At 39.3% G+C, this 288,358-nt stretch overlaps 4 protein-coding genes across 6 annotated transcripts in view; 2 read left to right on the forward strand and 2 right to left on the reverse strand.

Annotated features, from left to right (window-relative positions):
- rsu1 (Ras suppressor protein 1) overlaps nt 1-13,369 on the reverse strand; it is a 110,522-nt gene extending 97,153 nt beyond the window's left edge. The window contains exons 1-3 of one of the 3 annotated variants that reach the window (XM_073488543.1): nt 13,278-13,364; nt 13,004-13,116; nt 7,087-7,137 (exon numbers count right to left, since the gene is read on the reverse strand). In XM_073488543.1, the coding sequence (XP_073344644.1) occupies nt 7,087-7,137; nt 13,004-13,112 (160 nt within the window). In that variant the 5' untranslated portion in view covers nt 13,113-13,116; nt 13,278-13,364. Of the gene's footprint in view, nt 1-7,086; nt 7,138-13,003; nt 13,193-13,277 lie in introns of those variants that run through there. The other 2 variants (XM_073488545.1, XM_073488544.1) reach the window with 2 other exon arrangements.
- A 2,226-nt stretch (nt 13,370-15,595) lies between these two features.
- trdmt1 (tRNA aspartic acid methyltransferase 1) lies at nt 15,596-35,344 on the forward strand. Its single transcript, XM_073488693.1, has 11 exons — nt 15,596-15,718; nt 23,371-23,480; nt 24,223-24,299; nt 25,012-25,083; nt 25,957-26,022; nt 26,282-26,351; nt 26,452-26,511; nt 30,190-30,515; nt 30,756-30,813; nt 31,993-32,122; nt 33,491-35,344. The coding sequence occupies exons 1-11, from the start codon at nt 15,655-15,657 to the stop codon at nt 33,589-33,591; spliced, it is 1,134 nt and encodes a 377-aa protein (XP_073344794.1). The 5' UTR covers nt 15,596-15,654; the 3' UTR covers nt 33,592-35,344.
- A 10,381-nt stretch (nt 35,345-45,725) lies between these two features.
- cubn (cubilin (intrinsic factor-cobalamin receptor)) lies at nt 45,726-240,941 on the forward strand. Its single transcript, XM_073488362.1, has 67 exons — nt 45,726-45,847; nt 46,458-46,587; nt 65,715-65,810; nt 65,952-65,990; nt 66,267-66,368; nt 75,729-75,832; nt 76,342-76,468; nt 77,878-78,046; nt 79,674-79,805; nt 84,444-84,539; nt 91,670-91,794; nt 92,027-92,219; nt 96,276-96,394; nt 97,058-97,292; nt 102,324-102,505; nt 103,648-103,810; nt 104,922-105,112; nt 115,980-116,136; nt 125,881-126,056; nt 128,528-128,693; nt 132,254-132,479; nt 135,624-135,754; nt 136,996-137,185; nt 138,085-138,245; nt 140,806-140,987; nt 144,845-145,001; nt 145,238-145,428; nt 156,188-156,347; nt 157,569-157,750; nt 158,250-158,418; nt 160,117-160,298; nt 161,840-161,996; nt 169,284-169,400; nt 169,485-169,598; nt 169,881-170,006; nt 170,218-170,350; nt 172,479-172,684; nt 176,954-177,135; nt 179,928-180,120; nt 181,249-181,446; nt 186,461-186,607; nt 188,262-188,452; nt 189,974-190,142; nt 190,993-191,167; nt 191,685-191,863; nt 203,469-203,678; nt 204,312-204,452; nt 206,259-206,443; nt 208,224-208,395; nt 209,080-209,283; nt 211,996-212,145; nt 212,275-212,396; nt 214,029-214,254; nt 216,946-217,133; nt 219,353-219,509; nt 219,747-219,896; nt 222,917-223,102; nt 225,721-225,850; nt 226,585-226,802; nt 230,633-230,832; nt 232,806-232,968; nt 233,501-233,709; nt 235,083-235,227; nt 236,854-237,035; nt 237,800-237,965; nt 238,932-239,167; nt 240,834-240,941. The coding sequence occupies exons 1-67, from the start codon at nt 45,726-45,728 to the stop codon at nt 240,939-240,941; spliced, it is 10,890 nt and encodes a 3,629-aa protein (XP_073344463.1).
- Nucleotides 240,942-242,237: 1,296 nt separating this feature from the next.
- f3a (coagulation factor III, tissue factor a) lies at nt 242,238-250,294 on the reverse strand. Its single transcript, XM_073488463.1, has 6 exons — nt 250,106-250,294; nt 248,162-248,273; nt 246,795-246,988; nt 245,439-245,620; nt 245,181-245,349; nt 242,238-242,982 (listed from the first exon to the last, which is right to left on the reverse strand). Exons 1-6 carry the CDS (start codon nt 250,170-250,172, stop codon nt 242,837-242,839), a joined length of 870 nt encoding a protein of 289 aa, XP_073344564.1. The 5' UTR covers nt 250,173-250,294; the 3' UTR covers nt 242,238-242,836.
- Nucleotides 250,295-288,358: the final 38,064 nt, after the last annotated feature.

Consider the following 288,358-nt stretch of genomic DNA (forward strand, 5'->3'; position numbering starts at 1 on the left):
CTGTGCTGCGACTCCAAATGTTTCTTCAAATTTGACGTTGTGTTTTTGAAGCTTGACAGTACTTTGTCGCCAGCACAGAGTGTACAACGAACCTTAATATTCTCATCTTTAGCTGACACGAACTCAAAATAATGACTGTATTTCCAGCTCGATAACGCGCATCTCTCACCTCCCTACATTGTTGATGTGTTTGTGATGCTGCGTGGTGTTACACGTGAGTTGTCCTCATGCTGAAAACGTGACTTGTCGCATACGTGACATCACTCCCCGAGACGCAAGAAGAAAGCAAAAATATATATTTTTACTAAGGAAAATGACACAAATAATAGTAACGCACGGTGACTTGAATAAGTAACTTTAATCTGATTACTGTTTTTGGAAATATTAACGCGTTAGATTACTCGTTACTGAAAAAAGTGGTCAGATTAGCATCACTGGTCGGGATAAATGTGTTATTGATTGGTTAATACAGGATACGCATTATTTCTATCATTATTTCAGAGAGATTTTTATTTTTATTTTATTTTTGTACCATTGACACTTGTTAAGGAGAGATTACTTTAGGCCTAATAAAGCATGTCGAGTCTTTGGTTATACAGTAGAGAGAGATATTATTTTGTTGTAGATTAATTTTTAACTGTAAAACGTAATTTTCTATTGATAGAGGAAACCCGTTACGTTTCAGATACATGTTTTGAACAGCACGACATAACGTTAGCTTAGGTAATGCCCAGGTCATTTTCTGCCATGACTCTTTTCTGGTTACATTTTCAGATGAGTATATTAAACTATTTTCAAAAGAAGAGAAAGGTTCCAGAGGAAGAGTCAGGTAACGTTACATAAAGGAGAGGCTCAATGTTGTTGATTTATTATCGTGATGTTATTCCCTCAAGTCAATAGAAATGATAATGATGTGTACCGTGATAAGTGTAATATTTAAATATTCCTAACATTTCAGTATAGACTAGTTTAGTTATTTAACTTTGAAATATATCTTTAATTTGTTGTTGTTGTGTTTGTTGTTTTGGCCTAGTGATACTGCAAGATCCTATTTTCAATTATTATTTTCAATTCATGTACCGGAAACCCTATAGTAAATAATGTATTTAGAAAAACATTCAGTTTGAAATAGTCATAATTTCACATTTCAAAATTCATGTTGTCATCATCGTCGTCACCCTCCCTCTTCCACCTGGGCAGACCTCCCCCACGGTTTACAAAAATCCTGGAGGAAACCCTGTGATGGTCTTCCATTTTTGAATCTATAAAAAATTCAAAAATAAATTGCTGACTCCACTTTTAGAAATGTTTATAGAGTCCTTTCAAAATGGTATTTTGCCATCAGAGGACAGCTAAGAGGAGCACTAATCACCCTGCTCCCGAAGGCAGGTAAACCAAATAACAAATGTGAGAACTTCAGGCCAATCAGTCTTCTAAATGAAGATTTAAAAATACTTTGTAAGATTTTAGTGAGGAGGATTGAAGAAATAATACCCAAGATAACTGGGAGGGATCAGAATGGTTTCATTCGCAGCAGACAAGGCTTCCATAATGTATTTTTGTAAGGATTTTGAATATTCTTTATGACCAAAAGGGGGCGCCAGATACTGCCCTGCTGTCACTGGATGCTGAAAAAGCCTTTGACAGAGTTGAATAGTCCTATTTGTTTGAGATTCTGGCATGCTTTGGCTTGGGAGAGAGTTTTTGTAATTGGATAAGACTACTCTATAAGGAACCATATGCAGAAATTTTGACTAATAATAATATTTCAAAAACTATCAAAATAAATCGAGGGTGTAGACAGGGGGACCCTCTGTCCCCATTGCTGTTCATTATGGCAATTGAACCTTTGGCAATTGCTGCAAGGTCACATGCTAAAATTTCTGGGATAACTGTGGGACAGAGGGAGCACCGTCTGGCTTTATATGCAGATGATATAATTGTTTTTCTCAAAAATACCAATGAATCAATCCCTGCCTTGCTAGACTTGATTAAGGAATATGGTAAGATCTCTGGTTATAAGATTAACAAATCTAAAACATCAATTATGTTATTAAACCAAGAAGAAAGGGAAAATTCACCAGAAGTAGCTGCACAATTTAAAGTTGTCAACCACTTCACTTATTTAGGCATTCAAATTGTACCAGCGCTCAGTAATATTATAGAAACTTATTACAGACCAGTTGTGCAAGAGGTTTCAAATTCATTAGACAGATGGGCAGCTTTACCAATGTCATTAATGGGGAACATAAATATTCTCAAGATAAATGTACTTCCTAAGCTGTTGTATTAATTCCAAAATTTACCACTGCCGCCACCAAGCAATTTATTCTCTCATCTAAAAACACTTTTCATCGGGTTTTTATGGAATAATAGACGCCCCAGGTTGAGCCTGTCACTGTTGTACTTGCCCTATGATAGAGGGGAGCTTAAATGCCCAAACCAGCTATGGTACTATTGGGCTGCACAGTTAAGAACGCTGACGTTCTATTACTCAGAGGAGAATGTGCCTCTGTGGAGAGAGATGGAAGGTTATACGCTAAACCTGCCTTTGCCCATTTACCTGTACTCAGCTAATATTAAGAAACTCAAAAAGAACACCAAGAATCCTATAGCTAGAAACATGATTAGTGTGTGGCACCAAGTTAGGAAATACTTTAAAGAAGCTGACTCTCTCTCATTATTTAGTCTGATATGGGGAAATGATTTCTTCCCTCCAGGAGGAGAGGGGGGTTTTAAAATAAAAAAGATCTTTACAGTCATGATGGTAAACATCTGATGTCATTTGACAAAATTGCTGTCAAAATACGACATAGCTCGCAACCAGTTCTTTAAATATTTACAACTGAGAGATTTCATTAGAACACAACAAAACCAGTTGCTGTCTATTCCTATCCTGTCGATAGTTGAAGAAATGATGGTGAAGGATTGCCAGGGAAGGGGCTTAATCTCCAAAATATATAATGAACTGGTTGGGGAATCCTCAGAAACGTCAGTAAATAAGCTCAGGGCATGGAGAGAGGACTTACAGGACAGCATCACTACTGAGGAGTGGGAGAGGGCTTGTGTCAAAGCACAATCACAAACAGTGAACACACGCCTTAAACTTCTGCAGTACAACTGGTTAATGCGTAGGTATATGATTCCAGATAAACTCAATTAATTCAACAGTATTATACCAGATGTTTGCATTAAATGTGAAAGGGAAAAGGGCACAATATTTCACTGTTTGTGGCAATGTTCTCAAATAAAGAAATTCTGGGAACAAGTGAAGCAGTGCATTGAGGACATATTAGCCATAAAAATACCTTTAGAACCTAAACTTTTCTTATTAGGTATCTACCCAGCTGACTGCAATATAAGAAGGAAACACTGACTATTTCTAGAAATTAGCCTGTTGTTGGCCAAAAGAGTCATTGCAGTAACTTGGAAGGAGGTGGATAGGCCAAGGATAGCTAAATGGATTTCAGAATTAACAACTACTCTGCCCTTGGAAAAGATCACATATGCAATCAGGGGTAAGCAATCAACCTTCGACAACATCTGGGGCCCCTTCAGGGATTTTCTAGCAAATAAAGACTTATCCCATATAATGGAAGCACCTGGGGATGGTCTATAAGTAGCCCTCTGCAGTTCACCTGGACAAGATGTATGTTATTTGGTATAAAATGATCTGATACCAATTCAACTGAATATTGTCCTCAACCAGCATAATGTATTAATGTGAGTGTGTGTAAGTACAGTCTTTTCCTCTTTTTCCTTATTGTGTATTTATTTAAGTTATTTTTTTCTCTTTCTTTCTGCAATTCACTTTATTCATCTGGGTTTTTTCTTTTTCCTGTACTTTAGTTAATCTTAATTTCTTGTCTATAGGTGGGTAGGGGGAGACGGGCATGTATTACATGGTTGGGTGCGGGATTATTTTGTTCTGATGGTTATCGGTGTTAAACTGCTCTGAAAATAAATTAAGATATTGTTGGAAAAAAAAGTGATATTGTGATTATTTTGACAGATATTGCGATTGAGATGTTTAAATTTTACATCACAATTTTCATTGTCATTGGAAAAACTAGTAAAATCATGATGATGTGGCATTGCCAAACAAACATGTTTAACTTCATCTGGAGAACAAGTTTTGTAGGCCAGAGCATCTCTGCAGCACTACAAAATTTCATTTAAACACGGTTTTGTGATTTTATCTTTATAAAATAATTGTAGTTCCCCTACTTCTTACAGATTGCTGATCTGCTAGTATATTGCTGAACCTATGACGCACATGTTAAACCTGACTATAGAAATGGGATTATATCTGTGGTGTTGAAGGCACTCCTTTATTGAAGGGTGGAGATCTATCCAATTCCAACAATTATAGGCCCATATCTAAACTTTAAGTTTAAGCTAAGGTGTTGAGAGGCTCATAAATTACCAATTAAAGGAATTTTATCAAGATATAGAATTTTAAATGACTTACAGTCTGGTTTCAGAAAATAATGCTGCTACTATAAAGGTTCAAAATAATATCATAAATGCAACTGACTCTAAAGAATACTGTGCTGCATTATTCTTAGACCTATCAAAGGCTTTTGACACAGTTGACCACTCTGTTATGTTACACAGACAGGATGGTTACCATAGGGTTGTTTTCAAAAGTTGTTCTGTGGTTTGTAAACTACTTGAGTGGTACAAACATAAAGGGCCCTATTAAAACAGTCTATGGTGCTTAGTCTAAAGTGCAAGGCACTAGTGCATTTAGGGTGTGTCCAAGTTCATTTTGCTGGTAAAAAGGCGGATTATCTGGGCGCAAAGTGAGGTGTATGCCGCGCTAAGGGGTTGTATTAGACTCTGAAGTAGTCATGGGTGTGTTTAGGGTGTAACATAAGTGAAACTAGACTCACATGCCCTTTAAAAGGCCAGGTGCACCAGGTCTGGCACATATTAAACAGTGGCACTCATCTTCGTTGAGGGACATGTATGTGGTCCTCGGCTGCTGGACCTTCTGCCCCACCGTTTCACAATCATCTGTCACATCAACAACTCTGTTTGACTGCATATAAAAATTACACTGATATTTGACTGGGGTGGAGGAGGAGCGCTGCTGCGCGTCCTGTTGTGTGTGCATGGATCTCAGTCCATGGATCAGACGGGACGGGTCATAAAAATTAGGATTCTGATTAATAACAGGTGGGATGAGAGGCATGAAATACATCCTTAATGAGGAAAATATTAATGACATTGCCTGTAGCAATCCTCCAGCAGTATAAATGATATGGGTATCTCTACACTAACATGCGCATGTGCACAGGAGGAATAGCTGATAAACTTAATTGATTATTTAAAACACCCGCCAACAGGATGGGTTAGTATTTCATGTTTATGTTCTGTATATCAGCAGCTGCAAAACAGGAAGTCACTTTTTACCAGGATGAACAATCTGTCATTTTCAAAAATTCATATCTCCACTAGTAGTTCAATTTCTTTCAACCAAATTTTGGTTCTGTATCCTATTAATGTGAAGTTATTTGGTCCTGCATAAAAAACTGAGTGCCACAGATCTGGTTAAATATAGCTTTACAGCTTAAAAAAACCCACTTATTGGGTTACTTTGAGTGTAGATTTTCCCAAGAAGGATTATTTAAATTTCCTTGAAACTTTAGTATGTGAAAGTGTTGATATTCATTGCATATATATTAAAAAAATCAAGATGCTATATCATTCCTTCATTGTTTATGAAGTTTTTTAATTCGCAAATTTTTCACACTTTTCACTGGCTGATATATCACATTCAGTGGTTTTGTTTCATCAGTAGATATTTGTACTGTGTTGACTTCAAGGTTTTCTATTGGTCTGATACCTACTCACCCTTGTTTTCATTGGGTTCTGGAAAGTTACATCTTGTAATGGTTTGGTCTGTTGCATACTAGATGATGTCATCTAGTTATGTGTGTCTGGACAACATATTAATCTTAATTCCTTACACACATTACATACAATACTCACAAAACACATGTAATATTTCACAATTTCAAATTCTGAGCTAATTTCTAAATTAAAATACATTAAAACCAATACATCAATTGAAACCAATAAAGTAAGTCTGGAATAATCCCAACTGAAACAGGTTTGGGTGGGTTACTGCAAAATGGATTGCAATATAACCAGAATGGGCAATCATAATTTATTTCATCATTAAGCAGTCTGATGTTATAGAGAGATCATGGAGCCCTGCTCCATTGGAAAATCCTAGAGGCAGAGGCCAACTGTCACAAAACAGCCTATGGAGAAGTTGAATTTTTGTTTGGCTGAGTTGTTGTCAGAAATCAGTTCAGAGAGTTTATAACTGTGAAATAATATTTGTGTATTGAGTTTAAGAACTAAGATTAAGAATTTGTCCAAACATACAGAACAGAATGACATCTGGTATGCAATGAACCAAGCCATTTCAACTTGCACATTTCCAGAACCCAGTGACGAACAGGCTCTACAGGTATCAGGCAGATAGAAAACCTTGAAGTCAACACAGTACAAATATCTGCTAATGAAATAAAACCACTGAAAGCAGCACAGCCAGTGAAAAGTACAAAAAAATAGCTATATTTAAAAAAAACATAAAACGATGAAGCAGTAATATAACATCTTTATATATGCAATGAATATCAACACTTCCACATACTAAAGTTTCAAGGATATTAGAATAATATCGTCAAAATTTGGGCCTGTGTCTGGGTAATGTTACAGACCCATTATTTACAAACAACTAGATTATGTGGATTGTGTGTGTGAAGTATTAGGGCAAGTCAAGAACTGAGTACCTAACTCCAATTGAGAATGAACTAATTACTTTGTTATTGTTTTGAGGATGGTAAATAGATGTTAAATTCTGCAACTGCTGTTGCCTAACTTTTGAAATCATGTTGCATACCATTCCAGGCCTATTAATTATTGGTAAATATTTTGGTATAATGAGGACATTCTTGCTACAAATTTGACATAGCTCCTGTCCTGTTGTAGAAAGTGATGTCACACTTCCACAGATTGAATTCACTGCTGCTGTCTGTGAGAGCATGGAGGATGGAGGAAGCAGCTTACCTGAGAGCTTGTTGTGGCTAAGGACCAGCTGAGTGATGTTAGACAGGGTGACTGAAATGACATAGAACATCAACATCAACTAACTCAGCAGTTTGTTTACTCATAATAATAATAATATTAATAAAAATAAACTTTGCAGTTTATAAAGTGCTTTGACAGACAAGCAGAAGCAGGAAACTCAGGAAGACAATATAACAGAATAAACACATAACATTCAAGCCAAACAAGCCAAACACAAGAAAGGCTCGCCTAAGGAGAAGTTAAAAAAAGGAAGGCAAAACACAAAATGCAAAACACAAAATGGCAATATTAGTAAGGCAAAGAAATAAAAGTGATAAAAAAGTGATAAAAAAGGCAATGCAAATCTTATTTATCTATTATCTAGATTTAAATGCTTAAAAATCATGACATGTAGTTGATCTACACAGAAAAGGCACTTATATGGATCATTTTTGTACATTTCGACCAACCAACTGAGCCAGTAGATCAGAGGGCCAGACTTGAGTAAGGAGAGATAAACTTCAGACAAAAGATTATTAGAGTCAAAAAGTCAGAGACCACTCGTCAAAATACTTCTGTTTTGCATTTGTTTCAAATTTATTACAAACAATAATATGAGCTTAACAATTTGAGTGAAAAGTTGAATCTTTGAAAAATCCTTCAGAGTATCTTTAATGACTCCACAAGTTGGTGCAAAACCTCATGACTGATGTGACCACAGCATGATTGACAGTGTTCCATAAAGCTTCTTGTGATGTCACACAATACTTGGCTTTCTCAGTCTTGAAGTGCTCCCATAAATGTTCAGTTGCACCAACAGTGCTTACGCCTGGTCTTAAGCTAACTCAGTCGTCAATCTTACACCTAGTCAGGAACAGGCGGTTCAGCTGTTAACAAAGCATATAATTTATCCAGTCACAGAGCATCCTACACACTGGCACAGCAACACACCTAGACAAACTGACTCAATGGGCCTCATGCAAGAAGCAATATATGAACAAATGTTCTCTTATTTTTGCTTGTATCCATGATTTTATTTTATTTTGTCAGTACCAATTGATTTCTGGGATTCACCAATGTTTTCTTATTTTCGCTCTTCTCTCAAGAAGAGTGGTCGAGAGCACTCTTACCAAAACAAGAGAAAAACATTTTGTTTACACAGTCTACAGTTTGTTTGTCCAATGCACGGAAACATATGTTTTAAATTATAGGAACATCAAAAAACGCATAATATCAAATTAGATTATCAGCCTATATGTTGTAGAAGAATTTTAATGATTGGATTGTTTAATCCGTGGTTAAAAATACTATTGGTCAACTGATCCTAATTAAGACTATTAAAACCCTGGGATGATTGCCTGCATTCAGCACCTGAATCATCGCTTACCTACTGCTACTAGACGTTTTGGCAAACCAGGCATTACGCAGAGAGCATGTTTTTATGGCTGCTGAGTTGTTTGAGATTGCCACAAGCACTGTTTATGGATTTTTGCAATAACCTGGAGCCTCAATTTAGGCAAAACACACACCAGTCAATTCGTGTGAGAGATAGGAGACAGGTCAGGCATTTCACAGTCCTCTTCGAGCTGTGCGCTTCCGAGAGTACTGAAAGTGGTATCATTCATGCCCCAGAACATATTGATCCAGTACACTGCTGACCAGCAGGCAGAGATTAAGAGTGTTTTTTTGCTGTAGCTGGATTGCCAAATATCAATGGTGCTGTAGATTGCATGCATATACAGATCAAAGCACCCTCTCCAGATCCATTCCCATTCCTCAACCGAAAGCTGTATCAGTCTATTGACGTCTTAATAGTATAAGATGCAAACTGCCACCTTATGAATGCGTTGGCCCGTTGGCCATGGGGAGCACACGACTCCTTTGTGCTGCAGAATAGTTCTGTGGGGATGCGTCTGGCTCAAGGAGCTGGTGGAGATGGGTGGCTGATTGGTAAGTGATTTGTAATTCTAAAAACCACCATCCATTTGAACTTTTATAAAACTCAATATAAAAAATGTAACATAGGTGACCAAGGCTATGCCCTCACTCCGTGGCTGATGACCCCCCTGGCAAATCCCCAGGAGGGCTCTTACAACCACTGGCACGTGTGCACCTGCTCCGTGGTAGAGCGCACAATTCACAGCATCACAGATGTTTTGCACTTGCTGTGTTTCTTAAGTTCCTGTACCGCTAGTGCTGATACTGTGGAAGGTCACATGTTCACGTTGTTTTATTTGATTTAACAATACCTCAGTTTCCTCTTCTTCTTACTACCCTTTTTTGGTGGCATCTCTTCAGTCGCTGTGCCAGTGTCAGCTATTTGCACACGGCACAACACCTGCCCTTATATATGGTGTTTAGTGGGCATTACCTATGCTAATTACAAACAATTGGCCACATGCCTCCAATTTACGATCAAGTGGGATTCATCATTCAGCACACCTGGGTTAGAGCAGATTTGGATGGTAAGAAAGTTTGGTGCATCTGGAATTGACTTATTTACTTATTTTTATGACTTATTTTTTCTCTTAAAAAGTAAGAGTAGATATAAGAAATTTTAGAGAATGTTGCTGCATGAGGCCCATTGTTTTTATATAGAAGAAGGAATTACCTAATGTATTACATTTGCCAAATTTACAAGAGTGTAAAAATAATTAGAGTGCTTCATAGACAGCATTGGACTGCTTGGCAGTAAAATGTTTCTTGTGAGGTTCAGTAGTCGACAAGAAGTATATCGGCAGAGAGGTATTGCTTTTCACGCATGCGCAGAACGCGCGTCAAGCTTGGCTGCTGCATCGCCTGATCTAGAGATTCTCTATTTCTACCACGACACGCATGTGGTTCTCCGCAAATATCGACCTGACAATGACCTATATACAGTCATATGCACATTATACCAGCATTTCACTACAGTTTTAATGTCTGTATCTGTAGAATATGTCACAGACATGAAGAGAATACACACAACAGCTAAAGGGCACGGTTGGAAGAGGTGTGCTTTGGCACAGTACGATTGCTCATGCACGAGCGCAAGCACAGATGCACAACAGGGACATGAAGTAAAATCATGGGAACACAGCCAGTCCAGGAAAGAAGTGGTGGCTCATTTTCTTACGTGAGTATTGTTAAAAACTAAAACAACTTGTTGTAAGCAGGAATATGTGTACACTTTGTAATAAGGTTTGGCGATGTCTGCCAAATGACGATGTCTACAGTGAAACATCATGATGGACGATGACATCGTTGTTTACGAATTTAAGGCAGCATGTCCCCTCAGTGTTGTCGTAAGGCAGCAGTTGCTTATTAGCTCATGACTGTAGCCACCGCTGTTTCCCATCATTGCTCTGACATGAATCTCCAACTGTCTCATCCTGCAGAGGAAACTATCCACCGACATGCATCCCTGTGCCAGGTTTAAAAGCGTCCTTGTCTCCGCACCACATGTCCATAACTTAACTTTGTTCAGCCTCATATGCATAAAACAATGTTGGCCGACTAGCCAAGGAAGCTAAGCCAAGAAAACTGTGTGTAAAAACGACATGACTGAGAGAAACAGCGGCCTACGGGAAAAGAAACACTGATGCCACAAATGTAACCAAGTGTCTGGGGTTCGCCTAACTGAGCTGGTTTAATAAGAAAATATATCACAAACAACAACAACTCTTGCCCCACGGCAACTCTGAGTGGACACGCCACTTAATAGGGCTCTCTGGTGGGGAGCATTTTAAATCACGATGTTACGATGGTCAGGGATTAGTAGTCAATGGCTGTTTCGTTCATCGGCCCATCCCTACTTTGTAATATGATAAATATAAGATCAATATTTCAGGTAACGTTGGGTTATCTACATTTGTCAGTTTGGGGCACTAGCTAATCATCCTACCATCCTCTGATAGCAAACTAACATTAATGTTAGCTTAAATAGGTTGCTACAGTTTGTTGCTGGTCATTTTAATCGAATGTGTTATTACAGTAAATACAGTTTTAAGACTATCTGAGTTCACCTGTTAGCTGTTAACTTCCACAGTTTCTTGTCTTGACTATCATTGTTAGTTATTCGTGCCATAATAAAATTTGCATTCAAATGTTGAGGAAAAATATAATCATATTTATTTTACATTGATTTAAAGAAACAGGTTTAATACAAAATGAAAAGTTAACTGTAAAAAACAGAATTAAGAAAATTCCAAATTCTGTTTCTCATTCCCAGTTGTCTCAGTCATTGTACTGATTTGTACTATCATTAAACTGCAGTTCACCATTTAACAATTCATGTTCCTCTGAACAGAAACTCTCAGTCCTGCAATGTGTTTAACTCCGCTGTAAGCTATTAGCACTGTCAGCTGTAAGCTGTTAGCTCTTTTTGCTGATAGCACTCATGTCGTAGGGCTCAAAACAAACGGCGTTGCATCACCCAACATAATCCCACTCAGGGATTACAGAAAATTAATTTATTATGAATAGACAATCTCAAATGATAAATTGAACTGACTACTTCTGACTGGGCCATCATCTCACGTTGTTACCATATTTGTCTCTTGCTCCACAGTGCTGTGTCAGCGTCAGTTACATTCACCAGCTCGTTACTTAGCACAAGACTTAACATTTCCGCTGTACAGGTCCATCTATCCCCTCGGTCTCAAATGGCTTGCTGGCAAGACCTTGCAAATACATCAGTTTAAACCAACAGGGCAATGCAAATTCGTATTGATATTGGCAGGAAGAGAGCTAGTTCGCTCATAGCAGCTAGTGAGTAGCAGAGACCTGCATTGTCTGTGCCATTTTAGCAGTGCATAAAAAAACTGTCTTGTGTGTTTTGTTACTTTTACTTAAGTAAGATTTTAACTACAGGACAGGACAGGAATATATTTACACTGTGGCCACTTTTATTAAAGTAAAAAATCTGACCAATTCTTTTACCACTGATCATAGTTAAGTAATTCCCATCTGGCCAGCTCCCAAAGCACACCAGTGTGCAGCATACCCTATGAGAATCACTGGTCTAGCTAGCCTGCACTCACTGTGATATTAACGTGACGCGTAGGCAGGGCCATGGGAAATCAGTCATAGTTGGGGGTGCTGAGTGGTCAGTCTATATGATGACGTCATAGTAAATGGTGCACGACATTCATGTTTCTTGTATTAAATTGAGTGGCTAAGATAACATGTATCTAATCATAATAAATCATTTACAACAATTTGAGAGCTTTTACAGACAGCAAACTTGAACACAAACATACTGAAGGTTAAAGCAGCCACATCAACTACAGTCAACAACATCAAGGAGATGAGGGAGGAGAAAAATTAAAATTGCTCAGTTTTATGAATCTGTGAGTTAACAGAAACTTTGTAAACTTAGTGAAGCGCTGATTCTGAAAAATTCTTCATTATTTGGGCCTTCTTGTAAATTTTATTTGTATTTTTTATTTATTTTTTGGGGGGTGCTGCAGCCCCCTCAGTACCTCTAGTTCCCACAACTTTGAGCATAGGAAAGATACACAGAAATAAAATAGAATGACTTTACTTTGCCTTTGTAAAAATAAGAGATCTGATAGATTTTGGTTGGCAGATGTATGCTGCATCATCTTTAGGAGAGGAGAACCACAGACAGATGAGACACCAGAAGAGCTACTGAGGAGTTGAAGAAGGGGATAGTATGAGATAGATAAGGCACAAAGTTAACACAGTTTGTCACCGTTCAAATGAGTCCGAGCACAGTGTCTCACATCTCATTTTCCTCTAAATATAAATTCATATTGATGCACTTATAGGGTGAAAATCTAAAATATTTCTAGGCTGGGCTAAGCCCCCAATGTTGAAAGATCCTACCAACACCTCTGTCTTCAACTAAAGCATAATGGTGGTTAAACAGCATGTTTAATAGCGTGTCGCGGTGAAAATTGAGTCGTTCTCTTACATAGTCCTGGAATGTCCAGCATGTTCGAAATGCCCCGGTCGCACATCTCCACCTCTGGCAGGTTCTTGTCCCGACTCTCCTCCACTATCTTCTTCAAAGACTTGGACATTTTTCTGAAAGCACCGATCCAAAACAGTAGAGTGTCGTTAGAAAAGTCGGTATTCGTAGCCTACAATGTAACTTTATGTGAGCGGAAACCCAACGACAACACGCGTAAGGAGAAACTGAAAGCAGCTGTTGATACGATGGTAAGTAGCCTACTTAAGATGCTTACTGTTTTGAAACGAGGAATGAAAAACAAAAATATATATTAGCTTTTTGATGACTGATAGAGTCTTCGCTTCAAGCTCACACCCTACCGGAAGTTTATGTGAAAGTCACCATTCCATAATAGGGTACTTCCTGCTCCTAGATGTGTTCAGCCACACCTCTTGTTGAGAGCTCGAGAAACTCGGTGTTTAGAACGGTCTGCGGTCCACAGGCTGCTCAGAGCTGGATGACAGCAGCTGCCTAACAGCCATCCTTCGAAAATGTTGCCGATGAACAGTACCATGTAAATAACGTTGAGAACGGCGAGCCCAAACACATCCAAAGGATCAGTATTAAAGGATGCCATACAAATCCAATAAAGCGCTTCGTCACAAACCCCATCTTTTCCGACGGATTAACTGGTTATAGGTTTTATCTTCTTTGTATTTTATTTGTCTATTTATTTTTATGTAATGCTGTTTACAATGATTAAGTCTATTCATGCGGTTTACTTAAATTCTGTGTTTTTATTTGAACATTCTTGTGTGTTAATACAATCTCTTTGTAAAGCACTTTGGTCATGTTTGTTGTTTTGATATGTGCTCTAGAAATAAACTTCTCCCGCTGGAGACTGGTTTATTATTTATTTCTGGATATGCAATGTTTTCCAAATGTTTTATATTCCCGCGAAATATCCTCTTTTACATTTGTATGTCTAGATGTAGCCTATAAAAGTATGACAATAAATCGCATTCACAAAAATAAATTCATAAATTCAAACGCTTTCTTTATATATACACATATCTCGTCTCCTTACTTTATCTTATTAATTTAAAATATTTAGAATTGTGTATTTCATACAATCATCTAGGTTATCCATCTGTCCCTGGGGGGCACTGTTGCATTATTTGTATGCAAAAAATAAATGTATAAGGAGTAAAGTTATTGTTTTTTATTTTTTTAATGGAAGTCAGTACTTTCGGTTTGAATGTCTCGATACAAAGCAAAGTTTTACAACAGAAACAGGCGACTTAAAGGTTTTTTTTAAGGGGTTATGAGTAATGCCACACCCCCTTGTTTGGAAAGACATTTCACACAAAAAAAGAGAGAGAGACAAAAACAGTAGGAAAGGATCGGTTTATATGGAGTTATAATTGTTGCAAAACTATTTGCAAATGCGTATCTCAATCTGTGTGTGTGTAGTCAGATATGTGTGTGCGTGCTTTATCATTTGTGTGTTTGTAATCAGATCTGTGTGTGCGTGTTCAGATCTGTGTGTGCGTGTTCAGATCTGTATGTCTGTATTCTGTAGTCTGTAAATGCGTACATAGATCTGTAAATGTCTGTCATCAGTTCCAACTCAGGCAGGAGCTCTGATTGGCTGTCTTTTTACACGTGACTTTTGCTACACTTCTGCCGTGGCAGATCTGCAAATGTGTAGAAAAGATTCGTGTTTAACATCACTTTTCCTTTGCCCTGAGCTCAGGCTCACAGGCTCACGCTGCCTGGCTGCCAACCGCGGGCGCAACGAGCGGTTGTGATGTTGAGAACACGCACACACTTCTTAATAGTAAAAGTGTCTTCTAGTGGTTTTTGCATAAACTATATGTTAAAGTAATTACGTGGACCTGTTCTCTGGAATCACATTTTACATTAACATCGACAGAACTGCTCTGAGGGCTATATACAGTAGATTAATAAAATCAACATTAGATTAGATTAGATTAGATTATGGGTGTGTGGTATTTGGGTCAGCAGCAAGCACAACACTCAAAAAGTTGGATAACATCCAGAATCAGGTTTTGAGATTATGCATGGGTGCATTTAAGACAGCAGCAATACGGTCAAAATGGAAGAAAAGTCATTAGGAACGAGAAGAATGCAAATATCAGCAACATTTTTGGGTTAATTTAAAGGGCCATAACAACCTTGTAGGGAGAAGGTCAATGTCACTGGACATGAGATAGCAGATAAGACTGCAAAAAATGCTACAACAGAAATATCACTGATGTGGTAGTTAGCTTCAGCAAGACCGAAACAAAGAGCATCATTAAACAGAGACTGAAAAACAGTGGGAAGAAGAGAGGAAAGGATGCATGTTGTGGCACACTGTCCGAGATATGAGCAAGAGAGAAGGCAAATGACTCAAAACCTCAGGTAGCCTAAATAAAAATACTTTAACCTCATAGACATTCTATAACAGAACTCAAGAAATGAGTGTTATCAGTTGTTTCTATCTTTCTTGTCCGTCTGATCCACACTCCGTACCAGTTGGTGGCAGTAATGCATCAATTCGTTTTTTGCCAGCCGCCAATAAAACGCGAAAAAGAAAAAGAAGGAAGCAGTGTGAGGCATGACGTTTACCGACAACATGCCTGCGGTGCCATCATTGACCGTGTGTCATGCAGAATCTCCGGGTGCTTGAGCTTTTCAGTGGGATAGGAGGGATGCATTACGCTCTAAAGGGTAAGATAACCGTTGATAGATATTGATTGATTGTTTTTTTCATTGGAAATGCTAAACCGTACCAAGTGAAGAGACAGATTTTCTCTGCTGTGGCTTATCGTGCACAAAACTATTGTCAAAAGCGGACCGTGTGCTCATCATCCAGTTTGAATTAGTCATTATTCCCTCTGGCGATAGACTCGTTTGAGATGAGCGAGCAGCGACTCATACCTGAGGGTACGAAACAAGTTCGATACAGTCAGGCTTTCTTTGCGTGAGCTGGCTCTTCTTCCGCACAAACGGCAAGGAAACCACTACTTCAGATTTCGAGTGTGATTGATTGAAAGTGGCAATCTCGAAGATTTCCCGAAGCGGCTATAACAGGTGTTTTTGGACCTCGCTGCTTCCCAGAAGATCCAGTGTCGCTTGTATGACGTCAATCAGTTGTCAGTCGGCTGCTTTGCCAAGCCTCCATAACAACGTCACATGAAAGCGATTTGCACGTTTTTTAAAAGTTTCGCTGTTATCGGTCTTTTCTTTGTTCAGCCACAACTGTTAACAGTAACGTCATCCGTTTATCCCAACGCCAGCAGAGACCAGCACAAACACAGCTGTTCTGTCTCCTACTCTCTCTGGCCGACCGACCACTGCTGGGTGAACGCGTCTTATGGAGTTATAATTGTTGCAAAACTATTTGCAAATGCGTATCTCAATCTCTGTGTGTAGTCAGATCTGTGTGTGGTATTCAGATCTGTGTCTGCGTACTTTATCATTTGTGTGTGCGTATTCAGATCTGTGTGTGCGTATTCAGATCTGTGTGTGCGTGTTCAGATCTGTGTGTGCGTGTTCAGATCTGTGTGTGCGTACTTTATCATTTGTGTGTGCGTACTTTATCATTTGTGTGTGCGTATTCAGATCTGTGTGTGCGTGTTCAGATCTGTGTGTGCGTACTTTATCATTTGTGTGTGCGTATTCAGATCTGTGTGTGCGTGTTCAGATCTGTGTGTGCGTGTTCAGATCTGTGTGCGTGTTCAGATCTGTGTGTGCGTGTTCAGATCTGTGTGTGTGTTCAGATCTGTGTGTGTGTTCAGATCTGTGTGTGCGTGTTCAGATCTGTGTGTGTGCAAAAAAAAAAAATCTATGTCTTTATTCTGTAGTCTGTAAATGCTACATAGATCTGTAAATGTCTGTCATCAGTTCCAACTCAGGCAGGAGCTCTGATTGGCTGTCTTTTTACACACACTTTTGCTACACTTCTGCCGTGGCAGATCTGCAAATGTGTAGAAAAGATTCGTGTGTAACTTCACTTTTCCTTTGCCCTGAGCTCAGGCTCACAGGCTCACGCTGCTATTTCAAACATAAATACGTATTGTTTAAAGAGCAGCAACTGTAATGTTGACCTCATAAAAGTTACTGTATTAGCTAATGTCTCTCCGTAAAAAAACTGTAGTAATAGGCAGATGAAGCCTTATGAAGCTGTGTGTGCTCAGAATATTTGAAGCTTCGGGGCTTCAAATTTATAGCAGCCCCTCCAGACTGGGGCCAAAACACCACCTCCACTGCACCTGATTTAGTAATTTTAGTCTCATATTTGTGCAATCTAAGATCAAGAAACACTCATGTTATTAAATATGTATACTTATGTTCAGAAGTGCCACATTAAATATAGATGTCATTGTGCAATATGTTAAAGTGAAATAATTATGTGCTGTCTAAAATTTAATTTAATAAGTTTATTTGTATCAACAAATGAGGACAATGTACAAAATAACATTAGTCTGGAGATGAGAGAAGATGCTTTGTACCGGATTTAGCATACTAGCTACTTTCCATCCGTAGTCCCTGGGTCTAAAGTCGAGATATAAAATATTTTGTGCTACTGTGGGCTCATGTTTTTAAACTTAAAGGTTTTATTTGTGTTACAGCTCATGATCTTATAACATGTGACCCCCTGTCACTGCTCAGTCATGGAGTGTGCAAAGCAGACTGCAAGACTCACAATCACATGACAGAAAGTTGTGCAGTGTGAAAAAGACAGCAATCTGATGACTTTGAAAGTCATCATCGAAGGTTTGACAAAGGCATAAGGCCGTTGATATACTGGCTTTTAACAAAGTGTTCGTGTTTACACAATACACATGTTTTCTATGTGTATTGAATTGTAATAGAAAAGGTTTGCATTAAAATAACATGTTATTTCTAAAAGTTACATTTAACTTGTGTCGTGTAAAGAAAGTATTGAGCCTAAATAAGCAACCATAGAATGAGACTTACTTAAAATGTGAAATTTTAAAAAGTGTAACATTTTAACATATGTTTGTTTATAATTGTATAATATGTATAATTATATGTCAGCCCAGTTGCCACAAACCCAAAACATTTCAATTTGATAAAAAAAACCGGAAAAACTCATGTAAAATGTATAATACATATTCTAGATGAAAGAGTCGAATTAAAACATCTTTAAAACTAAAAGCAGTGAATTTTCAACAATATTTATTCTTACTTTGTGGTTAGTCAAAATGTGTCAACACCATCAGATATTTATGAAAAAACAATCAAATCAGACACCCACGTGGTCTATTTTCCCGAGGACCTCCTTTCCATCCTTCATGTTTGCTAAACTCAACAAGGTCAAAAAAGCTGCTAGAAGTTTGGGAATTTTTCTATAATTTTTACATAATTATAGCTGTGTCAACTGTCACAACCATGACATGTCAACACTGTCTTTTTCATATATAAAGAAGCTAGAGACAGATCCTGTATACAACTCATGAGTTTCTTGGAAAAAAGTGTGTTTTTGTCAAAACCATCAGATTTGCTGTCTGATGGTGGTGACACTTAGTTTGAGGGTGTTCACAAAAACATCCAAATCATCCCTAAATGGGGCCTTGAATATACTTTCAGATCACAATAAACAGTAATATGGCTTGTAATGTTTAATTGTAACCTCTTTATTTATATTATACATGATTTCTCCTTTATTTCTTCAACAACAGGCCTACTTATCCCCAACATTTTATGTGACCCCCAATGACAAACGCTATGAATGAATGTAGTTGCACCATTTCACAACCATTTCATAAGATTTCACCCAAATTTGATCAAATTAAACCTAATTAACTTCACTGTCAGTAATTGAATGGTAATTCCATTAAATTCTGACTTTTCATTTGTTTATTTTAGGCAGTTATGGCGAGACAGCAGCTATCTGTAGAGGCGTGATGTGAAAGAAAAAGAGAATACCAAAACATGCAAGATGCCCAAAATTTCAAAAGCTCAAAGCTTTGAAAAATAAACATTACAGGATAATAAAATAGATAAACAAACTAAAAAAAGCAATGGCAAAAAGAGCAAACTAGAGATTAAACTGGAGCCCATCTTGTGACGGGATCACATCAGCCGCAACGCCATCAACATGTTGACATATCAGCCCATGACTACTCAGTAGTCAATGCAACAATATAACATGAGTACTCAGTGGTCAATGCAACAATAATATATGAGTACTCAGTGGTCAATGCAACAATATTGCATGAGTTCTCAGTGGTCAATGCAACAATATTACGAGTACTCAGTCGTCAGTGCAACAACTCGGTACTCATGGGTCAAACCACGCCCATGCTCTTCCTCAACTCTCATTTGAAAATTGAATCAAAGTAATATAATGTAAATGAAAAACAATGACTGTCCAGCTTACAATGAAAGTCCATGGTTTTGGTTGACGAAAGGATTCAGAGTAGGACTGCACGATATGGTCAAAAAGTGATGTTGCGATTATTTTGACAGATATTGCAATCACGATGTAATTCATGATTATTATGGATGATTACATTTTACATCACAATTTTTATTATCATTGAAAAACTAGTAAAATCACGATAATGTGGCAAATTTCTCCCAGTCTCTGCCAAACAAACATGTTTTATTACATCTGGAGAACAAGCTTTGTAGGCCACAGCAGCTCTGCAGCACTACAAAATTAATAACACTTTTTGTGTTTTGTGACACATTTGACCTTTTTATAAAATAATTGCAGTTCTTGCGAACTTGGATATTGCACTTAGTCATATTGTGCTTGTGATTAATTGTGCAGCCCTAATTCAGAGGCACTCCGATAATAACAATAATCATAATAATAATAATAATAATAAAAAATAATAATAATTTATTATTATTATTATTATGATAATAATGATTAAAATCCTTTATGCAATCATGAATAAACCAACATGTTTCAAGTCAAAGTGTCTATACAGTCATGGAAAAAATTATTAGACCACCCTTGTTTTCTTCAATTTCTTGTTCATTTTAATACCTGGTACCACTAAAGGTATAATACAATGAACACGACAAAAAATGCAGCTGATCACATAATACTTTATGTCCTATTTGACATTCTTAAGCTTAATTGTATTCCCAGGGTATATAAGAGGCCATTTCATGTCATAAGCAGCACTGCACATGCAAAGGCTTAGAGTGGTTTCCTGCTTACATTCAAGCCATAGCACAACTCAGAAGTTGTCAGCTCTCACATAATGCCTAAAACAAAAGAATTATGTGAAGCCACAAAGGCAGCCATCTTGGCACTGCTGGAAATTGGCATGAGTGAGAGACAGGTAGCAAAAAAACTAAAGATCTCCAAGACAGCTGTTCATTACAACAAGAAAAAACAAGCCGAACACGGCACTACCAAATTGCTACCTGGCCGCGGCAGGAAACGTCTCTCTACCCCACGAGATGACCGTGCACTCGTCCGTTCCTGTGTCAGGAATCGTCGTCAGACCTCCAGGGACCTTAAAAATGAGTGGGCACTGTCGAGAAATGTGACTTGTTCGGCAAGGACAGTTCGAAACCGACTTGTTGAAGCTGGTCTGAAGTCACACAGAGCACGGAAGAAGCCCTTCATCAACGAAAGGCACAGGAAGGCCCGGTTACTCTTTGCTAGGGATCACAAGGATTGGACTGTTGATGATTGGGCTAAGGTTCTCTTCAGTGATGAATCCAATTTTGAGTTGATGCCCACTCCAGCTAACTTACTGGTTAGGAGGAGGCCTGGAGAAGCCTACAAACCAGACTGTCTTGCCCCTACAGTAAAACATGGGGGTGGAACAGTGATGATCTGGGGTTGTTTCAGTATGAGTGGAACAGGGCAAATGCAATTGTGTGAAGGGCGAATGAACCAGGTCATGTACAGGGCTACTCTTGAAAACAGTCTTCTTCCATCAGCTGGAAAACTCTTTCCTGCCTCGAATGACTGGATTTTCCAACAAGACAATGCCCCTTGCCACACAGCAAGGTCAGTTAAAGCCTGGATGGAGAACCACAACATTCGCACCATGCCTTGGCCTGCTCAATCACCAGATCTGAATCCAGTTGAAAACCTATGGAAAATCATCAAACTCAAAATGGAGAACCACAAGCCCAAAAACAAAGCAAATTTGTTTGAATTTGTGCAACAGGAATGGGCTGCTGTGACAGCAGAACAATGTCAGAAGCTGGTGGAGAGCATGCCAAGACGCATGGCTTCAGTCATCAAAAACAATGGTTACGCAATCAAGTACTAACTCCTGTGTGTATCATGTGTTTAAAGCAAACAGAAAAGAAAACATGGAATGCTTAAAAGCAGTGTTTTTGGCAGTACAGTGCCATAGCTATTGATGTAAGAACTTAAGTGATTTTGGTTACTATCAAGAAAACCATGGAAAATGGCTAGATATCAGCTCTTAAATTAAACTCTTACGAGCTATTTTTGTTGTTATCATTATATTTGTCCAAACAAATGTACCTTTAGTTGAACCAGGCATTAAAATGAACAAGAAATTGAAGAAAACAAGGGTGGTCTAATAATTTTTTCCATGACTGTATATCTCGCATTAATGCCCTGACAAAGAGCATGAATGGATTCAGGGCATTGGAGTATTCATTGATTTACAAAATGTTGTTAATAATTACAAAAGTATCAAATTTGCCTGAAAATTGTTATTTGTAGTACCAAATTGTTGTCTAACATTATTAATCAATGCAACCTTGACTTGAGTGGTGAAATTGTTGGAGTTGTTTGTTGTAATTGGGCCTCAGTCACCACCAGGTGTCAACACCATCAGATCTGAGTCAACGCCATCAGATGGGCATTTTATTTTTTTTTAAATGAATTTGTTTACAATCTGTTCCTCAAGTGTAGTTGATTTAAGTAATTTAAAATAAAAAAATGTGGTTTTTATGTCCAAAATCCTTATTTTATAGATTTAATGCTAATTATAAAAGTTGCATTACACAGGAGTACATGTGAAGTAGTATTACATTATTTTTTTTACAAAAGTGAATAGTCAACATTTAATAGAATATACTGTATGTGTACTTATGGTATAGATATAATACTGTATAAGCTCTGAATCTATCGCAGCATAAATAAGTAGGAATAGTTAGCTTTTTAGGGCATCTGACGGTGTTGACAAACACTAAGTAATGTCAGGAAAAAAAGCATATTTACTCAAAAAAGTCCAAACTCAGGAGGCTGCACCAAAATATTGCATGATTGCTTTTTTTAATTGAAACCTGTTTTATTCAAATTCTCAAGAATCATTGTTAAGTATGTTGGGGTTATTTTCAATAAATTTACAGCTAATGTTGTGGTAATTTGGGGGGAATTTCAAATTTGTTACTTGGTAATTACCACCCAGTTACAATGAGATTTACGGACCTGTAAGTGAAGTGGTTTTCTCCTTCAGTATTTTCTGCATCCCGATGTAAACCTTATGGTTTTGGACCACTTATGTTGCATGGATGAAGTCAAACATCAGCTGCCATCCTTCCATGACACTTTTTTTGCTGCCAAGATTATTTTAGGACCATTTTCTTGACGTTCAATTTTATAAAGTTGTTAACCATGGTCATAAATTGTGCTTCAGTTTCTAGGCTCTATGGACCCCTTTGGATTTCCACATGTATTCACCAAATTCTGACTCAGTGTATTTCTTGACTTTATGCTTATTTTTTTTATTACAGTGTATATTCAGTTTTGCTTTAAGGGCATGTATTGCTTTGCTAATTGATCCAGTCCCTACGCATGGCCCCACTGTTAATAGAATGCTGTTGCTGTCTTTCCAATCTTCCAAGCTGTCCTCTGTCTCGATTGTGGGGAAACTATGTGCTCTCTCTTTTTATTTTTGTTTTTTGATCTCTTTTTTTTAATTCCCCTGCTCATTACATTTTCTCTATGTACTGTTATGAATTACTATTGCTTAATTCAGTTCATTCATTATCTACCGCTTTTTCCGTGAGGGTCGCGGAGATGTTGCCGCTTTATCCCCCCTTTCAGGGGATTGCGGGGGTTACTGGGGGCAAATCCAGTTCTCATAGGGCGGAGGCCAGGGTATATCCCTGGACGAGTCGCCAGCTCATCGCAGGGCCCTCTGACGGCAGAGGCTGCCACACAAGGTGCCAACTGCGCGCCAGGAGCAGTTTTGGGGTTCAGTATCTTGCTCAAGGATACTTCGGCATGTAGCTCAGTTCGGCATGTAGCTCAGTTCCGTAGCTCAGTTCGAACCAGCGACCTTCTGGTCACTGGTCACCTGCTCTACCCACTGAGCTACAGCCGCCCCACTATTGCTAAATTATGTTTAGAAAATCTTTGTCTGTTGCTTATAAGCTGATTTTCTTTCTTTCTCCAGAGAGTGGCATACCTATCCAGGTAGTGGCTGCCATCGACATAAACACAACAGCTAATGAAATTTACAGGCACAATTTCCCCGACACCCCCCTCTGGAACAAGACCATTGAGGTGGGTATCTGTTGCCCTGCAATAGACTGGCAACTTTTTCGAGGTATTGCACTGTTTATGCTCAGGCCCTGTTCACATGTACATGGGTATTTCTCGAAAAGTTTTTCTGTGTTTTGGCCTTCTGTACGCAATGAAAACTCCTTCTAAAGTGAAGATATTGAGAAATGTTGTCAGTGTTTACATCTGGACTGGCAGAAAAAGAGGGATTTTTGGAAACAATGATGCAGACACACGCTTATCAGTGTCACATTATATTTAGAAAGAAACAAAAGAGACAAACAACTGGGGCTTACAATGGTTATGGTTATCCAAAAAGATTCTGTAAAGAGCAGTCCCGTTTCCCTGCATCATTCATTGTGTTTACTGTAATTAAGCAACTGACCAGAATATACAATCTGCTTCCTGTTTACAATAGCATGCAACTGCCTTTCTTACGGGAATGTTCATGTGATGCATTTTATGGTGTGTTGTATGGACAGAGATTACCTCTGAAGTGGTGCTAATACACACGTCTGAAAGGAGATTTTTTTTCTAAAACCCTGTTTACAAAAATACCCATACATGAGTACTAGGCCTGAGAGAGGCTCTAACATCCCTGTGGTCTTTAACAATAATAACTATTTAATGATAAAGGGATGGATGACAAATGATATAAACATGATTACATTATTGCAATTCATTAGAATTTTGCGATGTTCTAGTTTGAACACTTTTAAGTCTTTTTTTCCATTTATTTCTTTAGGGCATAACACTCAGTGACTTCAATAAATTATCTTTTGACATGATTTTGATGAGCCCTCCTTGCCAGCCTTTTACCAGGTAGGTCTTATTTTGTATGTATTGTTTACCAATTATTTGTAAAACTTCAGAGGAGGTTAGATGGACTGGTGACGTGACCATGGCAAATTACCTGCCAAATGCAGGCTTGGATGGACTATTATATTGTGCAGATGGGTAAATATGAGAATAGGGCTCATAGTCAAACTAGTGGCTGTTTGAGGTGAACTACATCTGGATAGTGCCAGTTTCTGTTTCTCTCTCTTGGGAGCAAGTGTTAGCAACTCCTCAGTCTCCTTGGAGTTGTGTAATGTCATCATCAGACCTTTGTGGAGCGGTTACTTTTTCAATATCTTTAACTTCAGGACATATATATACACACACACACACACACACACACACACACACACACACACACACACACACACACACACATATATATATATATATATATATATATATATATATATATATATATATATATATATATATATATATATATATATATATATATATATATATATATATATATATATATATATATATATTTACACGTATCTCCCAAGACCAGCAGCACTGTACTCTTTTTTTGCAGCTTGTTCCTTTCTGCATATTAATATACCACTTCACACTTCACTTATCTCCTGTCTCTTTGTTTGATCATCATAGCAACTGTCTTGTAAATCATTGTGTTCAGTGTCTTATCAATTCAAATCTGTTTTTCCGTTTTCATCTTTGTTTTTTCCTTCTGCAGGATAGGACTTCAGCGTGACATTGCTGACCCCAGAACAAAGAGCTTTCTTCACATTCTTGATCTTCTGCCAAGGTGTTCAATCTCCAGATTTACCTCACTTTCCGTAAAATTTGGTTATCAACTATGTCAAGAAGTCTGAATATGCCGTGATGACAATATGATTTATATTACTGTATTTAAAATTAAACGGGTATTATTATTAACAATATAATATGGCACACCCCTAATAACAGTACATTTTAAACAAAATATTCCATGCAAATCTCCCTAATTTGGATTCTTATTAGTTTAAATTTTTTGAACTTGAGTTACTGCTGCATCTGCTTTGCACCTGCCAGTCCATTCTCTGAAGGTGTGCAGCAATACATTTGATATCCTCCTTTATGTCTGACCACTTTGCTTAAATACTGCAGCCACAATTATCTCAAATTTTGCAGTACTACTGCGAAAGCCTGAGTTCTACCTGGTTCACCAGCCATCATTTTCTGTTTGTTTAGCCTTTTAGTCGGAGGTCTGCGATCTCCCCAAGCACAATGCCATGAACTGTTTTACATTGACCATACATTAGATCACATCAGATTAAACTTTGTCATTGCAGAAGTACTGAGACAACAAAAAACCATTGAGCATCTAACCAAAGGTGAAGTGCATAGTAATATACAGTGGTAATATACAAAATAAAAAGTAAGGGGTAGATATGAATATGGTAAAACATTGTGAGTATGAACAGTGCTGACGGTTTGAACTGAAATAAATAGTCTATTATATATACAGTATGAAAATGTATGGATTATACGAACATAGCAGGCAAGGTGAGAGCTGTAGATTCCACATATAGCTTCATATATTACTCTCTTGTGGGCTGAGGATGGATGTGTTTGCATGGTTTCTGTCAGTAAACCCTCTCAAACTTTCTTCCCAACTCATATGATGGTGTGTGGCCAGGCTGAGCAGGCTGCCCCGCTTCATACTGCTGGAGAATGTGAAAGGCTTTGAGAACTCCTCTGCCAGGTAACCACTGAGTCTAATTGTCCCCTAATAGCAAAGATTCTACTGTTTTTACTGAAGGTTTCTACTGTTTGACTGTTTTGAGCATATGTCATAAATCTTCAGTTCATGTTGTTATGATTATTATTACTTCTTGCACTTACTTGTTAACAGGTTGAAAAGTGTCTCTTAAATTATCTGAAGAACTTAACTGAAATGTAATTAATGACTCAGATTTTCATGAGTATTTATGAGTAACTCATATTATGCATCTATTCTCAAGGGAACATTTGGTGAAAACACTGATGGAATGTGGATACACTATCCAGGAATTCATGGTCTCACCCACAAGTGTAAGAAATACACATTGGATCATTAATTTCATGACATGCATCTGTGATTTGGAAGTTATACAAAGTTTGATCTATATCACTATTATCTTCATAAATCCAGGTTGGGATCCCAAATTCAAGACTGCGTTATTACCTGATTGCTAAGATTGCAACAGAAAAGGTAAGGCTTCCTGCAGTAATCCTGGTATCATGAAATGTATCAAAGAATAACTTTATTGCTAGCTCCCAGAATCAACCAAAGCTGGACTGAAAAAAACTGGTGTACTTCCCATTTGCAGCCGCATGGAGTATAAGCAACTAACTGGCCCTCCCTGTGCATCTCTCCCATATAAGACGATCCGATACGCACCTAGATACATGGGTTCAATATGATTCAGGGACGATACATTTTTAACACAGGACGATTTTGTATGATTCAGTGTGATTTGATGTGATACCACGCAACATGATGCAAATAATACAGTGCTTGTTTGTTTCATGTAGTCCTTCATTTTCTATTTTAAATTAAAATAAGCCTTTTCTGTAACAGTGGCAGTACTTGGGTTCCCTGATATACTTAGTAAAAGACCAGGGAACCCCAAGTATTTTTGCTATTGCATGGCATGTCTCGCGCTGAGAGGCCAGCCTGTCTTTGTAACTAGTGCTGACACAGCACTATGTAGAGAGAGGTACCTATGGTAACAGCATGAGAAGACACGCTCAGCCGTAGTTAGCTTTGTCTGACTTAATCAATTCAATTAATCATTTGAGATTGGCTGTTTACATTTTCTGTCCTCTCAATGGGGGGACAATGTAATGCTGTTTGTTTTGAGCCCTGCAGCATGATAGCTAACAAAAACTGCAGCTAACAGCGTTGTTAAAGTTCTAGATGAGAATAAGGTGAAGAAACATCCTTCTGATCGGTGATTGGTATCAGCCGATACTGCTTCCAGTGATTGTGATCGGCCCCAAGGAAATGATCGGAGCACCCTTAATTTTTACCCATGTTTGCCTTGAAATGTCTTCAAAGAATGGCAAATCCAGGGGGAAAAAACTTGGCTAGATTTCGGTGGAGAATATCTCCCAGCTACTTGGTAAACACCACAAGGCGCTAGTTGCTGACTTCAAGACTTCGTTTAGCGTACTGGAAACTAAAGTCTGTTTCACTGTAGAGGATCATGGGCAAAGCCAAGCATCCATTGAGCTTGCTTCAGAGGACCTGAGCCACCGTAATAGTAAGCTAGAAAATCTTTGCAAAGGAGTTGCATAGATAAATCTACTGAGATACATGACACCAAAACACAGGCGCTCAGCAGTCTTCTTTAGAGAGTTCTTTTTCAGAGTTCTTTATTAAATGACTTTCAGTAAAAATGTCCACATTTGGTGCTTGAGTCCAGACTTTGATAAGCCCTGATGTAAGGAATAGGAACTAAAAAACAGTAAAGTTCTAGGTATTTTTTCTTCTTTTTCCTTCTTTTTTTTTTTTTTTTTTTTTTTTTAAATATTCGATTCGATCATTTGACTTCTTTGGGCCTCCAAATGTAACCCTCTGAGGTGTTTAGAGGAAATCTGTCTTTGGTTCAACACTGTTAAGTCTCTCAAGTAAAAAAGATTTGGAATCACCAGTCTAATCTTTTGCAATGTTTTTTATAAGCTTATAACAGATTCTGTTAAAATGTAAAATGTTAACATAAAAAGGTTACAAAAGTAGTGCAGTAAAAAATGTATATAGAGTTCCCTGCTGTAAAGTAAATAAACAAAGATGGAAGATTGCTCAGGTCATCAACCTAAGTAAAAAATAAATAAATTCCTTAATTGAATAATACAACTTCTGCGTTTGAAATTTAGATTACAAGGTATGAATTTTCAAAGTTTCTATACAAAATAAATAAATTAATGTAGAGTTTATTTGCATCAAAACAGCTTATTTTAGCCCAGTGTCTTTCTGCAATATAAAAAATCTGTATTAATCAGAAGATGTGTAATAGAAGTCGCAGAAGGTGGCAGGTTTGTGTCTTCTGACACATATTCTTTCTGGTCCTACAGCTCAGTTGCAGCTGAGACTGTACTCTCAGATGTAGTTGAAGCCTCCTGCTTCTCCACCAGCTTTTCCACCCTCAGCCTCCTCAATGGTGTCGACACTGGTGACAAAGGGAAACACGGATAGTTATTCTACTGTCTGGTCCAGTCACAGTGATAAAACCAAGAGGATACACAACATTAAAGGAATATAATGTGTTCAATAATCTAGATCAAGATAGGAACAGACAGTAAAAGAATGTCATACCTTCTAATACAGCGGTCTGCTATTTGGTTTTCTTTTGGGTATGGCATAGGAGGCAGTTAAAGCTAAGGAAAGCAAAAGCTTTGATTTGACCAAATATCATACTACTTTAATGTTATATCATAATGATTTGAGAGGCAGCTTTCGGTAGTTTTCGGGTGCGCAGTAATGTCACTGCAGCAAATATTGTGGCACATATCGCAGGACAGAGGAAACGGCATTAATCTTTTAGTTTCTGAAATATTATTTTTAAACAGCTCTGATGGACATACAGCTGTTTTACTCCAAACTATTTCACTGTTTGAATCTGGACTGTGTGTCCTTATGTGTGGAACACTTAAAACAAAACATTAAATACGATTAGATCCTGACCGATCCTTGCTTGTTGAGAAATTTAAATATTATGTTTTTCTGCCTTGTGTTTTTTGTGATAGCTAACCAGACCAGAAGCCGAGTACTGGTCTGTAAAATTGGAACATGAAATTGGAAATTCAAACCAAAAGAAACGTTAAGTTGCAACCTAAAGAAAGTTTCAACATATCCGTGGTGCGCAGACATGTTAACAAGCAACATTTTTTTGTGCCGATTTAGTTACTGTGTGACTTGAATATTGGATGACTGAAAACACCCTTACCCGGGAATTCCACTGGATGCAACGCCTCCAGTACGGTTTTGCTCCGTGCTCCGTTGTCCGGCAGACTGAGGAGTTCCCGCGATACTTACAGAATCACGCGCGACCGCAGTTATATGTATGTGGTCGTGCTTGTGCATCCGGCAGAAATGGAAGGCTAGCCGGAATAAGGAGGTTACACAGTTATAAAGTTAGACAGTAGACAGTGAGAGACAAACTGGCTCAAAGAAATGTAATAATACTAAAAAAATAAAGATAGATAAATGAAAAATAAATAAATAAAATATAATAAATAATAATAAAATGAATTGGTTAATCATTGGCAGAAGTGTAAATAACCAAGTGTCACATGTCACAATTCTAAATAACTTACAAGGATTTGAGCAGGTATATGATGTTGTCATATAGTTGCCTCAGGGACCTTTAATGAAGGAGATGTAATTCATCCACTTAGCATAGTATTTCTCCACCTGATTGGTGAGCCTAAAGGAGGGGCCCTCGTGTGCAGCCACAATACCCAGTTGAGAAACCACACCCTGGCTGGAGTGTCAAACTTTTCTGAAAAGGCTTTAAATCAATCATACCTGTCTGAATCCATGTTGGGTCTAATGGTTGGAGAATGAGGCTGGTAAAGCCAACAAGCTCCTATCTCTTACATTGAAAATGAGTGAACTGTGCATGTGCAACTCATAATAAGAGTCTATGGGCAAAGTTCTTTGTACCCTGGGCCGAGGTACGGCATAAATCACTCACTCCTGACAATGTAGAACATTTTTAGTCTACATTTTTATTGCCGATTACACGTTTAACTTATTAACGGTACAATATTTAAACTGCTCATTAAGAAATATATGTTAAAAACTATTTTCTCAAAGTCTTATTCGATGAAGTTCTACTACTTCTGGGTGTGTACATAAGGCTTTTGACAAAGTATGCCATTTTAGATTTCAGATGCCTTTTCACATCCTGCTGAGAGTGATTCCTTTGAGGAGCCCTCAGTCTTGAGTCCTCAAGAACCGGGAACCTGCCTGCCAGAAGAGGAAATGCATGCGGGTGAAGTCCTGTATAAACTAGAGACAACAATGGATGCCCAGAGGAAAATAAATCAGAACAATGATCTGTCTGTCAGGCAGATCCAAGACTTCTTGGAACCACAGATGGAAGTAAACATGGAACATTCTCTCCTTCCTCCTAAAACACTGCTGCGATATGCTCTGATCCTGGACATTGTTCGGCCCACATGCAGGAGGTCTGTCTGCTTTACCAAAGGGTGAGTACAGTATGTCTTCATCTGTCACCATTTTCACATGTCTTATTATGAGAGAGAGAGAGAGAGCGAGAGACTTTGTGCCTACCTCTAATGTCACATCTCAACAGTCTAAATGGGGTATTTGATCGACTAGTTGATAGTGTATCTCATTTCTATTGTTTTTCTGTCTGCTTGATGAATCAGCGTTAAAAGGATCAATTAGTAATTCTGTTATTTGATATTCATGTGTTTAACCCATAGCTATGGGCGGTATGTCGAGGGAACTGGCTCGGTGCTGCAGTGCTGCATGGAGACAGAGGTAGGCATCAACAAGACTAAGCAGCCGTGGACAATGTCTGAGGTGAACTTATTAATGCGGTTATAGTTGAGTGTGACATGATCCAACTGCTCCCCGGCTCATATTCAAGGTAGTGTTGCTGTTCCAATTTCAACAATAATTTAATTATAATGCCATTTATAATATAATTTAGAGTTGTTTTGCCAACACATTTTTTTCAGGTTTTTAAAGCATAAATATACATTTGCAGGTCATTTACATGTAATAATATCTTTTGAAAAATATGTAAATGAGAACAACTATATGGTAAATTCGACTGCATTAATACTCTGACTGCGATCACAGAGAGCAGGAGGGAACACAATACAGGTTTAAAAGAACAGTATGTCATTTTTTGATTTAATGATGTCGTGAAGTAGTGTGGGATCAGGGGAGCTGTTGTCTTTATTGTAAAACAACATTGCTCAAGAAATTTTAAAAAACATGCTCCAATCAATAGTAAACAGTAGAGTGGCTAGTTAGCTAGTTAACTTCGCCCTCTTTCCTCATTCTCTGACGTGTCATCTTCTGTTTCCTGTGTTCCCAGAAGTTTTCGCAACTACAGTTTGAACATTGTAGGAAACATCTGGGATACTGTTATCTCTCATCTCATATCATTTTCTTAACCGCTTTATCCGTGAGGGTCGCGGGGATGTTACCGCTTTATTCCCCCCTTTCAGGGGGTTGCGGGGGTTACTGGAGCCAATCCCAGTTTTCATATGGGTGGAGGCCAGGGTATATCCCTGAACGAGTCGCCAGCTCGTCGCAGGGCCCTTTTCTGATGGCAGAGGCTGCCACACATGGTGCCAACTGCGCGTCAGGAGCAATTTCGGGGTTCAGTATCTTGCTCAAGGATACTTCGGCATGTAGCTCAGTTCCGCCCAGGGGAGCCGGAGTTCGAAACCTGCTCTACCCACTGAGCTACAGCTGCCCAACATCTGGGATACTGTTATTTTACCAGTTATTTATTAAACATTTTAATGCAGAAATATTGACATACTGATATATCATACATATTATGCTTTTAACAGGCTTTCTTCCTCCCTCCTTCTTTCACTTTTGTTCTCTCTAACAATATTGTTAATCTGCTTAACTGAGTACTGCCTGTGCTGTTGCAGTAGTGGGTGTTTGTTGAAGGCTTTTGATTTGTGTGCTCTGCAGGTGGACAGTGTGTTTAGGGGTCTGGACCAGTACTCTGAAGAGGAGAAACTCCAGAGGCTGTTGAAACTAAAGCTCCGTTATTTTACTCCTAGAGAAGTTGCCAACCTGATGGGTTTTCCAAAAAGCTTCTGTGAGTGAAAAACCTTTATCTCTTCAAGGCCTCTGTCTCTTTAGATTACATACATCTTTCTTTCCCTTGTGTATCTTTCAAAATGCTTGCAACTAACCATGATAAGGGTGCTGCAGCATCCTCTGCTATCAGGCATTTTAAAAAATCAGTTTATAATTTGCGTTTTATCTTGAACGTTGTTTGTCAAGATAAAGCCAAGTTCAATCCAGTCAGCTATAGCTGGAATGGAAAACTATCTTGGAACTGTTACTGTCCACATCAGATAACATTAGTATGGTTCTATTATATGTTTTTTTTGCCCCTTAGGGCTTGAGCCATATGTGTTTTTGCTGTTATAATGTTATTGGTCTTCTGCAGCACTCTAATTGTTGTGTCCTGGAATTAGCTAGAAACATGAAATTTATATAACTAGATATTAAGTGCTTCGAAAAAACAGAGAACCCATTCAGCCAGATGGTGGCACTATAATCAAGGCTCAAGTCCCGCTTAGTGTGCTCTACAAAAAGCCTCTTGGGCCATGAGTGTATGCCTAATAGACCGTTTTGAATTTTCTGAAAAACAGGGTTATCAAAAGTTACATAATGCTCGTTGATATTTTATTTAGTTTTCAAGATAATGACTAGTAATCTTCACAAAGGGTAGGGCTTAGCAGGAAAATAGCCATAACTCCTTACCAACTTGTCCAATCACCTTAAAACTTTTCCATATTTTCTCATTAACATTTAAGTGTTGGAAGCATTTTAAGTTATTCAGACAAAATGCCCCTTTTTTTGCACATGTGATGTAATCTCCTCAAGCTGTTAGAATGTGGGCGGGGCGAGGCCTTTCCGAAATTGAATTTTTGAGCCTTGACTCTCGCAGTGTCACTGGGAAAAGATGGCACAACGTTGAGGGCATAAAATGTTGTATTTGTATTCATAGTTAAAGATAACAGGACCTGTGTACAGTTTGTTAAGCACAACAGCATTTAAGGTAATTTCTTTCTGACTATAGTCAGAAGAATTGGAGGAGGCAGGCCTATGTGGGCACTGCAGCAGTGTTTGTGTCGATTTCCTGTCAGAGAGAAGAGAGAGCAAGAGAGCGCAGCTGGTATTATTATTATTATTATTATTATTATTATTAATAATGATAATGATGATAATAATAATGATAATAATAATAATATAAACCCAGGCAAACTGAATGGTTCTGCCCCCCTGCAGGGCTTGAGCTATAACAATGGATAGAAAAATTACCCAAATAATGATCAAAATGTTTCAAATAAATGCCAAACTGAGAATGTGAAAGTGTAAATGTGATATTGGCCTTTTTTAAAATCTTTTCTTTACAAGTGTTTACTTACTTTCTTATTGTTTCTTTCTTTTGCAGCCTTTCCAGAGCACATTCCTACCAAGCATCAATACAAAGTTCTAGGTAACAGCCTCAATGTTGTGGTGGTGGCCAAACTCATACAACAGCTGGTTTCCTAGTATTACTTTCCTGGACACACTGGAGGAGGAGACCATATTATTTGTCATTGTGGGTTATGTAACAGAGGGCTCTCTGACCAATGGCTGTGTTTAAAAATGTAGTCAGTTTTTTCTCGGGATGCTGGAGGGGAGGTTACTTTCTTATGTTACTTCAAACAGTAACATCTCTTTTGGCTGAGCTTAAATTAAAACATTTTATGAATACAATAATTGATTTTCTGTTACTCAAACTAAACACCTATAGAAGAACCTATAAAATACTTTTTTTTTAAAAATCTGATAAATCATTAATGTGTTTTCCATTGTATATTCTCATTCACCAATATGTACCACTCTTCATCTATTGAGCACTATCTGAAAGTTGAATTTTATTCATTAAGGCTCCTGCTGAAATGTGTAGATAGCACCCACATTGGAATAATATGTTTTTACTTTAGTATTTTAACTTTTTTTTCTCCATATGCTTGTGTTATCTCACTGCTACAGAATAATATTATGGGGGTGTCTAGGTTTTGCGGGATAGGGTGCAGTACCATGTTGACTGCATCATCTACTGACCTGTTTGCCTGCCAGGCAAATTGCAGGGGGCCCAGGAGAGGGCCTGATGTGGGCCAACACCAGTTTCTCACAAGATTTCATGACCACAGACATCAGGATGACATACCAGTCTACAGAGCCCGAAAGGGACATGGGGAGGCATATAAAGCATAGATATGCAATGCTTTATATGGCTTTATTTGGGTGAAAGTTAATAAAATTAATCACAATCACCAAGCGTCATATTATGCTTTTAAGTTCATATACAGTATACGTTGAACAGATCCTGCAATACTGGTTAGGACTGCATGCTGCAGCTGCAAACTAATAAAACATATCCTACATAAATAGGAACTATTAATGTATTCTTATAGCAATGAATTTCAGTTAAGGTGATAAGGCACATTAAATACAATGTACACTAAGAATTAATCCCACCACAAAGACACAATACAAAATAAAATGTTTAGGTGGATTTACCAAATATATAGTAGTAATGCACAATGAAAATAATTTCAAATAGTAATGTGTCACATAAATAAACTAGTCAGTCGAGTTGAGTTATATAAACGTGTATATGAGTCATGTTTCTGTAAAACAAATAGGGGAGAGAGACATTTATATCCAGGTTAGGATCAAAGGCATTTCGAATTTTCAATATTGAATTAATATCTGACAGTATGTTTTGAACACTGAATAAAATGCCATGTCATTAGAACACAATAAACACACAAATATATAATTTGCTCCTTCTTGGTTGGTTTCAGTCATGGCATTTGAGTCTGGAAAGAAAACAACCATTGAAATGTAAAAAATAAATAAAGGTGCAAAGGCTGTAACCACAATGGCATAAGCCACAGCCCTCAGGACAGGGCTAAACTAAATTGCAGTTGTTGCTACTGTTGTCAATATCATAACCATTCTTTTCCCCCTTTTTTTTTTTTACTCTTTTACTCCTAAATTTGGTACTTAGCATTTGAAATATAAGTGTCAGGTGTTTGGATTCAGTTTTCAGATAATGCTTCATGCTTTAGTCTTGGAGTTAAAAAGTATATCAGTAATTAGAGCACATTCCAACAGTAGGCATCCATGAGAAGAAGTTTTGTTTGAAAACACTGTATAAAAAAAAAGAAAAAAAAAAAGAAAGAAGAAAAGTACTTTTTTTGTTCTAATGCAAACAACAAAATATTTTTGTAATAAATACATTTTATTAATATGTGCCTGGTCCTCTCATTCTGTTTCCTCACTTAAATATTTCCCATTGACACGCTCTTGCTATGTGACAGACTGTTGACATCTCACACAGCGGCTGTGTCCAAATTCAGGGTCTGCAGCCCTCGAAGGGCGCATTTGAAGGCCAATTACGTCACAACGCTACGCGAAGGCTGTCCAAATTCGAAGGCTCCTTCAAATGCAGCCCACAAATGCAGCCCACAAATGCAGCCTTCATTTCCTCTTTTTGAAGGACGCACCGCTACTATCCTTCGCGGCCTCCCATATCCCAAGATCCTTTGCGCGCCGCTCAGTCCCGAAACAGAAGAGGGAAAGAAAGAGAAAATGGCGACATCAAGTGGCGCAGACATGACATTCAAGTGTGAGTCTTGGGTTTATACTCGGTTTTTACTCATTTGAACATCCAACACCAGATATGTTAAACTTCAAGATACTATAAAACCTCCAAATTTCAACTTTCAGTTAAAATACGTGACGCTGGTAATGCTATGGTAAATATAGTTGTTATTCACCAATGGGTTAATGTTTATTTTGTAATGTTGATAATTCAATTTAGATTTGACACATTGTACACACACAAATAAATGTACACATGTGATAGATTTGAACCAAAACAGACTTTAATGCATGAACACCTGGTGACGCATCCAGGAAATACTCCGAAGGCTTGTCCGTCCCATTTAACATTGGTGGACGCGGCCTTCAAGGTCTCTCGGAAGGACCCGGCCTTCGTGGGCCGCAAAGGCCGCGTCCTTGAAGGATGCAGCCCCTGAATTTGGACACAGCCACAGTTTCCTGCGAGACCAACCCCACTCCCATCAGTCTCCAACCACTCTTCCTTGCCTTCTCCCCCAGTAACAACCTGCCTCAAGAGCCCCTCCTACTGTCATGGAGCTCCTCAACTGTTAACACCCCAAACTTGTTCGAGTGACTGTGGGACAAATACAAATTTTAACAATGTGTTGCTTGGTGAACCATCTCCCCTCCCATTCAGTCAACTTTTTCAAACTGCACATAATTCATTTCATATTCCTGTCTGTTCAAGTTATTGCCCAACTAATTATTTTAATTTGACACTACAGGGGTAAACCTGAACTAAATGAAAAAGCACCTTTTATAAATTATGCAATTTCTGTGCACAATATTTAATTCTTATATGTAACTGAAACTTGGCAGCTGCCAAATGACTTTTTATCACACTTTCCTAAGCTCACACAGGACTACACTAATGTATCAACTGAAGACCTGGGGCCGTATTCCTAAAGATTCTTAGTGCAAAGAGTTGCTCCTAGTGGCCAAATTCTAAGAAAATTCTTAGAATCATGATGTTTTCTTAGAATTTCCCCTAAAAGTGAAGAGTAGATCCTAGTAAAGATAAAAACTATTCCTAAAGAATCCTAGCTCTTAAGAGAGCTCCTAAGGTGAGATCTGTTAAGAGCAGGGAAGAGGACTTTTAAGCGGCTTAGGAGTTCCCTTCTCCAACCCAACGCCACAATGCAATACCACCCGAAATGAAAGTCATCGCAACACTGAGGTATTTGGCAACAGGGAAAATGCAACAATGCAGCAGTGATGACTCGGGTCTGTCACAACCCTCCATCAGCAGGGTCATCAACCAAACACTGACAGCATTGTCACAACCTCATATTGTGACACAATTTGTTTCATTTCTGCTGGATGCCCGCACTTTACAAGCTCACAAAAGGGCATTTATGGACATTGCAGGATTCCCCGGTGTTGTGGGTGTAATCGATCGTGAACAGGAAGAGATTTCACAGCATCAATGTTCAACTTGTTTTCAATGCTGACTGTAAGATTTTGGACATTGTTGCTAAATGGCCAGGCTCAACACATGATGCCAGAATGCTCTCTGAGAGTGGCCTCAGACAGCTTTTCGAGGGACATTATGCGCCAGCCAATTGCCACTTGTTAGGGGACAGTGGCTACCCATGCAAACCATGGCTCCTAACGCCTTACCTCCAGCCACGCCAAGGGCTGCAACTAAACTACAACAGGTAACCCAAACAATATAGAATTATGCATGGAAATAAAATGTAAACAGCATGTTGGAGTATCCTAGTAGTTTAAATATTTCCCTCAAATGTACATTTTGATTATGTCTGTATTAACTTGTAGGGCCCATAAGACAACAAGGCAGTAGTGGAGCGTGGCATTGGCCAACTGAAGAGGCGCTTTCATGTTCTCCACGGAGAGGTGTGGCTGACCCCTGATAAAGTCTGCAAAGTCATCATAGCCTGTGCAATACTACACAACACTTGCAAGGCTAGACAGATTGCAGAACCTCTTGAGGGTGATGGTGAAGAAGACAGCGATGATGATGATGATGATGGTGAAGAAAATATTCACTTTCCACAGGGGAACTTGGCCCAAAGTGGACTGCCTTACAGAGCCCACTTTACAAATTTACATTTCAGGCAAGTTACAGTATATGTAATTTGAAAACTTGTGACTGCATTGAACTAATGTACCATATAGTTTTACTACACATCACCTACAATAGTTAATACACGACACATATTACTCACAAAGACACTATCTATTTGTCATTGGATTTATTTTTTAGGAGCTCAATTTTCAGTCGATAGTACTCCTCCTGTAGGCATAGAACTTGAAGACATCCATTGTCAACTCCAATCTTCTGTCCTGCAGGGATGGTGTCAGTGCAGCAGGCAGGAATGGTGTTTCAGCAGCAGCAGCAGCAGCAGCAGCGGGCAGGCTGAACTCTGATGTTTCAGGCTGAGGGTTGTACACCTGCAATGTTGAGGGGCCCGGTTCCTCTGATGGCTCCATGCTACAGAAAGGGAAATACATTTGGTTTAATTATTGTTTTGTTTTAATTGATTTAGTAGAATGAGCATGCACAAGAGATATCAGAAATGGCTGATGCAATGAATAAACACTGTTCTTGATGTTCTTGTCCTACCTTTGTTGCATTTCAATGGCCTGCATCATTGAAGAGTCAATGCCTTCCCTCAGCCCGGTGATACTAACTTCTGACTGCCCCACTATATCAAACACCATTTCTGCAACCTGGGACAGCTGCCAACAGGTGGTCCACCCCCTAAAAAGAAATCCAGTAACCCATATGTACACAATAATTAGGCATTTAAATTAACTTTGCCAGCAGGTGTAAGTATGTGGTATTATTAGATTCTATGATTAAGTTTATCGATTTGAGGGTCCATCCTTTGTCCATTGTCACCAAAAGTATATTTTTTATCTAGCTTTTAGGATCAACCAATCACAGCTTTTGAAATGATGACTCATACCTAGCAACGGGGTCAACCACACCTCCTCACTAAGATAGGAGTTTCTGTCCATTCCTTGCTCAGAGTTCTCTGAGAATGTTCTGGAATCACTCCTAAGCTAAGACTCCTTGCTGGGAATTTTTAGGTTAAGTTAGGAGCTCACTGAGAGGATTCTCAGAATCTTTAGGAATACGGGCCCAGATTCTCTGTATTATGTTCCTGACAACATGGCTCCCAATGATGAGCTCAAAACAAGGAAAGTGGGCACAATGCATTTGGATCCGTAAATCTCAATGTCCAATTCATAGATACATGTAGGTTGTGTCGTAAGTCCACCACAGCCAACCAGCACCACCTTCTCTTGAACTCTGTGTCTACACTGAGTGTGCATGGCATGCTCCCTGAATGAAGAATCCCTGTCAAAGTAGACTGGCCCCTGATGCACACAAGACGATAAAACAGGTTTAGATTACTCAAACAGTTCCCATAGGTTAATTGGAAATCCTGTTCATCACCAAGGGTGTCACCACCACTGCCCATGCTACCCCTCTTGCTACATGGGCGGGCTAGTTTAACTCAGCATTCGAGGGAGAAGGGGAAGACGTTGCCGGAACAGGAGTGGGTATGAGAGGATTAATTATCACATTGTCCGGCTAAGGCTGATTGTAAGTAAGCATGGATTAAAGTTCTCCATCGCTACGACGGATTTCCGTCATTCAAACTTAACAGAGGCGACTTGTGAGATCAATGTAGGTCGGAGCAGAACTGTTGGCTGATTTTTATTGACAGATTGTCACACTCTACAGCCAATTGTATCGTTAACAGCGTGTGCGCGCCTGACCAATGACAGTGTAGTGACCCACACAGGGCGGGATCTCAACACGGAGCGGCGCTAAAGTTTAGCTGCTTAGCTAGCAAGGACTCGTCACGCTGCTACGTTATCAATTGAGTTTAGTCAGCACGTGAGAACTCGTCTGACACGGAGAGTCTCCTGTTGTGTGCTACATGTGTGAAATAACAACTATAGTCTGGAACGCCCTGACACTTTATAATGATGATCAATAAGAAGTTTTTTGGTTAGTTTGACTGTACAGAATCATGAATGTAGCCTGATTGTAGCTCAATGCTGAAATCTTGTATTATAACATATAGAACAAAGCCTCAGAGCTTCTTTGATTATTAACAGTATGTTAGTGATGACAGAAAGGTGATAACTCGCCATCAGACTGACAAGGCTGCAGAAGTTGCTGTTTGTATGATGTATTTTTCTGTTAAACGATAAGAGGCTCACTTTAAACAATATTAATAATAATAATAATAATTAATGATAATGATGATGAGAAGAAGAAGTAGAAAAATAGCTTACTAAAAAGTTCTGTAGATGGTTGATTATTTGAAAGAGTGAAACTTGAGAGAAGCTTGGCAAAAAAGGGCACAGATTGATTTCATAGATTGAAAATTACATTGAAAAGACAAAAAACATTTTAAGTGTTAATAGAACAGCTGTTCAGATCATCCTCCTGTAAAACACTGTTGGTCAAATATTTAAACTTGATGTCTGCATTAGAGAACATGGTGTGGGGTGAGGCTGCTTATCTTATTTTTTTAGCACGTGTCAAGTAAAATGCCCTGTAACATGTTTCACAAATTACAAATTGGGAACATGACTTGGCTACAGCTCAAAAAAACATTTCAGTCAAAAGATTTTATTTGCTTTAATCCATGAAGTAAGTACAGAAGCAGACAGAGAGATAGGAGGTGGGATGGAAGCTGGGATGCCACTGAGGCAGCCTAAGACATACCAGGATTTGAAAGGGTTAGAGGAATCAGACACAGGGCTCTGACTGTAAGCTGACAAACTCACCGCGTGTTGGAACTTGGCTGCTGTCTACCTCACATTTCTCACGTGGCTATCCAAATGCTTCTGTACAATGTGTGGCACGTTTAAGCACTTGTTTTGTGGGGGATGCAGGGTTATATTGATGATGTCACAGAAAGGTTTGAAGAAGTATTAGCTGCCCTGATTATTGCAGTCAGTGAAGCCTGAGCCATAGTCTCCACCAATTTATGTATAAAAAAGTAATTTATACTTCACAGTATAAATTATATTAAACAGATATAATTATCTTTTTCAGTCTAATCTAACTGCAATAACAGAGCTGCAAACTGGGGTTTAACTCTAATGTTAGCATGCATCTGCCAATTTAACTTCTTAACCCACCTTTTTGTGAACAAATATCTTTGGTGTGCTAAAGTGTTAGGTCGGATATGAACCAAGTCACACAATAACACAAATGTATTAACACTCCAGTGTTCCGAGCTAAAATCACTGTTTTTCTCAATGGAGTCTGGTGGCTATAAAGAGCGTGATATAACGGCAGTTTCAATAAACGATCTTAGTCTTTCACAAAAGGTCTGTACGGATCCTTTTCATTATGTTGTCATAAAAACCTGAAGCTATCAGTGGCAAAAACAAGCACTTTTAGGGACGTAACGTTACACTTGCGGCACACTTGCCCTCAAGCATTATATTACAGCCCCAGATACCGGACCAATTTCAAACCTATTTGTAACTATTAGTATGGAGCCCTGGAGGTGACATGGATGTGTTTTTTTTTTTTTTTTTAAACTTGCGTGTGCGAGATGCACTCGCACTCTGGCTCGAATGATTGAATGAAGTGAACGTGTTTAGAGCCACTGTGAAAGCTGAGAGAATGTGGTCTGTGTGAGAATGTCGTGAAAACTGAAGGTATTTTAGTAAATGTAGGTTTTCTGTCACAACTTTCACAAGGATATGATACTATATGCACTTGCATCCATTGTTAATTGTTCGTCCTGATTGGCAGTTGTCACTGCTGCAACGTTATTTCATACATTAATTATAATCAAACTACTCTTACCTTGACAACTCGTCCATCATCATGGCTAGCACAATAGCTAATAGAACCTACACCTGGACACTCATTGTGGATCATCAAAATACCTATTACATGTACTTAATACCGTAATACAATAATAATAATATTACACTTTATTAACTTCTGCTGAACACTTCAATGGAGCAATTATTAATTAATTAATAAAAAATTATGAGAGGGTCTCAATTCATGATAATAGGCCTGCATTTAACCGACTGCGACTGCTTTGGTTTTCCACTTTCTCAAATGGTGTTTGGGCGCATGAATTAGTATCTCGTGCGCCACTTAAAAAAAACCCACATCCATGTCACCTCCAGGGCTCTGTAATTTAGACACCAAACTGCGTAAGTGTAAATATACCAAAGTTATTCCTTAAACTTGGCACAGCTAATGGTACCTAGCTAACAGGTTAACTAGAGCCAAAGTTGTGCTATGTGACACTTGCCCTCAAGGATTGTGAGTGTGGATCAGGAGATTTGTGTGTGTGGATTACAGGCTCAAAATTATGTCACCGGCAGAATAAGTGTATCGCTCAACCCACAAATGCATATTCGACACTTCACACACAGAGTTGCAAATTTACAAATTACATTTCATGATAAATCCACACACAAAGTGCAGTGTATTTTTACAAATTACAAACTATATATTTACAAATGTACAAATATTTGTACAAATCGTAGCACATTTATTTAAATGCAAACTTACAAGTCACAAGTTAGGTATTTGTGTTTGTGGATAGTGATACTCATTTGTAAATCGTGGAATATTTGTGGATCATGGTTTGTGCATTTGCAAATACTTTTGAGACGTATCTCTCTCCATAATTTTCATTCCCCTGCATTTGTGTATGTGTGACTGCAGCCTCAAGCTGTTAACTCACACAGTAGCACTGACAATGTCTGTGTAGAGAGCACAAAAAACAAAGCCAACCAATCACAGGTGGAGGAGAGTGGGTCTACTTAGTTTTATACACACAGGTCGGTCTTTGCCTCACCCTATGTTTTGTATCTCACTCGCAACTGCAACAGTTATCGGTCATTTAATATGTGTGTCAGGACTTTTATTGCGTAAGTGGCAGTCAGTATCTGTGTCAGCATGTTTTATCACGTTCGCAAGATTTTAACATAAATCTGAAGCCATAGATGATGGCTGGACTACTGACTGACATGGTATTAAGATGATTTTGCCCATCAAACCAGTGAGGCCAGCCACAGCAGTTTATACACCCAAACGGACCTGCACATGGACAGCTGCGGACACCACAGAAGCATAGTAGATCTGCTTATACTTCTTTCTGGAGTCGGCTTGGATGATGCATTCCACACATGTGCAAACGTATTCCTTAACTTGTTATATTGTAGTAGCAACAGGAACAAGTCAGTGCAATCACAACAACAGCTCTGTGCTGACAACCATAAACTGCCAGTTTATGGTTGTCAGCACAGAGCTGATGCATACATACTCTGAAGATGATATTGATGTTGCGCATACCCTCTGACACTCACGGATCTGGAAAGAAAAATTCTTGTGTAAGCAGTTACAATGAAGATATAAAGCTAGGTCAAGCAGCTAATATCTGATCTTCACTTGGGTGACAGTATGAACAGTGGGTCAAATTCGGGCCTTGGCATTTTCCATCTCGGACTTTATTATCTTTCCTACAAAATGTCCTAAAATAAATAATCCAATTTATATTACATATCCTATAAATCCTTATATGAATATAATGATGCTGTCCTATCATTTACTAAACAAGCATGATATGAGCAGAATGCAGAGGTACTCGATATAGACCTACAACATACAACATTTAATGTAGAACCACAACATGAATGAATGTGAAAAAGAGAAGAGCAATGTAACTAACTTTACAACCAGGGAAAGTATTATATATATGGCATGCTAGAGGTCAATACATCTGGACATCTTTACTCAGATAATTGATGGACACCGTGAAACAGCTGACGGAGCGGTGCCGTGTGTCAACAGGCGGAAGCGCGCAGTGATACGAAGGGAGGGAAAGTAGTGCCAGGTGATCGTGAGGTCTGACTTTTTTGTCGTTAACGATTTTGTGATGCAAATGTTTTACTCTTTTGAACGGATATTGATTTTTGAAGCACAACGCTTTATCTTCGTGACCCCGCAAACTAGCCGTAACTACTTTCTTCAGCAACAACAGTGGGACAGACCTCGGCTCACAGGACGCAGTGGGGGAAAAGTCACTGCTGATGCACGACACTGATGGTGAGGATGTCATACAACTTCATGTCAAAAAATCCGAACTATCCCTTTAAATCTGCTAGAATGTTCATTACTGAATCATAGGCAGACCAGTAATAGCCACACTAAGTGAGGGCTGGTTTGGACAACATCGAAGGCCCTGTTCACACTTTGTATCAACATGTGTCCTGGATGATGTGATAACAAGTAAACAGCTCAAAGTACAGGTGTGAACACCCCAGAATGCATTGAGGACACTATTTTAGATCTGATTACTTACACCACATTCAGAGTCCATGCAATGCAGCATTACGCAAAAGTGGAACCACAGTATTTATATGTTAACAGCGATTAGGCTGACTGTTCCACTTGCCAAAATGATCTCGACAATCAATTTTATCCCTGAGCTACCATTTGAAAATGGAGGTTTGATGCGTGAAAACAATTAATTTCTTTATTTAAGTTTAGTTATGGTGAAAACGGCTAATGATTAGGACTCACAGTGATGGTGAGACAGCGCTGACTGCAAAATATTGATTTCAGATTTGAAATTGACATATCTTTCACGTATAAACATTTTTATTGAATAAATATCCTTTAGTACAACTGATGGTTTGAATGTTAATGATAACATGGATCTATGATTAACATTTGATATGAAGTGAAGTCAATTGTGAGATGTATTATTATGCACAGAATAATGCCTCTCAAATTTTATTTCTACATTCTGCTTCAATTCACCACCTGGCCTTGCTTCCAAAATGTTTGCATGAATGGGTCAGAGTTTACTTACAGGTGCGCACATTCTCAAGTTTGTTTTTATAGATCACAGCTTTTGTGTGGGCCCCATTTTGTGTGTATGCTATGTTTGTAAATGATTATATAATATGAAATGATTTACATATAAACATCACAAAACACCTAAACTTTGTAAAGTTGTTAAACTTCATTGGCCATCTCACATGATTCTCACATGAGAAAATCACTAACTTCCTCTGTGTGTGTGTGTGTGTGTGTGTGTGTGTGTGTGTGTGTGTGTGTGTGTGTGTGTGTGTGTGTTTATAGAAAAGATGTCAGGTGAGTAAATATGCTGATGGTTATATACATTGCACTTTGTACATTGTATACATTTTAGTCTTGGACTACAATAGGCCAAGCCTCAAATGAGTACAACTGAACAAGCCTTATACTTATTATATCAAGTTGGATGTTTAAGAACAATTTAAATCCAACACATAATGCTTTTAATAATAAAATATAAAAAAAAACGTAAAAGTAATAATGACAAATAATGCATGATTAAGAATGTTACTAGGAATAGTGATGTTGAGAATTTCACAGCTGACAACTGAGGATTTTAAGTGGTTGCTATAGGGCCCCTCTGATCAAGCCCCTACTTTATCTTTTTGATGACACTGGACTATTCTGCTAAATTGACTGGATTGTAAGTGAATATTTTAAACTAATTAATTAAAGTTTTGAAATATAGATGGTTGCTACAGTGCACCAGGAAATTGCGCCTACAATTTAGTCAGAATCATTTGGATGAGATTTCACAAGTCCACTAAGTTTGTTACAGTGTTGAAGTTTATGATGTGACTATAGTACATATAATTCACAATATTTTTATTAAAAACGTTTTAAATGACACTGAAGGCAAGATTTTGTAAAACAAACTTTTATGAAAACATTTTTTAGCTAATAATTCATCTCACAGTGGCAACCCACTTCTGATATCTGCAAAGCACAAGCAAAGTCACACAAAGCAGGTTACTCATCTCCTACAATCATGTGAGGGTCCATTGTCACATAAAGTTAACCAGCTTTAGTAAAATGAGGGGCACTTCATGGTTGTACTGTCAGGTCAAAGTCTTGGCAGTGAAAATTAGAGTGTGGAGGCACATCAAACCCCAGTTAAGTTGTTTCCAGTGTCCAGGCAACACATCTCTTCTCTATGGCGCTGACACTGCGGCTCTTGTGGCTGTCTTTCATACTCATTTTCCTTCTGGTAGGGCTGCAAGGAGAGCCAAGGGACACAGCACAAGGACGAAACAAGAGGAACATTAGCAATGACCAGTGAGTTTGGGTTTCTAGAGATCAAACAGAGGGATGATTCATATAGTGATGGAAAAAAAAATATTATTACTTATTTAAGATATTGTCTTATTACATGCAGACTTAAAAAGGCACTTCAGTTTATGTGCAGCTGGTCAGTAGATAAGAAATGTGTAATACTAATACTTCTCCCTGACTATATTTTCAATGTTTCTTTCAGTTTTTAAATCACGTACAGAATAAGGTCTGCCAAAAGCCAAAATAGTTTCACAATTAGTCTTATGCAATATCTCACCTCTAAAATGTTATGCTGCACACTGTCAACTTTTGGTGTATTTTTATTTGTGTAGTATAATATATTTGTTTTACCCTACAGAGCTTGTTTTGTTTAACAAACTCATCCCTGACTTCCAGTAGAACTCCAGGGAAATTTGTGAGCGTTTATTTGAACTGGAAATAAGAGAAATAATATATATAAGAAAATAATACAATCTCTGACTATATGATGATCATAGCGGGACTCCTGATGTGTATTTTTTGTACACCTATTCCTTGCCTATAACCACTATTGACCAAAATACAATTTCCCTTTCCAAATATATTTTTGAATTTTGGTGATTTGACCCTGTAGGCCTCGTATGGTGTCAGAGAATGGTCACCTTGTCTTCACAACTGGTTTCAATAAAGAGATCCGCTTTCAGACGTCAGCATCAGGACGGGTAAAAGTGGATAATGAAGACCTCACACAACTTTTAAATCAGGTAAGTGTAAACTTTTTCCATTACTAACAAGCACACTTGATGGGACAATAATCATGTGGGTCATAAGCGCTGTTCAGAGGCCTTATTTATAAACGTGCACGAACAAAAGAAGGTGTACAGCACTTTTTCTAAGCAGAGTTTGGAGTTAGGAATTATATATTTTTTAAAAATGACAGGAGAGGTGGGGTGCTCCACAGTCTCAGACCCATGCCTACACACATAAATCTGGAGAAATTAGAAACTGCGACTTCGATGGCAGAAGGATATAACAGCAGAAACTGTTTGAATTTGGTACCTTTGTGCAACATAAATTGAACAATCACCTCCAACCTATTATATGTGAGGAGTTTATTTGAAAAAACAAATACAAATCTAATCACCTGAAAACGAATTTAAACAAACACCTTTATGACGCTACCTGATTTGGGATAATAAATACAAACTATATTTTGAAGGATAATATCCCCATAAAAAACGTTCTGTAATAATTAATCAATACCTTCATGTTATGTGATTTATTCTCATAAAAAAATAACATGCAGAATAGGAGAAATCGGCTGGGCGGATACAAGTTCATTGTTTCATTTATTTTTTATAACTTGCTCGTTGTGAAGTTGTCGTCCTTTGAATTCTGGCCATAACGTACAAATGTGTTTCAGTCCCACTATGGAGATACATACGTATGTAAGAAAACTTTTTTATGAAAGTCACATGTTCATAAACAGTCACTTCAGTCATTTTCCAGTTCCTGAACAGAGTTTGTTGTCCAACACTGATTTTCAATTTTGAAAAGAAAAAAATTAAGTATTAAGAAATCTAAAGTTATATGTCTATAAAACAAGGTCTCACCAATCATGCCATATTTTGGTGCAACCTCCAGAGTTGGTGCTTTTTTCATTAAATATGCTTTTTTTCCCCTGTCATTACTTACTTTTTGTTAACACTGTCAGACACCACAAATAGCTAATAAGATTCAGAGCTGATAAAGTATTATATCTATACCATATTCTGTTAAATGTGCGATTTAGTAATTCTTACCTTCAGTTAAGGTATGAGAGGTTAATCAAGTGTATCATTATTGTGTAATGTTATTAGGTACATGTAATAGGTATTTTGACGATCCACAATGAGTGTCCAGGTGACTTTTTGCTAGCCATGTTGATGGACGAGTTGCAGCAGTGACTACTGCCAATTAGGAGAAATGATTAACAATAACTGCAAGGGCATATATGGTAGTATCATATCCAGTAGGTGATTTGTTAATTTTTAACAGGGGTGGTGGCTCAATGGGAGCACCACCCTGCCCGACACACCTATGTACACCTCCCAAAGGACATTGTTGATGCCTTAACCATAACTGTGACATTTCTAATTCTACAATTCCATTTTATCCAGTTATCTTCCTTCTCTCCCTGCTACAATTGTCTTTTTATAACTGTATTAAGGTAATGAGTAAATACACCTCTAAATATGCAGTGGACTGAGTTTATTCAGGCAGGGTTTTCTCATGTTTCTCACAATACACTACAAGCAGGGTCATTTTAAGTTACATGACCCCTTGGAATTTTTTACCATCTAAATTCCTTGAAGGACACAAAATGAACAAAGTGCAAAATAGTAGTGTTGTGACGTTCACGAATGAACCGATTCTTTTGAACGGCTCGTTAACATGAACAATGGGAACCGAGTCGCAGCTGGGAACCGTTCTTTTTATAAATATAAATATATGTATATATATATATATATATATATATATATATATATATATATATATATATATATATATATATATATGTATATATATATATATATATATATATATATATATATATATATATATATATATACATCACTGTGTTTGACGCAGATGCACACAAAAGCTCCTCCCCTGAGTGGGACAGAGAACAGGAGGGAAAAAAAAGTTACATGTGGAGGAGCGCAGCTCAGCTGCACTGTGCTTATTAGATATGCAAATATAGCATGACGCCACCTGAGTTGTGCACGCTGCCTTTGCGTAAAAAAAACAAAACAGAAACACGTGACTGCCCCTGCCTCGGAGGGCAGAGCAGCTGCAGCGGTCTTAATTAGGAGGAGGACAGTCAGTCTGTCCTGTGTCTGACGTCGTTGTTTGGACAAAATGAGCCAAAGGAAACGGAGGAGCATTTGGATGCACTTTTCTCTTGTGGAAGACAGTAAGGCAAAATGCAATATTTGTCAGAAAAATATTTCTTTTAAGTCTGGTTCAACAAATAATTTGCATAGACACTTGAAAACACAACACCCAACAGTGAAAGTGGCAGAGGTGAGAAGAGAGCCAACTGACTCAGGCAATAGTGATGTCACTGCCAAAGCAGAGTGATATGGTGCAACCTTGTGGAATATTTACAATGAATCCAGATCAGACTTTAAAATCTAGTCCACACATGTCAAATGAGGTTATAATCAATATTTCAGAATAATTCAAACTCAGATATTGGTGGGATATCTAATTTTGTATTATTTTGTTCCAAATCTCACCCCATCTTACCTCCCAGTGATTATTTCCAAGATAAAATGAGTTACCACCAGGCTGGCTTCTTAAAACTTAATAAATATAAAAATCAGTCAAATGAGCCAGTTTTTTGAACGGCTCTTTAAAAGGAACGGCTCACCGAGATCCGGCTCCCCTCAAAGAGCCATAAATCCCATCTCTACAAAGTAGTAGAGCCTGACCGATTCATCAGTAGGCTGATTTTATCAGCCGATATTAGCCTCTCACAGATATATCAGTATCGGTGTATATATTGTCTAATATGCACCGATATGAAACCTTATATTTAAAAGCTATAATGCAGAAAAACATGCTTGGGCTAATTTAAAATTGGTGTAATGACATAGTTTGTCCAGCAGAGCGCGCTTCAACGGGGTAAAACAGCTGGTGTCAGGAAATGTAACAGCTACCTCACTAATGGTTAAACTATAAACCAGCACAAAAGTGACAATTACCAACATAACATGAGCCACCATGTTCTGAACAGACACTAAAAACACTTACAAAAAGTAACATTTTAGTTTTAGAACAAGCAAACTTGTGCTCCTCTACATGAGACGTGCTGGGAATCCACCGGAAGCTGCTCTATGACGTCGCGTCTGCTACAGGTTTTGTTCCGCCCTCCGCATGGCATCATACCATGAATGTATAAAGAGAACCCAGCGGGAACGTTTCAGAACCGAGCCTTTTACCTGCCCGATTTTGTTGACTTGCTCAGATTTTGTTGCTCTGGCTATCTTTCGTTTTTATACAATCGGGAGTCTGCACAGGGTGTTTTATTTTGAAAGTTGACCGGATGCTCTATGTCGTTCCTGTGTCTCTGACTTCCTGCCGGCGCGATCTGCTCTGTGCAGCTTGTTGCAGCTTCCGTCAAAAATCGACCAGGCAGCCGGAACGCAAAGCAGCCGTGCACGGTTTGACCCTACTGTGCGCCGGAGCTGATCGCGGCCGCTAGTGATTTGTAACACACTTTCTGCTACTGGGGGATGGAGAGTGATGGCAGGTTAACAAGGGGGACGGCATCCCCCCTCATCCCCCCTCAAATCGCCTACTGATCATATCCATGTGGAAGTTGTGACAGAAAATTTACAATTAGTAAAAGACCTTCACCTTTCCACAAGATTCTCACACATACTCATACTCTCACATACTCTTGGCTTTCACACTAAACACATGTTAACTTCCTTCAGTCTTCCTTCTGAGGCTCCGAAATGCAGTTGACAAGTGACTGCTGACTGATCGAGCCAGAGCGGGAGTGCATTGCATTCAAGATGCGACTAAATTTAAAAAACAAAAAACAAAAAATACATCCATGTCACCTCACAGGGCTCTGTAGTAAACAAATGAATTGAAAACAAAATTAACAAAAAGACCATCTGACGGTGGTGACTCAGACCCGACGGTGTTGACATGGAGCTTAATGTGATGACTGAGGCCTCAAATTTTATAAAATGGTTGTGAATGGTGGAACTAAATTAATTTATAGTGGGGGTCACATTCATGTTGGGATACGTAGGCATGTTTGTGTAAGAAATGAAGGAGAAATCGTGTATATCATAAAAAAGAGTTTAACATGAAACATGACAAGACATGTTACTGTTTATTGTGATCCTAAATTAAATTCAAAGCTCCATGCTAATGTTTTTCTCAACACTGTCAGACAGCAGACAGTTGATGTCTGATGGTGATCACTCCAAGAAACTTCTTATTAAAATGAATACACTTATGTCATTACTTAAAATAATCTTTTCAATAAAAAAGAGACGGTGTTGACATGTCATGGTTGTGACGGTTGACACAGCATTAAATATGTAAAAAATTACAGAAAAATTACCAAACTTCTAGCAGCTTTTTTGACCTTGTTGCATTAAGCAAACATAAAGGCCGGGAAGGGGGTCCTCAGGAATATAGTTGACTATGTGGGTCCCTGATTTCATTGCTTTTTCATAAATATCTGACAGCGCTGACAAAAACTTGAGACACATTTTGACTAACCACAAAATAAGAATAAATATTGTTGAAAATTCACTGCTTTTAGTTTTAAAATGTTTCAATTCTACTCTTTCATCTGGAATATGTATTATACATATTATGCATTATATAATGATTTTTATACAGTTTTTATTAAATTGAAATGTTCTCTTTTTTTGGGACAACTGGTTTTGTGGGAACTGGACTGACATGTAATCATATAAATTATAAAATTATAGACTAACATACAGTTGCAATCGGAAATATTCAACCCCTTCACCTCAAGAGACATTATAGCGATGTGAATCAAGGTTAATGAAAATATATGACAAAAAGCCTCATTAAACAACAAAATAAAACATTTATTGATATATTTGAGTAATTTTTCATTTTAAATCTTTTCACAGAAGGTACATGTGCATTAATATTCAACCCCCAGCTTCAGTACTTTGTGGAGCATCATTTAGCCTTTATAACTGCCAATAAGTGTTTTTGGTAAGTGCTGACGAGCTTCCTACACCTTTCTATTGGAATCTATGCCCATTCTTCATGTGCAAAAGCCTCTAGCTCATTGATGTTTGATGGCTTGGCTATGTGCTGCAACTGCCTTCTTTAAATCCCACCAAAGATTTTCAATAGGGCTCAAATCTGGTGACTGAGAAGGCCACTCAAGGATATTCCAGGATATATTTCTCAACCAAGCTTTGGTTGATTTGGAGGTGTGCTTGGGATCATTGTCTTGCTGGACAGTCCAATGATCACCAAGGTTCAATTTGTCAACAGTAGGCATCACATTCCTCCTTAAAATGGCCTGGTATTTCTGAGAATCCATGATGCCAGATACACGGTCAAGATTTCCAGTTCCTGCAGCAGAAAAACATCCCCACATCATTAGTGACCCACCTCCATGCTTGACCATGGGGATGGTATTCTTCTGGTCATAAGCCTGGCCTTTCTCATGCCAGACATACTGCTGGTCCATGTGTCCAAACAGTTCCAGTTTAGTTTCATCTGTCCATAGAACTGTCTCCCAAAATTCTGCAGTCTTATCCAAATTCCTCCTGGCATATTGCAGTCGACCTTTGATGTTCCTTGTGGTCAAGAGTGGAGTGCGTCTTGGTGTCTGGCCATGAAGTCCTTGTTTGTTCAGTGATCGTGCAATAGTTGCCACTGAAGCACTTGTCCTGGCCTTCATCAGGTCATCCTGTCGGCATTTTTGCATGTTAAATATTTCCGATTGCAACTGTATGTAAAAATGTTACACTTACACACGCAAAAGATACACATATGATCAACCATGATTACTTTAAACAAGAAAATGTTATTTATTTTCAACAGAATTAGCACTTTACTTAGTGGGACATGTTTTTGTTGAAGTCTCAAGAATCGGTACCAACCATTGTACCTGCTAATCCCAGTTCTAAAATATTCTGGTAATCCTGGCATGATTATTTGGTGATTCTGTTCTAATCTATAAGGTATGGCTTTATTATGGTTGTACTCCAGTAGACGTAGTAGTAGACGTCACTCCAGTCAGAAAATAGTCACTCCAGTACATGTTTCATTTAAACGTATCATCATCTTCACACAAACTAAAAGCTGGCTGCTACTCATATGAGACAGTAAATGATTAACAAGTTAGTAAGCAGACACAGCAGTTTGGAGAGGACCAAAGATCAGGGGCCAAGTGCATTAGATTTGGTGGATTCATGATTAACACTAAAGATACACAATCATTATATCAAATGTATTAGACCCTGTATGCATTCATTTTATCTGTAGCCTATAATTGTAAAATGTACACAGATATGGGTATGTGCTTGAGTATAAAACAAACAGTGCAATTGAAGCAGCTTGTATTTTTTGTTTAAATCTTTCAAGTATCACAGATTTAAAAATAATGCTTTGAAATAACCATGAATGGACAGCCAATTTTGGTCTGTGTACTGCAGATGGGTGTACCATCTATGGGTATAAGTCACCTTTTTTTTAATGCAATAGGAGGACTTTTAATTCATGATTCAAGATACATTTAATTGTTGTTTTGCAATACAAGACTGTACAGTATAATTAAATATCTGTTGTAATTCCCTTAGCTACATACACACAAAAAAACCCAGAAACTATACAATCTAATTAATAAATAATAATCCAGTCAGAAAATAAACTATTCATGGTGAAATGTTGAGGATGAGTTCAGGAGTGTCACAGCCTTAGGAAAGAAGCTGCTCTGTAGTCTGGTGGTACAGCTATGGTTACTTCTGTATCTTTTGCCAGACAGCAGCATGGTGAACAGACTATGGCTGGGGTGGCTGTTGGGCCATGTGCAGACACCTAAACTCACCAATATCACTGATGACTTCATAACTACACTGAGAGGGTAAAAAAAAGTTTAAACATAAATTGAAAGGTAAAATGAAAATGATGAAATGAAATTATTTGTAAGCAAGCAAAAAAACAGATGTAATGGTCTTTAGTTGTCCTCTATCAACATTAAAGCAATGTTTGTTTGTTTTTTTACCTTAAAATAACAAATAATAAGTAACAAAGTCATTGTGAGGATACATTGTCTTGTAATAGTGTAATTGGAGTGTCTGTCATAGCCACTCTGCCCCCATCTCTTCTTTATGCACTATGTAACTTCAGTGAGAGTCTAGAATCACAGCATTACATACATGTTTACTTCAAGATACAACTTTTCAAGACATATCATTGTTATGATGTGATGAGTATTGTTTGTAGTTAGCACCTACATTACATCTGACAAATTGTTACAGATCTGATATTTGTATTTAAGACTGTTGGGGGGCACCACATCACACAAAATGCCAATTTCTGAATAATGTTCCTGTAAACTTGCTCTGTTTGTCTCTACCAACTCCTGAGAGAAAAATCTGGCTCTCTAATACTGAGCTGACACTCACTAAAAGCTATGTCAAGCCAAGGGGAGCTGTAGATTCAGACGATAATTCTCTGTGGGTTCTTCACTATGGGTGATCCCTTTCGCAATGACATTTCACACATAAAATGTTGATTAAGTACATTCTACAAAAATATGAATGCAACTCGTTTATGGTTGCTCCCATTTTTCTTTAGTTGAAGTAAAAGATGTGAGCCTTTCTCTGTGCACACAGAAGGTTGATTTCTCAAACAAATGTGTTTAAATCTGTGTTAGTGAGTACAGGACAGGTGTGGCATATTAATATGCTGATTAAACAGCATGATTAGTGCACAGCTGAGTCATTTGACCGGGAATGAATGCCAATTGTACCTTTTTCCATCGAAGACAAAAGCCAGATGTTAGTATGTTTTTTTGGCCAATGTGAAAGGGGTGTTGTAAATGTTATGTGAACAAATAATCACAGTTTTAGATCATGTATTTCAAATGTTAGCACTTTTAAAAACTGTTTTTTGTAATTCACTTTTTTATTTCCTTTTGAATTTAACATTTACAACAACACAAGCATCCACAAAGATACAAAAAATAAAAAAACAAACAAGCTAAAATAAGATAATACAAAACAAATAAAATAAAGGTAAACACAGGTAAGCATTTTCAATGTCCATCCATCTCAATCACTCATACAGTATTATGACCCTTCATCCTAGTTAGCCATTCAGCACTGTGTTCATGTAGGGCCCCCAAATTTTCCAAAACACATCTTGTTTGTTGTTCACTTTAAAAATCAACTGTTCATAATTGGCTATCTTGGTCATCTCTGTTAACCATTCATTAAATGGGATAATGTTTTTGTTTTCTAGTGTCTTAGTACAATCCTGCAACCTGTGGAAAGGGCCAGTCTGCACCATAGAGTCTGTTGAGCTGATAGATCTCTTAATATATCTAATATGCAGAGTGCAGGGCTCTGTAGTAACTCTGTCCTGAGTACATTATTTAGAAACGTTATAATATTCATCATGAGTGTGCCTCTGCTCCTATTACATCTCCAGCATATATCTGAGTCCTGTAATTTTAATCGTGCCATCTTACTGGGAGTCCAATAGCTCCTATTAATAACTTTATATGTAATTAACCTTGTCTGGACTTCCCTTGATGTCTTATACCAGGACCCAACAATTTCCTCCCATGTCTCCATAGCTATTCCCCCTCCAATATCCTCCTCCCAAGCTCTCCTGAGACCGTCAAGTTTTGGTGGGTGAGATCGTTTCATAAGACTGTAAAATTTAGATGCACCGCCCTTAACCAACTGGCTACCTTGAAATATTTCCTGTATCGCTGTTCAAGACATAAGTGGAAGTTTCCTCTTTGTAGACATAATACAGTTTCTTAATTGAAGATATTTCCAAAAGTCCTTTTTTGGAACTTTGTATTTGGCCAATATCTGTTCAAAAGACATAAAAACATCGCCCTCAAAAACATCCCCAATAAATACAAATTCCCGCCTCCACCCATGTCTTCCAATAGATAATTTTTTTACCCACTTTTAATAGCTTATTATGCCAAAGACATGTCCTCTTAGTAAAAGAGGGCTTCAGCCCTGCAACCTGGTGTGATACTCTCCAAGTTTCCCTCGCAAACTCCAACAATGGGTTCTTAAATGGGATTTCTCCCCGTTTGTGATATGAAAGCCTGTATTGGGAAAGGTTCAGTAAGCTCCTTCTCAATCGGCACCCAACCTGGAACCTGATCTCCTAAAATATGAATCTTAGACAGCTGACTAAGGGAAAAGGCGTAGTCGTACCAGTCCACTTTTGGTAGACTCAGACCTCCATCCTCCTTAGCAGCATACACCTTTGTTCTGTTAAAAAGAGATATTTTGCCTGCCCATAGAAAAGTATCTACAGCCTTATTGAACCTTTTTAGTAATAAGGGAGGGAAACTTAGAGGTAACATGTATGTAATATAGTTGATCTGTGGAATGGTTATCATTTTAAGGATGCTAATAAGGATGCCAACAGAGATAACCCTAATTTAGACCAGTTTTGTAAAGTGCTCTCGAGTTTCTGTATAAGGGGGAGGAGGTTTTCTGTCATCATGTTTTTAAGGCCTGGGGTAAGCTTGATGCCCAAATACACTAAACCTGAAGGAAGCCAATTAAACTGCCAGTTTACTAATATCTGGTGGACACATCCTAGACAAGGGCATTGCCTCTGATTTTCCCCAATTTACTTTGTACCCTGAGATAACAGAGAATGAGTCAATCGATGCCAAAATATGAGGTACAGCTGTTTCCAGATTTGTGGTCAGTATTAATACGTCGTCTGCGTATGACAATAGTTTATGTTCTGTTTTTCCTGCTTGAATGCCCTTGATGTTTGCATTATTTCTAATAGCAGCTGCTAAAGGCTCCAGGGCCAATGCAAAAATTAGTGGACATCCCTGCTTTGTGCCCCTATAAAGAGAAAAACACGATGATAACCTGCCATTAGTTAACACTGAGGCCCTGGGGTTACAATACAACAATTTAAACCCAATTAATAAATGGGGAGGCTAATCCAAGCCTGTGTAGCGTCCTGAACAAATACCCCCATTCTACTCTATCAAACGCTTTCTCGGTGTCGAGAGAGAAAGCGATTGTGGGTTCAGTGCTATTTCTAGTTTGCCAGATCAAATGTAATAACCTACGTACATTATCTGCCGAGGACCTTCCTTTAATAAAACCCACTTGGTCCAGATCAATAAGACTGGGTAAATGTGCCTCCAGCCTTGTAGCCAAAACCTTGGCCAATATTTTGGCATCCACGTTTATTAAACCGGGTGATAACTTCCACACCGCTGTGGGTTCTTGCCTTTTTTATGTATAAGTGTTATTACAGCAGATTGCATGCTTTCTGGCATCCTACCCCTCTCCAGTGCATCCAGAAATGCTATAAGTAATCTTGGTGCTATTATATCAGAGAACTCTTTATAAAAATCTGTAGGGAAGCCATCATCTCCTGGTGACTTCCCAGAGCTCAATCTTTTTATAGCTTGTTGGACCTTCTCTAATCTGATATCACCCCCAATCTCCTTTTGTTTTTCCTCGGACAGGGTCGGCAAATGTACCCGGGACAAAAAATTATCTATGTCATCCTGGTCTGTAGTGCATTGTGAGGTATACAAGTTTTGATAAAATCCCCTAAATACATCATTAATCTCCACAGTGTCTGTTACTAAACTCCCTTTCTCGTCCTCTACAGAGGTTATTAATGAACGATTATATTGTTGTTTTACTCTTTGGGCCAAGAACCTTCCTGCTGCTTACCCTTGCTCATAGTACCTCTGCCTACAGAGGAACAGTACAAATTCTGCTTTTTTCTGCAGAATTGAGTTCAACTCAAACCTGAGTTTGTTTAATTGTGAAAGAACCACATGGTTTGGTTGGGATGCATGCATTTTCGTAAGGGCTTTAATTTCTGTCTCCAATTCAAGTAGACCTTTGATCGCTTGTTTTTTCAAATAAGAAGAATGTTGTATCAAGCGGCCCCGCAAACAGGCTTTAAATGCATCCCACTCCAGAGCTGGATTAGAAATTGACACTTCATTAAATTGCCAATATTCCAGGATTTCTTTCCTTATAAAATTATAAGATTTTTCATTGTGGAGCAGAGAGGTGTTAAGTCACCAACGGCTTCTAGGTCTAGGAGCTTCTGATGATGCAAAACATAACACTATTTCCACTGGGGCATGATCCGACAATGCAATATTACCAATTGATGCATTAACAGTCAAACCCACTAATTGTTTAGATATAAAAAAATGGTCGATTCTAGAATAGGAGGTATGTGGGTTTGAGTAAAAAGTGTACTCCCTGTGTAGTGGAAATTCTCCATTGTGAGGTTGAGAGTTGCTAAATCTCAGAAGAATTGTAGACTCAGCGTGATGAATCAGATCTCTTTAATACATGCTGCATGGAGAGAACACCCAAAGTGTTCTCTCCAGTCTTCCAAATGTTTCTGCCTTAAATACAGTGGTTGCATACTTTATGACAGTCATGAATTACTTCTTCCCAAAGCAATGACCCCCCGGTGTTTGTTTTGATCATGTCTTTCCCAGGGCAGTGACCATTTGCTGTTTTATTGAAATGTAAATGTCATCTTATCATCCTTCCTGTAAACACCTCAGGCAGAGAGAATTGCTCTTCACGTGACTTTTTGACCCTTACACCTAAGGAGGATTATCCCCTCCTCCTCTCACATCCTGATATGGTCTTTACAGTACATTGATTACTGAATGGAAAACTATTTAATTTCTCACATTCCTCCCTTTTGACACAAAGTGTCAACACAACATTTCTGAGAATTACAATCAAAATTCAAATAAAACAAGACCATTAACAACAACCAGCAACAACAAACAACGACAACAAAAATCACTTAATTTGACCTAAAAAATGATGACTCTTCGTTACAGTACATAGAAAATACAACAACACACATTAAAACAAATCAATTAGTTCATCAGCATTGAACTCCAAAAATCTGTAATCATTTTGTTCAAACTAGTGCTTCTTTTTTGTTGTATTCCTTGATCAGCTGTGCTATTGTGGTTGTTCTTATGTCATCTTCTTCTGAGGTCACTTGACTTTGTGTAGTTGGCATGCCAATGTCACTTTTCTTCTCTGTGTCTTCTTGCACCCTTGTTGATAACAGTCCATTGCCATCCTTCTGTGATGGATGGGTGTATAAGTATCAGTATAATGACATCAGTTTGACTGGTGATTGCAAGTGAATCAGCGGTGGTGTGATAGGTATGACTATATGAGGATGTTTGAATTCCAATTGTTGCAGGCTTCTGGATTTGCAGGGACAGCTCTCATCTCACTGCTAGGCTGAAAATCAGGATTGGTCTACAAAAGTTGTGGTGATCAACCCAACGTTGGAACTGTAGCCAAGATCATTCACCAGAAGTCCTCATCACTTTCCCCACAGTTTAGGTTGTCTTTTTTTCAGAAGAATAATTGCTGGAGAAAGGTTTGCACTGGGATTTCTGGATCTGGATTCAGGCTTCTCTCTCAGCTATACAGACACAGTTGGAGTTATTCACAGGTCTCTCGGCTAGATGTGGAGTCAGGCTCAGGAGGGGCAGCTTTTACCTGAGGGAAGAAAAGCTTCAAGACAGTTAAACTCACAACAATATTTTAACATGTCATCATCCATTCCTGTCAGAGTTAACCTGTTTTGAGGAAACAGGCTGTTAATCATTCTCATAGGACGGCCAATGAGTATTTCATAAGGAGACAATCGAGTTGTCTTATGTGGGCGGTCTCTCATAAACATTAATGCAAGAGGTAAAACCTCAACTCTTAATAAATTTGTTTCTGCCACTAATCTTGTTAGTTTTGTTTTCAGGGTCTGGTTAGCATATTCCACTGCACTTCCACTAGCTGGATGGTAGGCACAATGTTTTTTTTTTAGGTTTATCTACAGGCTATCGGAGAAGCTTTGAATTACATTATTCATAAAATGAGACCAATTATCGCAAGTTAATTTAGATCGAAGGCTCTTAACATGGAATTACTTCTAAACAAAGCCATTGCTACTGAGAGCAAACTGGAGCAACTGTAGCATTTTTACATGGGAAGCACTCAATCAATTTTGGAAGCATGTCAACAATACTAAGGTAATATTTATACCCCCGGCCTACATGGAGAAGGTTCAATAAAGTCCATCATTAAATGCTCAAAAGGACTGTCAGGTTTAGGATGGGCTGACAGGGGCATGGCTACACCTCTGCCAACATTGTCGGTTGCACAATTACACATATCTTACAAGGATTTTCAGCAAAAGTTGAACAACCTGGTGCATACCACAATCTATTTACAATATCCAACATCCCCCTTTTGACACATGGTCAAGACCATGAGTCAGATTTGCCAAAAAGGGAATATAGCTTTTTGCAGTACTGTGAGGCCCTCCATGAGGCTAGATGAGTTGTTGTTGTTTTTTAAACATCAGCTCCTGTTTGAAACAAAGAGACATCATTAAGGGTGTTGGACAGACAAAGGCATCTGTAGAGTGGGGGAGGCAGATGACAGAGCAGCTGCCTTTGACACTGGGACAACAGAACCTGTATGAGCTTGACATTTGCATACCGCTACAGAGACAGGTAGAAGTAATGCAGATAAGAGGTTAATGATGAGACTTTATGTGCTATAGGTTTGCCTGTAGAAGTAAGGAAACCTTGATTCTTCCATAAAGCGTAGAAGTATAACACACATTTAATTCATATTGAAAGTTAGTGTAAACTGTGACGTCCTGTCCTGTTTCTAGAATGAAAAAACACAAGTTATTGCAAAATATTCAACTGCCTGAGCAGACAGGAAGTTTAGCATTTTCAACTATGGCATTGTCACTACATATTGCATATGAGACACAAGGGGAATCATCGGTCAGATTTCTCATAGCAGAACCATCTACAAAGAAGACAAAGTTAGGATTAACGAGGGGTGTGTCAAATAAATGCATCCTGTGGTAGTCAAACACTGCCAGACATGGATGTGGTCCTCCATCTTGAGCTGTAGGGAGCAAAGTTGATGGGTTAAGGACACTACATTGTTTTAGAGTGACATGAGACATTGTTAGTAGCACATTTGTTAGTGCAAAACCCATGCTTTGATTAGGTGAGTAGTTACTCATGGTTAAAAGAGCAGACAGCATGCAGAACATTAACAGTTAGAGGACAGATAGTGATATCAGCTGTGGCCATAACTTCTTTAGTAGCAACTGCTTACACAATCTTACCATAGCTCTCTCTGTGGTGTAAAGTTATTCTGATTAATGACCTATTAGGCCCTGTTTGCCACCATGGGCTAAGTAAGGGTTTTGACATAAACCACCACATTCAGAAAGAGTACTATTTTTTTCTTTTTTCAATTTTGTGATCTTTACGCAAATTCTAGGGTTTGGTAGGCCTAAACAAAAACAAAAAATTGCATCAAGCTTGATTTAAGTCAGTAGAGGCTGTCTCTGCCTCAAAAGTCAGTCAAAGTCAGTCTTGGTCAAATGTTTTCACCCATGTGTGATGTCATACAAGGGTTGGGAGATCTCCACAAAATTAAGAATCCATGGACAACAATAGCCTGCTAAATCCAATTAGGCAGTCGTTTGTTTTTCTCATTCACAGTTTTGGAACATCTAAGATTGTCTGGATTAGTGTTGTGACGTTCACGAACGAACCGATTCTTTTGAACGGCTCGTTAACATGAACGATGGGAACCGAGTCGCAGCTGGGAACCGTTCTTTTTTTAATTTATTTATTTTTATATCACTGTGTGTTTCATGCAGATGCACACAAAAGCTCCTCCTTTGCTCCTCCCCTGAGTGAGACAGAGAACAGAAGGGGAAAAAAAGTTACATGGGGAGGAGCGCAGCCCAGCTGCATGGTGCTTATTAGATATGCAAATGTAGCATGACGCCACCTGAGTTGTGCACGCTGCCTTTGCGTAAAAAAACAACAACAAAAAAACAGAAACACGTGACTGCCCCTGCCTCGGAGAGCAGAGCAGCTGCAGCGGTCTTAATTAGGATGAGGACAGTCAGTCTGTTGTGTCCTGACGTCGTTGTTTGGACAAAATGAGCCAAACGAAACGGAGCAGCATTTGGATGCACTTTTCTCTTGTGGAAGACAGTGATATGGTGCAACCTTGTGGAATATTTACAGTGAATCCAGATCAGACTTTAAAATCTAGTCCACACATGTCAAATGAGGTTATAATCAATATTTCAGAATAATTCAAACTCAGATATTGGTGGGATATCTAATTTTGTATTATTTTGTTCCAAATCTCACCCCATCATACCTCCCAGTGATTATTTCCAAGATAAAATGAGTTACCACCAGGCTGGCTTCTTAAAACTTAATAAATATAAAAATCAGTCAAATGAGCCAGTTTTTTGAACGGCTCTTTAAAAGGAACGGCTCACCAAGATCCGGCTCCCCTCAAAGAGCCATAAATCCCATCTCTAGTCTGGATGTGGTAAGGACGCAATTTTCATCCCTCCGGAGTATAACAGCGCATTAAATTTTGTGAAATAAGTTGCAACTTGTCCTTCTAAACTTCAGGTACGTTTTCTGCCAGAAAACAAAGTGGAGAAACTGTCTCAGTTCTTGACAATGTCCCTGTATCGTAAAACACATATACAAATGATCAATATACTGAACAAAAGCACTACCACACAATGGCTGCTAATGCAACAAGTTCTCAGCTCCATAGCAAACAGAGTTGGACTGGTGAAGAAACCCTATGGCATCTTCATCCAAGAATAAAGCTTACCATTGAAAGAGAAAGCAACCCAGAACTATGAGTCAGGATGAACAGGAATGCTAAATCAGTGTTTCTCTCTGTCTCTCTGTCTATGTGTGTGTGTGTTATCATTATTTGTGTCTATATTTTTTTCTCTATGTGTTGCTCAATACTCTGACCTTCCTCCACTGTCTCCTTTGGCTGTGTCAAGGGGAATGCTGGAGAATGAACAGACACCTTTAGGTGGTGCATGTGGCCAGGATTCTTCTGGATCTCGTCCCTCTTGCTGATTAAGCTCAGGGGTAGCATGATCAAATGATGTATGCCCATAGCCTTCCCATCTGCAGCATCAGTCTTTTTGTCAGTTCTGTTGCACTCTCATTGATGCGTTGGATGTGAACCCAGTCTCCTTCTACTCTTGCTGTTTCTGTTCAGACTGCCATCTTTGTCCAGGACGCTGTGGCCCACCCATTTCCAGTCTTTTGGGTGCCAGGTAGTTCCTGCAACCTCCTTGAATTTGTTCGGCTGATATAGGGAACATCATCCCCTCTATGATCTTGACTCCACAACCAGTAGTCAACAGAAGCTGCTATTGGAGAAAAAGTCTTTCTTGGAGAAGAAGGGTTAATTTGTGTCTCTTTAGGGGATAGGGACAGGGCTGACAGGTCAGGTTGTATTGGTTCCCCTCCCCCCTTCTTCCTGGGGTTCTTGACCTCATGTGGAGAAGGTGTCGTTGAAGGAAGTGCTGTAGGTATGGAGACAGTATATGGAGGAAGACGGTCAGCTAGAGTTTTTAATTTCCCAGTTTTGTTCCTCCTGTTTTCAATTGACTCACTGGGACAGATGTGCTTTAACTTCCAATGGGCTTATCATTCACACAAACTTCACAATCACACTGATCTTCCCATACAAGTGTATGGTTGGATCTCATCAAGTAGACACTAACTTTGGGTAACTTATTCAGCCAGGTGGTTTGTACGACACATTCGTTCCTAGCAACGCACCCTTGTAGCATACAGGCTGTATACTAGTCACTGAATGTCACCACAAAGTTTATTCTTTACATTCTTATTTCATATGTATATATATATATGTTTTCACTCATACACCCATTTTATTGTAGTGGGGCCTATCATATAATACTATACTGTATCATGTCACTAAATTACAGTATCTCATATAGGATCATGTCTTGGGGATGTAGGTGCCTCCAAATGTCAACTAATCCTAGTTCCTCCCCTAGAACATCAATTGCCAATTGTGATTTCCGTGTTGCTGTTCTTATATTTGTGGTGTTTGATTTGTCTACTTCCAGGTTTCTCACCTGATTAAAACCCCCCCCAGCTATTTCATACGAGTCCCCCATTTTTCACTGTGTTACAGATATTAATAAAAGGTCAGGAGAATCTGAATTCGGAGCATACATATTAATAATAGAGCACCTGATACCAAAAAGATCTGCGGCTACAGCCACCCATCTGCCCTCCCTGTCCGAGAGCTGATTGTGAATATTTATATTAAGATTTTAACGAATTAGAATACCAACGTGGCGTTGATTAGATGAATAGGCACTGTAAAATAATTTACCAACCCAGTCTCTTTGTAATTTAGTTGATTCTTCTTTATCTAGGTGAGTCTCTTGCAGAAAGCAGAGATCTACTTTCTTTTGTTTCAAATATAGAATAAGCTCCTTTCTCTTAATAGCAAGATTTGCCCCCTTAATATTCCAAGATAGCACTTTAAGCATTTCAGTCATAGTATTCAATTACTTATCGTTTTATGGCCTTAGCCATCTGATCTGAAGTTGTTAAATGTATGAGTGAGTGTGTAATGTGAGCTAGGCCCTGATGTAGCTGCTTCCCAGTGATACACGCATACATAGACAAAACCTTAACATAAAAGTACAAAAATATAATAAGAATACACCCATATGGTGACCATTGGAAGAACAAGATGGTCCACCTCAACCTTAATTCCTGAACCAAACAGCGGAATAATGCGTCCCTGAAACTCAAAGTCCTTACTAACTAACTCAAAGCAGATCCCTCAAATGGTGACAGCAAACCTCAAAACAATATTCCAGTTTGTCTTCATGAAATTATTAAATGATTAACTTACTGACCAACCCTCTGTCATATTATGTATCAGGCTCCTCATCTCCCGACACATCAACAGGGGAAAAAAACATAAAATAAGACGGTCGGAGTCTCGCAGTGGGTCCAAAAATCGGAGCCTAAAACGGCTCACCCGTGTCCGTCAGGTGTTGATAACATCCTGTGTGTTGTGTTGGGGTTTTCATGAGGCTCTAAATGACAGAAAATCTGCCACCTCTTCTGGTGAAGTATAAGTGTGTCTGATGTTATCGGCCACCACTCTCAGTGTGTCCGGGTAAAGCATGGCGTAGTGCAAACCCTTCTCCCGAAGCCGCTTTTTCACTCCATCAAACTTCTTGCGCCTCTGTATAATGTCTATTCTGGAAAAAAGACAGCCGTTTTCCTCGCCACTCTACTCACTCCTTTTCTCTGGCCGCCCATAGCACTGCCTCCCGGGCTCCGGACCTCAGGAAACACACCAGAATGTGTTGGTCTCTGCCCCCTCGTTGACCGGTTCTGTGGGCCTGGTCAATCTCCAAATCCGGGCTCACCTCGATATCCAGTGTTTCCGAGAGGAGCCTCTGTACAAAATCTTGGATATCTCAACCTTCGGCGTCCTCCTTCACCCCCACAATACGGATGTTGTTGCAGCGGCTAGGATCCTCCAAATATGTTATTTTCTCGTGGAGCTGCTTAATGGTTTTCCCCGCCACGTCCACTGTCACTCCCGTAACTTGGCCTTGATCTTCTAGTGCCGATATTCGGGCTTCAGCTTCAGTCATTCGAGTCCCTAATTTCTCCACAGCCGTTTGAACTGCATCCATGCCAGCTTTAAGTCCACTCATGTCAGATGCAATGCCTTGTAGCAGCGTTTTAATGCTAGCTAGTTCTGCTGTGTCTGACTCTGAAGTCTGAGAGGCCGCCGCCATGTTTTCCTCCGTTTTGTCGTGTGTCGACCGGTTGCCTTGGCTTCTCAAACCGCACTGTGTAAGGGTTTTTTGGACGGACTGCATGCCTTTTGGTAGTTTTAGTTTACTCCCCTATTTGCGTTGTGTAGAATATTTCAAACGCTATTTTAGGAGGGGGTAGGGTGAACAGCTTAGCAGAGGAATCCCCTACGCGGCCATCTTGGGTGCTCGCTCCAGCGGAAGTCCAAAAACTGTTATTTTTAAAATTAATAGAGTAGTTTGGTTGTGTTACAAATTCAAATTCAAATTCAATAATACAAAAATATGAAAATATGAAAGAAATAATTCGCTATTTGTTTTAAAATGATAAATCAGACCACACTGTACTAATTAACTTCACTTTTGTTTCCTGAAGTGTCTATGAACTGCCTGATTTCAGATCAAATCCAACAAAGAAGACATTGATCACATTAAGTCCCACGGAGGTGGAGTTCCTCCTGATATCACAAACAAACTGAAGCAACTTGATACCAGGGTATGGCATTTATGACTTGTTTCTCTTGGTTTGTATTTATGTGCCATTTTTTAATCTATTAACTTTTTCTTATTCCAAATGCACCTGTTTATAAGCAGTGTCATAAAACATATGTTCATTGCTTCTTTCAATGCTTTCTAGGTGTCAACACTTGAGAATAAAGTGACTGCACTTGAATCGGTAAGACATTTAAGAACTATTTGATGTATTATAGATGAAAATTATTCTATTCTATTCTATTCTATTCTATTCATTCCATTATTATATATGTAGGAGTATTTATCACTTCAATGCTGAAATATTGCCTACCTTGATTAGCTCTAACAAGGCTGGAATTTATTCATTTAAATTTGACATGAAAAGTGTCTGGCTATTCAAAATGTTAATGGCTCAACCCAATACTGTACTGCACATGTTATGTTTCTCTCCTTGTCTTTTGCCTCTTTTCTCTTCCAGACAGTCCAGAAGGTGTCTTGCAGCAGTAATCCCTGTCAGAATGGAGGAACATGTCTGAACTTACTCAACTCATATTACTGTGTGTGTCCCGGCAACTGGGTTGTGAGTTTCATACTATTTTTTACATTATGGGGTGCTTATTATAGTTGGCTATGTATTAATTGTATTATTGGTATTAATAAATACCACTTGGCATTAGTGATAGCAGTGCAGCTGCTGTGGAGTTGACACAGCAGACCACTCATATAACTAATGCCAACATAGTTTCCTTATAGATTTCTGGATTAAAACCTCACAGTTAGTTGCATCCAGATGATAATACTGTAAAATAATATATATTTACAGTCAGCCAAAAACATTTGCATAAAAAATACAAAGACACAAAATATAGGCCTAGATCAAAGATTAAAGAGTATAATAAAAAATATAATCTCAATGCCCTTACACACTGGGGGTGCGACAAAAAACACAAAAAATTAAACTATCAAAACTATTCATATCAGTAGTGATGTAAATTTGCGACAGTTTCTTTCACAGAAAAAAATGATGGATTCAACATCGTCCGGTGATGATGATCTTGTCCTCCTCCTCACTCGACAAAAGGAGAGGAGAGTTTGGGTACATCTTATTTTAGAAGGTAGAGAAAAAGAAGGAGAGCAACTTTACTGTCCAGCTGAGGCCGGACAATCAACTATCAACATAAGCTGCAGACTCTCAGTTATGCTTTGTCTCAGCATCAATGCAGAATCTTCCACGTTAGAATCGCGATGGATCTTATAATCCAGAAATTTCCACAACTCTAGTCCATCTGCCGTTTGTTGTTTGCCGAGTCATTCAAAGGCCTGCAATTTTTTTGACAAAAAACACTATATCCAAGTGAAAAAATGCTCATAAGCTCACTTCGCTGTGAGACTCAAAACAAATCTGATGTTAGGAGGAGCAAAACTTCTGGAAATCCATATCTTTTCCAAATGGCTTTTCACAAAAAGAGAAACTTGTCTGCACACTGGTACTAGTGGTACATGGGTGTAACGTATTGTATGTGCCCTGTATATAATTGCTATCATGTGGATACTTTGTAAACTTGGTATGTTACTAGACTAAAATGAATGTCCATTAAGTGGCAGTTCTAGACAGTCTATATGAAAGGTAACTAATAACTCAAGCTGTTCAACAATGTAGTGGCGTAAATGGTACAATAGTTTCCTCTGGGATACAGTGGAGTAGAAGTATGAAGTTGGATAAAATGGAAATACTCAAGTGAGGTGAAACTTCCTTCAATTTCTACTTATGTACAATACTTGATGTTAATGTAGTTAGTTACATTCCTCGTTACTCGTTACCTATTCAATATAATAAATATAGCTTGTTTATACTTCATTATTTTCTGTATAGGTCTACTAATTTTTTTCCATCAGATGGAGTATACTGCTTTAAAGAAAGACAACGGAGAGCCGGCACTCGGCATGGGTACCACTGATCTCCCTCGCTCTTGTTGTCCAGTGGACTACCAGGGCCACAAAATTCTCTGTCCGTGTAACTGATGCGTTATTATTAGCTTAACTGTATGTTTAGTGGTTGTCTTGTGCTAATGGGTTGCACTTTCGTTTTTCTCACAATTGGTTTGTAAAACAAACAGCCAGCAGCAGAGCTGATTCAATCGCTGTTAGGTAGAGCGAACAGGCCGGGTGGCAGACCAGAGGCAGGGCAGCCTGTTGGCAGCCTGCCCTATAGCCGACCTTTCTGCTCAACCTAATGAGCCCAGAGACAGAGATACCCTGAGAGGAGCAACAGAAGATCTGGATAGAGGCCAGCTCATAAACCGCTGTATCAGAAATGTAAGGAAAATAGACATCACCAAAATGACTGTGTCACTGTTTTGATCCTGTTTGAATTGTGCCATGAATTAAACATAATATGTCTGGCTTTCTTGACTTGAAAAGATTTTAAATTGACATAGTTTATCGTAAAGATAGTAAAATACCATTTTGTTTTTTTGTTTTTTTCTGTAAACTTGCTCAGTGAACTACATTGTGCCATGCAATATACCACCAACACCAACACGGCTGCCACCTCTGCATTGAAAAAGGATGAAAAAATCCCAATAAATTTGACCATACTGACAGCTGCAGTTATGAGAAAGGAGAGTTAGTCAGTTCTTTGAGCTAGCTAATAACTGGGATTGGCTCTACAAGGTTTCAATTATGGGTTTTGGTTAGTGCTAAATGAGACAAGATCACCTACACGACTGTTAGGTGTGTAGTCTTTTCGAATTACTTATTGTCATAGTCTTATATTTCATTAGTTTAATGACAAACTGCAACTTTCTCGAATTGAAAAAATACATTTACAAACATCATATGTGTAATTCATGGCACAATTCAAAGAATTCCAAAAACTACCATTCTCTTGCCATTCACTAGCATCCATATTCTTTCTGAAATAAAGTCCCATGGTGGTCCACTGGAAGGTGAGCGACCTCGCCTCCCTATAGACAATGCAACCGATGAAGCCAACCAATTACAGGAGGTGAATTTGCTGAAAAAAATCTTAACTTACTGGCACAAATGTGAGTCAGTACGTTTCCTCCTTCAGAGGAAACCATACACATAGTTGAGCGGCTCCACGCTCAATCATAGCCAAATTTCTGACATGGGATACACATCAAAGAGTCCTTCGTGCGGCTTGGGCCAAGAAAGTAATAAGGTATGAGGACAGCCGGATTTTCTTCGATCAGGACTATTCTTCCAAAATACAAAAAGAAAGAAGCCTGTATGTCACAATAAGGAAAGAGCTACGAGAGAAAGGAGTGAAATCGCATATTATCTACCCATCAAAGTTAAAGGTCTTTGGCGAGGGATCGCAGATGTACAACTCGGCGAGGGAGGCAGCTGCAGCCCTTTACGCACAGGGCATTGTCAGCGGAGTTCAACACCCACAAGGAGACCAGGGAGCCAGGCCACAAGCCGGAGACGCACCAGTTGCAGCATCGTTTGAAGAGCGTGGGAGGCAGAGAGAAGAGTATAAGACGGCTGAAGACTTGCTGAAGGAGATGAGAGGAAACTCCCTAAAGGTACTGTGACAGAACTTGCCCTACCTTCACACAAAATCACAGTGACAGTGGCATATATAATGCAGCTTGTGTTTGGTAAGCTGTTGTTGCTTTTTCAACTGGGGCAGTTCTTAGTGGAGGCCCCAGATTCCTATTTATTTTAGGGAATCATCAATCTACAGGCAGTCTTGTAAGGACTGCTACCTTTGGAAGTCAGGTTTTTTTTATTCATAAGGTTGTAGATGGGATTTTTGTGTGTTGTTCACTTTTTACGGTTAATCACAATGAGTTGAAAAGTAGTATGACCAAGGACTTATTAACTAACAACAAGGAAGATGTAAAAAATGACAATCAATTGTACCTGTCAAACCCCTCTCTCAATAAATGAAAGCTTTAAATATAATTTCATATAATGTGAATGGTATCAACAACCCAATTAAGTGTAAAAAACTATTAGTAAAGCTTAAAAAAGAAAAGGGAGATATATTTTTTCTACAAGAGACACATCTAGTGAAATCAGAACATGAAAAGCTTAAGAAACTTGCAAATGCCAAGGTATTCTCTTCATATAAATCCTGCAGAAGAGGGGTTGCAGTCTTAATAATGCCTCAAATAGGTTTCACATTGAAGAAATTAATTGTTGATAAAGAAGGCAGATTTGTAATGGTTGTGGGAACGATTGAACAAGTAATGGTTTCATTTATGAATGTGTACAGTCCTCCTGAAGAAGGTCCAGACTTAATTAAAAAGGTTGTTGAAATGATTGTATTTGAAAGTCAAGGAGTTACTATTGCCTCAGGTGACTTTAACCTCATTATGGACCCAAGTAAGGACACACAAAGTGTTAGACTACATAGTCCAAACCAAGCAGCTAAAATAATGAGAGGAGCAGTGAAGCAAATAGGGCTGACAGGTGATAGATTACTAGATTACTTTTTCATGTTTAAGAACCACATATCAATGGTTGCAGAATGCCACATAAGTGAAATTACATTGTCTGATCACGCTTTGATATCTTTAAAATTAAACCTTGATTTAGAGAAAGGTCAGAGGATATGGAGGTTAAACAACTCCCTGCTACAAATAGATGACTTCAAGACTAAAATAAAATCAGTCATCAAAAATGATTTAGAGATTAATGATACAGGGGAAGTAGACCCACTTATACTGTGGGAGGGAATGAAAGTTGTTTTGAGAGGGGAAATTATATCATTTGCCTCACACAAGAAGAAAGAAAGGGAGAAAAGAACATAGGAACTAGAGCAATCAATTAAGACATTAGAATCTAAACATAAGGAGACAGGCTGTAGCTCTGATTTGCAATCTTTAAATAAACTTAGAAATTAATTGGATAGACTATTAACTATGGAAGCAGAGAAAGCTCTGATTTTTACAAAACAGTAATATTTTGACAGCGGGGCAAAAGCAATGAAAAACCTGGCCTATAAATTAAAAAAACAATAGGAAAAATTAAATATAGTAGCAATCAAAAATCAAACTAGGGAAGCAATTGTTAAAGACAAGAGGGATATTGCACAAGAATTTGCTAAATATTATGAACAATTGTATAGTTCAGACAAGAATTTGACTCAGCAAAATGGAGTTAAAGAATATCTATCTGGAATAAACTTACCGCAAGTAACTGAAGAACAAAATGCAAATTTGACAGCAAAGATTACCCTAGAAGAGATCATGGTGGTGATAAAAAAGTTAAAAAAGGGCAAATGCCCAGGAATCGATGGTTTTACAGGTGAATTTTATAAAGAATTTAGCAAAGAATTATTGTCGGTTTTGGAAAGAGCCTTCAATTGGGCATTAAATCATGGTCAGTGGGCAAATACGTGGTGTAACTCCATAGTTACAGTCATACATAAAGAAGGGAAAGACCCTACAAGTTGTGGATCCTATAGACCAATAACTTTATTAAATGTGGATCAGAAGCTGCTAAGCAGCATCATAGCAAATAGATTATCAAAGATCATCCCACTCATTATAGACCCTGACCAAACTGGTTTTATTCCAGATAGATATTTATCAGATAACGTAAGACGAACATTGAATATAATAGACTTCTCAAAGAAAATGAACATCCAAACGTTGATTCTTACCCTAGATGCCGAAAAGGCCTTCGACAGGGTGTCATGGCCTTTTATATTTGAAACCCATAGCAAATTTGGTTTCCATGACACCTTTATCAAATGGCTTCAGGCTATGTATAGTAGTTCGAAAGCACAGATCAGAGTAAATGAGATTCTCTCGGACAGTTTCGAATTACAACGGGGAACAAGACAGGGAGATCCCCTATCCCCTCTAATCTTTGCAATTTGCATTGAACCTCTGGCAGTATGTATTAGAGCAACTAATGAAATTGAGGGTGTGAAAGTAGCAGAGCAATCTCATAAACTGGCTTTATATGCTGAGGACGTGGTTTTATATCTTACAAACCTAGAAAAATCACTACCAGCTCTTATGCAGGTTATTGATAACTATAGTAATGTGTCAGGATATAACCTAAATATACAGAAGTGTGAAGCAATGGCTCTAGGAGCCCCAGTAATCAGAGAGGTGAAGAGTAACTACCTATGGCAGTGGGACAGGGATAGAATTAAATACCTGGGAACTGTGCTACCAGAGAATAACAAATTACTGTACCAGTTGAATTACAAAGGCTTGGAAGCACATGTTAGACAGGATATGAATTGGTGGAAATTAGCCATATGGTCCTTGGGTAGAAGAATAGATGCAATTAGAATGAATGTACTCCCCCGTTTCTTATTTTTATTCCAGACAATACCACTATATATATGTGCAAACACTTTCAAAACCTGGGATACAATGATTGGTAAATTGATATGGGATGATAAGACACCCAGAGTTAAAATGAAGACCTTGAAAGTGGCTAAAGAGAAGGGGGGGACTTGCTCTCCCAAATTTGAAGCACTATTATATGGCAGCACAAATACAGCACATACGCACTTGGTTAAATCATAACTCAGAAGCAAAATGGAGAACAATACAGATGTTTATGTGTCATGGTCCAATAAAAACGATTCCTTTTTGTACAGAATACCAACGAAAAGTACCAGTAAGAGATAATATATCACTTAGAAATACTCTAGAAATTTGGGCTAGAATCAAAAACGCTGTTGAAATAAAGAAAGACATATTGGCTCTGAGAGAGATAAAAGAAGACCCCGAATTCATGCCTAACAAAACTGATGAAGCCTTTGACATTTGGGCACAAAAGGGATTGACCATTTTTGGACAGTGTTTAAATGAGAAGGGAATAATACCATTTGAATCTTTAAGCAAAGAGTATCATTTGCCGCATTCCCACCTCTTCTGATATTTACAAATAAGAAGTTATATCCAAAATAGTGAAATAAAAAACGAGACCAGCAGAGACTTACATCCACTGGTGCAATTTTTGATAAAGAATTATGATAAAACTAAAGTCCCACATCAAATCTCGGCTGTATATACCATTTTGGAAAATAACTGTAAGCATCAAGATACAAAGGGAAAACTGAAATGGGAAGAAGAATTGAATATAGGCATATCAGAGGAGAGCTGGAAGGAAATTAATCAGAACGTTCATACAACTACTGTATCGCCATATTGGAGAGAATATGCATGGAAAATATAATCACGATACTTTATAACACCGGTGCAGCAAGCTAAATATAATAATAAAATATGATCAAGCTGCTGGAGGGAATGTGGCGAATCATACGCTAATGTTCAACATATATTCTGGTCATGTCCCGTACTGCAAATATTCTGGAAAAAGGTACAGAAAGAAATCAGTCACATTTTAAGATGTGCTATTCAACTAAATACAGACTAGATGCTGCTAGGAATGACCATAGACACACCTCACAAGGAAAATGATAACTATTTGCTTAGGGTGCTGCGTATAACTGCTCTAAAACAAATCACCAGACACTGGCTTCAGAAAACCCCGCCCACAATAGAAAAATGGAGCGACACCATTCGACAGCTACATCAAATGGAGTATATAACATATAAAATGAGGGGCAACCTCAAATTATATGAGATAAGATGGGCCAAGTGGTCAACCTACTACAATTAATTTAATCATAATGTGTTTGTTGTAGCTGTGATTATCCTATTTGTTTGTTGTATTTTTTTTTCTTTTATTATGCGGTTATGCTGTTTATGTTGTTGTTGCTGTTATGTGTTTTCTTTTCTTTTTCATGTGTATGTTGTTGTTGCTGTTATGTGCTTTCTTTTTCATGTGTACATGTGAATGTACAAACACATGGTGACTTTAAAAATAAAGTATAAAAAAAAAAGTGAGTCAAATTGCTTTCTAAATTTTTTGAAATAAGGCAAATAATAACCCTTCTCCTCCACCTCAACGATTTCTCAGCACTGGAGATTCTTTCTTCTGTTGGGGTACAAAGTTAGGGCAGGTGTGGTTATTAGTAATGAATAATTACTAATCGGAATTATTAAAATTAATAATTAAATAAATAAAACGGAACACCAACCTGGAATAACCAGACTGGAAAACAGTCTCAAAAGAAGAGTTCACTTTAAAATGTAGATATTTCAAAAATATTCAAAATTAAAAGGAACAGTGAAGGAAATTATCCAAGCACAGACCATCACAAGACAAGCACATGCACAAATAATCACAGAAAACTGCTCTTAACAATATAATAGAATTTATTAATGTTAGCAAATTGATCAATAATCAATAATACTTCAATCAACAAACATCTATCATTCAACTACAGCAGCTAAACTATGAAGCTAAAACACTAAGACAAACTCAAGCAACAAACAACAAACAACAAACAAGCATGCAGTGTGTGTGTGTGTATGAGTCAGACAGCCAGAGAGGGAGAGAGAGAGCCAAGATGGCCGACGCAATCTCTTGGAAGATGACGTCACAGAGTGTTCAAGATGGCGTACGTGGAGACGTCACGCCAAGGGCTGGTCAATGGAGGTGACCGTGCAAGGCTTGAACAAGCAATGGGGGAACAGTGTCTGTCGACCTATATGTTAGGTCTTAGTCACAGTGTGGTTTCATATGGAGCTACACTCTGAGGTTCCGAATTTGGTGTTGGTGCAACACATGTATCTGATGTTATAGCAGGGTTGTCAATGATTAGTTTCCAACAAGCTGCTCATGATACTATGTGTGTGCGTTTTAACCCGAACGTATGCGTGTGTACATGTGGGTTAGTAGAGGAAGTGAAAGAGAAAAAGAGCTAACGCTTGGAGCACAGCAAGGAGGGGGAAACAGCTATGGAGAGACAATACACGCCTTTCTATCACTCAGTGGCCGGTGAACAAACTCAGGCTCAAATAGCCGTCTGCTGGTCCTTGATAGAAAAGCAGCCTATAATATGCGGCAAAGCAATGCGGGCCACTTCTTACTGAGGGGAAAGATCCTCACTTCTGCAGGGATTAGAGGCTGGGTTGCACAAGGTCTCCTCTGGATCCGGACTGTGTTTGGTAAACACAGAGCAGTCTGTGGCTCATCCAACGAGACAAAAGACGGCAGCCTAAGCGAAGGTAAAATCCAAACTTTTTGTTGCTCCCTTGTAACGCAGGTGAAAGCTGATGCTTCCAGCAACATGTTACGATGGGACCTTGGAATGGGCATGCAGCTGTTTTAAGGTTCTCTGTGCATCCGGCCGTTGCACTGGAACGTGAACGTTCAGGTGCGCTATCGGCCAATGGGAGAAGGGAGTTCCAAGCTGGGGAACTGTAGCAACCAGGCGCCACCTCCTGGACACTTGGGTTTACAGGCTTTGTTAGTGCAAGGAGGCCGCATGTTAGGCTTTGGTCTACAGGCAGGCCGCTCTATTGTTAGAACCTTGTGGTTAGGTCCCAACATTTCTTTGTGTTAACCCTGGCTATTTTGGTGAAACACACCTGTGATGTCATCTTGGCACAAATGAGAGAAACTCACATGCCAACATTAGATAAATAGCCTACCTTAGCCAAAACTGCTAACATCGAAAAGTTCATTACATAAGCTACTCAATGTCCTGATGGCCAACTTGTTCAACAGTTCTACTCCACACTTTGTTATTCAGTTTGTTGTCTTTATAATTCTTGTGTTCATAAAGAAAAAATGGTTGCTTTTGTTGCATTGCTAATATTCACGAAAAAAGAAAAAAAATACTAAAGCCAAAACAAACAGTTTGGAAAAAAATCTTGATGTGAAAATTTATCACACAAAAAACCCTGCCCCCAGTGTGCAAAGACCTTTACTCAGAATTATTCTCAGAATCTTTAAAAATATAATATTTCTGTTAATTAATGACACATCATCAATCATTTAAAGTCTTTTCCTCATCCACGAGTATTTTTCTTAAGTTGATTCTGAACCAGATGTCTCTCCCATTTCTCCTTCTCTTGCTGTTTCTCAGGGTCCTAACTGTGCAACAGATGTAAACGAATGTCAGGTGTATTTTGGAACTTTTCAGGGTTGTCAGAATGGAGCAACCTGTGTCAACACCCCTGGATCATTCACGTATGTCTGAAGCTTCCCATAATAGGCTATTCTGTTGTTATGAATTAAATGTTAGTGTTGCTGTTTGTTCGGATTTTTTTTAACCTATTCTTAGTTCTGTAGAAAAAGTGATAATGCAAACAAGTTTTGATCTTCAGTTTAGCTCTGCTGTGCTCACATGCCCTATGCATATTAAAATAATGCATATTAAAATTTGAATGTTATACTTAATGCACACAGTTTACTTTACACTTGCTGTGAAAAACATAAAGCACATGATCATAACACGGTAAAAAATTCTGATTAAAATGTGAATACCAGATTACTAGATCTTTGAATTAATCAACTAATAACTAAGTCATTGTATTCCATGGCCGTTTGCTGTGTGAATCAGAAATTGAGCATAATATGGGACCTATAATAATAATTCTAATTAGGAATATATTTATTTATGAATCATACTCTCTGTTAGTCCTTTTTTCATAACTTCTCACTTAAAGCTAACATCATTACCATTTCTGTCTCTGCAGTTGTAACTGTTCTCCAGAATGGTCTGGGACTCTCTGTTCTGTACGTTATGATGACTGCAGAAATGTAGGACAGGACCTGTGTGTACATGGCACATGTATTGACACAGACCGCGTTATAGCTGGACAGGTAACCAGTCACTTTACCCTTTACTTAACTAATTCAAAAAGTATAGGCAAGAGATTGAAAATTCAAGATTTAATTTACACCGAAAGTTGTTTTTACTATCTGCCCACAACAGCATTAAGTGGACAAATAATACATAAAACACAGACCAAATTTTTTTATTTTTTTATTTTTGTGTGATGATAAACAACATAGCAGTTGTGGGTTTTTTTATAAGCTTTGACATGCAAAATTATATAAATTTGCAATAAATTATCGCTGGACTGTGAAGAAAACCACAATATAGTGTCATTTTTAATCATGGGAACACAATAAGGAGGATAAATACTGTATATTTGATTGGAATGAACCAGTATACTTTTGACAATTAGATGAATAATAGAATCAGAATTCTGAATTAAAATGTATAAAGATGATTAGACCTTTGTTTGCTGAGTTGTATACTTATATTATCCCAGATGTTTTCAGCGATATTTAAACCTAGAGAAATCCACATAATTCCTCAAGGTAACAGTGTATTTTATTAGGTTGCAGCCACTAATTCCGAATAGGGAAGTCAGTGGATGAGACTAAATTTAAGGTGAATAACACTTTAAAACATTATCTGATCTAAACGGTCGTTAATTATTCTTTTATACTTTGTAAAGAAAAACCATCTCCCACTGCTAAATCAAAGCACAAATTACTTATACCGCTTTCCACCAAAATTTGAAGGTCTACACATTTTTTTTAAATAAAAATCGCCTGTTTGCTAGTCAGTTGGACTGAAAACAGAATACTGTTGTCATCTACTATAATAGCCAGCAGTATAGCAAGAGGCTAACAAACATACGAGTCTGGCTCTTATAAAGACTCTCTAGCTGGCTCGAAGGAACTGAGCAGTGGCTCTTGTTCACCGCTCTGCTGGGTCAAACATGTTTTGTTTTGTTTTGTTACAGAATGTGTCAACATTCAGAACAATTTTGTTGCTTCATTAGCATTTATTAGTAACAGTTTTATGTCCTAGTCCATGAGGCTCAATTGTCTGAAGGCTTTTATTCCAAACTATCTAATTTCAATAATTCACATTATAAGTGGCTATAATTATTGTAATATATAAAAACCAATAGACAGTGAAATACCTCAATCTGAATCCAAGTGTAGATATTAGTGAAATTATATTTCCTTCTGACACACCTCCTTAAATTGAGATTGAGTCTGTACATTAAGTGGAAATACCAGTGAAAGGCAGACCTTTTTTCATTTTGGCCTGGCAATGTATGCATGTATGGTATATAATTGCAAGCAACTACTCTTGTGTAAAAATTCAGTATTATTTAATTCTGTTGTTGTATGTACATGATTCCGCTTTGCTGTAGATCTCATTTTGTTTGACAGATTTTTCACACTGTGACCTTTTTTCCATTGAACAGCCTAAATACCAGTGCATTTGTCAGAATGGCTGGGAGGTTCCAGCCGGGAACCTGGCCTGTGTGGCTGATGTGAATGAGTGTAACCTACAAAACAAACCTTGTTCCACCAACCCCACTGTTCCCTGCTACAATACTCAGGGTTCCTTCTACTGTGGAGCCTGTCCTGCTGGTAACACTCATTAACACAATTCATCCTGGGCTCTGTTTTTGAATGCAAGTGCTTAATTTGTGACCAGATGCACACATAGTATCTTAGTACAGCATTATACAATGTAGAAAATAGGTTTGGAGCAGGTACAATAAGCTAAAACAGTCCATTGCTGATGCAGAATCAGTGTCTTAAAATATTTAAGTTCTCACAAAGTCAAAATTGCTGTTTGAACTGTTTTCACCCCATACTGTATGTATTCTTCTATAGCTCACCTTTACACCTATATCAGGCCCACCATTGGCAAAAAAGTTGTTTTGTAGGTATTCGTAGTGGTATTTTAGAGTTCATAGTTTCCTGGAAAAGGATAGAAATTAATTCTTCTTTCCTGCATTGGGGGATTGTATTTTTATGATGCTGCCATAGATGTATAAAGAAGACATTGGGGGATTGCTGTGTCTAAAGGGTTACTGTACAAAAAGACAATGTAATATTTTTTTCCCCGCTGATTTCGGTGAAACTGGATCTTATGGAGGAAAAAGTTTCTTGTTTTCCCTCTGATGTCCCCTGGCTGCACTGTCTTAACTCTGGACAGATAGCTGTACTCGTTGCTAAAGCAACTTCTAACTACTGCTTACCAGCAGCCTCCCAGTGAACACCTCTGCTCAGGGACAAAGGAGACAAGCAAATGTTCTTAAGCAAATAGCACTCACTTGCCTTTGAATAGGAACTTTAGGCAGCTGGCTCCTCTAATGTAGGGCTTGCCCCCCATTGTAAGTTTGTTATTTTGTGCTACTTATATACACTTTGTTCTATTCTATTGCCAATTATGATTGTTTTATTCTATTGTAATTTAAAATATTATTTTATATTTCATTTAGCAATCCTGTATAGAGTGCTGCAGGGATGACGTATTTTATAGGCTGATCCTGAAGTTAGCATTGCCCTGGTTCCCTCGACAGAAAACCTGGGATTTTTCATTTGTATTTTGAATATTTGCAGAAAATAAACTCCGTGGTGAAAATAACTGTATGATACTTACATGTTTTGTGCGACAAGATCATCTTCACGGATGAACACCACGTTTATAATTTTCAAGTGTAATTAAACCCCCCAAAAGTGAATATGAACAGCTTTGAACATTAAGGGCATGAGAATCACAATTGCTGGCTCAAATGAAGTTGCACTGTTCCTCTTGCATCTTGCCTGGGTGCTCCTAAAAGCTGATTTGCAAATTGAGTAGCACCCAGATTTGTTTTCTGCTCTCTCAAATCTTTTGTCATGAACTAACTTAGGTCAATTCTCCTAATGAATGGTAAGTCAACTACCTACTAGCCTACTCAGCTTTAAAGATGACGGTAGATTTGATTAAGTAGATTTGCCTGTCCCAGCTCCAGTTGCTACTATATTGCATCCTATTAAATTATATGATCCTGCTATAGCCATTCCCTGATGGAATCACTGTTTGCTATTTTAGCCCTGGACAACAAATTGCAAATAAAAACAAAAGAAATTGTGAAAAATAAGTTGGCTACATTATATTTGTACTTTTGTGTAAAAATGTAGCTATACTGTGGTTTTGTGACTCACCACTGTATGTGCATCCATGCATTGGAGTTTTATTGTAATAACTTCTAATATGTCTCAGGTTGGCAAGGCAATGGCTACAGCTGTCAGGATGTGGACGAATGTTTGACCAATAATGCTGGATGCTCCACCACTCCCATGGTGCAATGCATGAACACCATGGGCTCCTTCCATTGTGGTCCATGCCCTCCAGGTATGGGGGGGAAACGACAAATGACAATGAACTCTTGTGGTTATTTAAAAGTCATAGAACCATTTCATTCTTCTTGAGTGCTAGAGACAGTATGTAAAACATGCTTGACTCATAACAAGAAGGTCAGAAGGAATCTGCTATCACTGTGCCTCAGTGTCAGAATGAAGGTGCGGACACTGAGGCCACATTTACCCTGTTGAAGTGGTAAAAGCTGCAGGATAGTAAAATGTAAAAATACTTGTGCGATGTAGACACTCCAGGTTTGCATTTTGACCTCTACACCAACCTGAAATGAGTTTCTACTGGTTGTTATACAGCATGCTAGTAGAGGATGCATGAATTAGCAATGGTTTTGACCCCAACCTGACTGCAGGTACTATTGGTGGTGAAGGTGATCTTTGTGGGGATACCACATGTGGGCCCCCAACTGTGACAGAAGATCCTGCCACACTGAGAGTTGCCAAGGCACTCTGTTGAAAAGCAGACAGATCACTGGGAGTCAAAGCCACCAGCAACACATTGTGTTTGCATCTGTCAATCAAATGTGAGTATGAGTAGTGGGACCAGAAAGAAGTTACAGGAGGCAGTTTGGCCAAATATTAAAATTGTGACATGAAGCGTAAAGTGCTACTCCAGTGTGCTTTGGCATTTATTTCATATATATCCTTTCCTGACAATGTTGATTAGTCACACTGTTTGCCAAACATATTTTGACAAATGACTTTGATTTTGTGTTCAAACTTAAAAAAATGTAAGAGATACACTAATAATAAATGTAATTTATTAATCACTGGCGATTAATAAATCACTCGTTAATGGGGCACCACCTCCGATGTTTTGTCTATTTGAATAATCCGGAGGTAATTAATCAAATTCGACTGGACAAGTTTAACTTGTATCAATTTCTAATCAATTTCAGATCAATCTATTCAATCTCATAAATGAATTAGTGAATTCTACACAGATCCATCGGTTCTCCACATTAAAAACAAACCTGCACAGACAACGACATACGGTTAAATATGTTTACTGACTAAATAATTCAGATTAAATAAATGAAATGGCAATTTAAATGAATAACAACAGGTAACAGGAGATGTGGGATAACTAAGTAATGGGTTATTAGTGGAATATGGGCTGATGGTGAGATCACGAGTTAGGTTGAAGCATTTAAATATTACGGGAGTAATTTTAATACTACCAAAATCCTAACCGAATTTCTCTTAAACTAAAAGATATGAATCAGAGCCATAGACACCATCTCATGTATCATGTGTGAATCCAGCTGTTATGAGTGATGGAGAGCCTACTTTCTTAGCAGAGTGGTTGAGTCCGCGGAGGCGGGTTCCCTCAGGTGGTTTGCGACTCTAGCTGGCAGTCCCGGTCCAATGGCCGAGGTTCAGCTCGTCCGGTATCAGCCGGTTGGACACCTCGGTCCGATGTCTTAGGAAGAGGGCAGCTGGTCCAGTACCGATCCGGTGAAGATCTTGCTCAATGCCCAGCGGGGTGGTACCGCTAGCGAGCGCTGGAGTTCGTCAAAGAGTCTTTCGTTGGAAACCGCTTGCACGGTTTCGGACACAGCAAGTTGCTGTAGTGTCGTGATGATGATTTTCATAAAGATGTTCTTCTTCTTTGCTTCGAGTGGTTCTCAGGCTCTGACTTTGTAAACTAAATCTAACTTCTTGAATAAAATAACTGAGGATGATACGTTGATAAGGCGGATCTTCCGTTGTTAGTTAATGCAAGATAATCTAAATTAAGTTCACTTCCTCTAAATCAGGTTACGATACTTAACTGTATAAAACAAATTAAAACAGAACTTTGTTCTGGTACAAACTTAATAAAAGAAGCTAATCAATACTGAGAAAAATATAAAAGTGAGAAAATTCAATGCGTGAGCGATCGCTGTCTTGAAGCATGTTTCAAAGTAAAAGTAAAGAGCGGAAAAATTAAAGACGAGAGTTTCAAAAGTAAGTTACAAGAGTAAAAATGAGACTAAAACCTAGACTTAGACTAACTCAAGAGAAGTGATGTCTCTCTGTTTTGTTGTGTCCAAATGGCGGGTGTGCCTGGGGGCAGGGCTGCTGGCTTTTTGTCTCCAAGTAGATAGTGTGAAAATTCACAGGAACTCACTAAAACTAAACTAAACTAAACATAGTTTTAAACGTTTCAAAACCGTGCTTCACCTTTCACAGAATCTCACCATGGCTCAATAGATGTACTTTGTCTATCATGAAAAGGATTATGACGTGATTAAAATCACTTAACATTCAAAAGGAATTAAAACTTGATTAAAACGTAAAAGAAAACACACTTGAATGTACAGTAGGTAGAACTGGTAGAATTGATCACTTATACATATTTCTCCTAGTTCTAGCTTAATACTTGTTAAAACAAAAACATATCAGAGACATTTACTGGTGATAACAATAAACATATTAAACAGAATATTTCTTATACAGCTCGTCCAACTGTACCAGGACTCACCATCAGGAGGTGCTGTGGTTCCACCGAACACAGGACAGATTAAACATTAAAACTTGATCTCAGTCAATCTTAATCGTAGAGAAACAGGAAAAAGATCAGTTTTATGAACTTCTTTTACTGTTTCCTAATCTGTTAAAATTAAGAGGATGAGTTCCTGGTTTAATGGTATTTTAGAACTTGCTTGAAATCTGGATGAGTGCAGAAACCATTATAGGTTGGAATGTGTGATAAGAGAAGCATAGTCGTAAACCATTTGGGCAGGAGGGCTGGAAAACAGAGAAGAGGCCCAGAGTACTTTGACTCTTTAGAGTGGATTCATTTGATGATGAACTCAACCGACCTGAGAGAAAGGAGTGTCAATATCTTGAGTGGGGAAAGACGACAAATGGTTATTCAAAGCTGTAAATAAGGAGAGGGGTTCTCCTGTGAAGCGTCCATCTGACGGTTTCATTGAAAGCAAAACAAGTCAGGTGAAGAGGTGAGAGACTTCATGGCGTCTCTTTCCTGAAAACAGTCAGCTTGCAGATGAGAGGAGTAATTATTGCAAGAACAGAACCTCAATGGAATGCAGAGGCCATGGACATGTGTTCCTACAAAAATGTAAGCTTGACAATGATGTATGATTCTAGGACAATCCTCAAGTCATACGTCATCCTCTAAGCTTGCGCAGGTGCACTGAGATGAAAGTTGGAGAAGCCGAAGAAGCACTGACAGTGTCTCCTAATATGTGAGCCATTGAAGAAATAGAGCAGTGTGTTGTGTCTTAGTGTGGTTGAGCGAGAGAGAGAGAGTGAGAGAGAGAGAGAGAGAAAGAGAGAGAAAGAGTGCGACGGTGGTTGCTCAGAGCAGATGGAGCAGAAGGAGAGTTAAACAGTAAAGTTGGCTATTGGTAGTAATTGTACAGTACTGGTTACAGTTTGCGCAGACCGTGTTTCTGGCCTCTTCTGAGAAAATCAAGCCTTTCGTCTACTGACCCTGGTTCCTGAGTTGTAAAAGCAACAACCACCACTAGAGTAGTTCTGATTCCGATACCAGTATCGGAAATGCTGCTGATACTGTGGAAAATGCAGGAATCAGATTGGCGAGTGCGTGAGTCTATGCACCGATCTGATACCATGTAATTTAGAAACGGGACCCTGCTACTTCCCAGGTGGCTCCGTTAGCTCTGTTTAACGTCATACACTGGAAATCAATTCTTCTTCCCTGCTCTAAAAGCCAACACAACGAGTTGCGCTGTGCTGCCTCTGGCTACTAGAGGTTTTAGATCATCGAAGTTGATTTCCGGAGTCAGATGGAGCTAGCAAAATGTCAGCCAATTGGCAGTATTTTACTCTGGATAACCCCACCAGTAAAACGTCCACATGTTCAGTATACAAAGATGTTATTTTGAGGGTTGGCACGAGTGATGCCAATTTGAACACCAGCAACCTTACAAAGCATTTGAAGACGCATCACGTGAAAGAGCACGACAAAACCACCCCCCCGACAAACCTTATGAGACGTGAAGGAACACATTTCATATAGGCTGAAAGACGTGCAGGCAATCATCTTTACTACTGACATTTGCCCCTCCGATGTGTGCCCCATGTATTTGCCGAGTCTGCACACTTGGTGGACAAAGTATCGGCATCAACATTTGCCCTTCAAAGTGCAGTGCTGTAAGAAAACAAGTTTGGTTTGTAAGTTTTAAGGGAATTATTTATTCCTAGATTTATTTAAGTTGCTGTTGCACTACTGTTTTAAACTGTTTTGTTTAAAAGGTGGCTACACTTTAACAGTTTTTAAAAGATTTGTTATTTATTCCTTGATTTCTTTATTTGTTCATTTTCAGCTATGACTGACTGTCAAAATAGATAATAGAAAAATGTTGTATGACAATCATTAACTTCAAGGTTTAACCTGAGCCGCTAGGCCATACAACAGTGATAGCATTAATATAACATCCATACAGGGTTGGTAGTATATACAGATGTTGAAAGAAAAAGAAATCATCTTCTTCTTTTTTTTTTTTTAAAAAACACAGGTATCGGAATCAGTATCGGGAAGGAAAAAATTGTATCAGAACATCTCAAAAAGAACCACCACAAAAAGACACAAATGACCACTTTAACCAGAAATAAAAATTAATTGATAACTCTTGTGTTATTGCAGGCTATGAGGGGGATGGGAAAACATGCACCCAGACCAATATCTGTGCTACCAACAATGGAGGCTGTTACCCATTAGCTACCTGCTCCTCCAGCCCAGGTAAAAACACACATATATTGATTTTATTACTGTGTCTTTGATATGGGATAGGGATATTTGTGGTTAAACTAAGTGAGGAGAATCATGCATAATTGCATCACAACACTGCTTCACAACAAAGAAGGGTTTCAATTCAAACAAGGATTTTACAAAAATTGTGAAGAGACAATTATGTTTTATTGATTTTATGAAGGGATGATGGTATGACTTTTCTTCCCAGGTTTAAGTTTTACTTCATTCTTCCCTTGTTCATTGTAAAGAAAGAGAGAAAAAAAAGTCAAAGTCGAATTTTCCCTTTGAACAAAGACATAGAGAAAACTAATTAGGTGACCTGGAAGTAAAAGTTAAAAGATCAAAATAAAAGCCCAGATGATAGAATGGCCATTCTAGAACAATATACAAGCACATACCTGGGTTACTAACTAACTAACTAACTGTGTAACAGTCGTTGATTACATGTGGTTTAATTGTATGCATTTAGTCATGTACAGAGCAAGAGATGATGAGTGCATTTTTTTGGTACCATACAATGATTAGCCTCTTTACCAGCTGATGGCAGAGTGTTTTTTAAGCATGGTTTGTGTTTTTGTTAACTTTTAATAAAAGGTCAACAATTATCCCAGTTATTGATACAGAATCATTTAATGCTGTTCATTTCATTTGGTAGCCTATTTGAATACCGTTATTTCAATATCTGTTTATGAATGTGATACAAAAAAACAAACAGTGCTTTTGTTTTTTGTTTTTTTGATTTTATGCTCAGATCAAAAATAGGTAATTAAAAAAATTGGTCACGAGCCGAATTGGATTTTTTGTAATTTGTCCGATTTGTGTGCCCTGGAAGTTATTTATTATGGCTTTATTGACTCATACAGTAGGTCTGCTGTAACAGAGCAGTTAATGTGCTGAAACTTTGCAGGTAAACACACCAATGTCTTAGGCTCTTCTCCTGGACTTCTGCTGCTCCTTTCGGGGTCACTCATCCTCCAGAGCTAGTCTTCGCTGCAACTGCAGTATCTCTGGGCTAGTTAGGTAGAGGGGTGATTTTTAGGGCCCGAGCAGGGAACCTGCGAGGTCCCTATTGTTTTTCGAATGATTATTATTATTATTATTATTATTATTATTATTATTATTATTTTATTCCTTCGTCCAAAATGATCGCATTTTTCACTGCCTGAATGTGAATGAAAAGTCGATTTTATTTGGCAAAGTCATTAGGCTTGGCGAAAAATTTTATAATCTGTTGTTGTTGTGAACGTGCACCACTAGGTGGCGCTATTATCAAGGAAAGTACGTTTTGGCTAATAACTCCCACATACTTTGTCGCACCTTCAAAAACCTTATATCCACGCTTTCAGTGAATTGTGCTGAATCTCCTGATATAGGCCACGCCCATTTCTGCCTGGCGTTTTTTTTCACTAGCTCGCGAAATGTCGCAAACCTACTTTTTCGAACTCCTCCCAGGCAATTTCACCAATTTGCACCAAACTTTGCACACAGCATCTGTGGACCCTCCTGACAAAAAGTTATTAAAAGAATTTTGATATTCCAAGAAATACTCAAGTTATTAAATAACAAGTTCCTGCAGATTTCGTTCCAAACAGGAAGTGTTGCATATCTCCACATTGGTTTGTCCAAATGACGTCAACCTCAGGATCCTACTTCCTCATGAGCCCCTAAGGCTCTGTGCTAAATTTTGGTTGATGACCACTAGGTGGCGCTCTTTAAATTGAACTATTTTATATCTCGACATCGGTTGGTCGGATTAACACAAAACTTGGTACACTCATTGCCACTGCCCTCCTGAGGATAGCTGACACAGGGGTGACCGATCTGACAATAGGTGGCGCTTTGGTGGCAGTTTCTTTTTATATTTGGCACTGTGCCCACACCATAACACTTATGGATATGAAATTGACAGGGGTGGTATAGACCGGCCCCTGTAACTCACACACCAAAAATGACCAGCAGGGGGCGCTATCATCAACACAAACCGTTTTTGCCTAATAACTCCCACATAATATGGTGCACATTGTTAAACCTTATATCTACGTGTTCCCTGAATTCAGCTGGACTGTGTGATGTAGGCCACGCCCACTTTCTCGCCAGAACTCAATTGGCAAATTCGCCAAATGTCGCAAACCTACTTTTTCGAACTCCTCCCAGGCAATTTCACCAATTTGCACAAAACTTTGCACACAGCATCTGTGGACCCTTCTGACAAAAAGTTATTAAAAGAATTTTGATATGCTAAAGAATACTCAAGTTATTAAATAACAACTTCCTGTGGATTCGGGTCAAAACAGGAAGTGTTGCATATCTCCACATTGGTGTGTCCAAATGACGTGAAACTCAGGATACTACTTCCCCATGAGGCCCTCAGGCTCTGTGCAAAATCTTGGCCCATGACCACTAGGTGGCGCTATTTAAATTGAAGTATTTTATATCTCGACATTGGTTGGTCGGATTAACACAAAACTTGGTACACTGATTGCCAATGGCCTCCTGAGGACAGCTGACGAAGGTGTTACCGATCTGACAATAGGTGGCGCTCTGGTGGCAATTTCATTTTATAATTGGCACTGTGCCCACACCATAACACTTATGGATATGAAACTGATTGGGGTGGTATAGACTGGCATCTGTAACTCACACACCAAAAATCACCAGCAGGTGGCGCTATTATCAACACAATACCGTTTTTGGCTATCAGTTAAGACATGCGCACAAAATAACGGGGCAATGGGTCCGGGTAAGGAGCACGCCCCGACGGCAGCACGCCCCGACCCGCATGGCCTGCGAGGGCCCGTTCATCGCTGCTTGCAGCTTTAATTTTTATTTGACTTTTGATTAGTTTTTATTTTTAATTTTCTGGTTTTCAATTCTCAATTGAATATCAGATGAATAAATGACACACAGACCTGGTTTCAAAACAAAAAACAAACCTAAGCTTATTTCATTCATAAATTGCAAATTAATTATGGATTATCAGATCATACCCAGACAGCACACAGCTGTCTCCCCACTTAACAATTTACCAATAACCAATAGAGCATGCGCACTAGAGGTTATTATGGAACTCACCGCAATTCTCACTAGGCTGATAGGGGCTCCCTATCAAAACTAAACAGACATCTGCAGAGTGTTTTTGTGTGTTTTCCGCTCAGCTGCAAGAGTGTTGGGGGGCTAAGCTAGACCTGAGGAATAAACAGTCACATCGGATTCTGCTCTGATCTGAAGCAGTTTTCTGACAGCAAGAGATTTCAGAGACGACTGTTATCTTTTGGGATAATAAAGTGGATTTAGCTTCACTACTCTTTAATCAACCTTACTGCAGCTGTGGTCTGCTGAGGAGATCTCTGTTGTCTGTGTATATGTCACATTACTAAAATGTTGACTGCTGACTAGAGCTGAATGTTAAGTGTACTTTATTTCATGGAGACATTATGGAGAGAAGAGGGGAAAAATAGAGGGCGAATAACAGTCTGTGGTGAGTGCCACATAGTGAGAGTTTACCTGAATTTAAAAACACAGACACACACACACTCTCCGTGTGTGCTTTTGCTGGCTAACATTAGTGCAAGGCTAAAATAGTGAAGTAATCTGGCCCTTTGGAGCACTGCATGAGTAAGGCGAATAAACACCAATGATCCTGCAGTCAAACTTGCTTTGGTGGTGGTGAACACATATTTTAACAACCACCATTCCTGATGGAAATCGCTCTCAAGTGACTTAGGCCCAATTGTTCATTCACTGCTCAGTTTAACTGCTCACTGGGTGGACATTGAAATGTTCAATCTGGAAAGTGTGGTGCTGCATGCAAACGAGTTCAAACTTTGAACTAGGCACATCAGCCTAGACCTAGGTTTACAGGAGGAAATAATTTCTTATGGCAATTCTGATTAATCTGATTTGTTCTTACCTCAGATAGGCCTTAATGCCACGCTCTTTCTCAAAGATACCTCATGTATATTATTTCTTATTTTAATTTAATTTTACTTCTTGTTGCACTACTATTATCCATGTTGTAATTACATGAATATTGCACTATTTTGGCCTTTGAGAGCCCAAACTGTCAGGTTTTAGAAGAGTTTGTTCAATTATTGTCACCCATACCAGGTAGGCAATAAAAAAGTTCTACTGGATTCACTCTGTATTAGTCTCTTTTCTTGTTTCACAAAGGTTTTAAGCAGTGCCTGACCAAGCCATGATAGCAATGATTTTACATCATTTACATATGCAGCTCTTATATGTATATATATATATATATATATATATATATATATATATATATATATATATATATATATATATATATATATATATATGTGTATATATATATATGTTGTTTTTTTTTTTCAAACAGCGTGGTATCGGTACGGTATCGGTATCGGCCGATACTGCACAGCCGGGTATCGGAATCGGTATTGGGGGCCAAAAAATGGTATCGGAACAACACTACTGGTTATGTCAAGGAATGAATTAATACGGGACAGTGTAGACCAAGTACAAATACAATCGTTATCGTACATCTGATTTGGATGCACACCTGCCTCACATCCTGGTTAAGACTTCCACATCGCCACACAACCCTGAAGCTTACCACCAAACCCTTGATTCTGTCTGAATGAGGTCGTAGTCCCTTTAACGTGCGGAAGGCCAACAGTTTCACAGGGGAGGACTCTTATGGACTTACATGCATGACCGGACTGGCTACCAAAACAAAAACCAGCGAAGCTTCTATTGACTTTATTCTCTGCTAAGTACAGCATTACTCCACTATATCTTAACATAGAAAATTGTTATTTGCTGCTTTATTAATGTTTAAAATCACACATATATATATATATAACCTTTAACAGTGCTCTGTTTGGCTCACTTACCAAGATATAGCTATTCCTTTTAGTCTACAACACACCTGCATCATGTTATTGGTTATTGGTCCACTTAGTTATGATGGAGATTCAGACATCTGATGTAAAACATGTCTTTAAAGATCAATGGGACGAATGGAAAATGAAAAAAATAAAAAGTCTGTAAGCAGTAAGTAAACAGTAAATCCTTACATTAATAATCAACAAATACAAATTGGGGTTGTAGAAAAGTGCACATAGTTTCCAGGTTTTGTCTCAGCCCCAATTAATATATATAGGAAACTCTATAGTATAATTACAGCCCATCATGTTATTGGAGTATCTACATTCTGAGTGTGAAATGTACTGTATTGTATCTTAAATATTCCCCCAATGGAATGCAGATGGTAGTTACTTTCTGCTAAAATCCTACAATGCAATACATCACATATGATAATTGCAAAGGTATGGTTCATTTGTTCATTTATTTGGATCTCCATTAGCTTTGGCAAAGCCATTGCTATTCTTCCTGGAGTCCATACCCAACACAATAATCTTTTCACTGCAGTACACAAACACAGAAAACACATCACACAGCACAAACACACACACACACACACACACACACACAAACAAAACAGAAAAAAAACAAAAAACAAAAACAACGATCTACAAAACAAAAATAACATTCACATATTACAGGACCTAATTCAAATTAACAGTACCTCCTCAATGTTTTTTGTATTCAAAAAATTTTGTATTTGTTTAAAAACAATTTTCTCCATGATTTTACTCAAGGCGGGCAGCAAGCTTATTGGTCTACTGTTTGAGCCACAGAAAGATACAGTGGGATTCTTCGGTAATGGAATAATTTTTGCAGTTTTTCATGCCTGAGGAAAAATACATTTCTTTAAACTTAAATTAAATACGTGACAAATTGGGGGAGAGATCAAGTTTGCTGCCAGTCTGAGCAATTTCATATCCATATTATCTACTCCGGCTGGTTTATTCCTACGTACAAGTAATACTTTTTCTACCTGACTGACTGTAACTGGAGTAAATCTAAACTCCCACTTTTTGCCTGCCATAATCTGATTTCTTATATTGAAATAGGATTGTGCGTTGTAGGCTCATCTTATCCCTAAGTTTCTTTACTTTATTTATAAAATAATTATTGAGATATTCCGCAATATCCGAAGGCCTGGTCATAAAATGTCCCTCTGATTCTAGAAATGATAGAGTAGATCTAGATTTTCTGCCCATTATATTATTTAAAGTATTCCATAATTTCTTGCTGTCATGCTTTATATTGTCAAGTACCTTTTCATGATGAATTTTCTTTTTCTTTATATTCAACTTGGTTACATAATTTCTTGGCTTGCGATAAACTTGCCAATCCCATTCATAATTAGAGCTAATTGCCGTTTTCTTTGCGTTATCTCTCTGTTCCATGCATTCCTTTAATTCATTATCAATCCAAGGTGATTTAACACTTCTAATGGATCTTTTCTTCACAGGTGCGTGTTTATTAATGATTTCCTCAAAGAGTTTGTTGAAGTTTTCTACTGCCTCATCAGGATCGTTTTTCTCTAACACACTGTCCCAACAAATATTTCTCACATCTTCAATAAAATGGTTTTCTTTGAAATGTTTATATGATCTTTTGAAAATGATTTTGGGTCCTGCTTTAGGCGCCTTTGTTTTCCTCAGAATTGCTACTAGATTGTGATCACTACAGCCCACTGGTATGGATATTCCTTTGGTGCATAATTCGGTTGTGTTAGTAAAGTTGTGATCTATACATGTTGAGGTTATAGAGCCATCTCTTTTAACGCACACTCTATTTGGCTCAGTTACAACTTGTGTTAGACCACATGCATCTGTGATTGAGAGAAGCTTATTTTTTCAGTGGACAGTCTCTTGCGTTCCAATTTATGTTAAGGTCACCCAGTAGATATGTTGTGTAATACTACATCCAACAGTGATGACAGAAAATGCAAAAGTGTCAAAAATCTGAGTGTACTGATTCTATAGACTAATTTATTGAGCTATTAATGTTTTCTTTTCTTTTCGTATAAGGATTAGAGAACATGTTTTGCTGGGACACTTAAATAATTATTGAAGGTATCCACATTGTGCCAGCTGTCTCTATACTCCTATATGGAATATATATGGAATAAGCTTCTTCAATTTCAGTTCAATTACGGAGTGAGCTTTGCATTGTGAATCATAACCATGCATTCTGTTTTTCTCACTCAACTCTTTGACATCCACCAGGCACAACTCTCCCTACATGTACATGCCCTCCAGGCTACATAGGTAATGGATATGGACAGACTGGTTGCACCCAGACCAGCAACATCTGTCAGACCAACAACCCATGTGTCAATGGACAGTGTATGGTGAGTGTGTGTGACTGTGTGTATATATGTGTTAATGTTTAGACATGACGAGATGCCGCGTGGCCATTATTCTGTATTTTCTTAAAGTCACCAAATTTCAAAAGCAACAATGAATTGATCCCAGTAAAAAGAATTGTGTGTATCATTGCCTTCTCCAGAATAGAAACTCTAGAATCAAATCAATCTGTATCAAATTCATGAATGTCTGACTAATGCACTACTGCTATCACAGGCCACCACCTCGGCTCCTGGCTACATCTGCAATTGCAACTCTGGCTGGCAAGGAGAAAACTGTGACCAGAATATCAACGAATGCTTCAGCAATCCCTGTCAGAATGGAGGAACCTGTGCTGACACCATTAATGGATTCACATGTATTTGCACTGCACAGTGGACTGGCCCATTCTGCCAGGCCCCACAGCAAGGTATGGGCAGGACAAGAGGCTATAGGGGCTGGGAAGATGAAGGAGGTGAGGTGAAGTGAAGAAGTAGTGCAGGAGTCTTTTTCCTGCATTTGTTTCCAATTAAATAATATTTTTTTTTAAATATAAATGATAATATCAGCTTAACAATTTGAGTGAAAAATTGAATTTTTGAAAAATGTCCATGAATTTCAGAATATCTCATTATCTTGGTATATCCCAGTTTTGCTTTAAAGGAATAGTTCAATCTAGAACGAAATTATTGACTCACCCTCATGCTGATGAGAAGTCCGGTGTAGTTTCTTATTCCTCAAAGTGCAGCTGGAGACCTGCGGGGGTACCCTCCTGCAGCATTAATCCATATAACGGGCGTCAATGGTGTCCGAGACGAAAAGGTCCATAAAACTACACAAAAAATTTGTAATATTCCTCCATACTGCTCATCCGCTGCAATCCAAGTGTCCTGAAGTGGCAACATCCAGAGTTTACTCGAAACGATGTCATTTGGTACATTTTTACAGCCTAAACGGTGACTATACTATGTTCACCTGGAGGCACGCTCCTGCGTGCACGCAAGTCTCCCTCACAGCCGCTTGCACTACGGAAGCCACGCCAGACAAGATCAACGAGAACTCACAATAGATACACACTGGTATTTACATCTATGTTTCTTTCAAAGTTTCAAATAACTAGTGCAGGCAGATCCCTCTTGTGTTTGTGTGTGCTGGTTGCTCACAGCTGGATATAAATACGAATTTTGTTCTAGAGTGAACTATTCCTTTAATCTGCTGATATACAATATGAAATATAACTGGAAATTAAAATAAATGAACTGTAGCCTTTTATTCTAAAAAGTTAACAGCATCAATCAATGAATAATTTAATTAAAAAGCATGCATGCTTGTATATGGACAACGCAATAATGGGGTCCCAGGCGTCCATCGTTGTACAAGAAGCTGAGCAGAAACAGGGTTTTTGAGGTAAAATAGACTTAGCAGAGTAATTTTCCTCAACACATAGTTTATTTAATGTGTGCAAAGGTAATTATCCAGTCATTAAGTGAAAGAAATGCTTGCAACTGCTGCCTTGTTTCAAGATGAATTTCAAGATAACTCTAGAGTGTAAATTGTCCTGGCGCTGCATTACCCTTGCAGTTCATTCCCGCCTTTTTCATTTCGTAAACATCATGCTATTAATTCATATTTAGAAAATCGATTTTTGATATTTGTGAGTAGATTCTGAATCATGGGAGATAAGAATCTCGATTCTTATATGAATCAATACCCATCATTGGTCAAAATTTGCTTAATTTGGCTGACCTCAAAAAGCCAAAAATGGCACAAAATCAAGTGCTTTTCTGGAACTAAAAGAGCCAGTACTTTAGGCTGACCTGAGCCAAATGACTTGGCCCTGAAAATACATTTACAAAAAAACAATGCGCCCGTAACAAAGATTTTTCTGGCCCTGGTAACTTTAGTCCACTGAGCAACAAGAGGATGGGAGATCGGTAGGACCTGTGCCCAGACCTGAGTGCCTGTTCTTGATTGTCCTCCTGCGCTACACCCCCCTGGGTGCCCTGGTAGTATACTGGACAACTAGAGGGGGGATGTCTTAACTATCTAGCATTCTTTTTCCTTACTGCCTTTGTTACTGCTTTACCTAGCTAGCCCAGAGACACTGTTGCAGTGAAGAGCAGCTCTGGAGGATGAGTGACCTTGAGAGGAGCAGCAGAAGATGTGGAGGGAGGCAGAAACTGCTGCTCAAAAAATTGCATAAAATTAAAAGCACAAAAAACAAATGATTATTTGTTTTTTTGTATCACATTCATAAACAAATAATGAAATAACAAATACATTTTTCATTTTCTGATTTTGGATTCTCAATTGAATATCAAATGAACAAATGTTACATGTGTATCATAAGTTCATTTGATATATATTCATTTGACATCCTCCAGAGCTGCTCTCGCTAACAAGAGCAGAGACACTGCAGTTGCGACAGCCTATATGATTGGTGTGTTTACAGGTGAGAAAAACCCAAGCATTAACCTCCTACAACCACTAAACAAATAAGTCCTTTTCACACACGGACTCCGCATTACTGCTGCAGCGAAGGCTCAGATTTTCTCCGCCTTTGTTTGTTCAAACTGAACCAAGCAGTGCACCAGTGTGTCATTTCATACAGCACGCCAGCACTTTTGAACACAAAGACAAAACAAAGATGCGTGACAGTACACATCATGACGTTGATATCCGTGTGTTTTTTTCTTTTATCTGTTTCTCCCAGTTTCCACCTGTTGATCTAAACATGTACTGCCGACTGTTTATAATCATATGGATGCAGTTATAATGTGTTGTGATTGAGATCCTGACCCACCATGCATCCTGTGAAAGTGACAAAGTTACGTTTTTCGCTCTAAATTACATAATTACATCTCACCATCATAAACAGTGGACCCTGTCTGGCTTTCACTCGCGGGAAGGGATGCTGTTTTCTGGGGGGAAGTTCACTGAAGTCTCGGTCGGGAGGGCTGACAGTCACAGTGATCTTTTTCAATACAAGTTGCCGGAGACAGTAACTACAACAACACAATAATGGAAGGAGACAAAGACATGGAGAGCTAAAGTTTTTTGCTCCGAATTGCATCACATAATCACCGCCATTCAACCGCGGGAGATGCCTGGCTCTCCTGCCGGGGACAAACAGTGTTTTTCGGCCAGAAATGTGACAAAGAGTCGATAGGACAGACAGGATGACAGACACTTTTCCATATATAACTGCAGTATTTTTTTCCTCATATAAGTTGCCAAAGTCACTACCAGTTACCACATTACTGTTGTTTGGTAAGGTTGTTTTGTGGGTTGAAGTGTGGGACATTTCTCTTTTATTTGATGAGTGAAGACCGACACACCCCTGTTCCACGCTGCCGGCGTTTCCATTCACACAGACACCGGCTCACCTCTGCTGCAGCTCTGATACTACCTCTGGAGGTGGATCAGAGCCAGAGTGAAACTGTTCCCCCTCTCCGCATCTGTAACTTTCACACAGATGGTGATGCGGAGAATCAGAGCATGATTCCTGCATTGAAAGGGCAGTGTGAATGGGGCAATACAGTTAGGAAAAAGCAAGCTGGATGGTGGAGGTGGGCTGCTCTGCGGCTGCACTGTGCCTTTGGTCTCCAAGTAGTTCTTGCAAAGCTTTGAGGTGTGTTTGGCCTCATTATCCTGCTGCAGTATGAATCCCTCTCCACAAAGATCAAACCAGAGGGTAGGACATGTCTCTGAAGAATGTAGTGGTACTTCTTTTTGGTCAGGGTGGAGTCAATTCCGTGCAGATGTCCAACTCCAGAAGAGGAAAAACAGCCTGACTTAAATATTCCCACCACCATCTTCATTGTGGGTTTGAAACACTGCTATCATTTTCCTTACATAGTTACTGCCATAAATCTCAAACTTGGATTAATCAGTAAATAGGACTTTTTCCAGTCATCCACTGTGAAATTATGCTATTTCTTAGTCCACCTCAAGTATTTGGCCTTGTTTCCCCTCCTGAGAAGTTGTTTAGAAACTGCTGCTATTCCAAGACTGGCTAATTTTGACAGGACTTTTACTGATTGGAGTCTCGTTTTCCTTATTTTGCAAATTCTGTGATTAAGTTTCTTTTCTATCTCCATGGAACTAAACTTGATGTTTTGATCTTCTAACTGTATGTCCAATACATACTGGGGACCACAGCTAATGTAATGATGGAGCAATGTGTAATGAAAGGCATGTAGGAACAAAGGGTAAAGTGTGCTTTCACAAGAATTATGTGTAAGCTAACACAATTCTTTTGAAGGAACCTGCAACCTTTGCACAAAGGTCAGAAAAGAATATTTTTTCATTTTGCCTGTACCTTTTTATTTGATCATAATTGGATGTTTTTTATTTGACAATTTTTAACAAAAGGACTAACAAGAACAGAAGCAGCTCCCCATCATTTGCCTTTTTTGTTGTCTGGTTCATTTGTAACACGTCGACTGTCATCAGGTGCTACTATAAGTGTGAATGTGTGTTCCAGTGTGTGGAGGTTACCTGACTGGCCCTGCTGGTTCCTTCAGTTATCCCAACACCCCAGGTCATGATGAATATGATCACCAGGTCAGCTGTGCTTGGGTTATCCACACTGAGGCAAACAAGGTCAGTGGTGGTCTCTCTTACTTACTTACTCTCTTACATAGATCTCCTGTTCCTGTTATCTGTTAACTTTGTCTCTGCAATTTGATTCTGAAGAGGTAGTGCATTTTACATTCATCGTGTATTTATTTTTACATTCATTAATTCACTACAGTTATAATACCATTAAGCAAGGTCCAGAAGATATCCTGTGGATCGATAATGATGTTTTAAGCATTGTTGGGATCACATTAGTTTTCCGAGTTACACAGTACAAGAAATAGTATATTTCATTTTGTACAATGACTTCACATATGGTGGCCTAATGAAAATTCTGTTAAACACTGAACTGAACGCTTTGTCATCTAGCAATCAGGGAGCAACATTATTAATCCATTGGTGTCTTGTTCCTACTCAGCAGATGCCACGGGCAAAATATCTTTCTCTTTTAGCTCCTGGACGTTTGTTCATCTGAGCTTGTTTGCTGAAAACGACTGCTTTCTGCTGATTGATGAGGGGTTGCTAAGAGTGCTGAGACCAGCAGAACACAGAGAGCAACTGTTTGTGCTCTGATGCCAAAACTGGCTACAAGACAAACAATGGAAATTGGCTCATTAGTAGATGTGATAAGATCTCTCATGTAGCAGATTGACAGATGTCTTTGAATTCTGTTTTTCTCTTCTTCAGATTCTTCGTATAACCTTTCCTTTCTTTCATCTGGAGAGCAGCACCAACTGCAACTTTGACTTCCTTCAGATTCATGATGGGGACACTGCCACTGCTTACATAATTGGAACATACTGTGGCCAAAATAACCCACAAGAGCTTTACAGCTCCCATAATTCACTATATTTCTGGTTTCGCTCTGACCACTCTGTCAGTGGTGGTGGCTTCACTGTTGCTTGGCAGTCTCAAGACCCAGGTAGGTGTATCTGTAAAAGTCTTTTAATTTCAATAGCTTTTGAATTTTGAATTTTGATGGACAGATTGAGTGAGACATGTCAGCACACAGCCACTTCAAAAGGCCTTGGAAAAGCGTGCAACTGAAATTCCAACACAATAAGAAGACACCTCAAGGAAAACAGAGAGGAATCTGTAATCTTAAAACACATATTGTCAAACAGAGATTTTCTCCTCTAAAAAAACAAAGGACGTAATCAGCCAGGGGAAACATCCCTGTAGTGTTATAACAGTCAGTAGAATGAAGGAGAGAGATATTATTAAAATATTCAATGAATTGCTTTAAAGCAAGGGTTGGTAAGTTATTCTAGAAGCATTTTTGTTTTATCCTATTTGTATAAACATCCCAACAGCAGTGAAGAAATCAAATGCTTCAACAAATAAAAGAAAAATAATCTAATAGGCCCAACTAATTGTTTCATTTTGCCATATGAAAAGATTGGACAGGCTACCTGTCTACCTATCTATGTACCTGCCTCACAAGATGGGAGTCTTCCACAATGGATATATTGCTAAAGCTATAGGCAGCCAGTGGTAAGGTGCATTACCGCAACCTACTGTGACAATGTGAGACTGTTACGGCCCTAATGTAAACAAAAGCAAAAGACTCGAACACAACAGGGCCAGTAACATATAAAGGACGCCGACTCAGCACAGTCAATAACAAAGGAGTATTTATTTGATGCAAACAAAACGAACGAAGCCAAACACAACCAAACCCTGATAATTAAGCAACCCAGAACAAAACAAAAGGGGCAGGATTTCCTGGCCAAAATGAACAAAAGGAGAGAAGAGACCCTAGACCAGCCTGCCACGACCGTCGCATCCGAGGTTCCTCCCGAGTAAACTACCTAACCCAAAACTAATCTATAAAGAGAAAACAATAAGGACACGAAAACAGGACTACCAGGAACTCAAACCCAAATGAAAATAACAAAGCCCGGATGCTCTAACAGGCCGGGGAACTGAAATCAAATGCAAATCAGGGAAAACCACAAAAGACTGCGTGGCCAGCGCCACCTCCCTCCTCCGGCACCACACCTGCAAATGAGAGAGAGCGAGAGAGAGCCGCCCCGCTGCTGTCTCCTTTTAACCTGCTCAGGTGATTGCCAGCACCTGAGCTCAGGCAGAGCAGGGCGGAGACACACACACACACCCACACACAGGGTACTTCTATTTGGCCACATGTAACAGAGACCAAAAAGAAATGGAAATGATTTAGGAGGAGCTGGATAACCATATGTGTATTATAAACATGATATTGATATTTAATTTTAAAATGTTGCATTTTTTGTTAATGTCGTAATATCGCAACACCTCATATCCAGTGCCTCCTAAATCATCTGTGTTTCTTGTTGTTCTCGCATTGTCATAGTGAGTGGTGGTAATGCACCTTAACACTGGTTGCCCACCACGATAAAACGGAAGAAGAAGATGATGAAGAAGAAACAACTTGTGTAGAAGAAAAATAATCCAAGTCCAGTTTAGAAGTTTGCTGCAATGGTGCAAGCTTTCAGAAATCTGCCAGCGAATTGGTGAACTGACTGACAGACAGCGGGTCTGGTCTGTGAGCTGACCCAGAGCAAATGAAATGCAAGCATCTATATAAAGTAAAGCATAATGGGTAATACTAATCAAAGGGAATGCATTGATCAAGTGGAATGCAAATAGAAAGACAGGCAGGAAGGGGCATCTGCCTGATTAGACATATTAGAATTACAAGAAATAAAAGGGAAGAAAGGGAGGTAATTGGAATCAGAGTTGTTTATTTATGTATTCATTCGGCTAATAAGGCTAAGAGAGCTTGTGGAAATCAGCAAACTAGCCTCTAAGACATATTTCTCTGCTTGCCAGCAAGAGGTATGGCTTAGCAGTCCAAAGTTGGTGTTAGGAGGAGTGGCTCTGGAGGGAGGACTGAAGCTAGCTGGATACTTTCAAAATTTAGGTTGCTGTTGCTGGTTGCTACAATCTTACCCTCCCCAGCTTTAAATCATGTATAAATTACAATTGGGAAAGATATGTTGGTTTTCATTTTCTCTGTAAAGATTTAATGCTTTTCTCTGTAACATATGTCATAATATATTGATTTCTTTGGGTTATGCACTGTTTGTTGGTGTACTGTCAGCAACTTATGATGGCCATTTGTATTTATTATTTGACATTTCATAAACAAAACAATCAAAACATAATTTTTTAGTTATAGCTGGTGTCGTGTCCTGAGACAATATTTTTTTTGACTATTTTGTTTCGAAAAAATGGTTACACATGTGACACCTGTGTTTGTTCTGCTGCGGAAATAGTCTTAAAGCCTTTAATTTGATTCTAAAAAGTGTGCATTTACCTGGCTGGCTCCATTTTTAGTACAGACACCGTACATACTGTAACTTGGATTGTTTCAAATACCAACATATTCAAGCATTTTTTTTTTGTGATATAAACATAAATTAAATACAAAACAAGACAAACATACACAGAAAAAATCTCATAAACCTTATTGGGCACAGCCAAAGACACAGCTTTTTTGGTCAACACAGTCCTGATAAGCAGAAAGACTTGCTTTGCGGTAAGTCAGGTTTTTCGTGTGAACAATGTGTGGCATGGTGCTGCACAGTAGTCATATTATTATGTTCGTTTATGGCAAAAGAATTGTGGATTTAAAATTAATGTGAAAGAGCAACAGTTCCTTTTGCTGGCAAAACACCACATGGCTTTTTTACATTTATTTTATGCAATTGTGCAGTAACAAACAAGGTGTTGTCAGTCCAGGAGAAAGACAGTGTGTATAGAAAACAAAACCAAACTAAACTAAACTAAACAAACAGATGAACAAAATTATAGAAAAGAAAGCAAACAATGAACAAACAAACATCAGGAACTAAAACATCAGATGGTGAGTCTGAATAAACAAAGACCAAACTTGGACTAACACCCATATTAGTCAATATAGCAACAAGCTGAGTATCAGACAGACTCCAGTACTCTATGATTAATGTAAATGGTTTACAACATGAGTTTACATTAAGAGAAAATTAAGCACAGAAGATGGTAATACGGAGAAGAGGTTTTGGTTCACTGGCAAATTTAAAGTTTTGAAGGGGGCCCAAGTGTTAAGCCATTTGGCTGTTTGTTTTTTTTATTTTGTGTCTAAATTTCCAGTTGAGCAATGATGTCTTTCCTGCGATGGTAAGGATGATACGTATGGCCTTGTAGTATTTTTGTAGGTCACTAATTGGTGAGGGAGGGGAGGGGACTCCATGAGTGAAAACAGAAGGTGCGCTTATTGATTAGAAAGTCTAGGTTGTTCCAAAGAGGGGTGAATTTTTTATGGTGAGAGGGTGTGACGGGTGATTTTATAGATTTTCCACCAAGCTTCCAGAGTTGTTGCAATGACTGTGTCTTTGTAGCAGTTATGATGTTTAATTTTTAATTTTCTGAGATAAATGGTAAGTCATTAATGGAGACTTCAGTACATTCTGATTGTTCAATCTCTAATCAAGGGTCCTGAAGAGTATTTGGGTGAATCCATTTTATGATGTATTGTTATTGATTGGCCAAATAATAGTGGAAGATGTTTGGAGCATTCAAACCTCCAAGCTGTTTGCTTTTCTATAATATTGTGAGTTTGGGTATCGATTGTTGGTTTTTCCAGTAGACTTTTGTAATTAGTGAATCAAGTGTGCTGAACCATTTGGGTGTTGGCTGGACATGGGTAATTGAGAAGGTGTAAAATTGACCTTTTTATTGCTGTAATGCAACCTGCAAGGGATAGTGGTAAATTATTCCATCGGTTTAACTGTTCTTCAGCGGTTCTAAGGATGGGAGTGTAGTTGAGGTGGAACAACTCTGGAAGATTGGGGGAAATGTCAATGCCAAGATATCTGATATAACCGGTTTGGATGTTATGTTGTACATTTCTTTCTATGGCATGGTTTGTAGTGCTTTCTTACAGTTATCTAGCGTAATGGGTCTGTCTAAGATATTTGCATGAATTTCTGGTAATTTGGGTAGATTAATGTTATCAAGGACTGTGTTTATTGTCGTTGAGTCAGGGATACAATCCGTTGTGGAGAGATTACTGTAGAAAGTTTTAAATGGGTTTTTAATATATTGTTTGGGGTGTACATAGTATTCCCCTCAAAATTTTTAATGGATTGAATGATAGTTTTTTCCTGTTGACCTGATTTGTCACTATATTCAAAATAGTGGGAGAAATTGGGTCTTATTTATCATGTTATTAACATCTTCAGATTGTTTTGAAGCTAATATACACTTTAGTTCTTTTACTCTCTGCTCAAGCTCTCTTTCCAGTTTTTGCTCTTCCTGTCCTTGAGATGAGTATGAGATTATCTGTATATAATACTTATATCTGCCTTTATTTGCAACCCAAACAGTCGGGTTACTTTACTGTGCTTAAGACATAAGCTTGCATGCAACAGCAGGGACTAAGGGTGTTTACGTCTGTGTTTGAATTCAGTGGAACCTCTCACCTCTCACTTATGTACATTACAGTACATAAACACCTGACAATAGAGGTCATACCTGCGTATCACTGCTGCAGTCAGGTTGATAAAAGGGAGGGAAGATAAATCAACTTTTTAATCCCAAAAGTTAAAAATGAATTTCTGAGCTCTCCTCCCATTAGTAAACGGCTCTGGATCAGAACAGAATCCAATGTGACACCGAGTGTTTATTTCTCCAGAAGGTCTGACTCTGTACTTGACTCTCTCCTCCAGAGCTGGCTGGCTCTGAGCAGCAGCTCTGCCCATGTTATTTGAGTGACAAATGTCATTACAATTATTATTAATATGAGTTCTTTGGCTTTAACCACTGAGCCATAAAAAACATTATTATGGAAACACTGATTTTTTTCCTTTTAATGAAACCTGTGCTACACACTGAAAATGTCAGTGTGCTGCTCCACAGTTTCAAGGAGTTTTGAAGAACAAAGTGAAATAATTGTTCCTCCTTCCCTAAAATCTCCTTCTCATCTTAGTGTGTGGAGGCGAACTAACTGCCCCCTATGGCAATTTTAACTCACCTGGTTACCCTGGGAACTACCCACCTAGCCGGGACTGCTACTGGGCAGTGACAGTGGAGCCCAGCTTGCTTATTACCTTTGTCTTCGGGACTCTCAGTCTGGAGCATCATCCTGACTGCAACCATGACTTCCTAGAGGTAGGAACTGCTGCTATATATCCCAGTATTTGGCATTAGGTTAAACCAATCAATTAAATCATGGACAACTAAATAGACTTAAAGGGGAATGCCAGTATTTTTAAACCTGGGACTCATATTTACATGTTTTGGTGTGTAAATGATTCATACTCACCAAAAGTTTAGGAATCAGTCCAGTAGATCACCTCAGCTGGCAGTTGCAACACTGCTGCAGCTGCAAAGTAATCCTTTGAGGCAACTCCGACTGTCATAGTAACATCCACTAAAAGTGCCAGTTTTTGCTACTGACAGACTGACAACATTAAAAAACGATTTGTACAGAGATAGACATTTTGTTAAAAACTATCCTTTTTGAAATGTCTCATTCAAGGAGGAGTGTCACTTTACTGGCAACTCTTTCTACCATCATCTTCCTGCAACAACTCACCTCTTACAAGATTTCAGAGCAAGACTTTTCCTTGAACTTGTGTTTCTGGTTACAAAAAGGATCTCTCTGAAGGTATAATTTCTGTAATGTTGTCAGACACCTCAGCCTCTCAGTGGCAAAAACAAGCACTTTTAGTGCTATAACTATGACAGTTGGACTTGCTTCAAAGACTATGTTGCAGCCATTGCAGCCGTGTCGCAGTTGCCAGCTGAGGTGATAATATGAATTATTTACACAAAAAAAAGGAAATGAAGTGCCCATGTTTAAAAATACCAGAATTTCCCTTTAATAGGTCTACTTTCACAGCCAGATTGTGTGGGTCTACTTTGTGTGGGTTTATACTTTATGTGAAGTCGTTTTTAAAGCAAAACTAGTAGTGTCAATTTTGGTTCAAGTTCATGTTGTAAGTACAACAATCACAGAGATAGTCATTGGCAATGGCATTCTTAGATCATAGGCTCCCTCTAAAAATGTACACCTAAATAAGTGAACATTTAGTTTAAAGGTATGTTTTTTATGTCAACTAGGACAATGCTCCTTTAACCGTACACCCTTGCCCAAACTGAATAATTGTGTACCTGGTTGCTTTTACAGAGAAACTGTCACATTTGTGCACTGTATGGCACTACTGATACTGCTCCATGCAACAAGCCTGTAATGTACTCTTTCTTGCAATGTTTCTCAATTAATTGTCTTGTGTGGTCTAATGTTGTAGATCCGGGATGGTCTTCTACCAGAAGATCCAGTTCTGGGAAAGTACTGTAGTACTGAAACGCCTTCTCCCCTGCAGACCACCGGTCCAGCGGCATGGGTTCATTTTCACTCTGACTTCAGTGTCTCTGACCGAGGCTTCCACATTACATACACAACATCACAAAGTAAGAAACTCTTACTTGAATACGATGGTGTATACATGTCACAATGAAACACATTATACATATCATTACTCTTGACCTTGGCACAAGACAACTTGAGACTTTAATTGCATCAGTGGACTTGCCATCACGTCATAAAAAATGCTGTCAAGTGCTGTTCATTGCCTTAATGTTATTTTTATACATTTATTTTCATTTTTATTTGCTGGGCTAGAGACTTGGTTTTAAAACAGTTCAGCTATGTTTTGTTCATATAGGGATAGCTGCTCTAATCTGGGTGTTGCCCTTGATGTGTGATTGATAGTTATTGGTTTAATTAATGAGAGGACCACTTCCCATCTTTTGTGAAGTGTTTAATAGTAGTAGGAGTGTAGTAGTCCAGGAGGTGGTGTGGTGGTTCTCTTGTGGGATTTGTTATCTCTACTGTACATAATTTACAGTGGACAAGGAGATTTAACTCTCTCTCTCTGCTAAAACACACAATCAGTCCCATGCAGAACCTTTTGTGTCATTATTGGGAATTTTGAAGTGATTTGGTGCAGGATATAAAGCTGTTCTTCTTCACTTGTGGTAACTTGTGGAAAACATATGATCACATGTTGCAACATATGGAGCACATGTGGGAATTATGACACCACTTATTGTGACATGTAAAAAAATCATGTTAAGTAGTGACATGCGGCACCATTTATAGCACGTGAAAAAAAACGTTACCACAGTCACTGCATGGTGCCTCTCCTTTTTACACCACCAACCCTGGTGTCAAAGGTTGTGAGTTTGACTTCTGGTTGATGCTCGGTAAATGCACTTTATACACTTCCTCTTACACAGCATCTGTTGAACCCACCCATGACTGCTTGATAATTGAGAGACTTTTTGGTGTAGACAGAGACTAACCAATTCTCTTGGTCCAAGGATTGGATCCCATCCCAGTAATGTGAAGTCATCTACTACTTCAATTAAAGTTTCAGCATCTTGCTCTTGGAAATGAAACCCATAGCAGCAAGCAATTGATCTCCTGTTATTGACTGTGTCAGTGCTCTGCTCTGTGTAATGAGCTGCGCAGGTGCTGTCCTCAGGTGAAGTCCTCACACTGCTGTGAATTGTGTCTTAGGTGACCCTGGTTGTGGTGGTACCTTCTTAGACAGCGAGGGCATCATTATCTCCCCAAACTGGCCCAACAACTATGCCAACGACCGCCAGTGTGTCTATTTGGTCAGGTTGCCTGCGGGTGAGAGGGTGGCCCTCAACTTCACTCACATGAACCTGGAGACCCATGGCAGCTGCTCTTTTGACTATGTGGAGGTAGGACTTGTTAATGGCTCACAAACTTACATTATGTCCTTATTTATTTAAATTATTTATGAATACTGCAATCCCATCTCTTGCTAAAATACACTACGAGACCACTAATTTGCTTTGTCAAATATGGTTTTAGTGCATAATTGTTTCCTAGATTATGTTTACTAGCAATGTTTTTTTTCCAGTCCAACAGGAGTTTTGTTCTATTGTTAGGTTTATGTCAAACCCCTAAAACCCTTGGTTAAGGTTGGCAACACATCCCATCTCATACTTGAAGTCCGCAATGACTTTTCAATATTATATCAAGATCGCTTTGATTTTTTATTTCTGTATAGTTATTATAGTTATTTTATGCTGAGCATGGATGTGGAGAAGATGTAAGAGGAGCAGGAGCTCAAATTCCCATAACACAGTTTTTGCAAATAATCATATAGATAATATACCTGAAATTACTTCTTTTTTGACTGAGGTTGGTTCAAACACTGTTATTTGACAGTTAATTATCGCTACATGCAAAGGAATGAAATGTATTTCAGTATATGTCTTTTCACCCTTTTTCTCGTTTTGCAGCCCTGGTGTTGTAAAATAACCAGGGGTGGAAGTGTCTAATTACATCTACTTAAATGACTAAGTCAATTACTAAGTTACTTAAGTCATTTTTTTGGTGCCTGTACTTTTATGATTATTTTTTCAATAATAATTGAGTACTGAGTACAATTTAAACAAATATCTACACCTTTCATCTTCAATTTTGTAGCCAATAAGGCTATCCTATCACAAACAGGCTAATGAAAACCCTGACGTACAGACAAAACAACACACAACTTTGCAGCATGTGCAAGTTTGGAGAGGTGACCATAAAACCTCTTTGTTGAAATGCCTTTTATTGATAATGCATTAAACATCAATGGTTAAAAAGTAGATAATACTCTCAGTAGCATTTGAGAAGAATACTTTGTACTTTCACTTAAGTATTATTTTAATACCAGTTGTTTACTTGTAATTTAGTGATATTTCAGTAATATAACTGTACTCATACTTGAGTACATATTTTCAGTACTCTTTCCACCACTGAAAATAACAAATAAAATTAAAACTTAAATTCACCTCATGTTAACCAGCTCAACTCTTACCAAGTTCTTTGACTGACATCTCACTTGCAGAAACTCAGCATAATACTGCTGACATAGATGCACTACCTCTGGTTGTTTGGCTGCCTCTCTCATCTCCTTATTTATGTATTCCCACCTCTACATAGAAGGCACAACTGCCTCAGTATGTTGGGGAAGATTCTCAGTCAGCCAGGTCATGGTATATCTACGTACTATACGGAGCACTTATACGTATAGCAAATAGATAAACTGCCTCAGTAATAATGGGCGATAAGAAGATGCTGATATTGTCTGGCTAAGATACTATTAGCCACCATACTATGTGCCAACCAATTACTTTAATATAATTCACATATCATAATGCAGAGGCTTGGAAGACATGATGTATTTCAGCCACAATTCTAAAAGGCAACACAGAAGCTTTACAAAGGATATATTAGACGCTGGTTTCTTTATTTAGTTTCTTTTTAAATTGGTTCAAGACAAAGATTGCAGACCGAACACAGGAATATAAGAAGGGACTAAATTATTTATGGACATTGTGATGGTTTAATCGAAAGGCTCTCTGTGCCTGTGTTGGAGTGCACAGAGACACACACTGACATACTGACCTCTGTCTTTAAGGAGGAAGGATGTCAAGAAAGACAAATACCTAAGACATCCAGCCTCATACCACCAACTTTGGAAGACTTACAACTTTTTTTGCTCTTCAGACAGAGACTACATCCACAGGGATGTCCATTAGACCTCTTCAGGGCTGTAATTGTGTGGATGACCAACATTCCTCTTTGACTGTGTTTGAAATGGGATTAAGTGTCTGAAATGGTCAGAACTATCTACTTAAATGTGTACATTAATAGTTTATTGTTATTTTTTCAGAACATGTAATCATTTCAATATTATGAAACTCTAACTCTGCTTCAAATCTGCTAATTTACAGGATTCCACTTTGTTATCGCATGAGTTTCAGTACAACTTTTAACACAATGATATAAGGAAATGCCAGTATCACATGAGTGTATTTGATGTTAACCAGTATGATTTACTTAAGATTTGAGTTCTATTATCATTTATTATTTTAGATGGACTCCACTTTTATATAATCCTTAGCTACAGATAAGAACATGTTTATTTGTTATGTTGCTTGTTACTCTGTGGTATTTGATTAATTCATCTTCCAAGCTCTTCCATTGGTTCTTAGATAACTCACACATATTGACGACAGAATGATTGAGTTTCCAATTTGCGCCAATGATCGCCTTTCTTCCAAAACAAGCACCTAGACCAGGGGTCAGCAACCTTTACTGTGAAAAGAGCCATTTTTGCCCCCATCCCTCGCCCAAAAAATCTGTCTGGAGCCACAAAACATATTTGTGTCTTATACTGAAGGTAACGCAGCCTAGAAAGTCTAAATTAGCCTATCAAGATTATTAATAGGCCTAAATGAGCATAATATTAATTTATATTTTTACATCATGTGGCAACTCTGCAGTGGGCTACTTATGCTTACAGTATAAGGTACTTGAACTTTGCATTTCCATTTCAATGATGCTGTGTTTTGGTGCATTTATGAAACAAAAGAACTAGCTACAATAGATAGAAATAGAGTAGCAATACAGAGCTATATATGCAGACCTACTGGGGAGGACTTCAGTAGGTCTGCATATATAGCTCTGTATTGCTACTCTATTTCTATTTATTGTAGGCCAGTTCTTGTGTTTGTGAAAATGTACAAAATAAAAAGTAGCCTCACTTGATAATAAATAAAACACATAGCAGCAGGCTAGATCTGCAGCAAACTGCTGTGGATGTTTTACCAGTCTGTGGTTGCCAGTGTCCTCTTTTACACTGTAGTGTGCTGGGGGGGCAGCACATCCAAGAAGGACACATCCAGACTGGATAAACTGATCAGGCGGGCCAGCTCTGTGGTCGGCATGAAGCTCGACCCTCTGGTGACGGTGGCAGAGAGGAGGACACTGGAAAAACTGCTGGATATTATAGACAATACCAGCCACCCTCTGCACACCGTCATCAGTGACCAGCGGAGCCTGTTCAGTGAAAGACTGCTCCTTCCCAAGTGTAGGACCAACAGACTTAAGAACTCCTTTGTCCCTCATGCCATCAGGCTGTACAACTCCTCACTTGGGGGGAGGAGGAAATAGGAGGAAACAAATAACCGGCAATACTGCAATACTGTGATTTCACTGTGCAACAACTTATTTATCTATTTATCTATTTATTCACATACATACCTGGACACTCTCACTTTCGTGCAATAATTTCTGTACAATAACAAATATACAGTCCTACATTCACATTTATTTTATTTTATTTTATTTATCCTATTTTATTTTAATCTATTTTTATTGTATTCTATTGTATTTTGTTCTATTCCTATCTTTATTTTCTATTTTTGCTAAGAGTCTATTTTCTCGTGAACTGTATGCTGCTGGAAATTCAATTTCCCTGAGGGAGTCATCCCAACGGGATCAATAAAGTGAAGTCTAAGTCTAAGTCTAAGTCTAGATTTAAAAACAGTAAAAATAAAAAAAAATTAAAAAACAGTTAATCCTTCTTTTTGTATCCTCAGCCACATACAGCAATCAACCCTCGGGCTTGAGCATAAAACACAATGATATTAACTCAGACTCATTCAATTAATCACAACTTGATAGAACAGATACAATTCTGTGTGTAGGCTGCACATTTTTACTGTCGGAGAATGTAAGAATCACTGTAGGCCTAAAATAGTGATGAAAATCAAAAACATTATTCATTTTCATGTAAAATGTCAAAGCCACAGCAAGCAGAGGGGCAAAAGAGCTGCATGCTCCAGAGCCACATGTTGCAGACCCCTGCCCTAGGCTATAAGACTTTACAACATGTGAGGTCCTCTGGCTCTTCTCTCTGAGCTCATTCCCTTGTCCCTTCTGCTTCTTGTCCTGACCCTTGGATTTTGCTCATCACCCTTTTGGGCTGCCCTTGGTGAAGCCACCCTGCTTGGCCATGTGGCCAACAGGCAATTTTGGGTGCTGGCTTTTGTTATTCACTTTTTACTGAAAGCTGAAAAACAAGCTCCAGAATGAACGTGAGAAGAAAGACTGCAAAGATTCCTAAAATCCACAAGTCAAGTGGCCCGTTTGCTATATTAATACTAATTAATTTTGTAATCCTCCCCTTTTTATGTAGTTAACTTTTTGACTTTTGAAGACTTTTTGGCTCCATGCATGACAACTCTGCAGCCTGTCACTGAACAAAAGAAGACCAGAGAACAATACTGTGTCTCCTTTGTAGCCTCAGATTGGCCTTGTCTGAGCCTTGACTCATCCTGAAGAAGTGAGACCAACTGCTTTACTTAACCTACTGTACAGTGGTTATCATCTGGCTCCCAAGGATCACGAGTCTGCTCACTATGCTCGGTGCTTTCTGTCTCAGAGTTGAGGCAGAGCTAACTAAGTGATTTTTGCTTTTATTGATCTTAGTGAAGTATTGCCATTATTGCATTTTTGAATAGTTTTTGATAACATTCATTCATTCATACTTTTGGCAATAACTAAATTCACTATTTATTCAAACCTATCATTCATCCATTCTAGTGGTACATATGTACATATGTGTTTAAGTTTAGTGGTCTTTAATCATCATCTATGTCCCCTAGTAGTTCAATGAATATCTTGAATTAAGTCATTGCATTTGTGCTTTCCTTTATGACAGAGATGGAGATCAACAACTTTCAGATATAAGACTGATTAATTTGATGCGATTAATTTTCCTCCTAATTCATTCATCAATTGATTAATTTATGAGTGCTTAATAATATTTTATGTATGTGGTGGGAACGCTACATTATTTGGTGCCTCTGTGTGAGGTGATTATTCACTACCATCAAAAAGGAGAAAAAAAAAAAATTTTGCACTGTCCATTAAAGGATGTGCATCACCAAATCAAATGTCTCATTCCCTAGATGAGATAGGTGGGAACTCGACGCTGCACGGGGCGGCTGCATGTGCTCTGTGTTGTCTGCTATCACATTTTTCATCTTTTTCTTCAAGGAGTAAATGTCAATGTTGAATTGAGCTGTGATAACAAAGTGAAGAAGCGAGGAAAAAAAAAATCACCATCGGCTAACATCCACCCAGCTTGCCAGTTACCCAGTGACCTCACCGGGCCCAACTTTGGGCCCGTACCGCATGCTTCCAATTACCCCACCGGAGTCTGAGCTGTCCAGCTTGAGATCTGAACTGGACTCAATTGAGAGCCTCCTGGATGATGTCCTCCAGCTGCAAACCCTCCTCCTTTCCCAAGTTGACGCGCTGCAGTAGGGCGCTCCCCGCAGCTCTGAATGTCCACAGGCTAAGAATGTTCCTGGGCCATCTGAACCCCACTCACCCTCCTGGGCGTCCGTTGTTAGGAAGGGGAGACGGGTCTCCCTCCCCCTGTTTACTCCAGAGGATGATGACCCCGACCGTGTCCCGCTGTACAACTTCTTCACCCCTCTTGAGAGGCTAACTGAGCTAGCGGCCACATGCTCACGGCTCCCCCTGGAGCATCCAGTCCCGGTTCGCTCCCTCAATAGCACCCCACCGACGAGTCCGTTGATTTCGGAAAGTAATCGTCCCAGACACTCTTCTCCTCCTCGGCTCTCCAACTCTGAACAAACTCAGCTAACTACGCAGCTGGTCCCACTGCCATCCTCTCTCCAGCCAGATGGTCCGGTCACTCCAGAGGCAGGTGATGACATCATCAACACAGGTGACTCGAAGTTAGCAATCGCTTTTGCCTCTGCCATTATCCTGTCTCCCTCTCATCTAAATAACAGTCCACAACAAAGGCTGTGTTGATAGACCTCCTGAAATTCTCATAATTGGTGACTCTATCATTAGAAATGTTGAACTCCCAGGCGCCATTACTTACTGTCTTTCCGGTGGTAAAATAGCAGATTTTACAGAGTTGACACCTGTCCTCCTTGAGCTCCACCCCTCCGTTCACTATATATTTCTGCATACAGGAAATGACCAAAAGCTCAGAGCACTTTAGTCGCCTTTTTAGCCTGCATACATGGATGCAGAACTTCACAACTGCCACTGGACTAGGCTTCATAAACAACTTTGACTATTTTTGGACTGAACAGGACCTGTTTAAAAGTGATGGGTTACATTTAAATAGGAGGGGCACAAACAGGCTGATTCACAATTTCATCAAATTCACTGTGTCAGTCTAAAATGATATTTTTCCCAGCTAGAGCCTGCCCAGTGTCCTAACCTGGCATCCCATAACCCTGTCCCTGACAGTGCGGGTCAAGCTGGTGTAGGATCTGTCTCCTCCACTAACTGTCTCACCCATGTTAAATCCTCTGTCAGCCCTGTTTCTGTTGGTGCTGCTTCATCTAGCTACAATATTGCAGTTTTGGTTTCTCGTCAACCTTATGAATATAATACACAGATATTATACAGTAATACTAATAAATTAATTAAGTCTGCAACCCCTGACTCAGTTTTAACACCTGCATTAACTGTTGGTCCCATCATATCTGTTGGTTCCTCTCATCCTCGAAGTTGTGATAAGGGTGTAAATAGTAACAATCTTATACCATTAACTAATCTCTGTTCTTCAAAAGCTTACTGTAATCTAAGACCAGGTTCAGATCATAGGTCTGTCCCGGTAGCTCTGGAGTCTCAAGTGGACTTCATCAAACAAGAAGGTCTGGGGGTTATTCACATGAATGTCCGCTTTGAAAAATCTATGTAACAATTTGAATTTAACACAGTTACTCACTGCCCCAACAAGGCCTAACACAAATAATACTGAGTTTGGTTCTCTTTTAGATCTTATTTTAACTAATAGGCCTCACAAGCTTAAAGCTAGTGGTGTTCTTCCTCTTGATTTCAGTGACCACTGTCCCATTGCCTGCACTAGGGACACTAGACTACAGAAATCTCAAGCTTGAATAATTGTTAAAAGAAATTTTTAAACATTTTGTAGATCAAGCCTTCTTGCCTGACTTATATCTTAGTGACATCTCATGCTCTGCTTCTATCCCTGACCCTCATATTGCTCTAGATCACTTCATTAGAGCCTTTAATTCTGTTGTGGACAAGCATGCCCCTTTTAAGAAACTTAGCATCTTTGAGATATCTGAGGTGAACCAGGGATTGCTTCTATTTTTAACTCTAAGGGTCAGAGATACTGCCTGGAGCAAAGCACGTGCCTCTGGCTTGAGATCTGATTGGCAGGATTTTCACCGACTGTGCAATCAGTATCTTGAGATGATTCGTAAGGCCAAAGCATCTTATTATCTCTCTTCCCTATCCGATTGTAGTGGAAATCCAGCAAAATTTTGGAAGACTGTTAAGACCTTATCAAATTGTCACACTTCAATATTACCAAACCAAGTAACTAGTGACTCTTCCAAAATTTCTGACAAACAAGAACAGTGTGATGCCTTTAACAAGCACTTTGTTGCTGCAGGCAATCTCTTTGAGAAATCTGGTTTAACAGCTATTGACTCAGTTTGTGATGATCCTACTATCTCAGTTAGCTCTAGGCCCTGTAGTTTTTCGTTTAGGCCCTTCTCTGGTCACAAAGTATCTGAAGCCTTGTGTGGCATTGATCTTAAAAAGTCTACTGGGGCTGATCAGTTGGATCCACAACTTTTACTATTAGCTGCTCCTGTTATAACTGATGCTTTGACGCAGATTTTTTATTTAACTTTAATAACTGGAAGTATTCCAACTGTGTGGAAATCTGCTTTTGTTTCTCCATTGCAAGGTGGTCCTGTGGACAACTTAAATAATTATCGTCCGAATCTCTAACTGCCTTCTTTGGCTAAAATATTAGAGCGGCTTGTTAATAGTCAATTGAAAATGTTTTTATCTAATTTTAATATTTTAAATCTTCATCAGTCTGGCTACAGATCTGCACACAACACTTAGCGGCAGCAGCAACAACTAAAGTTGTCAACGATATTGTCCATGCTTTAGATAATAAACTGGTCTGTGCTGTTCTTTTTGTTGACCTATCTAAGGCATTTGCAACGGTTGATCACTCTTTATTTTTAAAGAGCCTTGAAACCATTGGTTTTGACAGGAAATCCCTTAATTGGTTCAAGGACCGAATTGGGGAAGACTGCTTTTCAGGTCTATGCCCCTCAGAAGTGGAATGACTTACAGCGCGTTCTTGAACTAGATCGTCTTATTTCTCTAGATAGTTTCAAATGCCTATTGTTCAATGTTCTGTAGTCTGAATGTAACTGTGAATTATGATCATATTGTGTGTGTTGTTTGTAATCAGGGCGTCATTGGAAAAGAGAGCTTGCTCTCAATTGACCTTCCCTGAATAAATAAAGGATTCAATCAAAAAAAAAAGAAAATTGGTTTGTTGTTGACTGTATGTGGCATGATGGCTTTGAACATGAAACTGTGTTGAGCTATGGTTTTATGAAATGGTCATTATACAACACATAGATCCGACCGAGCAATCTGATTGGTCAATCAGACATTATAGACTGTGCTCAAATGAGCATCACAGCACAGCTAGCCGTGCTCAAATGAAAAATGCCTCATCACTGAAAATATCACTCCACCTGTATTTTAAACGATGTACAGTACAATAGAAGAGCAGTAAGATTAATATAGCTATTGTAGCCTATGCAGAATAAGCAGAAGTAATATGTAGATGTAAGAGACGATGTAGAAAATGTTGCCTAAAAATGGATCATATAAACTATCAAATTGCTGATTAATGAAAGCAATATAACTGTTAATCACTGTAGATAAAGATCAGCTGTGATGATGAGTCATTGACACGGCACCTGCTACCGTAACGTTACTAGCTTAAAATGACTGTAAAGTCGGCAGACGTAATAAAAAAGCAGTTGTGTGTTGCTATGTGTGGTATTTATTCAGTTTTGGGAAATTGCAATGTCTTGAAAGCATAAGCTGAAGTTGGCTGCAGCTGACAGGGACTAGTTAACAGACGTCATGTATTTCCATTGAAACGGGGACTAACACTAGCAAAACACTTATACTTTGAAAGCGTATTGTTCCACATTATGGATTCATTTTTCTCATATATTTTATTTTATTGGTGGTTGTTGTATAATCGCATTATTACACGAGAGGGTGTGCTTTACTGTCATTATTGTCACGACAGTGATGCAGTCAGCGCCTCGTTCTGTTAGCATCCCTGTCATGACAATAAAGCACACATAAAGCACACCCTCTCGTGTAATAATGCTTAAATGAGTTATCAAGTTGAATCGCTGGTGCTGGTCACATAGCGTTGATTGTGTTGTCTGTATGCATACTGCGTTCTGAATGCATGTTTATTAGAGTAGTTGTCTGGCAAAACATAGATGTTGCCAATGATTAAAGTTAAATTTGCTGCTATTATTCCAGAAATCTGAGCTTCACCCACACCCCCGTTTGTTCCCTAACAGTCTGGCTAACTGTTTAGAAACAGCTACATTTAATGTGTTTAGGGGCCTTGAAAACTCTGCTTGTTAATACAGCTTGAAACAATCACCATGCTCAAAGGGGAGCGACACTGAGTCCAAGCAGTCCATGTTAAGTGCTTATCCTCCCTGGTTAATGTTAGGAGTACTTTGAGAAAAATATTGTAAAAATAACTGTGCTTTCTGCTTAGCTGCTTGTCTACTGTATGTGAAGTGAAATGGTTAGCTGCTATGCTAAGCTATGAAGTTGATCTGTCTGTGTTTTGAGAAACTGGCTTGAGGTTAGACTTACCTGCTAAGGTCCTGCAGTGGGTGTTCCCGAACATGACACAGTCCTGTTTGTGTGAAATACAACACGTAAGAATAGATGAGACTTCAACTGTGTTCTAGACACAGCTGATAAACTCTGATTTGATTAACATAATTAATGGATATATTGTAAATGGTGAATTCACAGGTGTGTGTGAAAATAACATAGTAAATTCTTTTAAAGAAATATTTCCCAAAGAAAGAAAAATGTCATACGTATGCCAATGTTGAAATATTTTACAAACTATTTGGTTAAGCCTCAGCCTACTATTCTCTTGTTGAAGCAAGTTAATCTTGTACATAACTGTACATAATTTTGATGTGCAATCAGATTATTCATATTGCATTGCGACCAAAATTAAGATACAAATTAAGGTAAATAAGTTTAAATGTCATTCTTATCCCTGTATCATTAATGGCTTTATTTAATATTCAATGAAGAATTAAAACAGATTAAATCACTTGTAATCTGCTACTGTTAAATATTTCCAGAATTACACATACTTAAAAAAAAATTATATATGATACCAACCTTATAATCAAATAACCTGTGTAGTAAAATTGTGTTAGCAAGATCCTGATCTGCTAATGCTGACTTGCTGATGCCAGAGCTTGCATCCAAAGCTCTTGGCACACCACTAAAAGATTATATGCTTGTTAAAGCATTAGGTCACATTGCTGTTAATTTCTCAGATCTGGCTTAGCACACTCAATCTTACGTAAACCCTTGGAAGAGGATGCTGTAGTTCCTCATTACTAATGAGGAACTAGGCTTGCTTGATTTGTCTATTTAGTAGTTTTTCATATTATTATTCAGGTTATATTCATTGACCATAAATAGAAGACATTTCACCCCTGTTCTTGTTTTTAAAGGTGACTATTTTTATGTAGTTTTACATCATAAAAAATAGGTGATTAATTATAATAATATATAATTATATACTAATTTAGCACTGCCTCTCACCTACTCCTCTTTTTCTTCTTCCTTTCTTCTCAGGTTCGTGATGGCAGAATGGAGACTGATCCTCAGATAGGTAGGTACTGTGGGAGCTCCCTGCCAGCTCCCATCCTCTCGACCTCCAACTTCCTGTGGATTCGCTTCAGGTCTGACAGCTCAGTCAGCCAGGCTGGTTTCAGGGCTGTCTACAAAGTTGGTGAGATTTCACACTTTTATACTCAAATGTGATATGACATAATTTATGTTTTGTTAATGCATTATACTTCATTCATGAAATCATGCCTATTTTATTTAACAATGGATGTTCTTAGGGGAATAATGATTAGAAGCTACAGTGCCCAACTGTGCCCTCAAATGTGACAGGTACTATGTGACAGAGAAGAGAAATTCATCTCCAGGTGAAATATTTCACATAAACATCCAAATTTCTTCTTAAGTTAACCAAATTCAGGAGTGTATTTCACTACTTTGCATCATAGATTGTCTCTTAGTTTCACAGCTGTAAACTGGCAGAAACTTGTTGATGTCACAGCGGTGGGTGAAAAACACACTCAGTTCATTAGCTACAATAGAAAGTATGGTATATTATATTGTAACATTGTCACGGTGCTGGAATTTCTTACTTTAATGCAAAACCTTGAAAAATATTGATATTTCATACTATTTTCGATACCTCTGGGAAAAATTGACACAACATTGAGGGCATAACATTTTAGATTTCTATTACAGGGCAATATAACCTGGCTTGTGTAATAGCTGTGTTAAACAAAACAGCAACAAGTTACCTCTGACCATAGTCAGAATAGAGGGAGAAGGCAGGCCTATGTGGGCACTGCTATGGTGTGTGTTTCAACTTGCTGTTGGAGAGAAGGGAGAGCAGGAAAGCGCAGCTGGTACAGTGATATGAATGCTCTGGAAAATGAGTAATGAAATTAGTTCAAATTCTGCTGAATGTTACAACACCTACCACTGTCATGACAGAAATACAATAGGTAAAGTCAATACATTTAATGTTAAGTTCCTGTTGTGTTTTTGTACATTCAGGAATGAAAACAGTTAAAAAGGCCACTTAAAAATGATATTCTTATACTACTGTACTGCTGTACCACTCTGTAGGAGACACATTTCCTTATTTTTGAGATGATGTGGATGCTTTCCACTTTTATTGCTTTTATAAATGGAATCAAAAAATTACACTCCTTAATGTCGAAGTGATAACAGATCTCAGTCAATTAATTAAACATATATAATGTAAAATTAGTAACTGCATAAGTATTCACCCCCTTCAAGTCAGTATTTAATAGATGCACCTCTGGCTGCAATCACAGCACTGAATCTGTGTGTATAGGCCTCAATCAATCAATCAATCAATCAATCAGACTTTATTTGTAGAGCACACAGACACACACACGCCCACACTCACATGCATATACACACCCATACACACACATGTATCAAGCGACTTAAAACACAACAAGTAAAATAAAAGAGTGAGTAATAATAAATAACTAAATAGTAATAAATAAAACAGGGCATTAACAACAGGTATTGCGGAACTGAGGAAACACTATTGTTGATGTATTTCACTGAGGAGACACTAGAGGCAGTAAAATAAAGATGAAATAAAGATAAAATAATAAAGCTCTAAAACTAAGAATGATAAAATACTAAAGGAGGTTAAAAGTCTAAAACTGCTTTTTAGTCGTTAAAATACATAAGTTAATAAATCCTAAGTAAAGTAAAACAAGATAAAACAAAATAATTAAAATAAATAAATGAATAGTAAGTGAATGGACAAATAGAATAAAGCCAGGTTTAAGCAGGATAAAAACCAATAAATAAATAGAATTCAGCTAAAAGCCAGCCTAAAAAGGAAGTTCTTAAGGTTGCTCTTAAAAGTATCAACACTCTCCAGTGCCCTCAGGTCCTCTGGGAGGCTGTTCCACAAATGTGGACCGTGGTACTGAAAGGCGGCCTCACCGTGAGTTTTTGTTCTCACTTTTGGAATAGTTAAAAGGCCCTGACCAGAGGACCTGAGGGTTCTGGAGGGTTCATACGATAAAAGCAAATCTGATAAGCCAAGGCCATTAAGAGCTTTAAAAACTAATAAAAGGATCTTAAAGCTATGGTCTACGATGTGAAAGATCATTATTATTAACATTATTTAGATGGTGGTTATGGCCCAATAGTACGACCTACACAATGTGAAGAGCAAAAGGAACTAAATAAATCCATTCTCTCTAGCGCCTGCAAAACTGCAAAAAAATTGACCAATAGCAGCCATCCGGTCCGGATGGGAGTTTCCCCTTGCTCAAATTTGCACTCTCTCTCTCAGACCCTCCATCCATTCCCCTCGCTCACTCTCCTGTTCCTGCTCACGCCTCGTCCCAGCCCACTTCCGCATTTGAAACTACAAGCGGGCAAGAGGTTTGTTTGGCCCTGAGCAGTTCAGGTATGGAGGGAAAACAGAGCGACAGTAGCAAGCGGCCTCTGCTTGGCCCACCGGCAAAGGCTGAAAGAAAGCGCAAGTCTGTCACTGAAAAGGCAGAGACAAAGCGGAGATGCGACATAAAGAGGGCTCAAACCCGAGTAAACATTGGGTCATCGTTTGAACGGTGGCGAAAGCTCCGTGAAGATATGGACCTGAAAAGCGATGCTGATACAGTGGTGTTTTTGTTGAACAGGTAATCTTTCGTCTTTATTGTGGATGTTGTGACACAGATAACTTTTATGCTGATGCTGGCTTATGACTGTGAAAGCTGCCGTTAGTTTTTTTCTGTGTTGTTAGACGGCGTCCAAACAATTTCTGTCTCTGCAGTATTGTCAACACTTGTTTACTTGTTCGACGGAGACGTTAGCCTCTATGTTAGCATTTTAAGCAAAAAATGCTATCATGTTTACACCAAATCAGCCTATTTATTTGCTCGTGGCAGCTAAATGAAGCAGAAAGTAATGTAAGTAAGATGAATGAATGGATGAATGAAACCCCTCTGCTTCGCGTTGGGGTTTCATTCATCCTGTCCGGATTTATTTCTCCATAACAACCTCTTGCCCGGTCACTACTCAACTGTTTTGCTAACCCTCCTCCTGGTCTTGTCCATTTGTTTTCAACGAAGCCTTTGCTAAATCAATATGATGCTCCGAGGGGAGGGCAATACGAGCTCGGAGGGGAGGGATTAAGGAGCACAGAGGGGAGGGGTGTGTGTGGGGGGGGGATGCTTTTTTCAAATCTTTCTCAGAACGTAGACCATAGCTTTAAAATCAATCCTGAAGCAGACAGGTAGCCAGTGCAGAGACTTTAAAACTGGTGTGATGTGTGCTCTCTTTCTGGTCTTAGTCAACACCAGAGCTGCAGAGTTTTGGAGTAGTTGTAACTGAGCTATGTAAAAGCATGCATTAGTGTCTCTGTACTGGCTTGGGAAAGGAATGGTTGCACTCTGGCAATGTTTTTTAGATGATAAAAAGCTGTCTTAGTTATGTTTCTGGTGTGTGGGTTAAAACTGAGGTCTGAATCAAAAAATAACACCAAGGTTTTTTACTTGGTCAGTTGGGTTTAATGCCAGGGCATTCCATTGTATATTAATCCTCTGTCTTTGAGCTTCAGAACCAATAAATAAGACCTCGGTTTTGTCCTGGTTGAGCTGAAGAACATTTTTTTCCCATCCATGACTTGATATCTAAAATACAGTTAAAAAGGGCATCGATTGGCCCTGGGTCATCAGAAGACATGGCGATATACAGCTGTGTGTCATCAGCATAACTGTGGAAGTTGATGCCGTGCTTCCTGATGATGTGCCCAAGTGGCAGCATGTATAGGTTAAAAAGTGTGGGACCTAAAATTGAGCCTTGGGGGACACCACAGGTAATTTGTAGCTCTTTGATGAGTATCCCTCCATACTCACGAAAAATGTTCTGTCAGTAAAAACAGTACCAGAGATTCCAACCTGGTTGTGAAGTCTGTCTAAAAGAATTGAGTGGTCTACTGTATCAAAGGCTGCACTTAAATCAAGTAGTACTAAAATAGGCGGTTTCGTCCTGTCCAAATTAAACCTGAGATCGGTTACAATTTTTACTAGTGCAGTCTCAGTGCAATGGTTTGTCCTAAAACCTGATTGGTACATTTCATAGATTTTGTGGGTGATCATAAAATCATTCAACTGATTAAAAACAAGTTTAAAAACAATTTTGCTTAAGATTAGATTAGATTGGATCAGCCCCAGCTCCAGTCATTTTAAATTTTACTGATTAACTAAATATGAATTAATACAATTTGACACACAAAACAAGTTATGACTAGTCTAAATTATTTTCAGGAGGAAAAAAACTCCTTTCCCCTCTGACAGCCAATGGGGGGGCAAGGAGGCAGGGGCAGGGGGCATTGCCCCCCTAATTGACCCCCTAACGCCGGGGCTGGATTGGATACTGGTCTGTAATTATTAAGTATAATAATAATAATAATAATAACTTTATTTGTATAGCACCTTTCAAAACACAGTTACAAAGTGCTTTACAGATCAAGTAAAACATAACACATAAAGTAAAACATAACACATAACACCGTCATCATAAACATTAAAAGTGAGATAAAACAATCAAGTTAAAATCAAAAACCATTATCATCAGTATATATCAAATGCAGTAAGAGAATAAGAGCAATAAAATAGAAAAATAAATAAATAAAATAAAACAATTACAATAAAAGCAATAAGGGGGCAAATGACAGAGCTACTCTAAAAAAGCCTTTCTGTAAAAGTATGTTTTAAGACCTGACTTAAAAGAGGACAGTGAGTTTGCTGACCTTAGCTCCATAGGCAAGGAGTTCCACAGCTGTGGGGCTCTAATAGAAAAAGCCCGATCACCTTTAGAAGCTAGGCGGGCTGTTGGAGCAGTTAGGAGGGTCAACCTAGAGGAGCGCAGGCAGCGACTGGGCTCGTAGGGTTCAAGTAGCTCTGAGATAAAAGAGGGGGCGTGGCCATGTAGGGCTTTAAAAGTAATGAGTAAAAGCTTAAAATCAATCCTAAATTTAACTGGCAGCCAATGCAGGGTAGCAAGGACAGGTGTTATGTGGTCTTGTCTCCTTGTATTGGTCAAGAGCCGCGCAGCTGAATTCTGGACAAGCTGGAGACGGGAGATGGCCTTTTGACTCAGTCCTGCATATAGTGAGTTGCAATAATCAAGCCTAGAGGAAACAAAAGCGTGGATAACTTTTTCAAGGTCTGCTTGGGAAAGAAAGGGTTTAACCTTAGCAATGTTTCTAATTTGCAGAAAACAGGATTGAATTACAGTAGTTATTTGTTGCTCAAAACACAGCTCTGAATCAAAGATCACACCCAAGTTTCGGGCAGAGCGTTTAATGTTAGAGGACAGGGGACCAAGGTTCTTTTTTAGGTTGCTGGTTTGGTTGGGGGCACCGAAGAGAATGAATTCTGTTTTGGATTCATTCAGCTGGAGGAAGTTTTGGGACATCCAACATTTAATGTCATGAAGACAGGCAAGTATTCTGGCGCAGTCATCGGTGTTGTTGCCAGAAAGCGGTAAATACAGTTGTGTGTCGTCAGCGTAGAAATGAAAATTAATTTTGTGATTCTTAATAATTTCACCCAGGGGAAGCATGTATATAGAAAAAAGCAGTGGACCAAGAATTGAAGTATGGAGGGATCTAAATTGTTTCTCTTCAGAAGGGGTTTGACTGTGGCAGTCTTAAGTGCTGTAGGAAAGACACCCATCTGAAGAGACTAATTTACAATGTTAAGTAAATCATCTTTAAAAGAGCTATAAAATGTTTTAATAAAGGAAGTGGGAATGGGATCTAAAATACAGGTTGCTGGTTTTAGTTGGAACCAGCAACCATTAGTTAGTTAGGAAGATACTTTGCCAAGCATCTCAGCATCAACCAGGACAAACTTCTCTAGTGTTTCCTCATGTAAAAACAAAGGTTCTGTAGTGATAAAATTGAGATTCTGATCTTTGGATAAAAGTGATCTAATGTCATTTATTTTATTTCTGAAGTGAGATCTGCAAAATATTCACATTTAGAAATGGACGACTCACTGCTAGACTTCATAAAAACAGAGTTAATAAGATGGTCAATTGCTGTGAATAGGATTTTGAGGTTATTCCGGTTGTCAGCTATCAGTTTTGAAAAATATGATTGTCTTGCATCTTTAATTGCTTTATTATAAGTGTTATTATAAGTGTCATGGAAAATTTGGTAGTTCACTGTTAATTTGTCTTTTCTTCAACTTCTTTTGGCTTTTCTACAGTTTCTCTTTAGTTGTCTAGTTTTTTCATTTCGCCAGGGAGGAGTTGGATTGGTAGTGGTCTTTTTCAAAGTGAGTGGAGCAACTGTGTCAAGGATTGACCTCATTTTACTGTTAAAACTATCTACTATAAAATCACATGAGGCGGGTAAAATGTCTGCAGGAGTGTCACGTAAAAGATTAATAAAATTTGCAGTCACTTCATTAGTAAGATAGCGTTTCCTGACAGTTTGCTCTGGGATATACTGTTGTATAAAATCACAGACATTAAAAAAGACACAGAAGTGTAGTCTGATGGCAAAAAGGTCCATTTTGGTCTCATCAGACCAAAGAACCTTCTTCAAGTTGACCTTGGAGTCTCCCAATTGGCTTTTGGTGAACTCTAGTGGAGATTTAATGAGCTTTCTTCAACAATGGCTTTCTCTTTGCCACTCTGCTATAAAGCTTTGACTGGTGGAGAACCTGGGCAACAGTTGTTGTATGCAGAGTCTCTGCTGAAGCCTGTCAGAGTAGTCATAGGTGTCTTGGTGGCTCCCTCACTAGTCTCCTTCTGCACGGTCACTCAGTTTGTGAGGACGGCCTGCTCGAGGCAGATTTACACATATGCCATATTCCTTCCACTTAATGATGGATTTAACTGAACTCAGGGGATGTTTAGTGACTTGGAAATGTTTTTGTATCCGACTTATACTTTTCAATAACCTTATCAATGAGTTGCTTGGAGTGTTCTTTTGTCTTCATGGTGTAATTGTAGCCAGGAATAGTGATTAACCAGTGACTGGACCTTCCAGACACAGGTGTCTTCATACTACAATCACTTCAGACACATTCACTGCTCAGGTGATCTCCCTTTCACTAATTGTGAGTCTACTAGCACCAAATGGCCGGACCTCTGCTGAATTAGGTCAGTCACTTTAAAGGGGTTGAATACTATGCAATCACTTATTTTACATGATATATTTTTAATTATTAACATTACTTTGTAGAAGTCTCTATTCACTTTGACATTAGTTTTTTTTTGTAAATGTTTTGTTTTGTATATTTTTTGTATATTCGATCAATCAATCAATCAATCAATCAATCAATCAATAAATCAGTCAATTAATCAAGCTATCTTTATTTGTATAGCACCAATTCACAACAAAAGTCATCTCATTAGACTCCAAATTGAGCAGGTCTAAACCATACTCCTTGATGCAATAAAATGGGAAAACATCCATACATAATACTTTTTATAGGCATTATAAATCATCTCTTATCTTGATAGGCTGATGGATCTCAGTGTTGAACTGTAATTCTACAGATCTCAAACAAAGTTATGTTGTGGTGAGGTACAGTCAGGTCCATAAATATTGGGACATCGACACAATTCTCTTCTTTTTGGCTCTATACACCACTACAATGGATTTGAAATGAAACGAATAAGATGTGCTAACTGCAGACTTTCAGCTTTAATTTGAGGGTATTTACATCCAAAACAGGTGACAGTGTAGGAATTGCAACAGTTTCTGTATGTGCCTCCCACTTTTTAGGGGACCAAAAATAATGGGGCAGTAATGGGGCCTACACCTGTCATGGACAGGTGTAGGCTATTCCCTCGTTATGTCATCATCAATTAAGCAGGTAAAATGTCTGGAATTGATTCCAGGTGTGACATTTGCATTTGGAATCTGTTGCTGTTACCTCTCAATATGAGATCCAAGGAGCTGTCACTGTCAGTGAAGCAAGCCATCATTAGACTGAAAAATCAAAACAAACCCATCAGAGAAATAGCAAAAACATTAGGTGTGGCCAAATCAACTGTTTGGAACATTCTTAAAAAGAAAGAATGCACCGGTGAGCTCAGCAACACCAAAAGACCTGGAAGACCACGGAAAACAACTGTGGTGGACGACAGAAGAATGCTTTCCCTGGTGAAGAAAAACCCCTTCACAACAGTTGGCCAGATCAACAACACTCTCCAGGAGGTAGGTATATGTGTTTCAAAGTCAACAATCAAAAGAAGACTTCACCAGAGTGAATACAGAAGGTTTACCACAAGATGTAAACCATTGGTGAACCTCAAAAACAGGAAGACCAGATTAGAATTTGCCAAACAACACCTAAAAAAGCCTTTACAGTTCTGGAAGAACATCCTATGGACAGATGAGACCAAGATCAACTTGTACCACAGTGATGGGAAGAGATGAGTGTGGAGAAGGAAAGGAACTGCTCATGATCCAAAACATACCACCTCATCAGTGAAGCATGGTGGTGGTAGTGTCATGGCGTGGGCATGTATGGCTGCCAATGGAACTGGTTCCCTTGTATTTATTGATGATGTAACCGCTGACAAAAGCAGCAGGATGAATTCTGAAGTGTTTCGAGCAATATTATCTGCTCATATTCAGCCAAATGCTTTGGAACTCATTGGACGGCGCTTCACAGTGCAGATGGACAATGACCCAAAGCATACTGCAAAAGCAACCAAAGGGTTTTTTAAGGCAAATAAGTGGAATGTTATGCAATGGCCAAGTCAATCACCTGACCTGAATCTGATTGAGCATGCATTTCACTTGCTGAAGACCAAACTGAAGGGAAAATGCCCCAAGAACAAGCAGGAACTGAAGACCGTTGCAGTAGAGGCCTGGCAGAGCATCACCAGAGATGAAACCCAGCGTCTGGTGATGTCTATGCCTTCTAGACTTCAGGCTGTAATTGACTGTTAAGGATTTGCAACCAAGTATTAAACATTGAAAGTTTGATTTATGATTGTTTAGTTTGTCGCATTACTTTTGGTCCGTTAAAAAGTGGGAATCATATATAGAAACTGTTTGGATGTAAATACCCTCAAATTAAAGCTGAAAGTCTGCAGTTAAAGCACATCTTGTTTGTTTAATTTCAAATCCATTGTAGTGGTTTATAGAGCCAAAAAGAAGAGAATTGTGTCGATGTCCCAATATTTATGGACCTGACTGTATATGCTATTAGAGGGGCATGCTTGTGCATACATGCTAGTGTGCAGTGCAGTTAAAGGGTAACTCCACCAATTTTACACATTAAAGTATGTTTACAGGTCAATGGGGAGTACTACTGCATGTGTGAAAAAAGTAGGTTTTGTGGCTCAAGTGGAAGCATCATGCAATCCGATAAAGTGCAAACATAATGTAGGCACAAGGTTTTGAAAACGACAAGAATGCATGGAAAAAGGTCGAATCTCTGGTGAAGCTGTAATGATTTTGATAATTTCTTTTTAAATTGTCCAACAGTTTCATAGGAGAGCACTGCTACATCAGTGGACTGTTTTATAAAACCTGGTGCCAACATTACCCACAATGCAACTTTTCCACTGGATGACAGCGCTGGAGGCAATTTATTAGATTACATCCAGCTTCCTCTGGAGCCAAAAAAGGCTTTCTTTCATCCACACTTACACTCATACATACTCCCCAGTACTTGTAAACAAACTTAAATGTGTACAATTGTTGGACCTCAAGGTTCTTGATTTTTTTTTTTCCTGCATACATTTTGAAACACAGTGCAAAGAACATTAGTTAGGGGTATGAGAAAACATTCTCAGAACCAAGAGTGGCTATTCAGTAGTATATTCAGTCTTCAGTGTTTTTAGACAACATAGTAATGTTTGACATGATCCATTCATATAATAGTCACTGACTAACCATTAACCCTCCCCCTTCCAGCTTGCGGAGGCACTTTCTCTGGGACTGGGCAGCTACGCTCTCCCTATCATCCCAATGCCTATCCCCACAACAAGGACTGTGAGTGGGTCATTAACCAGTCAGAGGGCTATGTGGTCACCCTCAACTTCCTGTCATTTGATGTCGAAGGAGGCTCCTGCCGTTATGACTTTGTTGAGGTAATGAAACCAATTAATAAGATAAAACGGCCAATACTACTTTTCTGCAAATTCCATACAGAATAGCAGAAACACAGTGTTTTTTTTCTTGTTCTTCTTCCTGTTCTTCTTGCTTCTTGTTCTTCTTTCTTCTTTTTCCCTTTTAATTGGAGGATGGTGACACTGGATAATGTATCTATCATAAACCTGGATACAAGGGCGACGCTCAGTCATGCTTCCAATTTGCAGCATTGTATCACAAAATCTATCTCACAAAGCTCTTGTTTAAACACCATTATAAGAAAGGAGTCTGTAAAACTGTTGAGAGGAGACAAAGGTCAATTATGACTCTTATTTTTGATGCACGAAGGTTTAATATTTATTAAACCTTCCTTGAGCTGAGAGACACAATTTTAAGATCTGTGATGTCATCACAATGTCAAGTATATGGGCAGAGCACAAACTGGTGGGAGGGGCCAGTCGGAGAAACACTACTGCGCATATTCCGTGATGATGATGCATTATCATCGATCCTACTGAGATTTTTGGTGTGATTTTTTAATCCAGCCCTCAATGGGTTGATGATTTTGGCTTCCATTGACCGTTGTCACATCTGGGGCACTTCCTCTGGATAAAATTGTAAAATGTAAGCCTGCCAATAATTTTAGCCTCGAACCACCTGTTAAAATGCACCAGAATACATGATATAACAAATACACTTATATATGAATACACAAAAATTGTCAGGGAGAACCCCCGAAAATCTCAGATAAAATTCTGCCACACACATTTTAAATAATTCCTATGCCCATGCAGGATGTAAAGTATGTGCCAGGTGAGAAATTTTCATTGGACTGAATGGGGGGCATTTTTGTGTTTACTATCTAGTTAGATTTTAAATCTATGCACAGGGTAGGGTCCACAGAAAGGAATTGGCCCAAGTTGAACCTGAAACAACAACAGGGTGGCAAGCGACTGACACTTGATTATCACATTTCAATGAAAATAAATTGGATATATTATTTGAAATGTTTGAGAAAATAGGCCTCTTTTGGTTTTGCTTAGAGATCTGTAGCACAAGAAAGTTGAAAGTTGAAAGAGAACTGCACTTTAGGCTGACTGGAGATGTGATTGCTTAGCTTAGATAAAAAAGAGATTGACCTCCATAGTGTATTACCACAAATCTTAAAACTGACGCCAACATCATTATGATGAGCAAGGTGGTTCATAATTTACATCTGTCAGTTAAACCCACATTAACAATTTTTTTGGCCTCTTGAGGATGGCAGAAACAAGCTGTAAAGATGACACTGAAATATTTGAATCATTAAAATTGATTGATTGATAAGTTTGACAAACTTGCTTGCAAAAACATCCAGCAGATACATCCTCTTATATTCACTTTCTCTGTTTTTTCCAACTCCAAAGGGAAATATCTGGCTCTTTAGCTGCGTAGTGTTCCACTATGTTCACCATCTAGTCTCTAATACCACTTTTACACCTTAATTAGTGTATATATGCAGGTTTATTTAAACATGGGTAAACATGCTTAAAAATAGAAGTGAGACATCTCACTTCCTTCTCATCCCTGCTGAGATTTTGCACATGCGCAGTACCAATCAGGCATCTGACAACAACGCTCAGTTATGAGTGACACAGAAGCTACTAACAGTGTTTTTAGATATCTTTTATTTCAGCCTTTCTTTCAAAATCAGCACCAACTGAACAATGATCAAGTGCTACTTAAAAGAGATGGGTAGAAAATTATTAACAAGCCAATGTCCTTAACTTCAACACACGTCATATAGGGTGACCAGATAAGAATGGGTGAAATTTGGGGCAGAGGAGTTCGGGGGTGGGGGTGGTCATGGTAAAAATAAAGAGTACATGAGAACACATGAGAGTCAAAATTCAGTGCTAAAATAATTTTCATTTTATTAAGCAGCAATAATCCACTGGTATTTCCCTCCCCAATCCTCCCAGTACCTGCAGTAATGTGTTAAGGTCCCAGGACACCAGGCTCCATGTCAGCGATGAATGGTTTAATTTTTTTTTCAAAATTCATCATCATACATCATAAAGTCACCCTCGAGATCACTGTTTATTCAATTACGGCACTACTGTACACAGCTAAAAACAGCCATAATTCAAGTAGGATACAAAGTGCTGTAGTCAATGCAGAGCTGACTGCAGGATGACACAGAAAAAGTGTTTCACAATGATCAGTATTTCATGATTATAAGACTATAACTAATCATAATAATCTTTCAGGACAATGACTGCTGAAGAGTCAATTGAGGTGGGAGTAAATGATGTTTTTAAACATTCACACTGAAGACAAAAAACAGATGTTAGCGGGTGTTAAATGTAAAAAGGATAATACTTTATTCTCTATGTGCGGTGGATGTATATTTTTTTGGTAGATAGATTTACGAAAGGAGCGGGGGGACAGTGGATCAGTTGTCATAATACATGTTTCCTCCATCTTCCAGGTAAGGGATGGCTCCACATCTAGCTCTCCTCTGCTGGGGACATTTTGTGGTGCTGCAATTCCCCCCAGGGTTCAGTCCACTCAGAGATCTATGTACGTCCACTTCAAGACTGACTCCTCTGTCAGCAACCATGGCTTTGAAGCAGCCTATGGCTCTGCCTTGGAGGGTGAGAGAAGTGCAAATAATTCAGTGTCATTATTATCATTATTAGCAAAGATTCACTCAAGACTCTGACTCTGAAAACATCTCTATATTTATGTTAAAATAGACCCTTTCACAAAGTTAACCATGTGTTAGAACGACTAACCTCTAATGGTATTTTTTTCCAAAAGTCACCAAGTTATGACATTACAAAACATGATTGGTCAGTTGTATTTATTGTCCTGGAGCAACATTATCTTTGATGTCCCAGGAACAACACCAACACAGCGATATCAGATTGCGTGCTGTTGTGCACACCTTTTATTGTTTGTCTTTTGAAATTGTTTAATGGGGGGAAAGGGGGAACACTTCCAGTGAACGATGGAGTAGCTGTGTATGCGGTAGCCTGTGCTCAAGATAATCCTTTTTAGTATATTTAATCACCCTAAGATAGTGGATTATCAGTATTCATGTGGCTTACGTTTTGGGGCTCCCATCTGGGTTTTAATGGGGCCGAAAACAAGGTCTGGTAAAGGTAATCAGACAGAGAAAAAAACTGACTAGAGTTTTCAATGAGGCTGCACCTGACGAGAAGCATATGGCTGCAAAGCAAACCAACTATTGGGCAACAGTGGATCCCAAGGCAGCGGTATCCCAACCTTCACTATCTTGATACTAGTAGCTATAGAAAATCAGGGTAAGGAGATGAGGAAGTTAATCCAAGATACCAGGTGCCCCATATAACTTTCCGCTTGGCCTTGGCTTTATCAAGGCTGTTGGAAGTGGACAGAGCCCACCACATTTTTAAACCCCGACCACAGGAGAGCGACCCCAGACAATTATTGCTAAAGTTCACAGGGACCAAGACAGGGAGCTGATTCTGTAACTGAGTCAAGAGAGAACAACCTTGTGTTATAACAGTGCCAGGATGTCTGTATTACTGGATTACACATCAAAGGTGATGAATCAGCAACAAGCCTTCAGTAATATCATCAAGACACTTCTTGAGGACAGAACAGTCTCAACTTCTCTACCAAGCTGCACGTGGAAAATAATACCACATTTAATTGACCGGAGGACGCCAAGCAGTTTGCTGGAGCAAGGTCTGATGTTAGCTAATGTCAGCTTTCTATGCACTATCACAGCTTAAGTTAGCTAACGTCAACTAAATTGGTAACTTCAGCGTTATTATGGATTATGTTCTCTCGGCCTCTCCCGGTCTTCTGCTGCCCCTGTCGGGATTACTCATCCTCTGCTCCAACATTGTGCTGTTGGAGCTGCAGTGTCAGGGCTTGTTAGGTAGAGGTGACAGGCCGACTGGTGCTGGGCCACTTTGCCTCTACTCTACCAATCGGCCTGTTGGCTCTACCCATCAAGCCCAGGGAAGCTGCAGCTGCAGATGTGACAGCCACAGTGTCTGTGTATTTGCCAGTGCAACGATGGCTGACAGTCTGCTACATCAGCTCCACAGCTGGCTGCTTGTTTTGAACAACCGCAAGAAAAACACAAGCACAGCCCACATACACTAGACAGCCACTGAACATGTTTGAAAACTGAAGACTGGGTGCTAGGGAGTTTCAGATGAACTCATGAAAGCCACTGGTCTGTGGTCAATGTGATTGTGGGACCACAGACACAGTGCAATTTATTTAGTTTTGTGTGAGTCAAAGTCGTCATAAATGTATGCACATTAAGTCTGTTTCTTTCTGCCGTTGTTCATCACATAGAACGTTAGCTATGTTAGCTAACATCAGCTAATGTGTGAAGGAGAGGTATCGCAGGTCCTTCCTTCCTGCTGCTGTCAGACTCAACAATCAGCACTGCTTCCAGTAGACCTCACTGTGCACTGTGCAATAAAAACTGTATACATAACTCATTTCTCTTTTTGGTTTGCAGTGCACTAACTGGGCAATTTTCATACTCATATTTATTATTTATTCATAACAATACACTGCCCACACTGTTTATAATTACACTGTTTATATTTGTACATATTATGTATATACATCTCTATTTCTGCTCTAGCTCTTCTTCTTACCTTTTTTATTATATTGTTTATTTTTTACTATTATTATTGCTTATTGTCATTTGGCTGCTGTGACGCACAAATTTCCCCGTTTGCGGGACTAATAAAGGAATTTCTGGTTCTGATTCTAATGTTAGCTGACATAAGCTAATGTCAGAACTTGTTCCGGCAGACTGCCAGACCAGAATAATGTGAACTTAAAATTAAATTAAATCCAGCACGGTTCAATATGAAAAAACAACAGCAGATAGAAACAGACTTATCATACCTACAGTTTGAAAGTTTCAGGTGAAGTTGTGGAAACTGTGCGCTAGGTGAGTGCTCATGTTGGAACTGTGTTGACTCTAACCGCAAAACTCAGCCAGAGGAGTTTCCTCATTAGTATGCTGATATGCAAATCACACTCTCCTTGCCCCTCCTATTAGACCCCTCCTCTCAAAGCTAAAACAGTGACAGAAAGTTGACACTGAAAATCAGTGACACTGAAAAAATACTGATATCATAAAAAATCCTGTCACTGAAAAAAGACAGACATAAAGAAACAAATTGACACTGGAAAAACATCAAAATATAATTTTAATGTATGTTTTATTTTTTCAATGTATTTTTTTTCAGTGCCAATTATTTGTTTCAGTGCCAGTGTTTCTTTTGTTAGTTCAGTTAGTTCACCAGATGCAGTGTTTGCTTTTAAATTGCATAGACATGAATCCAGGAAAGTGCCGAAGTAGATAAATTACCATTGCTGCAGTGGCGTCTCCCTCCAATATCTGCATGTTTGAATGCAAGCTCTCCTGTAAACAGTTTTCTCCTTTACCTTTACTTTCTTTGTAATGTTACATCACTTCAAAGTTGGAAATAAACTGAATATGAATTATACAAGCCTTGACTTGATGATAAGGGTGCCCCTGTCTGAGACACTATACACTTTACATAGACTCCCAGGGTGTGTTGAGGACCAAGATGTTTGCCAGAAATATGTTAAGTATATTAATTTTTATATTGTAATTATTGTTGATTGACTAATATTATTATCATTGTAACTTTGACCTTCTTTGAGTGACCTGTAGTTGGCATTTTGTTGATCAACATAATTCTGAATACCTACAGCAACCTTAGCAGTCCACTACCCTGTATGTGACATGATGTTGAAGTGATTTCTTTCACTGAATTCATTGCAAACAGTTTGATGAAAATGGCAACTAAGCTGTTGGTGCCAATATGCAGAACTTGTATATACTGTCTAAACTAGTGTGCAGTTTAGGGACTTGCTCTCATATTAGATGGAAACTATATCATTTGTAGTAAATGGGCTGAAACATGCAAATACACTGCCATAACCCTTTTTATCAAGTTCCTCAGGGCTCTGTTGTGGCTCTTGCCATTAATGTTGTTTATTTAAACTTAAACCTGCCTGATATCTTTCAGAAATGGTGCCTGCTGCTTCTAACAAAACAACTCCAGATTTTGTTTTAAATTCTTTTAAATGAGCATCTTAAAGCTACTTTCAAACTTTTAAAAGTCTACCAATCCTTAAAGTTGTCCTTTTGTTCCTGTACCAGGCTGTGGTGACACTCTGACCAGTCCATCAGGCACCATCACAAGCCCAGGCCACCCCACCAGCTACCCTCATGGTGCTAACTGTACGTGGTATATCAGCATGCCCCCAGGCAACCTAGTTCGGCTGTCGTTTGACTCCTTCAACCTGGAGTACCATGTTAACTGTAATTTTGATTACATTGAGGTGTACGACAATGGCACTGTGCACACTGGAACCAAGATTGGCAGGTAAATGAAACATTGACACATACCAACACGTTCTCACACCCAACTCGTGAAATACAGCAGCTTGTTCAGTGGGCATCAGCGTCATAATATTACACACTACCTATTAGTGGTGTCACAATCTTGAATGTAAGTCTTATATCAATCGAAACAACATCATGATCTCGACCTTCAAAATTAAAGGTGGAATCGAGTATTTAGCCACGCCCCCAGCTGTCACATCAAAAACACACACAGCATTTCGGCGAGTGGATTCACATTGGATATGGCATTGCGGTGAAAACACAGCTTTTCCCATTAATTTTAATGAGGGTAGTCCATTTTGGCTGTGGTTATGCGTGCCAAAAAAGTTGAGACGGGGTCAACTTTTAGAGAAACGCAGCCCAATGTCACGTTGCAGTGGCCAATCGCATAAGCTGGCGATCAGACTATGACTGAAGCCACAGTGGAGTGTAAATTAATGTACCATGTGTAGTACATTTACATTTAGGGCATTTAGCAGATGCTTTTGTCCAAAGCGACTTACAGTAATTCATCCATACATTCATACACTGATGGCGGTGGCTGCCATGCAGGGTGCCGACCAGCACATCAGGAGCAGTTTGGGGTTCAGTATCTTGTTCAGACCAAGGGAATCGAACCAGCGACCTTCCGATAACTGCCATTCACACATATTCACTCAGTTTGGCTATGTGTACCAGTTTAAAACACATTGTGGATGTCGATGATCACTGTAGGACCGGCATGTTTAACCTACTGTGGCAGAGGCATGACCGGAGATCATAAGCAGAGTAGAACGGGTCAGTAGCAGGATGTGTTATTTAGCATGGATAAATACTACAGAAGGAACACAACAGACATTTCTCTGTGAAGTGTTAAGTTTAACTTTCACTTCGATTAGGTCTTAGTTTGACCCTAGTTTAAAACACACAGTGATGATTTTACTGTTATTTTTAATCTGTCGATGAGGACAAACAATCACTAGTAGGACCAGCATGCTAGTAGCAGAACAACATAAAAGCTTTGTCTATTGGCAAACTGATCAGCGGGGGTTCCCAACACATCACACACGGACCCTGGAGTGACACTCCACACCAACCTGTGGTGTTTTTCCACACCACCGTCTGCTTGCTATGCGTGTGTAGCATACGCGTCCACAGGCAACATAAAATATGGCAGGACATCTCCACAGGCATCATAAAGAAGTATGCAAATCTTTCATGGGCGCAACTCACATACTCAGCTCTGCTGCTCATGCCACAAATGCATGTTCCTTACAAATGTGGCACCATTTAAAAGGGAAATAAACAGGCTTTCCAACGGTATAAGATTTATCGCCAAGAAGCATTGTTACAACAAAGAAATAATCTTGTTGTGAACTTGAATGACATCTGATGTGAAACATGCACACTGCAGTTACAAAAAAGAGTCACTAGATGGCAGGTACCCTAGTCTATGACTTCTCTTCTTTTGTTTACAGTTATTTTCCAATCAACTGGTGAAACAAGTTATTCTAACATTTATTTTGTTTATAAATTATTTGAATTTGATAATAAGGCCTTAGTGTCATACATTGCAAATGAATAATGGAGATTATATCACTTATGACACCATGTAGACCATCTTTTTGAAATAATAATTAAAAAATTAAATGAGTTATCATGGCATAAAACCAATGATCCAAGACAATACTAGTCTAAATGGTATAGCCGTCTGTGCTAAACGAAAAAACAAATAGATCAAAAATTGAGTTGAATCGAATCGTGACCTTAAAATCGAAAATCAAATCGAATCATGGATTTGGACAATCGTGACACCCCTACTACCTACCTCTCTAGTGTCAGTTTAGCACATAAAGAGCTCTGTGGTCATGCTGGCCCTAATACACAATACGCTACATTCTCTTAGTGTAGGTGCCATATGAGTAATTAAGTATTTCATGGTAATTTCAGTTCATGGTTTAGTACATTTTGGATTTGATATTAGCTTCATGATTTAATTGCATTTAAAAATGTTAATTTAAGTTGTAATTATTATTTTATTAATATTTGCACTATTATTGTTGCACACAAATGTTAATATTTCATTTTGTAATGTCATTATTATATTTTATGTGCTGGATAAAAATGAGAGCCTGTAGCTTTAAGGAGGACGCTGCGGTTTTGAGGCAAGGTATTTTAGGAGCTAAGCTAGGTGGATGACTTGTTAGCCGGAGGAGCTCACGGTTTTTCTGACCGTGTTCGGGCCATGTACGAATAGTGTTTGGATCATGTTGAACATCGTGTGGAACATGTATGCTTGTTCTTTTTTGTATTTTTGGCGAAATAAATATAAAAAAGAAACCACCGTTGAGGACACATTTTTTAAAGAACACCCGTCAGCCATAAGCTCCAGTGGATTCAGAAAGGTTTTATTGGAAAACCTACACTTAGAATTTAAAAATAAAGCTTGCTGACAAACAGATCACGTATTATGACATACTATGACTTTTGGACTGTTACTGACGTTAAATGGTCGCAGTTTGGTCAGGTTTAGGCACCAAACTACTTGGTTAGATTAGAAAAACATTATACTTGGGGTTAAAATAACTACTGTTGTATGTATATACAGTAAATGTGTATAGTATGTAGAGAATAGGCAATATAAAACTATAATTTGTCAGTCTATAGTATGTTCTACTAATAGTCCCTGATCCAGCTCAACTAATACTAGACTAACCCTTCTATTTCTATTTAAAAATTTTAAGAATGTTTTTGCTAAAGCAACACGCTTGTTAATTCTAGCTTGTTATCATGATTATTGTGCACTTGACACTGACAGAGTTCCTGTTTAAATCTTCATTGTAATCTGCTTTTGATGCTAAGCTTCCAATGTCTTATCATTCTTTTTTTTTCAACCTTCAACAAAATAAAATCTATATGTAAAGAAGACTACGACATGAAAGCATGAAAGACCAAAAATATAGCATAGTCCTCTCAGCCACTGGAGTGCACTGAATCAAGCTCTTGTGGCAGTCCATGGCAGACTTTTTAACTTAGTGTATATACATAAAATCTGTTAAAAATGAACATTAACATTATTACAGATAATTGCTTTCTATATGTTGTCCTTTGTGAGTAAAAAGATTTGGGTGCTTTGTGTGTGCAGGTTCTGTGGGCGTGCAGTGCCTCCATCCATCACCAGTACAGACAACCTACTGACTCTGCTGTTTGTGTCTGACTCAAGTATAGTCACTGAGGGATTCTCTGCCAGCTATGTGTCCATCAATGCCACCACAGGTACAGAATACATTGTCTAGGCCGTCTTTTTTTTCTGTCTTTAGTAAATATATTTGAGACTATTGATAAATTAGCCTTGAACAACAAGCCTACAATGCACAAACTTAGGTTCCACTAAAATATTTAGCTATTTAAAAGATTCTATGAAAACTGAATGACTTAGTTTACTTGCCACAACATTCACTGATCTGTGGGAGAGTGTTTAAATGATGTAACCTACTGCATTATTAAACTCCCTAGCCTTGTGTCTTGACACCTAGTCTTGGGCTCTATAAATAAAATTGATTTGATTTGATTCAACCCACAAAGCAACCTTACAAGACCAAACAGTAATGTGGTAGCAGGTAGTGTATTTGATAACTTATATGAGGAAAAACATACTGACGTAATATGTGGAAAAGTCACCCTGTCTGTCTTACCGACTCTTCATCACACTTCTGCATCTGTCCTGGGCAGCGAGAGCCAGGCAGCTCCCGCTATTTACTGGAAGTTATTATGTGATGTGATTTAAAGCAAAAAACATATCTTTATCACTTTCCATGATGCATGGTGGGTCAGAATCTCAACCACAACATAATATCACAGGTATCACATATGGTTATGAACAGTTTGCTTAGACAATTTTAGATTTACGGGAAGAAACAGGGTGGAAACGTGGGCAAAAAAATAAAAGATCTCAACGTTATGTGTACCGCCACGCCTCTTTTGGTTCTACAACACTGGCATGCTATATAAAATGACACACTGAGGCGACGTTATGCCAACACTGCTTGGTTCAGTATAAAAAAACAAAGGCGGTGTAGAGCCTTGCGGTGCTAATCTCTGTCTAAAAACGGTTAGTGTTGCTTTAGACTTAATTGGCATGACCTAATGATGTCAATGTATATAATTTTATTTAAGTTGTTTTCGCTACCAGATTTGAACTCCAGAATCCAGAGTACTCATCTGATCCATAGAGAAAAACTTTATTTTGTGTACATCCTTTTACTATTTCATTACGAGAACCATCTTTTTAAGCCACAGAAAGCACCATTCCACAATGTGATATATGTAATGTATAAGTGTGTAAAAGTAATCCAGTATATGTTTTTTTGTGACGTAAAAGAGGTTTTCTGGGACAGCAAAAATGTAAATCAACAAAAAGTAACCTCCAATATACACAATGTACATTTTTATTTGGACAATATGAAAACGTAGTAATCAGATTTTAAGGTTCTGCCGAAATATTTGTCTCTCATCAGACTGTGGTGAGACCTTCACCTCCCCCACAGGGTCCTTCAGTTCACCCAACTACCCTGACTACTATCCCAACAATAGAGACTGTGTCTTCAAGATCACTGTACAGATCAACATGCAGATTATGCTGAACTTCACCAGCTTTGAGTTGGAGGGCTCCTCTCCTTCTTGCAACTTGGACTTTGTGGAGATCAGGTAAGGAAAGAAGGTGATAGAGTTGGGCTGACTTTGAAGATGTGGAATCTTTTTAATTCTTTGACATTGCCAGTTTCTAAACTAACAGCCTGCCAAGCAGAAAGTGGCTGTATGGTTTCACTTGTCTCATCAGTCTGTTGAATTGAAAAAATGGAATGCCTTGCTTCTTCTGTGTGCAGGCGCTTAAGATTAAGCAAAAAAGCAAGGTGTGTATAGTCTTCCTATATCAGAGCATATCACACGCTGTAACGTAGTGCACATAGCTATGTGACCATGTGCATCAGAGCATCAACTCCAATTTTAAGTGTTTATTACTCAGATTTTATATCTGAAAGTTGAATTTTTTCCTATTCCAAGAAGATAATGCTGACTTCAGTTTATAGTTTATGAGCTTGTCTCACATTGAGGGCAGTTTCCACTGAAAGAGAAAAGAAAAATGGAAAGGTTTTAAATTTAAAAAATGTAAATGTGTCTTAACCACTAGGCTACCAAACACCCAAAGTGGTATCCTCTTTAAGCTGCCTGTAGACAGAAGACACATGAAGAATAGAAAACACGTTTATTGTGTTTCCCCTTTTCATCCAGACATGTTTAACCTTCTGCTTTTGTTTTTTTCTCTCACTGCAACGTCTACAGCAAGTTGTTGCACCTTACTTATCTCCCTATTGTTTATGAGATCACACATGAGGGGCATCTTGTACAAGCTCAGCTTCAGTCTGCAGAGCTACAAAGCCATGCCCCTGCTGCTGCTGCTGCTGCACAGAGTGGTGTTCAAAATGCAATAAATTCAGCACTGCATTTCTTTGGCTCCTCCTTGGGATGAACCCGTTCTTGAGATTTGCAAAGGACATAAATCCAGTGAATCCTCTGACATTTTAAACTCCAACTGTCTTTTGCAGGGATGGTGGCTATGAGACATCCCCCTTGATCGGTAAGTTCTGTGCCAATCAGAGGCCTCCAGTCTTGGTATCCCATAGCAACCGTCTTTGGGTGCGATTCCGCTCTGATGCCACTGTCACACGTCTTGGATTCACTGCCCACTGGGATGGCACACAGACTGGTAAGTGGTTAAATTTTTTGAAATGTTAGAGTTTGTTCATTTAGCCAGGTTTAGCAAAGAAGGAGCACAGTGTTGAATTGTTAACAGGACTTTGAGAGACCTTGGATTGTATACTTCTGGAAGTATAGAAGAGTAGAAAACCCCTGCATTTCCCACTATTTCAACATACATACAATGTCTTTTTTCATATTATTTTCAAGTTTATACATCTCAGTCATCTTAAATGCATGTTTGACGCTCTCATGTCACATTTTCACTGTTGGGTAGATATCAAAGACCCTTGCAAAGCAACACTGTACATAAAACAAGCACAGCAGAAATGTCAGATGGGTCAGACCACAGTGTTTAATCATATATCTAACATTATACAGTAATTACGGCTGAAAATTACAACAGAAAAAGACAAAAACAAAACTAAATTCTGAATCTCAATTTTGTAAATCAACTGCCAGTTGTCTACCAAAAAGTGACTGATACTGGGATGTCAGTGATTCGGTCTGTACTCTCAAATGTTACAACATGGAAATTACCTATTTGCTATATAACATAAAAGCCACTAGTCTTGGATACCCCTATGGTATATAAAACATGATAAAGTTTGTGCCCTGTGGGGTGCCCTTCTAGTGGAAATACATGGTGAAGGGCCCTTTGGAAAAGGTGATAACATGGTGAAGCACCGCTGCAGCCCATTACAGAAGAGGGGTTCAAAAGCAAATGTGAATATAAATGTATAAATCCCTTTTTTGATCCCAAATGTTTATAAAACAAGCTCTGTACTCTCCATGACTCCACGGGGCTCTGCAGTGCAAGCTTTCCACTTAAATAAGATGTGTGTGAAGTGTAATTGTAATGAGGGGCATATGTGCAAATAGAAAATTCAGCCCAAGCAACCACTACTTTTTTCACACAACAACAATCGAAGAAGAAGAACCAATGATGTCTGTTGAAAAAGTCAGGTCATGTACTTGTAAGTGTGTAGGTTCTCCAGGCGCCACAGATGAACAGACAAAAACACCCCTTGAACTCTGAGCTTGAGTCTTCAGCTAGACAGAAAATGTGTTTGGGTCAAACTGATTGTTTACCAACTCACAAGCTGAACTGACTACAATGACTACAACAGGGTGTCTACAGATATAAATAAGTTAAATTTAAGACTTTTTAAGACCTTTTTAATGCCACTTTATAATAAATATTTCTTATATTATATTTTTTAATCTAATTAATTACAAGCTTTGTGATTAATTAATTGTGATTAATCGCACATACCAATATTTTCCGTAAGGACCCAAGGCCACCCTGTACAATGGAGCACATCTTGTCATGCTGTTACCATACTTATCTCTCTCTCCACAGCACTTGTAACTAGTTACAATCACTGGCTAACTACTCAGCACCATTGGAAGAACTGTTACATAACGTTACTGGTCCATCCATCCCCTCAGTCACAAAACGACTTGCCAGCAGGAAATCGCAAGAGGAGAGCTAGATAGCTCCATTAGCTCTTACCCACCTATTAACAGCTATGGAGCTAATAGCTTACGGCAGGGCTAACGTTAAAAAGACTGCAGGACAGAGAGTTTCTGAGGTTTGGAGGTAAAAATAGCCTACATTGAGTTTGGAGTTAGACCATTTATATAATTTTACCCAACCCCCGGTCAGAGACAAAAGACCTCAGTACAGGGGCAGAAAACATTTTAGATAAAGTTGAAGTTTAAACCACTTGGAATAGCAACTTCATTACTTTATAATAAATCTCTTACTTGACTGATTATTTTATATAGACTCAGTCAAGTTTTTTATGAAGATGCCAAGTTACAGACAGGTGACATTTAGAAACATGAAACTTTATGTTTTCCTTAAATCCATCACCCTTCTGTAGGATAGTACTGCCATCACAAAACATAATTTAGGTTGCAGGTAGCACAGTAACATCTGATTTAATGTTATGGAATTCAAATAATAAAATTACTGCCTTTTTTTTGAAAATGTTATTATGCATAACTTTAGGCCTTAATATAATTTAAACAAGTGAGTTACATAAAAATGAACCCCTGTCCAGTCGTCATGAGTGGGTAAATTACCTATAGATACAAAAATCGTTTTTTGTACTATGCTGTAAGCATGTTTAATTCTGCTGTAAAGGTAAGCATTTTAACATGGGCTTTTAAGGAGATTGACTCACTTTTTGGGCCTCAAGTGGCCATTTGAGGAACTGCAGTTATATTTATACTTGTTGGCTTCATTTTTGAGCTCTGGAGGTTGCCACTTCTTTAAATGCTTTTTTTGCAAACATATTTTTAATAAATTTGTCAAATCAAAACAGAATCACTTGTGTTTTCAGTTGGATTTTACAGAATAAACCTACATGTTTTCATGGATACATCGTTTTGTATAAAGTTACAACAATCATGCACTACCTCTATACCACTTTAGTCTTGCAAGCCAGTTTGGTTTGTTGCATTCAGTTGTGTCGCCTTATTTATTCTTCTAGTCAGACACACACCGACACACACACACACAAAATACACCAGCCCATGTGATTTTATTTCTTTTCTCCAAGGTTGTGGAGGGACGTTGACTACTGCATCTGGGTCATTTTCCTCTCCTAACTACCCGCTACCCTACCACCCTAATGCTGAGTGCTACTGGACCATCAGAACCAGCCAGGGCAGCCAGCTCCTCCTCTCTTTCTCCGATTTTCATCTGGAGTCCAGCTCTGCCTGCTCTTATGATTACCTGGCCGTAAGTACATGTACCACATGTGGCTGTATTATGCTGTAGTTTAACCATGATTAGTTTCTTGGCTGAACATTTGACTGTACCAAATACAATCTTGAGGTACAAGAGACATTTGGAGATCACTGGGATACAGAGCTGCAAAGTCTCACGCATTGACCGTGAGGGTCACGCAACTGAGCATCTTCTCACTGTCACACGCTAATCCTTCAATGTCACACGGTGAGAATCATAAACTGCCCCTTATTTTTTTTCCCTCTAATATATTTCCTCACCTGCTGCTTGCCGTACTTAGGGCCCTAATCTGCCTCTGATTGGCTTACCCAGATATTAACCCTAACCACTCATCAGTCCCCATGCCTAAATCTAACCAACCTAACGAAAGGCAACGAGTACCAACCAATCAGAGGCAAGGTCAAGTCATGCCGTCACATCTCAGGAGGAAGAAAACAAACTTTAACCGACAGGCTGCAAACATTCAACAAAGATTGTGATCTGAATAAGGAGAGTCTTTCAACTGAAGCGGAAGGTCAAACAGTAGGTAACCATCTCGTTTTGATATGAATTATGTTATTTTTCTAGATTAATAAAATACATTCTTAAATAGTCAATTCAGTTCAATAGACAATTTACAGACCATGGTAAATGATATCGATCCAGATATTAATTTCTTCTGTAACATAAATCATAGTAGCTGCTACTTCACAGAGGAACAATATATCAAACCATTAAGACGGATAACAGATTATCAATAACCCACTTCAACATCAGAAGCCTGTATGCAAACTTCAACAACATCAATGAATACTGAAGTCAGTTTACACAAACAACCCTGACAGTGGAAGAAACTTTGAATTAGACGGATATGAATTCAGTTATATATATAGAAAAAATAAGAGTGGAGGAGGAGTGGCTATGAATGTAGACAAAAACCTGAAATTATATAGTGTTAGAATGTACAACAACTGTGTTGGACAACTTATAGAAAGTATAACAATTGAAATCTGCATAGAGAAAAACAAAACTATAATATTTAGTTGTATATACAGGGCACTAGGATCTAGTATTGAATCTTTCAGTGACTGAATGGAGGAAATGTTTTCAGAAATAAGTCGGAAAGTACTTTTCATTTGTGGGGATTTCAATATTGATCTGTTGAATCCAAATAAACAAAAAATGACTCAAGAATTCATCAACACAATGTACAGTTTGAGCCTATTTCCAAAATTTACCAGACCCAGTAGAGTAACATCCCACTGTGCCACTTTAATAGATAACATATTCACTAATGACATAGACAACCATACAATGAGCAGACTATAAATTAATGATATCAGTGACCATCAGTTTTTACAGTCTATGACATTAAATACAAAAAAAGAAGAAAAAAAGGAAACCAGTATACAGACAAATGAGGACAAATGAATCAATGAACACACGCATATGAAACATTCTTAAGAATATTCAGATCATTGTATGATTCAAATTGTCCCATAAAACAATATAGCAGAAAACATAAATATAGAGATTATCCATGGATACACAAGGGGATTAGAAAACCAAAGAAAAATACAAAGACAATATACAAAGATTTCATAAGAGAGAGAACTAAAAAAGCAGATAAATACAAAAAATATGAGAATAAGTTAACTAATATTATAAAGAGATGTAGGAAGGACTACTACACTAAAATATTAGATAATAATAAAAAAATGTTAAAGGAAGATGGAATATATTAAATAGTATTATTAGAAATGGTTCTAAATACATAAGTTATCCTCAGTATTTTAGTTATAATGATGATGAATATTATAATATGGAAAAGTAGTAAAAACTTCAAACACACAATGGTGAAATATGTCTGTAGAGTAGCAGGTATATTATTACAAATTAGGGTTGCAACGGTAAACAAAATTCTAGGTTCAGTATGTTCCTTGATACAGGGGTCACCGTTTGGGATGATTTCAGTACAGTGGGAAAAAAGTGACAAATATCCAATATTTACAATTGCCTGTGATAACAGAAAGGATAACAAAAGCAAGAAAATAAATATTTGCAGAATATAAAGAGGTTATGTATCTTAATTTATTGTAAAGTCACAGTAAACAGTAATGTTTTAAGCCCTGATATAAATGAGACACACAGTGACATTTTTAGGAGACCTCGTATTCAGGAAGCTTGTTCCACAGGTGGAGAGCATAGAAACGGAAAGTGATTGTGAATCAATTTCACCTACTATGGTGCAAATGAAAGTGACAACAATGCAATAGAGTGGCAAAAGCAAGACAACCCCCGAAAAGGGAATGGTTTTGCATGTGGTGGTCCCAGACAAATGCTCTCTCCTTATCCTTCCTGATAATTCTCCTCTAGTTTGGTCTTCTGCTAGTGTCCTTGTCACTACTGGTAGCATGAGGTGGTACCTGCAGCCCAATCAGGTTGCACAGGTAGTCCAGCTCCACCAGGATGGCACATCCATACGTGCAGTCGCAAGAAGGTTTCCTGTGTCTCCCAGCACAGTCTCAAGAGCATGGAGGAGATACCAAGAGACCGGCTGTTACAGGAGGAAAGCTGGACAGGGCCATGAAAGGTCATCAACCCAGCAGCAGGACCGGTATCTGCTTCTTTTTGCAAGGAGGAACAGGAGGAGCACTGCCAGAGCCCCACCAAATGACCTCCAGCAGGCTACTGGCATGCATGTTTCTGACCAAACTATCAGAAACAGACTCCATGAGGGTGGCATGAGGACCCAACATCCTCTAGTGGGACCTGTGTTCATAGACCAGCACCGTGCAGCTCAATTGGCATTTGTGAGAGAACAACAGAATTGGCAGGTCCACCACTGGTGCCCTGTTCTCTTCACAGATGAGAGCAGGTTCACACTGAGTACATGTCATGAAAGAGTCTGGAGATGCCGTGGTGAACGTTATGCTGCCTGTGACATCATTTACCATGACCGGTTTGGCGGTGGGTCAGTGATGGTCTGGTGAGGCATATCCTTGGAGGGTCACACAGACCTCCATGTCATAGCCAATGGTACCCTGACTGCTGTTAAGTACCTAGGTGAAATCCTCAGAGCGACTGTCAGACCTTACACTGGTGCAGTGGGCCTTGGGTTCTTCCTGGTGCAGGACAATGCCCGGCCTCATGTGGAGTGTGTAGGCTTGGCTCCTGGATGAAGGCATTGATGCCATTGCCATTGCCATTGCCTGACGTAAATCCAATAGAGCACCTAAGGGGCGTTATGTATCCGTGCATCCAACGCTGCCAAGTACTGCCACTGAGGAGCCACCTCCAGGAGCTCACTGATGCCTTGATATCCCGTTCTGGGAGAAGATCCCCCAGAACACCATCTGCTGACTCATCAGGAGCATGCCTAGATGTTGTCGGGAGTGCATACAGACACACGGTGCCAACTGCTCATCAGGAGCAATTTGGGGTTCTGTATCTTGCTCAAGGTCACTTCGACATGTAACTGAGGGGAACCAGTGACCTTCCGATTACTAGACGACCCGCTCTACCTCCTGAGCTACAGCCGCCCCTCAATACTTACCAAGGCAATTTTTGATGTATATAATTGTACAAGGGGTGCATTTTTGATTCATCATTTTGTCTTGAATATTTTCTGTTTAAAACAAAGTACAACCTCTTAATACCAAAACATGCACTAACAACCTATAAGCCACATGCTTTGTTTACAGTACATCATTGTAGACGCTTTTCACAGCAAACATTTTGACAGGATAAGCACAGGTGTGACCAATAACGTCAACCATTTATGAAAATACAAACAAACAAACAATAGTTTTGCAAATTTTAATGACTTGTGTGTGTATGTGCGTGTGTGTGTGTGTGCGTGCATTTAGGTGTATGATGGTAACAGCAGCAGTAATCCTGAGATGGCCAAGTTATGTGGCAATGGGCTGCCCAGCACCATCAGCTCTTCCAGCAATCAGCTTTACATCAAACTCCGCACTGACAGCAGCGTCAGCACTGGAGGCTTCCTTGCATCATACACCTCCAGTACAAAAACACACGCGGGATACTGCTAGAGACTGAACATGCCATATTGTATTATGTTTTGGTAGCTTGGGAATTCAAACTTTTGTCTTGCTAAAGTTAATTGAAGAAAATATACAGTATGAAACCAGAAAATATTGGCTGAACTCTGCAGAATCCAGCTGAGACAAACATCAAATTCAAATTACATTAGCTGTGAAATGTATTGTGTTTCAGTGTTTGCTTGTTTTTGTTTTCAGAATGCCAAAGTGTGCTCATCTCAGGCCGGCACAAAGGAGTAGTGGAGTCACTGAACTTTCCCAACAACTACCCAGCCAACTCCCAGTGTAGCTGGACCATCCATGCCACCAGTGGAAACACTGTCGACTACACTTTCACTGCCTTCCAGCTGGAGGCCACCTCCAGCAGTTGTGGATATGACTACATCAAGGTAAACACATGCACACTCTTTAACTGTTGTACTAGTTACAAGTTAATTTCGGTTCACACAGATTAAATAAAGATTGTTCACTTTCATACTTCATAATTTTGAATTTTTAACTTTTCTAACCCAAAAAATGAATTGGTTCGCATTAATTTCTTCATTTCTTTTTTCTTTTAAACATGCTTCTCTAAGCTATTCTTTTTCAATAGAATCGCCTATCCTTCTATACCCATCCCGGAACACTGTTTGGGGTAACGTGCTATACAAGTAACATGTTACAGCAATGTATCACTTTTAGCAGTAACAAAGAATATTAACCCATTACTAATAGGATTTTGGTAAAATTATTACATTTGCAGCCCAATCACCAGAAAAAAAAAAGTAGTAGTTGCAAAGTAGTAAGTTCAACAGTTTCTCTACGTTGCAACTTTACATTTATTTAGGTTAAATTTTCAGTTTCTCTCTTGTCACAATGCTGTGCTTATGCTCTGGTTAGGTTTAGCCACAAAAAACCCTCGGCAGGGTTAGGAAAACATCATGTTTAGGCTTAAAAAAAACATTTGTGGTTGGTCAAAACACAGCTCGATATGGCCTGCCTTCCCATCAAAAATATCAGTTTTTTGGTGCCACAAACTCGGCTGGTACTTTTCCAGTGTATCCAGTGGTTTCACGCTTACCAATGTTGAAATGCCATGGTCCCTTGTCAAAAATGTCCAGTGGTTTGCCACTTAGAAAAGTTGAAACAGTATAAAACTGTGGTTACTGGCTTGGCAGCCTTCTCACTTCGTAACTCCACTATCATTACCGTCGAAAATGGGAACTCGCAGCCTTGTGGCTGTCAGCCAGTCAGAGGCTGTGGCTGACTTAGAGCCTACATTAGGTTATACAATATCGCAGACTACTGGATTTATAAAGCATTGCAATACGATTGAGCTTCTGAACTTTGATTGTTTGACATGAAACATAACACTCTTCCATTTTATAATGTCTAGTTGTACTTACAGTATGAGCTTTGTGAACCCTTGCAGGAGTTAACAACACTCATGTTCACTTATGCATAAAGCTGTTCTTCAACCATACCAACACTCACCCCATCCCCACAGTTTTATTGCATTATCAAGAATTGGTGAGCTTTCATAATATACTGATAGTGCCTGGTGTTGGCTTCAGTGTCAGAAGTAAGATAATGATAGCATCTCATGTCATCATCCCAGTGCTATGCAGAGACCACATGGGCAGGTACTGAAAGTTAAAAAGCAGCACATGGAACTAGAGCTGCAACAATTAGTGGATTAATTCATTAGTTGATGGAAAAAAAAACTCTTTTGATAATTCATTATTCATTTCAATATTCCTTTTTCAAACAAAATTGTCAAACATTTATTGGTTCCATTTTCTTAAATGTTGTGTCTTTGGGTTTTGGATTGTTGGTTGGACAAATAAAGCGATTACAATAAATAAAACAATTATTACTTGCAGCATAACCTACTGAATAATATGAACCCATATTCAAGAATAATTCTATATTCTTCTCCGTGTAAGCTCATTGGTTGCTATGTCAAGGGTGGCACATGCAGGTGCAGCAGCCGGAAGCTCTGGTAGTCTTATTTTTTGTTTTTAATCAGGTGATTTTTTTGGCTTTATCACTGAAACATGTATTACCCATGACAGAAATGCAGCAGCGCTCATGTCAAGACCTGAGGATAAACAGCTGCATCAGATTCTGTTTGATACGGAGGCATTTATTGATGGGAGGAGAGCTCAGGGATTACATTTTTAATTTTTGGGATCAAAAAGTGGATTTATCTTCACTCCTGTTTATCAACCTGACTGCAGCAGTGATCTGGGGAGGTGACCTCCATTGTCAGTGTTTATGTCATTTTACTAAAATCTTGACTGCTGACTGGTCTGACCGCACACATCCTCTCCTTGTGTGCCATTACTGCCTAATGTTTGCTCATGGCTAATGTCGTAAAGCAATCTGGCTGTTTGGGCTGCTGCATGAGTAAGGCGAATAACCACAAATGATCCTGCTGTTAAACTTGGTTTGCTGGTGGTAAAGATACCATTTAATAATCTCCATTGCTGATGAAAAGCTATATGACATGACTCAGTCAAACGTTCACACACAAGGAAGTTTTGAAGCTATTTTCATGTTAAGTTTAGTCTCAGTTGCTGACTTTCCATACCCGGAAATAGTGATCATAGCACCATCTACAGTAATGAACACAAACCCTGAAGACTTCGAAAAAATCTAATTAGCAAAGAGTGTTAGTAAGGGTGCTCTGATTGATCGGACACTGATCGTTATCGGACGATATACGTTCAGATAAACACACAAGAGAGTTTCTCTATGGGATTGTCTTTTTCGCAATAATTCATTTTCTGGGGGGATGACATGACAGGGGTGGCTGTAGCTCAGTGGGTAGAGCAGGTGACCTGTGACCAGAAGGTCACTGGCTCGAACCCCGGCTCCCCTGGGCGGAACTGAGCTACATGCCGAAGTATCCTTGAGCAAGATACTGAACCCCCGAAATTGCTCCTGACGCGCAGTTGGCACCTTGTGTGGCAGCCTCTGCCATCAGAGGGCCCTGCGATGAGCTGGCGACTCGTCCAGGGATATACCCTGGCCTCCGCCCATAAGAAAACTGGATTTGGCCCCAGTAACCCCCGCAACCCCCTGAAAGGGGGGGGGGCAAAAGCGGTAACATCTCCGCGACCCTCACGGATAAAGCGGTCAACAAAATGATGATGATAATGATGATGATGACATGTCACTATTTTTTTAGCCATACAGAATGAGAGCTAACAGCTATCAAAGCTAACAGTTGATTGAGCTAACCGCTTACAGCTGATGGAGCTAATAGTTAACAGCAGAGCTCAATAACAGCAGAACTGAGAGTTTCTGTTCAAAAGGAACATTAAGTATTAAACAATCAACTGTAGTTTAATGTGGCAACACTAGTTTACACTAAATAAATGTACTGAAATACTTAGCTGAGAAAAGTAAAGTATTTTGAGTTTGTAGTTACAGTTACAATCGCCTCGATTTTCCCCACCCTATGACTGCCTTTCGGCTGTCAGCTGGCTGGAAGTCCCCCCTCCTCCTGGTGGTGTGCCTAGATTCCACTGTAGACACGCCCATTCATTCAATTGCAGGGCACTTCCCTCACAAAAAACATATACAGCATACTGTAGATACCCTTTAAACCTAAACCATATTATTCTACCCCATTACATCTCAGTGGCAAGTATTACACTTTTATCCGACTACATTTATTTTAAAGTTTTAGTTAGTTTAGTTAGCGTTAGCCCTACTGGTTACTTTACTTTACTTAATTTATATTTTATCTCAATAATCTAAAGTTGTAGCTAGGTTATATTATTATAGGTTAAGCCACCCAGCAGTATATACCGTTTTCAAAATTAGTTCATCCTTTACCTGCTGCACCAAAACTTACAAACACATTAATGCATCAATAGTTATAATTCGAGAAAACTATACGTATATTAATCTGAAATGGACCATTTGTTCATTCAGTCATGAAAACGAAGATCGTGTGTTTATTTAGTGTGTTAAGCACATGGAATCAGTCAATGATGATCTTTCTGTTCTGATTAAAATGTCTCTTGCTGATACACCCCAGTAGCTCAGCTGGTAGAGCATGCGACCTCTATACAGACAGCCTGCAGAAGCCCAGAGTTTGAGCCTGACACATGGTCTCTTGCTGCGTGTCATCACCCTGCCTCCCGTCATCTCTTCATAGTACATAAACAAAATGGCGGGGACGTCTGGTTCACAAGCTTTCTCTATTTTAGCTAAGTACTAGACAAAAAAAGTTCCTCATAGCAATTCAGGGGATAAAGAGGCAGTGTAGTAACAGATTCTTGTTTTATGTGTTATCAGCACAGCCAGGTTTAGACAGATTGACAAAATGTGGGACAAAATTCTCTAGTTGATTCAACAGCCCTGCAGCCGCCAGATGAGCGTGAGGGGCTGGGAGACCTGTTAGGATGTCCATTTTATAAGAACAAAGAGATGCACTGTAATGCTAATGATGTATTTGGCCTCTCTCACCTCCCAAGATATGCAGAGGATGTTTGTAAACACACTTTTATGAACTGATTGCATCTCTTTTATCAGCCGCCACTGCGTGAGGAATTTCTGATAAAGATATCAGAACAATTATACAGTACAATGACAATAATTTCTGCTGAAAATGTGTCACCTGAGCATAATAGTTCATACGTCTTCTAACCACCCACACCCAGTGAAATATTCAAACCAAATACGTCAAATACAAATATAATCACAGACTGAGCATATTTAAAGATTATCTACTGTATCATGAGGTCATCAATACTATGTTTCAGCTTTTTGTTTTTTCAACATTACTGCATGGAAGTGAAAGTAATATGGCTTGTTTGTTATTGTAGTTATATAAATGTAATTTCTCATGCTGTTACATTACTGTTAGACCATGCCGTCAGGTGCATGCTTGCTGAAATTGGAGAGCAAAGTTTGTTTTGCCACAGTAAAATTATTGTTTTTGGAAATGAACACATATTGAGACAGAATATTTCGTTCGGTAAAAACATGTTGTGGATTTTGGAAATGATTACATCAATATTTTTTCCATACATTTCAGCTTTTGGAATTTTTAACACTATGAAGTTTCTTCACATGAAGTCTGCAGATATGTAGTAGCCTACCTAAATCTGTCCGTGGAAAATATGATTCTTCACCTGGTATTTTAGTTATAACAAACTCGAGCTAGCTAAGCATTTCTGTGTTTATATGTGCAGTATTTATTCAGTTTGGGAAATCCGACGATCTCTGAAACATTCAAGGCCGACTCAAGAGGGGCTAAATATCATCATTGCTTCACTACAAATTGCTCTAATGTTCCTTCAACATTTGCAGAAATACAGAAAAAATCAGCAAATGGTTTTGTGTGATCCAAAAAAACACATTTCTAATCATTTCAGACCACCTGAAAAGTCCAAAAGTCAAAATATATTGAAAAGGGATCAATGTAATGATTGCCAAAATCCACAACATGTTTTTACCTAACCAAATATTCTCCTTGTTGGTGTTTAGCCTTTCAAAAATAACATTTTAACTGTGGCAAAAAAAAGTTTACTCTCGGATTTCTTCACGCACCTGATGGTGTGGTCTAGCAGTAATCTAACAGCATGAAACAACAAACAAGAAAATGGCTCTTACACTATAATAGTTTGTCCCGTTACCACTGCAGACATTTTTTGTGCAGTCAGCCGCTCAGACGAGTGCTGCACATGCAGTGTTTTCCTTCCTGTTAAATCATTAATTCCCCAGACATATTACTTTCACTTTCATGCAGTACTGTTGAAAAACGAAAAGCTGAAGCACAATATTGATGACCTCATGATATGGTACCCTAATAATCATTAAATATTCTCTGTGTGGGAATCACATTCTCTCACACATGTCAAATACTATATGCCTATGATACAGTAAGAACAGCTGATTTCACACTGAAGTAATGTTTCAGCTTCCATCATCACTGCTCCGTCTGGTGGATAGATAAACCATTGCAACTGGTTTCCAGTTCAGCATTCACTATGACATCGCGGGAGATCTTATTCCAGTCACAGACACTTCCAGGTCTGAGCAGAAACCCCTCACAGACTGATTAGGGCTGGATCACGGAGGAACGGGAAGTTTTAAGAGGCTTCATCTGTACAGACTGTTTACATCAGTGTACATTTTATCAAACTTATGTCAGAGATGACGTTAACCAGGTAAAAGGCATGACTGGGTGGTGGAGTAGTGGCTTCAAGGCACAAAGACTTCAGTACAAAGACTGAGACACTGATTTTTTTTTTTGTAATCTTTACTATTTTAATTTGTCTTTAAGCTCTTTCTACAGTTTAGAGATAACCGTTCATTTTGTTTTAAACCTATTTCTTGAAATGGATGTAAAATAAATAGGGCTGTCAAAATAACGCATTAAATTTGATTGATTAATTACAGAAAAAATAACACGGAAAAAAAAATAACGCAGATTAATTGCACTCTATGATGCCCCTTGACCCCATGTCACTGAACACATTCCACAGTAGCTTTGTAAACATGATAGAGGCAGATAACTAAATGCTGCTGTGCATACTGAATGGAACTCCACTCCAGCCAGTGTTTCTAACTGACAAACAGTTAATATTCTTTCTCAAACTGAGAATGGGTGGTTGTTAATATTTGAATAGATACATATAGCATGGATATTGGCAGGTGATAGCTGTTACTCAAACAAGAGGTCTTCTTGTGTAGTAAGGAACAGCAGAGGTTATTTATGGTCAAACTGTGACCTGTACTGTGTATTTACTGCCACTAGACAACCTCTCTGCTAAACCTTCTGAATGCTCCTATACCTAATAGCTGTCTGCTCTGAGCTCAGACACCGACCGTCACTCTCCACTCACTCACTCACTCACTCACTCACTCACTCACTCAAGAACTGCCCTGTTCTCAAATGAGCCATGCCACTCTAAAGACCCCAGAAGCCAAGCTTGGCAGGTGACATAAAAGTCCCAGATTCTACTGTAGTCCATTCGATTTAGGCAACAGCTTAATTTTTTTGTAAGTTTAAGCATAAAATTAAGTTCTTGGTCAAAAATGTTAAACATTGTCAGGAAAGATCATAAAAATATCAAAACACACTGGAGTGGGTCTTCAAAAACGCCCAGATGAAACTGTTGACAAGAGTACTGTTTTGTGCAACTTATGCAGCAAGGAATTTTCCCAACCAAAGGAGCACTACAAGCTTAAAATATCACCTACTTTTAAAATCTAGAATGTAAATGTAAATGCTTACGGCAAATATTGGCATATGCAATAAATTTCGATTAATTCATCACAAAGCTTGTAAATAGAAACATTTTAAAAAAAAATTTAAATCGCTTGACAGCCCTAAAAATAAATATGATTATATATTCCCTCAACATTTTAATGGTGATTTTAGTATACCACTAATAACTTACAACTATATGACAATAAAGTAAAGAAATGGCTGAAAATCCTGATTGGAGCACCCTTAAATGTTGGCAGATACGATTGGCTATGAGTCATTTCATAATTAAATTTGTTAATTTTGATGACAGTTCGAAGGTAGCTTTAAAACTATGGGAGGTTTCATCACAGTCACTGTTGCTCAGTATAGTCTTTGCAGTAGCTATTTTTGACTGTAGCAACTAGCTTTCGTTAGCAAGTAAGCTCAGTTAGTCTTGAGCTAAGTAGCCCTACTAGCTGATGGGAGTCTGCCAGCACTGCAACCTCAGATGACAGGGGAGTCAACGTGGTCATGGGAGCTCAGTCCACTGGCTGACAACACACTTGGACTGAACACAGCCACTGAGCAGGACAAATGCCACTTTGAAGAGAGGGAATACAGTATGGAGGGGATTTAAAGTGAGTCCAATCCAGACTATGACTCCGGGGAAGTATAGGGATAGGGGTCTAGCGGAGACAGGAGAGGCATGAAGCAGAGAGTCGAACATCAGCAGTGTCCATGCAATTGAGCGGGAACTAGTGAGGAAAGAAGTAGGAAAGAGGCCATTGGGCCTGCACTTTATGCTCCTGGCACACATTGGTTTTAAATAAAAAAAAAAAAAATTACTGCACACACTAGATTACACAGGATACAAGCAAACGTTGCACAGGATGGTTGCACAGTGTGTAATATGTATTATGTAAAAATATGTAGAAATATGAATATTTAGGATATATACCTTAGATAAGTAGTGCAAAATAGTTGTGACGTTGAGGTAATGGGTTATGTTGACAGAGGCACAACAGCAGTGTCACATTTAATGTGATGTTTGAGTTATAGAGTCTGACTGCAGTTGGAATAAAAGATCTGTGGTAGTGCTCCTTCTTACTTTGAAGATGTAACAGTCTTCTGCTGAAGGAGCGGTCTAAAGCCCCCACAGTCTCGGCTCCAATTATCCCTGTCCACTCGAATGCAGCTGGTATTGTTTTTATCTTGTGAGTCACTAGAGAGGATTTTTGTCAGCACCATAGTGTCACAACTGTGCAAGATGCAGTTATGTAGGCCAAGTCAAAAATGGGTGTGGTTCAAGTAAAAGGGCCGGATGTAGGGGTGTGCACATGTGAACATGTTGATGGGCATCACGGCTAGTGTGTTTAATGATGAGTTAACATACTCAAGGCAATTAAGTTCAACTTCATTAGGTAAAAGATAGAAACGTGAATTTAGAAGGAGTATTCTTCTTCCTCTTGTTATTATTATCGTGTTTGGTGTACTGGTATGAAGTAATCAAAAATTGGTATTTAATTGTACATTTGAAATGTGAACCGTCACACTTGTAGAACAAATTATCAGAGGATCTAAGGTTTGAACTGAGAATACTTCATTACAGCCCGGTGGCCACATGACTTCACTCTGAGAGCCATAAAAACTGTCTCTGCAAAGACATTTCTCAGGAACATCCAAATAGCAGGATGGCTTTTATGTCACTGCCACACATCTTCAGACATGGCCTAGGATTCATAAGGAAGTGTGAATTTTACATCAGGGAACAAAATCACAGCATCTTGGATCCCCAGGGTGCTGTTGGGACCCACAGATGAAGTCGTTCATTGTGGATTTCAAAATTCACTCTGAACTGAACGCAGTTCCCCAGAATTCCCAAGAGACCCAGCTTTGACCTACTATTGGTCGGGGTGACAGACCCCCCACTGACCAGATAGTCAAAACTCCAGCTCCTTCCTTTGTTCTGGCTCTTCTCCACATCTTTCCCCATGGGGCTGCCTGTCCCCAAGTTCTCTTCTCCTGGATTCTTCTGGGCCCAACAGCTGCTGAGCACTGCCAGCTACATTTCTAGCAGGCCCACTAAACCTCTCGTCACAGCAGCGTCACAAGGTCCTGCTAGTATTCCAGCTCATTTAGCACTCGCAGCTGTGGCGCAAAGCTTGCCAGCTAACTCCACAATCCAAGGAACACAAAGCAAGTTAGCACCAAGCTGCTATCCCTGCAAAGGAAAGGAGCAACCAGTTTCCTCCATCCACTGTCTTTCATCAGACCTTGAACAGCAAGAACAGCACTGTTCAACATTGGGATTACAACCTTCTCCTGCTTGGCTCATCAGCCAAGGAACCACCAGCACCTTTTCTTGAAAGACTGGTAACGTTGAACACACATGTGTTCAATCTATGTGTTTGTTCACTGTTTGGGTGTTATTGTGATCTCAGGTCAGGTTATTGGTAGTTTGCTTTGTTACACGGCTAATATGACGTTAGTTGAATTATGCTTTACACAGACTCAGGCTCTTTGCATGCAACTAACCATCTTCTCTAACCTGGCATCACGTCACACACACACACACACACACACACACACACACACACACACACACACACACACACACACACACACACACACACACACACACACTCACACACACACACTCACACTCTTTCAGCTTGGACCATATCACACCTACGTGTGATATCAGTGAGCTAATGATGTGAGCACCACCATTGTTTCTCTCCAATCAAAGAAACAATTGTAATCCAACATCTTGGACCCGAGTCCAACCCTTTGATCAGCCATCTTGTAGTCCCCTTTTGATTAGTCATTTTGTTTGTAGTCTTCCTTTGTCCATGCATGGCACTTTGAACCCTAGCCACCATTTTGCTTTTGTTCTTCCAGACACACACACACACACACACACACACACACACACACACACACACACACACCTGTACATAGTACATGTTATTTAGATCGTGTGTTTTCATTTTGTGTTAAATAAAAGACTTTTGAACCTTCATGATGCCAACCTCTGATCTGTCAAGGACTCTAAAGTCCTTCGACCATTACTAGCTTTTATGCTAACTTTGGTTGTAGTTAATAAGTTAATTATTAATCAGAGTTACAAACTGACAGTTTAGTACCTTTTTATGAGACTGATTTAGTAAATTGGCAATCTTTTTTCCTTCTTAAAGGGTGGTGCCCCCGAGGTGATCTAATGTAAATTGGATCTTATTATTTATCATAATAAATAATTATCCCTAATAATCATTTATTATTATTATTGATTGCCAATTTGAACCCAAAATTCCCTAGTAATGTTGCATGAAGCACTACAGTACCTGGGTCTGTGCAAATGCTAATTTATGTGACTGTACCCTACATCTGTAACCCTGTCCTTTAAGAAGAGAAATCAGAAAATGTTCTATGGACCGTTTTAATCATGATTCTTTGTTTCAGTTGACTGTGCTTGTAAAAATACCAATATATAAATACGTGGATAGGTTTGATGATTTTACATGTTGACAATGCATAGTCTTTTTTTACATTTGAATTCACAGTGTGTTTCTAGATGTGTTAGATTCTGTGCATTTATATGTCTTGTTTGGCATCATTTAAAAGCTGAAAGTGCCAATTTTCTTTAATCTATGAACCTCAACCTTATCGTAATTAGCAAGTAACTAAGAATTCGTAAGAATTTAAGATAAATGAAAGTTTGGTAAATTAGAGGGACAGAGGGTAGGAGTGATGCCTTACATCTTGAAATCACACATTAGTAACGTGAGTAACGTCTCTGAACCTTCTGGAATTTAATTTTAAATTAAAAATTGTAGCATTATTTGTAAGATATCCCTTTTATTTTTGTCCACCCATAGCATATAGATATGTTTTTGTGATAATACAGTTTTTATATTCTCCACTCATACCACTTTCTTCCAATATTACTGTCCTAGCTTTATAATGGGGCCAATGAGCAAGCTCCTCTGATTGGTACATTCTGTGGATCCACACCCCCACCAGCCAACAGCACTACAAGCTCAGCCCTCACACTGGTGTTCAGGACAGACTCCTCCATTTCCATGCCTGGCTTCCAGATGATGTGGTACCAGAATGGTAAGAAGGACATATCTTTCATTCTTACAACAGGTCCACTACATAGATATCTGTACTTGCTAAGATTTTTCTTTTCACAATGAGTGCATTAAATATTATCCAATTTCACAAGTTTGAAAAATGAGGGCTCTAATCTTGTGAATTAACTGGTGTGGTACAAATCACAGTACTTCAATAATCACCATAAGGGGGGCGTTAGGGGGCATTACTGAGCTGTCGTGCTGCACATGAGGACAGTTATGGTATCGAATTAACATACTCATGGGTAAGAAGCTACGGGCCAAATTTGGTTAGTCTGCGAACATCCTAAAGTCCTGAAAACAGTATCGGAAATATGAAAATCACCGCACGCCATTCAAGATGGCTGACTTCCTGTTGCGACAAAAATTCCGACAAAAATAATTGACTAAATCCTTGAGACCCACGATTCCTGCGAATTTCATGACAATCTGAGAAAATTGTTGCGGGGAAAAACGACGCTAGGTGGCGCTATGGAGTCCCCTGTCCACACCCACCCCCAATCATTTTGAATTCAGATAGCAGCACACCAATGTGATGTATGTTCCAAGTTTGGTGAGTTTTGGGGTATGTTAAAGCCTCCAAATATGCAGTCGAATGGAAGGAAAAAGAAGAATAATAAATAATCCTTACAGATACAATAGGTCCTCGCATGAGATTTGTGCTTGGGCCCTAATAATAAATAATCCGAGCAAATTCAATAGGGCCTCGCACGAGATTCGTGCTTGGGCCCTAATAATAATCACTACAAAAACAATAGGGTCCTCGCAGGTTTCCTGCTCGGGCCCTAATAAGACTGTGAAAATACGTTATTAGAAGACTTAACACCCAACAGTTGCGTAAGTGACATTGTTTTATTAAACGCTTACCAAAACTCATAACTAAAACCCTGTAGAGCTGGTCCCATATGTTGGCTTGCTCACAGAACTGACAGTCTCCTTTCATGTACCTGCAGTTGTCAGTATGGCCAGATTTAATGTGATTTTCATCTTTTTAAGTACTTTTTCTGTGCCGAGGTTATAGCCACGTTGGTGTTGGTGATGTATATGGAGCGGCACGATGTAGTTCAGAACCAGCTGTGCTTGAACATACGAAAATGATATGTATAATTATTGTCCGGTTTAGATTATATCTTTGCACAAGTAGTATGAACAATCTGAAATCAACTCTTTAGACCCTGTGACTTGGTTTGTGTCCCTCCAGGTTGTGGCGGGGAGTTATCTGCTCCCAGTGGCTCCTTCAGTAGCCCAGACTACCCAAACAGATACCCAGAAAACAGGGAGTGTATCTGGTATATCACCACGTCAGCTGGCAGCAGCATCACACTTACTATCCATGAGTTTGACGTGGAGTTCCACCAAGACTGCAACTATGATGTTTTGGAAGTAAGTTGTGGATTTATGGATGTATCTCTTCCTACTAAGTTTGGCTAAAAACATGCAAAATAACCCAATATGGCTCATTGGTGCACCACGAAGACACCACACTAGAAAACTTACTTGCCACAAATGTTTAAGAACAGAATTTTTTGTTTTTACAAGAGAAAAGACTTCAATAATAAGGAAAACTGGTTGGTTTGGTGAGTAATTGGTTAACCATCCCACCTCTGTTAAAGAGCAGCACACAACCACTTACTTGAGCTTTTGTATGGGACATTTTGCGACTGTCCTAATGGGGCTACCCCCATTTGGACAGTCCCATAACACTTGGGTGTTATTTGAAGACAATTGTGTTGGCATAACTTAGACATACTTTATTTCCTAATTAATGTATGAATGGTATAATAAATGACTAAGCAGTGTAACTGGTGACCTTGGATTATTGTTGAAATGGTAAACAGCATTGCAGTTGGCCATTTGACCATTACTTTTGACTTCATCTTAGGTGTATGGAGGCCCAGATCTTTCAGCCCCTATGCTGGCCAAGCTCTGTAGCACCACATCCAGCCCAATGCTTGTCTCCAGCACTGGCAACCTGCTCACAGTGCGCTTCAAATCTGATGGCTATGTCAGTGGTCGAGGTTTCAATGCAAGCTGGGCTGGAGTCCAGGGAGGTGAGTGGAAATTATTGAGAGCATGGCCATATGTATATCATGGCACTCTTCAGTTCCAATGATTTCTACAGTTCTCATTTTTCTGTGATGGAATGAGTGGAACACATACTACTTTGTCCCAAAAAACTGTTATGAAGTTTGGTTAGGTAATTCATTTATTATGGGTCTTCTGAAAATGTGACCAAATCTGCTGGCTCAAAAATGTACATACAGTAACTTGAACAATCAATTTAGGTGATTACAGAAAGTTGTGTGACTCAAATTTTCTTTGTAGCATGGCCTCTTAACTTCTTCTGAGTGATTCTGATTGATGACAGCTGATGACTTTTCTGGGCCCATTTTAAAAGGCCTTGTTTGATACACCCTTGAGACTCAGCCACAAACACTATAATGGGAAAATCTAAGGAACTCAGCATTGATCTGAAAGAGTGCATTATTTATCTGAACAATGACCACACTGACCAGCAATATGTTCATAGGTGAGTGGTTGTAGTTCTATGCTTTGGGGCTGTTTTGCTGCCAGTGGATCTGCTGTTCTAAAGAAAGTACATGTAATAATGAAGAAGGAGGATTATCTTCAAATTCTTTAGTAAAACCTAAAATCATCAGCAGAAGATTGGCTCTTGTGTAGTTGGGTGTTCCAACAGGACAGTGATTGCAAACACACATCAAAAGTGTTAAAGGAATGGATCAATCAGGCTAGAATTGAGATTTTGGAATAGTCTTCCCAAAGTCCTGACTTGAACCCCATCGAGAACACGTGGACTGTGCTGAAGAAACAAGTCTGTTTCAGGAAGCTAACAAATTTAGTTGAACTTCACTGATTCTGTCAAGAGGAGTGGTTAAAGATTCAGCCAGAGGACGACCAGAAGCTTGTGGATGGCTATCAAAAGCACCTAATGACCAAGGGACATTTAACCAAATATTAGAATTACTGTATGTATATTTTTGACCCAGTAGATTTGGTCACATTTTCAGAAGACCTATAATAAATTAATTATTGAACCAAACTTCATAAATGTTTTTGTGACAAAGTAGTATGTGCTCCCCTCATCCCATCACAGAAAAATGAGAGTTGTAGAAATCATTGGAACTGAAGACTGCCATGATATACATGTTCTATACAAGTTTATGTAAACTTTTAAACCACATCTGTATAGGGACTGCATTAATATCATCATTTCATTTTTATAATACATGAGGTAAGATGTAAGATAAATGTAACACGTTAATAAGAGAAATGAAATCCTCTTGTGGAGCATCATGCAGAGTAAAAGTGCCTAATTGTCACATCAGACATAAACTAACAAAACAAGTAACAGCAAACAACCATAACATGCTGGTGAATATAGAAACCTTTCATGCAAATGTGCTGTGAGTTAGTTTCACTTAACATTAATCGGCTCATTGACAATGAGTCATTTTATGATTTATGAGCCAATGAAAAGGTTTTTGGATTAAGAGCAGCAAACTTTGAGATGATCTCTGCCCATGGCATCTTTCGTCTTGGATATATGGCTGCTCCTGGCTAATGGTTGGTTGCAGGAAAATGAAAAGGACAAATGGGACACTACTTTTATCACTATTATGACCACATTCATACCTACATATAGATAGAATAAATCAGAGACAAGGTGCATTGTTCTCTACCAGCACCAACTCTTAGTAACCTTTTATTAACTGTCCTCCTTCCTGCAGGCTGCGGAGGCCCAGTCACAGCTCCATCAGGGGAGATCCATTCTCCTTTGTATCCCAGCAGCTATCCCAACAATGTGGACTGTTCCTGGGTTATCAGTGTGGATCCCAACCACAGAGTTTTCCTCAACTTCTCTGACCTGGACATTGAACAGCATAGCAACTGCTCCTGGGACTATGTGGCTGTGAGTGACTGATTTATAAAAACTTAATTTCTAGTTCAAAAGTATTCTGCCAAATCACTTTATCTTATAAATGACCTTGTAGAACAGTCAGACCCTATTTTGGTTTTGAGGTTTTTTTTCTCTGGTTTTGTGAATACTAGTGGTTGCATGTGGGCTAGTTAAAGTTTAAATCACTGATGGTCACTCGTGACTTGTCGATTTACAGCAGAGTTACAATACCTTGAGTTACAATATATGTTTCTAATACAATAAGCGACAATACGTTGCGATCTGCTGCGATTCGATACATTGAGTTGTGATACAAGACGTTAAGATATGTTACTGTATGTTACGTTAGGATATGTTACTGTACGCTACATTACGATATGTTAGGTTACATTACATTGTGATATCGTATGATATATTGTGATACATTACTATGAGTTATGATACCTTGAGTTATGACATATGTTACATTATAATACAATACGTTACGATACATTACAATACGTTGTGATACGCCATGACACGTTACGATACATTGCGATGCGTTGCGATACGTAACAATATGTTACGATGCGTTACGATATGTTATGATACATCACGATATCATGCATTACATTGTGGTACATAATGATATGTCACGTCACGTCACATTGTGTGCTGTACAAAACGTCAAAATGCCTCTCTGATCTGCTGAACAGCACCCTTTCATGGAGAGAGTCTCTAACCAGAGTCAGCAAAGAAAATAACTTTAAATGTGGTTAAAGTGCAAAAGTCAATAAATCAGTCTAGATTACGCGGCCAAATCGTATTATATATTATGTGCTGTCCCCAGATGCTTTATACTGTATGAAAACTTCTCCTTCAGTTCATGAAACCCCTGCAGGAGTGATATGGTGATAAATTCACTACTGACTAATCTTAAAATAATCTTTATTTAAATAAAGTGCTAGCATCATTTTTATGTAGCCTATTAAAGAAAATAAATTAACTGGCAATAATGACATACAGGGTGCAAAACAAAAGTCTCTTTTTCTGTCACGCTCAGGATAAATACAGCCTTCTTTGATGTCGCATCAGGCGCGGCGTGGTTTTTCGTACTTACCAACATCAGCGTCACTTAACCCTGCACTGATACGCCATACCTGCCTCTGAGTAACAAGCATTTTTTTTTCTAAGAGTCAGGTATGGAGGTAGGTGCTGTTTGATAGTGCTTCACACCTGACCATTGTAGCTGCACTTACTGTGTCACCTGCGCCTTCGCCTGACTAGTTAGTTGAATGCAAGTTAGGCAGGCAGGTGTTTAAGGTACTGGTGTGCATGTATTTTGATACTTTTCACCCCTAATATTCATTGTAGTTTGTATGCTTGTATGCTTGTGTGTGTGTGTGTGTGTGGATGAATAGGTGGATGAGGAAAATTATAAAAGTCTGAAAAGCTCTCTTTAAATACGGTCTATTTGCAATTGACCATACAAGCACACAAACTGCAGTGCTTGTTCATGTTGTACAGTTCAAGCTACATAGTGTTCCTGATACTATATGTGTGTCCCTCTGTAGATCCATGATGGTTCAACTATATCTTCTCCTCTGCTTGCCCGTTTGTGTGGCACCAGTCTTCCTTCCTCCATCACCTCCACACAGAATACCATCTATGTTCGCTTTAGGTCCGATTCCAGTCGCAGCCACCGCGGCTTCAGTGCTCGCTTCTCTTCAGGTGGGTTTCCTATAACCTCTCTGTTTAAGTCACGAGATCATGGGTTGAATTTCCATCCATCAGTCCTTTTAAGTACTCCCTTATGCTATGCCTTATATAGACTACACTGCCTGGCCCAAAAAAAATTCACCAACTGGAATTAACTAACCAAAGATGTAAGAGCCTTCCATTGGATATTTAGTGATTAATATGTTTCAGCTGGCAACAAGTTATTCAACCCTAACTGATGCAGTGAGTAGTGTCTTATTTCTGAAACAACCAATGACAGAAGACATATTCTGTGCCTACCATACAAGCCTGCCCGACTCTCCCATCATCAATATAAGATTTTGACGAAAAATGTATGCAACTCTGGATGGAAATATGTGTTGTGACATTGCATAAGCTTATCAAAAGGATGCCACGGTGAATAGGTGCCGGGATCAAAGCCAAAGGCTGTCCAATTAAATATTTCTTAGCCGGGCAGTGCATAAGGCATAGTTTTTTGTTGCCGACTACTGTCACTTTAATGTAAGTATACAAGTGATAAGTGGGTCATTCCATGCGAACTCACCCAAAATCCAGAAGTTTTCCCAATTCATGTCATGGATTTCTCGAAAAAATGAATGTTGAAACCACCTGCATCAAACAAATAGGGGGCAGTATTTCCAGCTTTAATTGTAAAGACCGAAATGAATACTACTATGTATGTATTTATGTTCCCACATAATCACCATTGCTCCGCCGCATTCTTTTGTTACACAATAAGTGCTAAATAAATCATTTGGAGGTATATATTGAAACTATATTGTGTCAGGCCTGGACAAGGAAGGAGGACTCAGGAGCAGATTTAGAGCAATTAGAGCAGGTTTTTATTTGAGATTTGATTTCTCCACTTGAGCTCTTAAACAAGGTGACAAACAAACAGGCTATGAACCAATCTAATCTGTGGGCTATGAGACAAGAAACAAGACTACAATTAAACTCGAGGCAAAAACGACCTCAAAGCAAAAGACTAATGAAACGAAAAATCACTCTTAAAGAGGTAAAGAAAAGTACTATGAACTAAACTACACTGGCACATATGGCTATAAAAAACTTGTAACAAAAAATCACTCCAATCGGAGGAAAAGGAAAAAGGCTATAAACAAAAACTACCCTATCGACTGTCTATGAAAATGAATGAAACAAAAGGAGGCACTCCACCGGAGGCAAACAAAAGGCTATGGAATTATCTTGAAATACACTGAAAATATTTACAAACAAAAAGTCACTCATTTAAGAGGAAAAGTAGTAGTAATACAAACTTGGATTTCGTGGCTTGGAACAAGGCTGTGTCCAAATTCAGGGGCTGCAGCCCTCGAAGGGCGCATTTGAAGGCAAATTACGTCACAATGCTGCGCAAAGGCTGTCCAAATTCAAAGGCTCCTTCAAATGCAGCCCACAAATGCAGCCTGCCCTTCCCTCTTTTTGGAGGACGCACCGCTACTATCCTTCGCGGCCTCCCATATCCCAAGATCCTTTGCGCACTGCTGCTCAGTCCCGTAACAGAAGAGGAAGCAAGAGAAAATGGCGACATCAAGTGGCGCAGACATGACATTTAAATTTAAGTAATGGGTTTATACTCGGCTTTTAGTCATTTGAACATCCAACACCAGATATGTTAAACTTCAAGGGACTATAAAACCTCCAAAGTTTAACTTTCAGTTAAAATACGTGACGCTGGTACTGCTATGGTAAATATAGTTGTTATTCACCAATGGTTAATGTTTATTTTGTAATGTTGATAATTCAATTTAGATTTGACACATTGTACACACACAAATAAATGTACACGTGTGATAGATTTGAACCAAAACAGACTTTAATGCATGAACACCTGGTGACGCAACCAGGAAATACTCCGAAGGCTGGACCGTCCCATTTAACAACGGTGGACGCGGCCTTTAAGGTCTCTCCGAAGGACCCGGCCTTAGTGGGCCGCAAAGGCCGCGTCCTTGAAGGATGCAGCCCCTGAATTTGGACACAGCCTAAGACACATCAGGTGAGGGAACACAGGTGGAAACAATTAGGGATTAGGGGAGACGTCAGACTGGTGGCACATGAGGAAGGGCAAGTGACCTGAAACGAGAGGAGAGTTACTTTTCAAAATAAAACAGGAAATTCACGAGACAGAAAACCCCAGGACAAGACACCCCTCACCGTGGTGGGACATATTGACGCTAAAATGCTGATCCTTTTTTAGAGGAAGGAATTTGCCTTGGTGTTTGATGCATAAAAAATGAGGGCTAATTACTGCAACAGTCAAGAACATAAATATAGAACACAAAAATTACAATAAAAATATAAGGAAATATTATAACAAATACTATAGCAAGTATGTATGTTTTAGACTCGAACATCTGTACAGTTTTGTGCAAACCTCTTCATCGTGAGATGTTCACAGTGTAGAGAATATATGTCAGCTGATGTAATGTATAAAGACAGACGTCCCCTGGGGGGGCTTGTTGATGAGACCAGCTGTAGATGAGCATAAAGGGCAGGCTGGTAATCATCACTGGGGCTGGCTGGACTGGAGTGGCAGGGCAATTAGTTTAGTTTAGACTAGGGCTGTCAATCATTTAAAATATTTGATCGCGATTAATCGCATGACTGTCCATAGTTAATTCGCAATTAATCACAAATTAATTGCACATTTTGTATCCGTTCTAAATGTACCTTAAAGGGATATTTTTCAAGTTTCTAATACTCTTATCAACATGGGAGTGGGCAAATATGCTTGCTTTATGAAAAAATATGTCTATTATTATTGCAACAATCCAAAACAATAACAAATACTGTCCAGAATATTCTCCAGAATAACCTGAAAGGTACTGCATGCTCAAAAAATATGCTGAAAGCATAACATGGCAAACTCAAACCATACAAGCAACAACAGATGGGCATATTGACCTGAATGTAACATTCCTTAGTAATACTAATTTAATGTATGTAAGTGTCCAATTTTACACTTTTAAATGTTAACTAAACAATGTTAATTGGCCTGCAAGCTGAAGCCACCCATTTATAAGGTTTGTCGCATGTAGAGTTGTCCAAGCGTCTCTGTTGCAAACTATCCACCGTGGTCTACCTTTAGAGGGGGGAGGAGGGCTCTCTGCATCAGCTGTGTGGTTGGCCAGCAAGTGGTATTTGAGACTCGATGTACACTAGTGGTAACTCAGTTCACATTGACACTAAATGCAATTAACTTTGTTCTTGTGGAGAGAACCCTCTGGCAGGGCTTTGAAGCTAACTTGCCATTCAAAAGACCCTTTTCTTTATCCATTTCTGCTCAAGGAGGTTTGTTTCTGCTCGCCATCCACAATGTGACTGCTGCATCGCTTCCTGATTTCTCAAACTATGGAGCGGGCCGAGGGTCATAACGTGCATGTGTCAATTGCGCATTAAAAAAATGAACGCTGTTAAGAGAAATTTGCGTTAATGCATTGTTGTCACGTTAACTTTGACAGCCCTAGTTCTGACACATTGTTTTATTAGAACATGTTAGGACTGTGTTTATTATACAGTGTGAACAGCGATATTATTAGGCTAAGATATATATATATATAGTGTGAAGACTCCACTTCATATCTCCATTAGATTTAAATTTCTCGCAACCAATGTTGGTTCTGTGTACTATTAATGTAATTCTATGACATCTAGAAGTTGTTTGGTCATGCATAAAAAATTGAGTGCCACAAGCTTTATCTTCAAAGCTGATAAACCCACGTTTTGAGTTATTTTGAGTGTAGATTTTCCCAAGAAGGATTATTCTAATATCCTTGAAACTTTAGTATGTGGAAGTGTTGCTATTCATTGCATATATAAAACAAAAATTCAAAGATGTTATGTTACTCTTTCATTGTTTATGTTTAGGTTTTGTTTATGTTTTGTTTAAAATTAGCTTTTTTTTTTTTTCTTTTTTTTTACTTTTCACTGGCTGTAATGTTGCTTTCAGTGGTTTTGTTTCATCAGTAGATGACAGGATCTCAGGATTTATCAGGACAGCTGCTTCACTCCAAACTATTTTACTGTATGAATCTGAACAGTGTCTGTTACCTTTCAGTGTGTAGAGGAACACAGAACATTAACATGAAATACTAACTGAGTCTGTCGGCGAGTCAGGAGTTTGACATAATCAATGAAGTTTATCAGCTGATCCTCATGCACAAATGCGCATGTTAACCCATACCCATATCGTTTCTGCAGCTGGAAGATCGATCCAGATAATGTCATTAATATTTTCCTCATTAAGGATGTATTTCACCCTCTATCCCACCCATTATTGATCAGGATGATACTTTTTATGACCCATCCCGTCTGATCCATGGACTGAGATCAGCACACACAGAGGGACGCAGCAGTCCTCCTCCTCCTCAGTTAAATATCAGTGTATTTTTTCATATGCAGTCAAACAGATTTGTTGATGGGACGGATGATGAGGTCCTGCCACACCTGGCTCATAAAGGGAATGGGAGCTGACAGTTCGATTGTTTTTGTTTATGTTGAGCCCAAAATACACCCATGACTAATTTAGAGGCCAAATACAACCCTTTGCGCCGTACGCCTCACTTTCCTCCCATATTATCTGCCATTTAACTAGCAAAATGGACTTGGAAACGCCTTAAACACACTAGCGCCTTGCGCTTTAGACCAATTGCTATAGACAGTCTAAATAGGGTCCCAGGACATCGTCTTGGAGTTACATATCGGAGGACATCAACAAACTCAAAAACTAAATGGCAAGATGGTTTATTGCATGATAAAGCACCTACCTATCTGATAAACTATCACCAACTTCATATCTTCAGGACCACAGGAAATGCAATGAAAATGCAATTACATAGTGCAATAATACAGAATAGGCAAGAGTGTGATTGCATGATTAGTGTGAGACAGAGTAAGCCACTCGGAATAAGTGCGTTTTCAGGCGGGATTTAAAGGTGGAGACAGTGTCAGAAGTGCAAATGACCCCAATGGTAGTTAGGGTGGCAGATGGGGCAAAGAGCTGGATGGTAGAAGAGGATCGGAGAGTGCGGGAAGTTGTGTGGATATGAATAAATTCAGAGAGATACGATGGTGCCAGGTTGTGAAGGATCTTGAAAGTGAGGAGTAGAATCTTAAAATCAATGCGGGATTTGATAGGGAGCCAATGGAGTTGCTGCAGGGCCGGAGTGATGTGTTCAATAGAGGGCGTTCTGGTGATGATACGAACGGCTGCGTTCTGGACCAGTTGGAGTCTATGAAGAGATTTCCGAGGAAGACCATGGAGGAGAGAATTACAATAGTCCAAACGGGACGTAATCAGGGTGTTTACGAGAATAGCAGTGCAGGTTGGTGTAAGTGAGGGACGGAGACGATTGATGTTGCGTAGATGGAAGTATGCAGACCGGGTAACATTATTGATGTGGGCTTCGAAGGATAAGGTGCCATCCAGGATGACACCCAGGCTCTTTACCTGAGGTAATGGAGGAACAGTGGAATTGTCGATGGACATGGAGAAAGTGTTGTGTTTTGCTAGGGTGGATCTGGTACCAATGAGGAGGACCTCAGTTTTGTTGCTGTTCAGTTTAAGGAAGTTGAGTGAGAACCATGATTTAATTTCCAGTAAGCAGTTGGATAGAGCTGTGGGTGGCTGAGTGGAAGTAGGCTTAGTGGAAATATAGAGCTGGGTATCGTCAGCATAGCAGTAGAATTGAATATGAAATTTCCTGAGAATGTGTCCAAGGGGCAGAAGATAAATAGTGAGGAGGGGGCCAAGGACAGAGCCCTGGGGATCACCACTGGAGACTGGGGAGGAGCTGGATCTTAGGTTCTTGAGTTGAACAAATTGTGTGTGACCAGTGAGATATGATTTCCACCAAGCCAAGGATGTCATGAGACACGGTGTCAAAGGCTGCGCTGAGGTCGAGGAGAACGAGGATGGAGAGTAAACCAGAGTCAGATGCCATCAAGAGGTCATTTGTGATTTTCATTTGTGATTTTGTCTCAGTGCTGTGAAGGGGACGAAAGCCGGACTGAAATTGTTCATAGAGGTTGTACTGAGGGTGTTTAGCTGAGCTGCAACAGTTCTTTCTAGTATTTTGGAGAGAAACGGCAAATTTGAGATGGAACGAAAGGTGTTCAAATCATTCGGGTCTGCGCCAGGTTTCTTGATAGTTGGAGTAATTGCAGCAGTCTGTAGTGATGATGGAACAACACCAGGAGTCAGTGAGGAATGAATGATGTCAGCTATTAGAGAGGACAGGGCAGGCAGGCAGCCTTTTACCAGGTAGGTAGGTAGGGGGTCTAACTGGCAGGTGGACGATTTGTTCTTTGTTTAGTGTTTTGTCATCACACTTAAGTCTGTGTTTTGTTGTATTCATATTTGTCGGTAGATTAGTGAATAAATGTTTTACAGTTTAGCCACTGAACGCATTTAGTTTTTGCTAATGCTTTATTTTGAATTACAGTTAATTATTTCCTCTAAATTAATATGTAATTAATATGAGGCCTAGTCTTGACTGTGCAACAAGAGTGGTGAATTGGTATTCTTACTTGACTAGGCTGTTATCTCGCTGGACGAATAACTAGCAGTTGTTTAATGACTATTATTCGCACCATATTAAAACTAATAATTTTGAGCAATTATTTTAATCTAACAGGTGTATCAACAAAGAAGTGACAAAGTAATGTTAATTCGATAAATACGCCTATGCCCAGTAGCCAGGAAAAAATGTTGTCTGTTAATGTTTCTGCAAACCACTGACATGTTCAAACCATATCGACATTCCTCCTTTCAAATGCATTACAACATTTCTGAGTGTGGAACCAGCCTGTTTAATGGAAACAAAATCGGCTGTCTGACCTGGCAGTCGCGGCATCTCCAGCTGTGCTTTGTGGTGATGAACCCTTGTTAATATGTTATCTAATAGTATGTTGGTGTGTTTGTGTGGTAGTGGTGAGGGGCTAGAGGGGGCAACTGCATCTGCGGGAGGCAGCATGAAGGAGTGAATGGGCATGTTTTTCTACCCCCTGCCATCTCTGCCCATTTTGAGGCATTTTTTGAATTTCTAGGGTAGAAGCACTTAGCCAAACCTCTGGGGTTTAGTTACTCTTTAAGGACTCCTATATGAATTCTCATCCTGCAAGTCTATTGCAAGTTGCACTAGCCACGTCCCATTCCATGTCCCATTGTTGCTATTTCTACCAGCTCAACCTGAATGTTCTGGTGGCTGAGGGGTGGAAGATGCTGACCATTTTATTTTTTTCTTTCTTTCTTTTTAACAGCTTGTGGTGCAACCATCACAACAGATGATAATGGTGGGGCCATTGTATCGCCACGGTACCCATCACCATACCCGTCCAATCAGAACTGTAGTTGGATCATCAGAGCACAGGAACCATGTGAGTTATGTTTGTCAGCCCTCAAACTAAAAAATCTTATTGTTGTATATACTTTTAACCCTTGACTTGTCTCTCTGTGGGCAGTCAACCATGTGACCCTGTCATTCACTGACTTTGAGTTAGAGATGACCTACTCCAACTGCTCCCATGATGCTGTGGAGATCCTGGATGGTGATAACTACCAGGCTCCTTTAATTGGTACTTATATATTGTGTGTTTGTATGTGTGTATGTATGTATATGTATGCAAGAGAGAGACAGAGATGGAGAACAGACTGGATTTGTATGTCTGCACCGTCTGCTGTGTCAGGTTATTTTCACCAAGGCCTATTGTGTAAATGATCAGATAAGCTAAAAGTTAACAATGATACAGTATGTGATGACATTGTTTAGCTGAATGTTGAATGTTACAACTTGTTCAATTAGTGAAATAATATGTAGCCTTAAATTCTGATGGAAATATGATGTAAAATTTTGTCAGGGCGCTACTGTGGCTCCCTCCCTCACCCTGTGACATCCTTCAGTAACGCTTTGGTCGTCAACTTTATCTCTGATCAGTCGGTCTCCAGAAAAGGGTTTAGAGCCACCTACTCAGCATCCACCTCAAGTAAGAAATTCCAGGATGTACTGCTCTCTCTCGCTCTCTCTCTCTCTCTCACGCGCACACACACACACACACACACACACACACACACACACACACACACACTTAAAACTCATCACTGCAAATTCAAACTCAGCCTCTTCTCATACACACACAAACACTGATACTGACAAGATCTTCAAGAAAACTGATTCCTTTCCCTTCTTCTGCTCAGGTTGTGGAGGAGATCTGGTGATGGAGAGTGGTGCATTTAACAGTCCTAACTATCCAGATGCTTATCCGCCTAATTTGGAGTGTGTGTGGACCATCATGAGCTCACCAGGGAACCGTCTCCAGCTTTCATTTATGTTAGTCAATTTGAGCGTGATGGGTCATTCTTGGAATCACATATCTGTGATGAAATATTCTAAACTCTAAGTTCACTTAGGAGCTTTTTCTGGAGCTTTCAACAGTATCTAATAATCTTCTTCAGCAAACTGAACCTGCCCAGGTGTCATGACATGAATTAAGTTTTGTACTTCTGGGCATGGCAAGTGATTGTTTATCCCCGTCTCTGTTTAAAGATGATCTCTGGTGTCAGACGTGAATGTTCTCTGGCCTGTCCACTGACTCTTGATTGAGTTGATGACCTCTTACCAAAAATTAGTATGACTGGCTTTGGTCTTCTGTTGACAGACAGCTGATATCTGTTTTCAGTCTTCATTCACGCCTTGTCCACACAGGTATTTTTTAAAAGGGAGCTTTTTCTGTGCATTTTGGCCTTTCAGCCACACAAAAACTGTGTTTCTAGGTTCAAGATATTCAGAAACTCTGTTTTCAGTTTTGACACGTAATCAGGGAAAACTGAGTTTATCGCTTGTGGTGTGTGAGTGAGCACTTATATCGTCTGTTTGTTGTTGAAATGTGAGCTGTAATCTCCTTTGTTTACATGATGCTGGGCATATCCTCCTATGGTGAAGGAACGCTGGGATCATCTCAGGGTACTGATCTAGGAAAGTGGCTAGGATGTTGGTGCACTCAGACTGGCAATACTCCCAGTCCCCGTTTTCTTGAGTTTACCTGAGTATGTCGGTAGCCTAAACAAGAGCTTTTTTCCAGGCTCCTGATTGGCTAACATGGCGTTTGTGTTACGGTTGTATGTTGTAGCTGTTGGCTTGGCATGCTCCTGAGAACGCTGCTATTACTTTTGCATTTACATTACAGTGGAGATGTTTTGTAAACAGTGCTTGTGTGGATGGTTTTCTTAAAGAATGAAGGAGGAAAACCTGTTTTAGGAAATACCTTTTAATGTTTGGAATAGGCATCACATTAGATTCTGCACTGAAGACAAACCTGCACTTGATCACATGTCTGTAATGCAAACTGAAATAAGCTCCCTTATTTTTCGTTGTTGTTATCTCTGAGCTACATTAATGTTTCCATGTTCAGAGTGAGCAAACTTTAGCTTTGTTTGACCCAGCAACATATGCCACTTACTGAAAGCAAAGTGAAGTTTACCCCTGTTCATTTTCTGGCTTATTTCTTTCCAAGGCAAATCCCATGTTTAGCTGACAGTCTGTGATTTGCATCAGAAAACTTGATGATTGTTTTCAGTGTAAAATCCCACACACCTGCAGTGTTTTAAACATAAACAGCAGTTTTCAGCAGTTGCACCCTGACTACTATTTCTGGGAGGTGTGCACCTTTAAATGACTGCACAATGTGGTCAGGGGAGTTTCACTGCCAGCCATTCCCATGAGCAGCAAAGAGAGGAAGAAGCTGCCAAAGAAGTGCTAAGAAAGAGGCCCATCCTGCCACAATACAGAAAATGCAAAGGGCTGCAACTATTGCAACTCTATTTTTAAATGAACCTTGAATTTAGAATATTTTATCACAGTCAGTTAGTGTTTTAACATTTTTTATTCGATCAGTAAATTGTGTTTAAAAGGTTTTATTAATTACATGCTCATCCAGTATTTGCACTGAAATATTGGATGACATACTCTTTTGATTGTTCTAAAAGACAATAGCACAAATGATGATAATTAGAGTATCAGAAAGACCAAGAAAACATGAATAAGGGATTTAAATTTCAAGACAGATTTGTGAATGTGATCATCAAATTTTCCTGTAACACAGATAAAAAGGTGAGAATGAAATTCTGGGCCACAATGTGGTTATGTTATTTAGTTTGCCAGTATATTGTCACAGTTTTCCAGACAATTTGCTATGTCTATTTATAAATAGAGCCAACAGAGCCAATATCTCTGTTTTATGATCACATAACTAATTTGAAGGCCATTGAGGGTGCAATCTTGTTTATTTTGAAAGCCAGTCTTGATGTTTCAGATGGTAATTTGGCTTTATAAACCTAAACAGAGATAGTAAAAACAAACTAGGCCAGATAGTGAAGATTTCTAGCAAGATGACAGGTGCACATTCCCTGTTTTACTTTATTGTTCATACTTGTAGGTAACAGTCTTGTATTTTGTTCAGTATCTTTCACCTACAGGGAGACTCTGGCTGTCACAATGACTACCTGGAAATCAGAGAGGGCAACTCCACTGGGTCTCTGGTTGGTCGTTTCTGTGGAAATTCGCTCCCTTCCAACTACACCTCTGTGATTGGTCACATCCTGTGGGTTAAGTTTGTTTCAGATGCATCAATCAGCGGAGCAGGATTCAGGGCCACCTTCTCACACTGTGAGTGTCTGTGTATGAAGACAATTCACCAGTGTCTTTTATACACTGAGCAAAAATAATGCCTTTAATAAGACTTTTTAATGCACACAAGAAGAAGCATGATCTCTCCTGGATTCTGAGCACACATTTGTTAAAATCCATGTTAGTGAGCATCTCTCCTTTGCTATGATATTCCATCCACCTGACAGGTGTGGCATATCAACAGCATGATTAGTGCACAGGTTTGCCTAGTCATACAGGGACCAGATAGCTCATAGCGACGGCCCCAGTACCCCATACTCCCGCAATACCCCCCAACAGTACTCCCTAGTGGACACGGCCATAGGCCTTCTCCAAGTCTATAAAACACATGAAGACCGGAAGAGCAAACTCCCATGACCCCCTCAGCAAGCGAGCAGGGCTAAAGAGCTGGTCCACTATTCCACGACCAGGACGGAATACATATTTTTCCTCCTGAATCCAAGGTTTGACAATTGATGGGGCTCAGGGAGACTGAGCAGTGTGATACCCTGATAATTGGAGCACACCACTTGGTCCCCTGTTTTTTAAATATGGGAACCACTACCCAGGTCTGCCACTCCAGAGGTACCATCCCTGACCTCAACGTGACACTGAAAATGCATGACAGCCAAGACAGCCCAACAATGTCCAGAGCCTTCAGGATCTCAGGGCGAATCTCCTCCACCACCCCCGGCGCCTTGCTGGTGGGGAGCTGCTTACTACCTCAGCATCCTCTGCCAGGGATATGGATGAGTCTTCCCCCGAGTCTTCAGACTCTACCTCTACTGCAGATGACATGTTAGCTGGGTTCAGGAGTTCCTCAAACTGCTCTTTCCACCACCCGACAATATACCCAGTCCAGGTCAGCAGGTCTCCTGCAACTGAAAACAGCCCCCTGGTACCTCTCTGCTGCTTCAACAGACCCCTGGGCCAACCAAGCCCAAAAGGCCTCCTTCTTCAGTTTGATGGCCTCCCTCACTGCTGGTGTCCTCCAGCAGGTTCTTAGGTTGCCGCCCTGACAGGCACTGATGACCTTTTGACCCAGTGGTTCTCAAACTTTTTCGGTCATCCCCCACTTTGGACAAGGGGGAATTTTCAAGCCCCACCTGCCCCCATCGCCCCAACACAATGCTAATGAATTACGCCAAGCTTAACATCCGCGCGAAAGTTTGTTCCTCTACAATTGACCGTTCGCTAAGCCCCGCCCCCCTTAGTTACTGTTGCTATGTCTGTCAAGCTTTCGCTCCTACCATAAGAAATATGGAGTTTTCAGTGATATCAATAAGAGATATTCCAAAGGAAATTACGACAAATTTCTGGAAAAACTGTTTGGTGATATCAGAGAGAAGCCGACAGAATGGTCTTCGGTATGCATTTGAGAGATACATCCACAATATCATCTGCTGGCGGAGTATAAATGTTTGTTGTTGTTCTGATCGCACTCTGGGAATTTCGCTCAGGTAGATCAAACTTAATACAGTACAGTCGTGAATCCCTATTACAAATCGGGATCACGCAACAACAACTACCCGATATGGATACTTTCCCACATAGTCACCGGATACCAGCGGAGATAGCCAGACCATCGGGGCCTCCGTGGATGATCATACTGAGTGGCAGGCGGCGGAGCCTGCGGAGGGAGCGCAAGCAGAAGCGGGGCTGCCAGGGCGGCACTCTTGCTCGACTAAAGAGGAATCCCAGGAGACCACCGCTCCCCAGCCTCTTCGTTGCCAACGTCAGGTCTCTTAACAACAAAATGGATGAACTACGATTTCGCTTATCAACATGGTCACTCATCCAGGAGAGTTGTGTGATTATAATCACTGAGACCTGGCTACACTCGGGAGTCCCAGACGCAGCTATCAAGCTAGCGGGCCGCGCTTACCACCGCGGCGACAGGAACAGTGACTATTGATATGATCTTTGTTGTCATTAAAGAAAGGCATTGATAAAAATAGGCATAAAAAGGAAAATTTCCTCCCGTTTGTCGCGCCCCACCTGTCACGTCTCTATTCCCCACCAGTGGGGCACGCCCCACACTTTGAGAACCGCTGTTTTGACCACAGCTCCTAGCAGCCACCTCTACAATGGAAGCTTTTAACGTGGCCCATTCTGATTCCATGTCCCAAGCCTCCCCCGGGCTGAGTGAAAAGCTATTCTGGAGGTGGGAGTTGAAGACCCAAAGGACTAGGGCCTCTGCCAGCCGTTCCCAGTTCACCGTCACAACTCATGTGGGTTTCCCAGGTCTGTCCAGCAGCCTCCCCTGCCATCTTACCCAACTCACCACCAGGTGGTGATCAATTGACATTTCTGCATTCTGCTCCTCTCTTCACCTGAGTGTCCAAGACATACAGCCCTCAGATGGGATGATACAACCGCAAAGTCGATCATAGACCTTGGGCCTAAGGTGGCCTGGTACAAAGTACAACTTATGCTTGAACATTGTTTTCGTTATTGCTATTCCATGACTAGCACAGAATTCCAGTAACAAAACACATCTCGGGTTCAGATCAGGCATGCTGTTCCTCCCAATCACCCCCCTCCATGTTTCCCTATCGTTGTCTTTGTAAGTGTTAAAGTCCCCAAAACGGACTATAGAGTCCTCAGGTGGAGCCCCTTAAAGGATGCCACCCAAGGGGTCAGGATGCCCAGGTCCTCACCCTCTGCCCAATACACATTGTAATGAACAATGATTTTGACAGAAAAACTAAAGGCTACTTGCACCTTCAGTGCCAGAGGCTGTTGGACCATAGATGAAGGCAGTCAGAACTTCTAAACTTAAACCTGGAAGGAATACAGACGTGAAAACCGGCTATGCAGCCTCTGATGGACTGAGCATATTGCTTTAATATATGCAGTTAAAATACGATAAGGCTTCATATGAAGTGCTTAAAATTAGCCCTATTTTTAACATTAAAGTAATGTGTACATGACTGCATCATTAAAAATGATAATATGGTAATGCTGATATATATGGTAATATGTTACTCTGAAGTAATATTAGTATATTACTTCAGAGTATATTTTAGTATGTTTTGATGTTACTACATTTGAACTTGTGCTTACAGTAAGTAGACTTTTTCATCTCTTCCTGGTTCATAGATGTGAAAAAAATAAAAAAGTACAATCTTGAGGGAATGACTTAAGCTTTTGTTGGAGTATTTCTAAACTGCAGTATTGCTGCTTCTACCTAAGTGAAAGACCTGAGTACTGGGTACCATTTTCACTGCTGCATGTGACTTTGTTGTTATAAGGTCTTGACCTCCTGCGCATGCATGAGATGGATAACACACCATCTCTGGTGGACTGGAAGAATGAATTTGAAATCACCACCATACCATACCACCTACACAAGCTCCATTGCATCTTTTTAACCCACACTAGCCCCTTCTTGTTGTCATTAGTCCTAAAAATATCTTACTGATGTCATTTTTTTGTGATTGTAATTTGTGTTTTGCACACCTCTGTTTATTCAGTCCTTCCAGAAAAATGCAGAGTTTTTTAGTGATTGTAGCGGGCAAAAATCCTTGATTATAAGGCACGTTTTCTTAAAAAATGTGATGGAATATGCGGGATATTTATGCAATTTTATGCGATGAAATTGCAGGAATTTGCAAAAATTGCAGGAATTTGCAAAAATTGCGGGAATTTGCAAAAATTGCGGGACCTTGCAAAAACTGCGGTTTGATGAATAAGAGAAAAAAAGTGATTCCCCCAACCCACGCTGCTACCTTAATGTAAAGAGTCATTTCTAATGACTTCCTATGATAAGCAAGCATACTACATCACAAAAAGTGCTGGGAATAATTAAGTTCTCATCTTGTTTTATTTCAGACCTTAATATACACATGGCTCAAACTTACAAAACGTTGACGATGATGACGTCACTTCATAACGTTCCCAAGGCAACAGGAGGAAAATGGCTGCTCTTGTGTGAAGTAAACGCAACATTTTTCAACTTTCTGCGAAGATATATGTGACTTTTTTTGCAACGAAAATGCAGGGATTATGAAATCATGCAAGCCCCGCATATTTCACGCATTTTGCGCGGAAATTGAAAGTCCAAAGTGCGGCCAAAATGTGGCGTCTTTGAAAAAATGACGCCCCCGCATAAATGTGCGGACTTTGGCTGATTATGCGTTGAATTATGCGATCGCATAATCGCGTTTTTCTGGAGGGACTGCTTATTTGTTGAGTTCTATTAAGTCTGGAGAAAACAAAATGAGAGAAAATGATAAATCTAACTTTGACTTCCACTCTGTTTCCTAGTGTATGGTAATGATCTGATGGGTGACTTTGGACAGATAGCATCCCCACTTTATCCGAGAACATATCCAAATAATGCCCACTACCGCTGGACCATATCCGTGGAAGGAGACAGCTCTATCCAAATCCAATTCTTGGATATGGACATAGAGGACCTGTATGACTGTTACTACGACCAGCTCAAAGTAAGATTGTATGTGCTTGGATATCACATTGTATCCAGAATGTTTGCACCGTTGTGTCTTAAGTGTATTGAAATGCAAAACAATTTTAATTTCTACTTCATGCAATGGTTATAAACTGAGTCCTATTGGTCCACCGGCTGCTTTAAAATGGATCCAGATGCATCAGACTGATTGCACATAAATATGCAAATCAGTTGTTGGTCAGTTGATGGTATATGAAATCAAATCAAAGGAGCAAGCAGCATTGAACAGGTCTTTATATCCACGCTTGCCTTGACGGGAGGGACAGCCGGGGCCTTGTCGCTGTAGCCCGGCTGATCTGGTTTTGAATCTTAATGAATTGAATACTTTGTGAAGGAGTTAAATATCACTTTGGGGCACTAGAAAACGCGCATTGATGTGTAGAACGCACAAAGTAAATGTAAAGTAAAACAAAATAAATTCTTATTTATTCTTATAAAAATGAAAACAATGTCATATGTGGCTTGCTTCCTGCTAAGTAGGTGTTTCTATGGCTATGACTCATGAATGACCATGGCTAGCCAGTTAATAACCATATTAATTTTGAGGCTGATCAGATCAAACATTGTTTAGGTGTTCCAACATTGCTTGCAGTTTAGCATCATGGGAGATTTCACTGGCCAAATTTAAGGTGGATCATGTTAAAATTTGTACAAGTGCAGCACCTCTAAATGGAAAAATGCACCAAAGTTGCAAGGTAAATTCAAAACCACCAACTTCCTGTTTGGAGTAGGGCATGGCATCAAGAGGCTTTTTTTTGTAAGTCTGGACATGGTAAAAAAATGTTTAACCTTGCAAATTTTGCCCTTAAAATACCAAGAGAACAAAACAAAAAGAATTAAAACTGAAGCAGTGATGAACTGGCCGTCACACCCCCACGCGTTTTAGGGTGTGCGGCAGCTGTGTTCCAATTTCCAGACTTTGACTGTATGACACGCATCTGAATTTTTATGTGTTTAGGACACTGCACTCAAAGTCACTTCCTGTGTCCACAATGTGGCGCTAGAACACTCATTAATTACACATTAGGTTTAAGTATGTTAAGTGTAGACCACACCATGAAAATCAAACAAGGTTTGATTGCCACGAAAGGCTTACTACGAGTTGCCAGTAGGTGGCGCAATGACCTTACCTCCTAATTTGCATGTAGCTGTGTTTAGGGCCGCGACTGCAATTAAACATGGGAATTTTGGGGAAGATTGGACAATGTAAAGTCGGGTTCCAAGAGATTTTTTTGTAGGTCTAGGTGAGACATATGTGTACTAAATTTCATATGCCTAGGAAAAACTATCGACGGGGGCTGCCCTCAATCTGAAAGGTAAAATCATCGAATTTTACTCAATGGCCTTTGTGCCCTGTCATGTGGCCTTGGTGCCCCTAAAAAAAAAAAAAAAGTGAAGGCCAAATGGCCTTGCCCCTAAAATGACAAAATTCCAACCCTGTCCAACATGCTATTGGTTTGTACGCGATCCATCACCCCTGCACATGACACAAATCACGTCACACTCCAGCAAGGACATAGCAGACTATGCATGTAGCCTAGTACGAGCCTAGTGCCTCTGTCCGTGGCAGACACTCAAGAGAACTCGAGCAAAATGTCACAGATGTTAATGCTCAGTAGTACACATATATGGTTCTTTAATGTATTTGCATAGTACTAAAATGCGTTCATTTACAATGGGCATATATGAGGCTGAAACAGGTAGCCTAGTGCATCCCAAATGTTTCAACATTAACATTTTAATATAACATTATAGTCATTATGGCCTTTAGAAAAATGTTTTTTTGGGTAGGTGGGGTAGTGCACTATAGGCCCCTGTGGCGCAGCCTAAGCTTTTGTCCTTAATGGCATTTTTTCCCTTTACATTACTTTTACTTTTATACTTTAAGTAGCTTTGAAACCAATACTTTTACACTTTTACTTGAGTAAAAAGCTTGAGTTGATACTTCAACTTCTACAGAAGTATTTTTAAACCCTAGTATCTATACTTCTACCTGAGTAATGAATGTGAATACTTTTGACATCTCTGCATATGTGTACGTAAAACTTGCTGCATGGACTGCTGTTTAGGGGCCGCTAGCGAGCCATTTTGCCACAACCATATGCAAGACCCTCTTTTCTCTTTTCATTTGTTTTTGGGAACCTTTAGGTCCTCAAAAATCTGACTCATTCAGTTGAATAATAATAAATCCTTGCATTTTATGAGGGCCTTTGCAGGGTTAATGCTCAGGCCTTTAAAAATACACCACGTAAAAGTCAGTAAAATGGAGTGTTATTTGGACTGACCATACCAGTGGCCAAATATGTGACCACCGTGACTGATATTGAGAAAGACACTGTCTGGCCATACAGTGTCAGTGAAGACAGCCTGGCCATACAGACAAAATGTCATAGACCAGGGTAGACAGGCTTTGTTCATGGTGCACACAGAAAACAGTGAAGACAGACACATCTTTTTTTTTTTTACTACACTGCACTACACAAATATGCAGAAGTAGGAGCATTATTATATTATCTTCCCTAAAATTCTATACAAAGAACAACAAGAATTTAAGACACAGTCAGAAAGGGACAAGCTCAAATACCTGAAAAACAATTGTGCACCATAACAGCTAATTATCTGGCCTCTTGCCACAACCCGAGGCACATATTCATTCAGATAACAGAGCCCCAGTGAGAGCCAAGTGGTGGCGACAGCCCAGGGAAGGTCCACTGATATGATAATGCATCCATTCTCTCCATTCTTCCCTCAAATGTTGTTACTTTACAGATATTTGATGGCCCCAGTGTTCATTACTACCCCATTGGGACATTTTGTGGTCTTGCCCTGCCTCCTACTCTAAGAAGTTCTGCAAGCACTGTCACCCTGCAGTTCCAGTCAGATTCAGTAGTGGGAGGACGAGGCTTCCTTGTGGAATGGACCGCTGTGCAGGAGTCTGGGCCACCACCAACTATCACACCAGGTCAGAAAAAACAGTTTGTCCCTTTAAGCCATTGTACATACAACCACATTATATTTAAAACGTACATATTTCATGCTACTGTACATTCAAAAAGATAAGTGGAAGCAAATTTCAAAGAACATAGCAGTGTAGTACTGCTTGAGTAAGTAAGTGCAGGCTTTAGCTTTACACTGTCAATGTCAGCTCATTACTTGAAGAAAAACATTTCAGCAATCTTCAGTATGTGTACCATATAAGCTGTGCTGTTACAACTGGAGTTGTTACAAGCCTGATATTATGAGAAATCACACCAATTTTGTGTCTACCTTACTTTTGTGGAAAGCTAGATAAGTTATACACCACATCTGGTCTTCTAGATGAACACCAAAAGCCTGTTCCAATTATCTTTAACGTTCATTGCAGTCTAATCATTCATCCATATTATGTTCATAATTAGGTGAACAATATTCAACTTAATGCCACAAAAGGGAGTTGAATTGAATAATTTAAACAAACAATTTTTGAAATTTGGCTCTGTATTCAGCAAGACGGCTTCATCCGGCAGCTGCAAAACAGGCTACAATCTAATCCCTCTAGGGAATTATACACCATTAAAGCGTGTCAACTTAAAGTGATAGTTCGGGTCTCAACATATCATCAATCACCAAACCGACATTTTATGTTAGAATAGCATCAACCCTAGGGGCGCCTGTTAGCTCAGTTGGTGTAGCGGGCTTCCCATATGCAGAGGCCCAGGGCTCGAGCCCAACCGCGGTCCCCCGCCACACACAACCCCCCCTCCCCCACCCCGCCATCCCCAAGCTGCCCCATCAATAAAAGCCATAAATGCAAAAGAAAAAAAAAAGATTAGCATCAACCCCTTTCAGTGTACAATTTTTATTTTCTGGCACTCTAGGTGTCAAACTGCTGCTACTGCTTGGGCCCAAACTTAACTGTGAATACTTTTCAATGGGTCAATTAATCACTTGTGTCTGTATGGATTACCATTTTATGGACAGATGATCTCTCTCTCTCTCTCTCTCTCTCTCAATTCAATTCAATTCAAATTTGCTTTATTGGCATGAATGTTACAAGAACTATGTTGCCAAAGCATCAAGAATCAATGATCAATCTCTCTCTCTCTCTCAGGTGCATGTGGTGGAGTGCTAATGACGGGGGAGACTCCTGGCTTCCTTTATTCTCCTGGCTGGCCTGAAAATTACCCAACTAACCAGGAGTGTACCTGGTTGATACGTTCTCCAGACTCAATTGTAGAGTTTAACCTCTTGTCTCTGGACATAGAGGACTACCCTATGTGCTACTTTGACAGCCTTGTCATCAGAGACGGTAAGCTTGTGTAGCACAATTGAATCATCCACAGTGTGCTTGGAGTTGTATGTTGTTTATTTTCTCCTGTAAACATAAACGTGACGCAGCATTGTAACTCATGCGCTCTACTCTGAACTTCATCTGAACAACACAATGTATGTATTGACCTGCTAACTTATTCAAACTTCATCGAGACACATTCTTCAATATATACACACAGAAGTGTGGTACAAACCATCAAATAATATGAAAATGAAAGTATTGTGGCTCCTGCCTACTGGCTACATTGTTTACAGGTTTATAGTACAAACACACAAAACAACACACGTACGACTGCGTAGTCTTCTTAGCATGTTAGCGGTTAGCTTAGCTACCAGTGCGATATTACTAACAACTATGACTAAACATCAACACAACAACAATGGAGTAAACGGCCAACTTTCTTTACACTCTGACCCTAAGAGACACTAATTCATAGCTCCAGATGTGAGTTTTGGGGCTTGCTTACCTGTAAACATAAACGTGACGCAGCATTGTAACTCATGCGCTCTACTCTGAGCTTCATCTGGACAACACAATGTATGTATTGACCTGCCCTGACCAAGAGCGACCCTAAACCACAAACTCCCTCTTGTGGTGAAACTCTGGGATTACAATGTCTAACTCTTGTCCTTTTCAGCCACAATTACCAAACAGTCCATATCAAAATAAATAAACAAATATATAGGGGGGTGTCCTTTTAAGCCACTGTCCCACACTTGCGTAGGTAGCTGATAATGGTATTTACTTGTATTCTAATAGTTTTACACATCAAAATATCATCCAAAGAAAGGTGGCGAAAGAAAGATCTCTCCTCACCTATGATCGTCAAACTCTGTTTGAGGTTGGAGGCTTCTTTGATCAGCTTGAATATGATAAGTTGGTGAGCTCTTCTCAATGCCTCGAGGAAATCCCGGCGTTTCTGAGGCGTCCTCCCCTCTACCTGGCCCGCCAGAGACGCCGGAGAAGACGTGGAAACGCGGAGCCTCCGGGTTAGGCTCGGGGCTCACCTGAGGTCTGTCCGTGGGTATGATCGCTGCAATGAGCATCTTCTGGAAGTTCCCCCTGCCCTGCGCTTGATGGGGACTAGACACCGATGGATTAATGAATGATTTCTTTACCTCATGCAAACTGGATTTCCTGTTCTTAATGGAAACCTGGCTCCGTGAAGGTGAACTTGCTCCTTTTTCGGAGCTCCTCCCCCCTGGATGCAGTTTTTTCAGCTCCCCTCGCACCAACAGCAAAGGTGGAGGACTGGCATCCGTATTCAAGTCCACCTTTCACTGCCAGCAGTCTCCAGCTGTCAACTGCTCCAGCTTCAAGCTCCAACTCTTTGAGGTAAACTTCCCCGTGACTGTTCTCTGTGCGGTGGTCTACCAACCACCGAAATTTAACAAAGACTTTATACGGGACTTTGCAGACTGTGTGTCGGGTGTCACTCTTAAATATGATCACTTTTTAATTGTCGGCGATTTCAACGTGCATGTCTGCTGTGAGACCAGACCTCTGGTCAGAGACTTTCTCAATCGCATTGACTCTTTTAATCTCACGCAGTCTGTTTCGGAGCTGACGCATGAAAAAGGACACATTTTGGATCTTATGCTGTCATATGGATTGAATGTACTGATAACCGAAATCTGTCACACACCCTTATCCAGCCATCTACCTGTTTTATTTTCCCTCTCACTGACTGTACCCTCCACTATGGACTCCGCCCCCATTCGCCGTCTCCATGTTTTTAATTCTTCAACTCCTCTGCAGTTCTCAGCTGCTTTCAAAGACTCTTTCTTGTATTCTATGGATGATTTTGGCGACCTCAGTGTAGATGTCTGTTTGACTAAGTTTGATTCAGTCTGCACTGAGATTTTGAACTCCATTGCTCCCATGACTTTAAAGCACGTAAAGCCACAGACTGAGCCTTGGCTGAACGAGTCCACTTGTGCGCTCAGACGCGCATGTAGACAGACAGGCAGAAAGAAAGTGGAAAAAGGACAAATTTCTTGGGACCTCCTGCGTGATTGTCTGCAAACTTATCAGCAGGCTGTGAAAGCTGCAAAAACTGACTTTTTTTCCTCACTTGTCTCTGCAAATGCTCACAAACCGCAGGTTCCTTTTAATGTATTTGATTCTCTTGTGAATCCTTGTGAGGCTGTCTGTATTGAGCCTTCTTCTTCTCTGTGTGAGGATTTTCTGCAGTTCTTTATCAATAAGATTTCTGCTCTTAGGTCCCCACTCCCTCAGTCTGCTCAGGACCCGTCAGTTCCCACAACAAGCTCAGCTGTTTTCCATCAGTTTGAGCCGGTTACTCTCTCTACACTCACTGGAATAGTGGAACACTTGCGTCCTGCTAACTGCCCATCTGACAGCATTCCATCCCGTTTGTTTAAAGAGGTTTTTAGCTCAGTTGAGTCTTTTATTTAGTTTCTTATAAATCGATGTCTCAGCTCTGGATGTGTTCCATCCTCCTTCAAACATGCCATGGTGCAGCCTCTTTTGAAAAAGAAAAATCTGGATCCCTCGGTTTTGTCTAATTTTAGGCCAATTTCCAAACTCCCTTTTATTTCCAAGGTTTTAGAGAAAGTCGTTTTTTTTTTTCAACCAATTCCCTGTATGTCGGCATTGGCCAGTCAGAGCTTAACCGCCTGCAGCTTGTCCAGAATGCAGCAGCTCGTCTCCTAACTGGGACAAAGAAGCGCGAGCATATAACTCCGGTGCTCTGCTCACTCCACTAGCTTCCAGTTAAATACAGGATTGATTTTAAGATTCTTTTATTTGTTTTTGTCTCTGAATGGGCTAGCCCTGGAATATCTGTCTGACCTTGTTAAACTGCACCAGCCCTCCAGAGCCCTTAGGTCAGCTGATGTGGAACGCGCTACCGTCCACTGTGCGGACTGCGAATAGCCTCTCCACTTTTAAATCACAGCTTAAAATGCACCTGTTCACTTTGGCCTTTAGCGGATTTTAGTTGCTTTTATTTGTTATATTTATATTTGTTTTATTGTTTTTACTGTTTCTGCTCATTTTACTGTAAAGCACTTTGGTAGGCCACTGGCTGTTTTAAATGTGCTATATAAATAAAATAAAGCTGACAAAAGTCAATACTTTGTAGAGCCACATTTTGCAGCAATTACAGCTGCAAATCTCTTGGGGTATGTCTCTACAAGCTTGTCACATCAAGCAACTGAAATTTTGCCCATTCTTCACAGCAAAACTGCTCCAGCTTCTTCAAGTTGGACGGGTTCCGCTTGTATACAGCAATCTTTAAATCATACCACAGATTCTCAATTGGATTGAGGTCTGGGCTTTGACTGGGCCACTCCAGGACATTTAACTGTTTCTCCTTAAACCACCGGAGTGTTGCTTTAACAGTGTGCTTAGGGTCATTGTCCTGCTGGAAGGTGAACCTCCGTCCCAGTCTCAAATCTCTGCAAGACTCAAACGGGTTTCTCTCAAGAATTTCCCTATATTTCGCGTCATCCATCTTTCCTTCAATTCTCGTGATGAGGTGTTAGGTTTGCGCCTGACATAGCGTGATGGCCAAAAAGTAAAATTTTAGTCTCATCTGACCAGAGAACCTTCTTCCATGTGTTTGGGGAGTCTCCAATATGCCTTTTGGTGAACTCCAAACGTGCTGCCTTCTTTTTTTTCTTTAAGCAATGGCTTTTTTTCTGGCCACTCTTTCATAAAGCCCAGCTCTGTGGAGTGTACGGCTTAAAGTGGTACTATGGACAGATACTCCAATCTCTGCAGTAGAGCTGTCCAGTTTCTTCGGGGTTATTTTGGCTTCTTGGTTACTTCTCTGATTAATGCCCTCCCTTCCCGGTCCGTGAGTTTTGGTGGGTGGCCGTCTCTTGGCAGGTTTGTTGTAGTGGCATAATCTTTCCATTTTCTAAAAATGGATTTAATGGTGCTACATGGGATTTTGGGATTTTTTTTTATAACCCAACCCTGATCTGTACTTCTCCACAACTTTGTCGCTGACCTGTTTGGAGAGCTCCTTGGTCTTCATGGTGTCACTTGCTTGGTGGTAGCCCTTGCTTAGTGGTGTTGCACTGGTGTTGACTCTGTGGCAGAACAGATGTATATATACTGAGATCGTGTGACATTTAGATTGCCCACAAGTGGATCTAATTTAACTAATTATGTGGCTTCTGAAGGTAATGGATGGGGCTTCATAGCAAAGGGGGTGAATACATATGCACAAACCACTTTTCAGTTTTTTATTTTTTAGAATTATTTAAAACAAGTTTTTTTTTATTTCACTTCAACAAATTGGAGTATTTTGTGTAGGTCCATTGCATGAAATCAAAATCAAAATCCATTTCAATTCCAGGTTGTAAGGCAACAAAATATAAAGAATGCCAAGGGGGGTGAATACTTTCGCAAAGCAACAAATACTTTAGCTTTGTATTAGTATTTACATTTAAGAACCACAAAAGGCTGTCTGAGTTTAACCCCAAAAACGGCTATAACGTTTTCAAATGCATCTCTTTAAACATTTACACTAACAATCAAATTCTGCAGATATAAATGGGTCAGATCAAAAGTATTTTTGTTATTTATTAGCAATTGTCTATTTAATCTATGTATATTAAATATGTATTACATAAGTAGTATATTGATATTGTATAAGTGTTGTGGATTCAATTTATGATTGTGTTTTTGTGTCAGTTTTGAAGCTTAATCAAAACATTTTCAAAAAGACGAAGAATAACATACGTAAAGAAGAAGTTACAGGCTTGTGATGTCCAGGAAAATAATGGCATCACAAAAGAAGATAAACAGCCCCAATCCTTGAGGCACAATGCTTTATTGTGTGAGACTACAGATGAAAAAGCCTTTTCTGTAGAGAAGTAATTTCAACCATCACCACAAAAAACCATGAGCCAAACCTGTATTGAGTCACTGGTATAACTTTAGTGATAGCCCCATGCTGATGTGGTAGGTCTACTTGTTCTTCTTTACATCATATGATTTCCTTTTGTGTTCTCAGGTGCAACTAGTCTGTCCCCCACACTGGCTACTGTATGTGGTCAGCATCCTCCAGGCTCTTTCCACTCAACAGGGGACTCCATGTTCATTCACTTCTCCTCTGACAGCAGCATCGGTGGCCGAGGCTTTAATGCTTCCTACTCCAGAGGTCAGACACCAGACATATGTATTTGTTTCTCTCAGTTTTCTAAAACAAATCCAGACCAGTCAGTATTAATCAGATAAAGGCTGGAATTGCTCTCTACAGTGTGCAGCAGTGACTTTGACACAGTGCATGCTATTGTTTTGGTTAAACCTTTTTAAAGGTCTAGTGTGTAGGATTTAGTAGTATTTAACAGTGTGGTTGCAGATTGCAAACAACTGAACAACCCTTGCCTCACCCTCCCCTACTACTAAAACCCAAAAATACGAATGGCCCTCTTCAGAACCAGTGTTTGGTTTGTCCATTCTGGGCTACAGTAGAAACATGGCGGTGCAACATGATTGACTCTGTAAAAGAGGAGCTGCTCCCTCCGTAGATATAAAACACAAACACACAAACAAATCTTAGTTTCAGGTGATTATATGCTAATGAAAACATACATAACTAGAATGGCGCTCAGTAGAGTGCATGCCTCCACCAAGACCCAACAGTCCTCTTTTGTACTCATAGACACCAACCACCTAAATATGCCTGATTTTTTTCATCAAGATTCATGCATTATTCTCTGAGAAATTAATGAAAATGTGGAAAAACACCCTATTTCACATTGTTAAATAAAGTGAGAAAAAATTCCTGTATCCATCCCTTTTTCCTGATCCACACCAAAAATTAATGGGGTCTATTCTGGGCTGAATCCGAAAACCATTCAGCAGTTTTTTTAACATCACAGGTTATGTTATGGAGTGGCTCATACCTTTTTAAATAATGCTTGTGTAATAAATGGTAGCTTACTGCAAACACAATATAAGAGATAGACATTACATTTGTTTTTATAAAGCTAAGTTTTTCCCTGACAAGTGGTGTACACATCTTTCAAGCCCTGTTTTGTGCATGTGCAACGGTCATATATGAAACCTCAGGGCTCTCTACCTGGTGTCAGTAAGTCTTACTGCTGCACTTTAGACAAGATGCAGATGTGATGACCACTGACTCCCTCATGGAGAAAGTAATGTTACAGTTACTAACTCAACAACTGGGGTCTTTTTTCACAGGAGACAAAGAAGTAGCCTATATTAGTTACTGTTTATTGTATAAAATGTTATCTTTTTTCATAAATTTAGTATAAATGGTGAAATCAGTGTAAACAGTGTGTTCAAACAGCTGCTATATGTTGGCAGGTGAGAGAAGCTTTAGACACAGAGGCAGACAGGCTGGTACAGCAATGCTGCGACAAACTGACACTTTTTACGAGGAAGGAAACAACTTAATGTATTGCATTTAATGCCAAATTTATAGGAAGTCAAGAATGACTGAGAATTTGCTGTAGCTGTCTCTCAGTTTTTTCCTCAAAGTTTTTCCTCACCCACCAACTTTGAAGTTTTTTAAGGGAATCTGGAGATATTGCAGTATTTAGTTAAATAATGAAATCGGATGCAACAGACGGTGTCTGCAGCTTTACACTCTAGAAAATATGGAGTGATTATAACACATCATCAAGTATTTAAAATCCATTTGAAATTTAATGCTGGACAGTAACATTACTAGTCGTATCTTCTTCTTTTTCCATACATATCCTGTCATGCTCTACTACTGCCACTACTCTTCAACAATAAAAAGCATGCTGTATTCATAAGACTAATACTAAAACTTGTCTTTTCAGGTTGCGGTGGCCTACTGCATGTAGACAGGGGTGTGCTGAGTAGTCCCTTTTACCCCGAGAACTACCTGTCTGGTCTGGATTGTAGCTGGCATGTAATGGTGACGCCTGGCTTCAGGATTTCTGTGACATTTCAGAGTCCCTTCCAGATTCAAGGCTATGGAACTGGATGCAGCTCAGGAGACTACCTGGAGGTAAACAGCACATGGATGGCAAAAACTGTATTATGAATATATTATGAATAAAGTTATGAAACTAGATCCATACTGCTACAAGTAACAGTTTAGTTTTGCAAGTCAGCATCAACACAAAATTCCCACTTAAATAACAATTACCACATAAATAACAAGAATTTTGCAACATTCACACTGTTCCTGTGCACACTCTGAAACTGCTCCATGAACATGAAATAATTATGAACCCCGTTTTTTTTTTACTTACACATTGGCAATGCATCAGATTTCTGTAAGGATTCTCAAGTTGGATTAATAGTTTTTCCACCGTCACATATGACTCAAGTTTGTAAGTTGAGAGTAAATTTGTAATTACCTCTGCCAAGGAGGTTATGTCTACGCCTGTGTTCATTTGTTTGGTTGTTGGTTGTTTGGTTTGTCAGCAAGATTACACAAAAACTACTAAACAGATTTCCATGAAACTTGGATGGAGGATGGGTCCAAGATAGACCCCATTAACTTTCGGTGCAGATCCAGGCATTTTTTCTCACCTTCTTTAACCTTGCAAGATAGGGAGTTTTTCATTATTTTTAATAATTTCTCAGGGAATATTGCATGGATCTTGATTAAAAAAAAAAAAACTGGTGTATTTTGGTGGTTGCTATCTATGCGTGGGTACAATTTGATGCTGATCTAATTTTAAATCCAGATCTAGTGGATTTAAATATGTTTTATTTGATATTGGATTAGACTTTATTTAATTAAAGGGGGCAGTTGGGCCCTGGTGGAGGTGTGCATTCTACTTGAATGCCATTCGAGTTTGAGCATGAATTTAAAAGTAAACTATTAAATCCATCTGCTGATTGTCAGTTAATGTGTATAAGCGATTATGCAAGAACATTTGGTAACCATATGTATGGTATTCATGTCAGCACAACACAGGTACTTTCCCTGATAGATCTGTAGGTAAAGAAATGAAGGGTGTTGCACTACTTGTCTACTTTAGCACCCAGTACTTTACAAGAGAAATGCAAAGACCACACACAGACCAATTTCATTCATTTATTCAGGGAGGGTTTTCTGAGAGCAATGCTCTTTTTCAGGAATGCCCTGATCACATACACACCTGGAGGCTGCCCAGTACAACCGCAGTCTGATCTACTGGCCACTGAGCAACTCATTGGAGTGGTTGGGGTTAAGGGCCTTGTTCAAGGATACCTCAGTGATGCAAATAAGGGAGGGGAAAGCGCTACCTTTCACTTTCCCCACCCAAATTTTTCCTACTAGTTTGGGGATTTAACTGGCTATATTCTGATCACAAGCTCACTTCTTTACCTTAGGCCAATACAGCCCTGAATTACAAGTGTGAAACCACCTCAAAATGTAAATTAGAATTAAGTTTATGTTGCATAACGCTAGTCAGGTGTGACAACTTCATTCTCCTTTCGCTTCTCTTTGTCTGAGGTTTTGGACTATTGATGATCAGTTGGTAAATTGCTTCTTCCATTACTCCCACTTATTTATTCACTGCTATTGCCACAGCTCAGGAATGGTCCGGATGGTTCATCTCCACTGCTGGGGGAACGTCTTTGTGGTTCAAGTCCGCCATCCCTCCTCCAGACTACTGACAACCACCTCTTTGTTCACTTTGTGTCTGATGGCACTAATGAGGCCAGTGGCTTTAAGCTGACCTTTGAAGCCCACAGTAAAGGTACAACCAGTATCTTTTCTATTTTTTCTGTCACAGGGGGTGACCTGATGGTGTGAATATGACACTATATGGTCACTAAATTTGTTGCTAGTTGCCTTTGTACAAATGAAGTTACTAAGAGGGTCTGATTAATTATTATTCATGCAATAACATGGGTTTTATATTTTATGTGTCTTTCTACTAAACATATTTAGTTACAGAGACTAATTCTCTTATTATAGGTCAAGGGACTAAAAACACTAACGATAATGTGTGACATGAAGGGGAAAGTTTGTTATATTGATTGAGTGATTAGCCCACTTTATGCCCACACACAGCTCATAGAGTCAATTAAGGTACTTTAATTACAGGTAGTGCCGGACTGCTGAAATTTGCATCAATCTTTGATTGAACTAAAGTTACATAAAAAAATGGATGTGAGCTGCCGTGTTGAATCCCAAGCTCACCTCTGTGATCTCAGTCTTGTAGAATCTCACCCTCTCTTGCTGTTAACATTATGAACAGTATTGTTGTTCGTCTTTACTGCTTTTATGTTAGTGATGTCTGTCGCACAGTTGTGTGTAGCTGAGACTGGGACATCTGGCTCTACCTTGAGAAATCTAGTCATATTGCTTTTCAAAGCCTTTTGAGGAAGGTACATTTAAGTACAGTGTCCAATAAGAGACTTTTGTTACTGTAAAATTTATACAGCTCCTTTGTATTCATTATTAAGGATAGGAGAATGTGGTCTTGATTCAATGAGTAATAATGGTCAATATTGTGTTACAATATAAAGTTATTCTTTCTCTTTTTCCACAGCATGAGGAGGCTTCATTGAGCTAAATGATAATGATCCTCTCTTTTTCCGCAGCATGTGGAGGCTTCATTGAGCTAAATGATAATGATCCTCCAGGGTATATCACTTCACCTAACTATCCTCAGAACTACCCCCACAACATTGACTGTATCTGGGTTATTATTGTGCCCAATGGAGAAGCTGTCCAAATTGATTTTGAGGATGAATTCTACATTGAGCCCTCTGGCAGGTATAGCTGCTACCTTCTCGTATGGATAATGTTTGGTTATTTTTTTTCTACATGCTCATTACTGTTTAGATTCAGTTTTATGTGTACAGTATTTGGAAACTACATTCCTCCTCTGTCTTTTTGCTGTGCTTTCCTTTTCTGAAGTTTTGAAGTCCTGATTTATTGATAGATGCAGTGAAATTCATTTATATTCCCAAAACCTCTAAAAGAAATTTACCATTACTATGATATAATTTCATCCTTTGTGCTTACAAATAAGCTATACTAATATTCATATGATAGCTTGACAACTGTATAGCTGGCAGGGTCAAAGTTGGGAGACGTAAAATAGGGTTATAGGCCAGACATTGTTGGAGGATCACTGCCCATAAACCTGAACTTAAATCAGAGAAGTTTAAAAACAATGATGATTAATGATAATGATGATTATTATTTTAAATATTTTTCACATTATATCATCTTTTCATCATGGCCTTCACAAGATATGTTTTCAGGTATTCATTCATGTATTTCTCAGCTGTGTGCATGACTACTTGGAGCTGCATGATGGCTCGACTTTCAATGCTGAATTGATTTCCCGGCTCTGTGGCAACACCCGACCATCTACCCAACATTCAACAGGTTCCTCCATGCTGCTAAGGTTTCGTACTGACACCAGTGTCGTGCACAAAGGCTTCAAGGCAAAGTACTCCATAGGTAAGCAAAACACAGGCAGTACAGACAATCTGATGGGACCAAAATGATGGTTTTCCAAATCCAGGGATGATTTTTGAATATTGCATCATTGGCTCAGGCCAAACAAGCAAATACCTTATGCAATATAAGTAAACAAACAGAGACACTTTGGCACTTGGTGTCAAATGCAGGCTTTTTGTGTTGGGAAATATATTGCTTGAAATTCTAATTGCAGTACATTGTTAGCTGCCACTAAACTCCTGTATAGAAGGCTTGACGACAGGTTTCAAGAAGAACTTCAGTATGTTGATGAAGATTCTCAGTCATCCAGGTCATGGTAATTCTAAGTACTGTATTATAGGCAAGTGGACTTGTTTCAGTTTCTTGAAGACATTTCACCTCTCATCCAAGAGGCTTCTTCAGTTCTAACTAGCCGTAGGGGAGTTTGTAGGCTTTTAATCTCTGTGTGGGAGTGTCCTTACAGAGTCGTTAAGGACACTTACCTTTAGCGTGTTGTGATGCTTGTGCCTTCTCAACAAACCTGGAAACATTTTCCCACACATTTCTTGGTAGCAGTGATGTTAGTTCTCAAATGTCTGGTCAGTCTTAGTATTGAGTGCATCGATGGTGAAATTAATCTGTTGCACTCTTTCATTGAGTAGCTGGTTTTGAGCCCTCTGCAGGACCTTGTGGCCCTGTGCCCTTTCATGGTGGAGCCCAGGCGTAAGCTCTTAGGAATTATTCTGTGTTTCCTGCACTTCAAGTGTTATACTTCAGTATAAAATATGCACATTAGGTTAATTCTCCAGTCAGTGCTCTTGACCAAGGCAATGGCTATGATCTGGAGTTGGACCCCAAGCGTGCACGTTGCCCACTGCTCCCTCAAGTACCAGTTTCACCATGTTGCACATATGTGACATAAATACATATTCTTCTTCATCTTCTGTAGTGCTCTTTGAACGTACATAACCCTTGGTAACTGGACCTGAACGCCAAACCTGCTTTGTGTTTCCACTTTGGAGAGTACTCTTAAATGTAGGCAGGGTTTGTTACTGGCCGGCTTTGGGTAACCCTTTTCACCTTTCTAGCAGTTGGAAAACACCAGTGGAGACTGGTCTGGACTCATAATTAGCTGTTGCATTTATTAACTAACACACTGTGACCTGTGCTGTATTGACAACACCTTGTTTTCCTTCTGCTTTGTTCACATTCATCGTCACTTTTCTGCTACTTGCTCACTCTTGCTTGACGAGTCACTATTTACGCTCCGTCACTCTCTTCCTTTTGCTTGACCACACAATCTCTACACACAGCACACGTGTGGTTGTTTTATACAACAAGGAAGCAACCTTTACTTGAGAAAATTCTGCAGGCAGCAAGACAGAAGACGGCTGAAAAAGCAGGAAGGGAAATCCTACGTCAGACTGCAGAGGATGAGACAACTCTGGTTTGTTTGGAAAGACCCATCAGTGGTCTGCAGTGTTGTAACTCCACCTTTTTAGTATCAGATCAGGTACCTCAACAGAAGGGTGTCACAGAAGAGTCACACAGCCACCAGTAACCCCACAGGTGCCACACACTGAGGAGCCAACTTGCAGGATTCCACACACAATTGAATGTCTTGAGGAGATAGATACACTCTTTGTCCAGGCTGATCGGAGGGAGCTAGAGTCTTTTGGCGGTCAGCCATCCTCTTGTAGTGAGCCAAAGGGAACACTCACCTCTGGAGGTCTGGGAAGAGCAGCGGCTGGTAACCACAGGTGCATTGCAAGGGCGAGAGACAGGCTGTTGGACTGAGGATGGTACCCCACGGAGATACTGACAGTGGTGCCAAAAAGACAGCAGAAGGCCTTCCAAAACTGGGATATGAACTGGGGACCCCAAACTGACACTGTATCCCTTTGAAACTGACAACTAACAGTGGAGAACACTAACCATTTCCTTGGCAGAGGGCAGCTTTAGCAGAGAAAAGTGAGCCATCTTGGAAAATTTGTTCACTACTGTGAGGATGGTCAGACCAGGGGCACAGGCAGCAGACGCAGGACAAGTGGTCATATATTTGCCAACCTGTCTCTCCATGGACAGCCACCAGAAGCATTGTTTTATGACAAAGACATTTCTCTGTACTTCAGGATGACAAGAGAGGAGGGAGGTGTGAGACCAATGGATGACCTCAGAGCAAAGAGTGGCAGGAACAAATAACTGGTTTGGGGGATATTAATTCACTGCCTCCCTCTCCCTGATGCCCTACACAACTGCTTCAGCTTCACAGGAAGAGGGTGGTATGTTGGTGGGAGACCAACTGAGCTGAGACAGGGTCAAAAAGATGAGACCAATCTGTACCAATCTGGCCTGTCTGGCATTTAGCTGCTTGGTGGTCCAGATGTACCGAGTCCAAACCAAGAAAGGTTGCACCACTTCCTTCATCAAATGATGCCATTCCTCCCTGTTTACCACATCATAATTCTTCTTGGCAGGAGAGAGTTTCCAGGAAAGGAAGGCACAGGGATAGAGCTTGTATTTGCCATAAACCGCTGAGAGAGACAGCTCTGATTCCATTGTCCAAGGCTTTCACCTCCACAATAAACTGGAGATGGGGATCTATGTGAGGATAGGTGCTGAGGTGAAGCTCTCTCTTAACCTCCGGAAAGCCGGGTCAGCTTGATGAGACCACTGTAACTTGACATGGCACGCAGTGGGGCAGCTATAGCACTAGAGTTCCTGATAAAGCACCTGTAGAATTTCTTTCTTTTTCAAATAATTTTTTGGGCCTTTTAGTGGCTTAATTAGACAGGACAGCTGAAGAATGACAGGAAACAGGATGCCAAAGAGAGGGGATGACATGCAATAAAGGGCCACAGGTCAGATTCAAACCCTGGGCCACTGTGGAGAAAGACACAGCCTCTGTACATGTGGCACACGCTCTACCACCTGAGCTATCGGGGCATCTGCAAACTCCAAATCAATTTGAGTGTTGTATTCTGATACAAAAAAACCCAGGAATGAGATGTTGGAGACACAGAGCTTGCAATTTTTGCTTTAGCAAAGAGTTAGTGGTCAAGGAGGTGCTGGAGAACCTGACGTGTGTGCTAGGCTAGGGTTAGAGTCTTTTCATCAATGGAGAAGATGAGATGATCATATAGAAAGACTAAGACAAACTCATTCAGGATATAATAAACTTTATTTATATAGCACTTTTTAAAAACACAGCTTACAAAGTGTTTTGACAAAACAAAGCAAAATTGCAGAGGACAAACGAAATAAATGGCATTTATAGTTAAACAATTTGAAACAAATAACTGAAGAACAGCAGTAATGAAAAAAAAATTAATAAAATAAGCAAAATAAAGAAATTGAAATAAATCAAATAGGTAATATAAACAAAACAAATAAATGAATATAATAAACTCAAACGGTAGGAGCAAAAGCAAAAGGACGACATCACATAAAGGCAAGTCTATAAAAATGGGTTTTAAGAAGTGATTTAAAAGAGGTTACCGATCCTGCGAGCCTTATCTCCTCAGGCAGGGCGTTCCAAAGCCGAGGGGCCCTGATGGCGAAGGCATGACCACCTTTGGTTTTTAGCCTCGACTTTGGAACAGTTCTATCTAGGATCAGGATCTAAGGCTGCGAGCTGGCCCGTAGGGAATTAAAATGTCTGCTATATAGGTCAGAGCTCGAGAGAGTGATTTTTGATTGATACCAGAGAGAAGGGAGTTGCAGTAATCTAATCTGGAAAAAATGAATGCATGAATGACTTTTTCCAGGTCGGGGGGTGAGTTTGATTTTTGAAATGGCTCTTAGTTGGTAAAAACAGTACTGGACCAGTTTACTGACATGAGGGATGAAAGTGAGCTCTGATTCAAATTGGACACCAAGATTTCTTGCAGTGGGGTTTATATTGACAGACAGGGGACCAAGGGCTTGCTGAAAGAGGCTGATATGGTTTGAGGGGCTGAACAGTATGATTTCAGTTTTGAGTTATTGAGTTGTAGGAAATTTAGAGCCATCCAACAGTTGATATCTTTAAGACAGTCTAAGACAGCAGCTAGGCTTCTTGGGTCACCGGGCCTCAGCGGAAGGTATATTTGTGTGTGTCGTCTGCATAGCAGTGGAAAGAAACATTATGCTGTTTGATCATCTGGCCGAGTGGGTGCATATAAATAGAAAATAAAATCAGACCTAAAATAGAACCTTGCGGTACACCACAGGTAATGGGCGTTGTAGTTCAAAAGTAATTACCTGTGGTGACTGAGAAGGTTCTGTCTAAAAGGTAAGAATAAAACCAATTAAAACTGCAAACAGTGATGAACCGGCCCTCGACTCACGTACGTCAGGCCGTGGCGCCGTCGGAGGGCGCGCAACCAGATGTGTGCTTGGCCATTGCCTGTTGAAAGGTACCTACCCAAATGGGATACCGAGACACAAAACACAACAGTGCCATCTAGGGGACTATTTGTGTCCAACACACACCATACTTGCAAATGGCTCTTCCAATGGCCAAGCATTGAAATTGACCGCACCACGACGCCCACCAGGTATAACGGAGGTGAACGCTTTTGACAAGTTGTCATCATCAAGGTCTGAGGATGATACTTAGTGAATGTAAAGTCTGTGGTGTTAAATCTGTAGGAGGAGTTACTTAAAGTACGAGGCATGGAAATGGGTATTAAATGGGTGAAAATGGCAGTGAAATCTGAAATTTGAACCAAAACGACAGATTTCCCGTTGGACTGAGGGTATGGGTCCAAGAGGGTTTTTTGTGCGGCTGTCCATGATACATATGCATACCGAATTTCGTTAATGTATGTGCATGTAGGAGGCGGAGCTTAAAGTTTGAAATATTCCAGGGGGTGCTGTAGAGCCATTTTTTATTTTAAAAGGCCCAAACCCATATCAGACATTAATCTTCATGACTGGTGATGCATGTGCAAAATTTGGCGTGTGTAGGAGTTTGTCTGTATGTACGAAATGGGAAAAGCCATTAGGGGGCGCTACTGAGCTGTCATGCCGCACCTGAGGGCAGTTATGGTATCGAATTCACGTACTCATGGCTTAGAACCTACGTGCCAAATTTGGTGAGTCTGCGACCATCCTAAAGTCCTCTAAACAGTATCGGAAAAATGAAAATCGCCACACGCCATTCAAGATCGCCAACTTCCGGTTGCAGCAAAAAGTCCGACAAAAATAATTCCTGGCTAAATCCTTGAGACCTATGAGTCCTGTAAATTTCATGACGATCCGAGAAAATTTTCGCTCGGACAAATCGACATTAGGTGACGCTATGGAGTCCCCTGGCCACACCCACCCCCAATCGTTTTGAATTCTAATAGCAGCACACCAATGTTCCGAGTTTGGTGAGTTTTGGGGTATGTTCAGGCCGCCAAATATGCGTTTGGAAGGAAGGAGGAGAATAATAATAATAAACAATCCTTACAGATACAATAGGGCCTTCACACTGTTAGTGCTCGGGCCCTAACTAAAAGCAGTATCCTTGATGCCAACCCAGGTTTTCAGGCGGTCTAGTAAAATGGCATGATCAACAGTGTCAAAAGCTGCACTTAAATCTAAAAGAACTAAAATTGCGCTCTCTCCCCTGTCGGCTGCTAAAATAAGGTCGTTGGTGACCTTGAGGAGGGTAGTTTCTGTGCTGTGTAGAGCTCTAAAACCAGACTGGCCGGTTCAAGTCCCACTCAGACCAAAAAAGTATGATGTGGACTAGTAATGGAGAATGCTGGTTCACATCCTGGTGCCTTGCCGAGGTGCCCTTGAGCAAGGCACCGACCCCCAACACTGCTCGTTGGGTGCTGTGCATGTGGCACTCCCTTCACTCATCTATACACTGTGTGTGTGTGTGTGTGTGTGTGTGTGTGTGTGTGTGTGTTAAAATCATATTGAATAAAACAGCTTCATAGTAGTAGTGAACTGAACAAAACCAGGTCAAGGATGTGAGCCTTTGAATGTGTGGGCTCTTGTACTGTAAAGTCTGTGGTAAAATATTGAGGAGGGCAACAAACATGCATGTTAAAATCACCTAAAATAAGAATTTTGTCGTACTTTGACATAAAATGAGATAAAAGGATATCACGGAGAGCATCATTCACCAGAGCCTGAAACACAGCAGGAGGATTTGTGGGGCTAAAAGGCATTAAGATGTACTGGGACCACTGTCATGATTCTTATACTTGCCAAATGATATGCATAAAGGTTTTAGCACCTTGCAAAAGTTAAAATGCTGAAGATATCAGAAGGTACCTGTTCTGTTTTGGTGATGTCGTTCAGAGCTCTGTTGTCAATGCACGGATGAAGTGTCTTGTTTTTTCTTGTCAACAAAGAAGAATCCAGCCCTAGCAAGAGAGAAGGGTGAACAATGATGATGATACCACAACAAGAGAAGAGTCGATATATTTCTGCATTGGCTTGCAATGTGCCTCAAAGAGTGGACTGACTGTGACTCTTGTTGCAAAGAAATACTCAACAGGGCACACTGTACTCTACAAGACTGATAGTTTAGCGCCACAATTAAGACATAGACCAAATAGCAAAACAGCCTATTAACACACTTATGTATGAGCTTTAAATCAAAAACAGAACATGCCAGGCCTGTTAAAGCCCTTACCTTTAAACAGAAGCAACAACTGAATCTGAAGGATCAGCTGCCTTTCCAAGTAAGCTCCCTTGTTTCCTTATTGACAGAACGTTATGGTGAGCAGAGCAACACAACAGCAATTCATTTATTAGAAATAACCATTAACTAACAGTCTATTACACTACACTACACTAATGTGTCAAGTAATCATTTACTAATGGTATTCATGTTAATTAAAGGTGGTAATTAATACATGATTTAATTGTTTATTAATAGTAACAACATAAACAAGTACACATCAATTAACATTAATTAATGGAGTAATAACCATTAATTAACAGTTAACTGATGCATCAAGTAAAAAATTACTAGTGTTGTGCATATTATTTAAGGTGTTTTCATATAGAAATAGTTTATTAACAGTAACAACAACAACAAGGCACATATATTAACATTACTTAATGGAATAGTAACTATTAGCAATAAGTCAATTAATAGTTAACTAAGGTGTCAAGTGATCATTTAATAATGGTGTTCATGTTGTTTAAGGTGTTTATTCATATATTATTTAATAGTTTATTAAAAGTAATAACAATTACAAGAACATAAATTAACATTAATTAATGGAGTAATAACCATTAACTTAAAGACAATAAATAGTTAATACTATGTCAAGTAATCATTTACTGATGGTATTTGTTAATTAAGGTGTTCATTTATACATTTTTAGTAGTTTATTTACACTAACAACAATAATAAGTTTACATTAAATAACATTAGGTTATGGAGTAGTTACAGTTAACTAACAGTATTTAATTTAGGTTTCATGGTTTTATGGTGTTCATGTTCATTGAAATGTTGATACATTATTTGATAGTTCGTAAAGATTCTATTTACAGTCATAACAATAGTAATGATATCTTACTTAACATGAATAATTGTGTCCATCTTAATTAAGTTAATTCATACATTGTATATAGTTTATAAAGCCTCTATTAACTAGACATTTTAATTTATAGATTGCAGTAGTAAATGCAGTAATAAGCATTAAATAACCCTCAGTTACAGTTAACTCATGTGTCTGTTAATCATTCATTAATGGTGTTCCTGTTAATTTAACATTATCAATTTATAAAGATTATAACATTAGTTAGTACAATAATAAGCAGTAATCAATAGCTAATTAATAGATTAATAATGACTGAGTTACTGTCAACAAATGTCTCATGTTAACATTTATTTAAGGTGTATTATTTAGTTTTGGGGAAGAAATTTTAGAAGAGAAAGATCTTCATTGACTGATTTTTTTATGCCTAAAAATGTAAATAAACAAGCTCTCTGTTTCAAGATTTAATAAGCTGAATAAACAAACTGACCTTCAAGGACAACACAATTTCATACTATTTTACTTTATATTTACCAGACCTTTATATCTTCAAACAGTGTTCTGGGGACCTTATTTTCCTCTGAGAATAGCTTGTTTACTCAGTTATGGGAAAAATACATTTTTCTGAGTTTGTATTATTACCTCATTAATATTGTAAATATGAAAATTCTGAGTTTGAATTTCTTCTCCAAAACTACATATATCCTCTTTCAGAGTGTACATATTATATAATGTACTTCCTAATATTAGCATGCTCTTCATGACCCTTATTAAAGTGTTGAAAACATTAATTCATTACATAAGATTTATTAAATGCACAAGAATGCTGAATAAGCATCACTTAACTGTAATTAACCATTTATTAATCCGCCTTGTGATCCTTATTGTCAAGTTGAAAGCATTTATCCCTTAAGTAGACTTCTCAAATAAATAAGAGTGCTGAATATGCATTCCTTAACTGTAATGAACCATTTATTGGTGTTCCTTGTGACCCTTACCCCTTGATTTTACTGGGCACGTCTCTGCTACCTGGTGTGTCTGACGCTGTTTTGTTCCATCCTGCATGCAGCTTCATATTGCACTGGGAGTGATTCAGAAGCGGAGCGTCATGCCTGCATGTTGTTGACTTTGGTCAAATTTTAACTCTACAAACTTCAAGAAACCAGAAAGGGGAATGCACCTCCATTAGACATTGGGGCATATCATGAACCTAATATCTAGATTTACTCTAGACCTCCTGGTGGCCCTAACCCTAAATGGCAATGACAGTAAATTATCTACTAAACAAACTTAAAGAAACAAGATAGGGGAATGCACATCCATTAGACATTGGGGCATATCATGAATCTGATATCTAGATTTACTTTAGACCTCACGGTGGCCCGAACCCTAACCCTAACCCTATGTCTCACCATTAAACCTATGTGACAATGAAGTTTTTAACTTAACAACCTTTAACTGACTCTTAGCTAATGTTTACTATTCCATTAAGTAATGTTAATATATGTGTCCTTGTCATTTGTGTTACTATTAATACACTACTAACTACTGTCTGAACTAACATCTTAATTAACATAAACACCAACATAGTAAATCATTTCTTGACACATTAGTATTAATTAATTATTAATTGACCGCTAGCTAAAGGTTATTACTACATTTTAATGCCCCCCATTTGTGTTACCACCTAATATAATGCATTATCCATGATGATAAAGATACAGAAAAACAGAAATTCATTAATAGTACAAATAGTGTACTGTCAATATTTTAGAATTTACTGAATTTACTGGATCATGTCTACAGCAACATCGTGGACAGATACAAAGTCCCCAGCCTCCCCCATCTCGGTCAGTCTGACCACCTGGCCGAAGGGGGCTTTAACTAAACTTCAGGACTGCTTTGAGTGCACTCACTGGGATTTATTTGCACAAGATGATATAGAAGGTTAGTTATACTGTCCTGTTTTATATACAGAACTGCATTGACAATGTCACTTCTGACAAACTGCTTTCCAAAACAACAAACCATGGATGACTCAGGATGTTAAACTCCGCAACAGAGCCTTCAGGTCTGGTAATAATGAACAATACAGTGCTGCCAGATCAAACCTGAAGCGAGCCATCAAGGAGGCAAAAACAACCTATGGACAGAAAATCGAAGGACGCTTCAGGGAGGGGGACCCTCAGCATGTTTGGCAAGGAATCCAGCACCTCACAAATTATATGGACAGCAAAGAACCAGCTACCAGCAGCAGCAGCAACTCACTATCTGAGGAGCTCAATCACTTCTTTGCCCGCTTTGAGGTGTACGAGGCAGAGACTGAGACCGCACTGCTACCATCCACTAACACCCTGGCACTTACTGCTAGCATTAATGAGGTCAGGAGAGTGCTCTGCATTGCCTAGAAGGCCACCGGACCGAATGGTGTTCCAGGAAGGGCACTCAGAGACTGAGCAGATCAGCTAGCAGAGGTATTCAGCAACATCCTCAACCTCTCCCTGTCTACATGCACTGTCCCCACCTGTTTTACGTCCGCCACCATTGTGCCTTTCAACCAAGAAATCTGCTATTAGCAGCCTTAATGACTACAGACCTGTGACTCTCACCTCCACTGTGATAAAGTGCTTTGAGAGACTGGTCCTAACACACATTAAGTCCCCTCTTCCACCCACTCTGGACCAGCGTCAATTTGCCTATAGAGCCAACAGGTCTACAAAGACGCCATCAACAAAGCCCTTCATATTGCACTAACCCATCTGGAACACCCGGGGACATAAGTTCGGATGTTGTTTGTGGACTTAAGCTCTGCGTTCAACACAATAATTCCCAGCAGAATGATGACCAAACTGCTCGACCCAGGTGTCAGTCAGCACAGATGCAGATGGATTAAGGACTTTCTGACAAATCGGTCACAGACTGTCAGGCTGGGCAGTAATCACTCCCCTTCCATGACACTCAACACTGGAGCTCCACAGGGCTGCTTGCTGAGTCCTCTCCACTTTTCTTTCTACACCCACAACTGCACACCAACCCACAGCACAAATATCATCATTAAGTTCGCTGATGACACTTCTGTTGTGGGACTGATACAAAATGGTGACGAGCCCATCTATAAAGCTGAAGTTCAAAAACTGACAGAAGAGTGTTCCATCAACAACCTAGCACTCAGCACCTCCAAAACAAAGGAACTGATCATTGATTTCAGGAAATAGAGAGAGGAAGCTGCTCCTCTATTCATCGGAGGAGACGTGTTAGAGAGAGTCACTACCTTCAAATTCCTGGTCATACACATCTCCTCCCAGGATCTCACATGGGCAGTGCACCTAACCTTTGTGGTGAACAAGACGCAGTAGTGGCTCTACTTCCTGAGGCCATTGTGGAGAGCCAACCTGTCCCAGCAGCTGCTGCTGTACTTCTGTCGCTGCTCTGTAAAGAGCATACTTACCTACGGCATTCTGGTGTGATATGCTAGCTGCACTGCAACTGACAAAAAAGCACTACAGAGTCATTAAAACACCCCAACAAATCAGCAGCACACAGTTACCTTCACTTGAGGACATATACAGAACCCGATGTCTCCGCCGGGCTACTGACATAATCAAGAACTCATCTCATCCCAGGAAACCAGCTCTTCACTCTGCTGCCCTTTGGAAGGTGCTACAGGTCTATTAAGACCCAGACCTCCAGACTTCAGAATAGTTATACCCACAAAGCCATCAAAGAACTGAACCTTGCCAAAAACTGGCTATGAGCAATACTCTCCTATGCAATATTTTATATGTATTTTTATTATAAATCCTGTGCATTATATCCAGAGTTTTATTCTTAACCAAGACTAGTGCAATACATATTTATTATACATGTCTAATATTATATATCATTCATAACATAATCGTAACTGTTCTTACACTTGTTGGTATACTTGATCATTTTTACGTACTGAATTGATTTTACACTTTGTGTGTTTGAGTCGTCTGTCATTTTGCTGTGTACTGGTGTTTTTATTTGTATGTAACTGGGGGCGTTGCACTGAAATTCCGTTGTACACTGTGCAATGACAGTAAAGGCATTCTATTCTATCCGGATTATAAAAGGAAAATGACCCAAACACTAATGGTCCTACTCCCATTTTGTATCTCAAATTACAGGAGTATGTGGAGGTACCTACATAGGTCAGAGGGGTGTAATCCACAGCCCTGGCTTCCCAGGATCCAACTATCCTGACAGCTCTAGCTGTGAGTGGTACCTGGAGGGGCCCACAGGGCACTATCTTACTCTCAGCTATGGAAACCTAAGCCTGCAGACCACTCCAGAATGTTTTGCTGACTATGTGGAGATCAGAGAGTACAATGCCTCAGGTGAGTGTACAAGAGGACTGATTTACTCTTTTTGTGTCTTAAAAGCAATCACCATACAATAGTATACAATTAATTAAAATAACATTTCAAAAATTTGACATGATTATCTGAGATTAAAGTTGCTTAATAGATTTCTGATGGCAGATGCATCCACAATTTCCTTACCCAAAATTATATGATTCCCTGACACAAAGAGAGAAGGGGAGGGAAATAACAGAAGAGCTAGTTTGTTTGAAATAAGTCATACACACACATACTATACGTTGCCATTTTGGTTATATCAGTGCAATTGGTACATTCAATTAAAAAATTCTCAAATGAGATATTGAAGTTCAAACTACTTTCAATCTGAACACATTGATGCTCAGAATTGCAAGTCTTTGTGTTCAGTACAAATATAATTTTAAGTACCAATGGGTATCACTCATATTGTCACTAATCATATTGTTGATTTATTTTACCAGCAAAAGCCTATGTTCCTATATGAGAATGAAATGAATAAGAAATAAATTCAAGGAACAACAAACTGAGGCAAAAGCCACTTTACTTGACAATGACAAAACAAGACAACTAAGATGCAAATCACAGACCCTGTGACTATGAGGTAAATGTCCTTTGTTGTAATGTTTGCAGGACGTCTACTGGGCCGACATTGTGGGAATACACTTCCAGCTTCCATGGACACGTCTGACAGTTTTGCCTATGTCAAGTTTGTCAGTGACACCGGTGGAAATGCAGCTGGCTTCAGTCTGTCATTTGAAGCCAGTGTTGAAGGTGCAATCATTCAAAAAGATTTCTAGTTAAGACGGATTTAAAGATCACAAACTACATTAATCATTTGCAGTACATGATATCTGCACATGCAGTACAAATGTACAGTTGTAGTCAAAAGTTTACAAAGACTTTGTGAAGAAAATGTACATCATGGCAGTCTTCAGTTCCAATGATTTCTTCAGCCCTTTTTTTTTTCTGTGATGGAATGAGAATGTATTAACATACATCAAAAATATACATACAGTAACTTGAATGATCATTTTTTGTGATTATAGAAAGTTGTGTGAATCAAATTTTCTTTGTAGCATGGCCTCTTAACTTTAATAGGGCTTGTTTAATACACCCACTAGACTCAGCAACAAGTCTAAGGAGCTCAGCATTGATCTGAAAGAGCACATTATTGATTTGAACAAGTCAGGAAAGTCACTTTGAGCCATTTCAAAGTAGTTACAGGTCCCAAGACCAACTGTACAAACAACTGTTTGTAAGTATAATATAAAGTGCATGTGATCAGCATCAAAGTTTGCTGGTGATCACATGGACAAAGAAAATGCCTTCTGGAGGAAAACTCTGTGGTCAGATGAAACAAAAATCTAGTTGTTTGACCACAATGAGCAGCAATATGTTTGGAGACGAGAAAGTGAGGGCTTTCACCCCAAGAATACCATACCTCTGGTCAAGTGTGGTGGTGGTAGTATTATACTGTGGGGCTGTTATGCTGCCAGTGGATCTACTGCTCTAAAGAAAGTAAATGGAACAATGAAGAAGGAGGATTATCTCCAAATTCTTCAGAAAAACTGGAAGATTGGGTCTTGGGTGCAGTTGGGTGTTCTGGGACAATGATCCCAAACACACATCAGCGGTGGTAAAGGAATGGTTAAATCAGGCTAGAACTGAGGTTTTTAAAATAGTCTTCCTAAAGTCCTGACTTGAACCCTATTGAGAACATGTGGACTGTGCTGAAAAAACAAGTCTGTGCCAGGAAGCTAACAAATTTGGTTCAAACTTCACCGATTCTGTCAAGAGGAGTGGTTCTAAAATTCAGCCAAAAGACTTCTTCAAGCTTGTGGATGGCTATCAAAAGCACCTAACTGAGGTGAAAATGGCCAATGGAAATTTAACCAAATATCAGAATTAATGTATGTATATTTTTGAGCCAGCAGATTTGGTCACATTTTAAAAAGACCTATAATAAATTCATTATTGAACCAAATTTCATGGATGTTTTTGTAACAAAGTAGTTTGTGTTCCACTCATTCATCACAGAAACATGGGAAAAGTGTTAAAAGTGTATGTAAACTTTTGACCTTGACCGTATATGCGAGCATTGTCACCAGAGAGCTACTCCTGACGACATATAATGCCCAACTGCTGTTCAATTAGCTTCTTAAACTCATTACAATCTCTCACTTAGGGTTTCGTCCATTGGTCTTTTAAAAAAAATGAAACGTTGGGGGTATTTACATTCATCTGGCTCTGGATTTAGATTCCTTACCATGAAACAGATTGTTCAAACGTGTTGAGTTAATTATTGTGACAGCAGAAGCAGTAGCTCAAAGCACAGATTGAAAGAAAGCTTGATTACTCCCACTGAATCATAGTTTACTACTGACGTCAATGGAGAGTGCAGCTCAGTGTTCAGTGTGTTACATTTAATTGCATATTTGCATATTTACATAAATGTTAACTCCATTTTGCTTTAGGCTCAAAGAGAAAAATAGGTGAACATTTATTCATTAAGAAAATGTTATTTGTCATGTCAATCGTAGAACAAAGAGTTTTACATTTCCTTTCCTTCTACTGCAGTCTGTGGGGGAGAGCTGAATGCTCCCACAGGAACTATCTCATCTCCCAATTACCCCAACTTGTACCCGCACAGCCGGGTGTGTCGCTGGGAGCTGATGGTGTCACCAGGCCGCCGAATAACACTCACTATAAATGACCTCAGACTGGAAGAGTCTGGTAATTCTTGTGCATTTGACTACGTTGAGGTAAGTCCCTTGCCACTATTCCTCATGTTTCAGCACCTTACGTTTTTTTCGGTTTTGCTTGTACCATCATTGACGTTTTCATATTTAACCAAAATGTATTTGAACCACAGGAATTTAGTTTGAATTAATAATGTATCTTTGTGTTTATGCTTTTTACAACTCAAGTGAATTCCATTAACCTCAAATGTATTTGAACTGTTGCAGAAATCACCAACAGATACAGTGAATAAACAGTTAATACACCTACTCAAACAATTTTCAGATTATGTTGTAGCCTTGAATTAAAATGCAATAAATATATGTATCTTTCCTACTAATCTACACACTAATTTAATCTTCAAGGAGATAAGAAAAATTATAAAATTTGGTAAAACGTTAAAGGTTGATGGACATATTGATACCATTTCATGTATACAAATCATTTAAAACAATAATACATCTGCAGAGCGTGTAGAAAGGTGCAGAATAAAAGTATCTCTTTTCCTTAAAAACATTATTATTGATCGTGAATTTATTATTTTACAGTGTTTGTTGGGTCCAAAATGATTACTTTGTTAGAAGCTGGAACCACCTGTCAGCATTCTTACACAAACATGAACAAAGTTTGCAAGGCAATTGTCAGGCCTGGACAAGGAAGGAGGACTCAGGAGCAGATTTAGAGCAATACGAGTGGGTTTTTATTTGAGATTTGATCTCTTCACTTGAGCTCTTAAAGCAGGTGACAAATAAACAGGCTATGAAACAATCTTATCTGAGGGCTATAAAACATGAAACGAAACTACAATGAACTGGAGGCAAAACGACCTCAAAGAAAAAGACTAATGAAACAAAAAATCACTCTTGACGAGGCACAGAAAAAGTACAAAGAACTAAACTACGCTGGCACATACGGCTACAAAAACTTATAACAAAAAAATCACTCCAATCGGAGAAAAAAGGAAAAAGGCTATGAACAAAATCTATGCTATAACTATCTCTGAAAACGAATGAAACAAAAGAGGCACTCCACTGGAGGCAAACAAGAGGCTATGAAATTATCTATGAATACTCTGGAAAAAGATTATCAAACGAAAAGTCACTCATTTAAGAAGAAAAGTAAAGAATACAAACTCGCAAATTTCGTGGCTTGGATCTAGGCTGTGGACGAGGGCTGGGGTGCGGGACGAACACAAACACTCTGGCACAAGACAAAGGGAGAACGCAGACTATAAGCACATGAGGGAATTGGGGAGCAGGTGCAAACAATCAGGGCTCAGGTGAGACAATCAGACCGGTGACACATGAGGAAGGGCAAGTGACCTGAAACGAGAGGAGAGTTAGGTTTCAAAATAAAACAGGAAGTCATAAGACAAAACCCAAGACAAGACAAACCTCACCGCAGTGTGACAGCAATAGTATAACATCTTTGGAATTGCGTGGTACCCATGTTTTGTCAGCAATCAAGAGTCTTGGTTGTTGCAAGTTTTTGGGGAAAAAAAGGAAAAATGTGATTTCTACTGCTGATTTCTACTGTCTAATGTTAGTTAGCCAATATTGTTGATGTTAACATTAGTGACATTAGTGTTAGCAGTGTTAGCTACAATAAATGCATTTCCCCCCACTTCAGGGGGCAGATGATTCAAACAACAGTGGTCTTGTGATGTGAATACAATAGAAGGAGGGTGATAGGATGCACAGCCAAAAAGGGGGAGAAGAAAATGGAACATGGAATAAAGATTTAACAGTAATGTGATTGCTTGTCAGCTAAGTTAAGAATAATTAAGATTTGAATATCTTCTAGGTCCTGAACGGCTTGGCAGTTGATTCCCCTCGCCTCCAGCGATTCTGTGGTATAGTGCCAGCAGGCACCCAGGTGCACTCCTCCAGCAACACCATGACCGTTGTGTTTCACACTGACGCTTCTGTGTCCAGTGGTGGCTTTATGGCGACTTACTCCTCTGAGGAGCCTGCAGGTAAGATCCTCCCTTGGATAAAACTAAAATTGAACTACTACTCACAGTATAATTTTTTTTTAACTTGTCTTTATTCATAATTATATATTCATTAATAAATACATATATATATATATGTATATATATATATATATATATATATATATATATATATATATATATATATGTATATATATATATATATATGTATGTATATATATATATATATATATACATATGTATATATATATATATACATATGTATATATATGTATATATATATGTATATATATGTATGTATATATGTATATATATGTATATATATATGTATATATAGCAGTCTGGAATGGTCCATGGGGCTTTTCATTTTTGAGCAAAACATATCTTTTTGAGTCATTTCAACATGATTGAGACTAGCAGACTTCACATGCCTCAAGATTAAAAGAGTTCAACAAGATTAAAACATGTCACAACAAGAGAGAAATATACATTGATTGTGTAGTATACACTAAATGTTGATATGTGAATTTAACAACCGACCATTTCCCTTTTTTTCAGTGTACACTTGTGTTCTCAGGTCTCTTGTAAATGAGATCTCAATCTCAGTGGGGCCTACCTTATTATTAATAAAGGTTGATGATAATTAATAATAATGTGTGTGTGCCTCTCATTGTAATCCTACATTTTCATGTTACCTTTTTGTAGAGTGTGGTGGAGTCCTGAACAACCTAGCTGGCGGGAACTTCACTTCCCCTGGGTACCTATTGTCCAACTACAGCAACAACCTCAATTGTGAGTGGCTGATCCAGAACCCACAACACATCAATTCCTCTATTGTGGTGCTGATAGAAGACCTGCACCTGGAAAATCACCAGACCTGTGAATCAGACTACCTCCAGTTCCGCTTAGGTGAGTTTTTTTTGTTGTTGTTTTTTTTTTACATACAATTAGGGTGTCAATCATAGACTACATACAGTACTGTAGTCTACTGTAGAGTTTGCTTTGTTACCCATAGTTTTCAGAAATGGTGAAGTTGACAGTTGAGTTTATCACTCACCACCTTCTTGGAAATCAGAAATTGTAAGATATAAGTGACAGGTTAAGATACTTTCAAAGACTTTTTCCAAAACATTACTGGAACATCTTCCTCAAGTAGATGCCATTGCATTAACTTAGAAGTCAAGTAACTGATAACTGAGAGCCTAACACAGAAGATGTGTAACAAGTTTGTATGATGTTTGGAGACGGTCCAAGCCAATTATGTGAATTGGTACTGGGGCTGATCCAGGCATATTTTAATGGGTCATCATCTACTAAAATAAAGCTGGTTCAAAATCCAAAATTCCAACCCTTTTTTTTAACTGTACTCTGTGTGAGTGACAAAACTCAAGTTCTGGTCACATTTCAAAGTCTGCAGACCACTAACTATCCAGTATGTCATTAAGATTCTTGTCCCTTCTTACAATTGCAAGAAAGTTGTTTGTTTTTTATCATCCATCACAATAATCAAAATTAATTATTTTTAATAATTGAGAATTTTTTTTCTTCCCACTGTTGTGGGAATCATGGGGGAAATGTTTGGTCTCTGTAAATTAATTAATCAAGGAGTAGTGTTTAGACGTCAATTTGGAAAGTGTCATGAGATGACTTTTGTTGTGAATTGGTGCTATACAAATAAAGATTGATTGATTGATTGACTGATTATTTTTCTTTTAACTTGATCTCAATACTCAAAATCCCCACAGGACAAATAATTAGTGGCCCTCTGCTTCCATCCTGCCAAATTTCCCTAAAATCAAAATTCAGTGAACTTTTTCCATGCTTTGTGCACATTTATGCTGCTCAGAAAATGAAGATGGACACCATGGACTCTTGTTTAGAGCAAACTGTACTCCAAAATTCAACTTTGTACACAAGTTATCATAATCTTTTTTTGTAATTTTTTTTATTGTGTTTTGAGAGAGGGAAACATTTGCTTGCTCATTTTGCTTAGAGGAGAGGAGTTGGAAAATTAACAGCACAGTCAAGGACTTCTACTTGCCAGATTAAAGCTTTTGGCAAAAATTCATTGTTGTAGGTAGTTTTCCAATTTTTGTTGGAGGGTGTAGAGCGGAATGTAAATATTGTAAAAAAAAAAAAAAAAGAAAGAAAAAAAAAGAATAAATAAATAACAAAGTTTTAATGACTGCAGCTAGTGAGAGACTGAAGAACTTATGATCTGTTTATTGTTCCAAGTGCTATACAGAGACAACTGGACTTGTTTCAGTTTCTTGCAGACATTTCACCTCTCTTCCAAGAGGCTTCTTCAGGTCTAATTGACTAGTGGGGAGTCCCAGACTTTAAACCCTTTGGGGGCGTGAACCCTTTGGGTGGAATAGGTGGAGTTGAAAGGGGAAATTCACTGGAAGAAAGGATTACAAAACAGCCAGCCAGAGATTGGCATTGCTGTGTGTGCTTATGCAGTTTGTGCAAGATGCAGCACTACTATAAGATCTAAAACAATGTGGCATTGGACAGGGCTGACAAGATCATTGAGAGTCAAATTACTTAAATTTACATATGAGTGTGACTTACCAATGACAAGCCTGGGCTGTCACTCTGCGGTAACTAGAAGCTTGTTTACATGACATGAGCATGCAGACACCAGCTGGAGACTGCTGATGGGCTTGAGACTAGCGAAATTTGTTGCCCCACCCCAGTTTCTTAAATAAAAGAATAAAGGTGAATTCACAGTCTGATGGCCTGTGTATGAGATCTGTCTGACTTTCCACCATAGCTAAACCAGTTACACAATACCTCATGTGGCCAGGCATGTTGCAAATCAAAATAATAAAAACACCAAAATTAAGCAAAGTTTGAGGAATCTACCAGCCAATACATTTGCTGAATCACTATGGTTATCAACTGGTTCTCATGGTTAGTCATGACTCTCAATCCCGACCAGTGATCATACAATCTAAAAAAGAAGCCCTGATATAGACACTGGATTGTTGTCCTCCACCTCCACACCCCGTTTTTTTGCACAAGAGCATCGCTAAAGACTATTTTTCAATAAATCTCATGGGATGAATGAGACACTATAAATTTTGGATTAGAAAAAGATAAGAGTCCTTGTCCTGCCCTTGGGAAAATGTAAGATTACCCTCCCTACAGCAAAGGGGGGGGCCTTCGTGACCTCATGACTTTTGCCAGCCGTCTGCACCAAATATCAAGCTTCCACGCTATTACTTCAGTGGATGATCTCGTTTTCATGGAGACACGCAATGTGCACGGAGGGGAGGGGCTGTGTGTGTGAGACCGTGAGTGTTGATTCTGTGGCGCACCGCCAGGAATTAGTCGTGGCTGTGCATTGAGTTAGTCAATGTGTGGGAAACACTGGGTGTGATTATGAATGTGAATAGGGTCTTCTCTCTTGTGGTGTACTGGGAACGTATTCAGGGTGTGCACTGCACCTTATCACTACCCTTACCACTATCTCTTCTGACTATATTACTGTAGGTGTGATGTGAAAGCAAACCACAACTCTGAACAGAAAAAGCAGGTCTGGGGAAGATATGGATTAATGGATTATGGACTGTCTTTATGTATTCCTTCTATTAAACTTTGTACCCTCTCCCTCAGGTGACTCAGATGGGGAGCTGTTGGCCAAATTTTGTGGGCAGACCATCCCCAGAATTCCCATTGTAGTCTTTACCCCAGAACTCTGGGTCCATTTCCAGACTGACGCTTTCCAGGGAGACCTTGGCTTTAAGGCCAAGTACTTGTTCTCTGGTAAGACACTCAAGGGTACATTAACTTAATGTGCAATTGGGTATACTTAAATATGAGATAGTATTTGTCTAATCTAGCAGTCATTATGTTAACATCACAGTCCTTATATGCATCATTATCTCTGTGCAGAGTGTGGAGGCTGGCAGACAGGTGAGGGAGGGGTGTTATCCAGTCCTAACTACCCCAACATCTATCCTAGCCCCAGTCGCTGTGCTTGGCTGCTAGAGGCTCCAGTGGGCCACACTATTACGGTGAGGCTGTGTCATGGACAGAAGCACTGACCGAACCGAAGGAATGAAAGGAATTTACTCTGCAGTATTTTAACCTTCATTTATCATATTTGCTGTCATCATGATACTATTACTTCTGTTTTCATATCATCTTTTGGTTTGTTGCTTCTCTGAGGGACCTATCACCTTTGCACAATAGTGAAGGGCTCAACTGGCTTAAATTATATATGGTGCATTTACAGAAATGGAACCAAACAAAATAAAACTTTGTTAGTAACATTTTTTAACTGAATCTAAATGTCTGGACTTTCTGGTAGCTGCAGACTCACTGACATTATAGTCGTTGAGCCGAGTACAAAAGCATGACTGTACAGAATGTGCTGTGCTCACAGTACACAGCCACTGAGCCTGTGCTGAAGCAGCATGCTCACTCAGTAGCTCTAAGCACACAGCCACTGACCCAAAGAACAAGTGAGCAGCGGTGGCGTCACAATGATAGACTGTTGTTCAGCCAATAACTGAGTAGCACAAAGCTCCTTCACCAAGTCCAATACAAGAGCCGCTGTGGCAGCAACATACTAATGTGTGCTCACGTTAGGATAAAGTACACAGCTCCTGAGCCAAAGAGATTTGCGGTGGCAGCAACAGCCTGCTTCAGCAGCTAATGTTAACATTAGCCAAAAAACTCAGAGTAACTGTCGAGTTGGGTAGCCTTTTCGGACTGAGGTACATTCGTGACGACTATTTAGCTTGTGTTAACATGATTTTGGCATATTGGTGTTTAACAGAGTTGTTTGTTTATGTACTTATCAGTACTTTTTATCTTAAAAGATAAAAGAGTTTGTTGAACGTGGTGAACTAGCCACTAATCGGAATCAATCAATTAGAATTTACTACCGAGGCAAATGACCCTGCAGTAGTCGGGGTGTTTACTGGCGCCGGCTCTAATCGACTGTGATGGAAACCCAACACCTGGGTGGATCCAATGCTATGACATACACTGAAGGATAAGTTCACCCCAAAATGAAAATCGAGTCATTACCTACCCACCCACCCCCTTGCCGATAGAAAGTCAGGTGAAGTCCCTAGCTACTTCAGTTGTTTAGGAGAATGCTGCAAAGCTGTTTGTTCATAAAACAACAAATGTTTTGTGAGCTATGAAACTTTATGTGCAACTCTCAACAATAATGAGAAATAAGTGAGATGTCTTATGTCTTTTTAAAACAAGTTCAAAGTCTTTTGCATGGAGTCTGATGAGGTATATGATAGGCTGCTTTCTACAATGTACAAACAAAAAACAGAGGGCAAACTTGTCTCCTGGCAATAGGAAAGGAGTAAATAGCCTATTTTTACAGGCTTTACCTGTATTTTAAAAACTTTTGGTGTAAAAGTGGTATTAAAGTGATAGTCCTCAATTTAAAATCTGCATACTGCAAATGGTCACGGATGACATACCAGTATTGCTGGTCACAACTGATCACTCCAATGAAATATTAAAGAGTCAGTGTGCTGCTGTCCATTGTAGTTGCTGAGGCAACAACTGCTGTTTGCAATTCATATATTGCTCCCAGTTGTTTAATTCCAGGACCTACTGCTTGGTAGCCACCTACTTAACAAAGTGTCCTTGGTTCCCACTCTCCTTTTTTACTGCAGCTAACCTTCAGCTACTTCAACCTAGAGCCCCACTCTAAATGTGAGTGGGACTCTGTCACCATCTTCAATGGAGGTTCCCCTGGCTCCCCTGTTATTGGCCAGTACTGTGGGACCACCTCCCCGGGAGTCATTCAGTCAGGATCCAGCAAGCTTGCTGTGGTCTTCCTTGCTGACCACAGTGTGTCCAGAGGAGGCTTTATGGCCTCCTGGTCTGCAGATTCCTCAGGTGAGTTTATACTAGTTAAAGGAAAATGCTGTACTATCTATCTATCTATCACAGCACATCTGTCCAGTAAAAAAAATGTCTTTACAGGGTAGTCACACCCTTTCGACAATGTTTGATGTCCAGTTAAAGATAAAGGCTCCAGTCATATATTTGTAGTATTAGAAAGTATTGTGTCCCAGAACACATGGTGTTTGGAACAATCCTAGATGGATAGTTAATGCATATAACTGATGAAAACTACAACAGTAATTTGCTTCTCTTTATCATTGCTTGCAATGTAATCAGTGTAATTGGCAACATGGTTCATGCTTCATTTTATAATAAAGGGAATATTTAGTTTAGTAGAATGACAATTTGCTCCATTTCTCACCTAACCCATCCTTAAATTACAGGGTGTCACCATGAGATGGCGCTTCTCTCACAAAAAAGATATATACCCTTTAAACCGAATCCAATCCATCTCAGAGGCAAATATTACACTTTATTCCACAACATTATTTTAAAGCTTTAGTTAGTTTAGTTAGTGTTAGGCCGACTGGTTACTTTACTTACTTTATTTATATTTTATATCAATAATCTAAAGTTTTAGCTAGCTTATATTTTTATAGGTTCAGCCACCCAGCGGTATATAAAGGTATTAAAATGAGTTCAACCTTTACCTGATCCGGCCCTAAAGTTATGAACATATTAAATCATCAATAGTTATAAATGTGAAGTTGATACAGCAGCTCTACAACGGTGAGATGGACCTATACGGACATAAAAGCGGAGGCTCTAGGTGCAGGCAACGTTGACAGAACATTGTTAGTTTGCATATACTAGCAAAATTGTAGTGATACAGAGCTGGTTGAAAATCGGCAAAGTTCCTGCTTAAGAACCTAACATTTTGAATGCAGGACGTGCGTGACAGTATGGGGGCTGGGAGACCTGGTAGGATGGCCATTAAGTAAGAACAAAAAGTTGCACTGTAATGCTAATGATGTGTTTGGGCTCTCTCACCTCCCAAGATAAGCAGAGGATGTTTACTTCTATAAACTGATTGCATCTCTTCTATCAGCCGCCAATGCATGAGGAATTTCTGATAAAAGTACCTAAAGAGAATCATGCAGTGCACTGACAATCATTTCTGCTGAAAGTGTGTTTAAAATTACTGCAGCACACCTGTCACCTGAGCATAATAGTTCATGCGTCTTGTAGCCACCCACACCCAGTGAAATATTCAAACCAAATACTTCAAATTATATCATGGACATAACATATTTAATGATTATTAGGCTACCATATCATGAGGTCATCAATGTTATGCTTCAGCTTTTTGATTTTCAACAGTTCTGCATGAAAGTGAAAGTAATACAGCTGGGAAATGAATGATTTCACAGGAAGGAAAAAAACTGCATGCTTTCACGCTGAAATGACGCTTCAGCCTCCATCATCACTGCTCCTCCTGGTGAATAGATAAACCATTGTAACTGGTTTCCACACATAACACTGGGCATTATGATTCGGCCCTGCGTTCACTACTTCATCATGGGGGATCTCATTCAAGTCAAGGACTCTTCCAGGTCAAAGCACGGACCCGTCATGGATCGGTTAGGGCCCCATCACGGAGGAACAGGAAGTTTGAGTGGACTGCATCTGTATGTACTGTCTTGCAGATACTGTATGTCTACTGTAGTTAGCATGCTAACCAGCAAGCCCCAACCCGTTCTGTCTAATACCACTTTGTACCTCAAGTGGGGATAGTCTGATTGTCCATTTAGTTTTAGCTGAGAGATGTACAAACAAAATGTCAAGAAAGAAATTCTTTTACATGTATTAGCCTTACGAGATGGAAAAATACAATCGTATACCCTCTGAATTCAAGGTTCTCTCTTTTCCCGAAGTAAGACAAGCTTAATTACCTTGTTAACTCACTGTAAAACACTTTCAAACTCTCAGTAAATGAAATAAAACTCACCAAAACAGTCTTGGTTTATCTTTCCACAATTACCTCTGGTTTGGTCAAAACACAATTTACAGAGTAAGATGTGAAAATATTACAGCTCTACACACCATTTACACCCACTGCTGATATCTGATGCTCTCCGGCTCCCCTGCTGCTTCACCCCTGTCATGTCTCAGCCTTGCATCTTCTCATCCTCTGAGTCATAGTCCTGATCAGAGCAGCTGTAAATTACCTTTGCACTGTATCCCCTGTTTTTCAAGTCACCTCAGTTTGGGAGGTTGTGTTCATTTCCTGTCTAGTGTAGAGCCATGTTTATTGGGAGGCTAGTTGACTGTGCTTGTTGACCGGGAGTCACCCGAGATGCTAGGGCCAGCTCCATAGCTGCCTGAGCTACTTGCTTACAGTAGGTAGTCGCTACAGCCAAAGAAAGCTACAGCAAAGAGTAGCAAATCCAGTATCTTGAGCAGCAGGAGGCAGTTTTGCTTGTTTTGGAGCTACCTTTGAATTCTGACCATTTCTTAAAAACGCTCCTTTAAATTTCCAATAAGACGATGGCTGATATAAACTCTGTTCTGAAAATGGTCCACACCTTATTTCTCCAGAATTTTACATTCCTAAAGATGAGACCATCAGCCCTGTGAAAGAAGCACATTCAGTCAGCTTGTGTCATTCAATCTTCCATTGATATTACTACTGTGATCATTTTATACGTGCACTGTGCAGTCACATATTCTGTTTTCAACCAGGCTGTGGAGGGGTGATCCATGCTGATACTGGAACAATCAAGTCTCCTAACTATCCCCAGAACTTCCCTGCGAATGTTGAGTGTTCCTGGCAGATCATTGCTCATGAGGGAAACCACCTGGAGATGAGCTTTAACAGTGATTTCCAGATTCCAGACAGCACCGGGACCTGCCAAAGCAGTTATATCAAGGTACTAGTAGAGGCTAACAAGAGAGGAAATACAATTTTTATGATTGTCACACCAGTTGGTTAATGGGTAAATTAATGTTGCTGCTACTTTGCTTGGACATAAACCTTAACACTACATCAGTTTGAAATAATAATTATAATGTTCTAGTTGCCCAGTTATACCTTTTTTAAAATTATGTCCCTGTGTTCCCAGATGTTACCACGGCAATTTCTTTTGTCAGTAAAACACAAAGTTATCGGAGGGAAATGAACTGATGGCCAGCACCTGGGAAAAAAATGAAGTTAAAATTAAACAGATTTTTTTTTCACAAGGAACATTACATACCACACAGAAATATTACCATACATATGTGGATCATGTGTGCACCATTTAAATTAGCTTATCTGCCTTTTTCAAACATAGATATTTCATATTTAGTTGCAGTAAGTATGAACTTAGCCAGAGATTGAGTCACCAATACCTCAGTTACACTGCAGAGCAGGTGAGCGGTTTAAGGTTCCTGTGAATTACAGTGCCCATAAAAAGTATTCAGCCCCTTGGATTTTTTAATTAAAAATATATAATGTAAAATAAGTGCCCTAGCCTTAGCAACCTTCATGAAGGCCGGTTGGGTCAACGACCCACGAGTGGCCCTTACTTCTCTGAAACTCAGAGCTCACATGTGTCCTTAACAACTCTGTAAGGACACTCCCGCACAGAGTTTAAAAGCCTGCAAACTCCAGTTAGTTAGAACTGAAGAAGCCTCTTGGATGAGAGGTGAAACATCTTCAAGAAACTGAAACCAGTCCAGTTGCCTATCATACAGCACTTAGAATTGCTGCTAATGACACCATACAATTCCTGCAGTGCATTTTTGGTGAACATCTAGTGGACACTGTCCATCCACTTTGACTGCATTTGAGCACCAATCATTATTTATGTAAACACAGAGCCTGCCACCTCTCCACTTGCCAGTGTGCCAGTGACCTGTGTTCTGTTGGCTCTGAGCAGGGTTTGCCCATCCAGTCAACAACTTGATCCAGGATGTTAGGGGTGAGCCATGTCTCTGTGAAATATGCACACAGCAGTTTCTAATTTCCCATCGCTGAGTTCTTCTCTTCCTGGGGTGATCGCTTTTGGTGTTGTTTTGTCTCGCTGGGCTGGCTGGCCAGTCAGGAGAGGCGTTGGGGGTTATGCTCTTGTGGTCTGCTGCTACTTGAACCAACATTATGTAGAAATTGGCATATTGTGCCATTTGGTGCCGCCTACAGTTACTGAGTGGAACACCACTGTTGTAAATACAAATCCCAAGTCTGTAACAAATTGTCAGGCGTAATATAGGTGCTAACTGTCCTGAAAACGTGTATCTTGAGGTAAACATGTATGTTTCGCTGTGATCCTACCCTCTCACTGAAGTTACCGGTACAAAAAGGTTAAAAAATAAATAAATTACATAATGTTTGAATGCTTGAATCTGAACCCCATACTTTCTTGTCCGATGTTGATGCGTTTATCTCTATCATAGGCAATGCAGTTATTAATCCATCAATGTACTTTCTGTTCTTGTGAGTCTTGTGCGTTGTGAAATAATAAAATAAATGAATCTTAAAAAACTGAAATCCAGTTTCAAATTTGCTATGCTAATTCATATTAAGCTTAGGCACTTCATATTAAATAGACTCTTTCCAATGTGATCAGTCTCTTTATCCAGAAATATGTTCAGTAGTTTTCTTGTAATCCTGCTGACAAACCAACCAACAAACAAATGGATTTGGATATCGTTATATGGTAATATGGCATAAGTGTTGTCTATGAACTTATCAGACTGCTCTACTTGTTCCAATACTTGCCTTTACTGACTTAGTCATTATACAAGCAAGTACCATAATCATTGTTGCAATGTGGATATTGAGGAACTTAGTTAAACATACTGTGATTTTTGATTTTGTTCTCCTGTCCATTTATGAAGTGCTTTTGAATAGAATTCAAAATATTGAGATATGTGTAGTCTAAAAATGTTGCATTATTATTTTCAGGCTATATCACCCAGCCCTAGTTAGCATAAGGCATTGCTGGCCAACTAGGCAGTTATTTTGGTCCTAAAAATGCACACAGTTGCCTCTTATTGTAGTTTGAATCAGGCAATGTGGTAAGTTGCCAAATAAACTTTTCAGATGTGTACAGTGTAAAATACTGTCCATTTCACAACAATTTCTGAAATAGGTTCCATTTTCCTGCAGGTGTGGTCGGGTCAGACTCAAAATACTGAGGTTCTGCTGTCAACAGGCTGTGGTTCGGTGGCCCCAGACCCCATCATTGCACCACGTAACATCATCACAAGTCGATTCCAGGCCACTGAAGCCCCAGGAAGAGGTTTCTCAGCTTCTTTCAGCAGCAGTAAGTACCAGGCAGACTGTGTGACTCATGTCACAATAGACATACCATACGAACTGACTATAACAATGTTTGAATCTTAAACACTGTAGTCAGGTACCTGTGATTGTTCAAAATTAATATTTTCTTCCATGAGAGTGTAGAAGATGTCCTACAGGTAAGTAAAGGTCCTTTTGCGACTGGAAACTTGGCCAATCACGACAAACAGTTGACAACAGTCTGATGTCTTCTGTTCACCAGGGTGTGGCGCAAACTTCACAGGTCCTGTTGGTCGTGTGGTTTCTCCAAATTATCCAGCCAACTACCCTGACTCCTCCAACTGCAACTACACAATAGACGCTGGAGAACAGACTCTGGTTGTCCTAACCTTTCAGATCTTTCAAATGGAAGGCAAGTTTTAGCATTGGCAATATATGTACAAGAATCTTGGACTGTCTCCCGACTGTCTCTGTTTTTTTCTTTTTGTTTGATGATAACCAACAGTCAGTTATTTGTTTATGCCAACTCACCCTGGCCCTCCTAGTTCATGTCATGTTTTTCTTGAAAAAACAAAATCATGTAAAAACTATTATTAAATTATTAAAGTTTGGCCTCTGGGCTAAATTTTTATTAATCGTTTTTGTAATTCTTCGTATATGTATTCTAAGTCTCGCAAATGGTTTATTCTTCACTGGATTGGGTTGAAATTTGTTTTGGAAATAGAATTAACCCAAAGGATAATTTGTAACATGTCATCAGTTAAATAGTTTTCGCAAAATGTTACAATACTAAGTAATTATGTACTTACCCAAATGAAGAATATTTCATTTTTAAAAATTGATATCAACTCTAGTTTTCACTTTCTTTCAACTAAATGTTGATTCTGTGTAGTATTAATATACACTGCTCAAAAAAAATTAAATTAAGGAAACACTTAATCATCACAGTATAACACCAAGTTAGTTGAACTTTAGGGATATCAATCTGTCCATTTAGGAAGCACAAGTTGTTGTGAATCATTTCACCTGCTTTGGTGCAAATGAAAGTGACAACAGGTGCAACGGAGAGGCAAAAGCAAGACAGCCCCCCAAAAGGCAATGGTTTTGCATGTGGTGGCCACAGACAAATGCTCTCTCCTTATCCTTCCTGACTGATTCTTCTCTAGTTTCGTGTTCTGGTAGCATTCTTTTCACTACTGGTAGCTGGTAGCGGTACCTGAAGCCCAGCCAGGTTGCAGGTGCAAGGTTTGCTGTGTCTCCCAGCACAGTCTCAAGAGCATGGAGGAGATACCAAGAGACCAGCTATTACAGGAAGAGAGCTGGACAGGGCTGTGAAAGGTCATCAACCCAGCAGCAGGATTGATATCTGCTCTTTTGTGTGGGAAGGAACAGGAGGACCACTGCCAGAGCCCTTCAAAAATTCCCTCCAGCAGGCTACTGGTGTTCATGTTTCTGACCATACTGTCAGAAACAGACTCCATGAGGGTGGTGTGAGGGCCCAAAGTCCTCCAGTGTGACCTGTGCTCACAGCCCAGCACTGTGCAGCTTGATTGGCATTTGCAAGAGAACACCAGAAATGGCAGGTTCGCCATTGGCACCATGTTCTCTTCACAGATGAGAGCAGGTTCACACTGAGCACATGTGGCAGGCGTGAAAGAGTCTGGTGACACCATACCGCACAACCGGTTTGGCAGTTTGTCAGTGATGGTCTTGGGAGGCATATTCTTGGAGGGTCGCACAGACTTCCATGTCATTGCCAACGGTACCCTGACTGCTGTCTGTACTGGGATGAAATCCTCAGAGCGATTGTCAGACCTTACACTGGTGCAGTGGGCCCTGGGTTCCTCCTGGTGCAGGACAAGGCCTGGCCTCATGTGGCCAGAGTGTGGAGGCAGTTCCTGGATGACAAAGTCATTGATGCCATTGCCTGGCCCTCTCGTTCCCCTGACCTAAATCCAATTACGCACCTATGAGACGTTATGTATCGGTTCACCTGACCCCGCCAAGTACTGCCACAGACTGTCCAGGAGCTCACTGATGCCCTGATCCAGGTCTGAGAGGAGACACCCCCGCACACCATACGCCGACTCATCAGGAGTATGCCCAGATGTTGTCGGGAGTGCATACAGGCACGCGGGGGCCATACACACCACTGAGTCACATTATGAGTTGCCGTGATAAAATTCAAGCAAGTTGGATCAGCCTGGGATTCCAATTCTTTTTTTGGGGATTTTTGGTGTGATTTTGAATCCAGCCCTCAATGGGTTGATGATTTTGGTTTCCACTGACCTTTGTCACGTCATTTTGTTATCAACAAATTATATAATGTACAAGTATGTAAAGAATTTCAACTTGAATAATTCGTTCAACAAGATCTGATGTGTAATTAAAGTGTTCCCTTAATGTAATTGAGCAGTGTATATACGTATAGTGTTGTTTGTTTTAAAATAAACAAAGCTATGCTCAATGATGTTGAGAGTAAAAGTCAGATATTTACAACACAAAGTACAAATAAGACAACAACAACACAGCACAAGTTAAAGAAGGAAAGAACACAGAAGACAGTTTCATCCATTAAAAACAGTTACATTCATAGACAGAGGAGTTTGTTATCATAGTTTTAAACTGACCCAGAGACACAAGTGTCTGTAGGTTTAATGTTAGTTGGAAATGACTCCAGGTGGATGCTGCAGAGAAACTAAAAGCAGTTCTACCAAATGAGGTGTTTGTCCGTGGAATTTTGAGTGTCAAACAGTTACTTGAGCGAGTTGAGAATGGAGTATGAGACTGATTTAGCAAGGAAGTAATATATGATGGCATTTTTCCAATTAAAGCTTTATAAATAAATAAGAGCCAATGCCTGTCCCGTCTTAAAGCTAGAGGGGCCCAGCCCACCTTCTCATATAAAACACAATGATGAGTCAAATAGCTGTTTCCAGTAATGAATCTAATTGCAGAATGGCAAATGGGGTTCAGGGCAGCAAGTGTGGAGGCAGAGGCATTCCTATAAATGACATCACCATAATCTAAAACAGATAAGAATACGGCTTCTACAATCCGTTTTCTGCTGAACAATGGGAAGTTGGTTCTGTGTCTGTAAAGGAAACCGATTTCTTGTCTTAACTTGTTTGACAGAGTGTCAATGTGATATCTGAAAGTGAGTTTTTGATCTAACCAGATACCCAGATATTTATATTCAGAGACTTTCAATACTGTGTCCTGTGCGAGTGGTGATAAATAACTAAAAAAATTCTGAACTTAAAAAGCATTTGGAGTACAGCTGTAGGATTTGCAAGATCCTTTGAATTTAACAGAAGTTTTTACACATTTTTTTTTTTTTTCAATAAAATCCATGACATGAACAGGGGTTCAATTCTATTCTGGGTGAGTTGTTATAGAATGATCCATGTGGCCTGTCTGTCTGTTGTCTAGCACACTCCACCTGTCTGTATGATGGGCTGAAGATATACAGCCTGGCCACTAGTGGCCTTCCTGTTGCTACTGTGTGTGGTTCCAGCATCCCAGGACCCTTCACCACCTTTGGCCCCATGTTACTCCACCTCTACTCTGACTCTTCGATTACCAACAATGGCTTCATGGCAGAATACAGAGTCTTTTGTAAGTAAAGATGAGGAATAGTTGTTTTATTCTAACTAAGTAAGCATTCAACAAATTAAACAATCTAACAATCTAAACAATCAATCTTCCTAGATGTCAAGGAATGATAACCTGGCAATGGAAAGTGACATTTTTAAAAACTGAAAAGAAAATAGGAGATGGACAGATATATATATGTTGACGTTTATTTTTTTCTTCCCTACTTTTTCCAATACATTTGACATGTCAATCTATTTGTAAATGAGGAGACCTGGCCTAAGAATGACGGATAGGCCTGTAACAGGTTTTATGAGTAGACACACCTTATAGACACCAGGGTGAGCCTAAATGATGGCTGAAGAGCACAGTGTATTGTTTGTATGTGTGCAGTGGGGATGGAAGTTCAGCTCACCTATCTCACTAAGTCACAGCTGCTTACAACTGGCTACAGCCTGATAGAAGGAACCAATTGTTATCCATCCAGTTAAACTACAAGAGGCTTGATGATTTGAAAATAGAGAGTAAATGGGTCTGCTATGTAAAACAATATAGAGGTTGTCCCTAGCAGTCAAATTGAATCTGTGGTTCACCTAGAACAACTGCAGCTAGCCCTGAGTATGATACCATCACATGTCACAGGACACTCATTACCATGCCATATGGAGAGGTCAAGGTCAGGGGTAAAACATTGCACTTGTTATGCAGTGTAGGAGTAACAGAGTTAGGAGTAAAGTTGTATTTACTCACCATATATTATGGTTGGGAGGTATGATGGTAGGCATGAACATGTGTATCATGGCAGTCTGGAGTTCCTTCAACTCTCATTTTTCTGTGATGGAATGAATGGAACACATGCTACTTTGTCACAAAAAACATTCATACAGTTTCTTTCAATAATGAATTTATTATAGGTCTTCCAAAACTGTGACCAAATCTGCTGGCTCAAAAATATACTTACAGTAATTCTAACATCTGGTTAAATCTCCCTTGGTCATTTTCAACTCAATTAGGTGATTTAGCCATTCATTTAGCATTTTTGATGTTTGTTTGAGATTATTGTCCTATAGATTATAGAAATGTTTCCATGCACTTTCTTTAGAGCATCGGATCCACTAGCAGGCAAACAGCCCTACAGCATAATTCTACAATCACCTTGCTTGACAGTTGGTAGGGTGTTCTTGGGGTTACCTTCTTCATTTTTGTTTCATGTGACCACAAAGTTTTCCTCCAGAAGGTTTTTTCTTTGTCCGTGTCAACTTCCATCGAGTTTTAAGGTGCCATGTCTGGATCAAGGGATTCTTTCTTACACGGCAGCCTCTCAGTCATGTTGATGCAAAACATGCTTGACTGTGGACACTGACACCTGTCTTCCAGCAGCTTCTAAGTCATTGCAGACTTGCATTTTGGTGGTTTTTGGTTGACTCTTGCTCATCCTGACCAATATTCTCTCAGCAACAGGTGAGAGTTTGCATTTTCTTCCTGATCACAACTGTGCCATGCACTTTATATTTACAAACAGTTGTTTGCACAGTTGATTTGTTGACCTGTAACTTCCTTGAAATGGCTCCAAGTGATTTTCCTGACTTGGAGACAATGCTGAGCTCATTAGACTTTCCCATTGTAGTGTTTGTGGCTGAGTCTCATGGGTGTATCAAACAAGCCCTATTAAAATGGGCCCAGAAAAGTCATCAGCTGTCATCAATCAGAATCACTCAGAAGAAGTTAGGAGGCCATGCAATAAAGCAAATTTGATTGACACAACTTTCTATAATCACCAACATGATTGTTCAAGTTGCTGTATATTTTTGGAATTGTTCACATTTTCAGAAGACCTATAATAAATTCATTATTGAACTAAACTTCATGAATGTTTCTTGTGACGTAGTAGTATGTGTTCCACTCATTCCATCACAGAAAAATGAGAACAGTAGAAATCATTGGAAGTCAAGACTGTCATGTTATACATGTTCTTTGCAAGTGCACGTAAACATTTGACCATGACTGGATTCTCGCGTGACCTTGTGAATCCAGCTGCTCGCAATGTAAAGAGATTTGGGCAGCGAAGGTTGTAGGCAGCAGGACTGCTTTAACCATGGTTTAACACAGGGGTGGCCAGGTGTGTCCCCAGGGCGGGCCCTGAGTTATAAAATGGGATGCCTGGTGAGGCTAAATGAAAGAGGCATGGTTGTGCACCGCTCGCAAAACATGGACAAGTTTGTTACAGGACTTCAGGAAAATGTAAAGCAGAAGATGATTCTAAAATGTGGTAGAAGAAGAGAGTGACAAGAAAACATGGAGGAGGAGAGTTAAGAATGTTAGTTTTATTGCATGCTTTCTACTTTGAGGCAGTTGTTTTGATGGAAGTTTCAAATCAAGTGAGAAAATCCCACATAATAAAGTGTGTTACAGTGTCTTATTTTAAACCATTTCTTAATTGAATTAGAACAGTTACTGTATTATTATATATTAGCATTACTGTCACATAAAATTAAATATACAGAAGATTAGGGCCATATCGCCCATCCCTACCATCTATTAATTTATAGATGTATTGTTAAATTGTACGTGTGTGTGTGTGTGTGTGTGTGTGTGTGTGTGTGTGTGTGTGTGTGTGTGTGTGCGTGCGTGTGTGTGTACAGCATGTGGTGGTTTCTTCAACAGCTCTCTGGGTACAGTGAGCAGTCCTGCACTCTCCATAACCAACTACCACCACAACATCAACTGTACCTACCATATCATGGTTCAAGCAGATAGAGTGGTGGATCTCAAGTAAGATTGCACTGACTGTGCTAACAGCATTTATTGGACAGCAGCACTAAACTGTGGAACTTTTTGGTTTACTTGAACTGCATTTGAGACGTACCTTTGCAGATATGAAGAGGTGTCACACAAGAATTTCTTTCATTCTGGTGAAATATTACTCTTAGGAGCCAAGATGGCTGCTGGCATTTAAAAAAAGAAGTTAATAAAAAGTATTAAACTCTTGTTGAACACGTTGTTTCACACTGGTATTTCTATACTGGTATTCTACACTGCAAATTACAATGGTATTCATACAAATATGAGCAGTGGAGGAGAAAACGGTAGGGCAGAGACGGGAAGAGGAAGAGCGAGTGGAAAGACTTGTCTTGATTTGAAAACATATCCAGATCTAACTGAACACATCCTTGCTTGTCACTTGAGGAAAACATACCTGAGGCTCGGAAAATAATCTAAAACATCTTTAATTTGAATTTTCATAGAATTTGCTGAACGCAACACCATAAGAACAGGAACATTTTGACAGAATGAAAGCTCTGATGGTTCCTATTGTGGCTTAGGTTGTACTTGAGAGGTTCCATTTGGCCACAGTACCAACTGGTGGTTGTACTTTAGTCCTTTCAGTAATCTGTAACTGTGAATGAGAATGTTGGTGCAAAAGAGATTTAAAAAACCTAGAGAACTGGCTGTAAAGCTTTATGTAATTTTTCCTTTCAGCTCTTTACGTTCTTCTCTCTCTACAGGTTTAACAGCTTCCATCTTGAAGCATCTTCTTCCTGTCGCTATGATTATGTGGCAGTGTATGATGGACCGGACACATTAGCGCCTTTGCTTGGGAAATTCTGTGGTGCAGTGCTCCCGCCCGATCTCCGCTCCTCCAGCAACCAGCTGTTCATCACTTTCAGGACAGATTCTACAGTGAATGGGATTGGCTGGAGGGCGACTTACAGTGAGACACTCGGTAGGTCAATGTTAATGTATTTGTGATGCTAGTTTAGGATAGGGATGCTATTTCCATTTGGTAGCAGCTCATGCTTGCAATAAAAAATGCAATAAGCAAAGACTGAAAATTTAGCTGTGTGTAAAGATACATTGTCCCAGATGACAATGTATCTCATCTGCTCTGCATCTATTTGGTATTCTGCTGTGACGATGTTGTATGGTCTGTCTATACATGTGATTATGTTGGCTGTATTGTAAGGACCTCCCATGGCATGGCAATGGAGGAACCCATTCTGTGTGACTGCAGCACACACTATGATGTTACCTGCGTTGTCCTGGGACATTCAAAATAGCTCTGTTGCCAATGTTGTTTCTCCTTTTTCTTCTAACTTTAGTGTGGTACAACTCAGCCTCAGTGATGTATCTGCTGAGGTCGGGCTGAACTCTCTGTCCAGCCCTCTGTCAGTGTTTATAACATATTCAACAAATTATGCTCAAATCTCTTTTGATAAATATGGTCCTCATTTTCTTTGTCCACGTCCCCCTTCTTCTACACCCCTGTTCTTCAGCCGGCTCATCCTCACTATTCCTCTTTGTCTTACTGCAGTGTACCTTGCCATACATTTTTGTTGAAGACAGATACACTCAACGGTTGCCTTTTTATAGTGCTTACACTTGACTGGGAAGTTTACAAGCAAGCACCTAATTCTTTGTACAGTTTATCTGATATCGGCATGTATGTATTGTTTCTAAAACATCATAAAGTTGCTCCTGGACCATCATTTCAACAACGTCTGCACTTTAAACAAGCCATTGTGGCTCAGTGGGCTCGGAACAGGACTCTCACCTTGGAGACAAGTGTTCCACTTGTAATGTATTGATACGGAAGCCCTGAGGGGCAAGTGAAGATTTTTTGGGAGAAAGATTATCACGGTAAAAAGAAATGTTCCCAACAGTTCTTAAGTCAATAATATAGTAATAGTAAACAATTTAGATCAGACTAAGAAAATGAATCACCAGAAAAAAAAATTCCTACACTTGTGCCTCAGGGCTTCCGTATTACATTATGCTGTTGGTATTTTTATTTTGTTTGTTCAGTTATTATTTCTTTTTTTCAGTTTTCTGTTGCTGCTTGGTTAGATTTAGACAACAAAAATGCTTAGGTTAAATAAATGATGGTTTGGGTTGAAATAGACACTTGCAGATCATTTACCATGCATTAGAAAGGATAACTTCTTCCCATGTGTGTATTTTTCAGTTTTTTTCCTAAAATCGCTAAGCAATAACATTAGAAACTGTGACTGGTCAGTTGCAATTATGGCCTTGGAGCAGATCCAGCTATACTATACAACAGTTTAGAAACACTGAGATCATGCTCCCCCACAAGAAAATTCTGAAGACTATAGCGTAAATCAATGCATTTTAAGGCATTTTGAGAGTTAAAATAACACAAGAAATAATGTCAGTGCTAACACATAAGAGAAAATTGAACTACAATGGAACAGAAGATAAGTAACAAATATGGACAATTTTGAGATTAGTTAATTAGATTAAGTTGTGTTGAAGTCACCTTCGCTGTCAAACACTTTGGGATTGTAGGACGGGTCGGCTGCCATCCCAAAACAACAGTTTTTGACGAGTTGGGAAACCCAGAGCTTCATTATTTGACGAGTTGGGACTGAGACTCAAAAATCAACTTTTCTTTGAAAGAAAATTACTTCGTGTTCCACATATTCCATGTAGTATAAATTGATGAAAAGATGCAAAGGCCTAATATGTCCTTAAATTAAGTATATACCAATCCATCATATGCCCTTTAAAATAAGAAGATACTGTAACATATACTGTGACATGTCAGTTACTTTCGACCACTGATTTTAACGTATAACATGCTAAACAAAAATGGCAAGAGTAACCATACCTATAGCATTCATGCACAAAACATGTATTCAATGAGCTCTTCTATCACAAGATACACGCTGTTTGCTTTGACTTATTGTGAAAATGCGAATGCTTGAAAATATTTATAATATTTAATTACAAAGCAAGATGAAAGTGAGAGGATTTTAATTGACTAACTTATTAGAATCAGGGCTAAAGTTGGCTTACTTTGTCTAAGATGTCAACAAAAATGTATGCCTGGTAGCAGATAGATGCCATAGATGCGCCAGTTTGATGCTGCAGGAAACTTAGAAAATAGGAGCTATTTAATAGTTTAAGTAGTTATGTTGTTGTAGGCTTTTTTTTTTGCAAGTTTTAGAAATAATAGTATTAAAATCATAGCAGTGAACAAATAGTAAAAGTTAATCATTTACATTTTTTTTCTTCCCTCGTTTGTGGCGCCCCTTGGATGGATGGCGCCCTTAGCATTTACCTATACTGCCTATGCCACAGACTGGCCCTGGTGAGCTCAGAACTTTAACGTAGTTGCTGTGTCTGCTTCTGTCCCTGTGGTGTAACTCACAGCCTAATTACTTGTTTTGTGTGTGTAGGTCAGGTGAAGCCCCTCGGACCTTGCACGTAAACGTCAGGACTGTAAACGTGCGCAAATCATTATATATACAGTATGTCGTGTAACGAGTTGCATGTGCTGAACTGTTCAGCTCTGCTGGCAAGATAACGGTGAAAACCCTAATTCAAAACACAGAATACAACTAAGCAGTTTTAGCAATCCGCCTCTTTATTTTAACATTTCTGTAAATTTATGTATTCAAATTTTTATTAAAGATTGAGAAAAAATACAGAGGACATGACCTTGTTGTCCTCAATGGTAGCTCATTTGGTTCATCGGGTGGTATTTTAAAAGGCAGTGCCTTGAAATGGTGCAGAAGTGACAACATAATATAACAACATAATAAACTGGACTGGGTAAAGTACACTAAGGATGGGACAGAGTCGTCTCTGTTTTCTGAGACGGCTGAGGTCCTTCAACACCTGCCGGACTATGCTCAGGCTGAGGGTAGCGGACGCCAAAAGACTGAACAGACTGATCCGCAAGGCCAGTGACGTTAATAGGAGGACTCTGGATGCTTTGTTTCTCTCTAATGTGCAATAAGTAAGACAAACAATGTGCAATAACCCACACTTCAACTGTAGCATTATTTATTACACTGTATATATGGATATATTCTAGTAGAATGTACATTTCTTGTATTTTTGTTCTGTTTTTGTTGTTCTTGCTTATATATAGTTTTTATTTTTCTGCATATTTCTGGTACTTTGGATGGGAGCAGCTGTAATTTCCCCTCGGGGATCAATAAAGTATTTCTGATTCTGATTCTGAACATGTTACAGTTGGTTTGGAAAAGTGTGCGGCTGAGAATGTGCTTATAGTTGTGCAGATCTGGATTGAGGTTTTGCTCCTTGTGTCTGTGTTGTTTTCACATTTAGTATTTAAGCGATCGTAAAAATGTGTATAATGCCATTTATTTACTTGCAGTAAATAGAATGTAGCTTTAGCTTTTATGCACTCTAATGTTGATGAACTACGGGTGAAAAATTTACCTCACGACACACTTTGATAGACACCCCCCTCCATTTGCATAACTGTGAAAGAAATGCATAAAAATAGTAAAAAGAAGTACAAGAATAAATACTTTTGTGGAGATGAATAGGGAGAAAAAGCAAAAGGAGACGAATACAGAAATAAAAAATAATTTAAACATTTATAAACTGATAAATTAATAACGCTGTATATATTTCCATAAACATAAATTCGACACATAATATCTTTCATCCTCCCAGACATTTTTTTCTGTAACTACTTTGAGAAGCCAGCCAGTTGCCCATGCTATAATACATGTGTTTTAAGATGTGGTTAATAAGTGTTTGTTTCTGAATTGCTTGCAGGTTCAGCACAGGGATGTGGTGGCTACCTGTCCATGCCGATGGGCATGTTTGGTTCTCCAGATCCAAACTTAGATGAGCTGTATGAGCCCCGGATGGACTGCCTGTGGATCATTGAGATGCCAGTCAACAAGGCTGTCAACCTGACCTTCAATTCCTTTGAGCTTGAAAGCTCTTCTACTTGCCGCTATGACTATGTCAAAGTAAAAAGCCCACAGCCACTAAAATATAAATATGACTTTTCTTTCATTAGATCATATTTTAATTGAATACTGACCATCACACAACATGAAGCTATGCTGTGTCACGTTGTTGCAACAACTCACAAGCAACTATGTCCAATATCCAAAATTATGATCATAAGTGTTAATTCATTGACTGGGAGTCATGATGAATGTTCAACTACATGTTTATTCACAGAAACGAGTCAACCAGGTGGACACCTTAAGTGAAACAGCCTGAACAACCTGAGATTACGTTCTATGTTTATGATCTCATGAGACTTGTGCTGGCTACTGCAACCACATTAAATAGCTTGTTGCGGATTGTATTCAAAGGCTGGTGGTTGGTTTCAACCACAACTGGTTTGCCATAGATAGTAACATAATACTTGTAGCAAGCACAAACCACTGCCTGTAACTCCTTCTCTATCTGTGTGTATCTAGTCCCTGTCTAGGTCAGTATGCGTGAAGCATGGTTTTTGCACGGCATTGTGGTGAAGCACTTGTGACACAATGTTTTGAGCTTGTCAAAAGCATCCTGTTGGCGATGCGTCAAGCTCCTACCCAAATTCTTGTGCAGCAGCTGGCATAGTGGCGCTGACAGTTTACTTAAGTTTGGAATGAATTACTCCAAGGTAGTTTATCATCCCAAGGAAACGCTGGAGAGTTGTTTTGTCCCCTAGGGGTAGCATTTCACTGATTGCTTTGTATTTTGTTGGCTCTGCTTAGTCCTGTGTTTGTGAACACTTGTCCGATGTAGTTCACCTCAGCTGGCCTGAACTTACACTTTTTTGGGTTGAGTCAGAGCTTACCTGTCCTGCTCGTTCCAACATTTTTTTCAGGTTTATGTTGTGCTCTTCAACGCCCTTGCCACCAACAAAGTTGTCATCCATGATTATGGCACATGGATAACCAGCACAGATTTGTTGCATAGCTCTTTGGAAAACTTCAGAGGCAGTGTTAATGCCAAAGGGCATCCTCAGGAAGTAAAATCTGCTGAAATGTGTTGTGAGTGTCGTGTAGAGAGATGAGGTATCATCTAGTTTGATTTGCCAGAAAGAGTTTTTTGCATCAAGGACAGAGATGACAGTAGTACCCGATATTTGTGCTGCTACCTCCTCTAATGTGCACATGGGATGGTGAGGGCACATCAATGTCTTATTTATGTTCCTTGGGTCTATGCAGATTCAAAGATCGTCAGTCTCTTTTTTATGTGCGGCAACCATGTTGTAGACCCATTCTGTGGGCTTATCCACAGGCTCGATCACTCCTAGAGCTTGTACTGTCTGGAGCTCCTGTTTCACTTTTTCTGCATCTCTGTGGTGGGATGACAACTGGTGTCATATCTAAGTCCACTTTCAACGAATAGGTTGCCAGCTTCATCTTTGAACAGATCTGCATATTCCTCAAACATGCTCTGTGACAGAGTTTGATCCTTCACAGTGTTGCCACAGCTGACCAGTTTCATAATTAGGAAATCTTTAAGGCCTTGGATGGATTGTACGTTTTCTATCACAACATGAAATTCCAGGTTGTATGGCTCTTCATTTTGCCTGAACCGTAGAATCACTGCACTGATCAGTTTGATCATGGCTCCTCCAAAAGCAATACGTTTAAATTTCTTGCGTCGCCTCTTAATGTGTTTTAATGTGCATGTTGACTTTGTACGTGTCTAGAAACATGGCATTACATTTGGTCCAAACTTAGTTTAACAAACTAATGATCATTAGGATTTGTTTTACCTTATGTTAAATACAGTAGTGGATCTGCTGTGTGTTGATTCATTTCTGCAATTTGTGATGCCAAATGTAATAATCAGACACTTAAAATGTTTCAGATATGTCATTATCCTAAAACTAAAGACTTGTATGACAATAATGCATTGATAAAACCACTGACATTAATGGATTTTCTTTTTTCTATTATTGTTCTTAATGTATGTGTATCTCCATCAGGTGTTTGATGGTGACAACATGCATTTCCCTCTGGTTGGGACATTTTGTGGAAACTCCATCCCTTCTTATTTTGTATCAAGTGGAAACTTACTGACTATCCACTTTGTCACTGATAGCTCAGTTCAGAGACGAGGCTTCAATGCCACATACAGAGCTGTGCCATGTAAGACATTTCCTACTCTTTCACACACACACACACACACACACACACACACACACACACACACACACACACACACACACACACACACACACACTGCACTCTTAATTGCTGCAGACATAAGTTGTTTACTCTGTGACAGTAAACGTAGTGAGAAAGATAGGGGAGTACCTGGGTTCCACTGGCCAGAGGTCTCCTTTTTTGTTAATGCCATTTGATTTTCCATAAAAATGTACTCAGATAACAGGTATTGTGCAGAAGCATAGAAAAAGCCAAGCTTGCTTTTTTTTTCTTTATGCCATGATTTCAAAATCACAAGTGAATTATTTTGGTATCTCAGATAACAAAGCTAATTTTCTCTGGAAAACAATATAAGTTATAAATAGAAAATGTCTTTTGATTCCTTGAAATCATGGGAAAATTGTGGAGACCTTCAAAATGTGTGTGCTTCATTTGATCAGACCTGATTTAAACCTACAAGATCATGATTGAACTGTATAGTTACAAGCATTTCTGTGTGTCTGCCCTCCTTCAGTGGTTTGCGGTGGGATTCTAAATACCACAACCACTATTCAGACCCTGACCTCACCTTCCTTTCCCAATGCCTATCCTCCTTACACCTCCTGTCGCTGGATCCTGGATGCTCTGCCGCAGGAAACCATCCAAGTTTCAGTCCAGAGCTTTGTCCTCCAGGCTAGCCAAAGCTGTGACACAAACTTCCTGGAGATAAAGGATTGGCCTGTGGTGAGTTCAAAATCAAATGTGCAGTTATCTTAGGCAACAAAACTTCTGGAAAACTTCTGAAAATCACTGTTCTCTAAAAGATCAAGGTAAATAGAGTTGGCGAAATTGACCAATCTCTAATGTATAATTTGTTGTGTATCTGTAGATACAATATTTCTCTTGAAATGGACAAAATAAAATACATTTAAAGAATGATGGGAGAGCTCTAAACACAGCTAGAAATCAAATTAAACAATCAGTACGAGACATGTTGTCTGCTTTTTCAGCTATGTTGTCCATCTGCAGAGAGTTGACAGGGTGAAAATGCCAGGTGGCCAGGTTAATTTATTTGTCATTTTTACAACACAGGATTGTACAACGAAATGCAAATTATAGTCCCTTTATACAAAACAAGAAAAATATTTTTATGGTGGAGTGTTAAGGATGATTTGAGGAGTCTCACAGCCTGAGGAAAGAAGGGTCCCAAACTCAAATTAGCTTGGGGCCACTGCTGGTATTGTCATCTTATAGGAGGGCCACTTCAGCAGCAAAGTACTACAAAAAAGCACAATAGTTCTGAAAATGTTTTATTTCCACGATTAACATAACAATACAAAAATGCAAACAGCAGTTTGTATGCATTTTATATGATTAATTCTAAAAAAAATTGTGCAAATCTCTAAATAATAATCTTAAAAAACGTATTAAAACCATGCACTGAACTATAAAATTAAATACATTTGTACTTTATTTCTTGCCAGACACCTAGACACCTTCTGCTAATATTTTCTGCATATTTAACAAAAGTAGACAAATGTAAACAGAAGTATTCATCTGTATGTACATTAGTTTTAACAGTGCAAATCTTTCTTCCTCATAAAAAACTTGCTAAGATAGACCCCTTGGTGATACAGTATCATCAGCACTTTATGGACCCACATGTAGTCATGCGGCACTTTACTTTCCTGGTGTAACACAGAGCATTTAGAGAACATTTTAGTCACTGCCAAAGTAAATAGAGTAGGACACAAGCAAAACACACCTCTTTTTTAACACTGATATTCATATGCTGACATGCATACCATACAATGGTTTCCAAATAATGTTGCATAAATACTGTATATACTGTATACACTGCTTAGAAAGAGAGAGCTCACCTTAAACGGTGAGACTTAGTCCAGTTGTTTAGTCAGCACCAGAATTCGATTGACAGCTTTCACACCAGCCTAAACAAGCCAAACTAAATGCACAAATGCCAGAGAGTTGGTTTGGCATGTTTGATGTGAGAGCACCCACAAAAGAGGTTGGATTTGACAGATTTCTCAGTAAGAACATCAAGCACACTTGCAATATTATAATATCCATTCTTAATGGGGTGATTTATGTGTTTCCAGGGAGACTATGGACAGTCACAAAGGTTCTGTGCATCAGATGGACATCCACCAGACTTTTACAGCTACAGCAGAACCATCCTCGTGCACTTCAAATCTGATTCCTTCATGACAGGAAATGGCCTGAGTTTCACCCATCAGATTGCCAGTAGGTACCTGTAGTAAACCTGTCACAAGATGAAGAACCAGCATCCTGCTCAAGTAGAGGTGCTATTGCTTAGTTGTAAATGTTTTATTACATTAATAATTCAATGGGGGGGGGGGGGGGGGGGGGGGGGGGTTGTACGCTGGTGTATTACATTATAGCGTTTGACTTAATGCTAATAACAAAAAAAAATAAACATAGGTTGCAAGACAATATAGACAACTTTACAAAAGCATATTGGTGTAGTGCTGATCTTTTTCCATGAATGTCCGTGCAATATCCCAGTGTCCTTGAGTGTTCGTGTCATAGTCAAAGAGCAAGTTGGAGGCGCGTTCCATGCTTAGCAGATCCAGATAGTCTCTAATCGATTCCGATTAGTGCAAAACATGAAGGCTTGTGTTGCCTCCAGTTCGTAAGGATAGTTCTCTTTGCAGAGAGAAAGCCCAAATTCATAAAGTAGTGTGTAGAGCTTGATTTGACATGTTCCAGTGATTGGCCAAGAAGGCATGTGATGGGACAGACAGGTACATGAACCTTAAACATATCTGTTAGCACCTTTGTTATGCCAAGCCAGAATGACTTGACTGCCGGGCAGTCCCATAGACGATGTAATAATGATCCATGCCCCCCACAGTTATGCCAGCATTGATCTGACCGATCTTTATTTATTTTGGATATACGAGAGGGTGTCATATAAGCTCTGCATAATATCTTAAATTGTATGATCCTGTACCGAACACACCTAGATGACACAATACCCTTCTTCCATATAGCATTCGACTGTGACACACCAAGATCCTTCTGATGAGTGATATATACCCCACTTGGTCTATATGAATCAGAGATGGAATCACTCTCTCCAGTCTAAGAGCAAGTATCTTTGCTAGAATCTTATAATCATTATTTAAAATACTGAGAGGTTGATAGTTTTCCATCTTTTTATGGTCTTTTCCAGGTTTAGGCAAGACAGTAATGATGGCTCGTCGCATAGAGGGAGGCATCAATTCAGTTTCAATCGCTTCATTAAAGAGCATTAAAAGAATAGGTGAAAGAACTTTGCTGTAGCGTTTGTAAAATTCTGTAGTGAAGCCATCTTCACCAGGGGTTTTACCTGATGCTAGTTTGCCAATCGCTTGCTCAATTTCTGACTGAGTGAGAGGAAACTCCATCTCTGCATTCTCCTTGACACTAAGAGCTGGGAGATCCAGCCCATTAAAGAATTTGTTAAGATCTTGATCCTTTGCCTTATATTCCGATGTATAAAGATTAGAGTAAAACTGTTTAAATGCCAAGTTAATAGAGGTATTATCAGTATCAGTTCAAGCACCACTGTATATGATTAGGAGAGGTGCTGAGATGTCTGCTTACATCCCAAAACAATGGCGATAAAGAGAATTTAATTTGTGCTTCTCACAGGATTAGACAAAATTTAACAGCTCATTTCAGAAACAGTGTCTCTGTTTATCTGGACGATTCACAGGAACACACACACAGTTTCTATTGAATCCTTTTCCCTAACAGATAGTCCTGGTGAAAACTGCACAAGAGGTTTTGAAACAGTGGTAGGGTAGTGTTGGAGCTTGGTTGCAGATAAGCTCTCTAACTGTGGTGGTGGTGGTGGCTTTCCAGGTTGTAGCAGAACCTATGAACAGGAATATGGCTACCTGAAGAGTCCTGGCTGGCCTGACATCTACCCCCACAACATGGACTGCATCATTATCCTAAATGCACCACAGAACAGCCTCATTTCCTTCTTCTTCAACAGTTTTGATGTGGAAAGCCATAGCAACTGTCAATATGACTACCTGGAGGTAAAACAACCAGCACACATGCAGAGACACACTTATTATTTATGTTATTGATACTTGGAACAGGAAAGGGACCCTTTGTCACAAAGTTTGAAGTAAACTATTGTGATAATGTTCTCAAGTTAAAGCTGCTGTAAGCGTTTTCCTATTAAAGTGAGTGTCAATAATATATTCTGACAGTAATCACTGTTATAGAGTGTTTGGTCAGTAGCCCATGTCTCTCCTCGCCCTGCTCATTTAGTAAAAGACAAATTCAATATTCCATTATCCTTGCCCACTTTATCCAGTCAGGATGGAGAACTCCATAAAGGGACGGTCTTTTATGCCTGGGGAACACACAGAGAGCAGAATCCTCCTGTGCTGTTACCCACATCGGCAATGGTGGAACAGGGAAAGCTACCAATGCCAGCACTCCTGGTGACAACTTATACTACCAAACAGACCAAGTAATGACAAACGCTTGAAGAAAAGAAAGAGACACAGAGAGCTGTCTAAAAAAAAAAAGACTTGTGCAAGTGAGGTGATGTAGGGAAGAAGGAGGGGATTGCTATCTGCAAAACAGACTGGAAGTCAGCTGAATAGACGGCAACGCTTACAGCAATTTTAAGATCTCCCTTCATAAGAACAAAATGGTCTAAACCAGGTAAAATAGCCCCAAGCCAAATAGTGAGTCTTTATACATTAGATGTAAATGTGTGTTGGTTATCTAGCTGTGACCTCTCTGTGTTGTGTCAGTGTAAACCACATCACTCTCTGTTGTTTCTCAGATCCGTAATGGCAGTACAGCGGACTCCCCACTGATTGGTAGGTTCTGTGGCAGCACCCTGCCCAACCCTATCTTCCCACAATCCAACCTGCTCTACCTACGCTTCAAGAGTGACTTCTCTAATGCCCGAGATGGCTTTGAGGCCACATGGACAACATCCACCCATGGTATGAACTGAACTGTGTATACAAATTATTTGAAACCATGTCCCGTTAAACAAATATTTGTAAACATGGTTTTATGAATGAAAGTGAACATTTAACCAATCTGACCCCACTTTAATCAACTGAGAAGGACAGGGCCAACCCTTTTTGTATGATGTCAGTATCTTTTCAGTGTCCCTGGTTTGCAGTTTCAACTTTTTGTCATGGCTTTGATGTTGATGAGAAGATGGACAAGGAGAGTGTGATTTGCATACCTGTACCTAAGGTTTACTTCGACCCTAGCATACAGCAATGGCTTCCTCAAGTTCCACTGAAACTCCCAAACCAAAGTCTGCTTCTCTCTGATATTGTTTTTCATAGAACTAGGCTTGGCTGAAGTTCTTTTTTACCTGATATCAGAGGTCTGCTGGAACAAGCTCTGACATTACCTAATGTCAGCTATCACAACTATGTGAAAAACAATAGCAGAGAGAAACAGACTAAACATACTTGTGGTTTGCAGGGAAAGTCACCTCAAAGGACGCTGGAACATGTTGACAGTTTCCTCATTTTTAACTTTTATTAGAAAATAAATGAAGACTACATACTTTCAGTTGATATTTTTTCTTTCTTTTGTTTCTTTTCAGTCTAAATTTTAATTGCAAAACTACAGTCACTATCACACTGATCAGATAGCTGACATTAGCTAACGTCAGCCATGATAGCTGATATTAGCTAACATCCAGCTCGGTTCTATTTAAAAAAAAAAAAAACAACAGAGAGAAACAGACAGTTTGGATGTGTCAGTTCAGTTTGAGAAGTATGCAAGGGTCAGTTGTTGTAGATGTTTATGTTATAGTTGATCTTTTTACAGTTTTTCCATTTTTATCACTGTCATAATAATACTGCTACGTTCATGTTTTCATGTTTGCTTATGCTGCCATGCTTTAACTTTAGTCTGAGTCTTTGTTTAATATGTTTGTTTACTAGGTTGTGGTGGCACTCTGTATGGAGACCACGGCTCATTCTCAAGTCCCAACTACCCAGGAAACTATCCAAATGGTACCCACTGTGAATGGGACATCATGGCTCCTAGAGGTCGTGTGGTGACCATTACATTTGCCCAGATCAGTATTGATGATCCTGGAGATTGCCAGAACAACTTCTTAAAGTTGTATGATGGCCCAGACACCTCCTCCCGGCCTGTTGGACCTTACTGTGGAGTGGTATGTAACTCAAGAAAGCTAATTTTTAATGTAGCAGACTTCAGGGGATATTTACTAAGCCATACACCAGCAAGGGCAAAACATTGTGCCCCTAAATATGATCTGATGCAGGCCTGATTTGATGCACGTGCATGTCAGAAAGAAATGGGGTTCCTTACAAATAACGGTTACTTCAAGTTCATTTTATCAGGTAAAGTTAAGTAGCCTACAGTTCAAGTATATTTTCCCAGTCTACTTTATGTAGTAAGGACACAAATATCAATGTATGCCCACTAATAGTATATTTGCAAGTGTACTACATCAATACTTCTTGGGACTAAATTTGTCCACATTTTTAGTTTAGAAACGTATATTTCTAAATACACTTAAAGTGTATGATTAGTAAACTTTGAGTACATAACTAAACTATACTATACTATATTATACTATACTATACTGTGCTATACTATACTATACTACAAGTAGTAAGCATATAGGTTGGTTTAAAAATACTCTTATTTCATTAAAAAGTTTTAACTCAGGCTGCTTAAAGCTACTACTTTTGTACTTGAAAGTATACTACCAGCTAACTATTTAGGTATTTTTTATATTTGAAATATGCCTTAGCTGTACTTTCAGTAGACTAAGTTAACTCAGTGGACTACACAAAATTCACATGGCATATTTAAGTCCCTCCCTAGCTGCCTGAATATTGATATCACACTGGACTTGACCTACTATGAGTCAGAAAAATAAGCAGGAGTAACACGTGCAGTCTTATCAAGCAAGCCAGCTGATTGGTTAATCCAACATCCTGAAAGGAGGCTGGTTTGAAGTGGAAAAGTGGAAAAATACATTCACATTTCACCCAGCCATATACAAAGTATTAATGAAACAACTACATAAACATGTGTGAATTACACCTGTGCATATATACTTGCTGGCACCCCGAAGACGCATGTTGCCTTGAGTCAGATGTGGCTCAGATGGTAGTGTTGGGTTGTCTATTAAAAACAGGGTTAATCCCCAGCTCCCCTTATCCACAAAATGAAGTTTGAGCAAAGTACAGAACCTTTATTTGCTTCAGATGGTTATGTTTGCTGTGTGTGAGTGTTTGTGTGAAAATTGCACAGGATTAATGTACTATATACTTAAATGGAGTCAATATACCAAGGCAGCACCACCTCTTCTATCCTTGTATCAAACAAGGAAACACAGCACTTTGTTAGTTATCAAGCCACACAGAAGTAACAGTGGATGTGATGGAATGAAACTAACTACTGATGACTTTCATTACTAGTTAAGCTTGATTTATGCTTCTGTTGAATCAATGGCGTACCTATGGCATAGCCTCTGCATTGGTGCATGCCATATGTTGTCGCAGGAGCCTGAAGCGCAACCCCCCTGGGCTGGCTTGCCAAAACCAAGTCATTCTAACTTGATTTTGAGGGATTCAATTCATTCACGTTTGCATATTTCCTTCATGTGTTCTTGACTAAAGGAATGACATAGAGTCGACATTATGGCATTATTAGAGACATACCTCAGATGACAGAGACGCTGTGTTTTTCTGTATATTTCTCGACTAATATGCAGTATACATTACATATCTCTGGAGAGTCAATAAGGACTATGATTTATATTTTTAATATACAAGTATGAGTTTCTCCTCTCTTTGTTTGTTCAGGAAACCAACATTGCTCCATTCACAGCCTCCTCCCATCGAGTCTGCATCATTTTCCAAGCACAGTACGCCACTCTGCCATCAGGGTTCAGACTCACCTGGAGCAGCTGAAAGAAGGCCCTTTGCACGCACGCATGCACAGTTGCTGACTAATGTTCTAACAAACGTTTTAAAGGTTAATGCATACTGTGCATTACTTTTCTAATCAAACCAATGTAAATAATAAATATATACTGTCATTTCCTGTCTTAATAAATACATGATTCAAGAAGAACAACAAGCTGGTCAGTCATCTGTCATTTAAGATATTCATTTTATTTTTATTTTATTGATGTTAATGAGTGCTACAACTGACCTGCTGAGACAGTCTTGCTGGAGAAACAAGCATTGTTTAAATGAACTTGAATTAAAATTTTAGTGGAGTTTTTCTAGGCTGAAGCGGACCTTAAGATTACATTATTGGTCTAAGTAATGATATAGTGTTATGATGAACAAACTGGATGGCCAGAATCTTTTCACTGTGTTTAAAAATGATACAGTTCAAGTTCACACTCTAACTCACAACTTTTGAATAGAATAACACACTTCTTCTCATGAGGAAAGAATAAATCACTACTACTTCCTCTATGTAAGTGAACACAAATGTGTCTGTACAGCTCATGAGTTCCACATGTGAACACAACTACAGTGGAGTGATGGAGTCCTGTACTTTACTTTGACAGTGAATTGGCCCTTTAATGTAGGTTGAAAAGACACATTGATGTGCGCACATCTTACTTCACCTTGCTTACTGTCCATTGGTGCTGGGATAGATTCCTCACAGTGAGGAGGTTGTGTGGTCATATCCCTGTCACTACATGTTACATACCACAATCTTAACAATTTGTCATTCAACCTTCTAACAAAACATACAGTGACCATGATAGAGTTTAAATTTCCTTTAAACTTTCTTTTATGTCAAAGTGTTAAATAAAATTTGAGTTGATTTTTCATACTTTTCGCTGGCTGTAATATCACATTTAATGGTTTTAATTCATAGGTGGGTGTTTTTACTGTGTTGAAGCTGAGGCTTTATATCTTTGTATGATACCTAAAAAGACATGGGTTCATGGTTCAGGAAATTTGCAAGTTACAGCTTATAATGCAATGATGGTCCTGGAGCAACATGTTATTCTAGGTACAGTACTTTTACATACAGTAATTTGTATGTAATTATAACTATTCACGTGAACTGTAACCTTAGTATTTCTCTTTTTCTCTTTGTATTTGTAAATAATCTTTTGTGAATCTTTTTTTTTCCAAAGTCCCAATGCTGGTTACCAATAACAGCATGATTATTTATCATCCATTTTAACTTGAACATCATTATTTACCACCATTGACAGAAAAATGGAAACTTGTTTTAGTGTACAAATTGATCGTGCTCTGTAAAATATTTATTACTTATTCAACATTTCATCACATTATACAATTATCCGCAACCATTTGAAGTAGAAAACAGCTTAAAAGAGCATCACATATATGTTAATGTCAACTAAACATAATAAATTAAGCATCAGATACAAAAATAATATATTCTAGGTCATGTTTGCCCATAAATTGTTGCTTTAACCAGGCTCCCAAAAATTTCATCATGACAATCATCAAGTTAGAAAGTACACAATAAAATGCAATAAATAAAATCAGTTGGTAGTGTTTATCTACAGTCATCAGAGGTACCACTCACCAAATAAAAGACCAGGAAACGAATATTACAGCTTCAGCACTAGTGTGTACAGTAGGTGCATTCAAACAGTGTTTTCCGAAAGTCTCTTTTCTGCAGCATGAAATGATAAAGAGGGAGTTTCACAGAAACTTAAGGAAGGATCAATTCCAGTGTTGGACAGTGGAATGTTTAACTAGATCTGCCCGCCTGCTCTCCTAACAGGCCACAGTTCAGTTCCATTGTACTGCATGTTCCCACAGTGGTGTGTGTGTGTGAGAGAGAGAGTAATTAAAGACACACTCTATACATCCCGGAGCGGCAGTCCCTCTTTACCACTTTTCAGAGCTTTCCTCCTGCGCTTGCAGCAGATCACTGTGACAGCGATGATGAGGCCGACCAGCAGCAGGATGAACAAGATGGCAGCAGCAATCACACCCACTGAGTACTCTGTGGAAGACAAGAAGACATTACATTAAAAGACTTAATTGATTACTGTGGGGTCATTTTTTTCAGTTTCAATTATATCCCACAACACAAAAGTCTTGCACAGAAGAACACCATTCTGAAGATTTGACGACAGAGGAGGTAAATATAAAAAGTTTGTCATGTCGGTGGTGGTAAAGGAAAGGTGACTAAGTGATAAAGAAAAAAGGCTGGCATTATTATATATTTATCTTGTTGTCTGCAAACCTCATGAAAAGACCAAAACCAGCACGTGTTAGTTTGTCTCTATATATATTTCAACTTTTTTATTATCTTCCCATTCTAAATTTGGCATACTCTATGTAACAAAGATGTTTTTAACACTGAGAGTGGTCCAACAAATAGAAAATCGGTATTTATAGTAAATTAGTAAATGCATTTAAGAGTCTTGCACACACACACATACACACACACACACCTCACTCAGAATTGTTGTGTTGCTGAGTTTCATTTCTCACACTCCAAACAAAGAGACATGAGTCCCAGCTTCATCCCAGCATCCCATTATCCTCTAATGCGTGGACCTCCACTACTCACTGTGCAACTGTGTGTGGGGGGGAGGGGTGTGTGAGCTTAATGTGCATGTGTCCATTGTGTCTTTTCTTCTACTGAATCAATGATGACCATCCAGGACGCACTAACAGGAAAATGAGGAATATATAATTTCTTATTGCTTCCACAAGAGGATGCTGTTGCATTTCTAAAACTTAGTCTTTGAGTCCAAATGCCAACGAAATTTGACGTAACAAATACAAGAAGTCAAAGTATGTAATTTTCTTCCATTAGTACAACACAATTTAGTACACAATGTTCAACAGCCTGCATAGGGTTTTTTTTTTTCATTTTTATAGGTGTGGTGCTTAGATGTACCATAGCTTTAATATTAAAAGCGAACAGTATAAACAAAACAACCAAGAGCTGAGCAGCAGCAGGGTGGTAGCATTAACCAACACAACACTAGATGTAATATATTATTAGTTTATATCTATACACCAGAAGATTATGCACAATTTCCTTTCTGACACTTGGTTAATGTTGTGAAAGTGTCTATTTTAACCCAAACCCTCTTAATTTTTATGTATTTTTTGTTTCCTAAGCCTAACTGAACTGCATCAGAAAATTAAAGTGAACTAAAAATAATAATGAATAATATGTTCCGTGCAGGATTCAAAACCTGGTCTCCTGAGTGAGAATCCCATTTTTAACCTATTCAGCCACAACAGAGTGTGGACTTCAAAATGATGGCCCTGGAGCAACATTAATTATGTCAACACCAAGGTAAACCAAAAAATGTAGACTCAACATTATACATAAAATGTATTTATTTACAAGTAATAGAACAAAAACTACTATAAAAGACTAAATGATGGGTTTTCATACAGATGCATAATCTGTAGTTTAAAAAACTGGACAAATGCAATGTAATGGTGTCCCTTTGTGAGATGTCTTTTGTTGAAAGAAGATAGCTGAACAGTCAGCTGAATACTTCTATGCTCTGTGCCTTCACATATGACTTTGTGGAGTGTTGGACATGTTGCCCAAAGAACATGAAGAAGAGACACTCCAGGCTAGATACTTTGAACTTGACTGCAGTTTTTTGACTATGCCCTCGTGCTTTGATTGCATCTTTGCTTATTACAATACTAATCAGGAATAAAACAGTATGCGCCAAAAAAAATGAATAACCTTTCTTTCAGCCATTTACACAGCTTGCATTTTAACTCAATTTAGATGCACAATGACAGTAACAGCAAAATAGTCTTAATAAAATATTTTTGGCTCGGCTTCTAAACCAGGTTTGTTCATTATTAAAGCGGCTGCAAAAATATGCATAAATGTGTAAATACATATGTATGTGTAAATGTGAATTCATTTTTCACAGGGGCAGATAGACACTTGTTTCTAATAATAAATTATAATAAAGTTTTTGCAAATAAGCACGCAAATTCTGACTTGGTAACTAAGGTTCCCGTAATCTACAAAAAAGTTAGTTAACACCACCAATCCATCGGAGTTGGAGCCGATAAACATCTGTGACAACTGCAGAGTCATTTGATAGGGCAGTGAATGCCAAGTGTAACCATTCACATTGAGGACAAAAGCCAGATGTCAGTGGGTTTTTTGACCAGTGTGAAAGGGGTATAGGAATCGGGACACCTCACCTTCAAAGATGGACTTGCTGTCGTCGTTGGAGCACTGGGTCTGGCTCAACTCTCCCAACTGCTTGTTGATGCTGCGGCTGGGGATGTAGGCCTGAACGTTGAAACAATAGCTCACACCTCGGTCCAGATCAGGCACCTCGATCACATTGCTCTTAGAGTTGTACACTTTCTGAAGAGAACACAGAAGGAAACATTTAGTACATGTTGTCTTATTCATGTTTGTTTGAGGCTGATGTGGTGATGTCTGCTGGCTCCCACCTTGCCGGTACTTGTATTTTTCCGATAGGTGACTTTATACTGAAGCTGTTCAGAGAAGATATCCCGGATGTTCTGCTGGTGGCCATCTTTAAACAGGGCAGTGAGTGGGTCAGTCACATACAGGGTGGTCTTCTTTTTGTCTTCACTGACCTCTAGCTTGAAGTCAGGTTTGCCTATATCAGCTGTGGAGGAGGGAAGGCAGAGGGAGACAACAATTAATCTGTGCATGTATCCCTGAATATAAAGTACTGTTCAGAGACCAGTCTGATGATGTTTAATGTCAAAAACCTAAACAGGCCTCTCTACACCTTTGACTAGCTTAAAATATAATTTTAGTTTATTGTAACTTGGTTCTTATTTTCTCAGTTTTGTCTATTATTTCTATTATCAGATTGTATCGTACATTTTGAACATGACAACATTACTACAATAAAGTCAGGCAGGCCAAAAAACACAGCAGTCAGAAGTTCTGAAAGGTTGGAAACTAACCTAAAATTTATCCAGATACACTTAAATTTGTCAATATGTTGATCAACAGAAATTAATCAGCATTTCTTGACATCTTGCTGAGAAACTAAGCAGACCTTTCCCGTTTTTTGTTTTAGTGGCAGGTCTTCCTGCGTGTGCATGTTAATACATGACTGCATGCATGTTCATGGATGTGAGTCCTTCTTTGTCCCCCCAGTGTTTTGTTTTTTTTAAATGCTGGCCTAGTAACAAACCTTCTCATATTAAAGCCAAGTAGTACACTAAATTCAGAATCTTGATTCTAGATCTGCAACAATAAATTGATTAGCTGTCAACTATTAAATCATTCCCCAACTATTTTGATAAACAAATTAATCAGTTTGAGAAGGTTTTAGATGTTTTTTGGGGTATAGAATTTACCTCTGTATTAGGAAATTAATATGTACGAAGTACTGATTTAGTTAAATTCATGGCACACCAGTGTGCCGCAGCACACCATTCGGGAACCACTGCTTCAGAGAGATAAATTGTACCTTTGATGTGAAAAGGCGTACGTAAGTTGGCAGGTCTCTTTTAGTGATGTCACCCCTTGCTCAGCAATGAATTTTAAGTTATAAATAATTGAGATGAAAACTATGAAAATAAGACCTAACCTTGTTCAAACTGAGGTGTAACACTTTAATGGCTGGTGTGTGTGTGTGTGTGTGTGTGTGTGTGTGTGTTTGTGCCAATTAAATGTGTGTATCAGCTCTTTTCCACTACTGACCTGCTTGAACATGCCTCTGAACAATCTGTATAATATTTTGACTGTGCTGCACTTGTGAAATGTTACTTCCACCACCTCATGTTGATAAAAAAAAACCAGATCATAGTAGCAGAAGAACCTACTCTCTTTGTAAGGGCAGAATCTTGGTGAGCTTGTGTGGGGGAACTCAGTGAGGTCAGAGGTGACTCCTAGAGGAGGCTGAGACAAGACGTCGGCTGTGTAATAGGCAGTCAGCTCAGTCAGAGAGTTGGACAGATCACACACTGTCCTTGAAGACTGGATACAGTGAGGGTTCCTCTTTGTGTTCCCACCAACCCTGCAACAGTTTGACAGGAACATTCTTCATTACTCATAGACATGACTGATGGATGCAAACAACCAAAAGAATGAGCACAGACAAAAGAAAATGAATTATAGAACAAACTTATGTCATTGTAAGTCTTAACAAGAAGATTTTAAAACCAATGATAACTGTAAGCAAAAATGTATCACAACAGAATACAGGATAGAGCACTGGTCCACTTTTCCTTACAAGGCCATGTTGCACAAAGTGCCACCTTATTTGTGTTCTCTACTGACTCTACCTTTGCTCATGCAGATAAATTATGTATGTCATTCCTCACACCTGCACTGAGACACCTTAAACTTGATTATTTGAAAATGGAAGATTATAAAAATAGGATTAAGGACTATTTGACCTCTGAATGCAACAGTGTTGTATAAAGTACTCCATAAAAGTAACTAGGAACTAAAGTAGCTATTTAATTAATGTGTCGACTCGAGTGAAAAGCACAATATTAAAGTACCGGAAATGGAAATACTCAAGTAAAGTGCAAGTACCTCAAAATTGTACTTAAGTAGCCTACAGTACCTAGTTACATTCCATCACTGAAATGCACATTTCCTGGCACTGAACACTGATAAATTCATTGTCATTCATTGTTGAATGCTATATGACTGTTGCTTGTTTCTTTTATGTAAAGAAAATCTGCTGCTGTCTTGGCCAGGACTCCCTTGCAAAGGAGTTTGAATTTCAATGGGAATATTACAAGTAAAATATCAGTTATTATTAAATCAAATTTTAAAAATTAAATAAAGTACACCTTTGCAAAAAAAAAAAAAATGTATAGACTGGATATATTGTTTGAGCAGCAATACAGTTGTTGGCATTTGGAAATGATGTTTGTTGGTTGTTTAAATTTTAATGTTCTTGCCTCTTTGGTTCTTTTGTAATTGAATCAGTAAGGTCTGTAAGATCTCTGGCCTCAGCTCAACATTCCAGTAAAAGCTTTTATTGGCTCAGCAATGGATTCTTATCAAGCTCTGCTGCCATTAATCTTTCCTTCAAGGTTAATCAGCGAGCATGATAGAGGGGAGTGTGCTTCAGTGGACACACCTAAATTTGTCTGCGAGAGGAATGCATAAGCTGGGAATTCAATGCAATTTCTTGAATAGTTTAACAGGTGAAGGTTTGGATGCAGGTACTTACTGAGAGAACTCCACTGTGTAGGAGTAGTCAGCTGATGGTTTGGGCTCCCACGTCAAAATAGTTTTAAAGTTGGTGGATTTCCAAGTGACATTCTGCGCTCGGGGATAAGAGCCTGCAAAATGAAAGAATGCGTAAAATACTATTCTAACACCTTTCAAAACCTCTGTTTAGGTGTTCAGGTCAAATGATATAAATATTTTATAGTTAGAATGACACATCAATGGAGACCAGTCATTGTGGCAGAAAACAATGCACCAAAGGTATTTTGGATACGGTTATATACTGAATTATATATAGTCGGTGAGGCATGAGCTGTAGGCTACTTTTCAAAAAAAAACACTAAACTACAGTTTATATGTAATTAAACCTTCATAAGTGTGGTCCAGCACAAACCTATAGGATCATGCCAAGGCTTTACAATAACCATCATTAACACATTGTAAATGTATCGTTCATCAAGCTTGTCTTAATAGTTATTTCACTGTTAACAAAGAATGAAATGCTTTAAACCAATTTTTAAGCAGTTGTTTATGTGTATGTGTTAAGTGTCAACTGATGCTTATAAACCTTTAAAATATCTTAAGGTGCAATATGTAAGAATTTTAGTTAAAAACATAAAAGAAATTGTCAATAGAACTTGAACAACAATATGATGTGATGACATCTGTGTACTGTTTGCAGGGTTATCAACTCAAGCTAGCATGCTAACCAGCTAGCCCGACAGGTGGCGAATTCTTACATACTTTAATAAATGGTTTATAAAACATTTTGTTGTTTGTTTACACTAAAATAACTATTTATAGGCCTACTATTAACTATAAAATGTGACATTTATTAATGATGGTTGTTATAAAGGTCTACTGCTGAACCAGAATCAACAAAACACAACTGTTAAGACTCAGTACTCCATCAGGCTCAGGAGGTGAGATTATGTTAATGAAGTGCTGAGTGAAACCTGTTGCTTTCATCAGTCTTCATAAAAGATACTTGCTCACATATTTTTGTGGACTGCCTGTTCAGTTAATGACACACACACTTTTTTTAAACTACAAGTAGTGGTGCTATCTAAAGAGGCTAGGTCTAGTTTCCAAGATTCCCTGCACAGAGGACTTATGCTGCCAAGACTGTCAAATACGTCTGAATCACTGGGGACACTCATGGCACATTCTGGTGCAAGTTTTATACATCTTGAAAAAACTAGTTTGATAATCAGAATGGATAACAAACCAAGGCCTAGACAGTTGACTCACTTTTCTAGATGCAGAGGTGGTAGAAAACACACTAATGCGTAAGTTATTTGATACTGTTGAAGACATTACAAGAGGCCTGGACACTAATCTGGCATGAATAGGCGTACAACTACTTTTACAGTGTAGATAGCTAAATAGAAGCTTAAAAGCACGTCAAGTTGTGTTCAAATAAATCTATTTGAAACTTGACCTTGCAGAGCGTTTAGTGTCTGCTAATTGTCTACTACCTCCTACCACTTGCAGTTTCTCTAAATAACCACTAAAGTTCTATAAAGTAATCCATAAAAACAATCAGAGTAAAATGGTTCCATCTTAAGGCTCACTGTTCACTGTTCACTGTGACTTACCGCCCTGCCAACCTACACACACTTTACTGGCCAGCACCTGTTCACTAGAATACAATTTGAGATATGTTTTTCTTATTTCCTTTGCTACAAATAACTTCTTCATATAAAATTACATCTTTAGGTTTATGATGTTTCCTTCTTTTCAATAGCCTGCCGTATGTTTTCCATGCCGACTGGCTTTATATTTTACACGCTCTACTTTTCGATATATATATTTTTTTTTTTTTTCCTTTGTAATGTGAATAAATACATTAATTAATAAATACATAAATGATTTAAAACTCCTGACTAAGGTTGTATGGACATGGAACGCTAACAGGACGAGTACGCGAGCTGCTGGGACTCACCTGAGACGGAATGTGCGGAGAGACAGAAGACGATAAAGAGAGCTGCTGGTAGTCCGACAGGCTGCATGTCGGGTTCAAGTCCTTTCAGCTAATGTAGTCCAGAGAAAGAGTCGGATCCAACAGATGTACAACAGAAACAATGTTACCGGATCACCGTGTGGACGCTATGAATCCTTTCTTCTTGCTTTCGATTGACTTCAAACCACTGGTTATAACAAAGTCTCCGCGCGAGGCCTGGCCAAATAAGGAGCGTCCGGCTGTGGCGTCACCAGAATGGGGACTACAGTACGTGCCTGTCATGCTGAGGTCATTTCACCGGATACAGTGCGGTGTTCTCCTGGATTTCAACCACACTCAAAACCGAACCACATGGCATACCCGTGATGTTGTACTGCAGGATCAGACTTTCTGATAAACTGTCCAACTGTACATTTTATGATTAGGTACTACAATTAGCCCATTGCATATTCCTGTGTAAAGATTTGAGATTTTACCTGACATGGGTTGGGAACCATGAAGCCCATTGTAGCCCACGTTTGGAATCTGTTATTATAACAACAGGTTGAAGTGTTACATTGTTCTGTAACTTTTTGTTTTATTTATTTATTTATTTTTTTACTGAAGTATTTAAATAATGATGTAAAGGTCAAGGTTTGCATTTTCAGAGAATATGTGCTTACTCAGTAGTAAGAGCAATGGGATGATGATATATGGACTAAATCAAAACTGCATACATGTAGGATGTTTAATCTGAACATCTACTAAAATAGTAGTAAAAAAGTAAAATCTACTATCCTTTTGTATTGGGAACAATGCAGAACATTGTTTTGTATGGAGGCCCTAGTAGAACATATTAATTCCTCCATTTTCTCGTGATAATGAGTTGAACTTTCATTTTCTTGAGATCACAAGTTATTTGTGTGTGGATAACAAGATCATTTTCTCAAGATTTTGAGAATACAAGCTTTGTTATCTCGAGATAACGAAATAAATTAATCCATTATCACAAGAAAACAAAAGATTGTTCCCTCTTATTCTTTTAAGCTTAAAGTCTGTTCGATCAGCAGTGCCCCGCCAGCATGCATACATGGCATCTTAACAAGTACAGCAACTTATTTCAGCTGAAAAAAATGTCAGATCAAGGAGTACCCTTTATTAATTGATTCATGAGAAGTGAATGTAGTTTGCTTTGAAACTCCCAAACCTACCCAACAGGTGATCTCGAGAAAACAAAAAAATAAATCTAACTTGTTATCATTTGAAAATGGATGTTCGACCCATGACTGATTAGGGCTTCGGTAGTTTAGCAACATAAAACCAGATATATGTAAATATGGATGATGCAGAAAGATGAAGTTGGCTATTTACATATAAAACATTTGGACTAGCTTCTTACCTAGAGAAAGCATGTTTGATGAGAAAAAAAAGTTCTTTATCAAGATAAACCATGGATTGTAAAAGGTTTTTCCAATACAGTTCATTTGAAATTCATGATTTCAAATATGTTTTTTTTTGTCCTGCAAAAAATCAGTAATACCTGAGGTATTTTATTTAAATTATATTTTGCTGCTATATGTATCACCAGAAGATGACATATGTTTTGTCATGTGATGTTGTCTTGTAATCCCTTGTGTGATGGGCCAGATTTTGGCAAGACACAAGCATAAAAATAAATTTACAAACCTACTCTCTAACCTGTCATTATGAGTGATTAATAAGTTTCCCTTTGGTTGATAATGTACTCAAAAGTACAAAAGTTTATGAATCAACCATCACAAGGTACCAGAGTCTAACTACCCAAAACCTTTTAACAAAGATATGAAATAGAGAAAGGCAAAGCAATGTCCAATCAATTAAGGATGAAATAATGATTAAACGGCAGTCTGGTAATCCATGTTGTGATTACGGAGCAACGGCTTTAGCAAGATTAACAAGAATGGAAGATGGATTTTGGTACTGAAAATCTGCAGGTTGAAAATGTTTCACTTTCCTTTCTTTTTTCTCAGTTTGATATGTTGTAACAGTAACAAGCCCCCACCCCTAACTTTGAAACCACTTCTACATATTCAGAATACTTCAGAATAGTTATGCAATAGTGAGTGAAAACAATTCTGAATTTACGCAAAATGTATCCAAAAAGGAAATAAGTTCAACTGCTGACTTCACCAACCTGACTTCATCCTTCTGTTGGTGCTACAGCAGGACTTGAAACTCCCTGCTTCTTCACTTCTCTCCTTAAGTTCATACTGCATGTACATATACTTGTCTTTGCACATTTTTATGTCCCTCTTTGTTTGTAGAGCAACATAAACAGCCTGGCATAGTGCAAAACCTGCTCTATAGGCACTAAGGAATTCACTCCAGTGCAGTAGATCTTATGATGTATAAATTTGATCATTTATTTAATTATATTTGTTTAGAATCAGACATATCAGCATGAAACTATTTCCCATTCATTTGCTCCATGAGATGCGGCTATGCATGCAGACCTGTGTAGTAATCAGTGGTGTAGTCATAGGTTTAAAAATGAACACATGCTTTCCAGGATATGTTGACCACACACCATATTCACTACTGCATGATGGAACAGCGGAGAAAAATACTCCACTATACTGTGTCAGCATTATAATAGGTCTGACAGTGTAGCTCAGTGCATGAGTCAGGACATCCAATCATCAAACAGCTCAAGTAGGAAAACTTGAAGTCTATTTATAGTCTCATCTGTTCAGAGGAATGCTTACTCTCCCGACACACAGAAATGCCTCTGAAAATGAGTTTCCACTGTGGTACCAAGTGGTTTCAATCATTAAAGTTCCAACAACGTTTCAGTCTGTTATTATTACCATCAAAGTTATTGTTGTAGGGCAATTCAGTGCAGAGTTTCAAATCAGTTTGCACTCACAACTGCATTGTCATGCTGTAAAACGTAATTTGAACAATATAAAAAAAATATAAGAAGATCAGAGCAACTGCTCCACCCGGTGTTGTATAAAGAGCAAAAAAGACCCAGGAGGGATGGAGGTCAGGTTTGAGTGGTGGGCCACACAAAGGATCTTCTCCAAGGATATCAGAGTTTGCATCCCGTATAAAACCAAGCATCAGTGATCTAACTGATCTAATTTTTGTGCCTAAACCTATCCAAACCATTTGACAGTAACCAGATGTTAGGGCTTATGCCTCACATACACTTGTGCATCTGTATGAAATGCCGAGGGGTGTGACAAAATGTTGTCGGGGGTTGATGACCTGGGATGAGAACGTGTTGCAGTGGCTGACGTAGGCCTGTAATAAGCCCATCTAATCATTTAATTTGGCCTGAATGAAATGATTGGATGGCCCACCTACCTGTCGACCTACTACCTGCCTATCAGTGCACACTCAGCCCCTGTACTCATTGAGCATGACCTTCCACAAGGCAAGACAAATATATTGCTAAAAGTATAGCTAGCTAGTTGAACAAGAATGGCAGAGAACGTGCAGCCAAATGGTCCTAATGCTAACATGGCAGTTTGACAGCTACGAGTTCTAACAATGGCCATGTTTGTTGTTTATGTTCATTATGTTGATGTTAGGTGTTTTCTTATGTGAAATAGTCATGAGATTGCAATTACAACAATGCAATTGGCTTGTAGCGCTGTGTACCCTCCCTGAGCCAAAGAACGAGTGAGCTGCCACAGTAGTGATTGACTCTCTTTCAGCAGATAAACCAGCAGCACAGAGAACAGACCCACAGCACTGAGTTGTTTTGTTTATGTTTTTGCACTTGTCTTTAATTTTGGGTAAATCAGTTCGTCAGCAGGATTACACAAAACTATAGAACAGATTTCCACAAATCTTGGATGGAGGATGGGTCTCAGTCCAGAATAGACCCCATTAACTTTTTGTGTGGACCCAGATAAAGGGACACATAACTAGCTTGAACTTTTTCTCACTTTGTCTCACTTTGTGACATTGGGCATTTTTCCATATTTCCATTAATTTCTCAAGAAATAATGCCTGGATCTTCATGAAAAAAAACAGGTGTATGTACAAGTACAGTTTGACATGGATCCAAAAATCCAGATCTAGCAGATTTAAATATGTTTTATTTGATATTGGATTAAACTTGTTTGAATTAAGGGGGACTATTAAGCTTTGGTAGAGGCATGCACTCCACTGAGTGCCATTCTAGTTTATTTATGTATTTATTAGACTAAGAATGCTGAGAGAGCTTGTGAAATGTGCAAACTCCCGGCATGTACACATCTCCTGGTTGGCTAGCTGGAGCTGCGGGGCAGTCTGTGTAGTCAGGCAGTGGAAGTTTGTGTGTTTTGGGAGAGTTTTGGGTGGATACTTCAAAAAATCTAGCTTACTTTTGCTGGTTTTCCAAGTGTTACCAAGTTCTCAATAATGTGGCTTTTGTTTTGTTTTCTATTTGGAGCTGGCTGGGAATATCTGTTTGGCACCATTCCAGACCTTATCCCCCGCCCCATTATCCCCTCCCTCCCTCCCTGGCCAAGAGGGGCCCAGCTGGCTTTGAATACCCAGGATCCCTTTTACGGGAAGGACTGAATGCAAATCCAGCCACTTCACCAATACCTTCCAACAGATGAAAACACAGTGATAGCCTCCACTACAAACACACACACACACAGAGACACACACACACACACACACACACACACACACACACACACACACACACACACACAGACACACACTCACACTCACAGAGAGAGAGAGAGAGAGGGAGAGAGAGAGAGTCCAGAGGATAGTCAACAACCTAGATGAAAACTTTGGTGGACTCATTGTTGATGATGATTTATCTAAAACTAAGAGTGGCTGTCACATTAAGAATGATCATAAATTAATTAAGATTACTGTAAGTATAGATGCATGGAGTAGAGCAAGCACTCTCCTTAGATTTTGCTTTGGATTGCTTTTTACCATTTCACTTAATAAATTCTCCTGACAAGCTAATGCAGCAAATGCTCAGCGTGCTATGCTAATCTAAACATGCTTGATGGATGACTAGATTAAATCTAACTACTGAGAAAAAAGATCCATGTTCCCAGGGCACTGTTGACTCTCCAGAAGTTTTTATGTACACAAACTATTCCATAACATTTATCCATAATATCCTGAGGTGTTTGTTAGCTATAGAATTCCAACAGTAGATACACAACCTTCTAAACTGCCCTCACTTGGCTGTGTGGTTCATTGCACTGTGTGTATACACATTTAATGGCATGACAGCATCTGGCCTCTCTGTTTGCATCAGATCATGCTATAGTCAGGGTTAATCAGCCGTGCCTGCTGGATTTCTGCCTTAATTACTTTCCCAGGCCTATTCCTGGAGAGGACAGAAGCAGCTGTACAGCATGGGTGCTAACATTTTCTGTCTCTCTTGTCCTTCACCAACAGGATTCATTATCTCTGGAGTCAATGGGCCTGTTGATCTAACCCTGCAGATAGTTTTTGTTTTATTAGTTTTAGAGATGTATGAGATTCCTGTATCACGAGGGAAGTGGTTCTCATAGTATTGATATTCAAATTCAACTGTTTATAGGATACATTTGGAAGTCTCAAAAAAGGCAGGCAGTAAATGATTGTAATCAGGCAGCCCTGTAAACACGTTTTCAGATGCCGCATTATCGCCGCAGTGTTTGTTCACACAGAGCCAAGCAGCTCCGGCGTAAAGACGCACCAGTGTGTAATTCACACAGGAAGCTGGTGCTGCGTGATGATGCAGCTGTATGTTTTCTTCAAAGTGTTTCCCTCTGTCTCCTCCTGTTGATCTAAACATGTACCGCCGACTGTTTATAATCATATGGATTCAGTTATAATGTGTTGTGATTGAGATCCTGACCCACCATGCATCCTGGAAAGTGACAAAGTTACATTTTTCGCTCTAAATTACATAATTACATAATCACCATCAGTAAACAGGACGCTGTCTGACTCTCACTCGCGGGGAGGGATGCTGTTCTCTGGGGGAAAGTTCACTGAAGTCTCGGTCGGGAGGGCTGACCGTCACAGCGATTTTGCTGGGGACAGACACAGTTTTTCGGGCAGAAATGTGACTAAGAGTCGGTCGGACAGACACTTCTCCATGAATAACTGCACTCATGTAAGTTGCCAAAGACACTAGGCTACCAGTTACTACGTTACTGTTGTTTGGTCTTGTAACGTTGCTTTGTGGGACATTTCTCTTTATTTTGTTGAGTGAAGGATCTGTTTAGTTATCAGACTGTCAGACCGACACGCCCCCGCTCTGCTCCGCCAGCTTATCCATGCACACTGGTTCGGTTCGCCTATACTGTACCTCTGACACTACCTTTGACACTACCTCTGATACTACCTCTGATATTACATCTACCTCTGATACTACCTCTGATATTACCTCTGACACTACCTCTGATATTACATCTACCTCTGATACTACCTCTGATATTACCTCTGACACTACCTCTGACACTACCTCTGATATTACCTCTGATATTACCTCTAACACTACCTCTGATATTACCTCTGATATTACCTCTGATATTACCTCTGACACTACCTCTGACACTACCTCTGACACTACCTCTGATATTACCTCTGATATTACATCTACCTCTGATACTACCTCTGATATTACCTCTGACACTACCTCTGACATTACCTCTGACACTACCTCTGACATTACCTCTGACACTACCTCTGACACTACCTCTGACACTACCTCTGACACTAACTCTGATACTACCTCTGACATTACCTCTGACACTACCTCTGATATTACCTCTGACACTACCTCTGATATTACCTCTGACACTACCTCTGACACTACCTCTGATATTACCTCTGATATTACCTCTGACACTACCTCTGATACTACCTCTGACACTACCTCTGATATTACCTCTGACACTACCTCTGATACTACCTCTGACACTACCTCTGATACTACCTCTGACACTACCTCTGACACTACCTCTGATACTACCTCTGATACTACCTCTGACACTACCTCTGACACTACCTCTGATATTACCTCTGATACTACCTCTGACACTAACTCTGAGATTACCTCTGACACTACCTCTGATACTACCTCTGACACTAACTCTGATATTACCTCTGACACTAACTCTGATATTACCTCTGACACTACCTCTGATACTACCTCTGACACTACCTCTGATACTACCTCTGACACTACCTCTGACACTACCTCTGATACTACCTCTGATACTACCTCTGACACTACCTCTGACACTACCTCTGATATTACCTCTGATACTACCTCTGACACTAACTCTGATATTACCTCTGACACTACCTCTGATACTACCTCTGATACTACCTCTGACACTAACTCTGATATTACCTCTGACACTACCTCTGATACTACCTCTGATATTACCTCTGATACTACCTCTGATATTACCTCTGATACTACCTCTGACACTAACTCTGATATTACCTCTGATATTACCTCTGACACTAACTCTGATATTACCTCTGATACTACCTCTGATACTACCTCTGATACTACCTCTGACACTAACTCTGATATTACCTCTGACACTACCTCTGATATTACCTCTGACACTACCTCTGATATTACCTCTGATACTACCTCTGATACTACCTCTACTACTACCTCTGATACTACCTCTGATATTACCTCTGACACTACCTCTGATACTACCTCTGATACTACCTCTGATACTACCTCTACTACTACCTCTGATACTACCTCTGATATTACCTCTGACACTACCTCTGATACTACCTCTGATACTACCTCTGATACTACCTCAGGAGGCGCATCAGAGGTGCAGTGAAATTTCACCCCTCGCCGTATCTGAGACTTTCACACAGAGGAGGATGCGGAGAATTGGCGCTGGATCCCTGCACTCAAAGGGCAGTGTGAATGGGGCGGAGTGATTTCAGATTCCCAGACATCTGTGTGACTAGATTTCATTAGGACTACTTTCTACTAAAGTCCCTGTGAAAATGGTTGACAGATAAGTATGTGGATTATCCAGTAGCAAGGACATTGTTTTAGTAAAAAATACTGTAAATACTGTTGTTGTTTTATTAATTGATTTATTCATTTTTAAATATATTTCTATCTTTTTCTTCAGAAAAAATACATTAGTAGTGAAAGGTGAGAGACAAATCACCCTTTGATTCAGTTTGAATTGTGCTATGAATTGTTTGTCAATTTAAAAGATAATCTTTCAACTCAAGAAAGTTGTGGTTTGTCATAAAACTAATGAACTGTAAGACTGTGAAAATATGTAATGAGAAAGACTACACAGCCAAGTAAGTGAGTAAGTGACGTCTTGCTCACCAAAACCTATTACTGAAACCTTGTAGAGCCAGTTCGTATATTAACCTGCTCACAGAGTTGACTAACTGCAGTTAATACACTGCACTGCACTGATAAAATGACTGATACCACATTGTGTTAATGTAAGTCTTTTGTTGTTGTGAGGAATTGTTTTTCTCTGTAAAGTTATAGGAAATATCTTCCTTGATTCTTGGAGGAAGGGGGGAGGGTCTTACAGACAAAGGCCTGTGAGACTGGGCGTCATTCCACCATTTCCTGTTTTGCTACCTTGGTAGATATGGCATATTTACTGAGAGCCACAGCCAGCATCCCCTTTGAGATGGACATCTGGGCACTGTATGCAGATGCATTTGCGATGCAGCTTTCACATGGATCCAGAAAACTTTTGGAAGACCAAACATGATGATATGTTGCTATGTTGATGTATTGTTGGAATGGAATAAAATATATTAAATAAAAGTCTATTATTTTATGTAACTATTCTGGTAATAGCTTCTCGTTGTTTAGCTCCTCACACTAGAAGGAAACATGGGGGATCCATGTTTTCTTCTTGTGTGAGGAGCTACATCACATCTGGTTGTCAAATCCGTTGTGTAGGAAGCAAAAAATAAAAAAAAAATTGACTGGGACTTGGATGGTGATGCTGTCTACCATTACTGGTGTCAGCCTCAACTTATTTTATTAACCTGCTCTCGTCCACCAAAATTATATGCAGTGTGCCGTCTGACTTGGGAATGTTTTATGAGTTTGATAGATGTAGCAACCCAACCCACATTAAACAGGAGTTTTAAAATCCTAACCAACTGTGAAATCTGGTTGTATCACAGACATAAGTAGAATCTTCACAGGTGTTACTCATCTCAAATCACTACACACCATGAGATTTGAAAATAATGGCACATCAATCTCTACAGAGAGGAGCAATGCAGCACCTCACGTGATCTCTCATGTGATCTCACAGATAAGCAGATGTAAACAAATGGAGACTGTGGTGCAACAACTTGCTGTAACATTTATACTTTGCAGTGAGAAAAAATTTGGTAACCTGACCAGATTTGGCAGTGACACAGTAGATAACCTAAATATAAGAAGCAAAACTCCAAGCTTATTGTCAAGGATGCATTTTTATTAGAACCAGTTCATTAGTTTGTTAGTTTTCAGATTGCACGTCCAAGGGAAATGTCAAACCTGTCATCTATCTCAAGTTCCAATCATTCGCTTATTCATCCTACCCCAGTCCAGGTAATGACCCGTCCAGTCCAAGAATACTTTTAATGTGACAAATAAATGTGCATTTTCAATAAAATGCATTTGAGTGTGAAAAATAAAGAAATGGCATCCTGTCATGTGATTCAGCTCTTTGATCTCAGGTCTTTGCTTTCTCTTGAATTCCAATCTCATTCAGCGCTGAAGGAATTCATTGTTAACATTACATCACAAACTTAACCAGTTTGTGATGTTTCCAGTCAGTATGCTTTCTATTGCTCCTCTGTAAAAGTTGACCAGAATCTTGCAACAATCTTTTTTGTGTTTTTTTTTTTTTAAACCAGGGTGGTGATGTGTGATGATAGGTTTGCAGTGATGGTAATTCCCAAGAACCTCAAACTGTTCACCAAGGAATTAGTTGTTGACAGATTCGCAACAAATATTAAACTAAAATGAAATAAAGTAGAATGGCTCCTGTAAAAGGTATATAAGCAACCCATTCTCACTCCCAATGAATCAAATACAGCAGCCTGAACCATTCTAATGGCTTGATCACACTACACAGCTTCAAAAGTCGTCAGATTGCTGTCCTGTTCACACCACACAATTTTTTTTCCCTGTAGTCGGGAGCCTTGAACCCCTTTCACACATGCACTGTTACTCTGGATTTATCCAGAGTTTACCTGGAGGAGCTGTATGTGTGAACACAAATGTCTGCATTTTTTGCCCCAGACCTTACCTGCCAGCTCCCTAGTCCTAAGTCTGGATGAGCCACATGTGTGAAAAGAGCAGACAGGAGTGCAGGTGTTGATAACATGTATATTATGCGGCTGGTGCGTAACCGGAAGAATACAGGAAGAAGAACAGTCCAGGGGACAAATCTAGCCTTCCTAAGTTTCCGTAGGAAGTAGAACCTTTGCTGTGCTTTTTTAACCAGAGTGGTGATGTGTGATGATAGGTTCACAGTGATGGTAATTCCTAAGAACCTATAACTGTTCACCTGCTTCACCTCAGCTCCACTGATGTAAACAGGGGTGTGTGTCTTTGCTTCCTTTTTTTCTAAAATCAGTTTTGGTTTTGCTGATGGTTTTGCTGATGCTGAGCATTAGATTGTTCTCTGTGCACCACTCTGCAAGATTGTTGATTTCCTCCCGATATGAACTTTCAGTATTGTCTGTAATGTGGCCTATGATGGTGGTGTTGTCCTCATACTTAACAATGGAGTTCTCCTGATGTCTGGAAGTGCAGTCATGGGTGTAGCAGTGTGAACAGGAGGGGTCTGAGCACACAGCTCTGGGGGGCTCCGGTGTTGAACACTAACGTAGAGGAGGTGTGACTGCCAATCCGAACTCTCTGGGGTCTGCTTGTAAAGAAGTCCAATATCCAATTTCATAGTGTTACAACGTTACAAAGTAAAATTATTGTCATTTTTTTAAAACACAAGTTTTAAAGAAATTAAACTTTGAGTCATTTGTGCTTCATCTATTATATAAAATGGAGTATAGTCTGGTGGTATGGCAGCAGGTTGAACAGACTGTGGCTGGGGTATGTGTTTCCTTTTACTATCCTTTGGGCTCTTTGCAGACATCTCACTTCACTGATGTCACTGATGCTCGGTAGATGGGTACCAGTGACGTTCTGGGCAGTTCTTATCAGTAGGTTTAAATCAGGAGCCACAAAGAGTGTCTACAGTCAGCCTGCTTATCAGCCACCTCAGATGCCTGATAAGAGCTTAACAGTGGATTTACATTCCTGTGATAGAAGATACCTTGCTTACAAATAAAGCCACTCATACAGTACAGCCAAACTTTTTATAGTCATCTTCACAGGCTATAATTTCTCAAATATGAAAGTGGAAATGAGCCCAGGTTGTTCTGTTTTGTGATGTATGATTGTGTGCTAGGTACCTCTACAGAAGGGTGACAAAAAAAGCAGGACGCTGCGGAACGGTTCTTTTGGTACTATCCACAACTTTTGACAATGGAAACGCAAAGGTAACAGGTAACAAGCCGAAACTGAACTAAACCAGACTGCTTGATGGAAACGGGTCTTATGTTTATGTTTTTTATGTTTATGTTGACTTTGCTTTTCTTTTCTTTTTTTCACTTGTGCATCCCATTCTTCATAACGAATGCACCGATAAAAACGTGAACAGTAGAAATCATCAGATCATACACTGTACTTCATCAGACTACATCCAGAAGACATTAAACTTGTTTTAGTCTTAATCAATAATATTCTGAATTAGATTTTTTATTTTTTATTCTGAAGCGAATAACGTGAGACATCTCACTTCTTTCTGATCTCTGTTGAGAGAGTTGCACATGTGCAGAGCCGATCAGGCAGCCAACAAGGCTCAAACCACACGGGTTAGGGTAAGGGTTAACGGCCTTTACTTTCAACACGTCATGCCATCGCACCTGAAAAGGAGAGTAAATTAGCGTGTTCACCTGGGTGTTGTGTTGACATCACAGCTGAGCCGATAATACCAGTGACCACTACAGGGTCAATTGACCCAGTAGTAAATCCTGATAAAATACATTCACATTGCACACAATGGCCAGTGTGAAAGGGGTATTAGTCTAGTCTGCCTGACTCATTGGTCAGTTACCTGACTGATGTTTGTGCACGTAGAATGTATGGCCCTAACCATGACTCTGAAACTAGTAGAACCAAAAGAGTCAGTCCCTCAGTGAATGAGAAGAACCAATTATCCAGTATCAACATTCTGTCTGCCAATAGGTTGGAAATGCACTGCAAATACAGTTACATAGACTGTAACTGTCCAGGGGACATCATGAACTAAGAAAATAAAAATAAAAATATTGAAATTCAAAAGCTATTACAGAAAAATGCCAGTATAAACCAGTAACTACAGTTTCTTAATGTATGAGATGAGTTGATCTCATGTATCTTTGAGTCCCCCTACAGAATAGGGCTGTTTGTGATCTGAGTGGTCTCTCCAATGCTTTTGCTCTGTAAGGTGAGACAGGACCATGCCTCAGGAAAAATAAGGAGGGAATAATGATTCTGTATTTCATGTGAATTCAACAAAACTACAGCAAACGTTCATAAAAGACAAGGTTTTGTTTGTAAATGGGGAGATGGTAACACCTGAAAGCCAGCACTTGGTCTGAATCAATGTATATACTTTCTCCATGTGTTTTTAGATAAGGTGTCTTACTGTGCAGTTATAAAGATTGGAACTTGTCAACTGGTTGGCAGACCAATAAAACACCTTCCTGGCACCCACATCATCCATTAACCACAGAACAGACAGAGTGTGGTGTTGTCACAGTGAGCAGGACTAAACAGCCTCTAACCCACAGGGAGTGGCTAAAAGGCTGAACAAAATCCAGCCTTGTTCCTGTGAAGCTAGAAGTGCTGAGGTGTTAGATTCCCCACATAGAGATAATGACTGAATGAAGAGCAGCCACTAGCTGTGCTTTAGGAGCAGTTAGATCACCAACAGGAGGAATAGCGTGGGAGGACTCATGTACAGTCAGTCTTCTCCCACACAGGAATTAATGAATCCAGTCTTTAGGAAATCCAGTTCTGTTCTAAGCCAACATTGCTACACATGTTTTGATGTAATTTATAGCTATTTTCAGGTAGCTCTCCCTGGAGCAGACTCAGTTTGGACTGTGTATCTGAATATTGTTACACATATTCATATACTGTTATATACAACTGTATGACAATACATGATATATATCACAATATTTTGAAATCTCCTCAAAAGCACTTCATAAATGCTCGGAGTGGGCAACACAATAAAAGTAATTTTGACCAAATACCTTGATAGCAGTACTGCAACAATATTGTACGGATGACTATTGGTACTTTCACAAAACATTAACAAAATCTGATTTTTGAAACAAATCCTCAGTAATTAGGATATAACGGCTGGGAACAGGCAAGTTATTGAAACAAGTAGAAAATTACATCATTTTACTGTAATGCTCAAGTGACCTGTGATCGAGAGCCAATCGCAAGAGGTTTTGTTCCAACTATTTACAGACTTTTTGTTCAGGTAACTGAATGTTGACTTTAACTAAGTGGTAGCCTTTATATCTGTTGTTATACATTTTTTGCTTTGAAATAAATAATTACAAACAGATTCAGCAAAACTATTAATATGATGATTGTAGTTTTTTCTGACATGGTAATGTTGTAACTGCATTTTAGCTGGTTGCTGCCAGTCTTAATCAGGGCTATAGCCAAGACTTTGTAACTGTGGTTATTGTTTACCTCGATTTCACTGGATGTGGCTAAAAGCAGGCTAAATGTAGCCTAAAATAAATCATGGCTACACATAGGCAGTGCCAAAGAAATAATACTAACACCTTGTATTTATTATTGACATTCTATATGTTATGGGATATTATCCATCTCACAAGCTGTCAGCAAAAATTAGACATCTTATTTTACTTGCTGGGTGACAATAAGATGAGGTGTGTTTTATTAGTAAAATCAGTGGTGAGGGTGCGTGTGTGCATGAGTGTAAGATGTAGTGTGTGTGAAAGATGCTAGAAAACAATACAAACAATGCACTGGTGGAAGGAGAAGTGAAGTGCAGAGACCCGTGGCCATGAGAGGGGGGCTTTTATAGTGAGCGCACCGGTTCAAGGTGCTTCAAACTATGGGACACTCCCCCATCCATGTTTTATCATATTTTCTTGAATTTATCATGATATTTCATTTAGCACTTCCCTAAAGAGAAGGGATTGAAACAAAGAGAGAAGGAGCTTTAACCAATAAATGTTTGACATTTTTGTTTGAAAAATGACTGAAACGAATAATCAGTTTTCAAAATAGTTTGCATTAAATTCCCTTCAATCGACTAATTGATTTATCGACCAATTGTTGCTCTTGTTCCTGGTGTCCCTCTAAAGGTCTCTGCAGTGGCCCGATCAGATCACTCAGGTAAAACTTATAACACTAATATACTAGTTTAGTAGTTCTTCTCGACCACACAATTTAATCATATCATGTCATACTACTTTAGATGGTGTGGAGGCGGCAGTTGCTCAGTCCATACCGCCCCACCTTGGGAACCAGAGGGTGACGTGTTTGACCACAGACCACACTGCAAAGTGTAGAATGGAGCCTGGAGAGGTGCCAGTTCATCTCCTGGACAACACCAAGGGGCCTTTGAGCAAGGCACTGAAAACCTTCCGGACCCTGGAATCACCCCTGACTTACAGCATCAAATGTGTGAGTGCTTGTGTCATATACTAACAGTCACCTAAACAGCAGGGAAGAAGTCAACCACAGGACATGATTGCATTAAAGTATTAGTTAATCGTCCCTTTCCTGTTCGGTTTCTCATCATTTCCACTTGACAGTCACGGCTCGTACAATTTCTACTTCCACTACAGTATATTTGCCAATACAACTTCTAGTTAGCATGTAAACATGTGTACTGTACACTATTATAAGTAGATTCAGTAGACTGAAAACATACTCGGGAACTTGTTCTATTGTCCTGCCAGCTCAGTTAGCCAGTAACTGTACACATGAAATGCTACTAAAAAATGACTGGAAGACTTGTTTCTACAGATTGAATGTCGTATATATATAGGCTACAGCGTTCTCTTCGCTGAGGTCAAAGGCTGGCACAGCTCTGTGTTGTTGTATCTCTGTTAAAAGCACAGGATAAGGGTGAAATACTGTGCACCAAACTGAATGCAGTGAATTTCCATTATAACTGACTGGGCTGGCACATGACGCCTCAGCTTGCCCAGGAATGTGGGGAAGGGTTGTTTGATGTATTGGTATGCAGGTTGTTGCGAGAGCAGAGGTGGAATATTCACCTGTTGGAACATGACTGTCTGCACCTTTTGTTACAAAACTATGAAAGCCAGACTGGGATGAGATAGAGAGATAGGTTTGTCTGCTAGCATGACTATGCGGTGAAGTGGCACCTGCAGATACTGGTTCCAGTTAAGTGATAATGGGATGGTGGTGAGTCATATACAGGAATTCAGAATAAGCTTTTCCAAGGACAAGATCAAAAAGTGTACCTGCAGGATGGGCATGATAAAGGGCATGTCGGTCTGAGCTGAGATGCCCTCAGCTGATAAACAATAAGCTTGTTTCAGCAGCAACAGTAAGAGAATGAAAGTGGGATTGTGGATTTATTAACATTTAGAGAAACACTAAAGATCCCTACAGCAGGGAACCAACAAATGCGGTCAAATCAGCAACTTCAATCAACTCAAATATGTTTAATGATGATTACAGTTTATTATGGCTTTGGTCTTGTTTTCATAGATGTAGCAATTTAGATGCAGTAATCACTTTTTTATTGGCCATATGTGAGCGGATTGTGACGTGAGAAATAGGCCTTCCCTGCCTTTCTCTGTTGCCAATACAAGCCTATTGTAGCAGTTTGGAGTGGTGTACAGGTGGACCCAAAAGTTTACACTAAAACAGGGAGCAGGTTCCATTGGTGAATTTCTTGAACACGATGAAAATAGCAGTCTGGTAGAGGTGGTGAGCTCAGGCGCAGGCAGGTGGCTCCGTAGGTGGTACAGGGGAGACTCACGGTTACTCAGGCAGTCACGGTTGTGCAGGGTGGCAGAGTTGCAGGAGGCTGGGTGGCGAGTGGGAATGGTCCGATCATACTGGAAAGGGAGGGAAGCTGGATTCAATTGCTGGTGAATGAAATTTAAGAAAGCTAACATATAAACTCTAGAGACACTGAGAGAAACCAAGTACCACTGGAGCTGGCGACAATAATCTGGCACCACACCCAGCCTCACCAAGCACCTCCGAAAAACACAGTACAGAAAACATAACCACAAAACAGGCCACCACAAACTCCAATCATGACACCTGTGGATGATTTGTTCAAGTTGTTTAATGCTGCTGTTGTGTCGATGTCTGTGAAAGACTCAGGTCAGGTTTTCCAAAGGATGTGACTTTATGCACAAGTACCTCATCTCAGTGCCTCTCTCCACCCCATAGCAGAGAGCAACAGTAGCTAATGTTAGTTTAGAAATGGAGTCCACTAAGATAAACTAATGGCCAACTTCCAACACAACACAGAAGGTCCACAGAGCCCCTTTAATACTTGAGATCTGCTCTAGACTACAGCCTGCAATGTACAACTTAATACTTTTCAAGTTTAATTACTTACAGCCCAATTACACTGCAAACTGGAAAGAATGAATCTGTATGCTATACCTAATAAATGCAAACCCAAATGAATGCAGTAACATTGATAATGGGCTACTTTGTGTTGACAACATCCATTGCTGTTTATAGATCTACTTCCTCTTTCAAGTTCGATAAGACTGAGGTTCCAAGAAAGACAATAGCATCAGTTATTTCAGCAAATGTCTCAAAACAACATATGTGCGAACAAGCCCTCTAGTTCTGGTAGGAATTTGGACTTCCTCTGGACTGTAATTCATTGCTGTATAAGGGGACAAACCAACCTCGCTATGTGAAGTGATGTTGTAAAGCAACAAAATCAGTAGAGGGAGGAGGTCAGGGTGGATGGATGGGTCAACAAAACAGCGGACATCAGAGCTAAACACCGGAGACCACTGTTTATTTCTCATATCCTACTGACAGTCAATGCTGGTTTCTTGCAAATATGACCATGATCTAATCTTACCTTAACAGATTAGTTCTTATTGTATCCGTCACGACGAAGATTTCTCAAAGTAATCATATTAATCCATTTAGACCATAATTAAGTGCTTGCAGATATGAATATTTTTGTTGAGAGCAATGACCCAACAACAAATCATTTGACCAGTACTACCTGTGCACATTACAGTGCACTTTGACAGCTTATCTGGAAAAGCTTGTGCTGTCTGTAAGTTTACTTTCAAAGTGAATATTGTGTTGTTGCTCATATTGAGTTTCCTGGTGTTAAATCTACTTGCCTTCTCAGGGGTAGGCCTGATGATTTGAGGACCCTATGCAAAGACCAACATGACTCTATACTATACATGTTAGAAAAGGGGGGGGTGTTTAAAGATGCCTTTTAAATGAATACAAAATTAGCAAATATTCTTGAAAATATGTGTGTTTGAGACCCTCTTTGGTTATGAGGCCTAAAGCACCCAATACCTTTTCCTTATGCATCGGCCGCCTCCTCATTTACGACCAGTACAGTCATCAGGGTGGGGAGTGTCACTGTAGCAATGCCACTAACGTCTGCCAAAACATGCACAACACACTGATAGAAACTGGCTGCAACCCACAGAACATGAATCACTGATGATCACTGACAAAATGTGTTTTGTTCATGTCTCATATCAGAAATAGAAAAAGGCCATCAACAGCAATTCTGAACTTATATTCTAATAGATAGAGAGCATATTACTTTTGATCTTTGACTGATCTAAATGACTCACAGCTTCATGGTGTGTAGGTCAAGGATGAGCATGTTCCTTTTTATTTGAAAGGGACAGAAAAATATTTGCCAGACTCTGAGCTAGACTGAGGTTTGTCGGCACCCATACTGTATGGAGGCTATATCAATGCACACATCAAAGTCTGGAAGTAAATGCAGACAAATCTATGTTGTGATGGCTGGCTGACTATGAGAGCACAAATACAGACAGAGATAACACCTTTACAGGGGCTGTGTCCTATTTGCTTTAGTCTCTTTGTATATGTTATCTTTATTGAACATTCATGTTGGGAAATTGTCGAGTTGCTGTGAAAGCACTCCTGCTTGGCCCCACAGTGAACTCATAACATGGCGGATGTGACTAAGAAAATGCAAACTGACACGTAATAGAGGGATCTTTGGCAGTGGAGCAAAATAAACTAAAAATAAACTGCTATTGATTTATAATAAACCTTGGCTTGTTTGATAGATTACACAGAGGGATGAGTCTTTTATTTTTTCGGGTTTGATTTTTATTATTTTGATTTTTATTATTTTGTCAAAATTACATTTTATGTTGCAAGAGTGACTCTATCTGTAGCTTTCCAAAAGTTTCCTTGTCTTCTTCAGAGCTCAGACGGGATCAGCATCCATTGTTGATGGGCCTATAAAGACCACAGAGACGTGTATATCAGCTGTACAAATAAACTTGACTTCTACTTCAACCGCCTCATTATTCACCACTTCTAAGTGTGTTTGCTGTAAGCTTCTTTTGTTTTTAGACCACCAGCACTGTAAATGTCTACGAATCTGTAAAAGTAGTTCAACTAAACACTGGAGCACCAGATGGGAAATGTTTCCTGTAAGTGAGACTGGCACAAAATAGAGTCTGTTTCAGGGATTTTGTGGTTCCTTTACATGCCCAGACAGTGACATAGAGTAGCAGACTGTACGCTTCCTGTAAATTCAGCTTAAGCACATGAAGGGACAGCACTTCCACTGAAATGGAGACTGAGACTTTTTTTAGTATAAAATTCTATGGTTGATCCACACGGAAGTGTGAGGAGCTATTAAATACTATTTGTATTATTGCACTGTTAATTCAACCCTTTTTACTGCCATTCCAAAAATCTTCTGCAGCACAGCTGACCTGTAAGCTCCTTTTGAAATATGAGAAGTAATTGGAAGAACAGCTACAGTTGAAAAAAATATCCATTTATATAATCAGAATTAAAGCATGTCAATGTCAAATTTCATAGTAAGCTTAAACATTTTTGTTAAAGGGTTGGGGTTTGGAGAGGTTTCAGTACCTAGAGACTAGTCACACAAGATCACACATCCTTAAGATCCTGGGTTTCCCACATGTATTTTTCCCAAGAAATACACTGATCTCAATTTTACAGAAATTATGCTTTAATTTTTCACTTACTATGTTTTCAAAGACAGAGAATTTGTGTCCTCCGCCTTGAGCAAATGTAGCCTATTAGAAAAGTGCCATTGACTGACTTTATTAGGGCTGTAATGGTTTGTGTATTCAAGACCCATGATTGATGCACGTAATGCTAAACCAAAGTGCACAAGAGTAAATTCTACCCCAGAAACTTTCACCTCTGCACTGTTTGCAACATGTGCTCAGGTCAGCACAACAAGCCGATAGCTGTGTGATTCAAGCTGTGGCATGCATAAATGAAATGCTATGGCTGGAAGATCCCCCCTTCCTTTAAATCAGTTGTTTGGGGACAATTTTGTGCTCCTGGTCAGCTACAATAGCAACGGAGTCGGGTATGTCTGTGGATATACTTCAAACATGTCATTTAAAACAGCCTAATGTGTCAATTAGCAGAACAAGATGACCACAGAGCTTTGAGGCAACCTCTCACTGCAGATTAAGATCCTAATAAAGCAACAAGCAATTCTATAATAATTTTTCTTGCTGCAGATCGGTGACCATACTCATAGAGAATATCCATTTAGGCATATAATGAAGTTGGTTGAGCCCCACTACAGACTTGTAACTTGTCCATTTTATTCAGTTCATTGTGACTGCTCTGTATAAATGAATGCAAATTGCAGTTGCTTAGGAAATATCAACAGGTCAGTTGGCTGGAGCAATACTTACATACAGCATGTGTTATTTATTATAGTTATTAATTTTGTCTTCTTAACAGTATGCCAGTATACTGTATGAGTTCCTTAACTGTTACAGCAAGAATTAAAACCAACGAACCACACATTTTTCAAAAGAAATGACGTGATGATGAAGTGTTTTTCTACATTGCTATTGTTTTTCCTGCTTTAATGAAAGCGTGTTAACCCAAAAAATGAGGTATATACCAAACCATAGATTTTGCTAGCTTGCTAGCTAGCCATGCCCCAGCTCAGCCACATGACCTGGACAGGTTGCCATCCTGTCATATTTGCTTATTCATGGAAAAAAAACAAGCTGTCTAATGCATTTTAAAAGAGAAGCTGGAAATTGAGGAAAAGATTAAACCTGTTTGAGTCAAAACTACAAAGTAATACTCTTGAATCATTCTCTGTGTTAGAATGAATAAATGATTCAAACTGAGATCTCCCGCTATCAGTCTGTCTCAGCCTAATCATTGGGGATTACTAAAATGCTGTTCAAGTTTAAATAAAGCTGTGTTTGTTATCTTTAGTTCCTGTAGGACTGCAGAGATCTCAGCTCATCTGAGAAGTTCACTGTTCCACTGCACCCTATGAGTTCTCGGAGTCCCTCTAACACTGAAAACACTGCCTGCTCTATTACTGTAATAGCTGGTTCCGGATATTCAGCAGGCAAAGAAAAGGGAACTGCAAGAATGTGTCATAAACATGAATGATGCATCCTCCTCCTGACTTCTCTTCTAAGTAAAGATGGAATTAACACAACAGTCACAGTACTGTAACTACTGGAAAGTCCCTTTCAGACATTCGCTTTACTCTTTCTACTCTAAGTAACAACAGCAATTTGACTAGTTGTGATGAAATATTTCCATAATATTTAGCAAAGGTCTTCTGAAAATGTGCCCAAATCTGCCGGCTCAAAAATATATATACATTAATTCTGATATTTGGTTAAATGCCTCTTGGCAATTTTCACCTCAATGAGGTGCTTTTGATAGCCATCCACAAGCTTCTGGTCGTCCTCTGCCTGAATCTTTAACCACTCCTCTTGACAGAATCAGTGAAGATCAACTAAATTTGTTAGCTTCCTGAAACAGAATTGTTTCTTCAGCACAGTCCACATGTTCTCAATGGGGTTAAAGTCAGGACTTTGGGAAGGCCGTTCCAAAACCTCAATTCTAGCCTGATTGATCCATCCTTTAATACTTCTGATGTGTGTTTGCAATCACTGTCCTCCTGGAACAACCAACTGCACCCAAGAGCCAATCTTCTGCTGATGATTTCAGGTTTTCCTGAAGAATTTGGAGATAATCCTCCTTCTTCATTATTACATTTACTTTATTTCTTTCTCGTCTCCAAACATATTGCTGCTCATTGTGGTCAAACAACTAGATTTTTGTTTCATCTGACCACAGAGTTTCTCAGCTCATGTTGATGTAAAACACACTTGACTGTGTCCAGCAGCTTCTAATTCATTGCAGACTTGTTTCTTGTTTTTTTTTTGTTTGACTTTTGGCCATCCTGACCAGTTTTCTCTCAGCAGCAGATGATAGTTTGTGTTTTCTGATCGTGGCAATGACACAACTGTGCCATGCACTTTATACTTACAAACAGTTGGTTGTACAGTTGATCTTGGGACCTGTAACTGCTTTGAAATGACTCCAAGTGACTTTCCTGACTTTTTTAAATCAATAATGTGCTCTTTCAGATCAATGCTGAGCTCCTTAGACTTTCCCATTGTAGTGTTTGTGGCTGAGTCTAATGGCTGTGTCAAACAAGCCCTATTAAAATGGGCCCAGAAAAGTCATCAGCTGTCATCAATCAGAATCACTCAGAAGAAGTTAAGAGGCCATGCTACACAGAACATTTGATTCACACAACTTTCTGTGATCATCAACATTTTTTGACATAGCAGATTTGGTCACATTTTCATAAATTCATTATTGAACCAAACTTCATGAATGTTTTTGTAACAAAGTAGTTTGTGTTCCACTCATTCATCACAGAAAAAATGAGTTGTTAAAATCATTAGAACTCAAGACTGCCATGATATAAATGTTCTTTACATGTTTGTGTTTTGCTTTTCTTTTTTTTGCCATGCTGTTTTTGTACTTAATAGTACAAGCAGCTGTGAGCTGCCAGTTAATGGCATATTGTTCCACAAGGATGATGAGCAGGTGTTGATGGACACCTTGATTCTGTCTTTCTGAACAGGTAACTGTATAATTGAACTTTAAGTAACTTGTAGCTTAAATCTCTGTGTAGTTTAAATATTTGCTAAGTTTTCTGCCATATGCAAAGCAGATGCACACAAATATGCAAACAAACTGAATAATGTTTACATAAAACATTATTTTAATATTGTTTAGTTTATAAATGTTATCATAGCACTTGAAATATACATAATTAAGGACAGATTCTGGATCAGCACTATAGAGCAAACCAGTAGATTTAAGGAAAAGGTATGAAATGTATGGGGGCACCACGCTCTATGTATATTTCATAAAATGTATTAAATACTCCTCTGATTGTTTTGTAGTTTGGTGAACATCATTTGTGATCAAATGTTTTCCACAGCGTTGTTCTCTCTGTTCAAGTTCAATTTGTCATTTGGTATCTTAACAGAGAAAAGCTTTATATAGGCCCACGAATTTCAAGAATCTAAAAGTATGTAATGTTCTCCCTGTGCCTGCATGGGTTCTCTCCGGGTACTCCCGGTTCCTCCCACAATCCAAAGACATGCAAATGTTAGGTTAATCGGTTACCCCCGTGACCCTGAAAAGGATGAATAGGATTCAGATAATGGATGGATGGATGGATAAAGTATGCAATATCAAACAGCTTTTGCTAAATCAAGAAATCTTATGGCCCCCCTCTGATTTCTAGTTGTTTTTTTTGTAAGATTCCATGTAATATTCTTCTTGGATATGGTTGCTGTAATTCAACAGCTGATGCTGGTTTATGGTGTTTTAAAATCATCTTCCATGTAGGGCTGCATCTACTAATATTTTCATTAAGTACATGATTATTCATTAGATCTATAAAAAAAAAGTTATAGTGTCATAAATGACAGTAAATCCTCACACTCAAGAATCTGGAACCAGACAATGTTTGACGTTTTTGTCTGAAAAATGAAAATTGAAATGAATAATAGATTGTAAAAATAGTTGGCAATGGATTTTCTTTCAATCGATTAAGCGACTAATTGTTGCAGCTCTCGTTCCATGTGCCCCTTTTTGACTTTAAGCACCTGCCCCTCTAAGGTCTCTGCACAGCCTTAGCACACATTGGGTCTCATTCATGAAACGTTAGTAAATTTGTGCGTGGATTTGCACATAAAAGCCTACGCTACTAAAAACCTACTCCGGATTCATGAACACCGCGGGAAACTCAGATCTGATCGTAAACACGTGTGTATGATCGTGAATGCCAATCCATCGTAAAGTGACAGCGCGCTCCCGGTAATCAGCTTTTAGCATAAATCCCCGCCCATGAATTGCCAATGACCACCATATAAGGAGGTGTAGCTGCATCCAGTCGACCTGTCAGTCATGGCGCAAACGAAGAAAGGGAGAGAAAGAAAAAAGAACTTTGCGGAAGCGGAGATAGAAATACTTTTGGGTGAAGTGGAATTAAGAAAAAAAAAAATTATTTTCATCTGTTAGCAGTGGTGTGACAGGGACAGGCAAAGCGAAGGCCTGGAGGGAGGTGACAGATGCCGTCAATATTGTCTCTGTAGTCCAAAGAACCATGTCCGAGGTGAAGCGTAAATGATTTGACATGAAACTGGAGGCAAAGAAACGCATAACCTCACACAAAAGAAATATATCAGCCACAGGAGGAGGAGGCTCACAGTCGCAGCTATCACCTGCAGACGAGCGCATCGCGGGGATAACTGGGGAGACCTCTCTGTCAGGAATTATACCTGGCGGAGACAGCGACACGCCTCCACTGGAGCCTATATTTTTATTATCATCCTTCAACATGTAGGAAGAACGTGTAATCTATTGAGTCGATTTACATAGATAATTCACAATCATGAACCTAATCTGGATCTTAAACCTGCCAATTGCCAACTACTTTAACTAAATGTGTTATATTTTATCATATATTTAGGCTATATCACGTGTTTCAAAGGCATCTGCGTATCGTGTACATAACAGCGCGCAATATGAATTTAAATTGTAATTTCCAATAGTGACAAGCATTATTTATGTGCATTCTTAAATTTACACAAGCACTACGCGTGGTCAGCAGCATGTGTAGATTTTGTTAGTAGCTACGAAAAGATCGGAGCTACTAAAATATTGATGAATGCGAGATGCACGTAAATTTCCGTCTGCGAACAGTTTACACACAAATTCGTTCTGCTCACGTTTCATGAATGAGACCCATTGAGTGTACTGTGCTCTGTCCCACTTTAGATCGACCTCTTACTGCTGTCAGTAAAACTCCAACAAACAAAAGCTTCCTGCATTACTAATACACCCGGAAAGCTGATTTCTCCCAATAGCCTGGTTTCTTGTATGCAGAAAAAAAATCATTAATTAAAATAAAAAAATAAAAAACACATGCACTGGAAAAAGTGAAACTTGCTATTCAGAGCCAAAATTAGATTAGGAACACCATCCTGCCCTGTTTATCAGCATTCAGTGTCTCTTAGCCATAGACTGCCCTTGGCTTGAGTCTCTTAAATTACTAAAATACTTGCAAACAGTCTCAGCACATGTCAGCAGGATACTAAGCTTCACAGCACCCCACCCCCTTCCCTGAGAGAGCTCCACATAGAGTTTCCTGTAATCTAGCATAGTTGTCAAGGCCTGTTGTTCCAGATGTTTGATTACCTAATGAGCTGTGAGACAATTGAAGTTGAAAGCTGTGATCTGTGGACCAGAACAGAGTCCAGAGACCTTATCTGGGTCGTTCAGGGGTCATTTAAACAGTTATGTGGCGGTTTGGAGAAGAATCATACAAAAATGGTTCACACATTATCTCACACATTATCTCAATCGTAAGTGTTACACTTACTAAACACTGAACATATTTATCTGTCTTTTGTTGATGAAGGTTCTCAGTCATCCAGTATTATCTGTTTTTTCTGTTTCTTGCCTTGGTAAAACTAATGGTGGTACTGACCAAGACCAGCACACCCCTGCCCTAACAGGATGTAAACAAACCAGTAGAGGATGCCAAGTCAAAATACTTCCCCAGGGAATACATGTTGTTCAACTACAGACCATGTGGCCATTGGCATGTCATTCCCAAAGAACCATCTTTGGTCCATTGGGATACTTTACTCACAAACATTTCACAAGATGTTACACAGTGCAAGACCACTGACTTTCCCTTAGAAATATATAGTATTGAAAAAAAAATTGTTATCTTTCTCAATCTTCTACTGAACAACACTGAAAAGCCACAACCCTGGAACACAAAAGTTGATTGATCCCCGAGCCTGTGAAAAGTAACAAGGTGCAACCATTTTACTTAGCTAGACTTAGCTAGTGAAATCATGACGAGACTAAAGGTTTCTAAGGGACAACTGCATGGAACTCTAAAACACTTGGATCAGTTGTATCCAGAGCGTGACTACACCATCAGAAGATCAATACATCAAGCTTAGTTCCCTGAGAGATAGAAAAGCAACTTCATCACAGATATAGAATTAGCAAAATAGAGAACAAAAGACTCCATCAGCAGAAGTCCTGTCAAAAGAAGACTGACTTGTAGTGGTCTCAGAGGACGAGTAGCCGTTTCTAAACCACTTCTCAGGAGGGGAAACAAGGCCAAACGCCTGGGATGGGCTAAGAAATACCAGAATTTCACTGTGGATGACTGGAAAAAAGGAGCATTTTGTGACATCATGCTGGGATAACATGAGTCATTAGGTATTGCACCAACTTGTGGATGCTGTGGATGCAGAGTCAGTCTGGGGGTTGACCAGGAGGCCGGGGTGCCTAGCAGGAGGCCGGCAGCAAAGGCGGAGGCCCTCTGGAGGCCCAGTAGGAGACGGGTGATGAAGGTGGTGGTCAGCCGCCCGCCAAGGAGCCAGGAGGCTAACAGGCTGGTAGCTAGCAGACACTGAAGCTGACATGATGCGGGGAGCCTGGTGGCTAGCAGACACTGGAGCTGACGAGAGGCTAGCACGCAGGTGGCTAGCAGACATTGGAGCTGACAAGAGGCTAGCAGGCGGGTGGCTAGCAGACACTGGAGCTGACGAGAGGGTAGCAGGGTGGCGGCTAGTAGATACTAGAGCTAACGGCTGAGGCGTGGGGGTGTTGAGAATGTCCATGAAATAAGATGGTACTCAGCCAGGGCTTTGAGGAAATCCTTTTATTTGCAAAAGAAATGACAGACTCTTCATGCCCCGCATTGGTGAGACTCATCCACATATCTTGAAGCCATACTTAATCCTGAATTAGCTCGAGTAGTTCGTCTGTGATGTCTGCAGGGTCCATTTTGGCCAGATTGTTCTGTGATGATTTGTGGGTGTTTGTAGCAGGACCCAAAAGTGGACTACCAGACTGGGAAAAGGTTTAAAGGAATTCATTGGACAAGCTCACACGGAGGGCAGAGGTAATAGTCGGAGGCTCGGGCTGTGGTATCAATCATGACAAGAAGTATTTTAACAAGTGGTCTCAAACAATGTGTGTATATATCCTTATCCTTATGAATCAATTGGTTCAGTAACTTCAAGGTTCGCTCAAGTGTGCAGTACTAAAATCTATTATTATCTAGCTGCCACTGAGAACTCTATAGTTCCTGAAAAATTTGAGACATGAAAGAATGTTTCAGAATACAGTACCTAGCATAACTTAAATATTTTACTACTGTGTAAAATTATTATCATACACTCTCACAAACCTAATACATGTAGTTTGACATTTTTCAATACTGTTTCATGACAAAGGATATGCCTGTACATGTAAATATATAACTTATCTAAAACAGGATAGAGAAGGAAAACGTACTGCCGTTCTGTAAGGTTTCACTTAAGAGATGCAACACTACATTCCACACAGCACTTAAGGTCTCACATTGCCCTCTGCTGACAATTGCCTAAATATAGCACTTAACTCAGTAAGGTGACATGCTGCATGATTATTCTGATAAATATCAAATTAAAAAACAAATGTGTGATCATACATTTTGTGTACATTGACAACTGCACATGGTTTGGTTTTAGTCCCCATATTAAAAGTGGATTTGATATTTTGGTTCATATGACATATATTCTGCACAAGTGTCTATGTGATTCTCCTTATTGCTCTGCAGAGCGGATAGTTTTCATCAGATTGAGGGAAACATGGAGCAGTTCCACATTCACTGTTGGCAGCCTGAACTGCTGACAACACTGCTGCATTCTTCAGAAACTCTGTGACTGGCACCAAGCAACACAAAAACAAAAGACCTGGATCACCCAGCTCGCAGCAGCTGACAGGAGAGCTGGGAACCAGCAAAGCTGCTTTAACCAGTGCTTTAGCCAGACTTCCCAGAAGGCTTTTAATAAAAAAAAAAAGAAGAAAAAGATTTGAGACAGAAAATTGGTATGGGAACTTAACACTGTCTGTAATGTTTATAGTTGTTCTGTTATTATGACTCTGGCATTGGCCTTGACCCAATACTTGGCCCCTTATACTGCTTAGCGTCTAGCAGTTAAGGGTCTGTTCAATGTGTCATGGCTCTGTGAATTGCAGGACTTTGCTCTGTGCTGACTCAACAGCATGAAGTTGAAGTGTTGAAGAAATGCACTGTGTCCCTCAGGGTGGGAAGGCTCCTCCTCCCTTCATGCCTGTGCTGCCACCTCCTTTCATGGTCATATGAATGAATATACAGAGAATGGCTTCAGGGCAATAAGTTTAGAAGGCATGGTGCCTCCTTCCAGACATATACAGTGCTCGTGATTCCCATGCTTCATTTATGTCCTATTAGAAAACACAAAACTCACTTTAAGTGGGGAGTACTGTCATAACATAATAGTGGGACACTGCTGGGCTAGCTCGATCAAAGTGAGGTTGCACTCAGACCAAATCTGGAGATGATGATGAGTGGTGATAATTGCAAGGTCGAGCAGCAGTATGGGATTGTCACTCCATGGCCTATTTGTGTGACATCATGTTGTAAACTTTATCCCTGCCAATCAGTTTGCCAAAACGAGAAGCTGCTATGTTTCTCTGCTACTAGCCTGCTGGTCATACTAGTGATTTTTTTGTGTGAGAGAGAGAGAGTGTGGTACAGATTGGCTGTGGATGCAAGGAGATCAGAGGAAAAGCAATGAAGTTGTCAATTTAGCAGTAGGCGCTGAATACACTCATTACATTCATTGCATTCTAAAACCAGCCAGAGGCACCTTTACAAGCTGAGACGGAGGCAACACCATCAGCTGACCTGAGTTGAGCTGCAATGAGTCAGTTCACAACGCTGCAACCTTCCCTGCACCGTTCTAAAACGGTTTTGTTGTATCGCAAATCTTTGGTCTGATCTTGGCTCAAGACAGCAACTCCATACAACTCTAACGCTGTCTCAGATTGCATTCTGTTTAAAATTATAAAAACAAGGCAAGTGGAAAATATCCAGGAATAAATAAATTGGTGAAAATGTCATTACTTCTAGGCCCCTTCTCCCCACTTCGACTAGACAGGAGACAGCAGCAGTGGTCAACCGAGCCAGAGAGTGAATGAAGAGTGGGAGTGGTATTAACAAGAGCAAAGCAGTGAATCAGGGAAATAAAATGTTATTTTCTGTTTGTTTCAAGGCGGTTCGGTTTTAAAGGACGAATAAACATGTCCACACTTCCACACAGCCCTACAGAAGGTGCTGCAATGCCAGAGTTTGTGTGTGCTTGTTCCTTACCACGTTTTTTCTCTCCGCTATGTGTGTGTAGCTCAGCTCCGCCCTTTGGTCAAACAAACACACAGACCTACAACTCATGACAGTGGAGAGAAACAGGATGCTGGCAACCTGGTTGCTGTTTTCATAGTCTCGATCTTGCCCTGTTATTGGCTGTGGGCTGCACACCACTGCCAGCAGGTTGATGCCCAGAATCATCCAGAACACAGATAAATGCAGGCAGAGGGCAAGGTCTCTGCTGATACAGACATCAACACACACTTCTAGTGGGTCATGAATGATAATTGAAAGGGATTACTTTACATATACCGTTTTTGGGAAAATCCCACAAAGAATAACTTCAAGTAGATTTACAGGCTGGCCACACAGGATGCTTGTTGAGTGTGTGGCGGCTGCTTTGCTGAGCTGCTCACGTGTTTGTGTTCACATAGGCAGTGTTGCTGCTGCAGCGCGGCTCCTGCCTGCCCTGTCTGTTTATGTGGAGTTTACCTTGTATAATTATCAATAAATATGATGATGTGATTTTCCTTTACCCCCGTTGAAAGAGTAAGAAAGCAGGAGGGGGAAAGAGAGGGAGGTAGGGAGATAAAGACATTAAAACTATAGTGAAACGCAGGTAAGATGTTGATATGACTGTCTACAGGTCACTTTCAGGTCTATTGTTGCAGTGAAAATAGGCAAGACTCTGAATCTCTAGACGAAGCACAGCTGCAGCCTCACTTGACACGCACGTGAGAAGCACTGCTGTGGCCAGCCTTGTCCTCTTGCTACGGTCTGGTTTTGCTTGCCACTGAATATAAATGTTTAATTGTGTTTGTCATTTTTCAATCATCTTCATTCTTCCCTCAGCCATCTTGTTATGACTACTTTGTTGAATCCGCTGACCTACTTAATACTAAAAAAGATGAAAACAGCATTTCTTGTCTTGTTTCTTGTGCAAATTGTGCAACTCTGTATCAAGAAATGTTTATTACTGTTACTTTAAACTTAAATTGAACTTTATATTTTGTACCCAAAAAGTATAGTAAGTGTATTTCTGGAAGCTTGTAGTACCATTTAGTTTATAAGTTTAAAATAGCAAACTTTATTATTGCCATATTATTATTGCAATATCACAGTGATTAAAGGTAAACAAAGTTACATCATGTAAGGAAATAACTGTAGGCTAAATCTGCAGGACAGGAGGAGTTTTAGTTTTAGTAGATGACATTGTTCAGTGACTCACACTATAAAAAAGTGAAAGGTTTTGTTTCTACAACTCATTTTTACGCAGGCTTTATTGTACTCAATTCATCTATTATATTTACACATATCTATTCCATTTATAAAAGGATTTGACAATTTATTTCATTGCACCAAGTCAAAAATTCATTGGTCATATTTAGAGGAGGATATCCATGAGTCATGCTCACAATACAAACAGTGCTGTTGGGAAAAAGGCCTGAGAGGACACGCACAGCATTCTAACAGGATATGGCTCTGAGAGATTGCTATGACCGGCTCTAAGCCATAACAAATAATGGGTGTCAACACAACAAGTTAACAACAAGCAAAAAAACTGTGAGGTGTGGAAGTCAGTCTGTCAGTAGTGGTAGCATGTCTGCATGAGTGAAGAATAGTGTGTGGAGTGTTAAAAAGGGGAGAAAGCAAGAAAAAGGCTGGAGCACTCTGTAGCAGAGTTTCTCTCTGTCTCTCGATCAAAAGTCAGGGTGTGGGGTGTTAGCATTGGGAGCACCAGGCCGAGGTGTTCCCAATGAGCAGCAACTACACCCACTGGCACCAACAACAGCAGTGTGTAACCAAAAGAGGCAGGGGCATCACAAGATCAAGTGTTTAGCTCACAGAAAATCAATCAATCTTTAGAGTCAATGACAGAAAAAACTTTAAACAAAAGTCTGTTTACCTTGTGGCACACCACTCCTGTCCCCGCCCATTTCTGCACATCCTTTTTCAGCCTATGCCAAACAAACTTGGCAGCCACCAACTGCTGAGAGGGTTTCTTGCTGCAGCGGACTATTAGAGACGTCACACAGGAGCGTGGTGTCAGCATCATCAAATGCCACATCCTCCAACATCCAACACCCTGTTGTCACCGTCCTCAATGCTAGAACATCTGAAACGTGATCTGCTCCTGTGACTGCCCTGGAAAGGCCATCGGCGACCATGTTGTGTTTGCTAGTCACATGATGAATATCAGTAGTCCAAGATGAAAGAGCACTGGCACTGCTGGCACGCAGACCAGGGCTCAGCCACCTGATCCATGGCAAACATCAGTGTTTTTTGGTCCACGAAGGCGGTGAACCTCCAGACCTCCAGCAGTAAACGCAAGTGTGGAATAGCTAGGTAGAGGCCAAGGAGATCCTGATCAAAGATGTTATTAATAATCTAATCATGTTGGCTGAATAAAGTGAGCAACTGCCATGCCCCATTCACCTTCTGCTCGTGCACCGCCACAACTGCATAGTCTGAGGCATCCATGGTGATGGAAATCAGAGCCTCGGGCACTGGGTGCGTGAGCATGGCTGCACTGGTCGAATGGGGTTGTAACAGCGTCATATAAATATGAAAATATCCATGCCAGCACGTAGGATGAACAATCAGATTTAGAGAGCTTATAAATGTCCTCTTCCAGGTCAGAGTAGAGGCGGTGTGACTGGGCCTGCTCAGGCATCCTCCTGGATCCACTCTCTTCACATATATTTTATATAATTTCCTTGTATCAGATATTCTGTCAATGAAATTTGTAAACTGTGATTGTGTTGTTCTGTTCTGTACATACAACATCTACTGCATGTCTGTCCATCCTGGGAGAGGGATCCCTCCTCTGTGGCTCTTCCTGAGGTTTCTTCCTTCTTCCTTTCTTCCTCCTGATTCTGATTTTGGGATATATCAATAAAAATTGATTTGATTTGATTTAGAAATGAGAATGCCATAATTAACTGAATATATTTTTTTACAAAACTTTATCACAAGGTTACATTTATCTATTTAACAATGCCAAGGTTGCAAAACAAACTTGAAAGGCCCGTTTTAAGCTATATTAGAATTGGAAACGTAAAACAAAAAACAACTATTTTAAATGGGGTTGTGTTGAGGATGAGTTCAGGAGTCTCACAGCCTGGAGAATGAAGCTGCTCTGTTGTCTGGTGGTACAGCAGCAGATACTTCTGTATCTTTTGTCAGATGGCAGCAGGGTGAACAGACTGTGGCTGGGTGGGTGTCCTCTTTTCCTTTGGACTCTGTGCAGACATCTCACTCATAAAGCTTTTCTGTGATTTTTAATTTGTGATATTTAATTTTAATTGTTTTTTTTACCAGAGCCGAGATGTGTGATGATAAAGTTCTCTGTGATAGTGATTTCTGGGAACCTAAACCACCTGCTCCACCTCAGCTCCATCAATGTAGACGGGGGTGTTAGATGTGGTGTGTATATATATATATGTGTATATATACAAATACAACTTCTCCTCCTTAACCAAATCCTCCTAAAACTTTATTTGTTCTGTCAGCTGTAAGATAACTGCTTGTAATAGAAACCATATTTCTTCTGCAAAGATAGGCTGTCAACTTTCTCAGTAACTTTTGAAAGTATTGGCAAGATTCTTCCTGGACTATAGTTACTGGCTTTGATTCACATTTTCATCTTCAAATCAAAAAGTAATTCTGCAGACAATCCACAGGTCAGTAACTCCTGTGGATTGTCTGTACTGAACCTGCCTTTCATCTATCTGACCACTAGATGGCCTCATTTCATTCAGCTTATACTGGTTACATCCTTCATTCTTAATGAGATGTGCTGTCCTGACTAAACAGTGTTGCCCCCACTGTCAACAAAACACAAAATACACATTTTCATGTAACATCATAATATAATTGATGCTATGATGTAAATAATGTTCTTCACATCAGGCCTACAGTCATCATCCCGCTGCCTATGATCTATGAAGCAACATGAGTGTTTGTGCACATTTGAGGCTTCAGGCAGTTCTGCTGATGCTGTTTATTTTTGGAAATATCTAAGATTAAATATCTATAAAACCTCTTTAGTTGGTTTAAACACATCAGGTAGATCCACTCATGGTGCTGCTCAGGGGGTTGTATAGTTCCAAATGAACCACTTCCCTCCAGTTCCCTCTATCAGTAAGGTTTTACTGTTAGTATTTCACGTAAGGAATTACTTTACATATGTACAGGACTGCATTCATTTTCTGTCAGCTTAGCCAGCTTCCTCAAGACATGCATTAAGGCTAGCAATTCGATTTACTGCTCACTTTCTTTATGCTAGTTCTGGAGACAGAAAATCCTACTTTGGACAAAAAGAAGGAAACCTGAGTGGAGCAGAAATAGGACAAGTACCTCAACCAGCATGGCTGACTGTGATAGGCTGATACTCCTGTCAATCAAGCATTAGCTTTAATATGTCCTCATGGAATATGATATTCCTTGTGGAAGATATAAATAGTAGCCTGTCTTCCATAAAGATAAACTGCATATTGTAGTGTCAGACTATATGGTGTTCATTCTGATGCTGTATTTTGGGGGACAGGTTTTGTCTCTTTTTCGAAAAAAGTCAATGCACTGAACAATTTCTTCCAGCCAGCATCTAGTAGGAACAACAGCATAAGGCACTTGAGGAACTAAGATTTTTTGTGTAATCCATTTACTACAAATCCTTTTACATTGTGCGTTGTATAATATATATAATATATAATATATAACAACTACATATACACATACCTACACATACAAACACATATATGCTATCTAATATATGTATGTTATACAAACATACATAAGAATATTACATGATATAGTACAATAGTATGATATAGTGTATAGTGCAGTGTAAGATAGAATTGGATATGAAGTATAACATAAGGTGAAGTGATATAGTAAAACATAGTGGACTGTAAAGCAATATAGCTTAGACTGAGATACATAAAGAATTTAGAGTATGAACATAGTATACTATAATCAACAATGACATATCTTAAAAAAACTGTTGGGCATGCCTTCAATAATAGTCAGCAACATTATTTGTAGTGAGAGTTAAGAGTAGAAGTTTTAAACACACTGGTAAGCTCCTTTAAACAGTTCATTTAGCTTTGACTGCAACCCTCCAATATTGCCGTAAGTGAGCTCCAGTTTTGTTGGTGGCATAGGTGTAGACCTGGAGGGAAACAGGAGCACAAGACACATTTGAACAGTTAAATGTACATCCTGTTGTACAGTATGTCCGACTGGAACTTTGATGACCATCAACACTTGCATTGTCTCTGTATTTCAAATTGAAGCTGAGTGCAATCAGCCTGTATTGTCCTGATGGACCCAGAGACTGAAAAAAGGCTATATAATGGAGCACATGACAGCAGAGCTGCAAATGAAAATGGACATTTTTCTACAAAGATGAACTCCAGTTATGTTGTATTTACAGACCTAAGCATGTAACTAAATGTTCTTGAAAAAAGGTAAATAGAATGAGAAGCCCTTTGTCAAGGAATGTTTAACAATGTTTGATGTTCAGTGTTATTGACATTGAAATTTAAATAAAGTAAAAAACAAAAACAAACAAGCCAATCATTTACTCTTATCTTTTACCTATGATTCTTCTTTTTTTCTCTTGTTAGCTTGTTCCAACAACAACCTTTATGGCATTTTTGCCTTTGTCATGATGTCCGTTGTGAAATTCTGTTGCCTGCTTGCCCTGCCCTGGTTCAGAATTCCCCACTCTGGACCTGAAAAACCTCATCCTCCTGCCATCTAAAGTTCCTGTGCGGTGTACAGTATAGACTTCAACACTCTCCTCTACAGCTCGAGGCTTCTAGTCCAGATCAGGCAGAGTCAGCAAGCTGCACGACTAACTGAGCTAATTAGCAAATGGCAGCTAGTTCCATTTTCTCCATAAAATATTATTCGCCGAAAGAAAAATAGAAGAAAATTAACGTGAACGAATATATTAGGGTTTTTATTTCCCCTCTAAAATACTTTCAGGCAGGTCAGTTGAAATGTGTTGGTTTCTTATTATGTTGAACATTGACCTGTGATGTAACGGGAAACAGGAGGTGAGTTTGTTTGTTGTTCTATTGTTGGCCAGTCATGCAGAAGCCTGCAGCTCTGTTTGTCAATGCTCAGCACAGCTTGTTAGTTTTTTAGGAAGAATAAGTTGGAATAAGAATAAGATGTTTTTGTGCCTTTGTAGTGATTTGTATTTACAGTATAGAAATGCTAATTTCAATGTTAGTTTGCTGTTAGCATAATGGCACTAGCATTATCATGGTAGCATGTTGGCTTGTTAGTTAGCTAGCTCTAGCATGGCCTGTTCATTTGATTTGATTACATGTGTATAATGTATATAATGTATGTGTATAATGAGTGTGAATGTTTAACTGAACATTTAGTTTTTGATTGTGGGGTTTCTTTTATGCATTACTGGTGCAAGTTTATTCTTTTTTATGGCAGTTCTCACTCTGTTGATTGTCATGTGGAATAAAGTTAATGAAGGGGAACTATTTTCATTCGTCGTCAGTGGAAGAGTTAGCTATATGCATAGCTGCGTCGGAAAGCAGTGAAGGCAGAATATCCTAACAAGTGTGGAGTGGACGGCTACTGGCTTCTGCTTGCAACAAGTCAGGCCTGCTGGACTGGTCGTGTTTGTATGTCTTCCCTTTGAGAGCCCTCTGTGGTTGCTGTGGTTACCATGCTTTTTTGGACTCTCTCTTGCATTTTCACCCTGGATTCCGCAGTCCTGCACAAAGCAGTGATTATTCCTGAGCAGCGGACGGGTTGGGAGGGATTTTGTTTAATGAATGCCATTACATTCTCATGAGGCCCTTTGGCTGCTCGCTCTTTGTCTTCAACTATCTGAAATTACGGAGTGCCTGACTGAAGTCACAGAACAGACACAAAATTGTTTAATCCACTCGTCACAATGACAGGTGACTAAATTTAACCAGACAGTACCACTGCTCACTACACCATCCCTAAAAAAACCTCTTCATGGCTCTTCAATCATTATTTCATCTGGCTGTAAACATACTGAACAGACTATAAGCATTCTTTTTTAATCTGTTTTAATCAGTAGCAAGTGACAAATCTTGCTTGCTGATGTAATTTTAAGTCGATACAGCTGAAAGCTGTGGCAGTGGTTGCTAGTTGGTAGTTAACATGTTTTTGCCATGGTCAATGCTAATTTAAGAGTTTCTTACAACAACCCATACAGATGCATCAATCTCATCCTTTCTTCTTGAAATTGCAGCCCAGTCGCCAGGATAAAATGTTGGCAGTTAACATTTCTGCAAACCACAGATATGTTCAAATTTGTATGTGTCATAGGATACATACCATACTGACATGTCTACAAAATGTGTCATATCACATTCACATTAAATGATAATTACCTGACCTTCAAGTTGGGAGGTGGAGTTGAAGGCGACAAGGCTGCCGAGTCAGTGACCAATGTTTGAGTTTGTGTTTTAACGTTTGCAAGTGTGAAACCACTGGATATTTGTAAGGAGTGGTGTTTGTGGCAACCAAAAAAGGTTGAATTTTTTTTTAAGCCGAACATGTTTTCCTAAACCAAATGGTTTTTGTGCCTTAACCTACCAAGAGCATAAGCACAAAGTTGTGGAAAGTGAAAAATTGATTTATTTATTTTATTTATCATGGGTGTAGTTATTTAGCTGGCTGGAGCTGGAGGAAGCTGCAATGCCCATTCTTAATCCCTCCTACAAATGTAGTGTAGCTTCTTAAATCTAGTCCAACACAAGAGAAGTGTTAGTACTGTATCTGCATCAGAGAAGCAAGAGTTACTTTAATCTGGCCTCTCTTTACACTCACTGAGGCCAACTATTGTGTTCAGCAGGGCATGTTTAATTGTTCATAGACAGTACTGTATATACCATCTTCACTGCAGCACTATGTTAACATTGAAAAAAATAAAATAAATAAAAAGGTAGAAATGACAGCTTCAGAATAAATGAGGAAAACCCTCTGCACTTGTTTGGACAAATTTGCATTTGCCGTTAAATAACACGGTGGAGTATGTGGACACTCTCTCTGTAACTCTGTGAGTGACTGAAATAGAAATCAGACACACTGAATCACTGACGACAATGACTGTTCTTAAGTCTTGAGTCTTCAACATGTTAATCATGCTCAACAGTGTTTCCATTGTGAGCTACCATGTTGACAGCAGTATGTTGATACTATAACTGCTTTTGAAAAATTTTGAACTGAAATCTGACCTGAGTGTCTACTTGGCTCATCCACTGGATCTTTCCCAGTGGAAATGTCTGACTATCTAACATGTTTGGGGCTGTATTCATAAAATGTAAGAAGATTCTTAGAATTATGATGCTTTCTAAGAATTTTTTCTTAAAATGAAGACAAGATCCTAGTAAAGAAAAAAGTTATTCACAAAGCATCTAAGCCCTTGAGAGAGCGCCGAAGGTGAAAATCTGTAAGGAGTAGTGAGGAGGACTTTTAAGAGCTAGACGAGTTTCTTAAGCAGAACAGAAAAATGTGGAAAGACAAAGAGGAAGGAGAAATATTCTCCAAATGCTGAATCAATAAACTGATCACATAGATAATTACAATTCATTCTTAGTCTACCTCTTTTTATATCACACTCCTCACTAGTGGGCTCCATTTAAAATGGTTTTGCACTTGTGATCAAATAGACCAAGTAGGCCTCCTAAAATTACCAGAATGTTAAATACAAGTAAGCAAACAACTAAATGTATGTGAATAGGCTACTAAATCAGTAGCCCTGTTTTCACACATTTTTAGGCTTCTTTAGAGTATGTCTTACAATTCATTCAACAGAGATGGTCCTTACAGAAAATATTCATTATTGCACCATGACTTAATAGAATAAATTCTATGAAGACTAAATTCTATGAATAAGTCCATCATTTTTACTATGCCCATTATCATTTGTATTTCTTTCTTTGATCAAGCAGCCAGTTTTTAAAAGAATGTGTCAAATCTAGCAAGGGGGTCAACCACGCCTCCTCACTAAGTTTATGTCCCTTCCTGGCAGAGAAGACTAAGAAGTTCCCATAATCACTCTTAAGCTAGCTCTTTGTGCTAGAAGTTTTGAGGCTAAATTAGGAGCTCTCTGAGAGAATATTCAGAATGTTTGTGATACAGGCACTGGAATGCAGCATGTGTCACACTGACCTTTTGTTCGGACTTTTCAGTTTTATATACAATGATGAACAGCTTCTTTTAGTTCAATGTAAGCACATGTATATAACAGTTTCCATCCAGCATCATTATAGCACTCTGCTGTGATGTTTGTTTCGCCTCGTTGTTTCTTCCATCAGCGAGCTTTCCTGGGAGACAGGTTCAAACTGCTTCTTTTACAAAGTACTCTATAACTTCCTCTGAG

This window comes from Pagrus major, chromosome 19 (assembly GCF_040436345.1).
Source record: "Pagrus major chromosome 19, Pma_NU_1.0".
Lineage (NCBI taxonomy): Eukaryota > Metazoa > Chordata > Actinopteri > Spariformes > Sparidae > Pagrus > Pagrus major.

What these genes read in the sequence shown, in the direction of transcription:
- trdmt1 (XM_073488693.1), top strand. Translation starts at nt 15,655, where the DNA reads ATGCAGAATCTCCGGGTGCTTGAGCTTTTCAGTGGGATAGGAGGGATG. An exon ending in TTTGAGAACTCCTCTGCCAG is followed by an intron (nt 26,023 to 26,281) that starts GTAACCACTGAG and finishes TCTATTCTCAAG; the next exon opens with GGAACATTTGGTGAAAACAC. An exon ending in TCATGGTCTCACCCACAAGT is followed by an intron (nt 26,352 to 26,451) that starts GTAAGAAATACA and finishes TCATAAATCCAG; the next exon opens with GTTGGGATCCCAAATTCAAG.
- cubn (XM_073488362.1), top strand. Translation starts at nt 45,726, where the DNA reads ATGGCGCTGACACTGCGGCTCTTGTGGCTGTCTTTCATACTCATTTTC. An exon ending in AAGTGACTGCACTTGAATCG is followed by an intron (nt 65,991 to 66,266) that starts GTAAGACATTTA and finishes TTTCTCTTCCAG; the next exon opens with ACAGTCCAGAAGGTGTCTTG. An exon ending in GCTCAGGAGACTACCTGGAG is followed by an intron (nt 188,453 to 189,973) that starts GTAAACAGCACA and finishes CTATTGCCACAG; the next exon opens with CTCAGGAATGGTCCGGATGG.
- f3a (XM_073488463.1), bottom strand. Translation starts at nt 250,172, where the DNA reads ATGCAGCCTGTCGGACTACCAGCAGCTCTCTTTATCGTCTTCTGTCTC. An exon ending in TACACAGTGGAGTTCTCTCA is followed by an intron (nt 246,989 to 248,161) that starts GTAAGTACCTGC and finishes AAACTGTTGCAG; the next exon opens with GGTTGGTGGGAACACAAAGA. An exon ending in ATTCTGCCCTTACAAAGAGA is followed by an intron (nt 245,621 to 246,794) that starts GTAGGTTCTTCT and finishes CCTCCTCCACAG; the next exon opens with CTGATATAGGCAAACCTGAC.